Source organism: Staurois parvus, unplaced genomic scaffold, assembly GCF_062004578.1.
Source record: "Staurois parvus isolate SC_StPar_1 unplaced genomic scaffold, SC_StPar_1.0 ptg000135l, whole genome shotgun sequence".
Classification (NCBI taxonomy): Eukaryota; Metazoa; Chordata; class Amphibia; order Anura; family Ranidae; genus Staurois; species Staurois parvus.
In genome coordinates this window covers 6135539-6398446 of record NW_028317931.1, presented here as the reverse complement: position 1 = coordinate 6398446, position 262908 = coordinate 6135539, and the positions used below count along the sequence as shown (strand labels likewise).

At 44.3% G+C, this 262908-nt stretch overlaps 5 protein-coding genes and 2 long non-coding RNA genes across 7 annotated transcripts; 3 read left to right on the top strand and 4 right to left on the bottom strand.

The window, feature by feature from the left end:
- Nucleotides 1-10657: 10657 nt before the first annotated feature.
- LOC149466012 (nicotinamide N-methyltransferase-like) lies at nucleotides 10658-16488 on the bottom strand. Its single transcript, XM_089673092.1, has 3 exons — nucleotides 16249-16488; nucleotides 13878-14085; nucleotides 10658-12109 (listed from the first exon to the last, which is right to left on the bottom strand). The coding sequence occupies exons 1-3, from the start codon at nucleotides 16397-16399 to the stop codon at nucleotides 11671-11673; spliced, it is 798 nt and encodes a 265-aa protein (XP_089529218.1). The 5' UTR covers nucleotides 16400-16488; the 3' UTR covers nucleotides 10658-11670.
- A 30809-nt stretch (nucleotides 16489-47297) lies between these two features.
- On the top strand, nucleotides 47298-166549 carry LOC149466009 (uncharacterized). Its single transcript, XR_016312183.1, has 4 exons — nucleotides 47298-47406; nucleotides 60979-61106; nucleotides 164694-164821; nucleotides 166481-166549. It is a non-coding gene; the product is annotated as an uncharacterized LOC149466009 (long non-coding RNA).
- LOC149466011 (nicotinamide N-methyltransferase-like) lies at nucleotides 93944-99920 on the bottom strand. The gene is made up of 3 exons (XM_089673094.1): nucleotides 99614-99920; nucleotides 97196-97403; nucleotides 93944-95394 (listed from the first exon to the last, which is right to left on the bottom strand). The coding sequence occupies exons 1-3, from the start codon at nucleotides 99762-99764 to the stop codon at nucleotides 94956-94958; spliced, it is 798 nt and encodes a 265-aa protein (XP_089529220.1). The 5' UTR covers nucleotides 99765-99920; the 3' UTR covers nucleotides 93944-94955.
- LOC149466010 (nicotinamide N-methyltransferase-like) lies at nucleotides 122814-136502 on the bottom strand. Its single transcript, XM_089673091.1, has 3 exons — nucleotides 136073-136502; nucleotides 128664-128871; nucleotides 122814-123832 (listed from the first exon to the last, which is right to left on the bottom strand). The coding sequence occupies exons 1-3, from the start codon at nucleotides 136221-136223 to the stop codon at nucleotides 123394-123396; spliced, it is 798 nt and encodes a 265-aa protein (XP_089529217.1). The 5' UTR covers nucleotides 136224-136502; the 3' UTR covers nucleotides 122814-123393.
- Nucleotides 166550-167720: 1171 nt separating the features above from the next.
- LOC149466008 (uncharacterized) lies at nucleotides 167721-173151 on the top strand. Its single transcript, XR_016312182.1, has 3 exons — nucleotides 167721-167835; nucleotides 170036-170156; nucleotides 172469-173151. It is a non-coding gene; the product is annotated as an uncharacterized LOC149466008 (long non-coding RNA).
- Nucleotides 173152-177878: 4727 nt separating this feature from the next.
- On the top strand, nucleotides 177879-180987 carry LOC149466007 (uncharacterized; the record flags this gene model as incomplete). The annotated part of the gene is made up of 1 exon (XM_089673090.1): nucleotides 177879-180987. A coding segment is annotated over one exon (735 nt), but the record flags the coding sequence as incomplete, so codon positions are not given.
- A 14007-nt stretch (nucleotides 180988-194994) lies between these two features.
- Nucleotides 194995-217989, bottom strand: LOC149466006 (indolethylamine N-methyltransferase-like). The gene is made up of 3 exons (XM_089673089.1): nucleotides 217836-217989; nucleotides 207964-208171; nucleotides 194995-195578 (listed from the first exon to the last, which is right to left on the bottom strand). The coding sequence occupies exons 1-3, from the start codon at nucleotides 217987-217989 to the stop codon at nucleotides 195140-195142; spliced, it is 801 nt and encodes a 266-aa protein (XP_089529215.1). The 3' UTR covers nucleotides 194995-195139.
- Nucleotides 217990-262908: the final 44919 nt, after the last annotated feature.

Genomic DNA, 262908 nt, shown 5'->3' with positions numbered 1-262908 from the left:
GGCAGGATGGTATTGGTTGGAAAGAATTTTCGCTTTTTTCTGGTTTTAACTACTGGAGCACTGCAAGTAAACGCAGGTCTGCAAACGAATGGAGCAGCTGGAGACAGAGAAAAACTGGAGGATGGAACAGGAGAGGGAGCAGTTGCTACAGAGGGCTTTTTTACAGGGTTAAAGGCAGGATAGGTGCAGCGAGTGGGAACAGGGTACTGACATGCGGTAGATAGCCAAGTATACTGGGCTGTAACTGGAGGAGCTGTTGGGAATACAGGAGAAGAGTTAGAAGCAGGACTGGGTTTTTGTAAGCTGACTGAGGCTGGGTGCAACAAGTCTGTCCATGTCTGCAGTACGGGTTGAACAAAGCTGAGCTTACACAAAGCCTGTCTGGTCAATGACTGCACTGCGTTTATACAATCTCTTAGTGTCTGTGGTGAACATGTGGAATAACGCTCCAGAAAGTAACCCACATCATCCTCTAATAACCACACCAGGGACTCTACCTGGTCTGCACTAAATGGTGGCAAAAATTCATCCCTGCATTCGGGGGAACCAGATGAAATCAACTCAGCACAAACCTCAATCAAAGGCTGCACCTCAGAGAACTCTGTGCCCTGATCTACTAGAACATGAGCGAGCCGTATACATTCTAGTAGTTGATCCCTGGGATACTCCTTCAGAGTTTGATAAGCATACTCCCTGTCATCAAACACTAGCAGATATAAATACACAACCTCATCCAGATCCATCCTTCCCAGCAACAAGCCAAGATGGCTTCCCTGTGCAGCCACTTCTGGTCAGGATTGGCCTTGGTGTAATGTCAGGGCTCCCAGGTGTGACCAGAGGTGTGTGGCTGACGCAGGGAAACGCAGACCTCAGATATGTTATAAACAATATAATTTATTAACACTAACAATACAAACATAAACGCAGTGCAATACTAAAACATAATACAGTGCAACCAAACCAAACCAACCACCCACAGATAACAGTACATACAAGCAAGCATCGTCAGGCAGGCCGGGTCAATATCAATAGGGCAGGTAGGTACAGGGGGAGCAAGCGGAGATTGGTCGGGGTCACAGGCCAGGTTCAGCAGGTAGCAAGCAGCGTAGTACAGAGGGTCAGGCAGAGGGATGGTCAGGGTCACAAGCCAGGAATCAGAACAGGTAGCAAGCAGCATGGTACAGAGGGTCAGGCAGAGGGATGGTCAGGAGCGAGTCGGGATCAGAGCAGGAGAAGTCAGCAGCGGTTCAGAAACAGGATGCAGGACAGAAACAGGATACAGGGCCCAGGACAAACACAACACCAAGGCAGAGTCTGTGGGTCTGGCCATCCCTTAAATACCCCAGCATAATCAGTTCCAGGTGTTAGCTGGCTGCAAAGTTGAGTCTCTGATTGCTGGGAGCATCCGCTGGCCAGCCCTGGTACTGCAGATCAAAAGGCAGGTGAGTCCCACCATTGCTGGCCAGTCCATTCCTGACACTGCCCCAGTCTATAACTGGCCTTCACTGCAAGGAACACATAGAAGGGCGACGCATGTCAAACAACAAAAGAGAAAAGTTCCCAGCTCAACTTGCCAGCCAGCTTGCAAACAAACCAAATTAACCTGTCTAAGAGTATGCTTTAAAAACAGGGCTTTAGTTAGCACACATTTGTAAATACATGCGTAAGCTACAGAGCCACGTCACGGCACCCCGATATTCTGTAGTCCTAACTCTACAAATTTTGAGAGCCCCCATAGTAGAGGCACATGAATTTAATGGATAGACCAAGGGCAGGTGAACCTGAAGGATCCCACCCTTCCTTAAAGGTAGCTACATGCTGGGTGTCCGCTGCGCTCCTATACCTTTAAGGAGCACTCCCTGCCAACCTGCATTGTCATTGGCTACAGCATGACTTGTCAGCAGGTCCCAGCCAATGATTTATGGCAGAGACCTGCTACTCAACTGTAGCCAATCACAGCACAGAGTCCTGTGTTTGCAAACACACAGGGCTCTGCACACAGATTGGTTCTCTGGCCGTTTCTTCTCCCTGCAAAGCAGGGAGAAAAAAAACCTGTTGGATCTCTTAGTAAAAGTAGCACTTGTTAGGCAAACAGTTAACCCCTTGATGTTAACCCCTTTCCAGCCAGTGGTACAGTGACAGTATCCTGATAACTGTATTAGTGTCACTATTGATGTCAGTGTCAACTAGTGTACCTCCCAGTGAGGGTCTGTTAGCACCAGATTGTCTACCACACTATCATAGTCCCACTACAAGTTGATCATCACCATTATCAGTATAGTGTCAAACCTGCATAAATTCCAGTATATACACCCACCATCATTTGTAGACGCTATAACTATCACACAAACCAATTAATATACAGGTGAAACTCGAAAAATTAGAATATCGTGCAAAAGTTCATTTATTTCAGTAATGCAACTTAAAAGGTGTAACTAATATATGAGATAGACTCATTACATGCAAAGCAAGATAGTTCAAGCCGTGATTTGTCATCATTGTGATGATTATGGCTTACAGCTCATGAAAACCCCAAATCCACAATCTCAGAAAATGAGAATATTGTGAAAAGGTGCAATATTCTCAGCTCAAAGTGTCACACTCTAATCAGCTAATTAAGCCATAACACCTGCAAAGGGTTCCTGAGCCTTTAAATGGTCTCTCAGTCTGGTTCAGTAGGAATCACAATCATGGGAAAGACTGCTGACCTGACAGTTGTGCAGAAAACCATCATTGACACCCTTGTCAAGAAGATAGAAAGAAAAAACACACACACCATAACTGCAGTTACTGTATGTAGTACAATAATCATGAAAAATCATCTGGATCAATGTACTTAAATGGTCATTTGCAAGTTTTAATACATGGATATAGTAATGGCTATTAAGATCAGTCTGGTGCAGCTCTATGGGTTTTGGTCCCAGTACAGACATAGGGCTCTTTCCAACACCCACCCCCTTTTACTGTATTTAACCCTTTCATTGCCAGGTTCGTACAGCGTACGGACCTACATCACTGGTCTAGCCCCCTTCCTTTCCTTCAGTAGATACAGTGAGCGATCACTACTGATCACTCCTATATCCAACCAACAGTCTCCTCAGCACTCCATCTTCCACCCAACTCCCCTGTCAGCCTGACTTTATCATATTTGTGGGCCAGTCCACCACTCTACCAGGGCCTCCAAACCTGGGATTGGCAGGACCCCCATAAACATGCAGATTTAGTCTCCACCCCTTCTTGCTTACTGACTTCCATAAAGTTCCATGGTCCTCCAGAGTTGGGAGGAGGCGATAGAGCTGCAAACTGTTAAGTTATCCAACTGACCTACAATAACCCAACCTCAATCAAACTCACACAGCTACCATGAGTCATACACAATGATTTTACCTACAATAGACTATTCTAGTAGCACAGTAGAGGGGGCTACAGTTTTCTGTATGTTGGTAAATACAATAAACAAAAGTCCAACAAAACCACGTGTGCATTAACTCTTTGGAGGTTAACCAGCTGTTGTAAGCATAGGACAAAATCAGATGTATAAAGGATAAATTCACCTTTCGTAACATGTTACACCCATATTCGGCCCCCACTCTCCCCCAATCCCCGCTTTGGCAGCTAGCGGAGGATCTTCTCCTCCCTTGCTAGCTGTCAAATTAAAGAAAAAAAAAGTGGCCGTGCCGGGCTCCGCCCACACAGCCGCCTCACTCATCCACAGTCATCAGAGACTACAAGTCCCAACAGCCGTAGCGGCTGTCAGCTTGTAGTCATCAGTGAACTGGCAGTTCATTTGTTCTTCCTGTCAGCTTGATTGTACATCCCATATAACAAGCAGATATTCTGACAGGTCTGCAGGAGACCTGCATGGCATTAGCTATCTACTGATCTCTGGTGCAATGGTTTACAGGCTCCTGTAGACAAAAATAATGAATGCACATTTTTTTTACCTGCAAAAAAAAAATGTGCATTTATTATTTTTTTTTCTAAAAGGTGAACTTATCCTTTAAGATACCTTCTCCTCTGGCGGAATGATCTTAGGCTATGGTTTTAGACTATTTTTACTTCTGACTGCTTATTTTAGGCTATTATACAGTATCTTCTGGTCAAATGTTCCCAAGCTATTGTTTTAGGATATACAGGATTGAATTATGTGTGGTCCACCTCACCAGCAGAAGTAATCAGATGCGATTATATACTGCCTATACATAGCCTGTAAGGGACTGCCTGGCGGTAACACTAGCTCTCCACTGAATAGGCGTCCCCAGCGCACGGAGTCTAAGTCCCAGGGTGCTTGTTCACCAGGGCCCCTGATGGTGGGGATGGACTTGAAGCCCCCTGAGACCAGGTTGTGGCTACTGGGTGCGTCCGTCAGTGGTAGTGGTATGCGCCAAGGGCTCCCACGGGGAAGAGTCTGATACGAGGAGGTCAGCAGACCCCACTGCACGGGATGGATGGATGGATGAGCAAGGTCAGACGGGCCGGGTCGGTAACAGAGAGGACGGCAAGGTACAAGGCAGCGGGCATAGAATGGTCGGGTCACACGCCAGGTCAGCAACAGCAGGTCAAATCCAATAGGGGGCATTCAGGAGAGAGGTCAGGCAAGCAAAGGTCAGGGCAGGAGAAATACAGCAAGGTCAAGGCACAGAGCTGCAAGAGGAAACAGATCAGAAAATATTAATGATATTTACTAAATAAGTAAATCTGGAAAAAAGGCCAATTCCCCTTTATCTTCAATCTTCTGAATAAACATGAAACAGTTCTGTAAATGTCATTCAGAATTAAAAAAAAAAAAAATATGGAAACCTATGAAAATGTTGCAGTTGTGCTAACATTAACCTTTAACACGCCCACCCCAGGTCAGTCCTAGGAACCAAGTTAAACCTGGCACCCTCCATCCAGTGCTGCTGTGCCTCCCACCCTCCACCCATTACTGTCCTGCCTCCTGCTTTCAGCTCTATGTTAGGTGGGAGAGTAAAGGGGGGGGCATAAAGACAGGCTGTGGAGGGTGGGGGGGTGAAGATGTGAAGGAGGCAGTGATGTTCGGGAAGGGGGGGGGGTTGATGTGAAGGGGCAGAGCACACTATTATGGGGGTGGTGATGTAATGGAGGGCTAGAGTGCTGTTGGGGGGGGGGTGTAAGGGTGGAGTTGATGTAAGCAGCCTAGGCTACAGTTTATAGAGCATGCCCAGTGGGCACCGAAGTGTAGCTAGTTTGGACCAGCTTGGCCCAAATAAAATATTTAAAGTGAAAGTAGAGCTAGAGATTGAAGCCATAAACACATGGTACAAAACCAATACATTTTTTGCCTGGGGTTGCCCTTTAATACAGCCCTTTTTTTTCTCAATACACACACGCAAACTAATACTAATCTGTTACAATTACTTAAGTCACAACAGATGTTTGGGTGCATACATTTTCAGATACATGCAGAAGCCACACCTCAACTCAAGGCACCCCTATTAAGTGTGGTCACCAAATTTAAAGTGGTTATAAATGCTTAAGGTTTTATTGCAGAGAATGCAATAAGTAAAAAACATTTTCAAGGTCAGTTCCTCCCTAGCCCCTCTAAATAATTACCTGAGCCCGATCTTGATCCAGCGCTGTGCCCAAGAACAACAGCACTGCTCTTTCTCTCTCTCCTCACTGGACATGGAGGCAGTAACAGGTGTCATTGCCAGTTGTGGCTTTCAATAAAAACTTGTGAGGGAGGGGAGGTGGGGCTGAGCTGAGCTGTGTGTGGCAATAGGCACACAGCATGGCTCAGGATGGAGCCCAAACATGTGCCACAAAAAGTATAAGGCTCCCTATTGTGGCAGGTGCAGAAGAGGAGGAGCCTAGACCTCTGGCAGGGGACCCCAGAAGAGGAGGTTCAGGGCCTCTCTGTGCAAAACCATTGCACAGAGTAGGTAAATACACTGCTCAAAAAAAGTAAAAGGAACACTTTGAAAAAACATTAGATCTCAATGGGGAAAAATTTCTTGCTGGATTTCTATACTGATATGGACTGGGTAATGTGTTAGGAACATAAGGATGCCCTATGGTTTGATGGAAATTACAATTATCAACCTACAGAGGACTGAATTCAAAGACACCAAAACATGATATCCCACAGGTGTTCTATTGGATTTAGGTCAGGCGAGCATGGGGGCCATGCAATGGTATCAATTCCTTCATCCTCCAGGAACTGCCTACATACTCTCGCTACATGAGGCCAGAAATTGTCGTGCACCAGGAGGAACCCAGGACCCACTGCACCAGTGTAGGGTCTGACAATGGGTCCAAGGATTTCATTACAATACCTAATGGCAGTCAGGGTGCCATTGTCTAGCCTGTAGAGGTCTGTGCGTCCCTCCATGGATATGCCTCCCCAGACCATCACTGACCCACCACCAAAACAGTCATGCTGAATGATGTTACAGGCAACATAATGTTCTCCACGTCTTCTCCAGACCCTTTCACGTCTGTCACATGTGCTCAGGATGAACCTGCTCTCATCTGTGAAAAGCACAGGGTGCCAGTGGTGGACCTGCCAATTCTGGTGTTCAATGGCAAATGCCAATCGAGGTTCACCCTGAGCACATGTGACAGATGTGAAAGGGTCTGAAGAAGCCATGGAGAATGTTATGCTGACTGTAACATCGTTCTACATGACCGTTTTGGTGGTGGGTCAGTGGTGGTCTGGAGAGGCATATCTATGGAGGGACGAAAAGACCTGGTGCAGTGCAGTGGGTCCTGGGTTCCTCCTGGTGCACGACAATGCCCGGCTTCATGTGGCAAGAGTATGCAGGCAGTTCTGGAGGATGAAGAAATTTATACCATTGATACTTACGCTCACCTGACCAAAATCCAATAGAACACCTGTGGGATATCATGTGTCACGTACCTGATTGGAGACTGAAATGATGAGGTCGGCCTCACTTGTGTCACTAGCCCTGACCCCGCTGGAAGTGAAACAGAGGGGGACAAGAGCACCAGCAGATGTTGTTTGCAGCTCTTGCAGTTGGAGACTTTGGAAGACTGATGAACCTCCGATTCAGGCACAGTAGTAGTATGCAGAGCTGGTATGGTGGATCGCCAGGTGTGCACAAGAGCAAGGCAGAAAGCAGGGATAGGAGACAGGAGCAGTGTCAAAGGAATAGCCAGGGTCAACAACGGGCGGACAGCGAGGTACCAAATCAGAAGCAAGCCAAAGTCAGGAGCAGAGCCGAAGTCAGGAACCAGTATCAATCAGGAGAGGAATCAGAGTCAGGTCAGGAACAAGCCGGGTCAGCAACAAGGAAATCACACACAGGAACGAGCAGGAAACGGGGAACAGCTGAAGACCAATCAGCCCTCAGCACATGCAGAGGCACCTCTTAAATAGTCCGTCTGGCGCCAATCTTCACCGTGCGTGTGCACGTGCGTGTGCGTGATCGTGCATTTCTGTGTACATGCGCACGTCTATTCACCAGCCGTCTCACCGGAATTCCCTTACATCATGCTTCGGTCCATCTGACGCCGCCAGGTTGTACCTCAGACTGTTCAGGAGCTCTGTGATGCCCTGGTCCAGATCTGGGAGGAAATACCGCAGGACACCATCTGTCGTCTCATTAGGAGCATGCCCCGACATTGTCAGGAATGCATAAAAGCAAATGGGGGCCACACAAACTACTGAGGACCATTTTGTGTTGCTGCAATGAAATTTCAGCAAAATGGATTAGCCTATTGCTTAATTTTTTCACTTTCATTTTCGGGAGTCTTTGAATTCAGCCTTCTGTAGGTTGATAAGTTTCATTTCCGTCAAACAATGGGGCATCCTTACGTTCCTAACACTTTTCCCAGCCCATATAAGTATAGATATCCAGCAAGATATTTTTCCCTTTTAAGAGCTGATGAGTTTTCATAGTGTTCCTTTAATTTTTTTGACCATTGTATGTAAATATATATATTGTCTATGTAAGGAAAGGAACAGGGGAGGATGGGGGGTCCTTAGAGGTGTCTTATGCTGTAGTGAGGGTGGTTCTATTCCAGGGTTAGAAACAGAGCAACCCATTGGTATGTGGACATGAGACAGGAAATATATATATAGTATATCAATCCTGAAAAGTTATCACATTCCAAAACTCCTTGCTTAATATGTTGAATTTATTTCAAGTAAAACAATTGCATAACAGTTCTGAGCATCCACACGCATGCATCTGATGAAGACTGGGGACCCTCAATTGTGCAATTGTTATACTTGGAGTAAATTCAACATATTGAGCAAAATTCAACATATTGAGCAAGAAGTTTTGGAACACGGTGACTGTCCTGGATTGATAGGTTTGTTTGACAAGTTGGAGTCAGTTATCTGCATCCTACATAAAGAGACATGCACCTCACCTGCACCAGCATCCATCGATGCGTGCAACCGGGTGTGTTCCCAAACAAAACACCCAAATAAATAAAATACAAGGGGGTTACCCTAGGTTCACATCTGTGCGGGTGGTGCCACTGCAGATCCGCATGCAGATCCGTGCACCCGCACCACCCGCACAGAGAATTGCGGACCCACGGGCAGGTGCCATTATTTCTAATGGCACGCCGCCCGCACTGGAAAACGCAGCCGTACTGGGAACCGAGGTTCCCGTGCAGGCTGCGTTTTCAAAAGAAGTGCAGGGACTTCTTCCCTGTGTGTCCATTCAAATGAATGGGCTCTTGTGCCCATGCAAAATGCGGCCCACACGGCTTCAGAGATGTGAACCGGGGGTCATAGCACGCTGAGCAGATCTTATATCAGAGACCACAGTAACTTTAGGCATCCCTACATTTTTGAATTACAATCCTGCACTATGAAATGGAAATGGAGATGAGTGTTCATGTCCTAAATAGCTTTCATCTATCTATCTATCTATACACACATACACACACACATATATATATATATATATATATATATATATATATATATGTGTGTGTATATATATATATATATATATATATATATGTGTGTGTGTGTGTGTGTGTATATATATATATATATATATATATATATATATATATATATATATGGGGGTCACATATGGCTTTCAATGAAGATATTGGATATATTTATTTTAATTGCAAATAAATCGAGGATCTGGAGATCGTTTACTCATACCACCATGGCATGGAAGCACTATCAAATCTTCAGGAGCATCAGCTAAGACTGATGTTTGAAACTGTCCATTATGAAAGACATGAAGCTAATGAAGTGTTATACTACTAATGATTCCCAGAAACCCAGTGGAATTACGGTTGCAGAGAAGTTTCATATTCAGAGGAGGGACTCTTTTCCCACGCTGTCTGTTCTTTCTAAAGGGGGCTTCCTGAAGATTCTTGATTAATATACTGTTCAACACAATGCGCTTTAATTATGCGCATCTGGTGAGTGTGCATTTTTATTAATCTCCCGTACGGATAAAGTCACATGCAATAATCTGACACCACCTGTGCAATAGGACCCATCTGTAACACTGTATTCTGACCAGTGTATGTCAGACCTTCACCACCTTATGAACACTTTTTGCTTTAAGACTTTCATAGCTGCACTTATTTTATTGCGCCAGTCATAGCGCTTCATCCACTTAATTTTGCTCTGGGATTATTAAAGGATTCTAAATCTGATCACTCTCTGGCTAGCCCCACTCTATGCCAATCTCTGTTACAAAAATGGTGTACTCTTATTGTAATATTGTGGACATATGGGTTTGCTTTACTAACACTAGTGCAAAATCTGGCAATGCTCTGCATAGAAACCAATCAGCTTCCAGGTTTTATTGTCAAAGCTTAATTGAACAAGCTGAAGTTAGAAGCTGATTGGCTCCCATGCACAGCTGCGCCCAATTTTGTACTCTCCAGCTTTAGTAAAGCAACCCCATAGTGTCAATAAGGGGCAAACAGACACAGCTGGAGATGAAATGATCAATAGACTAAAATCCAGCGATGCATGTCCACAATACTCAAATCCTAGGAGGGTGGACAGCACGAGCAAGCAGGTGTGTTCCAAAGCAAAAAAACAAAACAAAAAAACACACATCAAACACACACAACCACCCCAACACAAAAAATACCAAAATAAAATACAAAAAGGATTTTTAGCACACTGAGCAAATCTTATATCAGAGACTATAGAAGGAAAACCATCTGTGGTTTGTCTTACTGTAAATGAAGAAAAACTGAGGCATGAAAGTTGGAAGAGGGATTATTTGAGGTTAGCCTTAACTTTTTTTTTTTTTTCCAGTGTCCAAATCTCTGAAAGGCAGCAGTATAACCCAAGTGTCTAAGAATTACTACTTTCCTGTGTCCCTCAATGGAAGATAATAAAAATACTGAGACATAGCACTGTATAGAAACCAGCAAGGCTTAATATACATAAACAATAGAAAAATATGTGTTCCTATTTTTATGCTGACCGTCAATCCCACATTTCCCAAATAATTAAATTATTAAAATTATTGGACACAGGTGTATACAATTACTAAATCTATGGTTTCCCATGTTTTATATGCCATCATTTCTAAAGCAGCAACAACAATCATTGGTCAGGATTCATCTGTATGTACAGATAGAGCAGATGGTATATTCATCTGCATGTACTTGCGTAAATCATGGGAATACTGGATAAAAAACACAACGCAAAAGATGTACATAACCAGTGAAATCTGTTGATACTTTTTATTATGAAGTACAATTTTATCTTTTACTTTCAATATAAGCATAAAAACATTCTTTTAGAAATAGTACATGAATAAAGCTGGGTACAACCAGTGGCTGAACAAAAAAACCTAACAAATACCTGCATCCACACAAGCAAGGTGGATGCAGGAATCTCCACCGCTGTGCTATTGTATTGGGACAGTGGGCACTCCTCTACTGGCAGAATACACTGATCAGTGCTGCTGCCAGTGGCTGATTGAATGCAGGTTGTCAAACAGGGAGGGCCACATACGGATCAAATTTCAGTTTGTGTGTACCTGGCTTTATTGTGGTATCCCTTAAAATACCAATATATTAAGGTCAATTTGTGTAACTATTTGGAGATGTGGATACTGTTAGATACTGTTAGATGTTGAAATGCTAACTGTATGAGTTAGCATTATTCAGCACCAGGGGCAGACTGACCATTTGGAAACTCGGGCACTGCCCGAGTGCCCGGGGTCAGTAGGGGGCCCCATGAGATGCCCCTGGCACCTTTTTCATAGGCTTTTTTGAGTTTGGGCAAGGGAACGGGGGCCCCCATGATCCCCTATTGCCCGGGGGCCCCATGAGTTGTCAGTCCGCCCCTGTTCAGCACTATTCAGCATGAAAGGCAGGAGAGATCTTGCTGCCCCGTATGTAGTTTGCATCTAATTCTGGCTCATGTGGTCATAAATTGTTTAGTTGATATATATTGCTCAGTGGTGAGCTGGACAGGCACCTAGCTGTGGATTGCAGGCAAGTGTGGGCCAACTTGAAGTGGTATTAATGCCTTTCATTATTTGTTTTACAAATAATTATGTTTATTAATTTATGTTTAATTAATAATTAAAATTTTAATACATTTAAACTTGGAATAACAATTAATTGATCTATGATGTCTCCCCAGCTTTGCTCTACAATACATTTTGAAAGCAACAGGAGAAATTACCGATTAGGACCTGGGTATATACTGTATACTTTATAAGGTCATTTGCCCTATGAACATGGCTTACGGGCATGGAGAAAGTAATAGTCTTCCTGATTACTGATGTCCAACCTTGACTTTTCAGATAATGGAATGACCATTAGTTTCACTATTTCATAGCCAGCCTCCTTAAATGCCTTTTCAAGTTCTTCCTTAGTAATGGCCAGACAAGAGAACTTTTTTGGGCCAACATAATAGTAGGAACAGTTGAGCGCACTCTGAATTATTATGTGACCTCCTGGTTTAATGAGGTCCTTAAAATTCCTCACAATTTGGGTGAAGGATTCTACATCTTTGCAGGGTGCTTCTAAGCAGAGGCAACTAATCAGGCAATCCGCTTGAGGCATCTCCACCGGGTCATATGGCTTCTTCTTCAGAGCATCACATTTCAGAATTTTTGTCACTGTTCTTCTCAGTTTTTCTTCCTTTCTCTTACAGCTCTCACTGTCACTGAAAGAACACACTATAGATTATTTTTTATCAATGTTATGATTGCAAACATTTAAAGCCAACATAATCCAACTTGTGAAACTACTACAGAGCATCCCATCAAATCTATTATACATACCTACTGTAAATAATCATAACAATATTAAGTGAATTTTATAGGATCAGGCCCTCCTTTCCCTCTTGTATTGAACTGTATTGTTGCTGTATTGTCTCCCGTTATATTGTAAAGCATTGAGCAAACTGTTGGCGCTATGTAAATCCTGTATAATAATAATAATAATAGTACATAACAAAAGGCCTGTTACTTGGTGGAGATTAAAGCATACAAATGCATCTTTACCCCACACAGGGAAGGTATACAGTATTTTCCAGAAAGTTTTCCAGAACATTTGGAAAGAAAACACAGTTCTCTTTTGGATCAAAATGTATTCTGATACATTTCTTTGGTAAAATAACCCTAATTAGTGTACATTATTTAGTCTGTGTGAAAGTTATGTGTCACACAAAGCATAGAAATACTTATAACTGCACCCCAAAACACATTCTGCTATGTTTCCTCAGTATGGGGATACCACATGTGTGAGACTTTTTCACAGCCTAGATGCATGGTGGGGCCCAGAATCCAAGGCTTTCAAAGAGCATAAACAATGCATCTAATTGAATGACAATCACATTTTTAGAGGCTTGGAGCACCACAATAGTGGAAACACCCACAAAATAACCACATTTTGGAAAGCAAACACCCCAGTGTATTTTCTGAAAGGCATAATGAGGCTTTTGAAATGTAATTTTCCACCACAAGTTTTCTGAAAATTAGGAAGGAAAATAAAATATATTTTTTCACATGAAGTTCTTAATTAATAAGATATTTCTAATACACATCATAGGCAGACTTAGAATTATACCTTAAGACAAATTCTGCTACTCTACCTGAGTATGGGGATATCACATGTGTGAGACTTTTTTCACAGGCCCTAGTCACATAGAGGGGCCCAAAATCTTTACATGCTTAAAGTGGCATAAATTGTGCATCAAATTTTATGACTACTTATCACATTTGTGGAGGCCCTTGAGCACCAGGACAGTGCAAACAACACCCACAAAATGACCACATTTTGGAAAGCAACCTCCCCAAGGTATTTTCTAAGACACGTGGTGAGTCTTTTGAAGACTTCATTGTTTTGCCACAAGTTTTTGAAAAATGCAAAAAGAAAATTGCTTTTTTTACACAAAGTTGTCAGTTTAATAGGATATTTCTCACACAATGCATAGGATGTATGGGCACATCCTCCCAGAATGATGCTTGTCCTGCTTGGCCATTTATGTACAGTGGACAGGTGGGAAATGGTTAAAATAGAAATGAATGGTGAAAACATTTGTGTATACATAGAAGAAAGGCACAGGTGGGGTATCCGAGAAGAGGAGGATTGGGGCTGCTCTGTGGAAAACCACTAAAGAGCAGGTAAGCATGGCATGTTTATTTTTTTAATTGCCTTTAATATCACTTTAACCTTCATCTAGATTCTAAGTTTAATTCCTTCCAGAAAGTTTTTATGCATGTTTAGTTGCCGCCATAGCATTGTCCTTTAGGAATCTGGTATCAAGATTCTCTATAGCAATAATATGGTGACATGGATTCTACATTACTGCAGTTACTCCCATCTCTGGAAGTGGAGGTCTGGCAGCTTTAGTAAAGTAAATTATGGTATGATGCATACAGATAGTCACACATTTTCATAGTCACACCTATCACACACTTGTAACTTACCTATTACCTTCCAGCTCACACACCATCTTAACAATTGGAGTCCAGTCCAATGCATCGGGATCCTTCCTCAGCCACTTCTGTAGCTGTGCTCTGTTTTGCTCAAGAAAGTCAGAAGTGATGATATTGTTGAAAGCTTCACAAGCTGAGAGAAGCTGATAAATTGTGGGTCCAGCTCCAAAGTCAATTAGAAGGTCTCCTTTAACACCACCTTAGAGGACGAAAAACATACAATGGATCTTTCCTTTAGAAGTGTAGATGACACAAGACAACACTGTGTATAATAAATAGAATACTTGTATCTGTGTTGTAGTTAGGGTTGCCTTTCAAACCGAACACATATTAATTACACGGGTTCTGAGGCTAATTTCATGCAGATAAGGCACCAAGTGAGTTTAATTACCACCTTAATCAGCCACAGAACCCGTGTAATTAATGTGTGTTCAGTTTTAAAGGGATGAGGTGGCAACCCCAGTTGTAATCAGTTGGGGTTTGTATAATAAACAGAGAACCTTAAGCTGGCCATAGATGGTATGAATCTTGACCGGTTCAGCAGGGACTGGCCAAGATTTAAATAACTATCTATGGGCAGGTTGATTGTACCCAAGTTGATCCAACAATCAACTTGGGTATGACTAGCATGTCAGATTTTTACATGCAATTTTTGCCAGTGGCAACTGACTACAACTAGGGTTGCCACCTCATCCCTTTTAAACCAAACACATATTAATTACACGGGTTCTGTGGCTGATTAAGGTGGTAATTAAACTCAATTGGTGCCTTATCTGCATTAAATCAGCCACAGAACCCGTGTAATTAATATGTGTTCGGGTTTTAAAGGGAGGAGGTGGCAACCCCAGTTGTAGTCAGTTGGGGTTTGTATAATAAACAGTGAACCTTTAGCTGGCCATAGATGGTATGAAACCGGTTCACATATGGTATTGACCGGTTCACATATACGTGATTTTGTATTTCCGGGTAGGGGGGGCACACGCGTGCCGTCCTCCCACGCCACCATTGGCGGCTATGGCTGTCGATCACTGTGTCCTGGACAGAGATTCCCTGTCAGCACCCGGCGATGGCCGAGGAACACTGACAGTAGAGCCATACAAAGCAATGTGCTTACACAGTAATGCACACACACAGCACACATACAAAAACAGCACACAGTTAACCCTTTGATTGCCCCAGATGTTAACCCCTTCCTGCCCCGTGTCATTAGTACAGTGTCTCAGTGCTTTGTATTACCACTGATCACTGTATTAGTGCTACTGGGGATGTCAGTGGCAGTTAGTCAGTTCCCCCCCAGTGTCAGAATGCCTGCCGCAGTCCCACAGTTCTGCTATAAGTCGCTGATCGCCGCCATTACTAGTATAAAAAAAAAGAAAAATCCCAGTATCTATACCGCCATTTGTAAACGCTATAACTTTCACGTAAACCAATTAATTTACACGTATTGGGATTTTTTTTAGCAAACACGTCGTAGAATACATTTTGACCTAAATTTGACGAAATTAGATTTTTAACATTTTTTTACTGTACATGTTTAATAGCAAAAAGTAAAAAATATTATTTTGTTATCAAAATTATCAGTCTTTCTAAAAATTAGAAAAATGCAGAGTCAAGCAACTACCACTGAAAGAAAGCTCTATTTGTGGGGAAAAAAAGGACATAAATTTAATTTGGGTGCAGCATTGCATGACCGCGCAATTGTCAGTTAAAGTAACGCAGAGCCGTATCGCAAAAAATAGCCTGGTCAGGAAGGGGGGTAAATCCTCAGGAGGGCAAGTGGTTACATAGTTACATAATTACATAGTTACATAGTTAGTCTGGCTGAAAAAAGACAAAAGTCCATCCAGTTCAACCATTAAAAAAAAAAAGTTATAATCCTACACTCACACTCCAGAGGAAGGCAAAAAACCCAGCAAAGCATGGTCCAATTTGCTCCTGCAGGGGAAAAAATTCCTTCCTGATCCACCGAGAGGCAATCAGATATTCCCTGGATCAAGTGGTCACACAATTCTGCCTGCGATTCCAAGTCACAAAGTGTGAATAGGACCTAAGGCTAGGTTCACACCTATGCAGGTTGCGTTTGAGCCGTTTCTGCAGTGGGGTTTTCCACTTTTGCCTCATTTTTGATTTTATTTTTATTTTTCTTGTTGCAGGCAGATTTAAAATGCAAAAAGCAACAAAAACACAATACATGCTTCTCTGCAGCATTTAAATTGAAGTCCATAGAATCAAAAATGCAACTTATCATGTTAAATGGACTGTATTGCGTTTCTGTAAAACGCGAAACGCCACAGAAAACGCTTAGCTGTGAACCTAGGGTAACTCTATCCTACCCTTTATATACAAAAAAAACCTTGTTTACCTGAAGTGAAAATTTCATGAAAATTCCGCAATGCAAAACTAACCCATTCTCCAACCAATGTTCCTTCTTCGGGGTGATAGTAGGTTCTGTAATAGGTTATAGGGTCAAAGTCATCAATGTAGGTTTGAGATGGTGTGTATGGGGTCTCCATGCTGATCTCCTCTCCAGGAAAGTCAAGGTAGCTCGGTTCTATAAATGCAGCTGCACTGTTACTGAGTGGAAAATAAAATTCTTTGAAATATATGAGAAACTATATATATATATTAATATACACAGAAAGCTTCGTGAGATGAATGACAGGTTAAAATGGGACAAACACCGCTCTAGGTAAATTATTATGTCCCATTGCGAAAGTCACTATTGATGCCCGAAGCCAGGTAATGCCTGGGGAGATAGCTGTACCTTGGGAGGAAGCCAGGAATGTGGAGCAATGCTTTTGCCACAGCGAACAGCCAATCAGAAAGTTCTGTCAGAGATTAAAGTAATACTAAAGGCTCGTATTAAAAAAAAAAAAAATTCATACTTACCAGCTCTGTATAGCGTATTGCACTGGGCAGTCCCAATCCTCTTCTTCAGAGGTCATCAGCCAGCACTTCTGCCCCCCCCCCCAGCCACCGAGTACCCCCATAGCAAGCTTCTTGCTATGGGGGCACTCAAGCAGGCTCCCGAGCTGCACTCCTGTTAATGGACATTGTAAGTGTGGAGGGAGGGGGTCCTATAGGGGAGGGGGGATCTGCACCCAGAAAGTTATTCACCCTAATGCATAGAATGCTAGACATGTGCAGAACAAAAAAATTCATTTAGTTTCAATTTCTTATTTAAATAATTTTGTGTCGTTAAATTCATTTAATTGTTTTTTGTGATTTGTTTTGTTTCCTTTTGAATTCCATTCAAATTCAATTCCACTGAATTCGGAAACTCCGGTATTCGCATTTGAATTGGCATTCGAATTCTAATTTATTCTACTTGAAATTTGAACTTCGTAAGATGGTTATATTCTTTCTATTTTTCTCTATTCTAATCTATGGAATTCTATTCTATTCCTTTCCAAACTATTCTATTTAACCTCTTCATGCTGGCTGAACGCAAATGTGTGGCCTCCCGGCGACTGGTCCTAGACACCGAGCAGCCGCACATTTGCGTTCTATTAAAAAAAAAAACATATGTGCTGAGAGCGTTCGCCCTGCACGCTCCCAGCACACATATCCAATAATCACGGAAAGGTCCCGATCTCCTCTTTCGATCAGGACCTTTCCCGATCATGTGACCGTCACGACGGCGTGCTACAGTGGTCACATGACCCTAAACCCCGTCCCGCCTCCTGGCTTCTGAAACCCTTAAAGGGCCAGGAGGCGCCGGAGCCAAGGGGTTAAATTTGTTCTATTCGAAATATGAATTTCGGAAGATGGTTACATTCTATTTTATTTGATTCTATGTTATTCTATTCTATTGTTTTTTTTCAATTTTTTTATGCTATCCTATTCTTTTCTATTCTATTCAACTTTGAATATATTCTATTTGAAATTCGAATTTCAGGAGCCAGTTATATTCTATTCTTTTGATTTTTCTATTCTATTCGAAATTTGAATTTGTGCTATTTGAAATTCAAATTTTGGAAGACAATTATATTCTCTTTATTATATTCTATTGTTTTGTCTATTCTATTATTTTCTATTATATTCTTATCTCATCTAATATTTTATGTTGTATCGATTCTATTGTTTTTCTATTCTATTCTCTTATTGTTTATTTTACTATTTTCTATTATTTATTTATTATTTTATTTCAGGTACTTATATAGCGCCTTCAATTTACGCAGCACTTTACATATATATTGTACATTCATATCGGTCCCTAACCGTCAAGGGGTGTACAATCTAAGTTCTCTAACTCACATTCATACATATACTATGGACAATTTAGACAGGATCCAATTAATCTACCTGCATTTATTTATTTATTTATTTATTTATCGAGTTTATATAGCGCCAAAGGGTTTGCTCAGCGCTGTACAATAGAGGGGGGACAATACATGAAACAGTACAGTAACATCAAACAGCACACAAGGGGTAAGAGGGCCCTACTCTTTCGAGCTTACAATCTAGGAGGGAGGGGGTAGAGGTACAGGAGGAAATGGCTGTGGGGGATGGAGTGGTAGGAGGAGGGAAGGGCAGCGGCTGTTAGGTGAGGGTGGGGTAGGCTTCCCTGAAGAGGTGGGTTTTCAGGGAGCGCCTGAAGGTGAGGAGGGAAGGTGACAGTCTGATGGATTGGGGTAGTGAGTTCCAGAGGATGGGGGAGGACCTGGAGAAGTCTTGCAGTCGTGCGTGGGAGGAGGAGACCAGGGAGCAAGATAGAAGGAGGTCCTGTGAAGAGCGAAGGGTACGGGTAGGGTGGTACTTGGGAATCAGGTCGGTGAGGTAGTTAGGGGCAGTGTTGTGAATGGCTTTATAGGTCAGAGTGAGCAGTTTGAATTTAATGCGTTGGGCAATGGGGAGCCAGTGGAGGGAGAGGCAGAGGGGGGTGGCAGAGGTGGAGCGGCTGGTGAGGTGGATGAGTCTGGCAGCTGAGTTCAGGATGGTCTGAAGCGGGGAGAGTTTGCACTGGGGTAGGCCGATGAGGAGGGAGTTGCAGTAGTCAAGGCGTGAGATAATCAGGGAGTGAACGAGTAGTTTAGTGGTGTCTGGGGTAAGGAAGGAGCGTATTTTGGCGATGTTGCGAAGGTGGAGCCTGCATGTATTTGTGAGTGATTTGACATGAGGTTGGAAGGAAAGGTTTGAGTCCAGAATGACGCCAAGGACCTTGGCTTGCTGGGCGGGATTGATGGTGGTGTTGTTGGTAGTGATGGAAAGGATGGGGGGGGGGGCACGGGAAGGGGGAAAGACGAGAAGCTCGGTTTTGGAGAGGTTGAGTTTGAGGAAATGGAGCGACATCCAGTCAGAGATGTCGTTTAGGAGGTGAGTGATGCGGGCGGAGAATGTGGGGGTGAGGTGAGGGGTGGATAGGTAGATTTGAGTATCATCAGCATAAAGGTGGTAGTTGAAGCCGTGGGAGTGTATGAGTTTGCCAAGGGAGGAGGTGTAGATGGAGAAGAGAAGGGGTCCAAGGACAGAGCCCTGGGGGACCCCAACAGAGAGGGGGAGGGAAGAGGAGGTGGCGCCGTTGTAGGAAACGCTGAAGGAGCGTTGGGATAGATAGGACGAGAACCAAGATGTCTTTGTCTTTGGAGTGTTCGAGGAAACCGGAGCACCCGGAGGAAACCCACTCAAGCACAGGGAGAACATGCAAACTCCAGGCAGGTGGTGCAGTGGTTGGGATTCGAACCAATGACCCTAATACTGCCAGGTGGAAGTGCTAACCACTAAGCCACTGTGCCGCCCATCTATTCTATTGTATTCTAATATATTCTATTGCTTTCTATTCTTTTCTAATCTATTCTGTTCAAATTTGAATATATTCTATATGAAATTTGAATTTCAGAAGACAGTTATATGCTTTCTATTTATTCTATTCTATTGTCTATTTTATTCTATTCTTTTCTATTATATTCTATTCTTTTCTAAACTATTCTGTTATTTAATATTTTATTCTATTCTATTGTTTTTCTATTCTATTATTTTCTATTCTTTTATTGTCTAATCTATTCTATTCTTTTCTGTTCTGTTCTATTCTTTATATATCTGAATCCAAGTCGAATTAGGATTCAAATTTCGTTTCGTTATTTCAAATTCATTACTAATGTCATTCAGAGACATCCAAACGTCCAAATAACTAAAATTTCATCTGAATTTCAATTAGGAGCAAAGCAAACCGCACATATCTATAGAATGCATTAAGGTAGAAAAAAACCTTCTGCCTTTAATACCACCTTCCTGTGTGTGTACAGCCATTGCTGATGTTTTTAAGTGCAACTTTTATTATAGCTGTTTTACAAAACAGTATCACGCTATGTGAGGTTCTGCTTTGTTTCCTCCCCTGTGCTGCTATTATTTCTGATGAATCTGGAGGGTCTATCAGGGAGAGGCAGCCAGGGTCAGATTGCACAGCAGCTGCCAGGATTCCAAGTGCTGTGTGCCAAACTTGCTTACAGGTATTAAATCCAAACCCAAAATACAATATATTTCAGCGTACCAGTCATTTGATGTGGTGGCTGCATTAGTTTTCTGTTGTTTGGCTTGTTTCCCTCTGTTTTCACCTGGTGATTTGGCCAGTAGCACTCCTCCTGTATTAGAGTGCCTACATTCTACATGAAGGAGAAACAGAGACACCTTTGGACAGCAGCATTGTCAGTCTTGGGGGAGGGGAGTGTTAGATTTTGGTAAATTAACTGATTCAGCACCAGCCACTGCATGAATACGTTTGCAGGGCGGCACGGCTGCGCAAAACCACGTTTTAAAACGTGGTTTTGCAAAACAGGTAGGCCGTACCTGTCCCGCGGGTGTCAGCAGCAGGTCTCAGTCGCTGGGTCATGGCTGGTCATTACCGGCCGTTTCCCCGCGATTAGTGGTGATCGCTGACAGAGAGCAGGGCTGCATTGTTTACACACAGCCCTGCTCTGTGTCAGTTGCCTGTCAGCCCGTGACAAGCTGAACAGGGAGAGAAGAGTTTCTCTCTCCTGATCAGCCTGTCCCCGTCCAGCACACACCCCCGCCCCCTAGTAAAACACTCCCCTCACACAGTTAACCCTAAAAAATGTTAACCCCTTCCTCCCCAGTGCCATTAGTACAGTGTCAGTGGGTTTTTTTTTCACTGATCACTGTATTGGTGTCACTGGGGATGTCAGTGACCCCAAGTCAGTTCCCCCCCATGTCAAAATGTCCACCGTAGTCCTGCAGTCCTGCCATAAATCGCTGATCGCTGCCATAAGTCACTGATCACCGCCATATGTCGCTGATCGCCGCCATTATTAGTATACAAAAAATTAAAAATCCCAGTATCTTTCCCACCATTTGTAAACGCTATAACTTTCATGTAAACCAATTAATTTATACGTATTGGGATTTTTTTTTAGCAGAGACATGTCGCAGAATGCATTTTGGATGAAATTTGTAACAAAATTAGATTTTTTTATTTTTTTTACTGGACATGTTTTATAGCAAAAAGTCCAAAATATTGTTTTCTTTTCTCAAAATTGTCAGCCTTTTTTTTTATAGCTCAAAAAATTTAAAAACGCACAGGCGATCAAATACCACCGAAAGAAAGCTCAATTTGTGGGAAAAAAAGGATGTAAATTTAATTTGGGTGCAGTGTTGCATGACCGCGCAATTGTTAGTTAAAGTAACGCAGCGCCGTAACACAAACCTCTTCTGTAACCGCTTCCTGACCACCCACCAGCAGAAATACTGCTACAGGGCGGCATGGGTACGCAAAATCACATATACATATTGTGACAGTAGGCAGGTGAAATCACCTGGTTGCGTCCTGGATGGACAATATATTTGTCCGAGATTCAGGGTTTATGGGGATTTGTACCACTAGAGGGAAGTGCTGAGTCCTTCAGCACTGAGATAATGAGCCCAGCTGAAGGTAGTGGGCCATTAACACTTGTATAAAGCTTCCCAGAGTGCTTAGGGAGTTGCTCCACCCTGGAACCAGATCTGTGCCTGAACTGTCTGGGGAGCTGACCTGTTACCTGTGTGCAGAGAGACCAAAGCCTGTGTGGCTAACCTCCCAGTACTAGCAACTAGGTATAGCAGCAGGCTGTACCTAGTGGGTAGCTAGGGAAAAGCTGTTGTTGCAGTAAGTAGCCAAGTTGGCCAGGATTTATTTTGATGTCTCTTTTTGTTTATCATTTTTTCTGTAAATATTGTAAATAAATTGCACCTGTTTGTTTTCACCTCCACTATTGTTGTGCTGTGCCTATCTTTTTGTGTTGTGCACCCATCCAGGGGGTCACACACACCCGCTGCCGAGCTAACCCTGTTACAATATATATATATATATATATACGTGATTCGCGCTCCCGTGGTTTTCACACCCCTCCCAGATAGCATCAGATTGCCCGTCAGTACACCAGTCATCACATTTAACCCCTTGATTGCCAGGAGCACGCTCATGTACAATAAACCTCCACTGCTAGTATAGTGTCTGAACGGGTCAATATTTTTGATCAGGTCAGCACTATACCAGCATTCACATTAGTATAGCGTCCCCAAAAATGCAGCGTTAGCGGGGATCAGCCCCGGCACCTGCGTTTAGCCCCTACGCTTACCCCCCCTTCTCCCCCAGCAAGTTCAGTGTCAGTAGGTCACTGTTACTTGATACATTGCACACAAAACCGCAGTGTTCGCAGAATCAGGCCTGATCTCTGTTAGCACTTGCCGGTAAATTTTGATGACTCTCATATGCAGCAGAGTGCCAGTACTAGTGCCGTTCTACCTTTTGGTGAACTGGCGAGTACCAGCGGTCTAGTACATCCTGGTCTTTCACATACCTCCTTGATTTTTGGAGCTCTTTTTCACGGAATATCTGTATGCATTGATTGTGGATCAAAGCAGTTTATATGCACAACAATTTATTGCTGCCAACCCAAATTCAAACCTTGCCAGACCATTCGCATGGAAACTCATTACGGTTTTCAAATTTACATTTTTTTTTGGGCCTAACCCTCAACATGGGCATTACTAAAAGAAATGAATTGCGGTTGTATTGGTTCGCAGACCCGATTCATCATATGCCGTGTTCTCTGCTGCCATGGCCAGGCATAGATATGAGAGTATAATGTGTTTTATGCATTTCAGCGACAATACACTCTGTCATCCTCGGGGTAACCCTGAATTTGACCGGCTCCACAAAATTCAGCCCCTCGCAAATCACCTTATCCAAAAATTTGCAGATGTCTATACTCCCCAGCAAAACATCTGCATTGAGGAGTCACTTATTAATTTTTCTGGCCGCCTTGCATTCAAACAATTTCTCCCCAGCAAGCGTGCCAGATATGGGGTCAAGATGTAGAAGACTTGTGAGAGGACAACAGGCTATACATATAAGTTTCGGATTTACGAGGGAAAAGATAGTCACGTGGAGCCGGCCCGGATGCCCAGACTACATGGGGAGTAGTGGCAAGATAGTTTGGGACTTGGTGTCATCATTTCTTCATATGGGGTACCACGTATATGTGGACAATTTTTATTCAAGCGTGCCACTCTTTAGACATTTATTCAATCTTGGAACTGGCACTTGTGGCAAAGTGTGACCTAATGTGTGCCCACCATTAGAAGTGGGTGGATGCAGGGCGGTATATTCTAATGGTGGGCATACCACACACTTTTTCTGGCAGAGATTTCTTCTCATTTTTTCATTCAGTCCACAGGCTGCATACAAAAAAAAGAACATAGTATATATAACCAAGGACCAGCGATGTACTGGTACATCACTGGATTTGAATGGTTATACCAGGATGATGCCTGCAGCTGCAGGCATCATCCTGGTATCGTTTTTTTCAGCTGGCGATCGGCTTTCATGTAAAAGCAATCCTAGTGGCTAATTAGCTGCAAGATTGCTTTTACAAACAGTGGGAGATGATGTCCCACCTCCCCCGCTGCCTTCCACGGCCTTCTCGGGCAGTCCCGTGCCATCAGGGGAACCTGAGAATGCAGCCGGTGTTTCTGCCAGCTGACCATAGAGCTGATTGGAGACCAGAGTGGTGCCAATCATCTCTATAGTCTAAGAATTCGGAAGCTACGAGCATTTCATCACTTCAGTTTCGCAGGATATAAACAGCGCCATTTGTAAATTGGGAAAGCATCTGATCACACCAATTTTGGTTTGATTAGATAATGTAAGGACAGAGGAGATATCTAGAGTCTGATAGACCCCAGATTTCTCAAAAAAGAATATGACAATGCCCATTGAAGTTATAGGGGTTATTTGCATTCCCTGTTATAGCATTAAAAGTGATAAAAAAAATGAAAAGGTACAATGTAAAAATAATAAAAAAAAAATCAAAATAACTATTAAAAAAAATTGCCCCTCCCATGCGCGCACACCTGTGTGCACAAGCCTTGACCCTGTGCTGTTATGTAAACAGCGGTTGCACCATGCATGTGAGGTATTGCCGTGAACGTCAGATCAAGGGCAGTAATTCTAACACTAGACCTCCTCTGTAAATCTAAATCGGTGGCTTTTAAAGTGCTGCCTATGGATATTAAAAATGTTTGTAGTTTGTCTCCATTGCACGGGGCATGCACAGTTTTAAAGCATGTCATGTTTGGTATCTATTTACTCGGCATACCATTATCTTTTCTATTTTACCAAACAATTGGCCAATATATTGTGTTTTTGTGCATTAAAACTAAAAAAAGTGTATTTCTTTTTTTAAAATTGTTTTGAAAAATCGCTGCGCGAGTACTATGTGCCACAAAAAATTGTAGTTCCCCTCATTTTATTCACTAGGGTGTCTGCTTTAAAAAATATATAATGTTTGGGGGTTTAAATTAATTTCCTAGCAAAAAATACAGATTTTTTTCATGTGAACAAAAAGGCTTAGTCTTCAGGTGGTTAGAAGAGTGAATGATGTGTGGCATAAACTTCTAATGCTGGGCATAAAATGCCCCCACCCCCCAAAATGACCCCTTTTTGGAAAGTAGTCACCCCAAACTATTTGCTGAGAGGAATGTTGAATCAATAGAAGAATTTATTTTTTTACCACAAGTTTTTGGAAAATGACAAAAACAAATATATATTTTTTTTTTACACAAAATTATCACTCAAATGATTTACTGCTCACACATGCCATGGGTATATGTGGAATTACTCCCCAAAATACATTTTGCTACTTCTCCCGAGTATGGGGGTACCACATGTGAGAGACTTTTTGGCAGTCTAGCCAAGTACAGGACCCCAAAATCCAATAAGCACCTTCAGGCTTTTAAAGGGCTTTATTTCCTCCTTACACTTCCAGACTACCTATCACAGTGTCAGAGGCCCTGAAATGCCAGGATAGCACCTAACCCCCCCAAATTACCCCTTTTTGGAAAGTAGACGCCCCAAGGAATTTGATAAAAAGCACGGTAAGCATTTTGCAGATCTCATTTGTTGCCACAAGTTTTTGGAAAATGAAGAAAAAAAACAAAAACATATTTTTTCTATTTTTTTATATTTCAAAACCTTGTGAGAAAAAATGAGATCTGCAAAATACTCACCATGCCTCTTTTTAAATTCCTTGGGGTGTCTACTTTCCAGAAAGGGGTCATTTGGGGGGGTTTGGGGCTATCCTGCATGTCAGGGCCTTCGAAACTGTGATAGGTAGTGAGGAAGTGTAATGAGGAAGTTACGCACCTTCAGGCTTTCAAAGTGGTCATTGGATTTCAGGCTCCTGTATGTGGCTAGGCTCCCAAAAAGTCTCACACATGTGGTATCCCCATACTCAGTAGAAGTAGCAGAATCTATTTTGGGGTGTAATTCCACATATACCCATGGCTTGTGCGAGAAATAAATCATTTAAATGACAACTTCGTGTAAAAAAAAAAAAAAAAGTTTTTGTCATTTTCCAGAAACTTGTGGAAAAAAAATAAATCTTCCATGGACTCAATATGCCTCTCAGCAGATAGCTTAGGGTGTCCAATTTCCAAAAAGGGGTCATTTGAGGGTGTTTGTATCCTGGTATTTTAGCACCTCAAGAAATGTGATGGGCAGTCAGAAAGTAAAAGCTATGTAAATTCCATTATCTATACCATAGTTTGTAGACGCTATAACTTTCACACAAAGCAATCAATATACACTTATTGGGATTTTTTTAACCAAAAACATGTAGCAGAATACATTTTGGCCTAAATTTATGACGAAATTTGAGTTTTTTTAGCTATTTTTTATGACCAGAGAAAATATTGTTTTTTCCCAAAAAATTTTTTTTTCTTCAAAATGTTTTCTGGTTATAGCACCAAAAATAAAAAGTGCACAGGTGATCAAATACCACCAAAAGAATGCTCTATTTGTGTTAAAAAAAGGACATAAATTTCATTTATGTACCGTATTGCATGACCGCGCAATTGTCCGTTAAACTAGCGCAGCGCTGTATAGCAAAAAAATGTCGTAAATTGCAGTATCTATACCATAGTTTGTAGACGCTATAACTTCCACACAAAGCAATCAATATACACTTATTGGGATTTTCTTTTACCAAAAACATGTAGCAGAATACATTTTGGCCTAAATTTATACCTAACTTTGAATTTACTATATATTTTTTATAGCTGAAAGTAAAAAAATATTGTTTTTCTTCAAAATATGTGGTCTTTTTTTGTTTATAGCATGAAAAATAAAAAGCGCACAGATGATCAAATACCACCAAAAGAAAGCTCTATTTGTGTGAAAAAAAGGAAGTTAATTTTGTTTAGGTACAGCATTGCATGACCGCAATTATCAGTTGAATTAGTGCAGCGCCGAGTAGCAAAAAGAGGCCTGGTCATTAAGGGGGGTAAATCCTCAGGAGCTCAAGTGGTTAAACACGGCTCTTGCAATGCTCAAGTGCCATATGGTCTTATCTGTGTTCCTGAGTTCCTGTGAGTAGATTGTTTGTTGCCGACCCTGCCTGACCCTGATTTGCTGTCAGTCTCCTGCTCTGATCCCTGGCTTTGTCTGACCATTCTCCTGCTTAACCCCATACGTTCTGACCTCCTGTTGACGAACCCAGCTTGTGACCTGTTTATCCCTCTGCCTGCTGATTCTGTACTACACCGCCACCACTGTGACCGACCCGGCCTGCCCGACGCTGTTTCAGTTACCTCCTCACATCAGACTCTTAACCGCTATACACCTTCAACGGTGCCTCTACCACAGCTTGTGAACCCAAGGGCCGCGATCTGGTCTCGGCCTGCTCCAAGTCCATCCGCACCATTAGGGGCTCTGGTGAACAAGCAGGTCGGAGCTTAGATTCCGCGCCTTGGGGGATTCCGGTCTGTGGAGTGCTAGAGGCCACCGCGGTTGGATTCCTGACATTCAGATTGCCAAGTTCTTCTATGCTGGTTTACAGAACACCTCCCTACCTCAATTACATAAGGTGGTTGTGGGGTGTTTTGTGATTCCATAGGGGTGATTTCAGGCAGGGCTGACAAGTTAAGTGTTGGGGCCTCCCATGTTTAGCCTGGTATGTTTTATTTATGTTGTACCCATGCAGATTTATTGCACAGTTCATGACCATTGTACCACATATGTAGACTGTGCGCTGTGACAATATAGATGCCATGGAAGACATCATATATGCAAAAATGCGTAGGGCAGAGACGTCATCACATCAAGTGACTGCTGCATTAGTCATTGTGTTTGCCAGTTAATGTCAGGGATCGGTGGTTCTGCCGCGATGCACCGGGCGGTGCATGCGCAGAACACTGATGCACCCTAGCCAGCCAGCAGCGGGACCTGGGCGATCGCGACGGCCACGCATGCACACTCGCGATCGCGGACACGTGCCTGGCACCAATGACAGCGCAGGCGGGCTATTTAAACAGGACAGGAGGTATGTCAAATTGCCTTGTTTGGTCTTATCTGCTCTGTTCCTGATATCTTATCCTGTGATTCTTCTGTTGCCGACCTCTGCATTGTTCCTGACCCTGCTGACCGTCTCTTGTTTAACCCCTGGCTTGCCTGACCATCCTTCTGCCTGATCCTTTGTACCGTGCTGCCCGTGAGTTACTGAACCCGGCTTGTGACCCTGACCATTCTCTGCCTGCTTCTCCGGTACCTCACTGCCCGCACATTGCTGACTTGGCCTGCCTGACTACGCCTTACGCTACCCAGACAATCCATCACTCCATCCAGCACGGATCTCTCCCTGTTACCAGGTCTGCCAGCCTCTTCATGTCAGGCTCCTTTCCCCGCACACCTCTGACGACGCTCTCTACCATTGCCGGACGTACTCAGGGGTCGCGACCTGGTCTCAGTCTGCTCCAAGTCCATCCCCACCATCAGGTGAATAAGCAGATTGGGACTTAGTCCCCGCGCCCTGAGGTACCCCGTGCTGTGGGCTGCTAGAGACGCCGCCAGGCAGTGCTTAACGGTACCAAATGGCCAAATGTCGGAGCCTGGAAGAGGACCATCCCCACTGAAGGATATATGCCAGCACCTGGCGGCACTAACCCAGGCAGTAAAGACGCTGCAGGAGGGTTATACCCACTTGGAAGGACGAATTCAGACGTTAACTACGTCCGCCCCTGCATCCTAAGACTCGGGTCCCTCATCGTCGGCCAGAAGCCTCCCGGAAACGCCTGCCGGAGCCGCGGCCTCTATCCCTGTACCAGAACCTCGTGTGCCTACACCGGAGCGGTTCAATAGAGACCACGCTAAGTTCAGGGCCTTCCGTAATGCCTGCCAGCTCTACTTCAGTCTGCAGCCACGTACATTTTCCATGGAATCCGTGAAGGTGGGATTTGTCATTTCGCTGCTGCAGGACGAACCCCAGGCCTGGGCCCACCGTTTACTGGAGACCTGTCAACCACAGCTGGAGTCGGTTTTAACCTTCTTTGAAGCAATGGCCGTTCTTTATGATGACCCACAACGAACAGCTTCGGCCGAATCGGCCCTACAAACACTCTGACAGGGTCATAGGGCGGCCGAGGAGTATGCGGCAGAATTCAGGTGTTGGATGGGGGATACGCAGTGGAACGATGCGGCCCTGCGCCTCCAGTTCCGCATAGGTTTGTCTGAGCCGTTTAAAGGACGAATTAGCCAGTGTGGGCATACCAGCCACGTTAGAAGACCTCATCACTCTGGCCATCCAGATTGACCGACAGTTGCGGGAACGCAGGATGGAAAGGTCCGGCCAGGGTCAGAGGCCTATGTGGGTGTTACCCCGTGTCCCAGTGCAGGCCGCTTTGCCTACTGGAAATCGTTACCTGGAGACAGCAGACACACCTGAACCCATGCAAGTGGGCTTAACTCATCACTCATTAACGTTCGAGGAACACCAGAGACGCCTGCTCAACAATCTGTGCCTGTACTGTGGGGAAGCGGGCCACATGGTACGTCCCTGCCCAGCAAAATTGGGTAAGTGTGCGTCTGTGTTTTCTGCCACATCTTCCACTGCCATTAATAGTTCTAATTACTTAGCAGTACCTATCTCTTTCCAGCTTCCCGGAAGGACCGTGTCAGCGACGGCAATCGTTGATTCCGGGGCCTGTAGCTGCTTTGTAGATCTAGGTTTTGCAGCACAACATCAGATCCCCCTACAAACCAAGGAATGTGGATTAAACATCTTTTTGGCCGATGGGTCCCAAATCAAATCAGGAGTGGTAGACCGGGAGACCCCACCTCTCTGGGTTACGGTGGCTGGGCACCATCAAGAGTTCCTTCGTTTGGATGCCATCGCATCCCTTCTGTTCCCAATTATTCTGGGGCTTCTTTGGCTATGGGCACACGACCCCCAGATTAATTGGAAAACCAGTACCCTCCAGTTCAGCTCCCCATACTGTCGGGAGCATTGCTGTCCCCAGGCGCCTTTGGCTCCACGCTCTGTTATGCATAGACACTGATGCAACTCATTCCCCCGGCCTACCACAGCTATCTCGACGTGTTTAGCAAACAAGGAGTGGACAACCTTCCCCCACATAGGCCCTATGACTGCCCGAAAGACCTGCTTCTAGGATCTGAGGTACCCTTCGGGCGAATTTTTCCCCTATCGGAGAGAGAATTGGGGGTACTTAAGGAGTATATAGATGAGAATCTCCAGAAGGGGTTCCTTCCATGTCCCCGGCCGGGACGGGAATTTTCTTCGTTGAAAAGAGAGATAGATCCCTGAGACCCTGCGTGGACTACAGGGAACTAAATAAGATCATGGTAAAGAACCACTACCCGCTTCCCTTGGTGCCAGAATTATTTCAGAGGCTCAGGACAGCATCCATTTTCACAAAATTGGATCTAAGGGGGGCTTACAATTTGGTCTGCATTCGGGAGGAGATGAGTGGAAGACAGCCTTCCGTACTAGGTTTGGGCATTTCGAGTATTTGGTGATGCCCTTCGGTCTGTGTAATGCCCCAGCAACCTTTCAACACTTCATCAATGATGTGTTCAGAGATTTTCTGGACGTTTTTGTGGTCATTTATTTAGATGACAACCTGATTTTCTCTGCGTCCCTGGAAGAGCATAGAGGTCACGTTAGAAGTGTGCTGGGGTGGCTCCGTCAACATGGGCTGTATGCAAAGGCAGAGAAGTGCAGTTTTGAGCAACACAGCATTTCCTTCTTGGGACTAATCATCTCCACCACTGGAGTAGCCATGGACCCCCAAAAGATCTCTGCCATTCTGGAATGGCTGGTGCCAGTGGACAAGAACGGTGTGCAGCGATTCATTGGCTTCGCCAATTTTTATAGAAAATTTATCAAACTTTTCAGGCCTCGTGTCCCCCATCACCCAACTCACCAGACAAGGGGTGCATTTTAGGTGGACACCTGAGGCACAGATGGCCTTCGAGTCCTTGAAGAGGCTGTTCACCAAGTCCCCCATACTAAGCCACCCGGATTCCTCGTTGCCCTACATTCTGGAGGTAGATGCGTTTGAGAACGCGGTAGGGGCAGTGCTATCCCAGAGGAAGGGTGTCAAGGAACTGATGCACGCTGTGGCCTTCTTCTCCAGAAAACGTTTGTCTGTGGAGAGGAATTATGATATTGGGAACCAGGAATTTCTGGCCATCAAGGCAGCATTAGAGGAGTGGAGGTACCTACTGGAGGGAGCCACACACCCAATCCTGATCTTCACGGACCACAAGAATCTGGAGTACCTGAGGACGGCAAAGCGCTTGAGGCCACGTCAGGCTAGGTGGGCACTCTTTTTCTCGAGGTTTGTGTTCCACATCACATACAGGCCCGGATCAAAGAACACAAAACCCGACACACTCTCGCGTATGTTTGAAGACCCTGAAGAACCCCACAAACCGGACACTATACTGTCTACTGGGAATTTCCTTGCTCTACAGACCGAGCTACGTTCCCAACTGCAGGCTGCATCCGTAGGGATGCCGAGCCCACCAGGAGTTTCATTGCAAAGTAAGGAAGGACTTTGGTGGAAGGAGGGACGGATCATGGTGCCCGAAGAGTCCCATACCGCAGTTTTGGGTCACTGCCATGATCATCCTTTGGCTGCCTACTTTGGGGTACGGAAGACATTGGAACTGCTGCAATGTGTGTTCTGGTGGCCAAGCATGACTAAGGATTGTGAAGCGTACGTGAAAACCTGTGCGGTCTGCCAGAGAAACAAGCCCTCCAGGAGCAAGGTCTGGCCATGGGAGATGATTTCCATCAACTTCATCATGGAGCTCCCACCATCCCAAGACCATACCGCCATTTTCGTGGTGGTGGACCACCTGTCCAAAATGGCCCATTTCCTGCCTCTGAGGAACACGCCATCAGCTGCAGAGACAGCACAAGTCTTTGTGAAGGAAGTGGTAAGACTTCATGGGGTCCCAAAGGACATCGTCTCAGAGGGGTTCAGTTCACCTCTAAATTCTGGAGAGCACTGTGCGAGACCCTGGGAATCAAGCTGTCGTTATCTTCGGCATACCATCCACAGACCAACGGGCAGACGGAACACACAAACCAGACTCTGGAGCAGTATCTCCGGTGCTACACTTCTTTCCTCCAGGAAGATTGGCTGAGTCTCTTGCCACTGGCCGAATTCGCATATAACAATGCAAGCCACTCTGCTACTCAACAATCTCCGTTTTTCGCCAACTACGGATTCCATCCCACATTTCTACCCGACACAATTCCAGAGAGTCCAGTACCAGCTACACAGGATATGTCGCAGTTCTTCTCAGCGAATAACAAGGTTCTACAGGAGGCTATCACAAGAGCCCAAGAAGATAGTAAAAAGGTCTTTGATAAGAGGAGGAGAGGCGAACTTGTTCTGCACCCTGGGGACCAGGTCTGGCTAGCCACAACAAACCTGAAAATGTCTTGCCCATCAAGGAAATTAGGACCAAAATTCATGGGTCTATTCAAGGTGAAACGGAAAATTAACAAGGTGGCATATGAACTCGTACTCCCCGAATCCATTAAAATACACCCAGTTTTTCACGTGTCCTTGTTGAAACCCGCGGCACCGGATCCATTCCCGAACCGGAGATCTAGACCTCCGGAGGCCATAAACATTGATGGGGAAGAGGAATTTGAGGTCGAAACAATTCTAGATTGCAGGAAAAGGAGAGGCCAGACCCAATTCCTCATTAAATGGAAAGGTTACGGCCCGGAGGAAAACTCATGGGAACCAGCCCAGAACATACATGCCTCTAGACTAATTTGGGAATTTTTTCGTAATCACCCACGCAGGAGAGAACAATTTGGCATCAGGCAGCTGCCCGTGGGGGGGGGCAATGTCAGGGATCGGTGGTTCTGCCGCGATGCACTGGGCGGTGCATGCGCAGAACACCGATGCACCCTAGCTAGCGAGCAGCGGGACCTGGGCGATCGCGACGGCCGTGCATGTGCACTCGCGATTGCGGACACGCGCCTGGCACCAATGACAGCGCAGGGCGGGCTATTTAAACAGGAAAGGAGGTATGTTAAATTGCCTTGTTTGGTCTTATCTGCTCTGTTCCTGATATCTGTTGCCGACCTCTGCATTGTTCCTGACCCTGCTGACCGTCTCCTGTTTAACCCCTGGCTTGCCTGACCATCCTTCTGCCTGATCCTTTGTACCTTGCTGCCCGTGAGTTATTGAACTCGGCTTGTGACCCTGACCATTCTCTGCCTGCTTCTCCGGTACCTCGCTGCCCGCACGTTGCTGACCTGGCCTGCCTGACTACGCCTTACGCTACCCAGACGATCCATCCATCCATCCATCCCACACAGGTCTGTTCCTGTTACCAGGTCTGCCAGCCTCTTCACGTCAGGCTCCTTTCCCCACACACCTCTGACGACGTTCTCTACCATTGCCGGATGTATTCAGGGGTCGCGACCTGGTCTCAGTCTGCTCCAAGTCCATCCCCACCATCAGGGGCCCTGGTGAATAAGCAGATTGGGACTTAGACCCCGCGCCCTGAGGAACCCCGTGCTGTGGGCTGCTAGAGACGCCGCCAGGTGGTGCATAACAGCTAATATGGTATTTCGATGCAGCTTTCTGTTTTTATTACATGACAGTGCCATATTTTAAATAATAAAATGATCATAAGATTTTCTATACTATGTGGGGCATTTGTATGTTTTGTTCTCTTCCCTGAGTTTACACTGCTGAGAACCAGAGGTGGTGGTTTGAACAATACTGTGTGTGTGATGTTTCCATGGAGAAGATAGAGGGACGCCGTTGATGTACAATTGCGTTTGCATTGCTGTCTATGACTTCTGTTTAATGTAGCAGGTCATAGTTATTTGGCAAGCTTGCATTTTACCACTATCTGGGTGACAGTTTGGATACATTTTTCACCTTTTTTGGATGAGAAGAATTATCTTGCCTGTACGCTTAAAAGACTTTATTTATTCCTAATTTTTAGGGACTTTGTGCTATTTTCACATATGTTTTTCAAGCACTTGTTCTTTTTTTTTTTATGAAATATTTGGATGAGTCTGAATATTTATGTTATCAAATGTATTATAAATGTATTTTTTTAAATTTATCAATATGAACTGATATTCGCACATTGATTGATGGTATTGATTAATTAATTTTCTAGAGCAATGCTGTGAATTTTTACATTTTTGCACTTAAGGTGACATCTCCTAGTAGTGTGTGCTGTTTTATTGTTTGTCTACTTTTTGATACATATACAAGGTTTTCCTTTTGTATATATTGTAACAATAAACAGAGTAGGATGTTACTTTTTGTGGTATATGCCAAGATATGCCTTTAAAGTGATCTACTGATATATGAGTGCATTATGGTCAGTAGTTTATAATAAACAGTGCACAGAAGTTAGGATCACAATGTTGAAAAAACAAAATTGGATAGTGTAATGATAAAGAAGGATCTGGGTGGTCTGACCTGGTAGATCATAGGTGTAATATCAATGTGGAGTGCAGATTTTAGTGCAGCCAAGTGCTGGCTAGTTCACCCGCACAACTGATGAACATTCTTAACAAAGACTGCCATGAGCTTGCTTCCCTGTAGTGTTCAGCCTAGTGACTGTAACATTGTACCCTGGAAGCAGTGAGAGAAGGACCACTACTGAGAGCAGGGGATTGTGGGACATATAGTCTGGGGAACCTGATCTTTACATGGAGACAGTGCTGCCGTAAACTACAAGGTCCAGCCAACTGAAAAGAAGGGGGATGCTGGGAGAAGACATATATAGCCTGGCCAGGGGAAAGCTCGCTCTCTTGGGACTACCTGAAAGTGAAAGGAGGGGCCTGGCCCCTCTGGAAAGTTGGAGCAGGCCTTCTGGCCTAGACAGCTCGGGGAATTTTCGGGGGTGAGCCATATACCTGCAGGGAGATCCCTTTGGACCAATCTTTTGTCTTTGTTGATTTGAGAATGTCACGTACCTGACCGGCGGCTGTAGTAGAGAGAGGGCTCCCCTTATGGCTAAGTACAGTGCGCCCCTGGAGGTGGAAACAGGAGGTGCAGTGCCCAAAGAAGCACGGTTGCCAGTGGTGTTGCTGCTTGGAAAAGCCTGATGAGATTGAACCCGTGGGTACTCCAGTTGCAGGATGCGTTTCTCCAGAGAACACGTGGATCCCGGATAATGGGTAGAGTAGTCAGTAGCCAGAGCCAGGATTAATATAGAACAGCCAGGAGCAATGTCAGGATCAAGCCGGGGTCATACACAGGGTAGTAGCAGACAGGAGCAAGGTCAGGATCAAGCCGGGGTCATACACAAAGCAGCAGACAGGAGAGTGTCATCAATTAGTGCACCCTGCGTGTGCTGGTGTGTTTTCGTGCATAGGAATGTTTTATTACGTGTCGCCCGCCTATGCACATGCGCACTTCTTTGCGTGAATTGGCGTGGCCATATTGCGCATTGGCTCAGTTGCCCGGGCTTCCTCGTCTTTTCCTCTGACAGAGAACTTCTAGTAAACATCCAATTGCTTTACTACATTTTGGTGTTGTCACAAGTGTAACCCTTTGTGAACCATGTTTGAACCTATGATGTCAGAGGTGTCAGAAAGGCTTGCAAGGTCAGGGCAACCTTGGGGACTGTCATCTTCCAGTGACCCCTACGGGGATGGTGCTACACAAGAGACAATGACAGAAAGATGCGCAAATCTTACTCTTGTACAAAGCTTTAATTAGACCTATTAAATATTAAATTCTGTTTTGGACACAAGTGCCTAAGAAATTACAAGAAGCTAATCAATAAGGGACACAAATGACCTCAGTTATGTGCAAAGATTGGCAAAACAATGGGGTCAATGGGGTTGATTTGCTAAAAGTGGACAGAGCAAAATCTGGTGCAGCTCTGCATAGAAACCAATCAACTGGGTTTTTATTGTCAAAGCATAATTGAACAAGCTGAAGTTAGAAGCTGATTGGCTACCATGCAGAGCTGCACCAGATTTTGCACTCTCCACCTTTAGTAAATCAAGCCTTAAATGTATTGAGCAATGGAAAGAGGGCTTCATGAATGTGGTAAAATTTCACTTTGCAAGAATGCCAAAATATGTGCAAAGAAAATAAAAAAAACAGCATTTTTGCTTGCACATAATTGAATGATGGAGGTCAGCAGATCTTCACCATGTTCACTAAGTTCTGGGGAAAATTCCTTTGCAATGCACAACTTCCCTTGCAAAGTTAGTATCCTATTTGCCTTTAGTAAATCAACTCCAGAGTGCCCAAGCCCCCTAACTCAACCCAGCGATCTACTGCTGGTCCTGACAATAACTTTAGTTAAAAAATTGCTTAAAGTGATACTAAAGCTAAAAATGATTTTTTTTTACCTTAATGCATCCCTTGCATTAAGGTAAAAATTTTTTATATATCTCTGTCCTCTCCCTTTCCTGTGTGAATGGCAAAAGAGAAGAGATCCAACTCCTCTTCACACAGGGACTTGGACAGCAGTAGAAGCCATTGGCTGCTGCTGCTGTCAATCACACGCAGCAAGGAGGAAGTGGGAGGTGGGCTACGTCCCGCTGTGTGCATCCATGGAGCACAGCTGTATAGACACACAGCACTGGAGCATGCAGACACCATGTGCCCCCAATAGGATGTGGCTTGCTATAGGGATACACAAAGAAGAGGAGCCAAGATTGCCAGCAGGGAACCTGAGAAAAGGAGGATCAGAGCAGGTGAGTAACACATGTTATTTTAATAAGAAACAAAATAGTCTTTAGTAAGACTTTATGGCCTCTTTCACATGGACATCCTGATCAGGAACCTCCATTCTCATCTAAGAAGCGGCATCCAATCCGATCCGACCTGCAAAAAAGCGACAAATTGGGATATAATTCCCTTTCCATCTGTTGGAACGTGCTGGATAGAAATGGATAGGCGGTCCGTTTTCATCCGATCGCCCATTGAGGAGAGGGAGCTGCTCTGTGTCCATTCTGCAGCAGCGGAGGGGACATAGACCTGTCATCTGCTTGTTCAGCTGGGATCAGCAGAGTAATCCCCAGCTGCATGTGTTGTGTGTGTAAAAAAAAAAAAAAAAAAAAAAAAAAAAGGGGGGGATTTTAGAGAGATGATCATGTATGTGTGTGAATGGGTCTGCTGGGGTTTTTAGTCCTGTAGGTCTGTGTCCTGTAGGTCTCCCATCTTTCCCCTTTCCCATGAGAAGAATGTGCTGGGACACGACATCAGTGATAACGGGCAAGGACACATATAATAGGACTACGGGTTTTCATAATATAGTGTGTCGGCTTAATTAATCTGATCTGATGATCGCAGTAATCATGGTAAAATGAAGGCTAAATTTAAAAGTGCATATAGTATGCATAAAATAACATTTTACAGATATTTTGTAAATGTGACCTAACACTTTAACCTCCCTAGCGGTCTGATTATGTCAGTATTTCTCTGCTCAAAGCGGTAAATTTTTTTGCATGGAAATATGTATTTTTTTTATTGTAGGCTGTAATTTTTAGGAATAACTCACTGAAATCTGTCCGAACAAGAATCTAGTAAACATCCCGGGTATGTTAAAATTTGAAACACAAAATGATAAATTATAATTTAATAAATAATCATAAAAAATAATATAATAATAAATTTAATTCAATAATATAATCAAACCAAAAACACTGAAATTTGAAATACAGAGGCAAGTTCGCACATCGCTGAGCAAAGTCGCAGAATCGTTTTCAGTGTCTGATGATGAATTTCCATCACGAATCATTATCACTCAATTCTGCAAGTGGTTCTGATTTCCTATCGCTGTTCTCTAGCTGGTCTAAAACCGCTTTTGACCTAAAGGGGCGCTTTTTGGACACCATGGACATTTCTCAGTTTCCAGGCAGAAAGAACAGTAAAAATGTAGGCAGGGGACAGGACAAAGCACTCGGGACAAAATGTATGTGAAATGGTTTGATACACTAAAATCACATGGTAAAACATTACTGTATTTAGTGAATGTCACTTTTTGTAATTTTCAAATTTCCTGCCGTTCCATCCCCGTACGTCCCGACGTCGCAGGGGACGGAACCCAGAAGACAGATGCCGGCATCCGCCGGAGGACATTGCCGGGGACATTGCAGGAGGGACATCGCGGGAGCGCAGTACAAGGTAAGTGAAGAACAGATCCCTGAGCAGCGCCGCATGGTAAGCCCGAGTGTAGCTCGGGGTTACCGCTTTTGGTACTGAAACTTTACCTTGAGCTACACTCGGGAACACCGCCAGGGAGGTTAAGGTAGGCTCAGTAAGGCAGTCCATACATCAGTTATTTTTTTTTGTTCAACCCGAAGAAAATAATTCAAAATAAATATAAACTTGCGCCACAGAAAAATATATATAAACTTCAGAAATTTAAATGCTGAAAATAATTCAGTTCCCACATCCACACATAGATACATAGTTAGTCTGGCTGAAAAAAGACAAAAACTCCATCCAATTCAACCATTAAAAAAAAAAAAAAAAAAAAAAAGTTATAATCCTATACCCACAGTTGATCCAGACAAAAAAACCCAGCAAAGCATGATCCAATTTGCTCCTGCAGGCAATAGGGGATCATGGGCCCCTGTGTCCTTGCCCAAACTCAAAAAAGCCTATGAAAAAGGTACCAGGGGGATCTCATGGGGCCCCCCTCTGACCCCGGGCCCTTGGGCAGTGCCGAGTTTCCTAATGGTCAGTCCGCCCCTGTACACTAGTATTGATGTATCGTGCCAGATTTATATATGTTTTTTCTTCAATGTTTATTGATTCATTTGAACACTTTTAGGCTCCATGCACACTACTGTGTGTGTTTTTTGACTCCTAGAAGCTGCTATTACACTACTAGCCTATTTTAGGCTAGTAGTGCATTTCAAACTTCAGCGTTGAAAAGCAGAAAAAAAATAAATAGTTTTTGTGGAGTATTTGGGAGCAGTAGAAAAAAAAACCTCTAAATGCTCCAAACAGCTTTTTTTTTTTTCTTGCTTACGTGTACTGTAAAAATCCTAAAAAAAACCCTGTAATGCTCCTAAAGTGCTATCAAAACAAACTATTACCAGCGTTTTTTGTTTTTTTTCTAATCCAGCTATTTTTGAGCTTAAAAAAAACAAAAACCTCCGCTAGTGATCATGGAGCCTCATAGTGATTTTTATGCATTTTTTCACTGCACTTTTTGCTCCATTGATGCTGCTAAAGAAGAATGTGGCTTTTAGGTGGTTTTTGCAGAACTGAGGCATAAGCCCTTCACGTCTTTCATTAAAAAAATCTCTAGTCTATGTATAACATCCTGTTAGAATACAATGTTCATGTTTTTTTCTGCAACAACTACATCAGTGTGGGTGTTCAGTAGGTATATTCTGTAACCAGTAGATGGCGGTGTTTAGACGTTTGTAGCTGCATCTATGGTTAAACTCTATGGGGTTGATTTTACTAAAACTGGAGAGCGCAAAATCTGGTGCAGTGCTGCAGAGAAACCAATCCGCTTCCAGGTTTTATCGTCAAAGCGTAATTGAAAAAGCCTAAGTTGGACTCTGGTGCAGCTGTGCATGACAGCCAATCGGCTTCACCAATTTTAGTAAATATGCCCCTATGTATTTTCTCTGTGTAAGCCATTGAAATGTTATTACATTAGGCCCCTTTCACACGAGCTTTCTGTTTTTTTCATCAGTTCAGTCACATTTTTTTCAAGCAAAAACGGATCAGTTTACGTCCGTTTTTTTTACAGGAAAAATAATAGGGTTTTCTTCCATTCAAAAAAACGGATGTTAACGGATACGGACATGAATGGATGTAAACAGATGATCATCCTTTTACATCCGCTAGTCGATAGAAATACATGGGTGTCCATTTTTTATCTGTAAACGGACAGATGAAAAACAGACATATGGAACGCCCGTGTGAAAGAGGCCTAATATTCAATGGTGCCCTTCTAAAAAGATTCCTGGTGGACTTCAATGTGTTTTCAGCCCCATAGACATTTATGTAATCTCACAGAAGTTGCATCCGCATTGATGAGAAACATTCCTATGCAACTTTGATGTATTCAGTGTTATTTTTTTTATTTAACCCTCACCTCTTCTCCCTGGTCATCCCTCATTCATGGATTTTGATACAGCTGCTATTTTGGGGCCTTAATACAAACTATTGATGGACACTTTAATTAAACAATATTTCCTTTTAATAATTGACCCTTCTTTTGAGCAACGCTTTGATCGATCTATTAAAACTTTCTTTGATTTATCAACCCTTCCTTTGATCGATCTATTGACCCTTCCTTCGATCAATTCATTGACCCTACCTTTTATCAATTGACCCTTCCTTTGGTTGGTCAACCCTTTGTTCGATCAACTGTTTCTTCCTTTGATTGATTGACCCTTCAGTTGATTGATCTTTCCTTTGATAGATCCTTTAATCGATGAAAGAAAGGATCAGTCGATAGAATGAAGGTTCAATCAATCTGAAGGAAGGATTAAATGAAGGATTGATCAAAGGAAGGATCAATTGATCGCTTGATGATCGATTGATTGATCGAAGGAAGGATCGATTGAATGTTCGAAGGAAGGATCGATTGATTGATTGAAGGATTGATTGATTGAAGGAAGGATCGATTGATTGATGAAAGGATCAATTGATTTTTCAAAGTAAGGATTAAAATAGCTTCAGTGTGAACCTCGGTTATAAAAAACATGGATCCATAAAAGGCGCATAGGAATGTTTCTTATCTATGCTAATGTGACTTCTATGAGATAAGATAGAAGTCTATGGGGCTGAAATCGCCCTGAAGTTGGAATATAATGTGATTTTCTTTGTCTTGCAATTCTGTGATCCCAGGCTTGAGGATTTCTAAAGTTCTAAAGTCCTATCAATAGTAGCACTGGAAATCAAAAAAAAAAAAAAATTTCATTAGCATAGTGGAAATTGATATGGGGAAAACGCATCAAAAAGTATCAAACGCATAGCGTTAAATTTAACACAATGCTGGAAATATGCGTTTTTGATGATAGACTTAGAAAGTAGCCTAATTGGTAGGAGACAGCTGGGATATTTTTTTATTTTAGATGATTACTGGCTGAGAAACGTCAGCCTGGGTTCACACTGATGCAGTCCGGAACTCGCACTGTTTTCTATGCCATTTCCGCACCACATCAGAATCGCACCCCATTCATGCGAACCGCTGAGGGTGTGTATGTTAACAACACCCCAAAATCGGTCCGCAAAACGCGGTGCGATGTGCAGAATCGGATTGCATAGGTGTGAATATCCATGAGATCTGATTCTAGTGCAGACCAAAAAAAAGGTCCTGCACGTTTTTGGTACGAATCCGATTGCATCGCACACAAAGCGTGAACCCGGGCTCAGAGCTATGCACATTGTATGTGAACACCTGCAGGCAGATTTGGAGATCTGACCTGGATAAATCCCTAGTGCTACTTTCACACTGATCCACCGCAAAAGCACAGAAAAATGCATAGGCGTTTTTACCGCACTTTCTTGGCGTTTTTTCCAAAGGACACATGACTTACAAAACTGCACCAAAACCGCTTCTCAGAAGCATTTTTTGAGACGTTTTTAAGGCGCTTTTCAGGTGCTTTCCATTGATTTCAATGGGAAGAGGTGTTTTGGGGGCTTTTTTTTTTTTTAAACTCCCCAAACATGCCCCAGAGATGCTGCAAGCAGTTTTTACACCGCAAAGCCTGAAGATACATAGATATACATACACAGGGAAGCAGTTTTCTTAAGCTTTTCATGCACTTTTTTTTTTTACTCAAAAATGCTCCAAAAACTCCTCAGTGTGAAAGTAGCCTAAGGAGAGAGGACAGAGGACTCATTGTGGGGTGTGGAGTAGGGCTGATGTGGCCTCCAGTAATTTATCCCAGGTGAGAGCACACCCAAAAGACACAATTGGTGGAAGAGGCTCCTATGCAGTAGGAGGAGGATTGCACTAGAGATCAGATGAAGACACTAGTCATACGTGACTTTTAGACCATGGTGTTTGCACTTTATATGAACCGTATTAATCATGTACTATTATCACACAAGGGTGTTCTGATAATATTTATGTGTGGTCACTAGTAATTATAGAATATTTGTCTATTGACAAATCGTTATCAATTTTTGTGATTTATTAGTTTTCTATGAATTTGTTTATATAGCGGTAGGGATTGTATATTTTGGAGCACATTATTTTTCCTGGCTTACCTCATGTCAGCACACAATGGGTTAACTCTTCCTCTGGAACCCACAGGACCACCTCTTATTACCGCAATAATAGTCAGCACCTCACCAACTGAACTGTTCTTTTGTGGTCATGCTCCAGGTGATAAGTACTTTGGTTGCTTCAAGTATATCTTCACCCTCTCCTGGTGTTTTAAGACCCAAAAACTTGCAAGTAAACCTTCTGGGTGTTGGGGTGCGAGCAACGTTGCTTAGGTTGGCCATACAATTTTCCTTTAGATTTACCTTCCACTATGTAGTACAAGGGTCTGCCTGATTAGATACAAGTGAAAGTGTTTAGGTTTGACCTCACTTATATGGTTTTTGGTAAATCTAAAGCAAAAATCTCAGGAAAATTGTATAATGTATGGCCAGCCTTAAACAGCAGCAGTATTGTACAGGTGTGGTATTAGTAAGCTCTGCAATGTCACCATTGGTCTCCCTTTTGGGTCTTTTCTGTCTTGTTTAGACAGTGTGTGTAGGGTTGCCACCTCATCCCTTTAACATTGAACACATATTGATTACACAGGTTATGTGGCTAATTAAGGTGGTAATTAAACTCACTCGGTGCCTTATCTGCAATAAATATGCTTCAGAACCCGTGTAATTAATGTGTTCGGTTCAGGGGTGGACTCATGGTGCCCTGTGTCCTTGCCCAAACTCAAAAAAGCCTATGAAAAAGGTACCAGGGGCATCTCATGGGGCCCCCTACTAACCTCGGGCGGTGCCCGAGTTTCCAAATGGTCAGTCCGTTCCTGGTTCGGTTGTAAAGGAATGAGGGGGCAAACCTAAGCGTGTGCTGCACTGCTCTCCTGGCTTTATTTTCAGGCTAATGGCGGTTGTGGATGATGGGGACAAGGCGATGGGGAGATATGGGATAGTGACCTCCAGCCACCAAGGAATGGCGTAAACAGTCTTAGAAGTCAACAAAGGATTTGGCTTCTCTCTCTGTCCTGCCAGTTTTTTCTGGTGAGGTAGACTTGTTGCTTCCCTGTTGTGCTGTGTGCTCCTGTAGATTTGATTCGTTTTGTCTCAGATTCTGTGTGTGCTTCTGGAAAGGCTGCCCAAGCTCACCTTGCTGATACCTCTGAAGTTGATGAAGGCAGATGGGTCTTAAAGGGACCATGTACCTGTCTTTTTTTTTTTTGTAAGAGATTAATATGATTTTCTCCATATTTGTTTGCGCAGATATGAGCAAAGGTAGGAGGGGGCACCATGGGACATGTTTTTTTAAAAGTGCATTCAAAGACTTATTTTAACAAAAAACCACCTCCTAAATAAATGTGATAAACAATAACCCTTAACACAAACAACACCTTCCCCTGAAGGTGTAACAGATTTATATATGTAAAAGTGTTATAAACAAACTTTAAATAAAAACTGTGAAGTCCATCAATCAGTCCATCAAACAGTTATTAACTCTCACTATCCTATAATATCAAAGTTCAAGATGTTCAGAAATTCTTCTAACGATCTCCCATGTGCATGTACCTCAAAAAAAAGGAAGTAATATATAGTGCATTATCCTTTATATAATATAAACTTAATTCATCTCCCACAATCCAGTGACAAATAGTGATAATGGTGAAAAAAAAACGGTGAAAATAGTGAAATAATCAGTGAAAACACTGTGTGTGTGAATCACCCTTCAATCCCACACACAGAAAGATATAATTGCAAACTGGTGTGCACTTCTATTCATAGTAAGGGTACCCTTACCAACATTTCAGAAAACACATGCTTATATCAATCCAACAGCTTTCTCAGGATGAATGATCTCCACAATCCTCCCTGGATTGCTGATCCCACTGTTTCCAGGCACTTTACTCCATCCAGGGACAAAACATAAGGAACACAATAGTGTAATACCACCAATAGTAAAATCAAATGACCTTTATTTGAACTGCTTACATCAAAACAAGCCTTTATGCACGTAATCACTCATAATAGAAACCTCACAGCCATCCAGGAAGAACGTCCAGGTGCTCCAGATCATTCGCTTCCCTTTTCCAAAATGGCCGCCGGTCAACTTCCGGTTCCTGTGTGCGTCTTGACATCACTGCCCTTGACGCGTTTCGTCATTGGCTTAATCATAAGGGGTGTGGACGTCAAGAAGGAAGTGCTACTTATACCCCTCCTCTCCTTAATGTCGAAATCTATTGTCGCCATATTGGAAGAGGGAATCATGCCAATACCATCCGGTCTATGACTGCTAATAGATCACGGAGAAACATCCGCATATATAGAACAGGGATGACTTCTATAATTCCTAGGGATAATCTCTACTATATATAACAGAAAGGAAGACATTCATTTGTGTAATCCGATCTACAGAAAAACGTCCTTAATAGAACAGATATACACTGCCATCATGTGGATATAAACTATATTACACCTATGTTATGTTGTATTTACAGAGATAATCTAGATACATTAACCATTGTTGAATAAACCATAATCAACATAGCAAATTGTAAAATATCGTATTGTCTCGATATTTTATTAACTTGTATTGATGAGTAGAGATGAGCGAATTTCTCAAAAATTCGATTCGGCTGATTCGGCGAATTCCAGTGTGAAATTCGATTCGATGCGAATTTCTTCGCTACGAAGATGACTTATAAAAAGGGTTTCTAGGCTTCAGAGAGACTTTAAATTAGTGCAGAACACTGTACCTTTAATTTAAATGCCCTTGGAGATGAGGAAAGAGAAGGAGAAGGAGAAGGAGAAGGATGAGAAGAAGGAGAAGGATGAGAAGAAGGAGAAGGAGAAGGATGAGAAGAAGGAGAAGGAGAAGGATGAGAAGAAGGAGAAGGAGAAGGATGAGAAGAAGGAGAAGGAGAAGGATGAGGAGAAGGAGAAGGATGAGAAGAAGGAGAAGGATGAGAAGAAGGAGAAGGAGAAGGAGAAGGATGAGAAGAAGGAGAAGGATGAGAAGAAGGAGAAGGAGAAGGATGAGAAGATGGAGAAGGAGAAGGATGAGAAGAAGGAGAAGGAGAAGGATGAGAAGAAGGAGAAGGATGAGAAGAAGGAGAAGGATGAGGAGAAGGAGAAGGATGAGGAGAAGGAGAAGGATGAGAAGAAGGAGAAGGATGAGAAGAAGGAGAAGGATGAGAAGAAGGAGAAGGATGAGAAGAAGGAGAAGGAGAAGGATGAGAAGGATGAGAAGAAGGAGAAGGATGAGAAGAAGGAGAAGGAGAAGCAGAAGGAGAAGGATGAGAAGATGGAGAAGGAGAAGGATGAGAAGATGGAGAAGGAGAAGGATGAGAAGAAGGAGAAGGAGAAGGATGAGAAGAAGGAGAAGGATGAGAAGATGGAGAAGGAGAAGGATGAGAAGAAGGAGAAGGAGAAGGATGAAAAGAAGGAGAAGGAGAAGGATGAGAAGAAGGAGAAGGAGAAGGATGAGAAGAAGGAGAAGGAGAAGGATGAGAAGAAGGAGAAGGAGAAGAATGAGAAGAAGGAGAAGGATGAGAAGAAGGAGAAGGATGAGAAGAAGGATGAGAAGAAGGATGAGAAGAAGGAGAAGGATGAGAAGGACAGTTCTGTGACAGTTTCTGTCTATTTCTGACAGTTCTGGGACATTCACTCCATACAGCTGTTTCAACCGCTGTATGGAGGGAATGTCATGGAACTGTCAGAAATAGACTATTAATGACAGTTCTGGGACTGTCCTTCCATACAGCGGTTGAAACATTGTATCTATTTTTTTCCATAAATGACATTCTGCAAATACACTTAGAGGAGCGCTGCAGATACACTTTTTGCCGGCTTGGAATTAATCTTATTTTCATCCTACTTCTTCTTCTTCATCCTCATCCTCATAAGAAGAAAAAGAAGAAGTAGGATGAAAATAAGAATAATTCCAAGCCGGCAAAAAGTGTATCTGCAGCGCTCCTCTAAGTGTATCTGCAGAATGTCATTTATGGAAAAAAATAGATACAATGTTTCAACCGCTGTATGGAGTGAATGTCCCAGAACTGTCATAAATAGTCTATTTCTGACAGTTCTGGGACATTCACTCCATACAGCTGTTTCAACCGCTGTATGGAGGGAATGTCATAGAACTGTCAGAAATAGACTATTAATGACAGTTCTGGGACTGTCCTTCCATACAGCGGTTGAAACATTGTATCTATTTGTTTCCATAAATGGATCCATTTATGGAAACAAATAGATACAATGTTTCAACCGCTCTATGGAAGGACAGTCCCAGAACTGTCATTAATAGTCTATTTCTGACAGTTCTATGACATTCCCTCCATACAGCGGTTGAAACAGCTGTATGGAGTGAATGTCCCAGAACTGTCAGAAATAGACTATTTCTGACAGTTCTGGGACTGTCCTTCCATACAGCGGTTGAAACATTGTATGTATTTGTTTCCATAAATGGATCCATTTATGGAAACAAATACATACAATGTTTCAACCGCTGTATGGAAGGACAGTCCCAGAACTGTCATTAATAGTCTATTTCTGACAGTTCCATGACATTCCCTCCATACAGCGGTTGAAACAGCTGTATGGAGTGATTGTCCCAGAACTGTCATAAATAGTCTATTTCTGACAGTTCTGGGACATTCACTCCATACAGCTGTTTCAACCGCTGTATGGAGGGAATGTCATGGAACTGTCAGAAATAGACTATTAATGACAGTTCTGGGACTGTCCTTCCATACAGCGGTTGAAACATTGTATGTATTTGTTTCCATAAATGGATCCATTTATGGAAACAAATACATACAATGTTTCAACCGCTGTATGGAAGGACAGTCCCAGAACTGTCATTAATAGTCTATTTCTGACAGTTCCATGACATTCCCTCCATACAGCGGTTGAAACAGCTGTATGGAGTGAATGTCCCAGAACTGTCAGAAATAGACTATTTATGACAGTTCTGGGACTGTCCTTCCATACAGCGGTTGAAACATTGTATCTATTTTTTTCCATAAATGACATTCTGCAAATACACTTAGAGGAGCGCTGCAGATACACTTTTTGCCGGCTTGGAATTAATCTTATTTTCATCCTACTTCTTCTTCTTCATCCTCATCCTCATAAGTTCTATTAAGGACGTTTTTCTGTAGATCGGATTACACAAATGAATGTCTTCCTTTCTGTTATATATAGTAGAGATTATCCCTAGGAATTATAGAAGTCATCCCTGTTCTATATATGCGGATGTTTCTCCGTGATCTATTAGCAGTCATAGACCGGATGGTATTGGCATGATTCCCTCTTCCAATATGGCGACAATAGATTTCGACATTAAGGAGAGGAGGGGTATAAGTAGCACTTCCTTCTTGACGTCCACACCCCTTATGATTAAGCCAATGACGAAACGCGTCAAGGGAAGTGACGTCAAGACGCACACAGGAACCGGAAGTTGACCGGCGGCCATTTTGGAAAAGGGAAGCAAATGATCTGGAGCACCTGGACGTTCTTCCTGGATGGCTGTGAGGCTGTGAGGTTTCTATTATGAGTGATTACGTGCATAAAGGCTTGTTTTGATGTAAGCAGTTCAAATAAAGGTCATTTGATTTTACTATTGGCGGTATTACACTATTGTGTTCCTTATGTTTTGTCCCTGGATGGAGTAAAGTGCCTGGAAACAGTGGGATCAGCAATCCAGGGAGGATTGTGGAGATCATTCATCCTGAGAAAGCTGTTGGATTGATATAAGCACGTGTTTTCTGAAATGTTGGTAAGGGTACCCTTACTATGAATAGAAGTGCACACCAGTTTGCAATTATATCTTTCTGTGTGTGGGATTGAAGGGTGATTCACACACACAGTGTTTTCACTGATTATTTCACTATTTTCACCGTTTTTTTCACCATTATCACTATTTGTCACTGGATTGTGGGAGATGAATTAAGTTTATATTATATAAAGGATAATGCACTATATATTATTTCCTTTTTTTTGAGGTACATGCACATGGGAGATCGTTAGAAGAATTTCTGAACATCTTGAACTTTGATATTATAGGATAGTGAGAGTTAATAACTGTTTGATGGACTGATTGATGGACTTCACAGTTTTTATTTAAAGTTTGTTTATAACACTTTTACATATATAAATGCATTCAAAGACTGCAAATGATGTTGTTTTGTATAATTTGAGAAGCCTTAAATGCAAATACCCCAGAAACATAAGACCACCATTGGTCATCTCCTGACCTGGACAATCTACATACCTTAGGTTACCACACAGGGTGGCGTTCATGTGGCAATGGCTAGCTCAGCTCAGTGTGCATGTTAGGCCTGCAGTCCACAGTGGTAGGGAAATTAATTTGCATGAATTGCCTTAAGTGACAATTGATAAGGAAGCAGATGTGCAAATTTCAAAGCTTACATTTAGGAGGCTATAGCCAAAAGTATGCAGCAAATTGCCATGCCACAGGCAAGACAAAAAAAGAGTATAAAAGTCAAAGGGCGAATGAAGAAGGGTCGGCAGTGCATGCTTTTGATTTCAATCTCATTGGCCCCTTTAGTATCAGAAAAGAGCATGCAGATCTTTGCAAATGTGAAGAAGGAAGGGCCTTCTTTTCCCATAATGACCAAGTAAGAGCTCATTGATGAAGAATGGGAGAAACCTGATAGGAAGGCCAATTTACATTACAGGTTCTCCAAGCTTTATCTGATGAAGGTGACTGATGCATGTTTTATGAGATGTACTTCCAGGGGTGGATCCAGCATCTGGCACATCAAGTGTCTCTCACTTTCATTAAATCAGTTGCCTTCATGGATCCTATGGATCAAGAAGTGGGCTCAGGACTAGTTCATGCCAGCTGCAGTCTGGTGTGTTTTTATTCTGCATCAAAAACGCATGGACAGTGTTTACCATGGATTGCAATGGCCTAGTTCACACCAGTTTAGTGTGTTCTAGTGCAGTCAGCAAAAGTAGAACATGTTGCATTTTTTTTTTCTGTATGGAACGCATCACAGCAATTGTGGTAAACTGGCTCTCAGACTTCTAGAGAGTCTATTCTATGGCAGGTTTTGTTCATCCAGCAACAGTCTTAACTTCTATGTCTAAAGCATTAGGAAATGGCTTTTAATTCAAACGTGGGACTTGCATGATTTGGCACGGTTCTGGAAGAGCAGAACCTGGCAGCTGTAGTAGGTCTATCAAAGCCTCTGCTGAAGGTCAAGTGCTAGGATATTTCAGTCACAGCCAAGAGAGCTTTGTGGTTGCACCATTGGAAGGTGGACAGCACTTCCACACAAGCCTTCTATGACATTCCCCATAATGAGAGGTTATTTGTCATACCGCTGGATGACGCAATTGGGCAAGTGACAGGAGGAAAGACCGGGCTGCAGAGGAGGAAGCAGCTATCTTTTTGCTCAAGTCAATCAGACTTCAGAAGGGTTCAGGAGGCCAAATCTTATAGACCAGGCTGCATATTTACCAGATCAAAGTGAAGGTATCTCGGAGTTCCCCTTTTTACATAGAATCAAATCCAGAGCAGGCTGCTAAGACATCTAAAAAATATTTTGAAAGTGCAGCCAACCAGTCCCAGGTGGAAGTACAGTACAGTAGAGAATTACAAAGTTGACTACTGAATCGTTTTATTCTTGCAAGATAATGTATAAGAATTATGGTGCAACAAGGCCATAGTGCCTATGTCACCGGAAGAACAAAATTTGGGTGTTTTCTCCAAATTTTTAATAGTACCGAATGCATCAGGAGTTTTCCAACCTGTCTTGCTTTGACTAAAACATACACATCAAGAGGTTCAAGATGGTGTCCTTGCAGACAATCATGGCGATAGTTCAGCGAAAAGACTTGTTCGTGTCAGTCGACTTAGCTGACGCTTCCATGTACTGATCTGTGCAGAGCACCATGGAAATCTGAGAATCACCACAATTGTGATGTCCAAATGCCCCTTCCAGTTCAGGTGTCTGCCGTTTTTTTTGGATTGACACAGCAGCAAGAATCTTTTCAAAGATCTTGTTGGCAGTGGTGAGAGTAATATATTTTTTGGGGATAAGGCTCTTCCACTGTTTGGACGACATTTTAATTGTTGCATGCTCAAGCGGGGACCATCACAGCCTTGTCTTTAAAGTCCTTTCCAAGTTCAGTTGGCTAGTGAACAAACAGCAAAGGCAGTTAACCCCTTCTCAATTGAAGTATCTTGGAATAGTATTTGATGTCCAAAGAAGTAAAGTGGTTTTTCAAAACTGCAAAATTTCTGAAATTAAAATTTGCATACAAAGAGTCATGGAGACAGCATTTGTGTCAGTAAGGGATTGCATTGTCCTCATTCGGATCTTGCCAATGGCCATTCCAGTGGGCCAACCGGCACATTAGGGTGTTTCAGTTTGCCTTCCTCAGCCAATGGGATGGGCTGTCTATGGATCAGAAGGTCTTTGTGTCTCTACGTATTCAGCAAGAATTGAAATTGTGGACATCCTCAGTGTGCTTTTTTAGTGGTGTGCCTAAACTAAATTGAAACCATATTGGTATCAATGGAGGGGAGGAGAAAAATAAGCTCCATCATTGGTGTTAGTAGAAATAAAAAAGTCCCCATGTTGGTGTCAGGGAATTAAAATGAGCTACATATCACTGAGTGGGAGTAAAATAAGTCCCATTGTTGGTGTCAGTGTGAGTAAAATACGTCTGATCGTTGGTGTCAGTGTGTGGGTAAAATGAGCCCCAGTGGTGTCAGTGGAAAAAAAAAAACGTTGGTGTTAAGAAGATGTTAAACTATTTTGTTGGTGTCCAGTGGGTATAAAATAAGCCCCGCCACTGGTGACAGTGGAAGCATAATAAGTCCAAATTTATTAAAGTGTAAAGAGGAAAATAAGCCCCATATTTTTGGTGTCCGTGTGAGGAAATAGGCCCCATACTGGTGTCAGGAGAAATTAGGCCCCATATCGGTGTCAGTGGGAAGAAGTAATCTCCATATTGGTATCAATGGAACAGAAAACGCTACATTGTTGTCAGTGGGAATAAAATAAGCCCCATCATGTTAGCAGAAATGAAATTGGCTATGTGTCATTGTGTAAGTGAAATACAATAAGCCACATATTAAGTGGGAATAGAAGAAATCCCATTCTTGGTGTGAAAGTGAGTGAAATAAGTCTCAACATTGCTGTCATTGTATGGGTAACAATAGGCACTGTTATTGGTGTCAGCAGGAATAAAAATAAGCCCCATTGTTGGTGTCAGTGGGAATAACATAAGCTCCACCCTTAATGTCATTGGGGTTAAAAGAAGCTCCATAGTTGTTATCATTAGGAGGACAATAAACCTTTTTGTTAGTGTAGGGTAGCAAAATAAGTCTCGCACAGGGGCGGACTGACCATTCCAGCACTCGGGCACGGCCTGGGGTCAGTAGGGGGCCCCATGCAATGCCCCTGGTACTTTTTTTATAGGCTTTTTTTGGTTGTGCTTTGAGTGTGGGCAAGGACATGGGTCCCATGATCCCCTATTACCCGGGGGCCCCATGAGTTGTCAGTCCGCCCCTGGTCTTGCACCACTGATGTCAGAGGAAAATAAGCCCTATGCTGTTGGAGTCTCATATATTTGTCAATAGCAGGCAATAAGCCCCATCTTTGGTGTTGGTAGGAATAAAATAAGCCCCATATTGGTGTCAGTAGGAGGGAATAAGCACCATTGTTGGTGTGATTGAAAAAAAGCCCCTTATCTGTGTCAGTAGGAGGGAATAAGCGCCATATTGGTGTCAGTAGGAGGGAGTAAGCGCCATTGTTGGTGGGAATAAAATAAGCCCCATGTCAATAGGAGGGAAAAAGCCCCATATTGGTGTCAGAAGGAGGGAAAAAGCCCCATATCGGTGTCAGAAGGAGGGAATAAATGCCATTGATGGTGGGAATAAAATAAGCCCCATATCGGTGTCAGTAGGAGGGAATAAGCCCCACTGATGGTGTTGGTGGGAAGAAAACTAGCTCCATTTTGGTGTCATCGCAGTAAAATAATCCCCAACATTGGTGATATGGGGAGTAAAAATAAGCCCTGATATTGGTGTAAACACTGGTCCACACTGATGCAGCACAGCACATCACATGTGATTCGCACAGGAACTGCACCACATTCCAGCGCAAATCATATGCGATTTCTGTGGGGTGCAATTTTGAACCATACGTTATTTGTATGGCTTAAAACGCACCGCATCTGCACCAAAAAAGTTTAGGACCCTTTTTCTTGTCTGCACCAGCTTCGGATCACGTAGGTGTGAACACCCACGTGATCTGATTCTGCACCACGGTTTGTGACCCGATTTTGGGGTGTTGCTGACTTAACTCCTTCATGCCGGCGCCTCCCGGCCCTTTAAGAGTTTCAGAAGCTGGGAGGCAGGACGGGTGGGGGCGAGGTTTAGGGATCATGTGACCGCCGTGACGTGTCGTCACGGCGGTCACATGATCGGGAAAGGTCCCGATCGAAAGAGGAGACCGGGACCTTTCCGTGAGTACCGGACATGTGTGCTGGGAGTGCGCAGGGCACGTGCTCTCAGCACATAGTTTTTTTTATAATTGAACGCAAATGTGCGGCCGCTCGGCGTCTAGGCCCAGATGCTGGGAGGCCACACATTTGTGTGCGGTCGGCGTGAAGAGGTTATAATACACACCCGCAGCAGTTTGCATGAATGAGGTGCGGTTTATGATGCAGTGCAGAAAATCGCACAGAAAATGGTGCGATTTCTGCACCGCATCAGTGTGAACCAGGGCTAAGTGGTAGTCGGTGTCGGTGACATATATAAGCCCCATATCATTCATGTCAGTGAGAGCAGAAATAAACATTGGTGTTCAGTGGTTGTTTTCCTAATCGCACGTTCCTCTTTGTTGAAGCCACAATTATACCTTTGTGTTCCAGCACCCGTCGCCTCACTGCCACCCTGCATATCATGGGACACCTTGCAGGACGCAGAGTTTGCTGAACAATGTCCGCAATCCCTGGCCTTTCCCTCCTGGTCCGGGACACTTGGTAACCATGTAGTAACCCGTAGCAACCAATCAAATTACAGGTTACTATAGAGACCTCCGTAGGACTTATTGCACTTTGCAGTATTACATTTATCCTATTTGTCTAATTTAGTATCTGAATTTGACCAAAAAAGCGACAGTTTTTTTTCTTGTGTAAGAAACCTTATTCTGGGTTCCCACCTAAGCGGTTTCTGCAGCGTTTTGCAGAAACGCACTACAGTCCATTTATGATTGCCTATGGGACACGATGACATCTGTGCGTTTTTACTCAGTGCATTTGGAAAGGGTCGGCATGTAGTGCGTTTCTGCTGCGCTTTTGATGCGTTTTGCATTTTAATCATTTTAATCAAACGTATGTGCAAAAAAACCAAAATGCACAATAAAAAGCACTTCAGAAATGGATCAAATACAAACTGCATAGGTGTTTTTTTTTTCGGCTGAAAAAAAATCGATCGATTTTTGCACTGTTAGTGGGTTAATTGATCTGCTGTTTTTCGGGTTTTTAGCACTTTGAGATTATGGGGCATGTTGGAAAATTTGCGGCCGATTTGGAAGATCTGCCGATTTTCTCGTTTTAACAATAAAAAAATCTGTGCATGAGCCATGACCTGCAAGGGACAGAAGTTATGGGGTGAACTTTATGATTTAGTCGGCTGACTTTTTTTTTTTTTAATCGGTAGTAACGTCGGCCGATCGAACGAGCGATTTTTCGTTTATCGTTCAAAAAATCAGCTCATGTTCGACCCGTCTATGGCCTGCATTAGACTAGGTTCACACCTATGCAGGTTGCGTTTGAGCACTTTCTGCAATGCATTTTGCGTTTTTGCACTTGTGCTTTGCTGCGTTTTTGATGTGTGTTGTGGGTGTTATTTTTTTTTTTCTTGGCAGATTTAAAATGCAAAATGCATAAAAAAAAAAGTCTAAAACGCAATAAATGTTTTTCTGCAGCATTTCCATTGAAGCCTATAGAACCAAAAATGCAACTTTTTGTGTTCCAAAAAGTCCCTGACCCCTTCCAAAAAAAAAACGCACCGGGTGAAAACGCACAGGTGAGAACATGTCCCATAGGAAATCATGCTAAATGGACTGTAGAGCGTTTCTGCAAAACGCTACGGAAAGTGCTTAGGTGTGAGCCTAATGTCAGGCAAGTTCTAGCAGTGCAATGCAAAACAGCAACACTGGATCTGGGCAGTAAGGGGTTACAGTTGAAGAGGAGTGACTGGAAATGTCAGCTGACCAGTTCTGAGTTCACCAGGCAATTTTTTTTTTTTTTTTTTACTTTATTTTTACTTTATTTTAGTTTTTTTCCCCTTCACTGCAGCTGTCCAGGAAAATGAGGCATCTAGGCACTGATTTCAAAAGAAAACTGTGTTTTTTAACCTATTTGAGAGTTTGTCTGTTTGTCATTGATGCAAATAAAGTTGAGTGAGGAAAAAAAGGGGCTGACCTTATAAATACCAGTGCAAGTGGCAGCCATTTTGTCTAGCACATGGTCTGATGCTGACTCATGTTTGGGGAGTGGAGTTTGGTTTGGATTTGTTTGTTGTTTTCTATGTTTGTTTGGTACATTTTAGGCTTTTTTGTTGCACTTTTGTTTAAATGTGACAAATATATGTTACTGGGGTTGGTTTACTAATACTGGAGAGTGCAAAATGTGATGCAGCTGTGCATGGCAGCCAATCAGATTCTAATCTCAGCTTGTTCAATGAAGCTTTGATAATAAAACCTGCAGCTGATTGGTTCCTATGCAGAGCTGCACCCCCCATGCTCCTAATGTATCTCTCCAGTTAGGATTACTATCACCTCTGTTATTGGGGGGGCTACCTATAATTTTATTCAAGCAAGTACTGATCATCTATGGGAAGCAATAACCCCACTTTTTCTTTTTTTTTAAAATATGTTGATGGGAAGCATGTCCCCCTCCCCCCCCTTTTTATGTCTGATTGGAAGCATGTCCCCGCCACTCCCTTTTCATTGGTGATGGGAAGTATGTCGCCCCCCCCGCCCCTTTTTTTTCCCTTTTTTTTCCCTTTTTTTTCCCTTTTTTTTTCCCTTTTTTTTTCCCTTTTTTTTTTCCCTTTTTTTTTCCCTTTTTTTTTCCCTTTTTTTTTCCCTTTTTTTCTTTTTCCAATGGTGATGGTGAGCATGTCACTCATCTTTGACAAATGGGATGCATGCCCCCCCCATAACAGTGATAAATGGGAAGCATGCCCCCCTCTATTGATCAATGGGGAATTTTTTAGTGGATAATTGTTGCATTTTAGTGCAATGATAAGTGGGGCTTATTCAATGGAGAGTACAATGTGTAATATTAGTGATGGGGGAGCCTGGCTCCCCCTTATCATTGCTGATGGGGAAGGCCCCCCCTTTCCTTATCATTGCTGATGGGGAAGGCCCCCCCCCCTCTTCCTTATCATTGCTGATGGGGAAGGCCGCCCCCCCTTCCTTATCATTGCTGATGGGGAAGGCCGCCCCCCCCTTCCTTATCATTGCTGATGGGGAAGGCCGCCCCCCCCCTCCTTATTGCTGATGGGGAAGGCCGCCCCCCCCCTCCTTATCATTGCTGATGGGGAAGGCCGCCCCCCCCTCATCATTGCTGATGGGGAAGGCCGCCCCCCCCCCTCCTTATCATTGCTGATGGGGAAGGCCGCCCCCCCCCCTCCTTATCATTGCTGATGGGGAAGGCCACCCCCCCCCCTCCTTATCATTGCTGATGGGGAAGGCCACCCCCCCCCCTCCTTATCATTGCTGATGGGGAAGGCCACCCCCCCCCCTCCTTATCATTGCTGATGGGGAAGGCCGCCCCCCCCTCCTTATCATTGCTGATGGGGAAGGCCGCCCCCCCCTCCTTATCATTGCTGATGGGGAAGGCCGCCCCCCCCTCCTTATCATTGCTGATGGGGAAGGCCGCCCCCCCCTCCTTATCATTGCTGATGGGGAAGGCCGCCCCCCCTCCTTATCATTGCTGATGGGGAAGGCCGCCCCCCCTCCTTATCATTGCTGATGGGGAAGGCCGCCCCCCCCCTCCTTATCATTGCTGATGGGGAAGGCCGCCCCCCCTCCTTATCATTGCTGATGGGGAAGGCCGCCCCCCCCCCTCCTTATTGCTGATGGGGAAGGCCGCCCCCCCTCCTTATCATTGTTGATGGGTAAGGCCGGCCCCCCCCTCCTTATCATTGCTGATGGGGAAGGCCGCCCCCCCCCCTCCTTATCATTGCTGATGGGGAAGGCCGCCCCCCCCCTCCTTATCATTGCTGATGGGGAAGGCCGCCCCCCCCCCTCCTTATCATTGCTGATGGGGAAGGCCGCCCCCCCCCTCCTTATCATTGCTGATGGGGAAGGCCGCCCCCCCCCTCCTTATCATTGCTGATGGGGAAGGCCGCCCCCCCCTCCTTATCATTGCTGATGGGGAAGGCCGCCCCCCCCCCTCCTTATCATTGCTGATGGGGAAGGCCGGCCCCCCTCCTTATCATTGCTGATGGGGAAGCCCCCCCCTCCTTATTGCTGATGGGGAAGCCCCCCCCTCCTTATCATTGCTGATGGGGAAGCCCCCCCCTCCTTATCATTGCTGATGGGGAAGCCCCCCCTCCTTATCATTGTTGATGGGGAAGCCCCCCTCCTTATCATTGCTGATGGGGAAGCCCCCCCTCCTTATCATTGCTGATGGGGAAGCCCCCCCCTCCTTATCATTGCTGATGGGGAAGCCCCCCCCTCCTTAATATTGCTGATGGGGAAGCCCCCCCTCCTTATCATTGCTGATGGGGAAGGCCGCCGCCCCCCAACTTATCATTGCTGATGGGGAAGGCCGCACCCCCCTCCTTATCATTGGTGGGAAATGGGGAAGCATGCAACCTCCTTTTCATTACTGATCAATGGGAATGTATTTTTAAGTGTAGGATTGTTGCATTAATAGCGCAGTGGTCAGGGTCAGGTTCTCATCTCTGCGTTTTCCCCCGGTGCGTTTTGTGGCAAGTTTCAGGGACTTTTTTGAATGCAAAACGTTACATTTTTGGTTCTATAGACTTCAATGGGAATGCAGCAGAAAAGCACGTATTGTGTTTTTGCTGCGTTTTGCATTTAAAATCTGCCTAGAAACAAGAAAAAAAAGCATCAAAGGCAAGTGTAAAAACGTAAAACACAATGCAGAATTGCCTAAAAGGCAACCTGAATAGGTGTGAATCTAGACTAATATAGCAAACAATCACGATTGGTTTAAAACAGAACGGGTCAGTTGCTATTTGGCTCGCTAGTTATTGCACTTTCCTATATGACCTGTTTGTTTCTGAACCCAAATTCATACTGAATGGTCATTCATATCATAAACCAGGTTTCATCTCGCTGTTATTCTTCTAACCATAACTATTGGAGTTCAGTGGGATTGATGCCATTCAGCAACATGGCCGTCATCTTCAATAAATTGTAGCTTCCCAAACACATGAAGAGCGAGTTAGAAGCTTTTATCGTAACTCATGGTTTGGGTTCAGCCACAGATGTTTGTGGAGCCGTGTTCAACCTCCTTAAACACATCGCCAGACTGAGGAATGAGCTTTTCTCACAACTCTCAGGTTTGGGTTTAACCACCATTTAGTGGTCCCAGGTTCTGAGGTCTAGGAGTGAGAAATTACAGGTATGTATGAAATGGAATCTAGAAATGCTGGAAATTGGGGGATATTTGCATGAAATGTTTTTCGATTGTATGAAGCGCAAGTAGCAAATCATGATATCAGGATATTTTGAAGAACATTTCTCAACACTTTACAGAAACACAAGGATCACTAATAATGTTTACAAATGTCTCCTGTCTGTTCATTGCTCTTGTGTACATGATTAATATACTGCAAAGCTAGTCTTCTAAAACCTTCATACTGATTGAAACCGTTCCTTAACCGCTAGCCTACCGGGCACTTGTACCCCCTTCCTGCCTACCGGGCACTTGTACCCCCTTCCTGCCTACCGGGCACTTGTACCCCCTTCCTGCCTACCGGGCACTTGTACCCCCTTCCTGCCTACCGGGCACTTGTACCCCCTTCCTGCCTACCGGGCACTTGTACCCCCTTCCGGCCTACCGGGCACTTGTAGCCCCTTCCTGCCTACCGGGCACTTGTAGCCCCTTCCTGCCTACCGGGCACTTGTAGCCCCTTCCTGCCTACCGGGCACTTGTACCCCCTTCCTGCCTACCGGGCACTTGTAGCCCCTTCCTGCCTACTGGGCACTTGTACCCCCTTCCTGCCTACCGGGCACTTGTAGCCCCTTCCTGCCTACTGGGCACTTGTACCCCCTTCCTGCCTACAGGGCACTTGTACCCCCTTCCTGCCTACCGGGCACTTTTACCCCCTTCCTGCCCCGGCCAATTTCCAGCATTCAGCGCTGTCACACTTTGAATGACAATTGCGCAGTCATGCAATACTGTACCCATATGACATTTTTATCATTTGTTTTGTGACAGAGCTTTATTTTGGTGGCATTTAATCACCTCTGGGTTTTTTTATTTTTTCTTAAACCAAAAACCACTGAAAATTGTGAAAAAAAAAAAAAGTTTTTTTCTTAGATTTTGTTATAAAAATTTGTAAATAAGTGATTTTTCTCCTTCACTGATGTGCGCTAATGAGGCTGCAGGGATGGGCACTGATAGGCTGCACTGATGAGGAGGCACTGGTAGGTGGCACTGATGGGCAATGACAGGCATCACTGATGGGCACTGTAAGGTGGCACTGACTGGCACTGATGGATGACCCTGAAAGGCAGCTCAGATGTGCACTGATATGTGGCATTGATGTACACTGGTAGGTACTGATATGTGGCACTGATGGGACCTGGCAGGTGGCATGGATGAGCACTGAGAGCTGGCACTGATGGACACTGACAGGTGGCACTGCCGGGGGTTCACTGATCATCAGTGCCCTGATCAGTGCACATGTCCCCTCCGAGGAATGCCAATTACCGGCTCTCCTCTCCTCACGAGCTGTCAGCGTGACAGCTCGTTAGGAGAGAAATGCAGATAACCGGCATTTCCCTGTTTACATGCGATCAGCTGTGATTGGACACAGCTGATCACATGACCGAGCTGACATCTTCGACTCTTTCCATGGATCGGTGATCCACTGTGTTCGAGGGACACAGCGCACTGCTGATCGCCGCGCTGCACACTCCCGGAGCTGCGCATACGCGGTGAGAATGGGAGGACCGTCATATGACGTTCTCCCAGAACGATAGAACTGCCTTGCGTCCGTCAATAGCCTATATGGCGGGCGGGAGGCGGTTAAACTAGCCTAGTTATATAGCAGGGACAACAGACCTCTATGGTCCAGGTAGGAAAGGTTGCTGCAATTATTTTCCTAATTGGTGGCACTGCAACCCATCACACTAATGTACATCACCATACATTGCTACAGCAGCCAGATGTGGAGTCTGTTTTGGTAAAACTGCTGTTATGGTATGTTCCTGAAATGCTCTTAAACCCCTAAAAAAATAAAAAATTTGTATTGCAACATACCAATCCTTAAATGTAAAGGCAAAAAAAGCAATGCATTTGCTCAAGTGTGGACGGGGCAAAGTGTCGGGAATGATTTGGAGTCTCATTAGAAAGAAGCTGCTTTATATAAGCAATGAAACCTCTTAAACATGATGGAACAAATCCATTTTAATGTGACTCGAGGGTTATGCGGTCTGTTTCCAATCTGCTCAGCAGGGAACTCGTGAAGTGATTCAGAGGAGGAATGAGCTCAGAAGTGTTTGGACACGAGTTTGAACCTGTTTGAGCTATCCTGATGGTAAACCATTGGAGTGGACAGCCAATCATGTGGCGGGGACATTTTCTACTCCACAGCCGTGTGTATACATGCCCCTTGCATACGTGTAGCTGCAGGGTGGGGGGGGGGGGGGTGCCTTTGCTGTCTATGATTTGGCTATCCACTTTAACAGCTTTCTGGTGGGATAGCTCAGGTGGGTTCGGACTCTTGATAGCTCATCCCTAATTCGTAGCAGAATGGGACGGGTGACACTTTGTCAAATCTGTGCTTGTCCAATGTATTTGTACTTTTTGACAGCTGACCTTTTCAGACCCCATGTTCGGTCTATGGGCAGCTGGATGAAAATGGACTTGCATCAGTTTAAATCAGGCTTCCCCAGAAACATAAGGTTTTCGTCCTGAAATATGGAAAAGGATGCAGTTCATTTTTTTTTTTTTTTTTTTTTCTGCATAAATATTCGGAGGTAAGTCTATAGATTTACACTGAACTACCAATCAGATAATCTGTAACCCTAAAGCTGACCGTAGATGAATCAAGTCTCATCAGGTTCATTAGTGACCGTGCGAGATTCAATCCATCTTTGGACGGTCTGGTTGTACTGAAGTCTATCCATCAAACTGCTTTAGTACCCGCACTGATCATTTGTGTTCTATCGGCAGGGAAGGCTCCCAACACTCCCTGATGGCAGAAGACCATACTACTGTGGGAGGGATTCTCCCATCAACATTGACTGTGTTGATGTGGGAATGGAGTGATTTTCTTTCCTTTCATCCGTGATGGAGGAAAAGAAAATTGTATAATCTATGGCTTGTGTAAGAGTAACTAAAACAGGACAAGTATGCATAGAGACTTATGACTTAGACCAGGGGTGGGCAAACTTTTTGACTTGAGGGCCGCAATGGGTTCATATATTGGACCCGGGGGCCGGACCAAGAGTAGATGAATGATGTGTATGTGTCATCCATAGTAAGTATAGTAATATTCCCCCATAGTAAGCATAGTAATTCATCCCCCATATAGTAATTCATCCCCCACAGTACTATTCCCCCCCAAGTAGTAAGCCAAGTCCCCCCTGTGTCAATTCACTTACCTTTGCTCCGCGCGTTCCTCTCGCCGTGTTCCCGCGCCGTTCCGGTCTTCAGGGCGGACTGTGAGAGGAGCCTAGCTCCCCTCACGTTCGTCACGCTGCCCCGCCTACACATCCTGACAGCCAATGTATCACGCTCCGCGGGCCGGATTAAAAGGTCCGCCGGGCCGTAGTTTGCCCATTGCTGACTTAGACCTTACATCATGACATGTTTACATTGTGTGCTATTTAACCCAAAATGAAGATTTCATTATACTTGGGATAAGTAGACATTATGCTATTGTAAATTTTCTTTTCAGTGTCCAGACGGAAGCAATGATCTCTCCAAGCAACATGGTAAGCGATGATCTCTCCAAGCAACATGGGAAGCCATGAATACGCCAATCAAGAAGGAAACCCTTTTCTGTTCCTGCAGCTTTAGTGGATGGTAGGTACCTAATTATAAAACTCTCAGAATAATAGTCTATTACTTGCAAAAAGGTATCGCCAGAGTTAAGAGCTTTTATTCTAACTCATGGCATGGGTTAGCCACACACTTTTGTGGACCCAAAAATGAATTTACTTGAATGTATTCCTAAGCTAAGTTATGAATGATAGTCTAAAGCTTGCTAAATATCAACAGATTGAGTTATGAGCTTTTATCATAACTCATTACTTGAGTGACCAAGCCCCAGTGGGCAGGGTAAAACACATCAGAGGGCGTGGCCAGAACAGAGGCTGAGGCCATTCCTCAACGCTGGACTACTGGAGTCTGTGGAGCACCGTCCATCCATTTAACTTGTATTGACTGACACTGAAATCGCTCAGACTCATGCTCCCCTCTTCTCACTTGCCGTCGGAAGAATCCCTTTCCATCCGCCCATAGCTTGAAGCTTGGAGTTCTTTCAGCAGAATACAGGGGTGAAAGGCTAAGCAAGGATTTCACTCTGATCCCTCTTCTCCGTTCGTCTCTTCAGCCCACAACTTGTGCTTACCCTGCAGGTTGCCGGTTTCAAGGAGTTCTCTTTCAGCAGAATACAGGGATGGAAGGCTAAGCAAGGATTTCACTCTGATCCCTCTTGGGAAAGTCTACGGAGAGTGCCCCCACTCTCTGGAAGTAAAGGGTCTACTGTTGTAAGACATTCTTAACTTTCTGTTGTGAGCTATGGTTGGGCATCTGGACCAACTGCAAAGCTGCTATGTAGCAGCGGGCTTTGAGACTGAGTCAATCTTCAGCTTTCACTCTTTCCTCTACATTCAACGATTCTTTATTTCTGATTCCTTTTGCTAAGCGTTGAATTCGAGCTACTATGTTTATGACTGTATTCCACTTTGAACATCTGGCTAGTCGGTCAAGTATGTCATCTTGACACTTGGCGGCAGTGCTCAATGTTTGAACTACCTTTACTTCTGGATCACCCATAGACAGTTCTGTATAACCTTCATTGGGTATGATTTCCCTTTCCCAAAGGAACTCTGGACCGGTGAACCAGTTTGAATTCTTCAATTCTGTTACATTTAGGCCTCTTGAAGCATGATCTGCCGGGTTTTGCTTTGTGTCAACATAGTGCCAATGTTCTGGATTCGTTGCTTTTCGAATTTTTTGAACTCTGTTAGCGACAAAGGTGTGGAATCTTTGAGCTTCATTGTTTATGTAACCTAGGACAACTTGTGAGTCTGTCCAAAAATGCTCTTCATCTATTTTCAATTCCAATTCTTCTTTCAGAAACTGACTTACTGATGCTGAAACGACGGCTGCCGTTAGTTCGAGTCTTGGTATTGTCTGAATATTGTTGGGTGCTACTCTGGCCTTTCCCATAACTAGGGCACAGTGTATTTTTTCTTCTCCTATTGCTCTGATGTAGGAGCACTGACCATAACCATGACTACTGGCATCTGAAAAGTGATGAAGTTCTATTTTCTTGTACTTTCCGAAATCAGGAGGTACAAAACATCTGGGTATCCGAATTTCTTTCAAATTTTGCAAGTCTCTTATCCAACTCTCCCACCTTGGCCTCAAGCCTGCAGGTATGGGTTCGTCCCATCACAACTTCTGTCTGCATAATTCTTGCAGTATTTCTTTTGCTCTGAGGATTACTGGTGATAGGAATCCCAACGGATCATATATTGAGGCTACTGTGGAAAGAATGGTACGTCTAGTTGGAACTTTCTCTTCCATGGATATTTCAAAGAAAAAATTGTCGTTTTCTACATTCCATCCCAATCCGAGTACATCCTGAACTGGAAGAGGATCATAGTTAAGATCCACATTCTTTATTGTTGATGCACGTTCGGAGTCACTGATGGATTCTAGTACCTCTCTGTCGTTTGAGATGAATTTGTGAAGACGCAGGTTTGCCTTTGCGCATAACTCTTGGCTCTCTCTCACCAATTTAATTGCCGATTTTGAGGATTCTAGGCTTATAAGACCATCATCTACATAAAGGTTTTTCTTCAAAAAATTTGCTGCTGATGGATAATCCTTTTCATTCTGATTGGCCAGATACTTCATACCATAATTGGCACAACCTGGGGATGATGCTGCTCCAAACAAGTGTACTTTCATTCTGTATTCCGCTGGCTCTGTATCTACAGTTGCAAGAAAAAGTATGTGAACCCCTTGGGATTACGTGGAGTTTTGCATGAATTGGGCATAAAATGTGCTCTGAACGTCATCTAAGTCACAACAATAGAAGAACACAGTCTGCTGAACATAATACTACACAAACATTGGATGTTGCCATGGTTTATTTGCACATAACATGTAAACATTCACAGTGCAGGGAGGAAAAAGTATGTGAACCTTTGGACTTAATAACTGGTTGACCCTCCTTTGGCAGCAATAACCTCAACCAAACATTTCCTGTAGTTGCAGATCAGACCTGCACAACGATCTGGAGTAATTTTGGACCACTCCTCTTCACAAAACTGTTTCAGTGTAGTAATATTCTTGGGATGTCTGGTGTGAATCGCTCTCTTAAGGTCATGCCACAGCATTTCAATCGGGTTGAGGTCAGGACTCTGACTGGGCCACTCCAGAAGGCGTATTCTGTGCTGTTGCAGCCATTGTTTTGTTGAATTACTTGTATGCTTTGGGTCATTGTCCTGTTGCATCACCCATCCTCTGCAGAGCTTCAGTTGGCGGACAGATGGTCGTACGTTTTCCTGCAAAATGTCTTGATAAACTCTGGAATTCATTTTCCCATCAATGACAACAATCCGTCCAGGCCCTGAGGCAGCAAAGCACCCCCAAACCATGATGCTCCCTCCGCCATGTTTTACAGTGGAGATGAGGTTTTGATGTTGGTGTGCTGTGCCTTATTTTCTCCATACATAGTGTTGTGTGTTCTTCCCAAACAACTCAATCTTGGTTTCATCTGTCCACAGAATATTTTGCCAGTAGTGCTGTGGAACATCCAGTTGCTCTTTTGCAAACTTCAAACATGCTGCAATATTCTTTTTGGACAGCAATGGCTTCCTCCGTGGTGTCCTCCCATGTACTCCATTCTTGTTTAATGTTTTCCTTATTGTAGATGTGTCAACAAAAATCTAAGCATGTGCCAGAGATTTCTGTAGGTCTTTAGCTGACACTCTGGGATTCTTCTTTACCTCATGCAGCATTCTGCGCTGTGCTCTTGCAATCATTTTTACAGGACGACCACGCCTAGGGAGAGTAGCAACAGTGCTAAACTTTCTCCATTTGTAGACAGTCTGTCTTATCGTGGACACATGAACATCAAGGCTTTTGGAGACGCATTTGTAACCCTTTCCAGCTTCATGCAAGTGAACAATTCTTGATCGTAGGTCTTCTGAGAGCTCTTTTCTGTGAGGCATGGTTCACATCAGACAGTGCTTCTTGAAACCAGTAAACCCAAAACAGGTGTGTGTTTTTTAAGGGCAGGACAGCTGTCAGCAACACATCCAATATCATCACACTGATTGGAGTCAAGGTTGGCTCACTCCTGGCTCCAATTAGCTCTGGGAGAAGTCATTAAGCTAGGGCCTCACATACTTTTTCCTCCCTGCACTGTGAATGTTTCAATGTTATGTGCAATTAAACCATGGCAACATCTAATGTTTGTGTAGTATTATGTTCAGCAGACTGTGTTCTTCTATTGTTGTGACATAGATGACTTTCAGAGCACATTTTATGCCCAATTCATGCAAAACTCCACGTAATCCCAAGGGGTTCACATACTTTTTCTTGCAACTGTATATCTCCGTCTTCCCACCATAGGAACCTCAGGAAGTCTCTATCTTCTTCCTTCACATGAAATTGGTGGAACATCTTTTCAATGTCGCACATGACTGCTATGGGATACTTTCTGAATCTACAGAGTACTCCAGGTACAGTGTTTGTAAGATCTGTTCCCTTAAGTAGATGATCGTTCAATGCAACATCATTGTACTTTGCTGAGCAATCAAAAACTACTCTGATCTTATCCGGTTTCTTTGGGTGATAGACACCTTGATGTGGGATGTACCACACTTCTCCATTTTTAGGCTGATCATCAACTTTCTCTGCGTGACCTTCTTTGAGGATTTCTTTCATGAATTTCAAATAATCGTCTTTCAGTTTGGGATCTCTTCCCATCCTTTTCTTTAAACTTTTCAATCTTGCCAGGGCAAGATCTCTGTTATTTGGCAGATGAGGTCGTTCTCTAAAAGGTAGGGGCATTTCAAGATGACCTTGTTGATTTTGCTGAATATTATCTTCTAGAACTTGTACAAACTTTATGTCCTCTTGAGATACACTCTTTTCATTACAACTTACGTCTGCAAAGTCGGATTCTAGGATTTTGAGTACTTTTGCTGGAGTTACAGTTGGTAACTCTTGGACAGATATTCTATGACACAATCCTGTCACCTGTCCTGAATCTGCAATCTGTCGTTTTCCTCCAACAACACCCCATCCTAGATCAGTTTGGACTGCATAGGGTTCACCCTTTCCTCCTGCGATTATCTTTCGTGGCACCAAGGCCTCGGGACAGTCGTAGCCTATCAACAGTCCAACACCAAATTCCTTCAGCGGGGACATTTCATGAGATATGACAGATAGGTGTTCCCATTTGTTGGCTGTTTCACAGGTAGGTATGCAATCTCGATCCAGAGGTATGTCGTCTTTTGTATAAGCTGGAGGTAGATCTAATATGCAGTTTGAGTGGAGTCCTCTAACTCTCAGTCCTTTGACTCTTTGACTGTTCACCAATGTGTCTCTTCCCGTCATTGTGGTGAGTTTGAGTTTCACTGGTTCTGTGGCCACTTGTAATTTCTTGCAGATTTCTTGATCAATGAAGGTGACGTCACTCTGGGCATCCAGTAGCGCATAGGCGTATACCTTCTTGTTCTTCCTTTTAGGATTTGAAATACACACTGGTACAACCATTGACGTGCCATTGATTTCTCTTTCTCTCACTCTGCAAGAGAATACTGTTGCTTTATTTTCTTCCTCAGTGTCCTTGGGCATTAAGGATTTCTCTTTCTTTGGCCGTTCTTCATGTAGTGGGGTAGGATGACGTCCTTTACAAACACTGCAATTCTGCATTCTTTAGTAATATGGCCTTTTCTTAAACATCCAAAACACAGCTGATTATCAAACACAAACTTCTTCTTTTCGTCTGGAGACCTTTCCTTCAATCGTTGGCACTTATGTATGGAGTGATTCTCTTCACAGAACATACACTTGAAGGTAGTCTGAAGACTTGTTAGTTCTGACTCTTTACTGATCCCAGTAGTGATGTTTAACTTGCTCTCCTGGGCATCTGGACCTTTAGTAGCTGTGTTGGTTGCAAAGCTAGTTGCTCTTGAGCGCCTTATCTCTCTTGTAGGCCTTTCTTCTAAGGGTTTTAAGACATAAGATGCTGTTACTGGATTACACGCTATTTGCGCTTCCTTATTGACAAATTCAGAGAACTCTTTGAAACTTGGGAAGTTTTTGCCGTGATCTAACTGTTCAGTCACATAGCGATTCCATCCAGAAGCCACTTGTTCTGGTAGCTTGGCTAGCATCCTGTGGTTTTCTAGATAGTCATTCAATACTTCTAGTCCTTGAACATGTGGGATAGCATTGCTCCATGCTTGCAGGAAGTCGCCATACTCTTGGAGCTTGAAGTGTTCTTTAGGACCTATTTTAGGCCAGTTTATCAACTTCTCTCTGAAAGCTCTTTGTACTAAGAAGGGATGACCATATCTTGCATTTAATTTTTCCCAAGCTTGCTTGTAGGCTTATTCATCTTTCCTATAGAAGTTACCTTCAAGAACCTTTTTTGCTTCTCCGCCAGTATACCGCTGGAGGTAGAATAAGTTTTCCACTGGACGAGAGCAATTATGTTCAATGATCATTTCAAAACTTGCCTTCCATTCTATAAACTTCAGTATGTCTCCAGAGAATATAGTAGGTTCCGGAACAGGAAGTCTAGTGAGAAATATTCTCTGAGGTTTCGTCGGGTCAACAGTTGTAACATCCTCGTGACCAATGCCATGACATAAGGGAGTTGAATTATCTGGTTCTCTTTTTCCACTTTGTTCTGAATCAGGTGAGTCTCTCTTCTTTTCTCTCTGAGCAGGGATGAAAGGACTATGACTTATTTCTTCACTACATTCTGGAGATTTCCTTCCATTTTCCTGGGCGTAAGGAAGATCGTAGCAGTCAGCTTCTCTACTTAGTACTGATTTGGGTCTATGACTACCCTGATTCGTATCCTCTTCGTGCACTCTGAGTCTGGCTTCTATAATCTTAACTTCCTTCTGCCTTTCCAGACTTTCCATTTTATGGCGCTGAGATTCCAGTTCGGCTTCTATTTTATGGCGCTGAGCTTCCAGTTCAGCTTCCATTTTATGGCGCTGAGCTTCCATTTCGGCTTCCATTTTATGGCGCTGAGCCTCTATTTCGGCTGTCTGTAGACGCTGAGCCTCAATGGCAGATTCCATCTCAACTTCTGCTCTTTTGGCAGCGAGTTGTTCAGCTAATTCCTTTCTTTTGGCTGACGTACTTGAGAACTCTGTTATGTGGCTGGCACTTCTGCTAGTGATGGAAGTCAGACTTGAGATTGTGGTTCCTCCTAAGGACCTAGCATAGTCTTTCATGAAGAGCTCATTCATTCCCTTTCGTGCCTTGACTTCATCATACTTTGCTGCAGATGATAGTTCTCTCATAAGCTTCACTAAATCCCTAGTGATTGCGGTACATGTATCCATGTTTCTTACAGTATCCTGGGAGGGTGTCAAGGACGAACGCAAGTTGACATATGCTGTCATAAGCTCTGACTCAGAATCTTCTACCGTCTCTATTATTTCACTCAAATTCTCCTTTATGCTTTCTTGTTTTAGTTTTTCTGCGAATGTCTATGGTGTATACTTTCCACCTCTCATACATTCGGGCAAACCTTTTTTCTTTCAGTGCTGCCTCTTGCTCCAAATTTTCTAGCACCTTTTGGGTCGGTTTTCTGTCCCGTGATGAACGTCTTAGTTCACCTGTTTCAGCTATATTTGTTTGGGGCGAGACTACCGTTTCATTGCACCTTTCAGATACAGACGGGTTCTCTTGCTCTTCACCTTCTACCATATCTATCATTGCATCCGCTAACAGTGGGGTGGCAATGCTAGGCTCAGCCATTTCTGAATGCTATAACAATTAATATGAATAATAAGGACCTGTCACTTTAAATGCAATACTAACAAATGCAAGAATAAATGACTTTCACTTTACATGTAATAGCACCAAAACACAGGCAATAAAATTACTTTCACTTTAAATACTTCAGAGTCATACTTTAACTGTCTCTCTTTTATTAAAAGTCTGTATTCTCTTGAGCACAAAAATGTCTCTTGCAGAAACCTATGGGGGCCCCTTGAGTTGTCAGTCCGCCCCTGATACTGACAGTACTCTGTCTCTAAACTGTACTCTTGTACTGTCATCAAGTGACATTGACATTCACTTCTGGTTCAAATTATACAGTATGCACTATGTGACTACATATTATTTAACATAAATGAATTATAATCTATATTTATGACTAAACTTTTTGTCTTTGGCCAAGCACATAAAAATAATTGAAAACTGCACTGTAGGTAGATTAAGTGCTGGTTCACACTAGTGCAATTTCTGATGTGACTTGAGTTCCAAAGAATTACATGACAAGGGAAATCACATTATATTTAATTAAACACAAAATTAGTGAAGCGCTAAAATGAATCCCTATATACACACACAATGAATTCCATATTTAACCAAAAAAATAATAATAGATTCCGTATTCTCTAATGAAGATATATAAACATCTGTGAGATATCTCTAAAAACACAAAAAAATATCACACAAAAAGTACCTCATAAAAATAGATAAATCCGTGAAGAAAAAAAATTAAATAAATCAAAACTCATATGCCCTTAATTATTCTTCAAATCAATCAGTGATGGAAAATCAAAATCCGTAATTATACAAATAAATCAATGGTGCAAAATCAAAATCTGTGATTATGATATTCAAAAACACAAGATATTTATATCCATAATAAATTGTGACAACCTATAAAATTGAAATTAATAAACTGTGATTCTCAATCAAAATTACGTGATTATTAATAAATTGTGACAAACCATACATCAATCAGAATTATAATAGATATTAAATCCAGTATATCTTGTGATAAGTAAATATATAAAAAAAATATTGGTGTCTATAAATGAGCAAAAAAAGTCCATGCAATAAGGTGAAAAAACACTCAGTGATCTTCACTTCTAGTGCTCAAAGAAAGGAATCCTCCAATGGCAGCAATGCCTGCTCACCTCCCCACCTCGACCCACACAGGGCCACAAGGCTATAGCTCTCCTCCAGGCAATCCTTTACTTCCAGGCAGCTCAGCAAGGAATGACAGGACATCCACTCCACCTCCTCTCAAACGTCCTATAGGACACAAACAGAGCTTCCCATAGTATAATACCGTTTTATTTAAGACACTCCATATAACATATTGTTTCCACTCACATGTGTTTTCTCATTGAAAAACCGCTATCCTCCTCATTCCATGGGTGCATTCACATGCAAGGAGGGAAACAAATATGGCCGCTGTGTTCGGACATACGTCCCACGTGACCGGAAGTGATGTGTCTCTGGGCTGGGAATGGCGTTCCGACGCGTTGCGTCACGTGCGCCGTGACTTCATCAGGGTACCGCCCCCCAGTGCCATTATGTGTTTATATAGGGAATGGTCAGATCACCATTCCCAATTGAAGGGCAGGCTCCCGGCGGCCATTTTACCGGAGCCCACAAACCTAACCCCATTCCTGAGAGATATTCTAATCATACCTTCTCCCTTAGTAACTATATTTAATATCCCTACTTCGGTATATATACCTTCATGGTATTATTAATTACATAAAAATTACATTAAATAGTTTATTAAAATTACATTAAAAACTCACATATTAACCCACTTCTTTGATTAAGAACTCATCTCATTACTAATATCAAAGGGACAGAGGAAAAAATTAATTAGATAAACATACCATTAGTGTATATAATACAGAGATTTAATATAGATAAAAAAGCCCCAAAATTAAAATATATGTATATACAACTATATACATAAAATACCACTTGATGTTTATTAAAAATATAAAAAATTTAATTAAAAACGTAAATAATAAACTGACCATCTAAAACTACTCTATCTTCTCACTTAAAAATCAAAAAGAGAACCCATTATTAATCTGATGACTAATTCATATGAATCCTATATCAATTTAATTACTTCAAAAATTACCATATATAGGCATATATATTATATCAAGAGATAATAATCCCATATAAAATCAAATATATAATGATCATGTGAATATACCCATGTGATATTTGTGTGATATTTGTTTGTGTTTTTAGAGATATCTCACAGATGTTTATATATCTTCATTAGAGAATACGGAATCTATTATTATTTTTTTGGTTAAATATGGAATTCATTGTGTGTGTATATAGGGATTCATTTTAGCGCTTCACTAATTTTGTGTTTAACTCTATAACTTATTGGTTTAGGCAGAGTGATAGCAGCTGTTAGGATAGGGACTCATCCATATTAAGCGCAGGAGGATATTCCCATACATTATATTTAATGGTGCCCGTCTTCATCAATACAAATCAGAACGGTGCAATTTTGGAAACGGTTTCTGTGCTATGTTGGTGCAATTTACAGTGTGACTTGGCCCCTATAGAATTTGCAAAAATGCAGCCAAGTATCATCAAAGTCATGTAACACTACCCCCTTAGGGTTCGTTGAGTTTTTGGCCTCCCTAATAGTTCTGCACAGCCAGGTAATGCACATTTTCTTCTTCCACACTTGTACACCGGAGACAGCAACCAGTCTTTAGGCTTGTTTTTGTGATTTTGTGTATTGAACTTGAATGGATTAGGTTGAGAGATGCATGGGATGCCCAAGGAACTGTGAATTTCGAGGACAACCCCTTAGTAACTATGTACATGTTTAGGGACAATGAAAATAATGTTTCTCCTCTAAAATGCAATGATACCACAAAGCTCCTCCCTGGTTATCTCCCATCTCAACTACTGCGACTCCCTCCTCATTGGCTTACCTTTACATAGACTATCCCCCCTCCAGTCTATCAGGAATACTGCTGCCAGACTCACCCACCTTACCAATTGTTCAGTGTCTGCTACCCCTCTCTGCCAATCCCTCCACTGGCTTCCACTCGCCCAAACTAATAAAATTCAAAATACTAACAACAACTTACAAAGCCATCCACAACTCTGCCCCCAGCTACATCACCAAAACCTGGTCTCAAAATATCAAACCGCTCTCTTCAATCCTCCCAAGACCTCCTGCTCTGTAGTTCCTGTGTTGCCTCCTCCCATACTTCCCTCCAGGACTTCTCTGAGCTTCTCCCATCCTATGGAACTCCCTACCCCAATATGACCGGCTATCTCCTAGTCTATCCACCTTTAGACGATCCTGAAAACCTCTCTCTTTAAAGAAGCCTGTCCAACTAGTAAAATGCCTTTTATTTCCTCCATTAGCTCATCCCCCCACAGCTATTACCTTTTGTATCACTCAACCCTTCCTCTTAGATTGTAAGCTTTAACGAACCGGGCCCTCTGTTTCCTCTTGTACCAAATTGTATTGTAACTGTATTATCTACCTTCATTTTGTAAAGCACTGCGCAAACTGTTGGCGCTGTATAAATCCTGTATAATAATAATATTAAAAGTACTCCAGCTCTTTGGTGAACCTCCTCAGACACCATAAGAATCCTACTTTTCACCCGACTGTACTGAGGGTATTCCCTGGGCAAGGGGACCCAGAAACAGTCCCAGCTGAGGAACTACTTGGGTTCTCCACCTGACTGCTTTCTCCCCTTATCCAGCCCAGGGGGTGTAAGGTTACTCACACTGTTCTTCCTGATTGGTGGATGCCTTCAGGCCTTCCACTGGGCTGGTTCCTTCCCTGCTGCTCAGGCTGTCCCTCCTGGAAGATGGTGGTACAGTGGAGACTCCCTTCTCCAGCATCCACCTGTAGGTAGCCCCTCCGTGGGCCCCCTCCCAGGCTTCACACTCCACCTTCTTAATCTATCTTCTACCCGACACTCTGCTCTCCTCCTAGGCTCTATGATTTTTAAGGGTTGCCCTGGTCACCATCCCCAGCCACCTGCCAGAGAATTGGCCAAGGTCCCTCAAGCATGCAGATCAGAGTTTTTCCCCTCCTCCATCTCTCCTCAAGAAGACTCAGGTTTCTGGAGAGGTGGGGGGGGGGGGCTCCAGAAGCTCTGACCCTCAGAACCTCCCTAGCCTGTCCTGAGGTAACTTCTGACTCATCCTAGGCTGCTACATAGTCTCTGGATAACAAAAACTACCTAGCTAACCTGGAGGGCGTTACATCTGCTCTACATAATTGCACTGAAACTCACGACAAAATAGCATTTTAATAGTGTGAACAAAGCCTAAAAGACACTAAATTTTGCAGTACAGTAACCATTATTACGTCATAAAATTTCATTTTTAAATACCAAAAGCACTGGAATTTGACCCAGTATCAGCCTCATGCAGCAAAAATGACCTGGGGTGTGAGAGGAAGAAGCACTACAAGGAGCCAATCAGTTAAGTGCCGACAAGCAGCATGCTGCTAGGAAGAGAAAGCAAAGTGATGAGCTTATCATTGTGCTGCTTCAAGTTTCACTGGCCATTTGTTGGCTGGGGTGGGACCAGGAGAACCTGGACTCAGAGGAATGATACAAACCATCAGAATGATGACTTCTAGTTGCAGACAAAATGAAAACATCTGAATAAAAGGTGAATTTTGCAGCAAATGTTTTTTTTGTCTTTATTGGGTTATTTATTTTTTATTGGTTACATTTAGCTGGGGGTTTCAACTGTTCTCTTTATTTACCTTGTGCCAAACTTGTGGTAGGTTCAAGACCCTCAGAGAATTCTCATTCAGGTTTAATGGTCATTCCAGCACTGTCCCCTAGGATGGTATGAGACAAAGTTCTCACCTACATTGCTATCCCTCAGCTTTCTCCTTCTCCTGTGAAAACTTTGGAAATAAGATGCAGATAACGCTGGAGTCCCCAACCAACTGCCCTCCCCAGTGCCTGCTTTGGAAAATTAAAAAAAAGAGTGGTAGCAGTCAGAGAAAAGGGCAGAATGTCCGGTAGACAGGCACAATATTCTAATCATACATATCACACACTTGTAGCCTACCTTTTACCTTCCAGCTCACACACCATCTTGACAATTGGAGTCCAGTCCAATGCATCGGGATCCTTCCTCAGCCACTTCTGTAGCTGTGCTCTTTTTTGCTCAAGAAAGTCAGAAGTGATGATATTGTTGAAAGCTTCACAAGCCGAGAGAAGCTGATAAATTGTAGGTCCAGCTCCAAAGTCAATTAGAAGGTCTCCTTTAACACCACCTTAGGGTACAATAAAAAACCCCACAGTGGATTATTCATTTTAAAGCGTAGATAGGTCAAGGCAAAATCTCATCAGATTCTAGTTTGGGACTGTGTAATACACTTGGGAGTTTATTTACTAAACCTGGAGAGTCCAAAATCAGACTCCCTTCTGCATAGAAACCAATCAGCTTCCAGGTTTCATTGCCAAAACTTCATTGAACAAGCTGAGGTTAGAAGCTGACTGGTTTCTATGCAGAAGGGAGTCTGATTTTGGACTCTCCAGCTTTAGTAAATAAACCCCTTGGAGTCTTAATATTAAAGCAGAATTCAAGCTTAACCCTAACTACTGTTAAAAAAGTCCTCTCCCCCTCCTAACAACTATGCTTACTAACCTGTATAAGGAGGGTAAGTATACATACCTATTTTCAGGCCAGTCCAGTCACGAGATCCTGCTCCCCTGTGTCAGCCAGCACTGCTGTAGGGGAGAAGAGAGAGCCATATATCTATAAATGTTGCGCTCCTATTATCCAACTATATTAAGTGTGTGAAATATACTATTATATATACAAACTGACAAAAAATTTTCAATATATCAATAAATGTACCCAACATCCATCATATACTGCAGCAATCCTAGTAGGTTCCAGGATATGTGAACCAAAAGCTTATTAAGCCTGTATAATAGGCTTAGAAGGAGGTGAGCGCACATCTATTTTCACTGAAGGTTTCACAGAAAGTCACTGTATTATGTTTTAATCACTTTATCACAAATTTGGACTTTTTTTGGATAATGGATTTATTTTTTTGTTTTTTATTATGATCACTTTATTGATGTATTGAAAATTTGTTGTCAGTTTGCATATATAATAGTATATTTCACACACTTTATATAGTTAAATAATAGGAGCGCAACATTTATAGATATACGGTTTAAATTGCACAGTTGGAGTATGTGTTAATTGTTAGCGATCCCTAAGGTTTTTTTGTTTGGCTTGCAAATTACACACACCTTTATTTTGTAATTGCTCCAAAACTCACCAACTTGCTGAAGGAGGGAGAAATCCCTGCAGGGATATACAGAGTCTAAAGGGGAAAGGTGTTTGCAAGAAGTACCCAACATCCATCATATACTGCAGCAATCCTAGTAGGTTCCAGGATATGTGAACCAAAAGTTTATTAAGCCTGTATAATAGGCTTAGAAGGAGGTGAGCGCACATTTAATTTCACTGAAGGTTTCACAGAAAGTCACTGTATTATGTTTTAATCACTTTATCACAAATTTGGACTTTTTTTGGATAAACTGATTTATTTTTGTTTTTTATTATGATCACTTTATTGATATATTGAACATTTTTTGTCAGTTTGTATATATAATAGACTATTTCACACACTTTATATAGTTGGATAATAGGAGCGCAACATTTATAGATATATGGTTTAAATTGCACAGTTGGAGTATGTGTTAATTGTTAGCGATCCCTAAGGATTTTTTGTTTGGCTCGCAAGTTACACACACCTGTATTTTGAGAAGAGAGAGCGCTCCGACAATGGCTAGTAAAGCCTGAAGTGGTGATGTCACCTATAGGCTTCAATGGCCCATCCATTGTTGGTGGCGCTGGCTGACACAGTAGAGCTGGACCACGTGACTGTACCTGATCAACCTGAAAATAGCTACATGTACACATCTGTCTTGCACAGGTTATGAAGCGCAGCCTTTAGAAGGGGGGGGGCAATTTTAAGAGTAGCAAGGGTTATGCTGGGTGTTGTACTCCTTTACATCTGTCCGTTTAAGACAAGCAATTATACTGAATGACAAAGAGGTGTGGCCACTTAAGGACAGCCCACTGTATTTTTAATGTGGGCAGGCGGTCCACCTGCGCTGGATTGTGTACATGATCCAGCATTTCTGGGTATAGGGCACGGTGGTCACCCACATTCAATCTGTCCGTGATTTGGTACAGCACAAGTTGGTCAGCAGGTCCCATCCAATGATTTATGACCAGGACCTACTGATTGGCTTAGTGAATCACACAGGGCTCTGTAGACAGAGCAGTGACGTGTCTGTTTTTTCTCCCTGCAAAGCACATCTAATGATTGGTAAGCTACAATCTATTACATTTTTGTTTTGGGCTTAATACCACTTTAACCCTTTCACTGCCCAAGCCATTTTGTGTTTTTGCACACATGTTTAAAATCATTTGAGGACTGAAGATCATATAACACCCACCCCCCCCCCCCCAAAAAAAAGGAAAGAAAATGTATATTTTCTGAAAGCATACCTACAAAAGTCAGAAAATAATAAAACATTATACTGGTATAATATAAAGCGCTGAGCAAGCTGTTGGCGCTATATAAATCCTGTATAATAATAATACTGGGAATGGCGGTGATCAGTGACTTATAGATAGTGGGACTGTGATAGTGTAGCAGGCAATCTGGCGCTAGTTGAAGCTGCCTAGGAGGGACACAAACAATTAGCACTGATCACTGTATTAATGTCAGTATCAAATATCGTATACTGTCACTGTACTAATGACACTGACTGGGAACGGGTTAACATTTTTGGGTAGTCAAGGGATAACTGTGTGCCTAACAAGTGTTAATGTGTGTATTATGTGCTGCAGGGAGAAGAAACAAGGAAATGATTCCCTCTGTATAGAGCCCTGTGTTAATATCAAGGGGTTAACATCAAGGGGCAATCAAAGGCTTAACTGTGTGCCTAACAATGTTTAATGTGTGTAAAATGTGCTGCTTTATCAATAAACATGACTGTTTTTTCTCCCTGCTTTGCAGGTGGGAAAAACAGCCACATCACTGCTCTGTGTACAGAGCCCTGTGCTGTTAGTTAACACAGGGCTCTGTACTTTGATTCATTAACCCCTAGATACCGAGCGCACGCAAATATGCAGCCTCTCGGCGTCTGCGCCTTGAGGCCGAGCGGTTGCATATTTGCATACCATTTAAAAATACATATGTGCTGAGAGCGCGCACCCTGCATGCTCCCAGCACATATGTCCGTGTCTCACGGAAAGGTCCCGATCTCCCCTTGCGATCGGGACATTTTCCGATCATGTGACCGCCGTGACAGCACGGCAGTCACATGACCCTAAAACCGCCCCGCCTCCTGGCTTCTGAAACTCCTAAAGGGCCGGGAGGCACAGGCGCAAAGGGGTTAAACTGATCGGCATAAATCATTGGCCAGGACCTGCTGACTAACTTGTGCTGTACCGAATCACACCACAGATTGGGCGGGTACCCTATTATCAGAAATGCTGGAACACGTAGATGTACATTATCCAGCGCATCAGGGTTGCAACCCACAGTACAAAGATAGTGAGCGGTCCTTAGGTGGTTAATGAGACATCAGGGGTCTAAAAGATCCATGATATGTCACCTGTTCTCCAGTGAATCTAATGGAGTGCACATCACAGTGAAACCAGAACCTGGAAGTGACATTTTATATGTCACTAACAGGAAAGGGAGATCAACAAACTAGCTGATCTCTCTACCCTCTACTACCCGATGTCATCTGCCAAGCCAGTCTTGGGTCTGCACCTGGGGGGGTGCAGCATTATGGGGGTATGTGGAAGCAATCCAGAGGCTGCACAGTGCCAACGTACGGTGGTGGCAGTAAAAGGGTTAAGTGAGAATTCACTATAAGCAATAAGGCTAATAAATCAGTGTTTTTTTTACCTGAAGTGAAAGTTTCATGAAAATTAAGCAATGCAAAATGAAGCCATTCTCCAGTTATAGCTCCTTCTTCAGGGTGATAGTATGTTCTATAGTAATCCACAGGGTCAAACTCATCAATGTAGGTTTGAGATGGTGTGTATTGAGTCTCCATGCTGATCTTCTCTCTAGGAAACGAGTAAAAGAAGCTTGATTCTATTAAATGCAGTGGACTGCGACCGAAATGGGATTTAATAATTTTGGAATAAGAGACATAAGTAGGAAGGACTTGGCTTAGCATGAATTGTTAAACAGGTTAATCATCAATCTCATTTTATTGATTGAACCATCAAAATGCTGTGCATTTTCCAGCACAGTGATCGATGTTGGAAACACATAAATAAATTGGCCTCATTACACAATTAACAAAATCACAAACTGGTATAACTGTTTTTTGGCTAAGCTAGTAGTAGTTAGATACAGGCACCTGAACTTGTTCTGTAATGTTACACATGTTTCACTCGTCATCCAAGCAGCTTCGCGAGTTCTAATGAATGTCAGTATACTCAGCTTTTATACAGTGTTACAACTCCCACAGTCAAGCACATGTAGGCAGGTGTAGTTTGTTCTCCATCCTGTAGGTGGCGCTGTGTTACTTTCTCCTGTGTAAATGGAGTGGAGGATGCGAGGAACATTGTACCTCTGCAGTCTCAGTAGGTGCCACCATTAGAGCAGCTGTCTGATTGGACACTACAACACTGAGTGACCGTTGGTGGCCATATATTGTATGGGCAGTGTTAATAAATATTTGCAGTGTGCGGTTTCTATGGGTAACCAGGAACTGGGGGGAATGGATTAGCAGCCAGACAGTGGAGAATGATATGGGACATGGGTGACAGGTCCTCTGGTTAGCGAGAGGGTCGGTGTTCTGACTCCCTCCCTTGTGGTCGGTGTCCCTAAAAGCATTTGGGACTGAATCCGCGGAATGCAAATACCTGTAGATTGGGGGGGGGAAACTATCTCTCAACAAATGGATGGCCCAAAATAGGAGATCAAACTCTGTAGGTTAGAATTTAGAGTCTTCCTATACGTCAAGCAGAAAGAACATTCTTTCAAGAAAAACTGAAACAACCACCTATAAACAGAGGGTGGGAGCCTTGGAAACCATGTGTCACCCACATATCAACATCTCTAAAATAGTATAGTATATATACTTGTAACCAGGTGCTGGGCTACAAGAACATGGAGAAGGCCACGCTCTCTGTTATTTCACTGTCTAATGTGATCCTGCATGTCATGCTGCACTATCCCCTCCAGCCAGCAAGGGCAGAACTATAACCTGGAAGTCTATGGCTTCCTGTGTAGGGCACTGAGAATCATAGGAGTTGTAGCTTGAGACATCAGCTATAGAATAGAGCCAATGGACCCTTTACACTACCGTTCCCAGAAGACACTAAGGAGAGTGGAAGGGTCTTTACCAGACTGCTTGGCAAACTTCTTCTCTTGAGACCGCAGGAACCGATGAGATCACATCAACCTGCTTGAGGTCTGGGAGCGGACACACACTGCGCAGAGCTACACAGACCATATCATTCTATCTGCAACATTGCCACGGGGAGACTGGAGTGTCCTCTCACCCTTTTCTTCCCACCACTGATTACCAGAAGCATTCTGTGGAGAGACAGAGGGGGCCTCATTTCATTGTGAGAGTTCATAGTCGCATCATGGGGACTAGTGAGAGCGCTCAATGCCCATTGTTCACACTTCTTGCAGGGACTGTCCTACTAGAGTTAGGACACTTGTTGTACTGCACCCCTGCACTTATACTTCATCTATGTTTGGGGAAGTGCAGCATGGTGCAATGGCATTGAACACACAGGGTACAGTTGCAATAAAACCTGAAACTTGTATTGAGTGGAATGACATCATTCAAACACCCCAGCGGAAGAGTGGCACTTAGGGAAATAACTTTCAGTTCAGTCAAAGATGTGGCTGAGAAGAGATGCTGACAGTGTTGGTTTCAGAGGGTGAAGTATGACCTGGCCAGTCTGGTCCCAAGAGGGGGATCTTTCCAGGATAAAAAGTCCCTAGCCTATCCTTTCTCATCAGGAACCTTTCCCTACAGCTAGTTACTTTCCCTAACAAGCGGGGTCTCTCTTCCTACGATAGACACTTGCAAACAATGCGTGAAAGAACCTGGGGGACAGGGACTTATATATCCTTACCCAAGAAAGCCCCCAAGGGTCACATGGCTGCAGTATAGCCAACTGGAATGCTGCTCCATTGACCCAGGAAACCATTGAGAACCTATGTTTCCCTTGACTTCCTCTCCAGCTCTGGTACCACTCAGGTTGAGTGCCATGTACAGAGGAGAAAATAGACTGCACCTGCCTACATATACTGAATCTATACTGCACTTATACTGCATCCAGACTGTACCAATACTGCATCTCTTCTTCACCTAACTGTATGCTGGTTTATTTATACTGTCATTAAGTGCATCAACTCTTAAAGGGCCCTAACGACAGCTGGCAGAAGAACAATGTATAGGACTGCCCTTACCAAACCATCCTGCTGGCCCCATACTCATTCATTTTATGGGTATCTTCACCCAGTGGGCCTAGGCCTAGCATAGTCACCATTAAGGAACCTTGGAAGTATAGTCTCCTGAATGCAGTTAATTAAGCTACATTACTGTCCATTGTTACGGTTTATGCTGATCTGGCACAAAGCGCCATCTTATGCTTATTGTTTTCTACTGATTATATTTACTGTCTAGTTGTGTTGTTACCATTTCCAATTTGTCCTTACTTTATTTTGTTATTATCCATAGTGTGCGACAATATATAAAGTTTGCTGTTACTAACAGGTCCAGTGTCTGCTTCTTTGACATAGGGCTATTACTGGGTACCAAGAGTCCCTTTAGTGATTTTCTGTGTTATTACATGCTTATACATTTAATCTAGTGTCAGAGGGGTTGAGGGTCTTGAGAGGGTTGAGGCAGAGAACAGAGGGCCAATCCTAACCAGCGGCTCCTATGTGGGTAGCAATAAATACTGTAATATGGGAATCCTGGGATCACCAACCAGCCATTTGTATAAGTAAAACAGTCTTTATTGTTCCTTCAAAATCTAGAAAATAAAGAAGCTTTTTTTTCAGCAAGCAAATACAAACAGTCCATAGTTCTGGTATACTGAAAACAATACTAGGGATCTGTCAGCCGATGCTTGGCGTTCAATGAACCGCAGGTATTCCTCAAGATCTGTCTCCATGAGGCGTTTCAGGGCTTCCTGCATCTGAGGAGAGTCTCTGCTGGTTACAGGCACTCCAGTGCTGACCCGCTCAGGTGGTGGTGTGACGATAACATTCGGTGATCTTCCAGTGTCAGTCTCTGTATGCCCATCCTGCGAGGCCATCTCTGAGCCACTGGAAATGTGGGTAGCGGAAACCCCTTCAGACTCAAGTTCCCCCGAGTTCTGATCTGCTCGGATATCATACTCCACTAGATCACTAATCAAATCTTCACGATTTTTGCGACCGACGTCCAATCCTCATGAGGTACATTCTGCCTTCAATTCACCTTTGCTCATTTTCTCGTATTCTGCTACACCAGGCATAATTGCAAGCAAAGATAGAATAGGAAACTAGGAAAAGGAAGGAGCTGTTGCTATATCTCTCTCTCTCTATATATATATATATATAAAATATGCACAGCTTGTTTCTAAGGACTGTTTCCACAAAGGTTACAATCCTTCAGTGCAGAGCCAATTTTTAACACTGCACTGAAGCTCTTAATGCAATTATCCCACGTACGCTGCCAGCCAATATGTCACGGATCGCAAGATTGCCGCCACCAACATGCGACAATCTCACGATCACGACCACCAAATATGTCACGATCACGGCGTCAGACCCCAGACCTTCTCACCAAAATTGTGACCGAAGAACTGGCCAATCAGAAATTGCGATGTGACGTGCGTAACAATGCCACACCCAGCTGCACCCTGCACAGCAATTTTCCAGGTAATGGACTACAGTCTGTGCCTGCAGCCTGAATGCACTTGTTACTGGGTCAGGTTAATTACGCAATTAACCATTCACTGCCACCACCTCCTTTTTATCAGAGAAAGCGGAAACTCGGGGTTCAGCTATAACACTATACAGTAATGATTGAAATAATTGTCTGTATAAACCGGTCCGCAGGCCGGTTATACAGAGGTTAAAACAAACAGCGTCTCTTCAAAGGCAGGGATTCGTGAATTGTGATTAAGAGCTATAGGAGCAGTTCAACACTTTCAGAAGAAAGATTTATTACTAAAAGGGTCAAACAGGTGCAATTAAAATATTTACAAAGAAGATGTAACTACGATATATATATACATATATAAAGAACCATAGCACAGCAAAGAGATAATAGGAAGGTAGTTAAAGGGTTAAGTTACTTGCCAGTACACCTTGGTTTGTAAGCAGATCCAAGTTGCAGAGTGAAAGGGTCTCCCCAGGTGTTATTGATGTTAAAATGGATGATATCTTTAACTTAGCTTTTTAGCCCTGCTAGCCTGTTTTTTAAAGTCCCCCAGCAGGGGGGTGGCTCTGAGTAACTGACCAATACTCTGTTTAGGGAGGGATTGGCAGGCGGAACCCAAAATTAGAACCAGCATCTTTCATAATTCATATTCTGGCCTATAACTTCCCAGCTGCACAAGCGACAATCTATCCGCGGGTATTTTATTATGCAGATAAGTCTAAGGATCGTGTAGATATAAATTATGAAATTGTACATTACACAGTGTACGAGTTCTATGTTTTGGCTCCCCTGATGATCTGAGGTGGAGGAGTGACCCATCAAAATGTTCGTCTGCGCATTGGCCATCTGACGAGGTGCCCGGTTTTTATGTAAGTCTTCCGTATTCCAAGATATGAAACATAGGGGAAAAACTGATTTTACCAGAAGTTATCTGATCCTGCCACCTACGCTGAGCTAGGTTTTATGAGGTTACAATTCTTTCAATTCCTGTAAAAGCTGCCTTATCTCTGTTACGAGGTGATAAATTACACAGGTTCTTGGGCAGAGAAGTTCTGTCTCTCTTGGGAATGCTGGCCTTATCCTGGCCTAGGTGAGAAAGGCTACACTTTCGCAGACTGCTAGGCAACGAACTAGGTGCCTTGGCCTGTCAGTCACCCATAACCAGCCACGTCTGTCACTGTGCCTCTCAGGAAGGGAGGGGGAAAGGAACGAGGGGAGAAAATGGGGAAGCTTAACAAAATGGTAGGACCGCGTCCATCTCTGATGCGTAAGTTTGCGACACCTCCCTCTCAGGTAGTTGCATGGGAGGGAACTACACATTCCCTCCTGATGCAACCGACCTCTGCCCAGAGGTTCACTGTGGGTCGACCTGGTACCGCTGCACTGCGGGAGAACCAAGGTCCGTCTGAACAGGAATCTTTTCTCCCCGGGAACATTGCTGTGCCGACCAAGTGTCTGGTCACGGGTGGGCACCAGTCGGCTGTGGCTGTCCGAATGCCATGGCCACTGCCGGGGTGCCCACCTGTTCACGAAGCACTTTGGCTGAGGGGTGTCACCTGCTAACATATTAGTATGTAGCTTCTTGTCGAGGTGGAGAAGGAGATTTCCCTCTCCCACCTTCTTCCTCAGGCCTAGGACTACATCTGGCCTGAAGGTAGTAGCGCCTGTGTGCACCGGAACCGGACAGGCGAATTCTGGAACTCGCCTCCCAGTGGTGTCCACAGTTACCTTCATCCAAGATGGACAGTCCTTGTTACCTTCTAGCATCCAAGACACCAGTTTCTCCAGTTTCCTGTCTGCTAGGTCAGTCACAGGTCCAGCTGAGCCGTGATAGTTGCCCCCAGGCCTCTCATCGTAGACCGCTGCACCCCTGACTGACTTCACCTGTTTTCTGGCCTGGGGAGCAGACCAGGCCACGACTGCTTCAGTCTCCCCATGCCCAGACCTCTGGGGGTCTCCTTCTACCGGTGTGTTCCGAAACGGAACCACTGACATGTCCCTCTGACAGTTACCCTTCTCAACTGTCAGACTAGGCATGGGCGGTTGATCATCACGGTCACCTCTGCATCGGTCAGGAACTCCGCAAACGTTTCGGTCATGGCCCACACCAGTGCCAGTAGTTACAATTTAAAGGAGCTATAGTTGTCCCTCAGAGCTCGGTTGCCATAGGCAATGACTCTCTCACGTCCATCCTGGACTTGGGATAACACAGCCCCCAGACCATGTAGACTTCCGTCAGTGTACAGCAGGAATGGGGTGTCAAACCGCGAATAAGCCAGAATTGGGGCACTGATCAGCGCCCCCTTCATTGCTTCAAAGGCCCCTTGTTGCCGGGGTCCCCACTCGATGGGATGATTCTTCGGGCCCCCTGCAGTGCCCCTTAATAACTCGTTTAACGGGCCCACCAAATGAGCAAACTTGGGTATAAACCTCCTGTAGTAGCCGGCCAGTCCAATGAACGCCCGCACCTCTCGTAGTGTACTCGGCTGGGGCCACTTCTGGACAGCCTCCACCTTGTCGGGGGTTGACTTTACCCCCTGCTGGGTGACCAAATGTCCCAAATACTCTATCTGCTGTCGAAACAGGTGGCACTTCTTGGGCTTGATTTTGAGCCCATGGTCTCGCAGCCGTCCTAAGACCTGTCTCAGTTTCTGGAGGTGATCCTCAAAACAGGCCCCAAACACTACTACGTCGTCCAGGTATATCAATACCGACTCGAAGTTCAGATCTCCCAGACAGTGCTCCATCAACCGCTGGAATGTTCCCGGGGCATTGGACAGACCGAATGGCATCCGGTTGAACTCGTAGCGACCCATAGGTAGGATGAAGGCCGTCTTCGCTTTGTCCTTCTTGGCCACCGGTACCTGCCAATACCCACTGGCCAGGTCAAGAGTCGAGAAGAACTTCGCATGACTCAGGGCGGACAATAACTCCTCAATCCGCGGAAGGGGGTAGGCATCCCGGATGGTCTGGGCATTCAGCTTCCGATAATCCACGCAGAAACAGAGACTCCCATCTTTCTTCCGCACCAAGGCTACTGGAGCAGCCCAAGGATTTTGACTCTCCTGGATCACCTGGTTTTCCAACATGCTGGCCACCATATCCTTCACCTCCTGGTACATTTTAGGCGGGATTTGCCGGTAACGGTCCCTGATCGGTGAAGCATTGCCGGTGGGGATTTCGTGTTTGATGGTGGAGGCACACCTGAAGTCCTCATCATGTCTCGAGAAGGCCTCCTGAAATTCCCAAAGGGTGTCTTCCAGCAACTTCTGTTTTCCTGGAGTCAGGATCTTGCAGTTCACCTCCATCCGGGCCATGATCACTCGACCGCTCCACTCCGCTGTCAGGATCTCCCTTTGATGGACCTCTACCGAATAGGTCCAGGCTGATCTCCTATCTGGCTGTAGCGTGAAGCTCTTCCGTCGAGGAATATCCCCTTCGGACACAAACTTCGGCCAGCAAGGTATTCCCAGGGGTGGTCAACTCACAGTCTTCAACGTTGAGGCAGCACACAGGCACACATCCATCCTTCACAATAGCGAGGGCCCGGGCTATCAGTGGATGAGTCTGCGTTTCTTCTTGGTAAGCGGGCTCGATCAGGACCTCCAGTCCATTCAGTTGTCGTCCAGCGTACCTTCTGGCCTTCCAACTCGGCTTCCATAACGGGGCTGCTGGCATACAGGTCGTGTTCCTCATGCTTAGAGCTTAGCTTCTGGTGTACCGCCGCAGGACGCCCAGCTGCTGCGGCGGTTGGAAGTTTAGCGTCGGCTCAGACGTCATCTGTTCTGGGCACTCTCTGGCCATGTGGCCGTACTGTTGACAAGCCCAACAGAGGGGTCCCCTTTTGATGTGCCCCCGCAGCTGAGTTATCCTGAGTGGAGTGGCGCGAGGTGCTAAGGTCATTTCCGGAGACCGGGGAGATTCTGCCTTCATCTGGGAAACTTCCAGCCGAAGTTCTCTTAATTCTGTCCGCAGGGCCTGGACCACATCCTTTAAGGATTCTGAGTCTTCAGATGCAGACTGACCTCTTGTAGCATGGGTACTACTCACTATTCTCACCGCCACAGGTATGCACTCTTCCTCTCTTTCCATGGCGGCTAATTAGATGCTGTAGAATGTCATGTTGGGCCCCGTCCGGGTCATCTCTTGCAATTTGTCCTGTAAGAACTTGTTGGAAAGCCCCACTATGAACTGGTCTCGTAGTAGCCAGTCCAACTCCCGGAAAGCTCCCATGGCCTCTAGATCTCGCCGCTATATTTCATTTAGCGTCTCCTGTAGGGCATTGGAGTACTGCATCAGAGTCTTGTCCTCTTGCTGTGGTCAGTTGAAGAAGTGGCTCCTCAGCTGCACTACTTTAGCACGCCCCCCTTGGGCTCTCTCCAGCAGGGAGAATATTTTCTCTAGGGTGTCTCTCAGATTCGGGCCTTACCATTACTGTCTGTCTGACGTCACCCTCTAGAGCCCCCAATGCAACCTCTGCCCACAACTCGGACGTCAGGTTACAAATTCTAACCGCACTCTTTCAGTCCAGTCCTGCAACGTCATATTTTTACCGTCAAATTTTGGCAGGTGACTCAACAGCACCCCCACGGGAATGTACCCTACTGGTACGAGCAGGGCGGCGGCAAGCTGTATCAGCGGTGTTGGGGCAACTTGGGCTTGCACCGGCGCACCCTGAGCTGGGTCCTGGACTGGTGCCATTGGCGCTGGGGGAAGATCTCCCGCCGCATTCCCGACCATAATGGTCGCTGTATCCTGCCAACTACGCCAAGTTGTAGGCCATGTAGGGTGGGCTCCCCAGGATACAGTGAAGTCACGAACGAGGAAAGCAACCCCAACACCAGCTTTTGCCACAACAGAATATTACTTAGATGTGGCAAATAAACACAACCACAAATGCTAGGAACATACAATAAATTTACATACACCCAGCCCAAAGGCTGAGACCCTTGTGCTGCACAGCACGGCGCCTTCTGATGATGAAGGTAGAAAGAATAGTAATTTACCTACTGGCGGGCACAACTAAGTTGCCACACCTTACCCGTTATTACCCTAAAAGAGCAAAAATCTGTGTATGGGTATATGGTATGGGCTAGCCCGCGGTGCAGCACAACAGCTTACAATCTTACACAAATCTACAGTATTCCCTCTCTAATATAACTGGTCCTGTAGCACGTGCTTGAGTATTCCTTCTGAGCAAAACGCCAGTCTGGCTTGACTTTGTAGCGTTTTATCAGCTCTCCAATGTGAAATGTCACTTTAAGTTGTGGAGTCCTTCCAATGATCAGTAACAACACTTGTGGCCTGACACAAACAGAGACCCTGACTAACTATAGGCCTGGACTCAGTCTCAAGGCGCCAACACTGAAATGAGGTGCGTGCACGATCTTACCAACCCGGGTCTGCTTTGCATCCTCTGGTGACTCTGAACAGAACAAATGTCTCTCCAACAAGCATGCGGTCTCGCCGTATATGTTGCTTAGTTCCTCTGCTCTCATCAGCTTCCTGGCAGCAATCTCATCAGCTTCACTTAGCTGCAGCTCTGGTTATGGAGGGATGCTCTCACACCTGGATGTCATCAGATTCTCAGCTCACACGGCCCCCCTCATTCATCATTCTCCAGAACATGGCTGCTCTCTCTTCTTCCTGTTCTCACTCAACTCTGTGTGAAAACTCCACCTCTTCATGAATATAGAAATATCTATGCAGTCTGAGGCTGTGTTAGAAAAACAGTGACATCTTGTGGCTAAACTGCAGAATGTCAGTCAAAACATTTAATTTACTCCACACAAGCAGTATTCAAACAATGAGAGCTGTTTCCCCATCTCACATACAGCAAAAATTACATAGCAAAAAAAAGTTTAAAATTGTTCAAAGCTGTGAAATGCATTCTGCTCACCCAGGTTTAAAATACACCCTGATATAGATGGTATAATAGACTGTTAAATATGTTCTCTTTGCGCAACATCCATTTCTTGTCTGGACAGAACAGAAGTGTACATATACATATAAATGCCTGGTAGAAGACGTCAATTATGTTCATAACAATTGTGCTTAGTTATTTCGTAATATTGAAAAGAATCACAGGAAAAACACAAATCAAATTGAGATATGTTACGAGTCTGCACCATGTGGAAGAATAAAAAACACTCTGAGGGTCTCGTTCTGGGTCCATATTCTAAAATACTCAGATGTTGTACATAGGTACTGCTGAAAATTTAACATTACGTAAGTCAACAGAAATTCATACCTGACTGTAGTTCTCCTTTAAATTTACATTGGGATCTAGGTTATCTGAGGATCTATGATCTAAGTTATATGAATGAGAGCATGCTTGAATGAAATTGGTAGAACTACCAATCCAAGGAACCAGAGTGCCTTAATAAGGGGGTTAAATAAATATTCCATATCCAGGTAAAGCTCTACCAGCAGGTGTGTCAGTCTCCATCACTATAGGGCACTTCGACTTTATTTACAGTGATGGAAGGCCCAATGCCAGAATGTAAAACTTCTGAGCTAATTTCTTAGGACTTCAAGCACTGTCCCAACAGGCAACTCCTTCCCATGACAGGTCATACATACTTACAGGTAGTTCCTGAACCACTGTTTTTTAGGTGTAAAATGATGCCTGGACCCGAGCTTGCTAACAGTGAATGGGAGATCATACTCTCCATGCAAGCCCAGGGGACATACAGGGCCAAGCCAACTACCTCCCCTTCTTCTAGAGCAGCCTTTCTCAACCTTTTTAACTCAGAGGAACCCTTGACATAACTTTCTGTTCTCAGGGAACCCCTGCTAAAAATGAATCTACAATTCATGATACATTAGTGTGAAAGTCAGAGGTAAGAATGCGCCTTACACGTGGTCATTGGGATGAATTACCAGCTTACAGATAGCTAAAAAGATCGATGGTGTCAGTGGGAACTTTGCAAAAAATAGCCACTGCCCCAGTCTATAACTGGCCTTCACTGCAAGGAACACATGGAAGGGCGACACATGTCAAACAAGAAAAGAGAAAAGTTCCCAGCTCAACTTGCCAGCCAGCTTGCAAACAAACTGAATGAACCGGTCTAACAGTATGCTTTAAAAACAGGGGTTTAGTTAGCACACATTTGCAAATACATGCGTAAGCTACAGAGCCACGTCACGGCACCCCGATATTCTGTAGTCCTAACTCTACAAATTTTGAAAGCCCCCATAGTAGAGGCACATGAATTTAATGGATAGACCAAGGGCAGGTGAACCTGAAGGCTCCCACCCCTTCTTAAAGGTAGCTACATGCTGGGTGTCCGCTGCGCTCCTGTACCTTTAAGGAGCACTCTCTGCCGACCTGCACTGTCATTGGCTACAGCATGACTTGTCAGCAGGTCCCAGCCAATGATTTATGGCAGAGACCTGCTAATCAACTGTAGCCAATCACAGCACAGAGTCCTGTGTTTGCAAACACACAGGGCTCTGCACACAGATTGGCGATCTGGCCGTTTCTTCTCCCTGCAAAGCAGGGAGAAAAAAAACCTGCTGGACCTCTTAGTAAAAGTAGCACTTGTTAGGCAAACAGTTAAGCCCTTGATGTTAACCACTTTCCAGCCAGTGGTACAGTGACAGTATCCTGATAACTGTATTAGTGTCACTATTGATGTCAGTGTCAACTAGTGTACCTCCCAGTGAGGGTCTGTTAGCACCAGATTGTCTACCACACTATCATAGTCCCACTACAAGTTGATCATCACCATTATCAGTATAGTGTCAAACCTGCATAAATTCCAGTATATACACCCACCATCATTTGTAGACGCTATAACTTTCACACAAACCAATTAATATACCGGTGAAACTCAAAAATTAGAATATCGTGCAAAAGTTCATTTATTTCAGTAATGCAACTTAAAAGGTGAAACTAATATATGAGATAGACTCATTACATGCAAAGCAAGATAGTTCAAGCCATGATTAGTCATAATTGTGATGATTATGGCTTACAGCTCATGAAAACCCCAAATCCACAATCTCAGAAAATGAGAATATTGTGAAAAGGTGCAATATTCTCGGCTCAAAGTGTCCCACTCTAATCAGCTAATTAAGCCATAACACCTGCAAAGGGTTCCTGAGCCTTTAAATGGTCTCAGTCTGGTTCAGTAGGAATCACAATCATGGGAAAGACTGCTGTGGTGGACCTGCCAATTCTGGTGTTCAATGGCAAATGCGAATCGAGGTTCACCCTGAGCACATGTGACAGACGTGAAAGGGTCTGAAGAAGCCATGGAGAATGTTATGCTGACTGTGACTTCGTTCTGCATGACCGTTTTGGTGGTGGGTCAGTGGTGGTCTGGAGAGGCATATCTATGGAGGGACGAACAGACCTGGTGCAGTGCAGTGGGTCCTGGGTTCCTCCTGGTGCACAACAATGCCCGGCTTCATGTGGCAAGAGTATGCAGGCAGTTCTGGAGGATGAAGAAATTTATACCATTGATACTTACGCTCACCTGGCCTAAATCCAGTAGAACACCTTTGAGATATCATGTGTCACGTACCTAATTGGAGACTGAAATGACGAGGTCGGCCTCACTTGTGTCACTAGCCCTGACCCCTCTGGAACTGGAACAGAGGGGGACAAGAGCACCAGCAGATGTTGTTTGCAGCTCTTGCAGTTGGAGACTTTGGAAGACTGATGAACCTTTGATTCAGGCACAGTAGTAGTATGCAGAGCTGGTATGGTAGATCGCCACTTGTGCACCAGAGCAAGGCAGAAAGCAGGGATAGGAGACAGGAGCATTGTCAAAGGAATAGCCAGGGTCATCAACGGGCGGACAGCGACGTACCAAATCAGAAGCAAGACAAAGTCAGGAACCAGTATCAATCAGGAGAGGAATCAGAGTCAGGTCAGGAACAAGCCGGGTTAGCAACAAGAAAATCACACACAGGAACGAGCAGGAAACGGGGAACAGCTGAAGACCAGTCAGCACTCAGCACATGCAGAGGCACCTCTTAAGTAGTCCGTCTGGAGCCAATCTTCACCGTGCATGTGCGTGATCGTGCATCTCTATGTACATGCGCACGTCTATTCACCAGCCGTCTCACCGGAATTCCCTTACATCATGCTTAGGTCCATCCGATGCCGCCAGGTTGTACCTCAGACTGTTCAGGAGCTCTGTGATGCCCTGGTCCAGATCTGGGAGGAAATACCGCAGGACACCATCCGTCGTCTCATTAGGAGCAAGCTTCAACATTGTTAGGCATGAATAAAAGCAAATGGGGGCCACACAAACTACTGAGGACCATTTTGAGTTGCTGCAATGAAATTTCAGCAAAATGGATTAGCCTATTACTTAATTTTTTCACTTTCATTTTTGGGAGTCTTTGAATTCAGCCCTCTGTAGTTTGATAATTTTCATTTCTGTCAAACAATGGGGCATCCTTACGTTCCTAACACTTTTCCCAGCCCATATCAGTACAGATATCCAGCAAGATATTTTTCCCTTTTGAGAGCTGATGAGTTTTCAAAGTGTTCCTTTAATTTTTTTGACCATTGTATGTGTGTGTGTGTGTGTGTGTGTGTGTATGTATGTATGTATGTATGTGTGTATGAGACAGGAAATATATATATAGTATATCAATCCAGCAAAGTTATCACAGTCCAAAACTCCTTGCTTAATATGTTGAATTTATTTTAAGTAAAACAATTGCATAACAGTTCTGAGCATCCAATCGCATGCATCTGATGAAGACTGGGGACCCTCAATTGTGCAATTGTTATACTTGGAGTAAATTCAACATATTGAGCAAAACTCAGCATATTGAGCAAGAAGTTTTGGAACACGGTGACTGTCCTGGATTGATAGGTTTGTTTGACAGGTTGGAGTCAGTTATCTGCATCCTACATAAAGAGACATGCACCTCACCTGCACCAGCATCCATCGATGCGTGCAACCGGGTGTGTTCCCAAACAAAACACCCAAATAAATAAAATACAAGGGGGTTACCCTAGGTTCACATCTGTGTGGGTGGTGCCGCTGCAAATCCACATGGAAATCCATGCACCCGCACCACCCACACAGAGAATTGCGGACCCACGGGCAGGTGCCATTATTTCTAATGGTACGCCGCCCGCACTGGAAAACGCAACCGTACTGGGAACCGAGGTTCCTGTGCAGGCTGCATTTTCAAAAGAAGTGCAGGGACTTCTTTCCTTCTTGTGCCCATGCAAAACGCGGCCCACATGGCTTCAGAGATGTGAACCGGAGGTCATAGCACGCTGAGCAGATCTTATATCTGTCAAGGTCCTACCTTTTTACCAGAGGTTATGTTACTCCATGTGCTGGCATCCATCTTGGATTTCTGCAGAGCATGGTGGGAATCTTTTATGCCTTCAGGTCTCTGAGGTCCATCCCCCAGAGGGTTGTGGCTAATGACATATAAGCCCGTGTTCCGCACATGCTCTTTGCACTTGTGTCGCTGTTACTCTGTTCTGACTCTCGTGACTCTCCTGGAATCTGACTCGGCTTGTGACCTGACCATTCTTTGTGTTCTCCTTTGATCTGACCCTCCGTTGCTGAACCCGGCTCGTGACCTGTGATTCTCGTCTGCTGTCCTGTACCGTTTTTGTCTCGTTGTTGTTGACCCGGCCTGTCTGACTACTCTATTGTCTTTACCACTAGCTACATGCCATTGGCGGCGGCCATTACCGCAGCTGGGGTGCCTCGGGGGCCGCGACCTGGTTCCTGGCTGCGTCAAGTCCATCCCCACCATCAGGGGCCCTGGTGAAGGGCAGCCTGGGACTTAGACTCTGCGCCCTGAGGGACTTCGGTCTGTGGGTGGTGGTTGTCGTCAGCCTGTGCGTTACATTGATATTAGGTCTGCCTGTCCGTTTCCCAGCTCCTGCCCTGACAATATCAGAGACCACAGCAACTTTAGGCATCCCTACATTTTTGAATTACAATCCTGCACTATGAAATGGAAATGGAGATGAGTGTTCATGTCCTAAATAGCTTTCATCTATCTATCTATCCACATACATATATATATGGGGGGGGGGGTCACATATGGCTTTCAATAAAGTTATTGGATATATTTATTTTAATTAGTTTACTCATACCACCATGGCATGGAAGCACTATCAAATCTTCAGGAGCATCAGCTAAGAGAGATGTATGAAACTGTCCATTATGAAAGACATGAAGCTAATGAAATGTTATACTACTAATGATTCCCAGAAACCCAGTGGAATTATGGTTGCAGAGAAGTTTCATATCCAGAGGAGGGATTCTTTTCCCACTCTGTCTGTCTGTTCTATCTAAAGGGGCTTCCTGCAGATTCTTGATTATTATACTGTTCAACACATTGCGCTTTAATTATGCGCATCTGGTGAGTGTGCAGTATTATCAATCTCCTGTACCGATAAAGTCACATGCAATAATCTGACACCACCTGTGCAATAGGACCCGTCTGTAACACTGTATTCTGACTGGTGTATGTCAGACCTTCACCACCTTATGAACACTTTTTGCTTTAAGACTTTCATAGCTGCACTTATTTTATTGCGCCAGTCATAGCACTTCATCAATTAATTTTGCTCTGGGATTATTAAAGGATTCTAAATCTGATCACTCTCTGGCTAGCCCCACTCTATGCCAACCTCTGTTACAAAAATGGTGTACTCTTAATATTGTGGACATATGGGGTTGCTTTACTAACACTAGTGCAAAATCTGGCAATGCTCTGCATAGAAACCAATCAGCTTCCAGGTTTTATTGTCAAAGCTTAATTGAACAAGCTGAAGTTAGAAGCTGATTGGCTCCCATGCACAGCTGCGCCCGATTTTGTACTCTCCAGCTTTAGTAAAGCAACCCCATAGTGTCAATAAGGGGCAAACAGACACAGCTGGAGATGAAATGATCAATAGACTAAAATCCAGCGATGCATGTCCACAATACTTGAATCCTAGGAGGGTGGACAGCACTAGCAACCAGGTGTGTTCCAAAGCAAAAAAAAAAAAAAACACACCAAACACACACAACCACCCCAACACAAAAAATACCAACAAAATACAAAAAGGATTTATAGCACACTGAGCAAATCTTATATCAAAGACTATAGAAGGAAAAACATCTGTGGTTTGTCTTACTGTAAATGAAGAAAGGTAAATTCTAGTTAGAGTTTATCTCAGAGCTGGGGAAAGGGCGTGCAAAATCCTAGGAAAATAGCAAAAAACTGAGGCATGAAAGTTGGAAGAGGGATTATTTGAGGGTAGCCTTAACTTTTTTTTTTTTCCAGTGTCCAAATCTCTGAAAGGCAGCAGTATAACCCAAGTGTCTAAGAATTACTACTTTCCTGTGTCCCTCAATGGAAGATAATAAAAATACTGAGACATAGCACTGTATAGAAACCAGCAAGGCTTAATATACATAAACAATAGAAAAACACGTGTTCTTATTTTTATGCTGACCGTCAATCCCACATTTCCCAAATAATTAAATTATTAAAATTATTGGACACAGGTGTATACAATTACTAAATCTATGGTTTCCCATGTTTTATATGCCATCATTTCTAAAGCAGCAACAACAACCATTGGTCAGGATTCATCTGTATGTACAGATAGAGCAGATGGTATATTCATCTGCATGTACTTGCGTAAGTCATGGGAATACTGGATAAAAAGCACAACGCAAAAGATATACATAACCAGTGAAATTTGTTGATATTTTTTATTATGAAATACAATTTTATTTTTTACTTTCAATATAAGCATAAAAACATTATTTTAGAAATAGTACATGAGTAAAGCTGGGTACAACCAGTGGCTGAACAAAAAAACCTAACAAATACCTGCATCCACACAAGCAAGGTGGATGCAGGAATCTCCGCCGCTGTGCTATTGTATTGGGACAGTGGGCACTCCTCTGCTGGCAGAATACACTGATCAGTGTTGCTGCCAGTGGCTGATTGAATGCAGGTTGTCGAACAGGGAGGGCCACATACGGATCAAATTTCAGTTTGTGTGTACCTGGCTTTATTGTGGTATCCCTTAAAATACCAATAAATTAAGGTCAATTTGTGTAACTATTTGGAGATGTGGATACTGTTAGATACTGTTAGATGTTGAAATGCTAACTGTATGAGTTAGCATTATTCAGCACCAGGGGCGGACTGACCATTTGGAAACTCGGGCACTGCCCGAGTGCCCGGGGTCAGTAGGGGGCCCCATGAGATGCCCCTGGCACCTTTTTCATAGGCTTTTTTGAGTTTGGGCAAGGGAACGGGGGCCCCATGATCCCCTATTGCCCAGGGGCCCCATGAGTTGTCAATCCGCCCCTGTTCAGCACTATTCAGCATGAAAGGCAGGAGAGATCTTGCTGCCCCGTATGTAGTTTGCATCTAATTCTGGCTCATGTCGTCATAAATTGTTTAGTTGATATATATTGGTCAGTGGTGAGCTGGACAGGTGCCTAGCTGTGGATTGCAGGCAAGTGTGGGCCAACTTGAAGTGGTATTAATGCCTTTCATTATTTGTTTTACCAATATTTATGTTTAATAATTTATGTTTAATTAATAATTAAAATTTTAATACATTTAAACTTGGAATAGCAATTAATTGATCTATGATGTCTCCCCAGCTTTGCTCTACAATACATTTTGAAAGCAACAGGAGAAATTACCGATTAGGACCTGGGTATATACTGTATACTTTATAAGGTCATTTGCCCTATGAACATGGCTTACGGGCATGGAGAAAGTAATAGCCATCCTGATTACTGATGTCCAACCTTGCCTTTTCAATAAATGGAATGACCTTTAGTTTCACTATTTCATAGCCAGCCTCCTTAAATGCCTTTTCAAGTTCTTCCTTAGTAATGGCCAGAGAAAAGAACTTTTTATGGCCAACATAATAGTAGGAACAGTTGAGTGCACTCTGAATTATTATGTGACCTCCTGGTTTAATGAGGTCCTTAAAATTCCTCAAAACATGGGTGAACGATTCTACATCTTTGCAGGGTGCTTCTAAGCAGAGGCAACTAATCAGGCAATCCGCTTGAGGCATCTCCACCGGGTCATATGGCTTCTTCTTCAGAGCATCACATTTCAGAACTTTTGTCACTGTTCTTCTCAGTTTTTCTTCCTTTCTCTTACAGCTCTCACTGTCACTGAAAGAACACACTATAGATTATTTTTTATCAATGTTATGATTGCAAACATTTAAAGCCAACATAATCCAACTTGTGAAACTACTACAGAGCATCCCATCAAATCTATTATACATACCTACTGTAAATAATCATAACAATATTAAGTGAATTTTATAGGATCAGGGCCCTCCTTTCCCTCTTGTATTGAACTGTATTGTTGCTGTATTGTCTCCCGTTATATTGTAAAGCGTTGAGCAAACTGTTGGCGCTATATAAATCCTGTATAATAATAATAGTACATAACAAAAGGCCTGTTACTTGGTGCAAATTAAAGCATACAAATGCATCTTTACCCCACACAGGGAAGGTATACAGTATTTTCCAGAAAGTTTTCCAGAACGTTTGGAAAGAAAACACAGTTCTCTTTTAGATCAAAATGTATTCTGATACATTTCTTTGGTAAAATAACCCTAATCAGTGTACATTATTTAGTCTGTGTGAAAGTTATGTGTCACACAAAGCATAGAAATACTTATAACTACACCCCAAAACCGATTCTGCTATGTTTCCTCAGTATGGGGATACCACATGTGTGAGACTTTTTCACAGCCTAGATGCATGGTGGGGCCCAGAATCCAAGGAGCACCTTTTGGCTTTCAAAGAGCATAAACTATGCATCTAATTGAATGACAATCACATTTTTAGAGGCTTGGAGCACCACAACAGTGGAAACACCCACAAAATAACCACATTTTGGAAAGCAAACACCCAGTGTATTTTCTGAAAGGCATAATGAGGCTTTTGAAATGTAATTTTCCACCACAAGTTTTCGGAAAATTAGGAAGGAAAATAAAATATATTTTTTCACATGAAGTTCTTAATTAATAAGATATTTCTAATACACATCATAGGCAGACTTAGAATTACACCTCAAGACAAATTCTGCTACTCTACCTGGGTATGGGGATATCACATGTGTGAGACTTTTTTCACAGGCCCTAGTCACATAGAGGGGCCCAAAATCTTCACATGCTTAAAGTGGCATAAATTGTGCATCAAATTTTATGACTACTTATCACATTTGTGGAGGCCCTTGAGCACCAGGACAGTGCAAACAACACCCACAAAATGACCACATTTTGGAAAGCAACCTCCCCAAGGTATTTTCTAAGACACGTGGTGAGTCTTTTGAAGACTTCATTGTTTTGCCACAAGTTTTTGAAAAATGCAAAAAGAAAATGAAAATTGCTTTTTTTACACAAAGTTGTCAGTTTAATAGGATATTTCTCACACCATGCATAGGATGTTTGGGCACATCCTCCCAGAATGACGCTTGTCCTGCTTGGCCATTTATGTACAGTGGACAGGTGGGAAATGGTTAAACTAGAAATGAATGGTGAAAACATTTGTGTATACATAGAAGAAAGGCACAGGTGGGGTATCTGAGAAGAGGAGGATTGGGGCTGCTCTGTGGAAATCCACTACAGAGCAGGTAAGCATGGCATGTTTATTTTTTTAATTGCCTTTAATATCACTTTAACCTTCATGTAGATTCTAAGTTTAATTCCTTTCAGAAAGTTTTTATGCATGTTTAGTTGCCGCCGCAGCATTGTCCTTTTAGGAATCTGGTATCAAGATTCTCTATAGCAATAATATGGTGACATGGATTCTACATTACTGCAGTTACTCCCATCTCTGGAAGTGGAGGTCTGGCAGCTTTAGTAAAGTAAATTTACAGTTATGTACTCTAATTATGGTATGATGCATACAGATAGTCACACATTTTCATAGTCACACCTATCACACACTTGTAACTTACCTATTACCTTCCAGCTCACACACCATCTTGACAATTGGAGTCCAGTCCAATGCATCGGGATCCTTCCTCAGCCACTTCTGTAGCTGTGCTCGGTTTTGCTCAAGAAAGTCAGAAGTGATGATATTGTTGAAAGCTTCACAAGCCGAGAGAAGCTGATAAATTGTGGGTCCAGCTCCAAAGTCAATTAGAAAGTCTCCTTTAACACCACCTTAGAGGACGAAAAACATACAATGGATCTTTCCTTTAGAAGTGTAGATGAGACAAGACAATATAATATATATATATATATATATATATATATATATATATATATATATATTACAAGACAGTATAATAAATAGAATACTTGTATCTTTGTTGTAGTTAGGGTTGCCACCTCATGCCTTTCAAACCGAACACATATTAATTATACGGGTACAGAGGCTAATTTCATGCAGATAAGGCACCGAGTGAGTTTAATTACCACCTTAATCAGCCACAGAACCCGTGTAATTAATATGTGTTCGGGTTTTAAAGGGATGAGGTGGTAACCCCAGTTGTAATCAGTTGGGATTTGTATAATAAACAGAGAATAATAAACAGAGAAGCTGGCCATAGATGGTATGAATCTTGACCGGTTCAGCAGGGACTTGCCAAGATTCAAATAACTATCTATGGGCAGGTTGATTGTACCCAAGTTGATCCAACAATCAACTTGGGTATGACTAGCATGTCAGATTTTTACATGCAATTTTTGCCGGTGGCAACTGACTACAACTAGGGTTGCCACCTTATCCCTTTTAAACCAAACACATATTAATTACACAGGTTCTGTGGCTGATTGAGGTGGTAATTAAACTCAATTGGCGCCATATCTGCATTAAATTAGCCTCAGAACCGTGCAATTAATATGTGTTCGGGTTTTAAAGGGATGAGGTAGCAACCCCAGTTGTAGTCAGTTGGGGTTTGTATATTAAACAGAGAACCTTAAGCTGGCCATAGATAGTATGAAACTTGACCGGTTCACATATACGTGATTTTGTATTTCCAGGTAGGGGGGGCACATGTGTGCCGTCGTACCCACGCCGCCATTGGCGGCTATGGCTGTCGATCACTGTGTCCCAGACAGAGATTCCCCATCAGCACCCGGCGATGGCCGAGGAACACTGACAGTAGAGCCATACAAAGCAATGTGCTTACACAGTAATGCACACACACAGCACACATAGAAAAACAGCACACAGTTAACCCTTTGATTGCCCCAGATGTTAACCCCTTCCTGCCCCGTGTCATTAGTACAGTGTCAGTGCTTTGTATTAGCACTGATCACTGTATTAGTGCCACTGGGGATGTCAGTGGCAGTTAGTCAGTTCCCCCCCACTGTCAGAATGCCTGCTGCAGACCCACAGTCCTGCTATAAGTCGCTGATCGCTGCCATTACTAGTATAAAAAAAAAAAAAAAATCCCAGTATCTATACCGCCATTTTGTAAACGATATAACTTTCATGTAAACCAATTAATTTACACGTATTGGGATTTTTTTTTAGCAAAGACATGTCGTAGAATACATTTTGACCTAAATTTATGACAAAATTTGATTTTTAAAATGTTTTTACTGGACATGTTTAATAGCAAAAAGTAAAAAATATTATTTTGTTATCAAAATTATCGGTCTTTCAAAAAAATAAAAAAACGCAGAGGCAAGCAACTACCACTGAAAGAAAGCTCTATTTGTGGGGAAAAAAGGACATAAATTTAATTTGGGTGCAGCATTCCATGACCGCGCAAGATTCAGTTAAAGTAACGCAGAGCCGTATAGCAAAAAACAGCCTGGTCAGGAAGGGAGGTAAATCCTCAGGAGGGAAAGTGGTTACATAGTTACATAATTACATAGTTACATAGTTAGTCTGCCTGAAAAAAGACAAAAGTCCATCCAGTTCAACCATTAAAAAAAAAAGTTATAATCCTACACTCACACTCCAGAGGAAGGCAAAAAACCCAGCAAAGCCTGATCCAATTTGCTCCTACAGGGGAAAAAATTCCTTCCTGATTCCCGAGAGGCAATCAGATATTCCCTGGATCAAGTGGTCACACAATTCTGCCTGCAATTCCAAGTCACAAAGTGTGAATAGGACCTAAGACTAGGTTCACACCTATGCAGGTTGCGTTTGAGCCGTTTCTGCAGTGGGGTTTTCCACTTTTGCCACATTTTTGATTTTTTTTTCTTGTAGGCAGATTTAAAATGCAAAAAGCAACAAAAACACAATACGTGCTTTTCTGCAGCGTTTAAATTGAAGTCCATAGAACCAAAAACGCAACTTATCATGTTAAATGGACTGTATTGCGTTTCTGTAAAACGCAAAATGCCGCAGAAAACGCTTAGCTGTGAACCTAGGGTAATTCTATCCTACCCGTTATATACAAAAAAACATTGTTTACCTGAAGTGAAAGTTTCATGAAGATTCCGCAATACAAAACTGACCCATTCTTTAAACAATGTTCCTTCTTCGGGGTGATAGTAGGTTCTGTAATAGGCTATAGGGTCAAACTCATCAATGTAGGCTTGAGATGGTGTGTATGGGGTCTCCATGCTGATCTCCTCTCCAGGAAAGTCAAGGTAGCTCGGTTCTATAAATGCAGCTGCACTGTTACTGAGTGGAAAATAAAATTCTTTGAAATATATGAGAAACTATATATATATACTAATATACGCAGAAAGCGTCGTGAGCTGAATGACAGATTGAAATGGGACAAACACCCCTCTAGGTAAATTATTATGTCCCATTGCGAAAGTCACTATTGATGCAACACATTGGGCTGAAGCCAGGTAATGACTGGGGAGATAGCTGGACCTTGGGAGGAAGCCAGGAACGTGGAGCAATGCTTTTGCCACAGCGAACAGCCAATCAGAAAGCTCTGTCAGAGATTAAAGTAATACTAAAGGCTCGTGTTAAAAGAAAAAAAAATTCATACTTACCAGCTCTGTATAGCGTATTGCACTGGGCAGTCCCAATCCACTTCTTCTGAGGTCATCCGCCAGCACTTCTGCCCCCCCCAGCCGCTGAGTGCCCCCATAGCAAGCTTCTTGCTATGGGGGCACTCAAGCAGGCTCGCTCCCGAGCTGCACTCCTGTTAATGGACATTGTAAGTGTGGAGGGAGGGGGTCCTATAGGGGAGGGGGGGTCTGCACCCAGAAAGTTATTCGCCCTAATGCATAGAATGCTAGACATGTGCAGAACGAAAAAATTCATTTAGTTTCAATTTCTTATTTAAATAATTTTGTGTCGTTAAATTCATTTAATTGTTTTTTGTGATTTGTTTTGTTTCCTTTTTGAATTCCATTCAAATTCAATTCCACTGAATTCGGAAACTCCGGTATTCGCATTTGAATTGGCATTCGAATTCTAATTTATTCTACTTGAAATTTGAACTTCGGAAGACGTTTATATTTAGAGATGAGTGAATTATTCAAAAATTCGATTCGACTGATTCGGCGAATTCGTGAAAAAATTTCGATTCAAGTTGAATATATTCGCTGCGAATTTAACTTATAAAAGGGTGTTTCTAGGCTTCAGTGAGCCTTTATATTAGTGCAGAACACTGTACCTTTAATTTAAATGCCCTTGGAGTCTGCTGGGGAAGAGAAATAATACTGTCAGTCAGTATGACATGCAGATGAGTGCCGTCGATCTTAGAATCACCGCACACTTCACTCATTTGGGCAGTCACGGGGCCAAAACCAGAGTGTGGAGCCACAGTGTGGCGGTGGAGGCAGCAGCAATGGGAGGCCATACAGCACCCTATGACAAAATGGAACCCACCAGCAGTGTGAGGAGACCTGAAAGTGGCACATGGCAGAGTGTGGCGTTGGAGACAGCAGCAATGGGAGGCCGTACAGGGACCCATGACACACTCTGGACCTGGCAGCAGCATGAGAAGGCGGTACAGGGGCCCATGACAGATTACGGGCCTGGCAGCAGCATGAGGAGTTGGTACGGGGGCCCATGGCAGATTACGGGCCTGGCAGCAGCAATGGGAGGCCGTACAGGGACCCATGACACACTCTGGACCTGGCAGCAGCATGAGGAGGCGGTACAGGGGCCCATGACAGATTACGGGCCTGGCAGCAGCATGAGGAGTCGGTACGGGGGCCCATGACACACTCTGGACCTGGCAGCAGCATAAGGAGGCGGTACAGGGGCGCATGACAGATTACGAGCCTGGCAGCAGCAACTTGGACAGGAGGACGTTCAGCTTCTGCACCGTCGGGTGCGTGCTCGCAAACTGTTGTCTCTTGGAAACGGATTCCAAGAAAGACTGCTGACGGAATCCGTGAAGAGGAGTAGCAGGAGAAGGAGCATCTGAACGAGCGGAATATGCCAACAAGCGACAACAGGGGCCCATGACAGATTACGGGCCTGGCAGCAGCATGAGGAGTCGGTACGGGGGCCCATGGCAGATTACGGGCCTGGCAGCAGCAATGGGAGGCCCGTAATCTGCCAGCACCCTATGACAAAAAATGGAACACACCAGCAGTGTGTGAGGAGACCTGAAAGTGGCACATGGCAGAGTGTGGCGATGGAGACAGCAGCAATGGGAGGCCGTACAGGGACCCATGAGACACTGTGGACCTGGCAGCAGCATGAGGAGGCGGTACAGGGGCCCATGGCAGATTAAGGCCTGGCAGCAGCAATGGGAGGCCCGTAATCTGCCAGCACCCTATGACAAAATGGAACCCTGGGCTGGGGCAGGCAGAACCGCCGTATCTTTATCACGGTTTTCCCAGGCCACCGAATGGCGACGCTGCATATGCTGATGCAACGCTGTAGTCCCAACATGGGCCCCCTGGCCACGCTTGACTTTCTGGCCACATAGTCGACATACGGCTACGTTTACTTCCTCGGTCGGCTTGACGAAAAATTGCCACACCGCCGAGTAGGAAACTTTGCCCCCGCTACTGTCAGGAATGGACTTGCCAGCAATGGTGGGACTCACCTGCCTTTTGATCTGCAGTACCAGGGCTGGCCAGCGGGTGCTCCCAGCAATCAGAGACTCAACCTTTCAGCCAGCTAACACCTGGAACTGATGATACTGGTGTATTTAAGGGATGGCCAGACTTGCAGACTCTGCCTTGGTGTTGTGTTTGTCCTGGGCTCTGTATCTGTCCTGCATCCTGTTTCTGTTCCTTTGCTACCTGTTCTGATCCCTGGCTTGTGACCCTGACCATTCCTCTGCCTGACCCTCTGTACTACGCTGCTTGCTACCTGTTCTGATCCCTGGCTTGTGACCCTGACCATCCCTCTGCCTGACCCTCTGTACTACGCTGCTTGCTACCTGCTGAACCTGGCCTGTGACCCCGACCATTCTCCGCTTGCTCCCCCTGTACCTACCTGCCCAATTGATATTGACTCGGCCTGCCTGACGACGCTTGCTTGTATGTACTGTTATCTGTGGGTGGTTGGTTGGGTTTGTTTGCACTGTATTATGTTTAGTATTGCACTGCGTTTATGTTTGTATTGTTAGTGTTAATAAATTACATTGTTAATCACATATCTGAAGTCTGCGTTTCCCTGCTTCAGTCACACACCTCTGGTCATACCTGGGAGCCCTGACATTACACCAAGGCCAATCCTGACCAGAAGTGGCTGCACAGGGAAGCCATCTTGGCTTGTTGATGGGAAGGATGGATCTGGATGAGGTTGCGTATTTATATCTGCTAGTGTTTGATGACAGGGAGTATGCTTATCAAACTCTGAAGGAGTATACCCGGGATGAACTGCTAGAATGTATACGGCTCGCTCATGTTCTAGTAGATCAGGGCACAGAGTTCTCTGAGGTGCAGCCTTTGATTGAGGTTTGTGCAGAGTTGGTTTCATCTGGTACCCCCGAATGCAGGGATGAATTTTTGCCACCATTTAGTGCAGACCAGGTAGAGTCCCTGGTGTGGTTATTAGAGGATGATGTGGGTTACTTTCTGGAGTGTTATTCCACATGTTCACCACAGACACTAAGAGATTGTATAAACGCAGTGCAGTCATTGACCAGACAGGCTTTGTGTAAGCTCAGCTTTGTTCAACCCATACTGCAGACATGGACAGACTTGTTGCACCCAGCCTCAGTCAGCTTACAAAAACCCAGTCCTGCTTCTAACTCTACTCCTGTATTCCCAACAGCTCCTCCAGTTACAGCCCAGTATACTTGGCTATCTACCGCATGTCAGTACCCTGTTCCCACTCGCTGCACCTATCCTGCCTTTAACCCTGTAAAAAAGCCCTCTGTAGCAACTGCTCCCTCTCCTGTTCCATCCTCCAGTTCTTCTCTGTCTCCAGCTGCTCCATTCGTTTGCAGACCTGCGTTTACTTGCAGTGCTCCAGTAGTTAAAACCAGAAAAAAGCGAAAATTCTTTCCAACCAATACCATCCTGCCAGTATCCAAACCGGTGAGCCTGCCTTCCGTGGTTCAGCCTGAAGCCTCTACTCGGCCTGAAGCCTCTACTCGGCCTGAAGCCTCTACTCGGCCTGATGCCTGTACTCGGCCTGATGCCTGTACGCAGCCTGATGCCTCTCTTCAGCCTGATGCCGGTACGCAGCCTGATGCCTCTCTTCAGCCTGATGCCTGTATGCAGCCTGATGCCTCTACTCGGCCTGATGCCTCTACTCGGCCTGAAGCCTCTACTCGGCCTGATGCCTCTACTCGGCCTGAAGCCTCTACTCGGCCTGATGCCTCTACTCGGCCTGAAGCCTCTACTCGGCCTGATGCCTCTACTCGGCCTGATGCCTCTACTCGGCCTGAAGCCTCTACTCGGCCTGAAGCCTCTACTCGGCCTGAAGCCTCTACTCGGCCTGATGCCTCTACTCGGCCTGAAGCCTCTACTCGGCCTGAAGCCTCTACTCGGCCTGAAGCCTCTACTCAGCCGGACGCCGGCATTCAGCCTGATGCCTCTACCCAGCATGATGAACTGATCCAGCCTGACGATCCTATTAGGCCAGTTGACTCGATGCCCGCTGTTGATCCAGATGATCCGGTACCTGATCCGGTGCCTGCTGTCGTGCCAATTGACTCAGAGCCCGCTGTCGTACCTGGTGACTCGGTGCCCACTGCCTTGCCAGATGACGCGGTGCCCGCTGGCGAGCCAAATGACCTGATGCCTGGTGACCCAGTGCCCGCTGTCATACCTGGTGACCCGATGCCCGCTGTCGAGCCAGACGATCCAATGCCTGGTGACCCGGTGCCCACTGCCTTGCCAGATGACGCGGTGCCCGCTGGCAAGCCAAATGACCTGATGCCTGGTGACCCAGTGCCCGCTGTCATACCTGGTGACCCGATGCCTGCTGTCGAGCCAGACAATCCGGTACCTGATGACCCGGTGCCCACTGTCGTGCCTGTTGACTCGGAGCCCACTGCCTTGCCAGATGACGCGGTGCCCGCTGTCGAGCCAAATGACCTGATGCCTGGTGACCCGATGCCCGCTGTCCAGTCAGACGATCCAATGTCTGACCCAGTGCCCGCGGTCATACCAGTTGACTCGGAGCCCACTGCCTTGCCAGATGACACGGTGCCCGCTGTCGAGCCAAATGACCTGATGCCTGGTGACCCGATGCCCGCTGTCCAGCCAGACGATCCAATGTCTGACCTAGTGCCAGCGGTCATGCCAGTTGACTCGGAGCCCACTGTCGTGCCTGGTGACTCGGTGCCCGCTGCTCCGCCTGGGGGCCCGAGACCTGCCGCTCCGCCTGGGGGTCCAGCGCCCGCCGCTCCACCTGGGGGTCCGGCGCCCGCCGCCCCGCCTGGGGGCCCGAGACCTGTCGCTCCGCCTGAGGGCCCGAGACCTGTCGCACCGCCTGGGGGTCCGGCACCCGCCGCTCCACCTGAGGGCCCGAGACCTGTCGCTCCACCTGGGGGTCCGGCGCCCGCCGCTCCGCCTGAGGGCCCGAGACCTGTCGCTCCACCTGGGGGTCCGGCGCCCGCCGCTCCGCCTGAGGGCCCGAGACCTGTCGCTCCACCTGGGGGTCCGGCGCCCGCCGCTCCGCCTGGGGGCCCGAGACCTGTCGCTCCGCCTGGGGGCCCGAGACCTGTCGCTCCACCCGGGGGTCCGGCGCCCGCCGCTCCGCCTGAGGGCCCGAGACCTGTAGTTCCGCCTGGGGGTCCGGCGCCCGCCGCTCCGCCTGGGGGTCCGGCGCCCGCCGCTCCGCCTGGGGGTCCGGCGCCCGCCACTCCGCCTGGGGGTCCGGCGCCCGCCGCTCCGCCTGAGGGCCCGAGGCCTGTAGTTCCGCCTGGGGGTCCGTCGCCCGCCGCCCCGCCTGGGGGCCCGATGCCTGTCGCCCCGCCTGGGGGCCCGATGCCTGTCGCCCCGCCTGGGGGCCCGATGCCTGTCGCCCCGCCTGGGGGCCCGAGGCCTGTCGCCCCGCCTGGGGGCCCGAGGCCTGTCGCCCCGCCTGGGGGCCCGAGGCCTGTCGCTCCATCTGGGGGTCCGGCACCCGCCGCTCCGCCTGAGGGCCCGAGACCTGTAGTTCCGCCTGGGGGCCCGATGCCTGTCGCCCCGCCTGGGGGCCCGAGGCCTGTCGCCCCGCCCGGGGGCCCGAGGCCTGTCGCCCCGCCCGGGGGCCCGAGGCCTGTCGCCCCGCCCGGGGGCCCGAGGCCTGTCGCCCCGCCCGGGGGCCAGCTGCCTGCCGCTCCGCCCGGGGGCCCGCTGCCTGCCGCTCCGCCCGGTGGCCCGCTGCCTGCCACTTCGCCTGGTAGCCCGATGTGCCTCTGCCCGGGGTCCTGCCCGATGTGCCTCTGCCCGGAGTCCTGCCCGATGTGCCTCTGCCCGGAGTCCTGCCCGATGTGCCTCTGCCCGGAGTCCTGCCCGATGTGCCTCTGCCCGGTGTGCCTCTGCCCGGAGTCCAGCCCGATGTGCTTCTGCCCGGAGTCCAGCCCGATGTGCCTCTGCCCGGAGTCCAGCCCGATGTGCCTCTGCCCGGAGTCCAGCCCGATGTGCCTCTGCCCGGAGTCCAGCCCGATGTGCCTCTGCCCGGAGTCCAGCCCGATGTGCCTCTGCCCGGAGTCCAGCCCGATGTGCCTCTGCCCGGAGTCCAGCCCGATGTGCCTCTGCCCGGAGTCCAGCCCGATGTGCCTCTGCCCGGTGTACCGCTGCCCGGAGTCCTGCCCGGTGTGCCAGTCTTTGATATCCCGCCAGTTACCAGACCCGGGCGGTGGAACATTTTTCCCAGCTAGGACTGTTTGGAGCGTCCTGAGGCCGCTCCTTGAGGGGGGGGTACTGTCAGGAATGGACTGGCCAGCAATGGTGGGACTCACCTGCCTTTTGATCTGCAGTACCAGGGCTGGCCAGCGGGTGCTCCCAGCAATCAGAGACTCAACCTTTCAGCCAGCTAACACCTGGAACTGATGATACTGGTGTATTTAAGGGATGGCCAGACTTGCAGACTCTGCCTTGGTGTTGTGTTTGTCCTGGGCCCTGTATCTGTCCTGCATCCTGTTTCTGTTCCTTTGCTACCTGTTCTGATCCCTGGCTTGTGACCCTGACCATTCCTCTGCCTGACCCTCTGTACTACACTGCTTGCTACCTGTTCTGATCCCTGGCTTGTGACCCTGACCATCCCTCTGCCTGACCCTCTGTACTACGCTGCTTGCTACCTGCTGAACCTGGCCTGTGACCCCGACCATTCTCCGCTTGCTCCCCCTGTACCTACCTGCCCAATTGATATTGACTCGGCCTGCCTGACAACGCTTGCTTGTATGTACAACCCACTGGCTTGTGGGTGGTTGGTTGGGTTTGTTTGCACTGTATTATGTTTAGTATTGCACTGCGTTTATGTTTGTATTGTTAGTGTTAATAAATTACATTGTTAATCACATATCTGAAGTCTGCGTTTCCCTGCTTCAGTCACACACCTCTGGTCATACCTGGGAGCCCTGACAGCTACTCCTCACTGGCTGACTGCTACTTCCTCCGTGCACACCGGCACCACTACTGGCCGTGGTGGTAGGCTGCAGTGGAGCTGGTGCTCTACTCCGTGGCCGTTTGCCTCCACTGACACTGCTGCGACCCTGCTGCCTCCTGGCAGCAGCAATGGGAGGCCGTACAGGGACCCATGACACACTCTGGACCTGGCAGCAGCATGAGGAGGCGGTACAGGGGCCCATGGCAGATTAGGGGCCTGGTAGCAGCTATGGGAGGCCCGTAATCTGCCAGCACCCTATGACAAAATGGAACCCAGCAGCAGTGTGAGGAGACCTGAAAGTGGCACATGGCAGAGTGTGGCGATGGAGACAGCAGCAATGGGAGGCCGTACAAGGACCCATGAGACACTGGACCTGGCAGCAGCATGAGGAGGCGGTACAGGGGCCCATGGCAGATTAGGGGCCTGGCAGCAGCAATGGGAGGCCCGTAATCTGCCAGCACCCTATGACAAAAAATGGAACACACCAGCAGTGTGTGAGGAGACCTGAAAGTGGCACATGGCAGAGTGTGGAGATGGAGACAGCAGCAATGGGAGGCCGTACAGGGACCCATGAGAGACTCTGGACCTGACAGCAGCATAAGGAGGCGGTACAGGGGCCCATGGCAGATTAGGGGCCTGGCAGCAGCTATGGGAGGCCCGTAATCTGCCAGCACCCTATGACAAAAAATGGAACACACCAGCAGTGTGAGGAGACCTGAAAGTGGCACATGGCAGAGTGTGGCGATGGAGACAGCAGCAATGGGAGGCCGTACAGGGACCCATGAGACACTGTGGACCTGGCAGCAGCATGAGGAGGCGGTACAGGGGCCCTTGGCAGATTAGGGGCCTGGCAGCAGCAATGGGAGGCCCGTAATCTGCCAGCACCCTATGACAAAAAATGGAACACACCAGCAGTGTGAGGAGACCTGAAAGTGGCACATGGCATGACACACTGTGGACCTGGCAGCAGCATGAGGAGGCGGTACAGGGGCCCATGGCAGATTAGGGGCCTGGCAGCAGCTATGGGAGGCCCGTAATCTGCCAGCATCCTATGACAAAAAATGGAACACACCAGCAGTGTGTGAGGAGACCTGAAAGTGGCACATGGCAGAGTGTGGCGATGGAGACAGCAGCAATGGGAGGCCGTACAGGGACCCATGAGAGACTCTGGACCTGGCAGCAGCATGAGGAGGCGGTACAAGGGCCCATGGCAGATTAGGGGCCTGGCAGCAGCTATGGGAGGCCCGTAATCTGCCAGCACCCTATGACAAAAAATGGAACACACCAGCAGTGTGTGAGGAGACCTGAAAGTGGCACATGGCAGAGTGTGGCGATGGAGACAGCAGCAATGGGAGGCCGTACAGGGACCCATGAGAGACTCTGGACCTGGTAGCAGCATGAGGAGGCGGTACAGGGGCCCATGGCAGATTAGGGGCCTGGCAGCAGCTATGGGAGGCCCGTAATCTGCCAGCACCCTATGACAAAAAATGGAACACACCAGCAGTGTGTGAGGAGACCTGAAAGTGGCACATGGCAGAGTGTGGCGATGGAGACAGCAGCAATGGGAGGCCGTACAGGGACCCATGAGAGACTGTGGACCTGGCAGCAGCATGAGGAGGCGGTACAGGGGCCCATGGCAGATTAGGGGCCTGGCAGCAGCTATGGGAGGCCCGTAATCTGCCAGCACCCTATGACAAAAAATGGAACACACCAGCAGTGTGTGAGGAGACCTGAAAGTGGCACATGGCAGAGTGTGGCGATGGAGACAGCAGCAATGGGAGGCCGTACAGGGACCCATGAGAGACTCTGGACCTGGCAGCAGCATGAGGAGGTGGTACAGGGGCCCATGGCAGATTAGGGGCCTGGCAGCAGCTACGGGAGGCCCGTAATCTGCCAGCACCCTATGACAAAAAATGGAACACACCAGCAGTGTGAGGAGACCTGAAAGTGGCACATGGCAGAGTGTGGCGATGGAGACAACAGCAATGGGAGGCCGTACAGGGACCCATGAGAGACTCTGGACCTGGCAGCAGCATGAAGAGGGGGTACAGGGGTCCATGGCAGATTACGGGCCTGGCAGCAGCAATGGGAGGCCCGTAATCTGCCAGCACCCTATGACAAAAAATGGAACACACCAGCAGTGTGAGGAGACCTGAAAGTGGCACATGTTTGGGGCATGATTCATGGCGGATTTAGTCAGTTGTGTCAGGAACTGGTGGTTTGAAATCCAGACTAATCCACGCCTGATTCATTTTCACAAACGTGAGTCTCTCCACACTTTGGGTGGACAGTCGTGTCCTCCGCGGAGTTACAATACCTCCTGCCGCACTAAACACGCGCTCAGATGCCACGCTACTGGCCGGGCATGACAGCCTTTCAAGGGCAAATTCAGCTAGTTGGGGCCAAAGGTCAAGTTTCGTTGCCCAGTAGTCAAGGGGATTGTCTACCTCGGTTGGCAGGGTGCTGTCCAAGTAGGCCCAAGCCTGTTGTTTGAGGTCCTGCTCCAGGTCCACCTGATGCTGCTGCTGCTGCGGCTGGTTAGTAGTTTCCTCACCGCGCTGGTGAAGAAAGCTACTCATCATCGACTGCAGACTGAGGCAGCCGCTGCTGGTGGAGCTGCCACTGCTCCTACCACCCCACCCCTCCCCTGCTGCCATGGCAGCGGAACGCGAGCGCACAGGGCCCACAGTGTCTGAGGATGGACGTTGGCGCACAAAGGCAGAGACCAACTGACTACATAGGTGGTTTTTATAGTACGTTATTTTAGCCTCCCTCTCAGCAGGTGTGAAAAAGGCCACCATTTTTGAACGGTAGCGAGGGTCCAACAAGGTGGACAGCCAAAAGTCATCCCTCTGTCTGATGGTTATTATTCGGCTGTCGCTACGCAAGCAAGCGAGCATGCTATGGGCCATTTGTGCCAAGGAATGCGAGGGACTCCCTGCCTCCATCTCCACAGCATACTGCCACGGTGCATCTGGGTCCTCTGTCTCCTCCTCCTCCTCCTCCTCTACCAGATGCTCCTGCTCCTCCACTCCTGTCCACTGAGTGGATAAACCACCCATTTCACTCAATAATTCCTGAGCACAAATGTCCTCCTCTACCTCCTCCTCTTCTTCCTGTCCTGCCCCCACAGGGGTCATGTGGCGTTGAGATCTGTGCGCCACGTCTACCGCACCCTGACCAGCCATTGTTAACAGCATTTGTTCCAGGACGTGCAACAGAGGAATGACGTCGTTCATCCCAAAGTCCTGCCGACTCACGAATAGCGTGGCCTCCTCAAAGGGCCAGAGCAAGCAGCAGGTGTCACGCATGAGCTGCCAATGGCTGACATCGAAGTTACACAGGGGAGTACCTTTATCCGCTTGTAACATCAGGAAATCGGTGATGGCCTTTCGCTGTTCGTAAAGGCGGTCTAACATGTGTAGGGTTGAATTCCACCTTGTTGCAACGTCGCAGATCAGGCGATGCTGTGGAAATCCGTTCTGCCGCTGCAGCTCAAGGAGGGTGTGCTTAGCGGTGTAGGAATGGCTGAAATGCATGCAAAGTTTACGTGACATTTTAAGGATGTCTTGCAGTGGGATGGTGGATTTTAGGAACTGCTTGACAACCAGATTGAACACGTGAGCCATGCATGGCGCATGGCACAACCTTCCTTGACGCAGAGCAGACACCATGTTCTTTCCGTTGTCGGTCAACATGGTTCCGATTTTCAGTTTGCGCGGAGACAGCCATCTGTCGATTTCTCTGTTCATTACACTGAGAAGTTCCTCCCCTGTGTGACTACGTTCGCCAAGGCATACCTTTGCGCCCTGCACATGTGATATGCCGGTCGGGTAATGGGACTTGGCACGGGGGTGGCGGCTGAGGACATGAAGGAAGAAGAGGTGGTAGAGGCGGACATCTTTTGTGGACCAAGGACGTGCAAACGTGGAGGCAAAAGCGGCGTGACCTGTCCAAGTTGCTGGTGCGGCTGTGACGGCACCACGTTCACCCAGTGGGCCGTAAATGACATGTACTGTCCCTGACCGTAGTTACAGCTCCACACGTCGGCGCTGCCGTGCACTTTGGCAGAGACCGACATGCTCAAAGACTGGCCCACCATCTCTTCTACATGTGAATGCAGGGCTGGCACTGCCTTTTTGGCGAAGAAATGCCGGCTTGGCACTCTCCACCGCGGCGCGGCACAAGCCATCATTTCTCGGAAAGGTGCTGAGTCCACCACTTGGAAAGGGAGGGACTGCAGCACCAGCAACTTGGACAGGAGGACGTTCAGCTTTTGCACCGTCGGGTGCGTGCTCGCAAACTGTTGTCTCTTGGAAACGGATTCCAAGAAAGACTGCTGACGGAATCCGTGAAGAGGAGTAGCAGGAGAAGGAGCATCTGAACGAGCGGAAGATGCCAATGAGCGACAACTCCCCTCAGCAGAGGTGTTGGAGCCTTGACTGGCTGATAGAGGGCGATTGACGTCGGGTGACGGAGCAAGTAACGGAGCGGGTGATGGAGCGGGGGCTGGGGCAGGCAGAACCGCCGTATCTTTATCACGGTTTTCCCAGGCCACCAAATGGCGACGCTGCATATGCTGCCGCAACGCTGTAGTCCCAACATGGGCCCCCTGGCCACGCTTGACTTTCTGGCCACATAGTCGACATACGGCTACGTTTACTTCCTCGGGCGGCTTGACGAAAAATTGCCACACCGCCGAGTAGGAAACTTTGCCCCCGATACTCCTCACTGGCTGACTGCTACTTCCTCTGTGCACACCGGCACCACTACTGGCCGTGGTGGTAGGCTGCAGTGGAGCTGGTGCTCTACTCCGTGGCCGTTTGCCTCCACTGACACTGCTGCGACCCTGCTGCCTCCTGGGCAACCCACCGACTGTTTTGCTCGCTGCCAAGCTGCCACCCTCTTCTTCTGATGATGCGGAAGCAATAGCCTGATGACGACGAGGCTGCCAAGTGCGATCAGCCTCATCATCATCAATTAGGGTCTCCGCCTCACTACTAGCCCCCTCGGCTGCGTGTGGGTCAGGAGACAGACCTGTCTCTAGACCGGCTACCGAGCCACTCTCCGAGCCACTACTTCTTCGCCTGGCTGCTGAAGAGGAGGATGTCTCCCCCCGTTCCTGACCGCCCTCTGTTAGCTCTTCCTCACTGTACAGTGGGGCTGAGCCCACAGCATGCGATACTTCGCTTGGTGAGGGAACACCAAAGGACAGGGGCAGGTAAAGGACACGTGATTTCAGTGGGCTTGCTCCCGGGCCATGCCAACTAACGGTTGTGTCTGACGTACCCACCGACCGTTGGCTGTAGGTGTCAGAGGTGACCTGGGAAGAGGAAGACGACCAATCGATGACGGCAGGGTTGTCGGTGGAGACACGACCGCTGGATGACACCGGGAGCACTGGCCTCTGGCTGCGACTAGTGCTGCCTCGACCCCTTCCTCTGCTGCCACGTCTGCTCGCTCCTAAAACATTACCTCCTCTGCCACTCCTCTGCATGTTGTCTGACATACTCTTTAATTAAACGATTCTGTGTCCCTGAGTAACAATTCTGTGTCCCTAAGTAACAATTCTGTGTCTGTCCCTGAGTAACAATTCTGTGTCTGTCCCTGAGTAACAATTCTGTGTCCCTCAGTAACAATTCTGTGTCCCTCAGTAACAATTCTGTGTCCCTCAGTAACAATTCTGTGTCCCTGAGTAACAATTCTGTGTCCCTCAGTAACAATTCTGTGTCCCTGAGTAACAATTCTGTGTCTGTCCCTGAGTAACAATTCTGTGTCCCTAAGTAACGTTTCTGTGGCCCTAAGTAACAATTCTGTGTCTGTCCCTGAGTAACAATTCTGTGTCTGTCCCTGAGTAACAATTCTGTGTCCCTCAGTAACAATTCTGTGTCCCTCAGTAACAATTCTGTGTCTGTCCCTGAGTAACAATTCTGTGTCTGTCCCTGAGTAACAATTCTGTGTCCCTCAGTAACAATTCTGTGTCCCTCAGTAACAATTCTGTGTCTGTCCCTGAGTAACAATTCTGTGTCCCTAAGTAACGTTTCTGTGGCCCTAAGTAACGGTTCTGTGTCCCTCAGTAACAATTCTGTGTCCCTGAGTAACAATTCTGTGTCCCTCAGTAACAATTCTGTGTCCCTCAGTAACAATTCTGTGTCCCTCAGTAACAATTATGTGTCCCTCAGTAACAATTCTGTGTCCCTGAGTAACAATTCTGTGTCCCTGAGTAACAATTCTGTGTCCCTCAGTAACAATTCTGTGTCTGTCCCTGAGTAACAATTCTGTGTCTGTCCCTGAGTAACAATTCTGTGTCCCTGAGTAACAATTCTGTGTCTGTCCCTGAGTAACAATTCTGTGTCCCTCAGTAACAATTCTGTGTCCCTGAGTAACGTTTCTGTGGCCCTAAGTAACGGTTCTGTGTCCCTCAGTAACAATTCTGTGTCCCTCAGTAACAATTCTGTGTCTGTCCCTGAGTAACAATTCTGTGGCCCTAAGTAACGTTTCTGTGGTCCTAAGTAACGTTTCTGTGGCCCTAAGTAACGTTTCTGTGGCCCTAAGTAACGTTTCTGTGTCCCTAACTAACGTTTCTGTGTCCCTAACTCTCTCCCTCAATACAGCCAGGTCTGCCTCTGTTGAATGACTGGAGGCAAATGGAGAATTCTATAATGGCCGCCATTTATAGCTCGACCATTACACAGTGCTGGCTGGCTGGCTGCTGATTGGCTAATGCGATCACATGTCATGAATGAATGCATTATGGGTCAGCGCGCCTTGTCTGCGCGCCTTCCCAGACATCCCCGCTCCGTCGCCGCACATGTCGCCGCCATTTTAGGAAAAATTTCGATTCGCGCATCCGAAGTCTGCTAATTTTCGGATTCGTCGCAAATCGAAATTTTCCTAATATTCGAAACGAATTCCACTTCGCCTAGTTCGATTCGCTCATCTCTATTTATATTCTTTCTATATTATTCTATTCTAATCTATGGAATTCTACTCTATTCTTTTCCAAACTATTGTCTTTAACCTCTTCATGCTGGCTGAACGCAAATGTGTGGCCTCCCGGCGTCTGGGCCTAGACACCGAGCAGCCGCACATTTGCGTTCTATTAAAAAAAAACATATGCGCTGAGAGCACGCGCCCTGCGCGTTCCCAGCACACATATCCAATAATCATGGAAAGGTCCCGATCTCCTCTTTCGATCAGGACCTTTCCCGATCATGTGACCGTCACGACGGCGTATTACAGTGGTCACATGACCCTAAACCCCGTCCCGCCTCCCGGCTTCTGAAACCCTCAAAGGGCCAGGAGGCGCCGGAGCCAAGGGGTTAAATTTGTTCTTTTCAAAATATGAATTTCGGAAGATGGTTATATTCTATTTTATTTGATTCTATTCTATTGTTTTTTTCCTATTTTCTTATGCTATTCTATTCAACTTTGAATATATTCTATTTGAAATTTGAATTTCAGGAGCCAGTTATATTCTATTCTTTTGATTTTTCTATTCTATTCGAAATTTGAATTTGTGCTATTTGAAATTCAAATTTCAGAAGACAATTATATTCTCTTTATTATATTCTATTGTTTTGTCTATTCTATTATATTCGTATCTATTCTATTGTTTTTCTATTCTATTCTTTTATTGTTTATTTTACTATTTTCTATTATTTATTTATTATTTTATTTCAGGTGATTATATAGCGCCTTCAATTTACACAGCGCTTTACATATATATTGTACAACCACATCAGTCCCTAACCCTCAAGGGGCATACAATCTAAGGTCCCTAACTCACATTCAATCATATACTATGGACAATTTAGACAGGATCCAATTAATCTACCTGCATGTCTTTGGAGTGTTCGAGGAAGCCGGAGCACCCGGAGGAAACCCACTCAGGCACAGGGAGAACATGCAAACTCCAAGCAGGTGGTACCGTGGTTGGGATTCGAACCAACGACCCTAGTACTGCCAGGCGGAAGTGCTAACCACTAAGCCACTGTGCCGTCCATCTATTCTATTGTATTCTAATATATTCTGATGCTTTCTATTCTTTTCTAATCTATTCTATTCAAATTTGAATATATTCTATTTGAAATTTGAATTTCAGAAGACAGTTATATACTTTCTATTTATTCTATTCTATTGTCTATTTTATTCTATTATTTTCTATTATATTCTATTCTTTTCTAATCTATTCTGTTATTTAATATTTTATTCTATTGTTGTTCTATTCTATTATTTTCTATTCTTTTATTGTCTATTCTATTCTATTTTATTCTTTTCTATTCTAATCTATTCTATTCTTTTCTGTTCTATTCTATTCTTTATGTATCTGAATCCAAGTCGAATTAGGATTCAAATTTTGTTTCGTTATTTCAGATTCATTACTATTGTCATTCAGAGACATCCAAACGTCCAAATAACTAAAATTTCATCTGAATTTCAATTAGGAGCAAAGCAAACCGCACATATCTATAGAATGCATTAAGGTAGAAAAAAACCTTCTGCCTTTAATACCACCTTCCTGTGTGTGTACAGCCATTGCTGATGTTTTTAAGTGCAACTTTTGTTATAGCTGTTTTACAAAACAGTATCACGCTATGTGAGGTTCTGCTTTGTTTTCTCCCCTGTGCTGCTATTATTTCTGATGAATCTGGAGGGTCTATCAGGGAGAGGCAGCCAGGGTCAGATTGCACAGCAGCTGCCAGGATTCCAAGTGCTGTGTGCCAAACTTGCTTACAGCGGTATTAAATCCAAACCCAAAATACAATATATTTCAGTGTACCAGTCATTCGATGTGGTAGATGCATTAGATTTCTGTTGTTTGGTTTGTTTCCCTCTGTTTTCACCTGGTGATTTGGCCAGTAGCACTCCTCCTGTATTAGAGTGCCTACATTCTACATGAAGGAGAAACAGAGACACCTTTGGACAGCAGCATTGTCAGTCTTGGGGGAGGGAAATGTTAGATTTTGGTAAATTAAAGTGTTACTAAACCCTGGACCCTGCATTCACTATATCTGGTCTCCCCGGACCCTGCATTCACTAGATCCGGTCTCCCCGGACCCTGCATTCACTATATCTGGTCTCCTGGACCCTGCATTCACTATATCTTGTCTCCCAGGACCCTGCATTCACTATATCTGGTCTCCCCGGACCCTGCATCCACTATATCTGGCCTCCTAGGACTCTGCATTCACTATATCTGCTCTCCCTGGACCCTGCATTCACTATATCCGGTCTTCTCGGACCCCGCATTCACTATATCCGGTCTTCCCGGACCCCGCATTCACTATATCCGGTCTCCCCGGACCCTGCATTCACTATATCTGGTCTCCCCGGACCCCGCATTCACTATATCCGGTCTCCCCGGACCCCGCATTCACTATATCCGGTCTCCCCGGACCCCGCATTCACTATATCCGGTCTCCCTGGACCCCGCATTCACTATATCTGCTCTCCCCGAACTCCGCATTCACTATATCTGGTCTCCCCGGACCCCGCATTCACTATATCTGCTCTCCCCGAACCCTGCATTCACTATATCTGGTCTCCCCGGATCATGCATTTACTATATCCGGTCTCCCCGGACCCTGCATTCACTATATCCAGTCTCCCCGGACCCTGCATTCACTATATCCGGTCTCCCAGGACCCTGCGTTCACTACATCCGGTCTCCCCGGACCCTGCGTTCACTATATCTGGTCTCCCCGGACCCTGCTTTCACTATATCTGCTCTCCCCGAACCCTGCATTCACTATATCTGCTGTCCCCGAACCCTGCATTCACTATATCTGGTCTCCCCGGACCCCGCATTCACTATATCTGGTCTCCCCGGACCCCGCATTCACTATATCCGGTCTCCCCGGACCCCGCATTCACTATATCTGCTCTCCCCGAACCCCGCATTCACTATATCTGGTCTCCCCGGATCATGCATTTACTATATCTGGTCTCCCCGGATCCTGCATTCACTATATCCGGTCTCCCCGGACCCTGCATTCACTATATCCGGTCTCCCCGGACCCTGCATTCACTATATCCGGTCTCCTCGGACCCTGCATTCACTATATCCGGTCTCCCCGGACCCTGCATTCACTATATCCGGTCTCCCCGGACCCTGCATTCACTATATCCGGTCTCCCCGGACCCTGCATTCACTATATCCGGTCTCCCCGGACCCTGCATTCACTATATCCGGTCTCCCCGGACCCTGCATTCACTATATCCGGTCTCCCCAGACCCTGCATTCACTATATCCGGTCTCCCAGGACCCTGCATTTACTACATCCGGTCTCCCCGGACCCTGCATTCACTATATCTGCTCTCCCCGGACCCTGCATTCACTATATCTGCTCTCCCCGGACCCTGCATTCACTATATCTGGTCTCCCAGGACTCTGCATTCACTATATCTAGTCTCCCCGGACCCTGCATTCACTATATCTGGTCTCCCACAGTACACACAACATGGAAATGCAATTATTTTAGTAAATATAAACTGCTAAATACATTTTCCCATCAGTAGTTCCCACATGGAAGAAAAATATATTTGAAATATATTTTAAAAATAATCTTCCCAAATATATTGACATATATTTGAAATACTACAATATTGGCCATATTCAATATATTTCAATATATAACTAGATAGATAGATAGATAGATACACTGTATGTTGAACTGTGTTTTTATTACAAAATATATGAAAAATATTCTTAAAAATATATATTTTTTAAATATATTCTTCAGATTTTTTTAACACAGAAAAAAGTCATTTGAACATATATTTTTACATATAAATGTAAATGCATTCCACAAATGTAGATTTGTATTTTTAAAGACATACAGTATATTTGAAATTTATTTTTAAAAATATTTTTCATATATTTTGTAATAAAAACGCATTTCAACATACAGTATATATATATATATATATAAAAATTGTAGTATTTCAAATATATGTTAATATATTTGGGAAGAATATTTTTAAAATATATTTCAAATATATTTTTCTTCTATATGGGTTAGGGCAGTCTCGTGACTTCAGGAGAGCACTGGTTAAAGCTTGTAGGAGGAGTTTTCTTTCTACTCTAGGAGGAAGCATAACCCCTGACCTCTGTCTGGACAGTGCTGATCATATGCACTCTCCCAAGAAAAAAAAACCCTCTCTAGCAATACTCACTAAACTGAGCATGTGCAGAATGGCTACAGGTTCAGTCGATAAGAGGGGGACATTTGAACAAGAGGAGGAGCAGAGAAGTCAGGATCAAATAGCCTTTTTACAGGATTAACCCTTTAGGTTCCACAGTGAGTATACCAAGCATGCTTTACTGCATATACAGACTGATTTTACTGTTGTGGGTTTACTAACACTTTAAGCTCTGGTTCACACTAATGCATTGTGAGAAATACAGCGAATCCTGTGTGTTTCCCGCACTGCATTGCAATCTCACAGCATCCATGTGACCTGGAACGGGTGTCAATGTTAAATCAACAACACCCTGAAACAGATCACAAAACGCAGTGCTATTACCAGAATTCGCATCACATAGGTGTTCACACACAATCAGGTGTGGAAATAAAAAAGGGTCCTGGACCTTTTTAGTGTGGATGCGATGCAATTTGAACCGTACAAAATGTATGGCTCAAATCGCACCGCACAGACATCACATGCGATTTGCACAAGAATGTGGTGGGGTTCCTGCGTGAATCACATGCGATATGCCGCACTGCATTAGTGTGAACCCGGGCTAAAGAAACAGAAGCCAAACACCATATAATATAACCTTTTTGTGATATAATAATACAATTAGACCCTAAAGTGTCATATAAAATCTCAGAAATCCCAAAAAAGTGTCCAAAAAAAAAAAAAAAAAAAATCCAAAGAAAAGTCCAGTGTTCAAAAAGGTCCCAGATTTCCAAACGTTTTCATCCAATAGGAAGGATTGAATCCTATTCCATCCAGTAAGAACCTCAAAAATAAAAAAATAATTACTCTAGTGCATTACCTTTATATAAAGTAATAATCACTGTGCAAAAACTCAACCACTTAAAAATGTGCCAAAAACCTTTTATAAAATAAATACATTTTTATATAGTGCACATATGTACTACAAATTAAACTGTGAGCACTCTGTGATCACTGCAACACTGTGCATACACCAAAAACCAGCACCAATAGTACTAAATACTATTACCCTCTGTGTGCATATAATCAGCTTAACAGCATTATGGATCAGAGATCTTCCATTCTCTCTTCAAAGATATTTTTCCAAGGTCCTCAGAAAGACAAGAAGGGTCTCAGGACTCATATTCAAAGTATAGGGAAAATTTTATTAGCCACTTACATTTAAAATTTAGAAATTCCAGCTCCAGACATGGCTCCTATACAAGTTCCAACAAACAAATGCAGAAAACCATGTGTGGATAACCAACAAAATGGCCACGGCGACACGTCCGGTTTGACGTCACTCCACTAACGCGTTTCGTCACTTCTGGACTTCGTCAGAAGGGCTATCCCATGCGATTTGCACAAGAATGCGGTGGGGTTCCTGTGTGAATCACCTGCGATATGCTGCACTGCATTAGTGTGAACCCGGGCTAAAGAAACTGAAGCCAAACACCAGCTTACATTTATTTTTGAGTTATAACAAACTGTTTTTTTCCTTTTGGGATAAAGGTTTCACATAAATAAATAAAAGCTGATCATTGTAAGTGCCCCTTTCAGTGGTAAATGGTTAGACTCAACCTTCTAATTGCTACATCTGCAGGACAGCTTGTTCTGTTGAAAAACAACAGACTTACTGGCAGGCTCACAAGTTGAAAATAACAGAAAAAAGAAAACAAATGCAGCCATTACATCTAAGAGAAGGCATGCTGCAATATAATAAATGTTTGTTTTTGGGTTTAATACTACTTTATCAGAGGCATGTGGAGCCAATAAGTAAGTGGATTAATAACTAAACCAAGGTACCTGGAGGAAACCCGCACAGGGAGTGGGGCACAGACACAGGGAGAACATGCAAACTCCAGGCAGGTGATGCCATGGTTGAGATTTGAACCAGCGACCCTAGTGAACAAGCTGAAGTTAGAAGCTGATTGGCTACCATGTACAGATGCACCAGATTCTAAGTGCTGCAGTTTTAGTAACCCCCCTCCCCCCATGTTTTCACTGTATAGTGAAGGAATTCATAGTGTTTTGGGTGCAGTTTTATCTCCACACTTGGAAGACTCTTTGAGGGCATTTATGCTCATGATTTAAACTCGTATCACATTTCTTGGTGTCAACAGCATACGGTATCAAGAGAATATTTACTGTAACTTTTTTTTATCCACTTTGTTGCACATTTTGTATATTTATTAAAGCGGAGCTCTGGGCTCCCCCCAAAACATAAACAAGTAGTACAAGTACTGTAGCTGCTGACTTTTAATATAAGGACACTTACCTGTCCAGGGATCCAGTGATGTCTTAACCCCGAGCTGATTCTTCAGTCGGCTTTGGGTGCAGGCGTCTTCATCTTAAGTAAGGGAAACTATAAGTAAAGCCTTGCGGTTCGCAGCCAGTTGCCTACTGCGCATGCGCAAGCCACTCTGTGCTTTGTGAATGGTCCTGCAGTCTTCTGGGACCTGTGATGTGTCCCAGAAGGCTGTGAGGGAAGGAGGGGTTAACTTCTGGCTTAGATTGCCGCAGTGATCTGACCGGGAAGTGGGAACAGGGACTTGTTTTTCACAAAGTGCCAAATGTGACAGTGAAGGGGGGATATAAACAAGTGGAACTTCCCTTTTTGGGGGAAGTTCCAATTTAATGTATGTTGTGTTTTTCTTGATTTTACATTATATTATGAGCACTGTATTGCACAGTTCAGGCCATTGCACTGTGTATAGAGGTTGTCCACTGTGACAGTATATTGTCAAAAGTATTGGGCCGCCTGCCTTTACACACACATAGTGGCACCCCAGTCTTAGTCCGTAGGGTTCAATATTGAGTTGGCCTGCCCTTGGCAGCTACAACAGCTTCAACTCTTCTGGGAAGGCCGTCCACAAGGTTTAGGAGGGTGTCTATGGGAATGTTTGACCATTCTTCCAGAAGCGTATTTGTGAGCTCAGGCACTGATGTCGGATTAGAAGGCCTGGCTCGCAGTCTAATTCATCCCAAAGGTGTTCTATCGGGTTGAGGTCTGTGCAGGCCAGTCAAGTTCCTCCACCCCAAACTCGCTCATTCATGGCTCTATGGACCTTGCTTTGTGCACTGGTGAGCAATCATGTTGGAACAGGAAGGGGCCATCCCCAAACTGTTCCCACAAAGTTGGGAGCATTAAATTGTCCAAAATGTCTTGGTATGCTGATGCCTTAAGAATTCCCTTCACTAGAACTAAGGGGCCAAGTCCAATCCCTGAAAAACAACCCCCTCCACCAAACTTTATACATGGCACAATGCAGTAAGGCAAGTAACGTTCTCCTGGCAACCGCCAAACTCGTCCATCGGATTGCCAGACAGAGAAGCATTATTTGTCACTCCAGAGAACACATCTCCACTGCTCTAGAGTTTTAATTGCATCTCAAACCTTTCGTAGAATCAATAAAATATGTTGAAATTTAAAGCTGACCAAAAATCTAAACTCTAAATTTGATACCAGTGGTAATGGGCCTCAGGTCTGTTCTAATAAAATATGTGTAGGATCCACTACCAGGTTATTAAGGAGGCCCATAATGAGTTGGGTTTGCACTGCCAAATGATAGAAATGCAAATTAGTGAGTGTCAGGCCTCCTTCATCCTTTGCAGTGTCTCCAGCTTAATCCTAGGGGGACATTGTTTCCAAGGTCACAAATCAGGGTGTCAAGGACATGAAACAAACCGAATAGCTTTACTCATAAATTCAGTCTTCATAGACTGGGTAACACAAGAGGCTGTGCTACAGCTCTGAGGCTGGAATAATTAACATAATATACAGAGCTCTGGACAGCTCCTCAAGGCAAAGCCAAGTGCCTGCAGGCCAAATTGCTTGCCAACTCCACAATCGTCAGTCCAGTGGGGTCTGGGTGCAGATTCCAAAGCTGCTGCTGAGGAAATACTGATCCACAAGTTTTCATTAAAGTTGCCAAAGGAAAAAAATTATGATTGTCTTATTATAAATGAAAAAAAATGACATGAAGAAATGTAAATTATAGTAAGAGTGTTTCTCAGTGCATGGAAAAAACATGGTCAACCTCCTCGGTCACTAGCAAATAATTGTGGCATGAAAGTTGGAGAAGTTCTTTGGGGGTTGGCTTAACTTTTTTTGTTTACCAATGTCCAAACCTCCTGAAGGCAGCAGTATAACCCAAATGTCTAATAATTACTACCTTCCTGGGCCCCTCAAGGAATGATAAGAAACTTGAGATATACTGTAGTGCTGTAGAGAAACCAGGAAGACTTAATATACTATACGTTGCTATGTATTGCTGATTGGGAACCCCACATTTCACATTAAAATTATTGAAATTATGGGATTGCAGGTGTAAAAAAGTATTACATTTATGTTTTCTCATGTTTTTCCATGTTTTATGTGTTATCGTTTTTTAAGTAGCAAAAACAACCATTGGTCAGGATTCATCTGTAAGTACAGGTCAGATCTGATGGTAACAACATTTTAAACGTATCCGTCTGTATGTACATGGAGAAGTGATGTCAATACTGGAAAAAAAGCACAACGCAACCAGTGAAATTGTTGACATATTTTATTATGAACTACAATTTTTAAAATTTATATTCAATATAAGAAAACATCAATTCTTTTAGAAATAATCATGGGCTAGTGTGGTATTTCATAAAGTCCCAGTGCATTTGTTTCCGTATGTATAATTATGTGTGGATACGGATGCTGTTAGATGTTGAACTGATATACCAAATTGATGAGTTATTCAGCGTGAAACGCACTAGAATCCTGCTGCCTTATGTGTACCCCATTTTAACACAATAAAGAGGTTTCCATCTAATTCTTGCTTGTGTCTACATGTGTTGTTTGGCTGATACATATTTCTCAATGGTGAGCTGGATGGGCACCTAGCTGTGGATTGCAGGCAAGTATGGGCCAACCTGGAGCTGTTTTATTACTTTTCATCGTTTGTTTACTAATATTCATGGAATAAAAAATATATTTTAATAAATTTAAACTTGTCAAAGCAATTAATTGATCTATGACGTTTCCCTAGCTTTGCTGACTATATCATACATTTGGAAAGCAACAGGAGCAATTACTGCTTAGGACCTGGATATATGTACTTCATAAGGTCATTTTCCCTATGAGCACGGCTTACGGGCATGGATGAAGTAATAGCCGTTCTCATCAGTCAAGTCCAAGTTTTGCTTTTCAATAATTGGACAGCACTTTAGTTTCACTATTTCATAGCCAACCTCCCTATATGCCTTCTCAAGTTCTTCCTTGGTAATGGCCAGACAGAAGAATTTTTTTCGTCCAACAAGGTAGTAGGAACAGTTAAGCACACTCTGAATTACTATGTGACCTCCTGGTTTAATGAGGTCCTTAAGATTTTTCAAAGCATTGGTGAAAGTTTCTAAATCTTTGCAGGGTGTTTCTAAACAGAGGCAACTAATAAGACAATCAGCTTGTGGCATCTCCACTGGGTCAAATGGGTTCTTCTTCAGAGCATCACATTGCAGAACTTTTGTCACTGTTCTCCTCAATTTTTCTTCCTTCTTCTTACAGCTTTCACTGTCACTGAAAGAGGACACTATAGATTATTTTTTTTCACTGTTATGATTGCAAACATTAAATGACAGCATATCAAATCACCCTCATGTGTCTACTACAGAAGATCCCAACACATTCATCTATAAACCATATCTAGTGTATGTAGCTCTCTCCCCCAAAGGGGCCTCTGATCTCCCTTACCAGCTCAGAGGTTGCCAGGTCCAGACACCAGCTCCAAGCACATTGACAAACACAGGCTCGGTCCAGTTCATGCCTTTTTATAAATTTATTGTAGTACGTCAAACAGAAAAGAGGGGGTGAGGGTGCAGGATACTCCAAAGCGCCAATCACATACAGAGGGACAGTCTCTTCAAAAGTCCTCTAACAGCAGCTTTTGTTGGAGGTGGGGGTAGCCGAATAATCTGAGACTCTTTATGAGCAGTCCCAGTCCTTGCAGCAATTTCTGGCATTCAACACCTAAAGCAATTCTGGAGTCTTAGGCAAGGGTCCTACCCTCAATGTCCAAAGACAGCTGTTGCCTACCATCTTCCATGCAACACTCTTCTGTGATAAAGTGATTCCTCTCTATGCCATCTTCCACAGGTGGAGCCCATCAGCAAATACATTCCAATCCAAGTTCCTTCAGACTCTCAGCCAAGCACACCAGGTCTAACATTTGCTCTCCAGTTCACAGGCTGCCAGTCAGGGTGATTGGACACAGCATGAGTTTGTCGGCAGGTTTCAGCCAATGATTTTGGCTGTATATCTGCTGATCGGTTCTGTATTTACAAACACACAGAACACTGTACACAGACAGCAATCTGACTGTTTCTTCTCCCTGATATCAAATCTGAGTTCATGGAGAAAAACAGCTAGATCTGTGAGAAAAAGCAGGACACATTACACACATTGTTAATGTTGCACACTTGTTAGGCACACAGTTAACCCCTTGATTGCTTCTTGATGTTAATCCCTTCTCTGCCAGTGTCATCAGTAAAGTGTACAGTATTATATGTGATCACTTTATTAGCATCACTAGCAATGTCAGTGTCAGTTAGTCAATCAGTATACCTTCCAGACAGTGTCTGTTAGCACCAGATTGCCTGCCACACTATCACAGTCACACTATAAGTCGCTGATCACGGCTATTACTAATATAGCATCTATAGCTGCGTAAATTCCATTATATATACCATAGTTTGTAGACGCTATAATTTTCACACAAACAAATTAATATACTCCTATTGGGATTTTTTTACCAAAGAAATGTAGCAGAATACATTTTGTCCTAAATATATAAAGAAATTTGATTTTATTAGATGTGTTTTATAACATAAAGTGTAATATATATATATATGTATATATATATATTTTTTAAATGTTTGAATTTTTTTTTGTTATGTAATAAGGAATAAAAAACGGTGATTATCAAATACCACCAATAGAAAGTTCTATTTATGTGAAAAAAAATATATACCGTATTTTTCGCACCATAAGACGCACTTTTTTCCCCCCCAAAAAGGGGGGAAAATGTCAGTGCGTCTTATGGAGCGAATGTAAAGCGGCCGGTCCGGTATTTCTGCCGCCACCATGTCAGAATACCGGGCCGGCCGCTCAGCTGTTCTCCCCTGCAGGGCCTTACCTGTTCCTCGCTCCAGCGCTGCACAGTCTTCCCGCGCTGGCTTCTGTGACAGCCGGGTGCCCACTGCGCATGTGCTGCGCTTTGTGAATGATCCGGTGTCTTCTGGGACACATGAAAGGTCACAGAAGGCGCCGGGCCATTCACAAAGCGAAGCGCTTCTTGCACCTGCGCAGTGGGCACCCGGCTGTCACAGAAGCCGGCCCGGGAAGAAGAGGGAAGGCAACTCCGCGGAAGTGGGAGCGGGTACCTGTCAAATTCAGGTACCCGCTCCCCCTCCCTCCCCAAAGGTCAGCAGTCTCTGGTCATTCCCTGCACTGTCCGCAGTCTCTGGTCATCCCCTGTACTGTCCGCAGTCTCTGGTCATTCCCTGTACTGTCCGCAGTCTCTGGTCATCCCCTGTACTGTCCGCAGTCTCTGGTCATTCCCTGTACTGTCCGCAGTCTCTGGTCATTCCCTGTACTGTCCGTAGTCTCTGGTCATTCCCTGCACTGTCCGCAGTCTCTGGTCATTCCCTGCACTGTCCGCAGTCTCTGGTCATTCCCTGCACTGTCCGCAGTCTCTGGTCATCCCCTGCACTGTCCGCAGTCTCTGGTCATTCCCTGCACTGTGTCCGCAGTCTCTGGTCATCTCCTGCACTGTGTCCGCAGTCTCTGGTCATCTCCTGCACTGTGTCCGCAGTCCCTGGTCATCTCCTGTACTGTGTCCGCAGTCTCTGGTCATCTCCTGTACTGTGTCCGCAGTCTCTGGTCATCTCCTGTACTGTTTCTGCAGTCTCTGGTCATCTCCTGTACTATGTCCGCAGTCTCTTGGTCATCCCCTGTACTTTGTCCGCAGTCTCTGCTCATCTCCTGTACTATGTCTGCAGTCTCTGGTCATCTCCTGTACTGTCCGCAGTCTCTGGTCATCCCCTGTACTATGTCTGCAGTCTCTTGTCATCTCCTGTACTGTGTCCGCAGTCTCTGGTCATCCCCTGTACTATGTCTGCAGTCCATTGGTTCAGAATATTTTTTTTTCTTGTTTTTCACCTCTAAAACCTAGGTGCGTCTTATGGTCAGGTGCGTCTTATGGAGCGAAAAATACGGTACCTTTCATCTGGGTACAGTGTTGTATGACTGAGTAATTGCCAGTTAAAATACAGTGCTGCCAGTTCAGCACAGTTCTGAATAGCAAAACATGCCCTGGTTATTAAGGGGGTGAAATCTATTAAACCATGATAAACGTTTTCTTTTTTTTTTTTGGTCCCAGGTTTATCCCATAATGTGCTAGTTTGCAGCTCATATTAGCACATGTCAAACCAGCCAGCTAGTGCTATGCTGTCACTGCTCCAGGCATCTTTGCATGCCTTCCTTCCAGGTTCATTTTCTCTCCGCCGCTTGCAAAGCCAAGCTATGATGATATCACTTCAGCGCATGCACCCAGGATTCACATCACCACAGCACAGAGTGGGTGCCATAAATGTGGTCTCAGTAGCTTGTGTATGGCTCAGATTACATTACTACTGACAGGCCAGGAGAGGCATTTATGGCAGAAGAGGACACTAAGGTCTGTTATGTTATAAAAACCCTATCTGTTGGCAGATTTTCAAAATTTGACTTTAAACCTTTCGAGCCTAAGGGAAAAAAAATCTTAATGCCTAAGCACAATTTTACAATTATGTTAGTAAAACCATACATATCATCACAACTACTTTGTGCATCCAGGTCGAATATACCTTTTTTTTGTTTCAGGACAAATTGGGCTTTCATTTGGTGGTGAATGGCAATGGATATCTCCTGATTTTTTTTTTTATTATTAAAGGAAAATTGCTCAAAATAATTAAGAAAAAAATATTTTTAAATTTAGCTGTTTATTTCTTACTACTACTGTCAGCATCTGTGGTGGTGAGCTCTTAATCCACAGCTTGGGGTTCCTCAGGGCGCGGAGTCTAAGCCCCAGCCTGCTTGTTAACCAGAGCCCCTGATGGTGGGGATGGATTGGAGCAGGCTGGAACCTGGTCGCAGCCCCCAGGTACACCCAGCTGTGGTAGAAGAGACCGCTAGCGGGAGCAGGGTGCAATGGGAGTAGACTAGGAGATACAGAAGACAAGCCGAAGTCGGGACAGGCGGAAGACAAGCGAGGTCAGGAACAAAGCCGGGGTCAGTACACAGGTAGACAATGTAGGAGAGAAGTCAGGGACACCGCCGGGGTCAGTACACAGAAACACTAGACCAGATACTTGGAAGAACACTGGGGAGCACAGACAACAACCGTTGCTCAGGCAATGTGGGACAGACTGAGCATGTCTTAAATAGACAGGCAGACAAGGAGGCGGGCCAGGAAGTGATGAAAGGGAAGAACATAAAACCCAGGGAATAGCAGATGACACCCATAGGTGAACAGAGAGAGACACACATGTGAAGGAAACACAAACAGCAAGGAGGCAAGACAAAGCAACAGGAGGCTGCAGGCTAACTTGTGACAACGACTATAACCTGCCACCAGATCCAGTGCCTACCACTTCAAGAAATAAGACAGTCCTGGGTGGTGGCTAATGTAGTTTCTCACCAGAGTGATTCTTCCCCTATCTGGCCCAGGGGATGCAGGTCTACTCACTCAGTCCTTCTCTTGTGTTGCTGGTCGGTCGGTTGGTTGCTGTTATCATGCCTTTTAGCTGGGCCGCTCCTTCCCTGCCTCACAGGTGGTACTCTCTCAGGGTCCAGTGCAGTCCTGAGCTTTCCTCCTTCCAAGGTTCTCTGCTTGTAGGTGAGCCTCTCTCCATCTGGGCCCCCTCACAGGCTCCTGCCTTCAGTCTTACATCCTCTCTATTTTCCACTCTCCAACAATCCTTCAACTCTCCTTCAGCTGAGCAGGCTCAGTTATTCTTAAAGGTTGTCCTGGCCCTTTGCCAAGTCTCCTGTTGGGGTTAGGCCAGGGTCCTCTAAGAGTACAGACCAGCCACTCCTCAAATCCAACCATTGATTCTAGACCTTTCTCTAAAGTTCTAGAACAGGGGGGAATTCCAGAAGGCTGGTCTGCAAGGCCTCTCAGCTCTGACCCAAATTTGACCCTGCTAGCTACCACACCCAGGCTGCCACTCAGCTCTCCTTGCTGACAATTGAACTAGAGCTCCCCCTAGCTAAATAGGAGGGTACTACACATACAAATGAGTCAGAGAGAGGATTAGATTTTATGCAGGTACAATATCTTAGGCATGCCTACCACACACTTGTAACTTACCTGTTACCTTCCAGCTCACACACCATCTTGACAATTGGAGACCAGTCAAATGCATCGGGATCCTTCCTTAGCCACTTCTCTACCTCTGCTCGGTTTTTCTCAACAAAGTCAGAAGTGATGATATTGTTGAAAGCTCCACATGCAGAGAAAAGTTGATAAAGTGTGGGTCCAGTTCCAAAGTCAATTAGTAGGTCTCCTTTAACACCACCTTAGGGGACAAAAAACAAACAATGGAGCTTTCCTTTAGAAGTGTAGATGAGACAAAACAAAATCTCATTTATTCTGATAACACTGTGTAGATACAATAATTGTATCTGCATTGTAGTCAGGTAGGGCTTGTGTAGTAAACTGACAATCTTAATGCATATGTGATCCCTCCCCTTGTAAAACAACCCATTCAATTTAAAAAAAAAATCAAAAGCAAAACTGTACATATTAAAAAAAAACATTCAACATTTTTTCTCTATTTTAATAAGTGTACATAGTCTCTGTACTCAGCTACAGAGGCTTGGAGAGATGGGGAGGAGAAACAGCAAATACTGATCTTCCTAGTGAATGGCAGTGCAGGGGGGCGTGTCACCACAAGCCTGATCATTGAAACGCAAGCAGGATGTTTGCCCAGCACAGCCAGAAAACTGACCATGCTGGAAGAGATGTGCTCCTATACCTAGCGTGGTCAGTTTGAAATAGGAAAGCAGGGGGATTTCACACAAAGGAAGCAATAATAGGAGAACAGGATACTTTTAACATAAGTACATGGTACAAAAGGCAAAGATCAGGAATATGAAATATATGGGTAACATACTCTTTACTATCAAAATAGGCAGGCTTTTTATATGTCAGAATCAGAATCAGCTTTATTGGCCTAATATGTATAGCATACAGTTTACTGTGACACTAAACAATAGACATGTGCATTTTGTTTCCATATGATTTGTTTTTTGGAAAGAAATTTCACTTTCGGAGGTTCAGATGTATACGAATCTCCAAATGGACATAGAGTCATGCATGTCAATGAATCAGAAAAAAAGTTATAATGAAATTAAGAAATGCATTTGTTTCATTCGGATGACTTCACATGATGCGATAGTGGTTTGGGCCTATGGGGAAATTAATAACATTTTCAAATTCCTTCGAAATTCAGCTTCAGCTAACATATGGATCTAAAATTCATTCCATTCGTTAATTCGGATGCGCATGCTGGCAGTCGATATTGTCCAATCAGCTCATGCCATTTCTGCTAGTGGGTTGGACTAGCATCTGAAAATATATAGAATCCTTCCTATTCAAATTCGATAATATATCAAATATATAGCAGTCTATATATATATATGTATATATTGTACGTTGAAATGCATTTTTTATATATTGCAAAATAAATGAAAAATATTTTCAAAAATTTAAAAATACATTTTCAAATATACTGTATGTCTTTAAAAATACATTTAATCTACAATTTTGGAATGCATTTTCAAATATATGTAAATATGTAAAAATATATGTTAAAATGACTGTTTTATATGGTAAAAAAATCTGCAGAATATATTTAAAAAAAGTATATTTAAAAAATATTTTTCATATATTTTGTAATATATAAAGAACACATTTCAACATACAGTATATCTATCTATCTATCTATCTATCTATCTATCTATCTATCTATCTATCTATCTATCTATCTCTCTCTCTCTATATATATATATATATATATATATAGATAGATAGATAGATAGATAGATAGATAGATAGATAGATAGATAGATAGATAGATAGATAATAGATAGATAGATAGATAGATAGATAGATAGATAGATAGATAGATAGATACACAGGTGAAACTCGAAAAATTAGAATATCGTGCAAATGTTCATTTATTTCAGTAATGCAACTTAAAAGGTGATAGACTCAATACATGCAAAGCAAGATAGTTCAAGCCGTGATGTGTCATAATTGTGATGATTATGGCTTACAGCTCATGAAAACCCCAAATCCACAATCTCAGAAAATTAGAATATTGTGAAAAGGTGCAATATACTAGGCTCAAAGTGTCCCACTCTAATCAGCTAATTAAGCCATAACACCTGCAAAAGGTTTCTGAGCCTTTAAATGGTCTCTCAGTCTGGTTCAGTAGGAATCACAATTATGGGAAAGACTAATGACCTGACAGTTGTGCAGAAAACCATCTTTGACACCCTCCATAAGGAGGGAAAGCCTCAAAAGGTAATTGCAAAAAAAGTTGGATGTTCCCACAGTGCTGTATCAAAGCACATTAACAGAAAGTTATGTGGAAGGGAAAAGTGTGGAAGAAAAAGGTGCACAAGCAGCAGGGATGACCTCAGCCTGGAGAGGATTGTCAGGAAAAGGCCATTCAAAAGTGTTGGGGACTTTTACAAGGAGTGGACTGAGGCTGGAGTCAGTGCATCAAGAGCCACCACACACAGACGGATCCTGGACATGGGCTTCAAATGTCGTATTCCTCTTCTCAAGCCACTCCTGAACAAACAACGTCAGAAGCGTCTTACCTGGGCTAAAGAAAAACAGACCTGGTCTGTTGCTCAGTGGTCCAAAGTCCTCTTTTCTGATGAGAGCAACTTTTGCATCTCATTTGGAAACCAAGGACCCAGAGTATGGAGGAAGAATGGAGAGGCACACACTGCAAGATGCTTGAAGTCCAGTGTGAGGTTTCCACAGTCTGTGTTGATTTGGGGAGCCATGACATCTGCTGGTGTTGGTCCACTGTGCTTCATTAAGTCCAGGGTCAACGCAGCCGTCTACCAGGAGATTTTGGAGCACTTCATGCTTCCTTCCGCAGACGAGCTTTATGGGGATGCGGACTTCATTTTCCAGTAGGACTTGGCACCTGCCCACACTGCCAAAAGCACCAAAACCTGGTCCAATGACCGTGGGATTACTGTGCTTGATTGGCCAGCAAACTCGCCTGACCTGAACCCTATAGAGAATCTATGGGGCATTGCCAAGAAAAAGATGAGAGACATGAGACTGAACAATGCAGAAGAGCTGAAGGCTGCTATTGAAGCATCCTGGTCTTCCATAACACCTCAGCAGTGCCACAGGCTGATAGCTTCCATGCCACGCCACATTGAGGCAGTAATTGCTGCAAAAGGGGCCCACACCAAGTACTGAGTACATATGCATGCTTATACTTTTCAGAGGTCCGATATTGTTCTATGTACAATCCTTGTATTATTGATTGCATCTAATATTCTAATTTTCTGAGATTGTGGATTTGGAATTTTCATGAGCTGTAAGTCATAATCATCACAATGATGACAAATCACGGCTTGAACTATCTTGCTTTGCATGTAATGAGTCTATCTCATATATTAGTTTCACCTTTTAAGTTGCATTACTAAAAAAAATGAACTTTTGTACGATATTCTAATTTTTCGAGTTTCACCTGTATATTAAAAATATATATTTTTATAAATATATTGAATACGGCCAAAATTGCAGTATTTCAAATATATGTCGATATATTTGGGAAGAATATTTTTAAAGTATATTTAAAATATATTTTTCTTCCATGTGGGTTGCCACCAGCTCCTTCCTAGATGGCCAGTGGCATACCCATCTTCTTCATGTTGGGGATTAGCTTGGGTAAAAACACACCTGCAATAGGGTAAAAACTCTACCATCTTAGTTACTAACATCCTTCTGGCTTTTGGCCCACCTCCAAAATAAAAGGATGTCCACATGTACAGCCTTTTGAGGAAATCTTTACTGTGGCAGCAATGCAACTAAGGTCAGGAGCTAGACGGACTCCTGCCCAGCCAGCACCCATTTCAGGAAACACTGGATGGAGCTTGAGCAGAGACCTTACGTTTTTCTGAGGTTACAACGATACAACAGAAGTTCTGTACATCTATCCTTCATTTACACAGCTTTAAGTCCAGCATCATAACTTCACCAACTTCACCACAGTATGAATGCATAATAACATCGAATGTCCAGCCATCTCTTCCATACTCTTCAAAGAGGTCCACCTTAGGTGGGTACTCCTCCAAAGTTTGTATTGGCCTACCCCGAAGAGTTCTCTTCCTTAGATTACAGGTTTATATGCTGTATACCAGGAGTAGCCTATCCCCCTTACTCCTCTGTCATAGACTCCTCCCACTGCAGAATATATAGGAATATACAACTCCACCCACCAGCTCTACCCAGGGAAGGGACCTTACTAAAAGGGATATTAATCCCTGCTTACAAGCTGGCCATACATTTTCCAAATTAGTTTTGTTCTGAATGAGCCTGTTGGCCCCCTGCCATGTGACTTCCTTTGTTTGAATAATTAAAGGTGGAATAATATCCAGGTGGAAAATTGTTGGCGGACTGGCTGCCAAAATATGATAGCCAAAGTGTGAGTGTGCAGTGTTCTGTGCTGACAGCGCTCCTGCTACATCTCCTAGGCTTAGGCATGCTAAATCTAAAGGCTTACTCCAGGTTCAGCTAATCACTGAATCATTCCCCTCCATTTTCCAGCAATATGTTATGAACAGAGTCTGCTTAATTTTTGCCTTTTCTCCAGCGCTGGGCGGTCCTCGATGATGCAGAAAGTGGTGCTAGTGTCATGACCTCAGCATCATTCTCTGCATATTACACTGCGGGTGCAGGGGGCTGTGCTGACACAGATGCCCTACACTCACAGGCAGGGACGGACTGACAACTCATGGGGCCCCCGGGCAATAGGGGATCATGGGGCCCCTGTGTCCTTGCCCAAACTCAAAAAAGCCTATGAAAAAGGTACCAGGGGCATCTCATGGGACCCCCTACTGACCCCGGGCCCTCGGGCAGTGCCCGAGTTTCCAAATGGTCAGTCCGCCCCTGCTCACAGGATGTTCTTAGTTTCCAAAGTGTAAAGCGGTATTAAATCCAAAAAATCAAAATGCAATATATTGCAGATTATCAATTCTTAGATGTGGTGGCTGCATTCATTTTTTTGTTTTTGTTTTTTCCTTTATTTCACCTGGTGATCCAGCCAGAAACACATATCCAGGGCTGGAACAAGGGGTGGCTTCCCTGGGCGCAATGGTTTACTATAGGGATGGGGTCATTTTCCTTCTCTTACAAGGCTGACAGGAGTAGTTACAATCTATACATCACTACTTCTGTCAGCCCAGTACTGGGAGCAGCATGGAAAGGAGGAGAGAGCCAGGACTCAGTGCGGGCTGTGTTCTTACTCTCCCTCCTCTTTTCTGCCAGTGCAGCGCTTCTGTAATAACAAGCATGGGAGCTGTACTGGCAGGAGTAGGTGGGAGAGAGAGCACAGCCTGCACTGCCGAACGCAGAAATGTCCAGGAGAGAGCCAAGAGTGGAGAGCCATCAACACAAGCAGTTGCCCAATGTTAAAACTGAGCTGCACAGTGATTTTGACAAGCAAGTGACTGCTGGGCGTAGGATCCCATAAACTTACAAATCATGAATGCAGGGGGGATGGAGGGCAGTTTGGCATCTTTGCCCCAGGTGCTGGATGACCTTGTTCCAGCAATGTATATATCTGTCTTTGGGTGTATCCAATTTGGCTAAAGCAGACTCCTCTTAAGAGCAGCAATATCAATTTTATTTTTGCTTTTAGGATAAAGGTTTTACATAAATTAATAAAAGCTGATCATTATTAACACCCTTGTCAGTGGTTATTGGTTTGTCGGAATCCTCTAACTTTGTCTGGAAAGTTTGGTCTGTTAAAAGAGAAATACCGCCAAAGCTCTTTTGGCCATACTTCTCATGTGGGTCACAGGAGTGCACTTACTTGTCGAGTGCGCATGCGCGGCCGCAATTGATGTCGCGGACGCCCAGGTCCTAGTGCCTGCACATTGGTGCGCCTAGGCAATCTGCGCATGCGCAGACCTGTGCGCCGCGGCAAGCCCTGAAATCCCTGACATTCTGTAAGTGGCTCACAGTGATTATTTATGTACATCACTTCCTATCTTTGTGTCTCGGTCAGAGACCCCAGAAGAAGAAAATGGAGAGAGAGACAGAGACTTTGTATACACTGCTGCTGCTGATGTAGTTTCACCCAGACCAGAAGCAGAGACTTTTAGGAAAGTATTCTCATGTTCGAATAGTTTATTTCAGCTGCCCACCTTTCAGTATATTAGAAGGTGAACTTATTTATTGCAATAGGGTTTATATGCAACTCCTGTTATTTTAGTTAACCTGTCCTTTCTGGTCTGGGATCCCTTAGCTAGTATTAGCTTAGGACTCAACAACCAGCATAGGTTAGAACCAGGTTAGGCATCCGACTGCCACTTTTGGTGGTTAGAAGTCCAGTTGCATGACAGATTAGAGGTAACTAGGGACCAAGCACAAAGTAAATAGTCTGACCCTGAGTTCCAGCGCCACACCACGGTTTCTGCTGGCAAAAAGCTGCATTCCAGGCTTGTTGGACAATGACTGAATCACTGAATCACTGCAGTTCTGGTCATCAAGACAAACACTGCTCCTCCTCAGGGGCCCCTGCAATTGGTCTGCTGCAACATTTATCTGGAGGTATCTCTATTAAATTATATATACATACCAGGGTGTACAGTATGTACACAATTCCACCAGGGCTCTTGATTAACCTTTGCTGAACATACCTGTTTGTGGATTGTGTTTGTGTACTGTATGTACAATTCTTAATCTTTTCCTATATAAAGCTTGTATTATTTCTATATTGGTGTGTATCTATATGTTACATGCTGGTTGCAGTAGTTCCTCTGCCCTCAATTACTTTGATTAGATTACTGGTTAGTTTTCCAGGAAAGGAATCTCCTCTGTTCACAGAGGCCGTTTCCTGGGTGGAGGCACTGCCAACTTCATTATCAATCCCCCTCTTCCACTTCTTCCAGTGAAGGTTCTGGTTCCCTTGTTTATCTACAGGTTCAGTGCAATATCCTGTTTGGGGAGGCCATTTGTCAGATGTAACCAGATCAGGGGCGGACTGACAACTCATGGGGCCCCCTACCAGGGGCGGACTGACCATTTGGAAACTCGGGCACTGCCCAAGTAGGGGGCCCCATGAGATGCCCCTGGTACCTTTTTCATAGGCTTTTTTGAGTTTGGGCAAGGACACAGGGGCCCCATGATCCCCTATTGCCCGGGGGCCCCATGAGTTGTCAGTCCGCCCCTGCCCCCTACTGACCACGGGCTCTCGGGCAGTGCTCGAGTTTCCAAACGGTCAGTCTGCCCCTGGCCAAAATGTAAAGATTGGAATATGTACAGACACTATACACATAGATTAACGCATGCATAGATAATGATAGCTCAAATATAAATTCATTTATATGATTTCTAAAAATTGTAAAAAACAAAAACAACATGAATACATCAATCATGTTTCTGAGTTTAGACTGCAGCTGTTCTGTATCATATTCCCTGCAGCAATAAAGCTCAAAAATAAGTCATTTGTTTACCTGAAGTGAACGTTTCATGAAAATTCTGCAATGTAAAATCAATCCATTCTCTAGCATATGTTTCTTCTTTGGGGTCATAGTAGGATTTGCAATAATCTAAAGGTTCAAACTCATCAATGTAGGTTTGAGATGTTGTATATGGAGTCTCCATGATGATCTACTCTCCAGGAAAATCAAGACTGCAGCAGGACTGTCACTGAATGGGAAATAAAATCCTTGGCAATATGTGTGGAAGTTACGTAAAAGGCACTGTGAGCTGTATGAAAAGACAAATCAGGACAAACATGCTTCTCGAATCTATCATTCCATCGCCTTGATATGCACTGGGGAGGAGTCAGGAAGGGCCGAACAGTTTGGGGAGAACTGTGGAAGGTAGCCAGGAATGCAGAGCCATGCTTTTGTTCATGTGAGCCAGTCAGCCATGATATTTGTGCAACTTGTGTTTTAATAAAATATTCTAACAAAATGGTATCACCCTATGTGAGGCTCTGCTTTGATTCCTCTATCCGATGAATCTGGTGGGTCTGTCCTGGTGAACAATGCAGCTGGAGAAGCAGCCAGGATCAGAATGCAGAACAGCTATTTATACATGCCGTGCTGTGTGCCAAGCTTGTTTAAAGTGGTATTAAACACAAAATCAAAATGTTATATATTGCATCCTACTAATCATTAGATATGGTGGCTGCATTCATTTTCTTTTCTTTGGCTTTTTTACCTCTGTTTTCACCTGATGATCTGGCCAGTAACATACCTCCTGTACTAGAGTGCCCCCACTCTGTGTGAAGGAGCAACAGAGACACTTTTGGACAGCAGCATTGTCAGTCTGGGGGAGAGGAGTGTAGCAAACTTGCTCATCAGAGTTGGACGCGGAGTTCCCCTTTTTTATTAGAAGTATTCCTCAATCCTTTATTCTCCTTCCCCCCTCCCTTCCTGAGAGGCACAGTGACAGATGGTGGGCTGGTTATGGGTCAACCACAGGTTAAGGCATCCTTAGTTCGGTGCCGAGCAGTCTGCAAAAGTGTAGCCTTCCTCACCTAAGTCATGATAAGGCCAGTGTTCCTCAGAGAATTGCGAAGCACTGACCCCAGAACATGTGTAGGCTCACATATCATAAAACAGATAAAGCAGCTTCCCCCAGGAACTGAAAGAGATTGTAACCTCATAAAACCTGTTAAAGGTGACAGAATGAAATGAACATTCCTCAAGTCAGGTTTTCCCCTATGTTTTATGTCATGGATTATGACAGATGTTGGTTCTAATTCAGAGTTCGCCCGACTGACCCCTCCCAAAACAGCTTATTGGCCAGTATTCAGAGCCACCCCCCCCTGCAGGGGGACTTTAAAAGACAGACTGGCAAGCCTAAGAATGAAGCTAAAGACATCTCCTAATTTTAACCTCATAACAGCAGGAGATCAAAGACCGTTTCTGCTCTGCAACTTGGATCTGCTTACCTTAAGGCTTAACATGGCAAGTAACTTAACCTTTTAACTTCTCCCTGTTATCTCTGTGCTGATATGTTTTCTATGCATATATATATATATACAGTGGGGATCGAAAGTTTGGGCACCCCAGCTAAAAATTTGTATTATGTGCATAAAGAAGCCAAGGAAAGATGGAAAAATCTCCAAAAGGCATCAAATTAGAGATTAGACATTCCTATAATATGTCAACAAAAGTTAGATTTTATTTCCATCATTTACACTTTCAAAATAACAGAAAACAAAAAAATGGCATCTGCAAAAGTTTGGGCACCCTGCAGAATTTATACCATGCACTGCCCCCTTTGCAAAGCTGAGACCTGCCAGTGTCATGGATTGTTCTCAATCATCGTCTGGGAAGACCAGGTGATGTCAATCTCAAAGGTTTTAAATGCACAGACTCATCTGACCTTGCCCCAACAATCAGCACCATGGGTTCTTCTAAGCAGTTGTCTAGAAAACTGAAACTGAAAATAGTTGACGCTCACAAAGCTGGAGAAGGCTATAAGAAGATAGCAAAGCGTTTTCAGATGTCAATATCCTCTGTTCGGAATGTAATTAAGAAATGGCAGTCATCAGGAACAGTGGAAGTTAAAGCAAGATCTGGAAGACCAAGAAAAATATCAGACAGAACAGCTTGCAGGATTGTGAGAAAAACAATTCAAAACCCACGTTTGACTGCACAATCCCTCCAGAAAGATCTGGCAGACACTGGAGTTGTGGTACACTATTCCACTATAAAGAGATACTTGTACAAATATGGTCTTCATGGAAGAGTCATCAGAAGAAAACCTCTTCGACGTCCTCACCACAAAAATCATTGTTTGAACTTTGCAAATGAACATATAGACAAGCCTGATGCATTTTGGAAACAAGTTCTGTGGACCGATGAGGTTAAAATTGAACTTTTTGGCCGGAATGAGCAAAGGTACGTTTGGAGAAGAAGGGGCACAGAATTTAATGAAAAGAACCTCTGTCCAACTGTTAAGCATGGGGTTGGATCAATCATGCTTTGGGGTTGTGTTGCAGCCAGTGGCACAGGGAACATCTCACGAGTAGAAGGAAAAATGGATTCAATAAAATTTCAGCAAATTTTGGATGGTAACTTGATGCCATCTGTGAAAAAGCTGAAGTTAGAGAGGATGGCTTCTACAAATGGATAATGATCCTAAACACACCTCAAAATCCACGGGAGATCACATCAAGAGGCGTAAACTGAAGGTTTTGCCATGGCCTGCACAATCTCCTGACCTCAACATAATTGAAAATCTATGGATAGACCTTAGAAGAGCAGTGCGTGACAGACAGCCCAGAAATTTCAAAGAATTGGAAGACTTTTGTAAGGAAGAATGGGCAAAGATACCTCAAACAAGAATTGAAAGACTCTTGGCTCGCTACAAAAAGCGTTTACAAGCTCTGATACTTGCCAAAGGGGGCAGTACAAGATATTAACTCTGCAGGGTGCCCAAACTTTTGCAGACGCCATTTTTTTGTTATTTTGAAAGTGTAAATGATGGAAATAAAATCTAACTTTTGTTGACATATTATAAGAATGTCTAATCTGTAATTTGATGCCTTTTGGAGATTTTTCCATCTTTCCTTGGGTTCTTTATGCACATTAATACAAATTTTTAGCTGGGGTGCCCAAACTTTCAATCCCCACTGTATGTGTATGTGTGTATATATATATATATATATAGTTACATTTTCTTTGTAAATATTTTATTGCACCTGTTTGACTCTTTTAGTAATAAATCTTTCTTTCTGAAAGTGTTAAACTGTTTCTAAGCGCTTACTTGCAATTCACGAATTCCTGCCTTTTGAAGAGACGCTACTGTGTTTGTTTAATCCTCTGCCCAATCGGCCTGGAGTGACCGTATTGGACAGGCGACTTTTCAACCATTACAGTGTATATTTGATAAAGAGAGTTTCCCCTTTCTCTGTACAAAAAGGGGTGGTGGCAGTGAAGGGTTAGTTGCATAATTAACCCGACCCAGTAACAAGCGCATTCAGGCTGCCGGTGCGTCGATTGCGTTCCATTAGCTGGACAATCGTTGTGCGGGGCGCAGCTGAGTGTGGCATTGTTACGCACGTCACACCGCGGTTTTAGATCTTCCGGTCCTTTGGTCACGAGTTGGTGAGAAGGTCTGGGGTCTGACGCTGCGGGCGTGACGTATTATTGTTGGTCGCGGTCATGCGATTGTCGCATGTTGAGGGTGGCGATCGGGCAACCGTGACAAGAAGTTCTGAACAAATTGAAGCCAAACTCCCCATAACACTTTAGCAGTTACAACAAACAGTTTTGTTCCTTTAGGGATAAAGGTTTTACATAAATAAATAAAAAACGATCATTGCAAGCATCCCTGTCAGTAGTAAATGGTTTGTCTTAACCTGTGAACTGTTACATCTGCAGGGCAGCTTGTTTTGTTGAAAAGAAACAGACTTACAGGAAGGAAGGAAAGGAAAGGAAAGAAAGAAAGAGGGAAAGAAAGAAAGAGAAAAAGAAAGGAGAGAAAATGAATACAGCCATTACATCCAAGAATTGATAAGCTGCAATGTAATAAAAGTTTGATTTGGGGTTTTATACCGCTTTAACAGAGTCATGTGGAGTCAGCGAGTAAGTTTCCACTGGATAGGGATTCACAATGGTTTGGATGCAGTTTTATCTCTACTCCTTAAAGACTCTTTTAGAACATTTATCCTCACAATTAAAACTCTTGTGCAACAAACTTTCGCTAGGGTATGCTTTTTACACTGTGAGCCTGAATTGAAAGAAGCTGCTTAGATATTTTTTATTGGCTTGGTGATTAGGAAGAGAGAAAGAGCCAGTGAATCTTAGAAAGCATTAAAAAGGGAAATACATTTTCTAGACGTAGCATCCTCCTAATTTAACTATGGGCAGCTAGACCCTGATGTCTAGAGAGGAGCTTATTAACAGCCCACGTGGAATAGCCAGAGGGGTCAAATTCTGGTCAGGACTGAGAGACTCTGCAGGCCAGACCCTCTGGAATTTCCTCCTGTTCTGAGGCTTTCAGAGGAGGGCCTTGGAGGCAGTGGATGGGTCTGAGAAGTAGTTGGTTGCACTTTTGAGGGACCTTAGCCAATTCCCAAAAGAAGGCTTGGCAAAGGGCTGGACTCTCTTAAAAGTCTCTTTTAGTGTTAAAGCCTGCTCAGTACAAGGAGTGTGGTGGTTGAAGAGGAGTGAGCTGCAGGAAGATGTGAGTCTGGAGAAGGAAGGCTGCCAGGAGGCCTAGAGGTATGGGGCCTGCCTGGGAGCCTGGAGCTGGAAAGGAGTAAAACTCAGGACTCACTGGTCCCCTGAGAGAAGACCACCTGTATGGCAGGGAAGGAGCAGCCCAGCTCATAGGCCTGGTATCAGCTGCCAACCCGCAAGCGGTATACGAGTGGATATGAGTGAGTACACCTGCACCCCCTGGGTGGATGAGGAAGAAACACTCCAGTGGGAAACCAGATTAGCCCTCTGCTAGTAACTGTACACCTTACTTAAAAGAACAGCAGCCAGATCCTCCGCTCAGGAAGAGAACCTTCAGATTGCTGGGTGAAAAGAAGTTCACCTAGAGTCTGGGGAGGTACAACTGGAGCTGCTGGCTAGCACTCCAACAAAGGTTGTGTGTCAGAGAGAAGAAGCTGTGAATAGTTCAGGAAGTTGTCCTCAGACTTCGGTTCCCTTGGGCATCCTATACACCCCTTTACCCCATCCAAATGTAATCCCTTCAATAAAACAACAAAACCAACACTCAAAGCCTGATTTCTGCCCATGGATGAAAGCTGTGTGGAAAATGCTAATTGACTGACTGTGCAGGACTATAGGGGGACCCAAATTCAACAGCAATCCCTAAGAGGGTAGTGCTACCTAGAAAACAAAAACTCACCAAAATAGTAATATTAAATAATATTAAAAATGTGATTTATTAGTGTATTATATGTATATCCATAGGTACAATAAGCACACTGATAAATGTATCACAAACTCTGGAAAACTAATTGAAGCATGAATGACCAGACAATGAGTCTCACAAACCTAAACACAAAAACTGATGAAACATCAGAGGTATATATCCAACATCTCCCGATACCTGTACACATACCTCACAACTTTAAGAGCTCTCTTCTCTTCCCCCTCTCCTCTGTACCCCAGGATCAGAGCACTTAGTACAGGTGTCTCTTCCAGATGACTGAACCCTGCTCACAGACTGCCAGGCTTCAGAATATGTATGGGTTACTTCCCTACCGTCTGGGCCTGCCTCCACATGGATTGCTGGAAACTCCTTGAATATTCATACCGCAGCCTATGTCCCTCCACCAATATGTTCTGGAAATATCCACTGAGTTCCAGAAGATAGGGGAAGGTAACAAGGCCACAGCCTATGAAGCAATGCACAGCCTCCCAACAACAATGAACCCCTGCTCCTCTGCCTATAGGGGGGCCAACTAAATTTACCTAGCAACTAGCAAACTGGGAGGGTGCTACAAATGAAATGGTAATGGATGAGCAATCTGGACATTCTTTATAGTGGGGTGAAATACTTTTGAAGGGAACCATTGTCTGATAAGAAAATGTCAATTCCACTGTATGATAAATGTGCACTAAAAAAGTTAATGATTTTCTTTAAAACTGGCAGCTAATATTCCTTATACATTGTTTTATGATTATTTATAGAAAAGAATAAAGCATTTGATTAGGGGAGCTAATAAAAAAAACCTCACTTCGGATTTATGGCTTGTCTCAGTAAAATAAAAAATCAATACATTTATTTTTTGATTCACTAAGAATGCTGCAGGTACAAAAAATACCTGATAGTCTGCCAGAAATCCAGTGAGGTCCTAGCTTTCTCTTTAACTCACAAAACTGCTTCTGATGTATTTAAAACCACAGCAGGGTCCTCAGCTTGCCAAGTTCTTCTATGCTGGTGTACAAAACACCTCCCTACCTGTCAGGAATCCCAGAGATCACCACGGCGCACGAATCTGCACAGGCGTAGGATCCTGACAAGACATACAGGCAGCCGGGCACTAGGACCCAGGCGCGCCTGTTACCAATGACGGCCGGGCAGGCACTAGGACCCAGGTGCGCCTGTCAGCGCCGGGCGGGCTATTTAAACCAGCTTGTGCAATGCTCACATTGCCGTATGGTCTTCATTCCCTGTTCCCTGCTCCTCTGTTCCTGCGTGAGATACCTTGTTGCCGACCCTGCTTGATCCTGACCTCTGCTGACCGTCTCCTGCTGTGATCCCTGGCTTGTCTGACTATCCTTTTGCTTACTCTTGATTACCTAACCTCCTGTTGCTGAAACCTGGCTTGTGACCTGACTACTCTCTGTCCGCTGCTCTGTACCGTTCTGCCTCTGCTGTTACCGACCCGGCCTGCCTGACTACGCTACACGTACTCTGTCATCCATCCATCCTGCACGGATCAGGTCATCACTGCCCAGGTCTGCCAGCCTCTATACATCAGGCTCTCTTCCGATACATACCTCCGGCGGTTCCCTCTACCAAAGTCAGGTACACTCAAGGGTCGCGACCTGGTCTCAGTCTGCTCCAAGTCCATCCCTACCATCAGGGGCCCTGGTGAATAAGCAGATTGGGGCTTAGACCCCGTGCCCTGGGGAATCCCGTTCTGTGGGTTGCTAGAGGTACCACCAGACGGTTATTAACCATACGGCCGGCCTGACCATTCCACCTCTCCAGCCCTGACTATGCCTGTGTTCCTGCACATACTAATATTAGTGGAAGGTTGGTGTGTTTACTGTGCGTTTTATATATTTGGGTGGCTAATAATAAATTATATTGTTGTTATATCATTCCTGAAGCCTGTTACTTCCTTGTGTCAGTCCACACGTTTCTGGTCACACCCGGATCCCTAACAGTGGGAGAGAAGAGCCGGATGCAGTGGGTCTCAAAGGAGGAGATGGATAGGGAGGGGGGGTTAGGGAGGACCTGGAAAGTGCTCAGCGGTGGCAGGAGCATACCGACCCCACCGCCTCTGCGGCTGATCGGTCTGGGTGAGTGGGTCCAGACGAGACCTCCATAGGAGAGTGCTGCAGGGGAGGTGGAGTCAGTGGCTTGGATCCAGGTTTCAGTGACGGCTAGGAGGTTGAAAGAGTGGGAGACAAAGAGGTCGTGGATGGCGGTGAGCTTGTTGCAAACCGAGCAGGCGTTCAGGAGTGCAATCGAGAGAGGAGGGGTGGATGCAGGGAGGAGGGGGACAGATATGAGGTTGAGGGGGTTGCGGCGGCTGGCGGGAGTAGGGGGGTGCCGAGTGGGGAGGTGGGGGTGCCAGGGTTCGTGGAGATGTCTCCTGCGGTAAGGAGAAGGGTGAGGAAGGTGGCATGGGAATGGGATGTGCAGGAGCGTGTGGGTCTATTGGTGGTAGCGTGTGGGTCGGCGGGGGAGCGGAGTATCAGGAGGAGGTGGTGAGAGGCGTAGAGGGTAGAAGGAAGAAGTGAGGGTGCAATGTAGAGCTGTTTTGGGGGAGTAGAGGGAGGCAAGTTTGGGAATGGAGGAGAGGAGGAGGAGGAGGAGGAGGAGTGCAGGTAGCATGCTAGGGTGAGCGGAGTGCTGGTCGGGTCGGGGGGGAGGGAGGTTTCAGTCAGGATGTGAGGATGGGGAGAGTCCGTTATGCCATGTCGGAGATTATCAGTGTTCATCAGTGTCCAATCGTAGGAGGGGAGTGGGAGTGGTGGGCGGCTGGGGCCGCAGCTGGCTGGTTGCAGTCTGTGGGTGCTGTAGGCCGGCGTCCGTGGGTGTTGTGGCCACAGCGTCAGTGGGTACAGTGGTTCAGCGACTGGACGAGCCGTGGGGCGTGGTGTTTGGAGGTGTTGTAGGCCCGGCATCAGGAGGGTGCTGGAGGCTTGGCGTCGGGAGGCGTTGAGGGCCCGGCGTCGGGAGGTGTTGAGGGCCCGGCGTCGGGAGGTGTTGAGGGCCCGGCGTCGGGAGGCGTTGACGGCCAGCCGTCGGGAGGCGTTGAAGGCCCGGCGTCAGGGGGTGCTGATGGCCCGGCATCAGGGGGTGCTGAGGGCCCGGCGTCAGGGGTGCTGAAGGCCCGGCGTCAGGAGGTGCTAGAGGCCCAGCGGCAGGAGGTGGTATAGGCCGACGTCTGGAGGTGGTGTGGGCCGATGTCCGGAGGTGGAATGGGCTAGGCATTGGTGGGCGCCTCTGCCGGATGGAGTGGGGCTCAGGGCTGTGCGGTGGCAGGGGCACGGCTGAGTGGAGCACGGTGGGGAGCAGATGTGGCAGCGGTGGCTTACCCACTTGGGGCCGATGACGGCTTACCCTCTCCGTGCCAGTGGGGGTGGTTGCTGCTTCCTTGTATCTGTGGAGCCCGGGGTGGGGCGTCTCGGCGATGATCCTCAGCCCTCCGCGGTTCACGGTCCTCTGTGGGCTTCAGGGGTCATGGTAGGCAACAAGTCACCGGATCTCCGCTGGAGGGACAGCGCGCTGGAGGGCGGTGTGGTGAGCTTACGGTCCCTGGTGGGGTGATGGGCGTGCGATCCCAGGTGGGGTGGTGGGTTAGCGATCCCTGGTGGGATAGTAGCCTAAGGTCCCTGGTGGTTTGCAGTCCCTGGTGGGTAGTGGGTGCCCCTGTTTGTGTCCCTGTTGGCTGGCGGTGTGATGGCGGCTGGGCTCCCTGGTGGGGTAGTGGGTGCCCCTGATAGAGTACCTGGTGTCCCGGAACATCAGGATGGCAGCGGACCCCTCCTGGGTGTCAGTAGGACCGGTGGGGATGGTCGCAGCTTCCCCGGAGGAGCGGAGGCATCCCACCGCGGCCGCGATCCTCGCCGCGATTTCTGCCACGGCCGGCAGGAAACACCGCAGCTTCGGGTGCCGTGGTAGGCCTCAAGCCGCCTCGGCCCGCCGGAGCTCCGCCGGAGGGTCCAGGGCCCCTTCAGGGTGTTGGTGGGGACCTCGGTGGCAGCTCAGAGGCCCAGGTGGTGGCGGATGGAGTGCGGGGGCGCCGGAGCTGACGGTCATGCGGCTGCGCCGGGCGCCATCTTGTACTATATTCTATTCTATCTCATATATTAGTTTCACCTTTTAAGTTGCATTACTGAAATAAATGAACTTTTGCACGATATTCTAATTTTTCGAATTTCACCTGTATGTAATCTCACAGAAGTTGCATCCGCATTGATAAGAAACATTCCTATGCAACTTTGATGTATTCAGTGTTATTTTTTTTATTTAACCCTCACCTCTTCTCTCTGGTCATCCGTCATTCATGGATTTTGATACAGCTGCTATTTTTGGGCCTTAATTCAAATGATTGATCGACAATTTAATTAAACAATCTTTCCTTTGACCCTTCTTTTGATCGACCCTTTGATCGATCTATCAAACCTTTCTTTGATTTATCAACCCTTCCTTTGATCGATCTATTGACCCTTCCTTCGATCAATTTATTGACCCTACCTTTTATCAATTGACCCTTCCTTTGGTTGGTCAACCCTTTCTTCGATCAACTGTTTCTTCCTTTGATTGATTGACCCTTCAGTTGATCGATCTTTCCTTTGATAGATCCTTTAATTGATCAAAGAAAGGATCAATCGATAGAAGGAAGGATCAATCAATCTGAAGGAAGGATTAAATGAAGGATTGATCAAAGGAAGGATCAATTGATTGATTGATCAAAGGAAGGATCAATTGATTGATCAAAGGAAGGATCGATTGATTGAAGGAAGGATCGATTGATTGAAATAAGGGTCGATCGAGTGATTGAAGGGTCGATTGACTGATTGATTGAAGGAAGGGTCGATTGATCGATGGAAGGATCAATTGGTTTTTCGAAGGAAGGATCAAAATAGCTTCAGTGTGAACCTAGTTTATAAAAAAACATGGATCCATAAAAGGCGCATAGGAATGTTTCTTATCTATGCTAATATGACTTCTATGAGATAAGATAGAAGTCTATGGGGCTGAAATCGCCCTGAAGTTGGAATATAATGTGATTTTCTTTGTCATGCAATTCTGTGATCCCAGGCTTGAGGATTTCTAAGTCCTAAAGTCCCATCAATAGTAGCACTGGAAATCCAATAAAAAAAAAATTTGCATTAGCATAGTGGAAATTGATATGGGGAAAACATATCAAATGCATAGCGTTAAATTTAACCCCCATAGAAGGGTCGAAAATTGGCCGATTTTTCAGCTGAAAAAAACAAATTTTGCACCTTTAGTGGGTTAATTGGTTGGCTGTTTTTCGGGGTTTTGGCACATTTTTTTATCGGTAAAGCTGGAAAATTTGCGGTCGATTTTGACGATCGGTCGATTTTCCCAGCAATGATGGGCAAATTGGCCGATCATTTTACCGATAAAAAATCAGAGAAGGAGCTCTCTGCAAGGGACAGAAGTAAAAATGCCGGCCGTAGACGGGACGAAAATCGGCCAATTTTTTTACCGTTGGTGGTAACATCGGCCGATTGAATGACCGATTTTTTTTTCTTTTTAATGGCCGATTTTCGTCCCGTCTTTTGCCTGCATAAGGCTACTTTCACACTGATCCGCCGCAAAAGCACAGAAAAACGCATAGGTGTTTTTTACCGCACCTTCTGGGCGGTTTTCAAAGGACCCATGACTTAAAAAACTGCACCAAAACCGCTTCTCAGAAGCATTTTTTGAGACGTTTTTAAGGCGCTTTTCAGGTGTTTTCCATTGATTTCAATGGGAAGAGGTGTTTTGGGGGCTTTTTTTTTTTTTTAAACTCCCAAAACATGCCGCAGAGATGCTGCAAGCAGTTTTTACACCGTAATGCCTGAACATACATAGATATACATTCACATACACAGGGAAGCAGTTTTCCTAAGCTTTTCAGGCACTTTTTTTTTACTCAAAAATGCTCCAAAAACTCCTCAGTGTGAAAGTAGCCTAAGGAGAGAGGACAGAGGATTCGTTGTGGGGTGTGGAGTAGGGCTGATGTGGCCTCCAGTAATTTATCCCAGGTGAGAGCACACCCAAAAGACACAATTGGTGGAAGAGGCTCCTATGTAGTAGGAGGAGGATTGCACTAGAGATCAGATGAAGACACTAGTCATACGTGACTTTTAGACCATGGTGTTTGCACTTTATATGAACCGTATTAATCATGTACTATTATCACACAAGGGTGTTCTGATAATATTTATGTGTGGTCACTAGTAATTATAGAATATTCGTCTATTGACAAATTGTTATCAATTTTTGTGATTTATTAGTTTTGTATGAATTTGTTTATATAGCGGTAGGGATTGTATATTTTGGAGCACATTTTTTTCCTGGTTTACCTCATGTCAGCACACAATGGGTTTACTCTTCCTCTGGAACCCACAGGACCACCTCTTGTTACCGCAATAATAGTCAGCAGCTCACCAACTGAACTGTTCTTTTGTGGTCATGCTCCAGGTGATAAGTACTTTGGTTGCTTCAAGTATATCTTCACCCTCTCCTGGTGTTTTAAGACCCAGATACTTGCAAGTAAACCTTCTGGGTATTGGGGTGCAAGCAACTTTGCTTAGGTTGGCCATACGCTATACAATTTTCCTTTTAGTTTACCTTCCACTATGTAGTACAAGGGTCTGCCTGATTACATACAATTGAAAGTGTTTAGGTTTGACCTCATATTATATGGTTTTTGGTAAATCTAAGGCAAAAATCTCAGGAAAATTGTATAATGTATGGCCAGCCTTAAACAGCAGCAGTATTGTACAGGTGTGGTATTCGTAAGCTCTGCAATGTCACCATTGGTCTCCCTTTTGGGTCTTTCCTGTCTTGTTTAGACCCTGTGTGTAGGGTTGCCACCTCATCCCTTCAACATTGAACACATATTGATTACACAGGTTATGTGGCTGATTAAGGTGGTAATTAAACTCACTCAGTGCCTTATCTGCAATAAATATGCCTCAGAACCCGTGTAATTAATGTGTTCGGTTGTAAAGGAATGAGGGGGCAAACCTAAGCCTGGCTTTATTTTCAGTCTAATGGCGGTTGTGGATGATGAGGACAAGGAGATGGGGGGATATGGGATAGTGGCCTCCAGCCACCAAGGAATGGCATAAACAGTCTTAGAAGTCAACAGAGGATTTGGCTTCTCTCTCGCCAGTTTTTTCTGGTGAGGTAGACTTGTTGCTTCCCTGTTGTGCTGTGTGCTCCTGGAGATTTGATTAGTTTTGTCTCAGATTCTGTGTGTACTTCTGGAAAGGCTGCCCAAGCTCACCTTGCTGATACCTCTGAAGCTGATGAAGGCAGATGGGTCTTAAAGGGACCATATACCTGTCTTTTTTTGTAGGAGATTAATATGATTTTCTCCATATTTGTTTGCACAGATATGAGCAAAGGTAGGAGGGGGCAACATGGGACATTTTTTTTAAAAGTGCGTTCAAAGACTGCAAATGATGGTGTTTTGTATAATTTGAGAAGCCTTAAATGCAAATACCCCAGAAACATAAGACCCACCATTGGTCATATCCTGACCTGGACAATCTACATACCTTAGGTTACCACACAGGGTGGTGTTCATGTGGCAATGGCTAGCTCAGCTCAGTGTGCATGTTAGGCCTGCAGTCCACAGTGGTAGGGAAATTAATTTGCAATTAAAGTGACAATTGATAAGGAAGCAGATGTGCAAATTTCAAAGCTTATATTTATGAGGCTATAGCCAAAAGTATGCAGCAAATATCCATGCCACAGGAAAGACAAAAAAAGAGCATAAAAGTCAAAGGGCGGATGAAGGGTTGGCAGTGCATGCTTTTGATTTCAATCTCATTGGCCCCTTTAGTATCAGAAAAGAGCATGCAGATATTTGCAAATGTGAAGAAGGAAGGGCCTTCTTTTCCCATAATGACCAAGTAAGAGCTCATTGATGAAGAATGGGAGAAACCTGATAGGAAGGCCAATTTACATTACATGACTGATGCATGTTTGAGATGTACTTCCAGGGGTGGATCCAGCATCTGGCACATCAAATGTCTTTGACTTTCAATAACTCAGTTGCCTTTATGGATCCTATGGATCAAGAAGTGGGCTCAGGACTAGTTCACGCCAACTGCAGTCTGGTGTGTTTTTATTCTGCATCAAAAACACATGGACAGTGTTTACCATGGATTGCAATGGCCTAGTTCACACCAGTTTAGTGTGTTCTAGTGCAGTCAGCAAAAGTAGAACATGTTGTATTTTTTTATTCTGTATGGAACGCATCTGGAAAATGGCAAAACGCATCACAGCAATTGTGGTAAACTGGCTCTCAGACTTCTAGAGAGTCTATTCTATGGCAGGTTTTGTTCATCCAGCAACAGTCTTAACTTCTATGTCTAAAGCATTAGGAAATGGCTTTTAATTCAAACGTGGAACTTGCATGATTTGGCACCATTCTGGAAGAGCAGAACCTGGCAGCTGTAGTAGGTCTATCAAAGCCTCTGCTGAAGGTCAAGTGCTAGGATATTTCAGTCACAGCCAAGAGAGCTTTGTGGTTGCACCACTGGAAGGTGGACAGCACTTCCACACAAGCCTTCTATGACATTCCCCATAATGAGAGGTTATTTGTCATACCGCTGGATGACGCAATTGAGCAAGTGACAGGAGGAAAGACCGGGCTGCAGAGGAGGAAGCAGCTATCTTTTTGCTCAAGTCAATTAGACTTCAAAAGGGTTCAGGAGGCCAAATCTTATAGACCAGGCTGCATATTTACCAGATCACAGTGAAGGTATCTTGGAGTTCCCCTTTTTACATAGAATCAAATCCAGAGCAGGTTGCTAAGACATCTAAAAATATTTTGAAAGTGCACCCAACCAGTCCCAAGTGGAAGTACAGTAGAGAATTACAAAGTTGACTACTGAATCGTTTGATTCTTGCAAGATAATGTATAAGAATTATGGTGCAACAAGGCCATAGTGCCTATGTCACCGGAAGAACAGAATTTGGGGGTTTTCTCCAAATTTTTAATAGTACTGAATGCATCAGGAGTTTTCCAACCTGCCTTGCTTTGACTAAATTGACTAAAACATACACATCAAGAGGTTCAAGATGGTGTCCTTGCAGACAATCATGGTGATAGTTCAGCGAAAAGACTTGTTAGTGTCAGTCAACTTAGCTGACGCTTACCTCCATGTACTGATCTGTGCAGAGCACCAGGGAAATCTGAGAATCGCCACAATTGTGATGGCCAAAAGTCCCTTCCAGTTCAGGTGTCTGCCGTTTTTTTTTGGATTGGCACAGCAGCAAGAATCTTTTCAAAGATCTTGTTGGCAGTGGTGGCAGTAATACATCTTTTGGGGATAAGGCTCTTCCACTGTTTGGATGACATTATAATTGTTGCATGCTCAAGCGTGAACCATCACAGCCTTGTCTTTAAAGTCCTTTCCAAGTTCAGTTGGCTAGTGAACAAACAGCAAAGGCAGTTAACCCCTTCTCAATTGAAGTATCTTGGAATAGTATTTGATATCCAAAGAAGTAAAGTGGTTTTTCAAAACTGCAAAATTTCTGAAATGAAAATTTGCATACAAAGAGTCATGGAGACAGCATTTGTGTCAGTAAGGGATTGCATTGTCCTCATTTGGATCTTGCCAATGGCCATTCCAGTGGGCCAACCGGCACATTAGGGTGTTTCAGTTTGCCTTCCTCAGCCAATGGGACGGGCTGTCTATGGATCAGAAGGTCTTTGTGTCTCTACGTATTCAGCAAGAACTGAAATTTTGGACATCCTCAGTGTGCTTTTTTAGTGGTGTGCCTAAACTAAATTGAAACCATATTGGTATCAATGGAGGGGAGGAGAAAAATAAGCCCCATCATTGGTGTTAGTAGAAATGAAATAGTCCCCATGTTGGTGTCAGGGAATTAAAATGAGCTACATATCACTGAGTGGGAGTAAAATAAGTCCCATTGTTGGTGTCAGTGTGAGTAAAATACGTCTGATCGTTGGTGTCAGTGCGTGGGTAAAATGAGCCCCATTGGTGCCAGTGGGAAAAAAAAAAACGTTGTTGGTATTAAGAAGATGTTAAACTATTTTGTTGGTGTCCAGTGGGTATAAAATAAGCCCCGTCACTGGTGACAGTGGAAGCATAAGTCCAAATTTATTTAAGTGTAAAGAGGAAAATAAGCCCCATATTTTTGGTGTCCGTGTGAGGATATAGGCCCCATACTGGTGTCAGGAGAAATTAGGCCCCATATCGGTGTCAGTAGGAGGGAATAAGCACCATTGTTGGTGTGATTGAAAAAAAGCCCCTTATCTGTGTCAGTAGGAGGGAATAAGCGCCATATCGGTGTCAGTAGGAGGGAGTAAGCGCCATTATTGGTGGGAATAAAATACACCCATGTCAATAGGAGGGAAAAAGCCCCATATCGGTGTCAGAAGGAGGGAATAAATGCCATTGATGGTGGGAATAAAATAAGCCCCATATCGGTGTCAGTAGAAGGGAATAAATGCCATTGATGGTGGGAATAAAATAAGCCCCATATTGGTGTCAGTAGGAGGGAATAAGCCCCACTGATGGTGTTGGTGGGAAGAAAACTAGCTCCATTTTGGTGTCATCGCAGTAAAATAATCCCCAACATTGGTGATATGGGGAGTAAAAATAAGCCCTGATATTGGTATAAACACTGGTCCACACTGATGCAGCACGGCACGGCACATCACATGTGATTCGCACAGGAACTGCACCACATTCCAGCGCAAATCATATGCGATTTCTGTGGGGTGCAATTTTGAACCACACGTTATTTGTATGGCTTAAAACGCAGCGCATCTGCACCCAAAAAGTTTAGGACCCTTTTTCTTGTCTGCACCAGCTTCGGATCGCGTAGGTGTGAACACCCACGTGATCTGATTCTGCACCACGGTTTGTGACCCGATTTTGGGGTGTTGCTGACTTAACTCCTTCATGCCGGCGCCTCCCGGCCCTTTAAGAGTTTCAGAAGCTGGGAGGCAGGACGGGTGGGGGCGAGGTTTAGGGATCATGTGACCGCCGTGACGTGTCGTCACGGCGGTCACATGATCGGGAAAGGTCCCGATCGAAAGAGGAGACCGGGACCTTTCCGTGAGTACCGGACATGTGTGCTGGGAGTGCGCAGGGCGCGTGCTCTCAGCACATCGTTTTTTTTATAATTGAACGCAAATGTACGGCCGCTCGGCGTCTAGGCCCAGATGCTGGGAGGCCACACATTTGTGTGCGGTCGGCGTGAAGAGGTTATAATACACACCCGCAGCGGTTTGCATGAACGAGGTGCGGTTTATGATGCAGTGCAGAAAATCGCACAGAAAATGGTGCGATTTCTGCACCGCATCAGTGTGAACCAGGGCTAAGTGGTAAGTCGGTGTCAGTGACATATATAAGTCCCATATCATTGGTGTCAGTGAGAGCAGAAATAAACATTGGTGTTCAGTGGTTGTTTTCCTAATCGCACGTTCCTCTTTGTTGAAGCCACAATTATACCTCGACTACAATGGCGGCTGCTTTGTGTTCCAGCACCCGTCACCTCACTGCCACCCTGTATATCATGGGACACCTTGCAGGACGCAGAGCTTGCTGAACAATGTCCGCAATCCCTGGCCTTCCCTCCTGGTCCGGGACACTTGGTAACCATGTAGTAACCCGTAGCAACCAATCAAATTACAGGTTACTATAGAGACCTCCGTAGGACTTATTGCACTTTGCAGTATTACATTTATCCTAATTCCAATCTTTTCCTTCCAATCTGTGAAAATTATTCCTCCAAACACGTACCTCGAGAAATAAAAATAAACAATCTAGTGCAATACAATTAATTAGAAAAAAATCACCCCGTGAAACTCCACACTTCACTGCAAAAGTATATGTATTTGTGAAAAAAAAAAATATATAAATTCAATTATACCAATCTTATTTTATAATAGTGCAAAAACCACATCAATCAAAAGTGTGCGCACTCTGTGATCACTGCTACACAGTGAATTCCTTCAACCACCACACAATAGTACAAAATACTATTACCCTCTATGTGTGTAATTAAGGCTCTACCAACATTATGGATCAGTAATCTTCCAAAAATCTTCTTTTGGGATATTTCCAGGTCCTCAGAGAAATAAATGGTCTTAGGAGCAATATTCAAAACATAGGGATAACATTTATTAGTAACTCACACTTAAGAATTGGATTATCAGCTCCAGCTATGGTTTCTGTCCGCTTAGACAAACATTTCCTCCACCATGTGTATTAACAACCTAAAAAATGGCCGCGGCGACACTTCCGGTCTGCATACGTGCGTCCTGACGTCACTCCTTTAACGCGTTTCGTCACTTCCGGACTTCATCTGAAAGGATACAGACGTCCTACTCGTTGCTCCTTTTATGTTCATGCCTCTTATTGACTTGAGGCTGCCGCCGCCATATTTGAACAGGGAAAATACCGCAATCTCCCCCTTTCTCTTACTATGTTTTAAAAAACTCGGACCTAACATATAACGGTCCGCTCAATAAGCATATATCACAGGTGAAAACAGGGTTCAGATAAATGTTACCTATAAATATAACATATCCATCTAATCTCTCCTATTAATCACCAATTTACATATATACGAAATACAAAAATTCTTTTATATATACAAAATTAAAATCAATAATCAAAAATACCTATTCTTATATTACTTATTATTCCACATAAAGAACAATTAAAACTTCATATTATTCACCCCTAAGAAACTTTTATTATAATTTACCCACTCTCATATATAGTATTAAAATATCTCTATTTATAATATAGTTTATACTCCCTCTAGTGGTTGTTCTAAAAAAGGTATTTATAAATTCCCACATATAATTCCTATAAATTAATTTCTCATTCACCCATTGAAAGAATTTATTAAAAAGAACAATTTGATTCAATAAATAAAACCCCCTAAATTTTATATATATGAAAATTAAATTGAATTTATTTTTTTTAAAATAAAATTCTTTTTACCAAAAAGATCCTTTCTGGCATATTCTATTCTAATATCTTGTCTAATTTCTGTATTTCAATAATCTTTTTCATCATGCTTAATCATCCTAAAAAATTCATCCTAAAAAATACATATTGCTATTATCAGATAGCCACCCCTACTTATTAATAAATACAATCAAATATAGACTCCTACAGATTAATTTACTAACCATACAATAAATATTCGCTCCTACAAATTGCGCGAAATTTGCCCCAAGTCTGGCCAATATTTTCCTAGCAAAATGGGAAGATAAGGAAATTTATGGAAAAAATTGGAGTGGTCTAAAAGTATGGAGAAGATATATAGATGATATTCTGGTAGTTTGGGATGGAACCCATGAGAGTTTACAACAGTTTTTAGATTTCATTGGGAAAAACAGTTACGAATTAACTTTTACTCATTTTATTAGTACAGAATTGGTAAATTTCCTAGACCTGACTATTTTTAAAGTGAATAATAAGTTATTATTTAAAACTTTTTTTAAAGAAACAGACAGAAATGGATACATTCCCATAAGTAGTTGCCATCATCCTAGGTGGATTCAAGGCATACCAAAAGGTCAATTTACAAGAGTTATGAGGAACTGTTCTAGATTAGAAGATTACATTGTACAATCGGAGATCATTAAGAATAGATTTGTCGCTAAAGGATATGACCCAATGAGATTAGAGAAGATCAGATTTAAAATAAGCCAAAACTACTTAGGTGAAAGAAAAATAGAGAAAAAGCAAAGAATAAGAGAAAAGAGAAAGGGAATGGACTATGCTTTTATATCAGGTTTTAACTGTCAGTATAAAGAAATGGAAAAAATATTCAGGAAACATTGGCCAATTTTAAAAAAGGATAAGATTTTAACCACAATACTACCAGAAAAACCGTCCTTTATTTATAGGAAGACAAATAATCTTAGAAGTACACTAGTAAAAGGGGTGATATCTCCACCGAGACAAAAAATTTGTAAGATGTTTGATTTTAAAGGCTTTTATCCTTGCAAGAAGTGTAGAATATGCAAAATAACGGGGATTAAAGATAGGGTGATCCCATCATTCAGATCCCAAACAACAGAGGAAACTTTTCCCATTAAGCAGTTCATCACATGTAATACACAGTATGTAACGTACATGTTGGAATGTCCATGCCACCTCCAATATATTGGAAGAACTAAAAGGAATTTGCATGTAAGATTGGAGGAACATGTGAGAAATATTGCAAAAGGAAAGAAAGATCATAGTGTCTCAAGACACTTTAAGGAACATCATAATTCAGATCCAAGTCTATTAAAGTTTTGTGGTATCGATACAGTAAAAGGACATTGGAGGGGTGGGAATAAAATTCAAAAATTATCCCAAAATGAAACTTTTTGGATATTCAGGCTAAATACTCTGAAACCAAGAGTTCTAAACATAGAGTTAGACTTGAATTATTTTATTTCAGATTTTTAATTTAGACTGAATATATCCATGGCTGTGAAGGTAATTAATAAGTAAGAGGGAGTACCTGGTATTAGATCAATTTGTAGGAGCGAATATTTATTGTATGGTTAGTAAATTAATCTGTAGGAGTCTATATTTGATTGTATTTATTAATAAGTAGGGGTGGCTATCTGATAATAGCAATATGTATTTTTTAGGATGAATTTTTTAGGATGATTAAGCATGATGAAAAAGATTATTGAAATACAGAAATTAGACAAGATATTAGAATAGAATATGCCAGAAAGGATCTTTTTGGTAAAAAGAATTTTATTTTAAAAAAAATAAATTCAATTTAATTTTCATATATATAAAATTTAGGGGGTTTTATTTATTGAATCAAATTGTTCTTTTTAATAAATTCTTTCAATGGGTGAATGAGAAATTAATTTATAGGAATTATATGTGGGAATTTATAAATACCTTTTTTAGAACAACCACTAGAGGGAGTATAAACTATATTATAAATAGAGATATTTTAATACTATATATGAGAGTGGGTAAATTATAATAAAAGTTTCTTAGGGGTGAATAATATGAAGTTTTAATTGTTCTTTATGTGGAATAATAAGTAATATAAGAATAGGTATTTTTGATTATTGATTTTAATTTTGTATATATAAAAGAATTTTTGTATTTCGTATATATGTAAATTGGTGATTAATAGGAGAGATTAGATGGATATGTTATATTTATAGGTAACATTTATCTGAACCCTGTTTTCACCTGTGATATATGCTTATTGAGCGGACCGTTATATGTTAGGTCCGAGTTTTTTAAAACATAGTAAGAGAAAGGGGGAGATTGCGGTATTTTCCCTGTTCAAATATGGCGGCGGCAGCCTCAAGTCAATAAGAGGCATGAACATAAAAGGAGCAACGAGTAGGACGTCTGTATCCTTTCAGATGAAGTCCGGAAGTGACGAAACGCGTTAAAGGAGTGACGTCAGGACGCACGTATGCAGACCGGAAGTGTCGCCGCGGCCATTTTTTAGGTTGTTAATACACATGGTGGAGGAAATGTTTGTCTAAGCGGACAGAAACCATAGCTGGAGCTGATAATCCAATTCTTAAGTGTGAGTTACTAATAAATGTTATCCCTATGTTTTGAATATTGCTCCTAAGACCATTTATTTCTCTGAGGACATGGAAATATCCCAAAAGAAGATTTTTGGAAGATTACTGATCCATAATGTTGGTAGAGCCTTAATTACACACATAGAGGGTAATAGTATTTTGTACTATTGTGTGGTGGTTGAAGGAATTCACTGTGTAGCAGTGATCACAGAGTGCGCACACTTTTGATTGATGTGGTTTTTGCACTATTATAAAATAAGATTGGTATAATTGAATTTATATATTTTTTTTTTTTCACAAATACATATACTTTTGCAGTGAAGTGTGGAGTTTCACGGGGTGATTTTTTTCTAATTAATTGTATTGCACTAGATTGTTTATTTTTATTTCTCGAGGTACGTGTTTGGAGGAATAATTTTCACAGATTGGAAGGAAAAGATTGGAATTAGGACACTATACTGGATTTATTTTGGACAATTTTTGGACAATTTTTGGGCATAATTTTGGAGTTCACATTGGACTATTTTGAGTTGGTGTATTTATATTATACTAGATTATTTGGTATATGTAGGATTTTGAATTCAATGTGGGATTTATTGCATCACCAAAAAGTTTTTTTTGTATATATTTAACACTTTCTAGGGTGGAAAGTATTGACTTTTTGAGGGTATAAGGAGGTCATATATATAATTACATTTATCCTATTTGTCTAATTTAGTATCTGAATTTGACCAAAAAAGTGACAGTTTTTTTTCTTGTGTAAGAAACCTTATTCTGGGTTCCCACCTAAGCGGTTTCTGCAGCGTTTTGCAGAAACGCACTACAGTCCATTTATGATTGCCTATGGGACACGATGACATCTGTGCGTTTTTACTCAGTGCATTTGGAAAGGGTCGGCATGTAGTGCGTTTCTGCTGCGCTTTTGATGCGTTTTGCATTTTAATCATTTTAATCAAACGTATGTGCAAAAAAAACAAAATGCACAATAAAAAGCACTTCAGAAATGGATCAAATACAAACTGCATAGGTGTGAACCTAGCCTAACGCCGGTCACAGATGGTTCGAAAATCGGCCGATTTTTCGGCTGAAAAAAAATCGATCTAATTTTTTTGGCAGAAAAAAATCGATCGATTTTTGCACTGTTAGTGGGTTAATTGATCTGCTGTTTTTCGGGTTTTTAGCACTTTGAGATTATCGGGCATGTTGGAAAATTTGCGGCCGATTTGGAAGATCTGCCGATTTTCTCGTTTTAACGATAAAAAATCTGTGCATGAGCCATGACCTGCAAGGGACAGAAGTTATGGGGTGAACTTTATGATTTAGTCGGCTGACTTTTTTTTTTTTAATCGGTAGTAACGTCGGCCGATCGAACGAGCAATTTTTCGTTTATCGTTCAAAAAATCGGCTGATGTTCGACCCGTCTATGGCCTGCATTAGACTAGGTTCACACCTATGCAGGTTGCGTTTGAGCGCTTTCTGCAATGCATTTTGTGTTTTTGCACTTGTGTTTTGCTGCGTGTGTCGTGGGTGTTATTTTTTTTTTTTTTCTTGTTGCTAGGCAGATTTAAAATGCAAAATGCATAAAAAAAAAGTCTAAAACGCAATAAATGTTTTTCTGCAGCATTTCCATTGAAGCCTATAGAACCAAAAATGCAACTTTTTGTGTTCCAAAAAGTCCCTGACCCCTTCCAAAAAAAAACGCACCGGGTGAAAACGCACAGGTGAGAACATGTCCCATAGGAAATCATGCTAAATGGACTGTAGAGCGTTTCTGCAAAATGCTACGGAAAGTGCTTAGGTGTGAGCCTAATGTCAGGCAAGTTCTAGCAGTGCGATGCAAAACAGCAACACTGGATCTGGGCAGTAAGGGGTTACAGTTGAAGAGGAGTGGCTGGAAGTGTCAGCTGACCAGTTCTGAGTTCACCAGGCAATTTTTTTTTTTTTTTTTAACATTATTTTAACTTTATTTTAGTTTTTTTCCCCTTCACTGCAGCTGTCCAGGAAAATGAGGCATCTAGGCACTGATTTCAAAAGAAAACTATGTTTTTTAACCTATTTGAGAGTTTGTCTGTTTGTCATTGATGCAAATAAAGTTGAGTGAGGAAAAAAAAAGGGGCTGATCTATAAATACCAGTGCAAGTGGCAGCTATTTTGTCTAGCACATGGTCTGATGCTGACTCATGTTTGGTGAGTGGAGTTTGGATTTGTTTGTTGTTTTCTATGTTTGTTTGGTACATTTTAGGCTTTTTTGCTGCACTTTTGTTTAAATGTGACAAATATATGTTACTGGGGTTGGTTTACTAATACTGGAGAGTGCAAAATGTGATGCAGCTGTGCATGGCAGCCAATCAGATTGTAATCTCAGCTTGTTCAATGAAGCTTTGATAATAAAACCTGCAGCTGATTGCTTCCTATGCAGAGCTGCACCAGATTTTGCACCCTGCAGTTTTAGTAAAATCACCTCTGTTATTGGGGGGGCTACCTATAATTTTATTCAAGCAAGTACTGTTCATCAATGGGAAGCAATAACCCCACTTTTTTTATTTTTTTTAAAATATGTTGATGGGCAGCATGTCCCCATTCCCCCCCCCCCGCCCCCCCCCCTTTTCCTGTCTGATTGGAAGCATGTCCCCGCCACTCCCTTTTCATTGGTGATGGGAAGTATGTCACCCCCCCAGCCCCTTTTTTTTTTTTTTTTTTTTTTTTTTCCCCCAATGGTGATGGTGAGCATGTCACTCATCTTTGACAAATGGGACGCATGCCCCCCCCCATAACAGTGATAAATGGGAAGCATGCCCCCCTCTATTGATCATCAATGGGGAATTTTTTAGTGGATAATTGTTGCATTTTAGTGCAGTGATAAGTGGGGCTTATTCAATGGAGAGTACAATGTGTAATATTAGTGATGGGGGAGCCTGGCTCCCCCTTATCATTGCTAATGGGGAAGGCCCCCCCCCTTTCCTTATCATTGCTGACGGGGAAGGCCCCCCCCTTTCCTTATCATTGCTGACGGGGAAGGCCCCCCCCTTTCCTTATCATTGCTGATGGGGAAGGCCCCCCCCCCTTTCCTTATCATTGCTGATGGGGAAGGCCCCCCCCCTTTCCTTATCATTGCTGATGGGGAAGGCCCCCCCCCTTTCCTTATCATTGCTGATGGGGAAGGCCCCCCCCCTTTCCTTATCATTGCTGATGGGGAAGGCCCCCCCCCTTTCCTTATCATTGCTGATGGGGAAGGCCCCCCCCCTTTCCTTATCATTGCTGATGGGGAAGGCCCCCCCCCTTTCCTTATCATTGCTGATGGGGAAGGCCCCCCCCCTTTCCTTATCATTGCTGATGGGGAAGGCCCCCCCCCTTTCCTTATCATTGCTGATGGGGAAGGCCCCCCCCCTTTCCTTATCATTGCTGATGGGGAAGGCCCCCCCCCTTTCCTTATCATTGCTGATGGGGAAGGCCCCCCCCTTTCCTTATCATTGCTGATGGGGAAGGCCTCCCCCCCCCCCCTTATCATTGGTGGGAAATGGGGAAGCATGCAACCTCCTTTTCATTACTGATCAATGGGAATGTATTTTTAAGTGTAGGATTGCTGCATTAATAGCGCAGTGGTCAGGGTCAGGTTCTCATCTCTGCGTTTTCCCCGGTGCGTTTTGTGGCAAGTTTCAGGGACTTTTTTGAATGCAAAACGTTACATTTTTGGTTCTATAGACTTCAATGGGAATGCAGCAGAAAAGCACGTATTGTGTTTTTGCTGCGTTTTGCATTTAAAATCTGCCTAGAAACAAGAAAAAAAAGCGTCAAAGGCAAGTGCAAAAACGCAAAACACAATGCAGAATTGCCTAAAAGGCAACCTGAATAGGTGTGAATCTAGACTAATATAGCAAACAATCACGATTGGTGTAAAACAGAACGGGTCAGTTGCTATTTGGCTCGCTGGTTATTGCACTTTCCTATATGACCTGTTTGTTTCTGAACCCAAATTCATACTGAATGGTCATTCATCTCACAAACCAGGTTTCATCTCGCTCTGTTATTCTTCTATCCATAACTATTGGAGTTCAGTGGGATTGATGCCATTAAGCAACATGGCCGTCATCTTCAATAAATTGTAGCTTCCCAAACACATGAAGAGCGAGTTAGAAGCTTTTATCGTAACTCATGGTTTGGGTTCAGCCACAGATGTTTGTGGAGCCGTGTTCAACCTCCTTCACACATCGCCAGGCTGAGGAATGAGCTTTTCTCACAACTCTCAAGTTTGGGTTTAACCACCATTTAGTGGTCCCAGGTTCTGAGGTCTAGGAGTGAGAAATGACAGGTATGTATGAAATGGAATCTAGAAATGCTGGAAATTGGGGGATATTTGCATGAAATGTTTTTCGATTGTATGAAGCGCAAGTAGCAAATCATGATATCAGGATATTTTGAAGAACATTTCTCAACACTTTACAGGAAACACAAGGATCACTAATAATGTTTACAAATGTCTCCTGTCTGTTCATTGCTCTTGTGTACATGATTAATATACTGCAAAGCTAGTCTTCTAAAACCTTCATACTGATTGAAACCGTTCCTTAACCGCTAGCCTACCGGGCACTTGTACCCCCTTCCTGCCTACCGGGCACTTGTACCCCCTTCCTGCCTACCGGGCACTTGTACCCCCTTCCTGCCTACCGGGCACTTGTACCCCCTTCCTGCCCCGGCCAATTTCCAGCATTCAGCGCTGTCACACTTTGACAATTGCGCGGTCATGCAATACTGTACCCATATGACATTTTTATCATTTGTTTTGTGACAGAGCTTTATTTTGGTGGTATTTAATCACCTCTGGGTTTTTTATTTTTTCTTAAACCAAAAACCACTGAAAATTGTGAAAATAAAAAAAAAGTTTTTTTCTTCGATTTTGTTATAAAAATTTGTAAATAAGTAATTTTTCTCCTTCACTGATGTGCGCTAATGAGGCTGCAGGGATGGGCACTGATAGGCTGCACTGATGGGCACTGATGAGGAGGCACTTGTAGGTGGCACTGATGGGCAATGACAGGCATCACTGATGGGCACTGTTAGGTGGCACTGACTGGCACTGATGGATGACCCTGAAAGGCAGCTCAGATGTGCACTGATATGTGGCATTGATGTACACTGGTAGGTACTGATATGTGGCACTGATGGGACCTGGCAGGTGGCATGGATGAGCACTGAGAGCTGGCACTGATGGACACTGACAGGTGGCACTGCTGGGGCTACACTGATCATCAGGGCACACTGATCATCAGTGCCCTGATGATCAGTGCACATGTCCCCTCCGAGGAATGCCAATTACCGGCTCTCCTCTCCTCACGAGCTGTCAGCGTGACAGCTCGTGAGGAGAGAAATGCAGATAACCGGCATTTCCCTGTTTACATGCGATCAGCTGTGATTGGACACAGCTGATCACATGACCGAGCTGACATCTTTGACTCTTTCCATGGATAGGTGATCCACTGTGTTCGAGGGACACAGCGCACTGCTGATCGCCGCGCTGCACACTCCCGGAGCTGCGCATACGCGGTGAGAATGGGAGGACGTCATATGACGTTCTCCCAGAACGATAGAACTGCCTTGCGTCCGTCAATGGCCTATATGGCGGGTGGGAGGCAGTTAAACTAGCCTGGTTATATAGCAGGGACAACAGACCTCTATGGTCCAGGTAGGAAAGGTTGCTGCAATTATTTTCCTAATTGGTGGCACTGCAACCCATCACACTAATGTACATCACCATACATTGCTACAGCAGCCAGATGTGGAGTCTGTTTTGGTAAAACTGCTGTTATGGTATGTTCCTGAAATGCTCTTAAACCCCTAAAAAAATAAAAAATTTGTATTGCAACATACCAATCCTTAAATGTAATGGCAAAAAAAGCAATGCCTTTGCTCAAGTGTGGACGGGGCAAAGTGTCGGGAATGATTTGGAGTCTCATTAGAAAGAAGCTGCTTTATATAAGCAATGAAACCTGTTAAACATGATGGAACAAATCCATTTTAATGTGACTTGAGGGTTCTTTCATGCGGTCTGTTTCCAATCTGCTCAGCAGGGAACTCGTGAAGTGATTCAGAGGAGGAATGAGCTCAGAAGTGTTTGGACACGAGTTTGAACCTGTTTGAGCTATCCTGATGGTAAACCATTGGAGTGGACAGCCAATCATGTGGCGGGGACATTTTCTACTCCACAGCCGTGCGCATACATGCCCCTTGCATACGTGTAGCTGCAGGGTGGGGGATGCCTTTGCTGTCTATGATTTGGCTATCCACTTTAACAGCTTTCTGGTGGGATAGCTCAGGTGGGTTCGGACTCTTGATAGCTCATCCCTAATTCATAGCAGAATGGGACGGGTGACACTTTGTCAAATCTGTGCTTGTCCAATGTATTTGCACTTTTTGACAGCTGACCTTTTCAGACCCCATGTTCGGTCTATGGGCAGCAGGATGAAAATGGACTTGCATCAGTTTAAATCGGGCTTCCCCAGAAACATAAGGTTTTTGTCCTGAAATATGGAAAAGGATACAGTTCGTTTTTTTTTTTTTTTCTGCATAAATATTCGGAAGCAAGCAGATGTAAGTCTATAGATTTACACTGAACTACCAATCAGATAATCTGTAACCCTAAAGCTGACCATAGATGAATCAAGTCTCATCAGGTTCATTAGTGACCATGCGAGATTCAATCCATCTTTGGACGGTCTGGTTGTACTGAAGTCTATCCATCAAACTACTTTAGTACCCGCACTGATCATTTGTGTTCTATCGGCAGGGAAGGCTCCCAACACTCCCTGATGGCAGAAGACCATACTGCTGTGGGAGGGATTCTCCCATCAACATTGACTGTGTTGATGTGGGAATGGTGTGATTTTCTTTCCTTTCATCCGTGATGGAGGAAAAGAAAATTGTATAATCTATGGCTTGTGTAAGAGTAACTAAAACAGGACAAGTATGCATAGAGACTTATGACTTAGACCAGGGGTGGGGAAACTTTTTGACTTGAGGGCCGCAATGGGTTCATATATTGGGGCCGGACCAAGAGTAGATGAATGATATGTATGTGTCATCTATAGTAAGTATAGTAATATTCCCCTATAGTAAGCATAGTAATTCATCCCCCATATAGTAATTCATCCCCCATATTCATCCCTCACAGTACTATTCCCCCCCAAGTAGTAAGCCAAGTCCCCCCTGTGTCAATTCACTTACCTTTGCTCCGCGTTCCTCTCGCCGTGTTCCCGCGCCGTTCCGGTCTTCAGGGCGGACTGTGAGAGGAGCCTAGCTCCCCTCACGTTCGTCACGCTGCCCCGCCTACACATCCTGACAGCCAATGTATCGCGGGCCGGATTAAAAGGTCCGCCGGGCCGTAGTTTGCCCATTGCTGACTTAGACCTTACATCATGACATGTTTACATTGTTGATGTGGGAATGGAGTGATTTTCTTTCCTTTCATCCGTGAGGGAGGAAAAGAAAATTGTATAATCTATGGCTTGTGTAAGAGTAACTAAAACAGGACAAGTATGCATAGAGACTTATGACTTAGACCTTACATCATGACATGTTTACATTGTGTGCTATTTAACCCAAAATGAATATTTCATTATACTTGGGATAAGTAGACATTATGCTATTGTAAATTTTCTTTTCAGTGTCCAGACGGAAGCAATGATCTCTCCAAGCAACATGGTAAGCTATAATCTCTCCAAGCAACATGGGAAGCCATGAATACGCCAATCAAGAAGGAAACCCTTTTCTGCTCCTGCAGCTTTAGTGGATGGTAGGTACCTAATTATAAAACTCTCAGAATAATAGTCTATTACTTGCAAAAAGGTATCGCCAGAGTTATGAGCTTTTATTCTAACTCATGGCATGGGTTAGCCACACGCTTTTTTGTGGACCCAAAAATGAATTTACTTGAATGTATTCCTAAACTAAGTTATGAATGATAGTCTAAAGCTTGCTAAATATCAACAGATTGAGTTATGAGCTTTTATCATAACTCATTACTTGAGTGACCAAGCCCCAGTGGGCAGGGTAAAACACATCAGAGGGCGTGGCCAGAACAGAGGCTGAGGCCATTCCTCAACGCTGGACTACTGGAGTCTGTGGAGCAGCGTCCATCCCTTTAACTTGTATTGACTGACACTGGAATCGCTCAGACTCGTGCTCCCCTCTTCTCACTTACCGTCGGAAGAATCCCTTTCCATCCATCCATAGCTTGAAGCTTGGAGTTCTTTCAGCAGAATACAGGGATGAAAGGCTAAGCAAGGATTTCACTCTGATCCCTCTTGGGAAAGTCTACGGAGAGTGCCCCCACTCTCTGGAAGTAAAGGGTTTACTGTTGTAAGACATTCTTAACTTTCTGTTGTGAGCTATGGTTGGGCATCTGGACCAACTGCAAAGCTGCTATGTAGCAGCGGGCTTGGAGATTGAGTCAATCTCAGACTTTGCTGGATTGGGGAAGGAATGCCCACTTCTCTGAGAAGGCCGGGGCTGGATATGATTCAGTCTCCTTTCCCACTGCCTCACTGCAGCCTCACAGTTGGTCCAAACGCTCAATTATGGCTTATGATGGAAATGGGAGGATTGTCGTAGAACTGTTCATCCTTTCTTCCTGGGAATACAGGGAGTTGATTTCGGAATGATTCTGAGTTTTTCTTGATTAGAGTATGAGGGCACCATACTAGAGTCAACAAACGCTTCGGCCAAGCCAAAATCAACAATCTCTATTCCTGGGTCAGACTTTAGGTACTACGTCAGAATCCTTATCCCCTTGGGGAAAAGGTGAGGCATGTGCCGCTCCCACTTCAAAAAAAAAAAGTTCACACTTCCCTGAACAATTCCATTACTCCTAAAAGCCCAATGTAGCACGTCATGCTGCCCCCCTTCTATCCCACTTCCCCCTTCCTGTCCTGCGGCCCCCCATCACGCTGCCTCCCTCCTGTCCTTCGACACCCCCCCATGTAACACTGCCCTCCATCATGCTTCTGTCTTGAAGAGATGGATCTTAAACGGCAAAGGGAAGGACACATTTAGATGGGGGTGCCCGATTTTAATATTGCCTAGGGCAGCACAAAACCAAATTACACCACTGTCTACAATGCCAGTAATTCCCCTTCACTGCTCATTTATGCCCACCTTGGAGCATTGTAGAAGGCAATTGCAAATGATTTCCCATTAATTGCAGGCTCTCTGTTGTCCCAACAGAGCAGCATTCATGTGCCATGCTCATAATTTGAATGGTTTAGTCTGCTAAAGTAATGTTGTATAAGCTTGGAAAGTATTTTAAGGTTATAAAATATCAGATTTGTCTATTAAAGTTTAGTTGATGATATAATTTGTTTTAAAATTTGATAAATTATTGGGGCTTAATGCCCCTTGTCATCCTCTTGTGTGTTTTTTTTTTTTATTTAGTGGAACCTCTATCCTCTTTCAGATAAGTGGATGAGCAGCATGGCCGGGTTCTGTCAAGACACTGCGATTTGTTTTAAAACGTGGGAAATGGGCAAGTATCTAAATGAAACCTTTTTATTATTGAGATTTCCAGGGATAATGGGATATAATTGATTGGTTAATTACCTTTTAATATGTATTTTGACATTTCTGCCTATAAGCTTAACCCCTTCACGCCGGATCATCCCGGCGTGAAGAGGAGTTCCTGCGCCGGGAGGTGGACGAGGCGTGGCTTAGTGTCATGTAGCCGCCATGACATCACTGCCGGTCACATGATCGGGATAGGTCCCGATCAAAAGAGCGGACCGAGACCTTCCCATGAGTACCTCACATGTGCGCTGGGAGCGCGCTCTCAGCACATATGTTTTTTGTTACATGATCGCAAATGTGCGGCCGCTCGGGGTCTAGGCCCAGACGCCGAGAGGCCGCACATTTGCGTGCGGCCGGCGTGAAGGGGTTAAGAAGATGGGGTCTTTTGGTTTAAAGTGTTAAGGCTCAAGGGTTTTTATCTTCATGCATCAAGGTAAAAAATCCTTTTCTGTGCAGGATTCCCCCCAATCCAGTAATGCTAACTGGAGTCTATGCTATCCTGGGACTCCCTCTACTCATTGGCTGAGACAGCAGCAGGAGACTTTGGCTCCCCTGCAGTCAATCACAGCCAGTGTGCAAATGAAATGAGAGAGGGTGGGGCAGAGTCCTTCTCCATGTGTGAATGGACACATGGAGAAATGCCTGGGGAGTGCACATGCTCGGGTGCCTCTATAGCAAGCTTCTTTGCTGTGGGGGCACGCAACAGGAGGGAGGGACTAAGCGTGGGCAAGGGACCCAAGAAGAGGAGGATCTGGGCTGCTCTATGCAAAATCCACACACAGCAGGTAAGTATGACATGTTTGTTATTTTAAGAAAAAATTATGCCTTAGAATAACTTTAACGCAATGCAGTACCTGTGTTTTTGTTTTTTTTTGTTTTTTTTTTTTTTATTATTATTATTCTCCAAATCAGAATTGTTTATTAAATAAACTTCTTTAAAGCTTTCTTCAGTCCAATAATGGACACTCTGGCTGGAGTGTGCATTGTCTAGAACAGTCTTTCAACCAGAATGCTTTGGCATTTTTGTTTCACAAGCCTTAGGTTTTCATTTTGTAGTATTACAGCCTTGGACACCTTGGGGGCCAGCTGCTTGCATTCTAACAACCAATGATGTAATTGGCTGAGAAGGAGGACATCGCACTGCATCCTCATTTGTCGCTCTCCTTCAGCTCTAGGGTCATGTTTGCTGAGTGATGGAGAGAAAACTGAGAGAAACACTGGAATACTAGTCAGTACCACTGTTCAAAGGTATATTGCTTTGTAAGAATAAATCTCCTCCACTGTTGGGTGTCCTATGTGTATGGATGTTGCTGCATTATGAAAAACTATTTGTTTCATTCTTTACATTTGAAATAGGGAGCCTCACGATGTGCAGAATTTTTAAAGGGTGTCTTGGTTCAAGGGTTAAAAAACACTGGTCTAGAAGCATTAAGCCAATATTCCCACCATACGCTTTGCTTTGTTTTCATGTTGCATCAAATAAATTTTGGTATGACTCTAATGGCAGGAATACATGGCAAGGAAAAACGACCGATCGGTCATCTGACGACCGATCGGCATTCGTTCGTTGGTCTAAATCGTGGCCCACATTAATCAATCGAAAAGAATCCTTTGAGCAATACGTAGTGTTGACGTCTTCTGTACAAGTGGAGGTGATGCAGTGTGCATGTGACCTTCTAGCCACGCCCTGCGCCCAGAATGAGCATTATCCTTTGTGACTGGCATTAGAACATATTAATAGATACGAAGTGGAAGCATCTTCGTATGCCAGTTGTTTCTTCATGAACGTCCGGGTCATCTTTTGTTTCCACTCATGCTTGATAGCGGTTGATACATTTTTTTTTCAGACGACCGCCATACCACCGCATAGAAAATCGGTCATTCGCATGCGAAACGACAACATTTTTCAGTTGTTCAACCAGATTTTTTCATTGACAATATATTGGTCATAACATCCTGCTCATCGATGAAAAGCAAATCGGTCGATCATTTAATCAACAACATTTTTTTGTCCTATTTTCTTACCTTGTATTCCTGCCATTAGGGCTTTGTACAGCTTCGGAGTGTTGACTTTTATAGGGAAGTCTGTTCATGGAATTAGCATGCGGTCTGACAGTTGAAGAATGGTTGGTTGCTTCCATCAGTCTTCCAATGTTTCTATTGCTTCCCTGACATTCTCTACATGGAATTGAAATCAAATTTGTTTTTTTGTTTTTTTTGGAACTTGGAAATGTGATACTCCTTCAGGTTTCACCTGAGTATATAAAACAATGTCTATCTTTTTTTAGATATTTCTAAGAAAAAGGTGTCGTGGTTGATTCTAAGAATTACTGGGCAGTCTCAAGCCCTGTACACATTTGCCCAAATTTCAGCCAGTATTGGTCAACGCAATAGAAACCAGCTGACATTTGGCCCGTGTACTCCTGCCTGTCGGACAGACCCCCCTGTCAGAGTTTGGACCTGTTTGAGCAATCCTGATGGTAAACTATTGGAATGGACAGCCAATCATTTGGCGGGGACATTTTCCACTTCACAGCCATACTGTATGTATACATGCCCCTTGCATACGTGTAGCTGCAGGGTGGGGGGGGGGGGGATGCCTTTGCTGTCTATGATTTGGCTATCCACTTTAACAGCTTTCTGGTGGGATAGCTCAGGTTGGTTCGGACTCTTGATAGCTCATCCCTAATTCGTAGCAGAATGGGACACCTGACACTTTGTCAAATCTGTGCTTGTCCAATGTATTTGCACTTTTTGACAGCTGACCTTTTCAGACCCCATGTTCGGTCTATGGGCAGCTGGATGAAAATGGACTTGCATCAGTTTAAATCAGGCTTCCCCAGAAACATAAGGTTTTCGTCCTGAAATATGGAAAAGGATACAGTTCGTTTTTTTTTTTTTTCGTTTTGTGCATAAATACTCGGAGGCAAGCAGATGTAAGTCTATAGATTTACACTGAACTACTGATCAGATAATCTGTAACACTAAAGCTGACCATAGATGAATCAAGTCTCATCAGGTTCATTAGTGACCGTGCGAGATTCGATCCATCTTTGGACGGTCTGGTTGTACTGAAGTCTATCCATCAAACTACTTTAGTACTCACACTGATCATTTGTATTCTATCGGTAGGGAAGGCTCCCAACACTCCCTGATGGCAGAAGACCATACTGCTGTGGGAGGGATTCTCCCATCAACATTGACTGTGTTGATGTGGGAATGGAGTGATTTTCTTTCCTTTCATCTGTGATGGAGGAAAAGAAAATTTGTATAATCTATGGCTTGTGTAAGAGTAACTAAAACAGGACAAGTATGCATAGAGACTTATGACTCAGACCTTACATCATGACATGTTTACATTGTGTGCTATTTAACCCAAAATGAAGATTTCATTATACTTGGGATAAGTAGACATTATGCTATTGTAAATTTTCTTTTCCGTGTCCAGACGGAAGCAATGATCTCTCCAAGCAACATGGTAAGCTATGATCTCTCCAAGCAACATGGAAAGCCATGAATACGCCAATCAAGAAGGAAACCCTTTTCTGCTCCTGCAGCTTTAGTGGATGGTAGGTACCTAATTATAAAACTCTCAGAATAATAGTCAATTACTTGCAAAAAGGTATCGCCAGAGTTATGAGCTTTTATTCTAGCTCATGGCATGGGTTAGCCACACACTTTTTTGTGGACCCAAAAATGAATTTACTTGAATGTATTCCTAAGCTAAGTTATGAATGATAGTCTAAAGCTTGCTAAATATCAACAGATTGAGTTATGAGCTTTTATCATAACTTATTACTTGAGTGACCAAGCCCCAGTGGGCAGAGTAAAACACATCAGAGGGCGTGGCCAGAACAGAGGCTGAGGCCATTCCTCAACGCTGGACTACTGGAGTCTGTGGAGCAGCGTCCATCCCTTTAACTTGTATTGACTGACACTGAAATTGCTCAGACTCATGCTCCTCTGTTCTCACTTACCGTCGGAAGAATCCCTTTCCATCCATCCAAAGCTTGGAGTTCTTTCAGCAGAATACAGGGATGAAAGGCTAAGCAAGGATTTCACTCTGATCCCTCTTCCCCATTCGTGTCTTCAGCCCACAACTTGTGCTTACCCTTCAGGTTATCGGTTTGAAGGAGTTCTCTTTCAGAAGAATACAGGGATGGAAGGCTAAGCAAGGATTTCACTCTGATCCCTCTTGGGAAAGTCTACTGAGAGTGCCCCCACTCTCTGGAAGTAAAGGGTCTACTGTTGTAAGACATTCTTAACTTTCTGTTGTGAGCTATGGTTGGGCATCTGGACCAACTGAAAAGCTGCTATGTAGCAGCGGGCTTGGAGACTGAGTCTATCTCAGACTTTGCTGGATTGGGGAAGGAGTGCCCACTTCTTTGAGAAGGCCGGGGCTGGATATGATTCAGTCTCCTTTCCCACTGCCTCACTGCAGCCTCACAGTTGGTCTAAACGCTCAATTATGGCTTATGATGGAAATGGGAGGATTGTCGTAGAACTGTTCATCCTTTCTTCCTGGGAATACAGGGAGTTGATTTTGGAATGGTTCTGAGTTTTTCTTGATTAGAGTATGAGGGCACCATACTAGAGTCAACAAACACTTCGGCCAAGCCGAAATCAACAATCTCTATTCCTGGGTCAGACTTTTGGTACTACGTCAGAATCCTTATCCCCTTGGGGAAAAGGTGAGGCATGTGCCGCTCCCACTACAAAAAAATAAGTCGTCACACCCCCCATGTGTTCATCGCAGGACTTTTGTGGTCCCAACAGAGCACTGTTCATACGCAATGCCCATAGTGATTCACTCATTGACGTGAGTGGGGTTTTCTATCAAATGCAAATGATGAAATGTTGCGCAATCAAGCCCACTGTAGCATTGTGTGTCTACAATGCCATTAATCCCCCTTCACTGCTCATTTATACCCACCTTGGGGCAGTGTAGAATGCATTGCAAATGATTTCCCGTTGGTTGCAGGCTCTTTGTGGTCCCAACAGAGCAGCATTCAGATGCAATGCACATAGCCATCCCTTGCTGCTCATTTGCTGGAGCAGCATTTAGATAGGACCTCCCCAGCCCACTGTAGCATTGTTTATTTGTATACAATGCTGGTAATTCCCCATTGGCTGCTCATTTTGTGCCCACCTTGGAGCAGTGTAGAATGCGATTGCAAATGATTTCCCATTGATTGCAGGCTCTTTGTGGTCCCAACAGAGCAGCGTTCATATGCATCGCACATAGCTATTGTCTCCTTGACTGGAGCTATGATCTGAAATGCTGATGATGTGTTGTGAATTGAAGTCCACTTTAGCATTGTCTGTATACAATGCCAGTAATTCCCCTCCACTGCTCATTTATGCCCACCCTGGAGCAGAGAAAAATGCATTGCAAATGATTTCCCTTTGCGCATATGCTCTTTGTGATCCCAACAGAGCACTGTTCATACGCAATGCCCATAGTGATTCACTCATTGACGTGAGTGGGGTTTTCTATCGAATGCAAATGATGAAATGTTGCGCAATCAAGCCCACTGTAGCATTGTTTGTCTACAATGCCATTAATCCCCCTTCACTGCTCATTTATACTCACCTTGGGGCAGTGTAGAATGCATTGCAAATGATTTCCCTTATATTGCAGGCTCTTTGTGGTCCCAACAGAGCAGCATTCATGTGCCATGCTCATAATTTGAATGGTTTAGTCTTCCGATATTTTATAACCCTAAAATACTTTCCAAGCTTATACAACATTACTTTAGATTTGTCTATTAAAGTTTAGTTTATATTATTTGTTTTAAAATTTGATAAATTATTGGGGTTTTATGCCCCTTGTCATCCTCTTGTGTTTTTTTTATTTAGTGGAACCTCTATCTTCTTGCAGATAAGTGGATGAGCAGCATGGCCGGGTTCTGGCAAGACACTGCGATTTGATTTAAAATTTGTGAAATAGGTAAGTATCTAAATGAAACCTTTTTATTATTGAGATTTCCAGGGATATAATTGATTGGTTAATTACCTTTTTAATATGCATTTTGACATTTCTGCCTATAAGCTTAAGAAAATGGGCTCTTTTGGTTTAAAGTGTTAAGGCTCAAGGGTTTTTATCTTCATGCATCAAGGTAAATATCCTTTTCTGTGTTGGATTCACCCAAATCCAGTGATGCTAACTGGAGTCTATGCTATCCTGGGATTCCCTCTACTCATTGGCTGAGACAGCAGCAGGAGCCTTTGGCTCGCACTACAGTCAATCACAGCCAGTGTGCAAATCGGAAGAGAGTGGGTGGGGCAGAGTCCATCTCCATTTGTGAATGGAATGGACACATGGAGCAAAGACTGGGGAGTGCACATGCTCAGGTGCCTCCCATAGCAAGCTTCTTTGCCGTGGGGGCACGTGACAGGAGGGAGGGACTAAGCGCCGGCAGGAGACCCAAGAAGAGGAGGATCTTGGCTGCTCTGTACAAAATCCGCACACAGCAGGTAAGTATCACGTTTGTTATTTTAAGAAAAAATTAAACCTTAGAATAACTTTAAAGCATGCAATGCAGTACCTGTGTTTTTTTTTTTTTTTTTCCATGTTTGATTTGTTTTTAATAAATAAATCTCTTTAAAGATTTCTTAAGTCCAATAATGGACACTCTGGCTGGAGTGTGTATTGTCTAGAACAGTCTTTCAAACAGAATGCCTTGGCCTTTTTGTTTCACAAGCCTTTGGTTTTCATTTTGTCGTATTACAGCCTTGGACACCTTGAGGGCCAGCTGCTTGCATTCTAACAATCAATGATGTAATTGGCTGAAAAGGAGGACATCGCACTGCATCCTTGTTTATTCTCTCTCTCCTTAAGCTCTAGGGTCATGTTTGCTGAGTGATGGAGAGAAAACTGAAACATTGGAATACTAGTCAGTACCAGTGTGCAAAGGTATATTGCTTTGTAAGAATAAATCACCTCCACTGTTGGGTGTCCTACGTGTATGGATGTTGCTGCATTATGAAAAACTATTAGTTTCATTCTTTACATTTGGAATAGGTTGCCTCAAGATGTGCCGAATGAAAGGGATTTGTGCTTCTAATGACCACTGGTAGGTTTCCCCGTTGAGCTCAAGAGACCGTGTTCTGGAAGGAAGAAATTAGCATGCACACACAGGTTTCCAGAAGACAATCTGAATCTTTATTCGTAGATTCTTCTTCTTATATTGTAAAAAAGAAAACCATACAATAGGATTTCGCTGGATACTTGTCAAAGCTGTAAAACGTGAGATTTCTCAGACCTTGAAATCAGTTACACGTAACCAACAGTTATTTTCCCATTGGACGGAAGTATTTGACTTTTAACTATATCATAGCAGAAACAAATGCTGTTAATACAAAGAAATAAATGGATACTTTCCCTGCCTCTACCAAGGCTAAGCTAAGATAAAAAACAAAAGAATATTGTGAGTACAGTTCTATAATACATACACAGCTTTTACATGCACGTCTTCATATTTTCATTAACTCATTCTGGGCATAATACAAAAAAATTAATCAAAATGGAATACAATAAACAAAATGGATGGGAACAAGGAACACACATTTCCCTTCACCAAATTTTAAAGGGTGTCTTGATTCAAGGATTAAAAAACATTGGTCTAGAAGCATTAAGCTAATATTCCCATCATACGTTTTTCTTTGTTTTCATATTGCATCAAATAAATTCTGGTCTGACTAATGGCAGGATTACACAGTAAGAAAATTGACCGATCGATCATCAGACGATCGATTGGTGTTTGTTCGTTGGTTGAAATCGTGGCCCACATTAATCAAAAAAAATTGTTTGTCGAGCAATACGTAGGTTTGACTTCTTCCGTATAAGTGGAAGTAATGCAGTGTGCATGTGCCCTTGTAGCCACGCCCTTCCATCCAGAACGAGCATTATTCTTTGTGACCTGCATTAGAACATATTATTCATAGATACTTTGCTGGCTCCGAAGTGGAAGCATCTTCGTACGCCCGTTGTTTCTTCACGAACGTCCAGGTCATGCGTGATAGCACTTGATAGATTTTTCCCCTACCGTATTTCAGGCCAGCACTCTGAGAGACCTCGGCTCCTCCCCATCTGAGGAAACACCTCCACCTAAAATAAAAAAGCTCCACTCCCCTCTGACCTCAGTTCAGGTGTTTCCTCCGGTGAGGAGGCGCAAGGCGGCGGACGATAGGGGAGCCGAGGGCCGGTTAGCCGGCTGAGAGGCCCGACGCAGCCGGGAGTGAAGGCCGGAGTGTCCGGCTGCATATCCTCCCTGGGCAGGCTGCGGGCAGTGGGCGTGCATCCTGGGGGACGGGACAAGGCACGTACCTGCGCTTCGCCCCCCGACCCTCTCCGGCGAGGGGGGGCGTCGGGGTGGCTGTGCTGAGATCTGGGGAGGATCGGGGGAAGTTCCGCTCCTTCCCATGCTGGCGGTCTGAGGACTTTGCCGGGCCGGACGTCGGGAGACGGCGGTTTCCGGCGGAAGGGGCGGGGCTTTGCCCAGGGCTGCGACTTCCGCTTCCGGTCGCGGCCCTCACACCATGGCAGCGCGAATTTCAAACAGGCGGTGCGGTGCACAGTGGCCTGGGGGACAGGCCAGCACCAGGCTATCACCCTCCGGTACGGGATGTCGGAGGCACCGGGACCAGGAGATGCCAGCACCAGCCAGTCACAGGTAAGGTGCCTCAGTGGAGGCCTCCCCTACCTGTTGGCCCCTAGCAGATGGGAAGGTGGGGCAGGGGGTCTGCGGTGTTGCAGGCCCTTAGGCTCTGCCAGGAAGGAGCAGGGGGGGGTTGATTGGTGTTGGTCTTCTAAGGCTTCCCTCCTCCCCCTTTCTTTTGTGTCTTTCAGGGCAAGGCCCGAGCTAAACTTAGGCACCAGGAGCCCAAGCGGAGATGCCCTTCCTGTAAGGAAGTTTTGAAAGAATCTTGGCGAAAGGTTCTTTGTGGCCCATGTATACAGGGGTTGGTGAGGGAGGAGAAGCCGGAACAGGGGGAACTAGCCAGGTCAGTGAAGGAGTTGGCTACCACCTTCGACTCCTTCAAGTCCCTCATGGAGAGGTTTGCCCTCCCACTGCCTACACTCCCCAGGTAGCTTCTGTGAGTCGTCGGGAACCCCTTATGACCGGGGAGGAACCAGTGGGGGATTCCCAGTCTGAAGAGGAATCGGCGGGGGAGGGTCCCTCGGAGGAAGGTAGGGGCCCCTCCCGGTACAAATTGACCCTGGAGGAGGTAGATGAGCTCCTGGGGGCTGTATACGAAACCCTGGACATTAAGGAGGAGGTTAAGGCCTTATCTCTCCACGACCAAATGTATCCGGGGTTGGAGGAGCACCAGCACAGAATATTTCCTGTGCATGACATTTTGGTGGACACTATTAAGAGAGTGGCAGGACCCGGAAAGGAAGCCGTTCTTCTCTAAGGCATTGAGAAGGTTTCCATTTTCGGAAGACCCGGAGGCGGTCTGGAACAAAAGCCCTAGGCTAGACGCGGCCTTTTCCCAAACGACCAGGAGAACTGACCTGGCGTTTGAGGACATGGGGGTCTTACCAGACTTATTGGACAGAAGGGCGGAGTCCCTCCTTAGGAAGGCCTGGGACTCGACCTTGTACAACCTGAAGCCGGCCATGGCTACGACAGTGGTAGCCAGAAACTTAGAATACTGGCTTACACAATTACAAGCCCATATTGTGGCAGACTCTCCCAGGGAAAAAATCTTGGCCTCTTTTGAGACCCTTTTGCAAGGAGTCGGGTATATTGTGGACGCTTCCGCAGAGTCGGTGAGGTTGAGGGCCAGGTTTGCTGCCCTGACCAATTCAGCCAGAAGGGCGCTGTGGCTAAAAATGTGGCAGGGGGACATCACTTCTAAAATTAGGTTATGCGGCATCCCCCTCACAGGAGACTGTCTGTTCGGCCCTGGGTCGGAGGAGTTATTGGACCAGATGGCTGACAGGAAGAAGTCCTTCCCCCTCAAGAGGAAAATGCAGGAGGGGGGACATGGAAGGCCCGCCCGGCAAAAAGACTGAGCCTGCGACCACCTGGTCAGGGTAGGTCTACTGGGCAGAGAGGTAGGGGTAGAGGGGGAGCGATTTTTCGCCCTCCTGAGCAACCCCAGAAGCCAAGGTGACTTGGTTCCTCCTGTGGGGGGAAGATTGGCGGCCTTCCTCCCACAGTGGGAAGCCGTGGTCACCAGCCCCTTCATTTTGGATATCATCCGAAGGGGTTACCGGTTGGAGTTTCTAAGGCCGCCACCCGAGACATTTCTGGTGACGACCCGTCCAAAGGATCCGACGAAGGACGCAGCTCTGGTGGGCGCTTTGGAGGTTCTAGAGTCCCAGGGGGTCATCTCCAGGGTTCCGGTAGAGGAACGAGGGAAGGGGGTTTATTCCCATGTGTTTGTAGTTCAAAAGCCGTCTGGGGCGTTCAGACTGATTTTGAACTTGAAACCCCTGAACAAGTCAGTGCGTTTACCGGAGGTTCCTCATGGACTCCATCTTTACAATCAGGTCCCTCATCCCACCAGGTGCATTCATGGCATCCATAGACTTGAAGGACGCCTACCTACACGTGCCCGTGGCGAAGGCCTCTCAGAGGTTCCTCAGGTTGGCAGTGGGGGGGGGGGGGAAGGAATTCGACATTGGCAGTTCAGGGCTCTTCCATTCGGCCTTTCCTCCTCGCCAAGAGTATTCACCAAGGTTCTGTCGGAGGCACTGATTTCCATTCGCTTAAGGGGGATTTCAGTGGTGGCCTATCTGGACGATTTGCTGCTCTTCGCAGATTCGGAGGCTCACTTACGGCAAGATCTGGTTATAGTGCGGGGCCATCTAGAAAGCTTGGGGTGGATCGTGAATCTAGAGAAGTCCTGTCTGGTGCCTTCTCAGAAAGTGGTTTACTTGGGCTACGCTCTAAATTCGGTAGACCAAAAGACCAGCCTGACTTAGGAGAAAATCACCAAGTTGGAGGCCGGGGTCAGATTACTGCAGGGGAGCACGTCAATATCCATAAGGCAGGCCATGTCGGTACTTGGATTACTGACAGCGTCCATTCCGGCAGTTCAGTGGGCAGGTCTGCATATGCGTCCCCTCCAGTTGTGGGTTCTGAGGGTTTGGGACAGGAGGAGTCATTCCCTAGAACGCAGGGTCCTAGTTCCCCCCAGTGTGAAGAGGTCTCTATGGTGGTGGCAGAGATCGTCCAGCATAACTCAGGGGCTGTTGTGGTGCTTTCCGATATCCAAGGAGGTCACTACGGATGCCAGCTCCAGGGGCTGGGGAGCCCACTTGGGAGGCTTAGTGACTCGGGGAATGGTCCGTAGGGCAGAAGGGCGAATCCTCTAATTGGAAGGAATTGAGGGCAGTGTGGGAGGCTCTGCACTCCTTCCAGGCGTGGGTCACGGGCCAGCACGTGCGTGTCCTAACGGACAATGCCACGGCAGTGGCTTATATAAACAGGCAGGGAGGGACAAGGAGCAAGGCCCTCGGAGCCTTAGCGGCGACACTGTTGTCCTGGGCAGAGGTGAACTTGGCGTCCCTATCTGCGATACACTTAAAAGGGGAGCTGAACCAGAAGGCAGACTTCCTGAGCAGGACTCGGCTCATGGAGTCGGAATGGGCCTTGAACCCCAATGTCTTTCAGGGGATTGTGCGGAGGTGGGGATCCCCGGATGTGGACCTTTTTGCCTCGGGAAGGAACAACAAGGTCCCAAATTTCTTCTCTCTATCCCGCAGGGACGGGTCCAGAGCGGTGGACGCATTAGGTCAGAGGTGGGACTACCTGCTTTGTTACGCCTTCCCCCCGGTTCCTTTGCTCCCCCTGGTCCTGAAGAAATTCAGGACAGAGGGGACCTCGTTAATCCTGATAGCTCCCTTCTGGCCACGGCGGAAGTGGTTTGCGACCCTAAAAAGTTTGGCCTCTTGTCCACCCTGGGAGCTGCCGCCGAGGGAGGATTTGCTAACACAGGGGCCGGTTCTTTGCCCCAGCGTGGGAAGATTACGGTTAACGGCCTGGTTTCTGAGCAGCAGCTCCTCTTAGAGAAAGGGTTCTCGACTAGGGTAGTGGTGACATTACTGGCCAGTAGGAAGGAGGAGACCCAGGCCATTTATGGTAGGGTCTGGGGTTGCTTTACAGCCTGGTGTGACCGGACATCAGTGGCAACCCATAGTTTGGTTTCCGTGTTGGAATTCCTGCAGGCGGGGGCAGACAAAGGATTGTCTGTCGGCACGCTCAAGGGCCAGGTCTCGGCCCTCAGTGTGTTCCTAGAGACGCCCCTGGCCAGGGAGGCGTTGGTGAGTAGGTTTTTCAAAGCTCTGGTGAGGCAGAGGACTCCGAGGTCCAGACCATTTCCGGTGTGGGATTTGGCCAAGGTGCTCGGGGGGATGACTAGGGCTCCGTTCGAGCCCCTGGAGTCCTGCCCGATTAGTGAGCTCACGATTAAGACGGCTTTTCTGGTGGAGATTACCACGGCGAGGAGGGTATGTGAGCTGGAGGCCCTCTCGATCAGAACACCTTATCTCCGTATTTTTTCGGACAGAATTGTTTTCAGACCGGACCCATCCTTCATTCCGAAGGTGGCCCGGAGTTTCCAGAGGGAACAGGACATTGTCCTTCCCTCGTTTTTTCCTGACCCGGTGGGGGTAGATCAGGAAAGGTATCATTGTTTGGATGTAAGAAGGTGCGTTCTCCAGTATCTAGAGAAATCTAGGGAGTTCAGAAGCACCGAATCCCTTTTTTGTTTTTTTTAAGGGGGCTAGAAGAGGCAAGAAGGCGTCTAGAAGGACGCTGGCCAGCTGGCTGCGGCTGGCGATTGCAGGAGCTTATCAGGCGGAGGGCCTGGAGGTCCCGGAGGGTATCAAAGCGCATTCCACCCGAGCGGTGGCAGCTACCCAGGCAGAGCTAGCAGGGGTTTCCCCAGGGCAGATTTGCAGAGCGGCAACATGGTCCAACTATGACACATTTGCCAAGCATTACAGACTGGACCTGGTCTCGGTGCAGGAGCAGGACTTTGGTCGTAAGGTCTTGCAAGCAGTTAGCCCGCCCGAGGGGTGAGTACTCGCTTCTCCTCTCAGAGTGCTGGCCTGAAAGACGGTAGGGGAAAAATCAAGTTACACTTACGGTAACGTCTTTTCCAGGAGTCTTTCAGGCCAGCACCGGTTTCCCACCCACTGTTGATATTATGTGAAGATGGCTTATTATGATTATGTTGTCTCGCATTGTGTCTCCCCAGGTGACCGGAGGATGCTTGGAGAACTGAGGTCAGAGGGGAGTGGAGCTTTTTTATTTTAGGTGGAGGTGTTTCCTCAGATGGGGAGGAGCCGAGGTCTCTCAGAGTGCTGGCCTGAGACTCCTGGAAAAGACGTTACCGTAAGTGTAACTTGATTTTTTTTTTTTTTTTTTTTTTTTTCTTATACGACCGTCATACACCCCGCATAGAAAATCAGTCCTTCGCATCTGAAATGACAAAATTTTTCAGTTGTTCAACTGGATTTTATAGTTCACAATATTATTACCATTTTATAACATCCTACTCAACTACGAGAAAATGGATTGATCATTTGTTCAACAAAATTTTTTGTACGATTTTCTTACCGTGTATTCCTGCCATTAGGGCTTTGTATAGCTTCGGAGTGTTGCCTTTATAGGAAATCTGTTCATAGAATTAGCATTTGGTCTGACAGTTGTAGAATGGTTGGTTGCTTCCATCAGTCTTCCAACCTTTTTCTATTGCTTCCCTGACAATCTCTATACGAGTACTTAAAACAATTTCTACCTTCTTGGATATTTCTAAGAAAAAGGGGTCATGGTTGATTCTAAAAATTACTGGACAGTCTCAAGTCCTGTACACATGACCTGAATATCAGCCGGTATTGGCCAGTTCAATAGAAACCGGCTGACATTCGGTTCATGTGTACACCCGCCTATGAGAATCCAACCAAACAGACGTGCCAGAAATCTCAGCATCCAATCAGTGCTGGCAGCCAATGGCCAGTGTGTTGTGGCCATTGTGGTTTTTCAATTTTTAATTATGTATTTTAAGTTATGCTATGTTGATGGCATTATGTAACGAATAAGAAGTAGGTGTTGTCCCAATTTGGCTGCAAAAGTTGAAATTCAGTTTATGTACTATGCCTGCAAATGTGTCCTCTCTAATCCTTTACCTCTCCTCCTCTTTTTAGCTGCTCGACTGAACTAGAAGTGTTGAAGTGTGAGCAAGGTCAAGGTGAACTGCAATCATCCCAAAGACATTATCTTCATCAATTTGCCTGATTTCCTTCACAATTTTGTTCTGTGATGAGCATCAAGCCAAAGCCACTTTGTGATCACGTCATGACTGTCCTCTACCATTGTCTCGAATATGAAATACAAATTATTTTACAATAAAATGTTGACATTCATTTCTTTAACCTAAGTAATGTCTTGCCATCTTTTCTTTAATATATGTTTTTAAACTAGAGGTAGTGGTCAGTTTGCTTTCATTTGGATTAAATGGTCTCTGAATTCAAGTAGAATAATATAAATAGAGCCTATAGAGATGACTTAGGCTTGTCTGTATGGACTGATGGGCCTACTATTTGACTTGGATTCAGAGGGCCTTCCATGCTACTTATTACACTTATGCCAGAGGGGTATCCGTTCTGGTTAGCAAATCCCTGCCCTGTGTGCTTGAGACCATTCATACTAACCCACAACGGAAGTATGTTTTGATGGTTTTCACGATATGGGGTCAAAAATATGTGGTCGCTTCGATATATATCCCTCCAGCCTTCTCCTCCACAATGCTACGTACACTTCTGGAGAGGTTTACCCTGCACTGTCTTGCTAAATTGCTACTCATGGAGGACTTTTAATGCCATCTTGGCTTCTGACCTGGACAAACCTACCCCCCAAAATATTTTTCTGCTGATCTGGTTAACTGGGCATGGGTTGGAAGAAGTTTGGAGATGGATACATCCTACCTCTCGATCTTATTCCTGTTTTCTCCACATCCCAGAACACTTAATCTCATATTGACCTGGATTTTGCTAACCCCGCATTTTTGGCGGATGTTCTAACTGCTTCCTACCTACCTAGCGGATTGTCGGACCATTGGCCCTGATGCTCTGCTCTCCCTTTTCTCGGAACACCTCCCTCTGGCGATTGAGACCCCACTGGATCTCCCACCCAACTGTTGCAAATGCTATTCCACCATTGCGAAGTGAGTTTTGGGACAATAATGCTGGGTCATCCTCTCCAGATGTTACATGGGATGCCTTTTTAAGGCATACACAAGAGGACAATACATTTCCTCTATTGCTGCAGTCTGCATAGCACACACCACTACCACCCACACCTTACAGTAGTCAGTGGAGGAATGTACTACCAAATATGCAGCAGATCCCTCTGAACCTAACTTTGACCTCCTCTCCATGGCCAAAAGAGAATTGCACCTTCACTTCGTTGTTTGCTATTAAGAAGATCCAATCTGGTAATTTCAACTATTTTTCGAACAAGGTGACTGTAATGGGTGGCTACTAGCAATGCTGGCTCAACACGATCAGCAACTCACTTTAATTTCCCAGCTTTAGACCTCCTCGGGGGGAATGGTTTCCTCACTGTCAGATATTATAGTAAACTTCTGGCAATTTTACAATACCCTGTACACCTCCAAATTACCCCCCAGATTTCCTGGCTCATGGATCCCTACTGGATCAGTTAGCACTGGGATGGCTCTCAGATGCAGAGGGTGAGGCCCATTACTCCAGAGGAGGTCTCTGCCACTATTCACTCCTTTCCTTACGGGAAAGCTCCTGTCCCTGACTGCCTCCCCATCGAATTCTACAAGACTCCTAGTGATATACTGTACTCGCCCTGTTTTTAGCCTCCTGTACACACTAAGTTTATCTTTGGGTAAGCTGCCTTCCTCTATGAATCTTGCCCATTTGGTGCTAATCTATAAACCCCCAAAGGATCCTGCCTCCTATAGGCCTATTGCTTTTATCAACACCAATTTTTTTTTTTTTATTCCCCCTTTTCTTTATCCTAACCAAGCTTCTTTCTCTGAGGCTGCAACCGATACTACCTACCATTATTGACCTGGACCAAATGGGGCTCATGGCACATAGAGCCACAGACATACATATACTCAAACTGTACACAAACATTCATGCTACACATGCCAATGTGGATTGTAAGGGTGGTGGCCTCCCTAGATCTTGAGAAGGCCTTTGATATCATAAAATGGCCATTTCTGTGGGAGGTGCTTTGTAGAATGGGCTTCCCTCTAGTTTTCATTGCATGGCTCAAGACACTTTATGCCAATTCAACTGCTGCGGTCCAATTGGGTGGTGGCATGTTGGTCCTGTTCTCAGTCCAGAGGCACTCTGCAGGGTTTCCCTCTCTCTCTGGCTCTTTTTGCCATAGCTGTGGAGCCCATAGCTGAGGCTTTACATACCTCCCCTAACATCAGGGGCCTATGCATCAGCTGGCTGAAGGAGAGGGTGGCCTTGTACACTGATGACCTTTTGTTTCTAAATGATGCTGGACCGTCGCTTGCCGGGGCCCCTCCAAATCCTGCACTCATTTGCTACTGTTACGGGTCTCAGGGTCAACTGGACGAAATCCCTACTGTTCCCCATTGACCCCTGGACTCCTAGCATGACCCTCCCTTCTGCTCAGCAACAGTGGGTGGAGAGTTTTAGATATCTGGGAGTCGTGATCTCTCTCTGGGCCTCCGATTTTCTTCCCTTAAATCTTACTCCATGGTGCAAGATCTTAGGCTTAAACTGAAGGCATGGGAGTCCCTACCTTTTATCTGTTCTTGGGTGCATCAACCTTATTAAACAAAGTTCTCCCGAAACTTACCTATCCCGACACTCTCCACAATGGATCCCTAAATCCTTTTTTACTCAACTTGACCAACTATTCTCCTCCATTTGGGGCCCCCAACACCCCTAGGCTTAGCCTTTCCTGATTGTTACAAATACTTCTTGGCCACTCAATTGGTTACAGCCGCCTGGTGGCTAAGTCCTGATCCCAACAACTCCTCAATTGATCTGGAAGCTGCGTTGTTGCGCTCCATGGATGCTCTGAGGTCCCTTTTGTATAGAAGATCCCGGGCTCACTACCCATTGATGCCCTCCATGCTCACCACCCAGCGGGCCTGGTGTGCAGGTTTAATATGCAAACGCTATCCCAAGCTAGCTGTCTCTCTGAATGCCCCATTATGGCTTAATCCCACCTTGCCCCATAGTTTCATGATACCCTCAGACCTGGACAAAATGTAATCTCCCAAATTGTAACAGATTTCTACATTGTCCCCTTTGGCTGCCCTTTCTTCTATGTATAATGTTCCTGCATCCCATCTAATTCAATACTTACAGCTCTCCCATGCCTTCCATGCTCAATTCCCTCAGTCTTCACTACGGCTCATCCAACCAGCTCTCGAAGTGTTGAGGTCTGATTGCACTGTGAAGCCTACCTCCCATCTATATTCCCACTTATTGAGAGTTTCTCTACCTGCTCTGGAGGGCTTGCACGTGCAATGGTCGCGAGGTGTACCACAATTAGTGATAACTGGGATGACATTTGGGACCTTCCCTTCCGTTTCCTGGTTTCTCTAAGGGACCGTCTAGTTCCATTTAAAATGGCACATAGGGTCTATGATACTCATTATAGACTTCATAAAATTAACCCAACACACTCTCCCGAGTGCTGGCGCTGTGGGTGCACTCCGGAGGATTTTACCCATGTGTTTTGGCATTACCCAGCGTTAGTGGATTTCTGGAGAGAGGTGATATCCCTATGTAATAAACTGACCTCCGTTGCCCTACAACCTACCATAGCAGTATGTTTATTAGGATTGGTTAGTAATCTCCTACCTACTGTGGCTGAGCGCACCATGGTTGGCCTACTTTTGTTCTATGCTAGAAAAGCTATTGCATTGGAAAAAAAATCTGCTCCTCCATCTCTTATAAACTGGCAAATTATCATTAATGATCCGCTTCCAGAATGTAAGGACACATATCCACAGAGTATGGTCCAAATGGTTGGCCAAACCTCCCACTGCCTCTGACAACCTGAGTAGCTTATTGTACCTCTAAGACATCCCCGTATACTCTCCCGGTCCCAAGGACGACATACATTACACAACTTATTATAACTGGACATTCCTTCAGGTAATAGCGGTGACCATCCAGGCATCTGTGATAGTTTTATAGATAGATTTTGTATGTTACCTTTTCATTTGTATGTTTTTCTGGATGTGAAGTTCTACATTATTCTGCCCCTGCGAGGGTATAATGCATGTCAACCACTGTGGTTGTTTTGATCTTTTTATTCATTGTGTGTAAGTCATGTAATATGCTAAAAGTTTTCAATAAAAAAGATTGGGCTGAATGATGATGGTGTCACTTCTCTGATTGTGCTTGAATGACTGCACCCCTCTCTTGTGTCTACAGGTTCCCACCAGGGCTTGCTCACACTGAGCAACATTTTTGTTATGCAAAATCTGGTGCAACTCTTCATAGAAACCAATCCGCTTCCAGATTTTATTACCAAAGCTTAATTGAACAGGCTGAAGTTAGAAGCAGATTGACTACCATGCACAGCTGTGACATATTTGGAGTGTTCCAGTTACAGTATAATAAATGTTATTGGTTCTAGTAATGGAAGCAGATTGATTTTCATTGTGTGCTTATTTTGATTCCATCCCCTGGGGTTGATGCATATTGGTTTCAATTCACATCATTTTTAATTTTGGTAAACCTCAAAATGCTTACAAGAATGCCAACATCTCTGAAAATGTCCGATACAATGTTCTTGGCCCCCAGCTGTGCTGCTGCAAACCAATGAAAATGGTTTAGAAGAAAGACTGGAGAGGCAACAGGGTGGATTTACTAATGGAAAATACCGTTACTTTGTAAATGTGGTGAAGCTTCACTTTGTAAATATTACCCAATCAGGTGCAGAGAAAATTAAAAAAAAAAATGTTTTTTGCTTGCACATGATTGGATAATAGAAATCCACAGAACTTTACCACATTTACAAAATTCTGGGGAAGATTAGTACAACTACACTTGAGTGCCGAGTCTATTTTCCTTTTAGTAAATCCACCCCAACATGCTATATGAAATTTCTAGAGATCACCTCCATTAGAGCCCCTTTTATAAATCAATGCTTCTACATTTTGTGCTCCCTACAGTCATTTGAAAAAAAAAATCTTGTGCAAGCTCCGTATTAATCTCAGTATAATAAGATATAGTCTAATGCAGAGGTAGGAGATCTACCTGAACAAAACATGAAAGATCAAAGGTAACCAGGGTTCAGTGCCTTTTTTTCCCCTACCGTCTTTCAGGCCAGCACTCTGAGAGACCTCGGCTCCTCCCCATCTGAGGAAACACCTCCACCTACAATAAAAAAGCTCCACTCCCCTCTGACCTCAGTTCAGGTGTTTCCTCCGGTGGGGAGACACGAGGAGGCGCAGGGCAGACGATAGGGGAGCCGAGGGCCGGATAGCCGGCTGAGAGGCCCGACGCAGCCGGGAGTGAAGGCCGGAGTGTCCGGCTGCATATCCTCCCTGGGCAGGCTGCGGGCAGTGAGAGTGCATCCCGGGGGACGGGACAAAGCACTTGCCTGCTCTTCGCCCCCCGACCCTCTCCGGCGAGGGGGGGCGTCGGGGTGGCCGTGGTGAGATCTGGGGAGGATCAGGGGGAGTTCCGCTCCTTCCCATGCTGGCGGTCTGAGGACTTTGCCGGGCCGGACGTCGGGAGACGACGGTTTCCGGCGGAAGGGGCGGGGCTTCGCCCAGGGCTGCGACTTCCGGTCGCGGCCCTCGCACCACGGCAGCGCGAAATTTAAAAAGGCGGTGCGGTGCACAGCGGTCTGGGGGACAGACCAGCGCCAGGCGACCACCCTCCGGTACGAGATGTCGGAGGCACCGGGACCAGGAGATGCCAGCACCAGCCAGTCACAGGTAAGGTGCCTCAGTGGAGGCCTCCCCTACCTGTTGGCCCCTAGCAGTGGGAAGGTGGGGCAAGGGGTCTGCGAATTTGCAGGCCCTTTTTTGCTCTGCCAGGAAGGAACAGGGGGGGGGGGTGTTTAGTGTTGGACTGATTAGGCCTCCCCCCTTTCTTTTGTGTCTTTCAGGGCAAGGCCCGAGCTAAACTTAGGCACCAGGAGCCCAAGCGGACATGCCCTTCCTGTAAGGAAGTTTTGAAAGAATCTTGGCGAAAGGTTCTTTGTGGCCCATGTATACAGGGGTTGGTGAGGGAGGAGAAGCCGGAACAGGGGGACCTAGCCAGGTCAGTGAAGGAGTTGGCTACCACCTTCGACTCCGTCAAATCCCTCATGGAGAGGTTTGCCCTCCCATTACCTACACTCCCCCCCCCCCCCCCCCAGGTAGCTTCGGTGAGTCGTCGGGAACGCCTTATGACCGGGGAGGAACCAGTGGGGGACTCCCAGTCTGAGGAGGAATCGGCGGGGGAGGGTCCCTCGGAGGAAGGGAGGGGCCCCTCCCGGTACAAATTGACTCTAGAGGAGGTAGATGAGCTCCTGGGGGCTATATACGAAACCCTGGACATTAAGGAGGAGGTTAAGGCCTTATCTCTCCACGACCAAATGTATCAGGGGTTGGAGGAGCACCAGCACAGATTATTTCCTGTGCATGACATTTTGGTGGACACCATTAAGAAGGAGTGGCAGGACCCGGAAAGGAAGCCGTTCTTCTCTAAGGCGTTGAGAAGGAGATTTCCGTTTTCGGAAGACCCGGAGGCGGTCTGGAACAAGAGCCCTAGACTAGACGCAGCCTTTTCCCAAACGACCAGGAGAACTGACCTGGCGTTTGAGGACATGGGGGTCTTACCAGACTTATTGGACAGAAGGGCGGAGTCCCTCCTTAGGAAGGCCTGGGACTCGACCCTGTACAACCTGAAGCCGGCCATGGCTACGACAGTGGTAGCCAGAAACTTAGAGTATTGGCTTACGCAATTACAGGCCCATATTGTGGCAGACTCTCCCAAGGAAAAAATCTTGGCCTCTTTTGAGACCCTTTTGCAAGGAGTTGGGTATATTGCGGACGCTTCCGCAGAGTCGGTGAGGTTGGGGGCCAGGTCTGCTGCCCTGACCAACTCAGCCAGAAGGGCGCTGTGGCTAAAAACATGGCAGGGGGACATCACTTCGAAAATTAGGTTATGCGGCATCCCCCTCACAGGAGACTGTCTGTTCGGCCCGGGGTTGGAGGAGTTATTGGACTGGACAGCTGATAGGAAGAAGTCCTTCCCCCTCAAGAGGAAAATGCAGGAGGGGGGGACACGGAAGGCCCGCCCGGCAAAAAGGCTGAGCCTGCGACCGCCTGGTCAGGGTAGGTCTGCTGGACAGAGAGGTAGGGGGAGAGGGGGAGCGATTTTTCGCCCTCCTGAGCAGCCCCAACAGCCAAGGTGACTTGGTTCCTCCTGTGGGGGGAAGATTGGCGGCATTCCTCCCACAGTGGGAAGCCGTGGTCACCAGCCCCTTCATTTTGGATGTCATCCGAAGGGGTTACCGGTTGGAGTTTCTAAGGCCGCCACCCGAGACTTTTCTGGTGACGACCCGTCCAAGGGATCCGATGAAGGACGCGGCTCTGTTGGGTGCTTTAGAGATTCTAGAGTCCCAGGGGGTCATCTCCAGGGTTCCGGTAGAGGAACAAGGAAAGGGAGTTTATTCCCATGTGTTTGTGGTTCAAAAGCCGTCTGGGGCGTTCAGACTGATTTTGAACCTGAAACCCCTAAACAGGTCAGTGCGTTACCGGAGGTTCCACATGGACTCCATTTTTACAATCAGGTCCCTAATACCGCCAGGTGCATTCATGGCATCCATAGACTTGAAGGACGCCTACCTACACGTGCCCGTGGCGGAAGCCTCTCAGAGGTTCCTCAGGTTGGCAGTGGGGGGGGAGGAAGGAATTCGACGTTGGCAGTTCAGGGCTCTTCCATTCGGCCTTTTCTCCTCGCCAAGAGTATTCACCAAGGTTCTGTCGGAGGCACTGATTTCTATTCGCTTGAGGGGTATTTCAGTGGTGGCCTATCTGGACGATTTGCTGCTCTTCGCAGATTCAGAGGCTCACTTACGGCAAGACCTGGTTATAGTGAGGGGCCATCTAGAAAGCTTGGGGTGGATTTTGATTCTGGAGAAGTCCTGCCTGGTACCTTCTCAGAAAGTGATTTACTTGGGCTACGCTCTAGATTCGGTGGACCAGAAGACCAGCCTGACTTTGGAAAAAATCACCAAGTTGGAAGCCGGGGTCAGATTACTACAGGGGAGCAGGTCGATATCCATAAGGCAGGCCATGTTGGTACTTGGATTACTGACAGCGTCCATTCCGGCAGTTCAGTGGGCAGGTCTGCATATGCGTCCCCTCCAGTTGTGGATCCTGAGGGTTTGGGACAGGAGGAGTCACTCCCTAGAACGCAGGGTCCTGGTTCCCCCCAGTGTGAAGAGGTCTCTATGGTGGTGGCAGAGATCGTCCAGCATAACTCAGGGGCTGTTGTGGTGCTTTCCGATATCCACGGAGGTCACTACGGATGCCAGCGCCAGGGGCTGGGGAGCCCACCTGGGAAATTTGGTGACTCAGGGGGAATGGTCCGTAGGGCAGAAGGCCAAATCCTCAAATTGGAAGGAATTGAGGGCAGTGTGGGAGGCTCTGCACTCCTTCCAGGCGTGGGTCACGGGCCAGCACGTGCGTGTCCTAACGGACAATGCCACGGCAGTGGCTTATATAAACAGGCAGGGAGGGACAAGGAGCAAGGCCCTCGGAGCCTTAGCGGCGACACTGTTGTCCTGGGCAGAGGTGAACTTGGCGTCCCTGTCTGCGATACACTTAAAAGGGGAGCTGAACCAGAAGGCAGACTTCCTGAGCAGGACTCGGCTCAGGGAGTCGGAATGGGCCTTGAACCCCAATGTCTTTCAGGAGATTGTGCGGAGGTGGGGATCCCCGGATGTGGACCTTTTTGCCTCCGGGAGGAACAACAAGGTCCCAAATTTCTTCTCTCTATCCCGCTGGGACGGGTCCAGAGCGGTGGACGCGTTAGGTCAGAGGTGGGACTACCGGCTTTGTTACGCCTTCCCCCCGGTTCCCTTGCTCCCCCTGGTCCTGAGGAAATTCAGGACAGAGGGGACCTCGTTAATCCTGATAGCTCCCTTCTGGCTGCGGCGGGCGTGGTTTGTGACCCTAACAAGTTTGGCCTCTCGTCCACCCTGGGAGCTGCCACCAAGAGAGGATTTGTTAACACAGGGGCCGGTTCTTTGCCCCAGCGTGGGAAGATTACGGTTAACGGCCTGGTTTCTGAGCAGCAGCTCCTCTTAGAGAAGGGGTTCTCGCCTAAGGTAGTGGCGACATTACTGGCCAGTAGGAAAGAGGAGACCCAGGCCATTTATGGTAGGGTCTGGGGTTGCTTTACAGCCTGGTGTGACCGGACGGCAGTGGCAACCCATAGTTTGGTTTCCGTGTTGGAATTTCTGCAGGCGGGAGCGGACAAAGGATTGTCTGTCAGCACGCTCAAGGGCCAGGTCTCGGCCCTCAGTGTGTTCCTAGAGACGCCCCTGGCCAGGGAGGCGTTGGTGAGTAGGTTTTTCAAAGCTCTGGTGAGGCAGAGGCCTCCGAGGTCCAGACCATTTCCGGTGTGGGATTTGGCCAAGGTGCTCGGGGGGATGACTAGGGCTCCGTTCGAGCCCCTGGAGTCCTGCCCGATAAGTGAGCTCACCATTAAAACGGCTTTTCTGGTGGCGATTACCACGGCGAGGAGGGTGTGCGAGATGGAGGCTCTCTCGATCAGAACACCTTATCTCCATATTTTTTTGGACAGAATCGTTTTCACACCAGACCCGTCCTTCATTCCGAAGGTAGCTCGGAGTTTCCAGAGGGAACAGGACATTGTCCTTCCCTCGTTTTTTCCTGACCCGGTGGGGGTAGATCAGGAGAGGTATCATTGTTTGGATGTAAGAATGTGCGTTCTCTAGTATCTAGAGAAATCTAGGGAGTTCAGAAGCACCGAATCCCTTTTTGTTTTTTTTAAGGGGGCTAGAAGAGGCAAGAAGGCGTCTAGAAGGATGCTGGCCAGCTGGCTGCGGCTGGCAACTGCAGGAGCATATCAGGCGGAAGGCCTGGAGGTCCCGGAGGGTATCAAGGCACATTCCACCCGAGCGGTGGCGGCTACCTAGGCAGAGCTAGCAGGGGTTTCCCCAGGGCAGATTTGCAGAGCGGCAACATGGTCCAACTATGACACATTTGCCAAGCATTACAGACTGGACCTGGTCTCGGTGCAGGAGCAGGACTTTGGTCGTAAGGTCTTGCAAGCAGTCAGCCCGCCCGAGGGGTGAGTACTCGCTTCTCCTCTCAGAGTGCTGGCCTGAAAGACGGTAGGGGAAAAATCAAGTTACACTTACGGTAACGTCTTTTCCAGGAGTCTTTCAGGCCAGCACCGGTTTCCCACCCGTGTTGATATTGGTTATGTGAAGATGGCTTATTATGATTATGTTGTCTCGCATTGTGTCTCCCCAGGTGACCGGAGGATGCTTGGAGAACTGAGGTCAGAGGGGAGTGGAGCTTTTTTATTTTAGGTGGAGGTGTTTCCTCAGATGGGGAGGAGCCGAGGTCTCTCAGAGTGCTGGCCTGAAAGACTCCTGGAAAAGATGTTACCGTAAGTGTAACTTGATTTTTTTTTTTAAAGAAATTAACTAGCAATGCCTAATTAAATAGGAAACTGTAGAAAAATATAACAAAACAAATGTCACTGTAAAAACGCAAACTTAGCCTACCTTAAAAGTGCCCGGTGTCAGTTGTTTTTTTACTTTTTACAAATTTGTTTAGGAGAACTGTTGAAAGGGGTGCACACAGGGGGCTGGACAAAAAAAGAACAGGAGGGACCAATAAAAAAACAATAGTTATAAAAAAAAAAAAAAAACACAGGAGGGTCAGCGGGTGGCATGTACTATAACAGACCCCCTAGATCAGCAATGGGCAAACTACGGCCCGCGGACCTTTTAATCCGGCCCGCAGAGCTAGGCTCCTCTCATAGTCCGCCCTGAAGACCGGTGTAGCATGAAAATCTGTCTCCTATGAGGATCTGTCCCCCTCGACGTATCTGCGCATGTGCCGGAGATCGCCGATCGGCTGCTAATGCCTGAAACTGGCACATGCGCAGATACGTCGAGGGGGACAGATCCTCATAGGAGACAGATTTTCATGCTACACCGGAACGGCGCGGGAAGACGGTGAGAGGAACGTGCGGAGCAAAGGTAAGTGAATTGACACAGGGGGGACTTGGGGACTTAATATGGGGAATTAATTACTATATGGGGGATGAATTACTATATGGGGGATTAATTACTATGCTTACTATGGGGGAATATTACTATACTTACTATGGATGACACATACACATCATTCATCTACTCTTGGTCCGGCCCCCGGGTCCAATATATGAACCCATTGCGGCCCTCAAGTCAAAAAGTTTGCCCACCCCTGCCCTAGATCTTCCTCCTGCAGCAGCTGTACTTTGGTGTCAGGGAGGAGGAGGAGGAGGAGATGCTGGCTTTTAGCTGATGCAGAAATAAAATAAAATGGGATCGTTGGAAGACAGGTATTTTAATGATTCTATCATTTATAAAACATCAGAGAGCAGGATGGTCATTTATACATATTGTAAATGATCTGAGACAAGATGGCGTAAGAATTGTTTCTATGCACTGTTACCTGGAATCAGATGTTTGTGGAGTAAAAAGAAGCCTATTTTGTTGCCAGGTCCCATCGCACACACATTGTACAACTTGCACGTACAAACAGCAGAATGGAAAACCTGTACTGAGTAAACCTTTAGTCTGCCTTTACTAACCCCTCTTTATGAAAATACTAGTTCCCTGCTGGTCAGGTTGATCCAGCTTTTCAGTATTTTCAGTATGGGCTTGTACCCTTAAATGCATGAGCTTTCCAAACATTCAGCATACAATGAGATGACATAACCTACGGCTGGGGTCTATGTTGTTTGATGTGCCTGCTAATTTCTAGGTTTGTGAGTATATAATTGTTTTTAGAATAGAATAAAAGTCTGGTGGTAAAGCGCTAGGAATTTGTTTCCTCCTTTTGTGTGTTTTTTCTTTCTGGTATACAAAAACATATTGAGCCATATGGCTAAGAACTGTACATGCAACCAGAGCTGGATTGCATTGTGTGCAGTCCCTCATCAGTTCCATAGCTTCCCCAGCTGGGCTTCATTTCCTTGGAGAGGCTGAATGGTAATCCACCAGTGTGAGAAAAAGTCGCTCTGCTTTGTATATAGGTACAGTGAGATGAAGGCATTGTACAAATAAGAATCCCTACTGTGACTGTGCATCTGTACACCTGCAATGCTTCATATTCCAATGAGTCCTTTCCTATTTTTTTAATGTTTTCCCTGCTAGTTTATTGTATCTTAAAAATATTACCAAATAAATTGAGTGTGTTGCTTCAATGCTAAATTATTTTTGAGAATAAAGTGCATTGGAAATTTTAGAATACCTATGCAGCGTTGTGAAAATTACTCTTTATTGTATATATTTGGTCTGACCAGCTTGATAAATTAACCTTGCTGCACTAATTAAAAAAAAAAAATAAATCATACATTAAACTCCAGATGGGGTACCAAAAAAATTTAAATTTTTAGTTGACTGTATTTTAAGCTGGAAACAAAGCATACAGCTAGTTATACAAATTTTTATGGAGAGAGAACCACGCTAGTGTAAAAAGAAAAAAATAATATTAGTGAGAAAATCTGCAAACGCACTAGGAGATATTTTCCATAGTACAAAATTTGCTAAATGAACTATGTTCAGATTAAAAAAAACACAAATTTATACATCAAACTCCAAAATAAATCAATGAAAAAAGTCCCAAAATAATGTAGAGGTTCACAAGGTGTAAACACAACCATTTAATTCACCAAATGTTCTTGGGAAAAGTGCCAGGATATCATTTTTGAATTCATTATATGGTTTTGTTTACATCTATCCTTACACATTTCCCAAGAACATTTGGTGAATTAAATGGTTGTGTTTACACCTTGTGATCTTTCACATTATTAATTTTGGGACTTTTTTAATTTATTTAGAGTTTGATGTATGAGTTTTTTAAATTAGCGAAACAAGGTTTATTTGTCAAGCTGGTCAGACCAAATGTATACAATAAAGTGTAATTTTAACAATATATAAAGAAAGTAATATTCTTTGCACTGTATAGGTATTATTTCTAACATTTCTGATGGGCCTTATTCTTTGTGAACATTCACATTACTAATTTTAGGACTTTTCATTTTTTTTTTATTTTGGAGATTAATTTGAGTTTTTAAATGAATGCAGCAAGGTTTATTTGTCAAGCTGGTATACAATAATTTTGGGACTTTTTTAATTTATTTATTTTAGAGTTAATGTATGAGTTTTTTAAATTAGCGAAACAAGGTTTATTTGTCAAGCTGGTGAGACCAAATGTATACAATAAAGTGTATTGTTCACAATGTATAAAGACAGTTGTATTTTTCACACTGCATATGTGTTATTTCTAACATTTCTGATGGGCCTTATTCTTTGTGAACTTTTACATTATTCATTTTGGGACTTTTTAAATGTATTTATTTTGGAGTTTAATGCATGATTTTTTAAAATTAACGTAACAAGGTTTATTTGTCAAGCTGGTCAGACCAAATGTATACAATAAAGTGTATTTTTCACAATATATAAAGAAAGTAATATTCTACGCACTCCATAGGTTTTATTTCAAACATTTCTGATGGCCCTTTTTCTTTGTGAATGTTCACATTATTAATTTTGGGACTTTTTAAATGTTTATTTTGGAATTTAATGCGTGAGTTTTTAAAATTAACGTTACAAGGTTTGTATGTCAAGCTGGTCAGACCAAATGTAAACCATAAAGTGTATTTTTTACAATGTATAAAGAAAGTATAAAGCTGGTCAGACTTTGAGGAATTTCACATTATTATTTTGGGACCTGTTTATTTATTTTGGAGTCTCATGTATGAATTTGAGTTTTTTTTTTAATTAGCTCAACATGGTTTAATTATTACTTTTTTACTATGGAAAATATCTCCTAGTACATTTGCAGCATTTCTCACAGATATTATTTTTTTGTACACTAGTGCAGTTTTCTCTCCATAAAAAATTGTCTAACCAGTTCCATGCTTTGTGTTCAGCTTAAAAAGTGGCCAAATAAAAATTTAAAATTTTTTGGGTATCCCATGATGAACAGCTTTCTGTATATGTTTATTTTTACAGAAATAAAGCTGCAGGACAGTTAGCAGAAATACTTTGTGGATTAAAATGTTAATTACAAGATCAAATGTTCAATATTTATCACAACAGAATTAAAAATTAGTATTACATGTTGCCATGACAAGATATGTTTCACACTTTTGCTACTTATTCTTTTTATTATTTAATTTCAAAATTGAATTTAGTAATATATCTTAAAAAAAAAGAAATATGTCTTCATTTTCCAAATTAAACTCAGAGCTTTGCTTCCACCTTCTGGTAAGTACTGAGCACTGATACCACCTAGGTTTCCCCTAGGCGTCTCTGACCTTGCGTGCCAGGATAAAGATGCCGGAGGTATGATTGCAGATATCGAACATGGGTTTGTCAAACTCTCTGTGCAGAACTTCTAAGTCTTCAATGACGAAGCCTGTATCAGTTATGACTTTCCTAAGGAAAGCCTCACTGAGATTTATGAGAGAGAACTGCTTGTTTCCACATCTGAATATGGTGCTCCCTAATATACTACCAATGATTAGGTGGCCTCCCACTTTTATCAGAGAGGAGAGGTTTTTGATAACATTTCCATAAGCCTCCTCATCTTTACAGGCACATTCCAGGCAGCCAACGGTCAGGACACAGTCCACTTTTGGTAGAACGAGTGGATGGAGAGGATTACTTTTGGTGACATCACAAGGTACCACTTTTTTCAGTGTCTTCCGAAGCTTTTCCTCTTTCTCAGCCAGCTTTCCACTACAGAAATAAAAAGTTAATGTGTAAGTCTGCGGTCTTGTGCCAACCAAGTTTACTGCTGTGAATTTTGCCTGTACAAAGACTTAAAGTGTTACTAATCCCACAACAGTAAAATCAGTCTGTATATGCAGTAACGCATGCTTGTTATACTCACTGTGGAACCTAAGGGGTTAATCCTCTGCATTGTGTAAAAACGCTGTTTGATCCTGACTTCTCTGATCCACCCCTTTCTTCAGTGTCCCCCTCTTATCTCCTGATAAGACATATCATGTGGAGTCACTCTGCACACGCTCAGTTTAGTGTGTATTGCTAGAGGTATTTTTTTTTCCTTGGGAGAGTGCACAGGGCTAGACAGATCTCAGAGGTTCTGCATCCTCCTAGAGCATAATGAAAACTCCTCCTACAAGCTTTAACCAATGCTTTGCTGGACACTGATATAAGTCACAAGACTGCTATATACTGCTGATAAAAAAAAGGTATTTGGCAGTTTATATTTACTAAAATAATTGCATTTCCATGTTGTTTGTACTGTGGGAGACCAGATATAGTGAATGCAGGGTCCGGGGAGACCAGTTATAGTGAATGCAGGGTCCGGGGAGACCAGATATAGCAAATGCAGGGTCCGAAGAGACCAGATATAGTGAATGCAGGGTCCAGGGAGACCAGATATAGCAAATGCAGGGTCCGGGGAGACCAGATATAGGGAATGCAGGGTCCTGGGAGACCAGATATAGTGAATGCAGGGTCCAAAGTGACCAGATATAGTGAATGCAGGGTCCGGGGAGAACAGATATAGTGAATGCAGGGTCCTGGGAGACCAGATATAGTGAATGCAGGGTCTGGGGAGACCAGATATAGTGAATGCGGGGTCCTGGGAGACCAGATATAGTGAATGCGGGGTCCGGGGAGATCAGATATAGTGAATGCGGGGTCCGGGGAGACCAGATATAGTGAATGCAGGGTCCAGGGTTTAGTAACATTTTAATACATTCTCTGAATTAAAGTGTTACTAAACTCATCCTCAGCTCTACCTCTGAAGAAGTGCGTGCGCATGAAACGCGTCAGTTGGAGCCCAGGACGCCATTGACACTACGCCGCCGGTGCCACGTGGAGACCCGGAGGCCATCTTTAATCTTAAAAGGTCAGTCATTTGATTAAACCTGGCACCATTGTGAGTTTTTTCTGAACACTCCTGTTTTTCTTGAATAAAATCATTTTCATCAACCTACTACACTATGGGTTCTTTCCTGTGTCTTCTGCGATGAGCCTTTTCAGTTTCTGCAGACCCAGATTGATCCCTGCACCAGCCTTTGAGAGGAGGAATTTTCCACTTCACACACTTCTGTAAGGATTTCTGTGACCTGCTGGACCTCCATTTCGCCACATGAGGGCGCTTCATCTCTACTATCTCCAGCTCCTGCCCATTACCAGACCAGAAAAGAGAGGGGAATCTCCATGATACCATATACACATGCGTATTATTAATACGTTTCTGGTTAGTGTGCATTTCTAACTTTTGCACTGGGAATCAACGAGCACCATTACTGGACTGTGATTTATTTATTAATTGATTTTTTTATTAATTTATTAATTTGCTTTGGTTTCATTTATTATTTATATCTGCCCGCAATATAGTAACATCACACAGCGCTGCATTTTCTTTATATACACATTAGTAAAATCAGTCTGTATATGCAGTAAGGCATACTTGTTATACTCACTGTGAAACCTAAGGGGTTAATCCTCACTGTGTACAAAGGCTGCATGATCCTGTCTTCTCTGATCCTCTGATCTTCTTCTACTGTTCCCAATCAATCTGCTGATAGTACAGAGCTCTAGGAGACATGCTCAGTGTGTATTGCTAGAAAGTTTTTTTTTAACTTGGGGGAGTGCACGTGATCAGCACAGAGCCAATCAGCACTGACCAGACAGAGGGTCAGGGATTATGCAGCCTCACAGGACAGTCAGAGCAGAATGAAAACTCCTCCTACAAGCTTTAACCAGTGCTCAGCTGAACACTGATAGAAGACTGCTATATAAAGCCGATGAGAAAAGGTATTTAGCTGTTTATATTTACTAAAATAATTGCATTTCCATGTAGTGTGTAGCGTGTGAGACTAGCTATAATGAATGCAGGGTCCTGGGAGACCAGATATAGGGAATGCAGGGTCCTGGGAGACCAGATATAATGAATGCAGGGTCCTGGGAGACCAGATATAGGAAATGCAGGGTCCTGGGAGACCAAATATAGGGAATGCAGGGTCCTGGGAGACCAGATATAGTGAATGCAGGGTCTGGGGAGACCAGATATAGGGAATTCAGGGTCCGGGGAAACCAGATATAGGGAATGCAGGGTCCTGGGGAGACCGGATATAGTGAATGCAGGGTCCGGGGAAACCGGATATAGTGAATGCAGGGTCCGGGGAGACCGGATATAGTGAATGCAGGGTCCGGGGAGACCAGATATAGTGAATGCGGGGAAACCAGATATAGTGAATGCAGGGTCCTGGGGAGACCAGATATAGTGAATGCTGGGTCCGGGGAGACCAGATATAGTGAATGCAGGGTCCGGGGAGACCAGATATAGTGAATGCAGGGTCCGGGGAGACCAGATATAGTGAATGCAGGGTCCTGGGGAGACCAGATATAGTGAATGCAGGGTCCGGGGACACAGATATAGTGAATGCAGGGTCCGGGGAGAGCGGATATAGTGAATGCTGGGTCCAGAGAGAGCAGATATAGTGAATGCAGGGTCCGGGGAGAGCAGATATAGTGAATACTGTATCCGGGGAGAGTGGATATAGTGAATGCTGGGTCCAGAGCAGATATAGTGAATGCAGGGTCCGGGGAGAGCGGATATAGTGAATGCAGGGTCCGGGGAGAGTGGATATAGTGAATATAGGATCCGGGGAGACCGGATATAGTGAATGCAGGATCTGGAGAGGCCAGATACAGTGAATGCAGGGTCTGGGGAGACCAGATATAGTGAATGCAGGGTCCTGGGAGACTGGATACAGTGAATGCAGGGTCTGGGGAGACCAGATATAGTGAATGCAGGGTCCAGGGTTTAGTAAGACTTTAAGGAGGGGGGGGGGGCGAACCACGCTCTGTGTGGCTTATGGCTCAGGAGTGAGCATGCATAAGTGCCCCCAGAGCAAGCAGTTTGAGGATGAGAGGGGTTAGGAGCACCAACAGGGGATGTGAGAAGAGGAGGATAGGGGGTTGCTTTGTGCAAAACCATTGCGCAGAGCAGGTAAGTATGACACGTATGATGATTACAATCACTTTAAGCTAACTGTCCTTTTGAGATCAGTGAATAATAGAAATTCATTCCACCTGCAATTAGCTCACTTAGCTCCTACCAGACCTGTGCTTTAGTCATATGCTACACCCTACTAAGTAATACGAACCTCTAAGCTCTTCTGTGCTGGACGGGTGCAACAAAAGGCAACTGAGCCACAAAAAAGAAAATAGGATCTGAGAAATAGAAAAGGGGAAAAATAAAGACTTCTTGAACCAGTAAAGGGAATCCTTAGATGTCTTACCTGTTCATCAGAGCACAAGTAAAAAGCAAAACTTAATTGAGTTGAATTCTGGGAGATGCTCCGATTCTTATCATGTAATTGGTTAACTATTTAATTCTTCAAAAGTAATTAGGAACAGGGAGAACTGACCTGCATGCTTATCAAGGCATAGTTCATAAAAAACAATTTAAATGTACAACATACAGTAACTTTTGAAAAATGTCCACTATAAGTCTAATTCATAAAAATGTGCCAGATGACAAGTAGAAATCAATGGTGGCGATCCGTGAAGAAAAGCAGAAATGCGCACTCACCAGAAGACAGATATAAGTAAGCAATATGCATCAAAGCTCATGGATCCTCAATCAAGGAGAAAACTGGTCTGGTCAAAATGGGTTGATCCTCCCTTAAAGATGCAGAGCTTATCCAAAAAAGATCCAGGTAGCCAGAGGTCTCCTACAGCTGGATGGACGGAAGGGGTCACCTGCTTACAGGGGGTCCTCCTCCTCTTGGTAAAAGCCTGAATTCTCAGTAAAGAAGGCCTGAGTCCATTTGAAGGAATGCTGAGGTAGCCAGGCAAATGCAGTCCTCAGGGAGTAGGGTTGTGTTAAAGTTCCATTCCCATCAAGAACACTATAATTGAGCTTATAATTCAGTTACCCAGCATAGAAGAATATCACAAAGAAATTAGGCCCTGGTTTGCTGGACAAGAACTACATTTGGACTTAAATGGTGTCATGGTTGTGGTCCAGTTGTGATTTTTCTATGAATACTACACTATGGGCGTCCTTCCCTGACTCCCTGAGAGGAGTACCTTTTTGCAGAGTCCTTTACTGAGAATTCAGGCTTTTACCAAGAGGAGGAAGACCCCCTGTAAGCAGGTGACCCCTTCCATCCATCCAGCTGTAGGAGACCTCTGGCTACCTGGATCTTTTTTGGATAAGCTCTGCATCTTTAAGGGAGGATCAACCCATTTTGACCAGACCAGTTTTCTCCTTGATTGAGGATCCATGAGCTTTGATGCATACTGCTTATTTATATCTGTCTTCTGGTGAGTGCGCATTTCTGCTTTTCTTCACGGATTACCACCATTGATTTCTACTTGTCATCTGGCACATTTTTATGAATTAGACTTATAGTGGACATTTTTCAGACTTTATTATTTAGCGCTGCACTTTTGTTGTTATTACTCTGTTTAAGTATATATTGGTTACTTAGAGTGCTTAGCTGCTTTTTCGGATTAGCGCTCACTCTTTTATTATATACATACAGTAACTTTTGGCAATACGCTCTTACTAGAAAAGAGTAATCCAAAATGGAATTGCGGGGTTACTATTAGTAATTGTTGTGGATTACTCTGCACATTGGTTTTTCCCTTTTCATTGCTTTTTGAATAGGTCAGTGGGAGTGATTGCCCCATCCACTTTGAATGTGTGGTTGGGGGAATTGGGTCTTTTTTTTTTTTTCAAACCGCTGATTAAACAAAAAAAAGAAAAAGAATTATTCTTTTTTTTTTTTAATTCAAATATTTATTAAATTTTTATATTTATAATTAAACATAAAAAGAAAAAAAAGAGGCACATGCAAGAAGAACACACTACATTTCATCCACAATCTCATATAATATTCTTACTCTTATTCTCTTTCTATTACCTCCTTTTTCTTCTTTTCCCTTCCCTCTACCTTTATGCCCTACCACATCCCACCCCCCTCCCACTTTGCATTTTTCTCTTACTTCCTTCTATATGAAATTAAGAATCTTCTCCTAACATTACTTCAGATATATTCCTTTGGTGTACGAAATCTTCCCATTTCTCCCATCTCCTGTTATATATCTCTATCTTATCTTCCTGGATATAATATAGTTTCTCTATCCTACTAATCTGATTTACTCTCTCTACCCAATCCTTCTCTTTCGGAACCTCCAAGCTATGCCAGAACTTAGGTATCAAACCCTTCGCTGCATTTACAAAGTACCATATACCCGAATTTTTATATTTATTCACTGGTAAGTCTGTTTTATGTAATAGACACACTTGTGGGTCTAATCCAATCTTTATTCCTGAGATTTTCTCAATTAAGTTTACTGTTGTCTTCCAAAAATTTTGTATCTTTGGGCATTCCCACCAAATGTGAAACCATGTACCCATCTCTCCACAACCACGCCAACACTCTTGTGTTCTCTCTATACCCATTTTGTACTCCATAGTTGGTGTGATGTGCCATCTTACTAAACTCTTATAATTTACCTCCACCTCTCTCATGCTAATATTCTCGTGTGTGAGTCTATATATCTTCCTCTGTTTATCTTCATCTATCTCCACTTCCAAATCTCTTTCCCATTTTACTATATAACTTGGTTTAAATTCCGTGGCTAATTCGGTGAGAATTTTATAAATTTTTGCCGTGGCCCGTTTTCCATCTCCTCGTGATTCCAACAACCTCTCAAACAAATTCCACTCCCCTCTCCCTCTTATGGGTTTCGGAAGACCCTCAACAAAGTGATTTAATTGGTGATATTTCCACTCATCAATCTTAGTAAAAAGTTCCCTTCCACCTTTTTTTAAATCTTTCAATGTTTTCAACTTCTTTCCGTCCATAATATCCCTTAGTTGAATGTCTTCCTTTTTGATCCATTTTCCCATACTCCCCTCAATACCTGGTGGAAAATACTCCATATTCCTTAGTGGCATTAATTGTGAATTAAAATCCCAGTGCATATACTTGTGTAAATTATCCCAAACCTTCAAAACATTCAATGTGAACACACTCGTGGTTTTCTCTAAACCTCTATATTGTGCTGGTGCCCATATGTTTCTACTCAGGTCAACTCCGCTCAGATCATTCTCTATCTTCACCCATCTTTTCTCCCTTTTATTGTGTGTCCAATCATAAATTCTTGTTAAAATTACAGCATTATAGTATCTCTTAAAGTCCGGCACTCCCAGTCCCCCTCTCTCTTTTCGTCTACTTATCAAGTCATACGATAATCTAGATTTTTTATTTTTCCATATAAATTTTGTTATCATCTTTTTAATTTCTTTAAAAAAAGCTTCTGGGAGTTTTATTGGGATCATTTGATATTTATACAAAACTTTGGGTACAATTATCATTTTTATCAGATTTATTCGTCCTAACCAGGAAGGGATTCCTCCTCCCAATTTCTTCAATTCCTCCTTAATCTCGTTTAAAAGGGAAATATAATTTAATTTATACAATTTTGAATATGAAGCAGTAAGATTAACTCCTAAATATTTTATCTCTCTATCTCTCCATGTAAAAGGGAATTCTTTTTTTATCTTTTCTTTCTCACTATTCGGTAGATTTATATTCAAGATCTCGGTTTTTGTCGGGTTGATTTTTAGATTTGATATTTCTCCATATTCTTTTAAGCTTTTTATTAAGTTCGGGAGTGTTATCCTAGGATTGCCCACATAAAACAACAGATCGTCCGCAAAGGCTGCCACCTTATGTTCCGTTTCCCCTATTTGTATTCCCTTTATATCTACGTTCTTCCTAATTGTTTCTAGTAGGGGTTCCAATGTTAACACATACAATAAAGGGGACAGTGGGCATCCCTGTCTAGTCCCATTTGACATCCTTATAGGTGTAGATTTTTCACCATTAACCAAAATAACCGCGGATGGCATTTTATACAATTTTCCTATCCATTCCCTCATTCTACTACCTACTCCCATGGTCTCTAGGGTGTCCATCATAAAGCTCCAGTTTACTCTATCAAAAGCTTTTTCAGCATCGATCGAGAGAATCACTGCCGGGGTTTTCCCTTTCTTAGCTTTCTGGATCAATAACAGGGTTCTAATTCCGTTATCTCTACCTTCCCTCCCTGATACAAAGCCAACCTGATCTCCCTGGATCCATTCTGGCATTAAGTCTTTGATCCTATTTGCTAAAACCTTCGCGTATAATTTTGTATCTACATTTAGGAGTGCAATTGGTCTATAACTTGAACATTGAGTAGGATCCTTCCCTTCCTTATGTATGAGTGTTATATGGGCTTGTAGGGATTCCTGTCTAATCTCCATTTCTCCCCCCAAGGCATTCATATATTCCTTCAACTTTGGTATTAATACTTCACTATATTTTTTATAATACCTCACGGTGTATCCGTCTGGGCCAGGACTTTTCCCCACTTTAGTGTCTTTTAGTGCTATTTTTATTTCCTCCTGTGTGATTTCTAATTCCAGGGATTTCAATAGGTCTTCATCTATTTTTGGTAGTCCTGCATTTTTTAAATATGCCTTTCTTTTTTCTCTGTTCTCATTTTCCCTATTATTTACTAAGTTTTGAGACTTAATATTATACAGCTTGTTGTAATACTCCTTGAATATCTTCCCAATTTCTTTAGTAGAGTGAGCCATTTCTCCCTTGGGGTTTCTTATTTTTTCTATGTAATTTCTATTTTTCTTTTTTCTCAGGGCCTTCATTAAATATTTTCCTGGACGATCTCCCCATCTATACCTCTCCACTAGAACTTTATTAAGTACTCTCCTCCTCTCTTCTTCCATTAATATCTCCAGTTCTTTCTTCTTTCCTATTATCTTTTGTCCTATCTCACATGTTATTGTATTTTTATGGATTTGTTCTAGGTCAGTTATATCTTTTAAGAGCTCAGTCATTTTCTTACTCCTTTCCCTTTTTTTTTTTGCCCCTAACGCAATCAATATACCTCTAATATATACCTTATGGGACTCCCAGACAGTGGCCATTGACACGTCTCCTGTTTCGTTCTCTTGAAAATATCTTTCCATTTCCCGTCTGATCTGCTGGTCAGTCTCTTGATCTAATAGAAGGGCCTCGTTTAATCTCCATCCCACCCCCCTTGTCAGTTGTTTCCCCCATCTCAACTTCATTATAACTGGGGCATGGTCTGAGAGGGTCATTGTTTCTATTTCTACTTTAGCCACCCTTTCAATAAGTTGATGTTCTACCATTATATAGTCCAGTCTTGAATAAATCTCGTGTGCATTAGAGAAGAAAGTATAGTCTTTTTCCTTTCCATGCATTATCCTCCATATATCTACTAGTTGACCCTCATATATCTCCTTCTTCAAGATCCTCATAGACCTACCTCCCTCCCGTTGCACACGAGATGTTGTATCCATCTGTGGATCTAGACATAAATTCAAGTCTCCCGCCACTATCAGCCTTCCTTTTTTAAAGTCCCTCAGTTTTCTTAATATCCCTTTCAGGTATACCTCTGGTCTCTTATTTGGGCAATAAATATTTGCTATTGTACACTCCATTTCCTGTAATCTACCTTTCAAAAATAAGAATCTCCCCTCAGGGTCTGTCTCTCTTTCCTCCACCTCCCACCTTATATTTTTAGCGAACCCAATTGCCACCCCTTTGGCTCTCTTAATTGGGGAGTCTGCATAGAACCATGTTGGATAATTTCTAGTATTTAATTTGATGTTTGACTTAATCTCAAGATGCGTCTCCTGTAAAAAAACTACTGAGGCTTCTCTATGTTGTAATTCCTTAAATAGCTTAAATCTCTTCCCAGGACTATTCAACCCTTTTACGTTATATGTTATAAATTTTATATCTTCCATGATTCTTGAATACATCTCATCCCTATGCAAAGTATTTTTAAAACCTTCCCCCTATACCATCCTCCCACCCCCATTCCCCCCCCCTCCCACATCTACTCCCCCTCCATCTCCCCCCACCCCCATTGGGCCTATTTTTATTCCATCTAATCCTTTTGTGAGCCAAATGCCACATTTGGATCCTGACCCTGAGGTGGAACTCTAACCTTGTACGGTTCACCTACTCCCCATTTCCCCCGATGTTCCCCTATCTATTTATTCTCTATTTCTTCTTCTAACTTGCTGCCATTCCTCTTTTCCCTCAGCATATTTCTCTCCCTCTTCTTCTTCCTCCCAACCTGGAATTTCTATTCTTTGAATATTAAGTTTATCAAAAAAGTCTCTTAATTCCTCTGGAAATCTCAGATATGCAGTGACTCCATTCTTCCATCCGATTAGACACATCGAGCTATTCCATCTATATTGTATATTTTGTTTTTTCATCTGTTCTATTAGTGGTCTCAATGATCTTTTTCTCAATAATGTCTCAGGTGTCAAGTCTGCAAAAATTTGCAAGTTTTTTCCTTCATATTCAATACTAGCTCTTCCTTTTATCTTCTTCCATACTTCTTCTCTCTCTCCATTTTTATTAAATTGTACCACTACATCTCTCGGTCTCTCTTCCATCCGATCTCGTTGGAACCTTCCTAACCTGTATATATTGTCCAATATAAATGACTCAGTTCTAGGTCTACCCATGATGGATTTAAAAATTTTTTGTATTGTCTCTCTTAGATCTTCTTCTTGTGTAAGCTCCGGGATTCCCTTTATCCTGAGGTTATTTTTCCTGTACATGTTACCTTGTATCTCCAACTTATATCCCAACTTTTTCTGTTCTTGCCTAATCTCCATTATTTGATTTCTCAGTTCAGGAATAGCTTGAGCGTGTTTTTTAATTTTTTCTTCTGTTTCTTCTACTCTGGACAAAAGATGTCCCAAGTCTTTCCGAATTATTCCCATCTCTTGTTTAATTGATTTTTCCAAATTTCCAAACATTTCTGCCATCTCCTTTTTATTTGGGATTTGTAGTTCTCCTTCCTTTACTCTTAGCTCTATTCCTTCTATTATTTGTTGGCTATTATTATCCATTTCCCCAGGCGATCTGGTACTCTTATCCATACTGTTTTCCATTATACTTTTTTCTGCTATCTCCTGAGTTCTTTCTGGGGTCACATTGCCTTGAGACGTAAATTTTCTGATTGTTCCAGATTGGGAGTGTTTGGGACCACTCCCTTTGCTATTTTTACTCTTCATCTTTTCTATATATGTCCAGACCCTTTTCTTTAAGGCTTTAGGGTATATGCTATAATGGGTCTTTTTAGAGAGGTTCTAATTTCATCGATTTCCTTGATATTTCCCCCTCTCTCTTTTTTTTTTCTTTTTTCCCCCAGTCTATAATTACTTCTGCTGCTTTAATAAACTGTCCATAACACGGATTTAATATACAGTCCATCCACTCTCACTCACCCACATTCCAGCTGCCTTTCCAGGGAAGTTGTCCTTTAGGGTCTCTGTCCTCTGCTCTGGCTCTGCTCCTCTTCCCCTCGATTGAAGGAGGGGGGGGGGGGTCTCTCCGGGTCTCCTTTTTCCTCCTTCTACCTCTCTCACAGGTATCCGGAAGACAGGGTCTCCTTTCTCCCACGCTGATGTCTCTCTAACTCCACCGGAGAGCAGCCAAATCTCTCCTCTTCTCCTTTCACCGGGACGCTGAGCCGGTATCACGTGTCCTGTCAGTGAGGAAGCCGGCTTCTCCCCCTGTGTCGGAGAACCGGCCGGCTTCTCTGTCTCCCAGAGCTCCCTTTCGGGAGATCACGTGACTGTCGCGCGTCACCTGGATTCCCAGCAGTCTCGGGCGGGAGGTATCGTCCGTCCCTCAGTCGTGGACTCCTGCAGCTCTGTCCTCGAAGTTCTCTTCGGGGGGCCCCTCTCGCCCGTGAGTTTTTGCCCGGGCACCTTCGCAGCTTTACTCGGGGAACATTTGGGGAGGGAGAGTGGCTATCCTGTGGAGAGCGTTCACATCGCGCTCTCACCTGCCGCCATAGTTAGGCTCCTCCTCCTTCCTCCACAAGGCTCTGTTCTATCAGCAGATGGATTGAGGACAGTAGGAGAAGGGGAGCAAGAATTATTCTATGTGCTTTGCCAGCTTACTGACTCAATGTACTATATCAGGACAAAGGAAACAGGACAGGAATAAAGAAGCCTTCCCCTCTCCTCTTCCCCAGAACATAGATGGAAAGGGTTCTGTAGTCCACAGAAAGTGTTGGAAAATGTAACTAATATCAACTGGCCAACCAACCGAAAGACAGGTAATCGTATGGTCATCAATCTCCAGGGATCAGGAGCACTCAACCATCCACCAGGGGGATCACTCTCCAGGTAACAGGTATCATGTATAACCACCAGGGGGATCACTCTCAATGGCAGATGCAAAGCAGGACAAGAATCCACCTTAAGGGGGGAGCTCGCAATCAAACAAGCCCAAACAGAAAATGCTAATAGTATGTTTATTGATTATTAATTGCCAAGCAAAAAGAGATCCAGATAATACAGCACTCACAGTGTGGTATAACAGAAGTTAAGATGGCTGCCGACCTGACACGTGGCCTGTGCGGCGTGACGTCACCACCCTGGCTCCTCCCTAGGATTCTTGTCCTGCTCTGCATCTGCCATTGAGAGTGACCCCCCTGGTGGTTATACATGATACTTGTTACCTGGAGAGTGATCCCCCTGGTAGATGGCTGAGTGTTCCTGATCCCTGGAGATTGATGACCATAGGATTACCTGTCTTTCGGTTGGTTGGCCAGTTGATCCTTGGATTTCATCTTTCCATACCCAGAGGACCAGGACTGGTTTAAGTACTCAAACGCGCACAACATTGTGCTATCTGGTTAGTGCAATGTACACTCATTTTCACATCACTGGAGTCACGATTTTCACTTCTATATAGAGTTTGGGACCTATGTGCTTATTCATATTACTAAGTTCACTACCTGCACAGCTAACGTCCGCAGATGTTCATTGCACTTTAATATAACTTTATCGCCTTACAGCGCAAATATATTTGCTTATACTTTATATGTTATTTGATTCTCAGCGCTGCATATATTTATAAGACACCAAGTACATTTTGCATTTATAGAACAGATAAAAAGCTCTCAATGGTAAATTTTCCACATTTGGTCAAGAACCCATTAAGAGACGTTCTTTGTTAGGGTTCACATATACTTTAGCATACATTTATTTTCATACCTGCGACCTTCTAGATCACAAACAAGCTTCAAGGCCGGTGTCCAGTCGAATAGCCCCGACTCATTTCTCCTCCATCTCTCCAGGTATTCTCTGTTGCGGTCAGTGAAATCGGCTGCAGTGATCTCCTTAAAAGCCTCACAGGCAGACAACTCTTGGTAAATAGCAGGTCCAGGACCAATATCAATCATCGACTCCCCTCTAACACCATCTTGTGCAACAGAACACAACATGAATGTGGAACACAAAAGAAATGACTTGACTATAAACATTTGGCATTCAATATAGTTCTGAGATGATGAAAAAGTCATTGGGGTCTATTGGTGGCCAAGTATCAGAGGCATGAATGCAAGCTGGCCGAAATGCTCCTGCATTTTTTATAATAGATTAATGCTTATATTGTCAGCTCCTTCTGGTGGCCAAAATGCAGTATAGCTTTGTGAAATAGCTCAGTGAGAACCAGGGGAGGACTGACAACTCATAGGGCCCCCGGGCAATAGGGGATCATGGGGCCCCTGTGTCCTTGCCCAAACTCAAAAAAGCCTATGAAAAAGGTACCAGGGGCATCTCATGGGGACTGACCCCGGGCCCTCAGGCAGTGCCCGAGTTTCCAAATGGTCAGTCTGCCCCTGGTGAGAACGTGTATTGCATTTTATCCACTTGATGGAGCTGGCAATATAGGAATTAATCATATAATTCATTAGAAAAAAACAATACAGGGAAATCTCAGCCAGTTTGCATGAATGCTGCTGATATCCATCCACCAAATGTTTTATACATAGACCCCAAAAAGAGAAAAGAAAATAATTAAATACAACTTAAAATGAGATCTCCACTAGAAAGAACACCACTTGCCCTCCAGAGGATTTACCCCCCTTCCTGACCAGGCCATTTTTTGCTATACAGTGCTGTGTTACTTTAACTGACAACACTGCACATAAATTAAATATATGTCCTTTTTTTCTCACAAATGGAACTTTCTTTTGGTGGTATTTGATTGCCTCTGTGGTTTTAATTTTTTGCACTATAAACAAAAGAAGACCAACAATTGAAAAAATATATATATTTTTTACTTTTTGCTATAACATATCCAGTAAAAAAAATTTTAAAAACCAAATTTCGTCATAAATTTAGGCCAAAATGTATTCTGTGGCATGTATTTGCTAAAAAAAAAAAATCCCAATACGTGTTAATTAATTGGTTTACGTGAAAGTTATAGCGTTTACAAATGGCGGTATATATACTGGAATTTATTTTTTTTTTTTATACTAGTAATGGCGGCGATCAGTGACTTATAGCAGGACTTTGGGCCTGCGGCGGGCATTCTGACACTGGGGGGGAACTGATTAACTGCCACTGACATCCCCAGAGACACTAATACAGTGATCAGTGCTAATAAAAAGAACTGACACTGTACTAATGACACTGGGCAGGAAGGGGTTAACATCTGGGGTGATCAAAGGGTTAATTGTGTGGTTTGTGCTGTTTTACTATGTGTGCTGTGTGTGATTTACTGTGTAAGCATGCTGCTTTGTAATGCTCTGCTATACAGAGCAATGCAAAGCAGCATGTTGGTGTTGACAGGGGAGAGATCTGTATTGGTGGCGCAGGTAGGGCGGCGTGCGTGCCCCCTACCCAGAAATACAAAATCACGTACATATACATGACTTTGCGCAGCCCTGCCTCCCTGTAACAGTAGTTCTGCTATAGCGTGGTTGGGAAGTGGTTAATTATAGGAGAACCAAAAGTAGGGCATGTTGTGTACTTAGTTAAATAGGTTGACCAGATCATCTTTCTTTTGACCCAAACAGTTCTGATTATGACTTCTGGCCAGTAGGGATAACTGTTCCCAGGCATAAAGCTGATCTCCAGATAGACAAATCTACAAGTGTTATTTACAGGTTTGACCTGGCTAACAAATTAAAAGGTTTGTGATTTTGTTTAGCCATTTTTGTGATCTAGGTAGCATAGCCAGGTCATTGATCCTTATTTCATCTATTGCACTTAAGCTAAGTCACCAACCTTCCATGGCATGTCAATGAACGAGTAGCAGTCCATCAATGAGGATATCCCTGTGTTTTCTTCCCGTTTTCTAACCCCCAGTTTTAACCTGACAGCACAGTGCAATACAGTAGAGCAGTGGTTTCCAAACTGTGGCCATGGGGCCAGTTGTGGCCCTTTGCTGCCTTTATCCGGACCTTGGGATACTATTCCTCCAACTGACACCAGTGATAATGCACCATTCTTTCCACTGACACCATCGATGGGGCATCATTTCTTCCACGCATTCCAACAAGGAGGCACATTTCTTCCCACTCAAACCAATGATGGGGCATTGTTTACTCCCACTGATGCCAGGGCATTTTCTACTCTCACTGGCCACAGTCCAACCTATGTCTGTAGCCCTTTAAATGTCCTCAGATATTCCCAGCCTCTGAGCTCAGAAGAAATAAAGCTCCAGGACACCGAAGTGTGCAAGCTAAATCTCTGATAGTTTAATGCGTACTAACAGTTTTTACAAACTCAGAATGACCAACGAAATATTGTAATGACCAATGAAACATTGCACTCTTATCAAGAAAGATAACAACCACAAATGACTGAAGACCACCATATAAGGCAGTTCAGAATGGAAACTGAAACAAAGAGTTGTTACAAGTGACATATAAAAACGAGACTAACTTGTTCACACATCTAAAATGGAGACATTAAACAAAATGGATGCCAGTTAATAAGACATTTTTCCTTACACCCCCCCTCCCCCTAAATTCTGAACGTCAGTAAACTGGCCCATTGTGTAGAAGGTTTGGTGGCCTCTGCAGTAGACCTTTGCTTACACAGAGCTGCCCTTATCTTTTCCTGTTGATGTTTCGTTGTATATAGATTACTGGAGCCAAAGACAGAATGAGATGCTAGTTCAAAATTGCAACTATGGAATTTTTAAGGATACATAACTAAAAAAAGAGAAGTGCCTACAGTCTGCTTTGAAGAGATGATCTCTCACCAACCCCTTAGGACAATGGTTCTCAACCTTCTTAATGCTGCGACCCTTTAATACAGTTCCTCATGTTGTGGTGACCCCCAACCGTAAAATTATTTTCTTTGCTACTTCATAACTGTAATTTTGCTACTATTATGAATCGTAATGTAAATATCTGATATGCAGGATGTATTTTCATTTTTACAAATTGGACATAATTAAAGCATAGTGATTAATCACAAAAACATTTATAATTAGAATTCATGAAGTGTCGTTTTACCTCCAACACTGCTGCTTTCAACACAGCAGCTGCTTTCTACACAGTAGCTGCTCTTTACACATGTGTGACTGGTCCACATAAGTACATTATGGTGCCAACCCTTTCACATACAACTGTATTTGTAGGGGGTGTATGTGATGGGGTTGGCGTGATGATGTCATCACGCCAGGTACTCATATGTGGGCGTATCTGCATGTGGGCGGACCCGCCTGGAGACGGATAGAGGAGCAGTGTCTCGGTTCCTAAGACCATCGGAAATATGTGTTTTCCGATGGTCTTAGGTGACCCCTGTGAAAGGACCGTTTGACCCCCAAAGGGATCGAGACCCACAGGTTGAGAACCGCTGCCTTAGGAACTGTCTGATCTAATGTGCCTGTAGATGGGAATATTCAGAGTATCAACAATTTATGTTACAAAGACATGTCTTTCACACAGCTGAAACCTATTAAAGTCACCATCAGCATAAAAAAAAAACATTGATCAGCAATGTTCTTTTTTGTACTTAATGTTTTGGCCACAGCGAATGCACACTTTGCTTGGTAAATAGGTTTATTCTGCATTAAATTGAAACTTTATTCAAAAAACTAAGTCTTGATAGATGTCTTCAGGGCTCTTTTGTAGGTATAGCCACACATAAGTGCCTATACTGTTTAAAATATAGTAATACAATGACTAGCCCTGCTCTGCACATGCTCAGTTGCTCTCTATTTTTGGCACTGTGCCTAAAATCAGAGTCACTAGAGGCCAATCTGCTGACAGCCTAAAGGTTTACTGCTGCTCAGGGGCCCTGGTCTTCAGCAAAATGACAGCCTCCAGCAAGAAGAAACAGGAACAATGCAGGAGGCAAGTTACAGCACAAACTAATTACAGCACTGGCCACTTAATTAGGTACACCTTGCTAGTGCCAAGAAAATCTCCCCCACACCATTATATCACCACCAGCCTGAACCATTGATACAAGGAAGGATTGATCCATGTTTTCATGTTGTTTGTGCCAAATTCTGACCCTACCATCTGAATGTTGCAACAACCAGTCTGCCCATTCTCCTCTGACATCAGCAAGGCATTTTCGTTCACACAACTGCCACTCACTGGATATTTTCTCTTTTTCAGACCATTCTCTGTAAACCCTAGAAAAGGTTGTGCAAGAAAATCCCTGTAGATCAGCAGTTTTTTAACCTCCTTGGCGGTATGATTCTTTCCGATTTTTTTGTGCTGAAAGCGGTACCATTTTTTTGCATGGAAATATGTAGTTTTTTATTGTAGGCTGTAATTTTTAGGAATAACTCACTGAAATCTGTCCGAACAAGAGTCTAGTAAACATCCCGGGTAGGATAAAATTTGAAACACAATATCGTAAATTATAATTTAATAAATAATCATAAAAAATAATAATATAATAATAATACATTTAATTCAATAATATAATCAAACCAAAAACACTGAAATTTGAAATACAGAGGCAAATTCGCACATCGCTGAGCAAAGTCGCAAAATCGTTTTCAGTGTCTGATGACAAATTTCCCCCACGAATCATTATTACTCAATTCTGCAAGTGGTTCTGATTTACTATCGCTGTTCTCTAGCCGGTCTAAAACTGCTTTTGACATAAAGGGACGCTTTTTGGACGCCGTGCACTTTTCTAAGTTTCCAGGCAGAAAGAACATTCAAAATGCAGGCAGGGCACAGGACAAAGCAGTAGGGACAAAATGTATGTGAAATGCATTGAAACAGCAATGACAGCAAAAATGACATTTTTTACAAATTTCAAATTTGCTGCCGATTCCGGCGCCCGTACGTCCCGACGTCACAGGGACCGGAACACGAAGCCGGATGCCGGCATCGGCCGGAGGAGATGGCCGGGGACGCTGCAGGGGACACATCGCGGGAGCGAAGGACAGGGTAAGTGCTGCAGGGACCCCCAGAGCAACGCCGCATGGTAAGCCCAAGTGTAGCTCGGGGTTACCGCTTTTGGTATAGAAATTTTACCCCAAGCTACACTCGGGAATACCACCAAGGAGGTTAAATACTCAGGCCAGCCTGTCTAGCACCAACAACAATGCCACGTTCCAAGTCACTGAAATCCCCTTTCTTCCCCATTTTGATACTTGGTTTGAACTTCAGCAAGTTGTCTTCACCGCATCTAAATGCCTAAATGCATTGAGTAGAAGTTTGTGTTACCAAGCAATTGAACAGGTGTGCCCAATAAAGTGGCCGGTGAGTGTATGTTCTTTGCTAAAGAACATTCTGTTTTTTAATCAAGTTGTTATGGATAAAGTTATTATTACTTATTATTATTACTACGAGTTTATATAGCGCCAAAGGGTTTGCTCAGCGCTGTACAATAGGGGGGGACAATACATGGCACAGTACAACAAAGACAGACAGCGTACGAGGGGTAAGAGGGCCCTACTCTTACGAGCTTACAATCTAGGAGGGAGGGGGTAAAGGTACAGTAGGAAGTGGCTGGGGGGGATGAAGTGGTAGGAGGAATGAGGGAGGATGGCCGTTAGGTGAGGGTGGGGTAGGCTTCCCTGAAGAGATGGGTTTTGAGGGAGCGCCTGAATGTGAATAGAGAAGGCGACAGTCTGATGGATTGGGGCAGTGAGTTCCAGAGGATGGGGGAGGACCTGGAGAAGTCCTGCAGTCGTGCATGGGAGGAGGAGACCAGGGAGCAGGATAGAAGGAGGTCCTGTGAGGAGCGAAGGGTACGGGTAGGGTGGTACCTGGTGATCAGATTGGTGAGGTAGTCAGGGGCAGTGTTGTGAACGGCTTTGTAGGTCAGGGTAAGGAGTTTAAATTTGATGCGTTGGGCAATCGGGAGCCAGTGGAGGGAGAGGCAGAGGGGGGTGGCAGAGGTGGAGCGGGTGGTAAGGTGGATGAGTCTGGCAGCTGAGTTCAGGATGGTCTGGAGCGGGGAGAGCCTGCACTTGGGTAGGCCAGTGAGGAGGGAGTTGCAGTAGTCAAGGCGTGAGATGATGAGGGAGTGTACTAGAAGTTTGGTGGTGTCTGGGGTGAGGAAGGAGCGGATCTTGGCAATGTTGCGAAGATGGAGCCTGCATGTGTTTGTGAGTGATTTGACATGCGGTTGGAGGGAGAGGTTCGCGTCAAGAATGACGCCAAGGACTTTGGCTTGCGGGGCGGAAGTGATAGTGGAGTTGTTGGTGATGATGGATAGGATGGGGGGGGGGGTGTGGGCAGGGGGAAAGACGAGAAGCTCGGTTTTGGAGAGGTTAATCTTGAGGAAATGTAGCGACATCCAGTCTGAGATGTCATTTAGGAGGTGAGTGATGCGGGCGGAGATAGTGGGGGTGAGGTGAGGGGTGGAGAGGTAGATTTGGGTGTCGTCAGCATAGAGGTGATAGTTGAAGCCGTGAGATTGTATGAGTTTGCCCAGGGAGGAGGTGTAGATGGAGAAGAGAAGGGGTCCAAGGACAGAGCCTTGGGGGACCCCAACAGAGAGGGGGAGGGAGGGGGAGGTGGCACCATTGTAGGTGACACTGAAGGAGCGTCGGGATAGGTAGGATGAGAACCAAGAGAGAGCAGCATCTCCGATGCCAAGGGAGAGTAGTTTATTAAGAAGGAGGGGGTGGTCAACTGTGTCGAAGGCCGCAGAGAGGTCCAGGAGAAGGAGGACAGAGTAGTCGCCCTTGGCTTTGGCGTTGAGTAGGTCGTTAGTGATTTTGAGGAGGGCGGTTTCAGTGGAGTGTAGGTGACGGAAGCCGGACTGTAGAGGGTCAAGGAGGTTATTGTCAGTAAGGTGGGAGCTTAGGCGATCGTAGACTAAGCGTTCAAGGAGCTTGGAGGTGAGTGGCAGCAGGGAGATGGGTCTGAGGTTGTTGGGGTCCGCGGGATCCAGGGAGGGCTTTTTGAGGATGGGGGTGATATGCGCGTGCTTTAGGGGGGAGGGGAATACGCCAGTAGAGAGGGAGAGATTGAAGATGTGGGTGAGGGAGCGGATGAGGGAAGAGGGGGGTGACCGGAGGAGTTGAGAGGGGATAGGGTCCAGGGGGCAGGTAGTGAGGCGGGCTTTTGAGAGGACTTTGGCGACTTCCTCAGTAGTGACAGGGCTGAGGGAGTGCAGTGCGGGGGGGGTTATGGTGGGCGGGGCATTGGGAGAGGAGGGGGGCAGTGCGGTTGTGAGGGCAGAGGAGGGGGGAGATGAAGGGGTGACGGGGGCGAGGAGGCTAGGTGGGGAGGTAGATTGCAAGTTGACGATGTCCTTACGGATAGCGTCAATCTTGTTGTGGAAATGGGTGGCAATTTCGTGGGCGGTGAGAGAGGTACTGAGTGGAGGAGGGGGGGGGGAGAGCAGGGAGTTGAAGGTGGAGAAGAGTCGGCGGGGGCAGGAGGAGAGGGTGTTTATTAGGTTAACAAAGTAGGCCTGCTTGGCGGCGTGGAGGGAGGAGGTGTAGGTAAGAAATGCAGATTTGTAGAGGGAGAAAGTATGAGGGGACCTGGTTTTGCGCCACAGTCTCTCCAGTGCGCGACTGCGACGTTTGAGGCGTTTAGTGCTGTCGGTCTGCCAGGGTTGAAGCGGTCTGGGTTTGATGATGCGTGTGGTAAGGGGTGCCAGAGAGTCTAGGGCAGCTGACAGTGAGTCATTGTACAAGGTGGTGGCTATGTCAGGACATGACAGTGAGAGGATGCTGTCGTGTAGGCAGTCGGCGGCAGAGTGGAGGGGGGCCGGGTTCAGGTTGCGGAGGTTGCGGCTGGTGATGGTTTGGCGTTTTTGAGGGGGGGAGTTGGGGGAAGGGGAGATGGAGAAGGTGATGAGGTGGTGGTCGGAGAGAGGGAAGGGGGTGTTCGCGAACTGGTTGAGGGTACAGAGGTGGGAAAAGACGAGGTCCAGGGTGTTCCCTCCGAGGTGGGTGGAGGATTGAGTGTGCTGTGTGAGCGCGAAAGAGGAGGTTAGGTGGAGGAATTGGGAAGTAGCCGGGGTGTTGTCGTTGATGGGGATGTTGAAGTCCCCGAGGATGATGGTGGGGAGCTCAGAGGAGAGGAAGAAGGGAAGCCAGGCGGCGAAGTCATCCAGGAAGCGGGCTATGGGTCCGGGAGGCCTGTAGATCACTGCGATCCTTAGGGGGGTGGGTGAGAAGAGTCGGATGCAGTGCAGTGCAGTTCTGCTTTAGCTTTGAATATCCAATCGTGGAATTAAAAAAACAACTGATTTTTCGCGTGCACAGAGCTGGATAATTGAAGTAAACAAAGCTTATTTTTACAGTATTTACTAAGCTAATTGAACAATTTCTATTCATTTAGTAAATCAACCGAAGTAGGAATGAATATCTATTTCCTGCAATTACTGTATATGGAGATAACATGTTATGCTTCATAGAACCGCTCATAGCAGTCCCTGGATGACATTTGATTCATTGGATCCAGGGTCACTACCTCTGACCCATAACTTTCTTTTATATTGGGTTTAATGCCATTGTGTTTGTGTGTTATTTTAACCAATAAAGGATCATTATTGCTGTCAATGATCACTGTCAATATTCAATCACAATGAGATTTTTCTTTTTATGTTTCAAATATTTTGGGTTCGAGATGTTGGGCAAAAGCCATTTTTTATGTGCGGAGGATTTTGGATTTTGTGGTGAGCTCTCCTCCCCTTATTTACAAGACAGAAGCCTGGAAGGATCTTTTTTTTTTTTTAATTTTTCTATCATGGTACGAATGTACCATCTCTATACATGCTTACAGTGGCCTAAGCTGGACTAATGTAACTAACTATGTAAAATGGAACTCAGCTTTAAAGTGTTACTAAATGCACATCAGTAAAATCAGTCTGTGTATGGAGTAAAGCATGTTTGTTATACTCACTGTGGAACCTACGGGGTTAATCCTCCACATTATGTAAAAAAAGCTGTTTGATCAGCACAGGGCCAATATACACTGTCCAGACAGAGGGTCAGGGGTTGTGCAGCCTCATAGGACAATCAGAGCAGAATGAAAACTCCTCCTACAAGCTTTAACCAGTGCTCAGCTGGATACTGATAGAAGTCCCTAGACTGCTATATACTGCTGATGAGAAAAGGTATTTAGCAGTTTATATTCACTATAATAATTGAATTTCCATTTTGTGTGTACAGTTGCAGACCAGATATAGTGACTGCAGGGTCCTGGGTTTAGTAACACTTTAAAGCCAATTAATTTACCTTCTACTGGTACATTTTTGGGGCTTTTTTTTTGAGGAAACAAACCTAAGCATAGTGAGAATGTACCACCTCCATATAGATAGGGTCCCTGGTGGGATTCAACTCAAGGGCCTAAAGCTGCAAGGGAAGGCTGCTTTCCACTTATCCGCCATGTTACCCATTTATATGTCACCAGTGCTTCACTATCCTGATTGCTGCACCACCTCAGTCACTGGTAAAAGTGCATGTCAATAGTGTCTAATATATTTGATAACTAAATATGAGCTACCTTAGCTTACTGTAGCAGGCGTATTACCTTTACCATATAAAGATAAACTATACAAAAATGTCAAAGCAATACAATGTGGTCAACATTACTTACAGAAAGCTTGTTTAATCTGACATGCATTCATTGTTAGCACAAATATGATAACACACATTCAAAATTTCTTGAAAAAACTTAAAAATGCATTACCTGTCGTGAAAGTTTTATGCAGTTTTTTCAAAATAAAGTCCAGGTAGCCATCTTTAATGAAGACTCCTGTTACGGCACCATAATAGGTTTCTAAGTAGACCTGAGGATCAAAGTTTTGTTGGTAGACCTGAGGACCAGTGAAGCCAGATGCCATTGTTCAGTGGTATAGTTCTAATAGTATGTGTCAAGATATGTGCTGGACAGTTCCTTTTATTCACCTCTCCCAGCTTCTATCAAATGGGCTGGTCCTAGCAAAGCTGCTAAGTAAATACACTGGCACATATTTTAGCACTTTATGGGCATATGTAGAAGACAAGAACAGAGAGCACCTTCAATCAATCCTACTCTTTTAAATGCTCTCCGTACCCAGTGTTGTAGTCATATGTACTAGAGCTGCACACATACAGTATCTCACAGAAGTGAGTACACCTCTCACATTTTTGTAAATATTTTATTCTATCACACTGAAGAAATGACACTTTGCTACAATGTGACGTAGTCAGTGTACAGCTTGTATAACATGTAAATTTTCTGTCCCTTCAAAATAATTCAACACACAGCCATTAATGTCTAAACTGCTGGCAACAAAAGTGAGTACACCCCTAAGTGAAAATGTCCAAATTGGGCCCAATTAGCCATTTTCCCTTTCCGGTGTCATATGACTCCTTAATGTTACAAGGTCTCTGGTGTGAATGGGGAGCGGGTGTGTTAAATTTGGTGTTATCGCTCTCACTCTCTCATACTGGTCACTGGAAGTTCAATATGCCACCTCATGGCAAAGAACTCTATGAGGATCTGAAAAAAAAGAATTGTTGCTCTACATAAAGATGGCCTAGGCTATAAGAAGATTGCCAAGACCCTGAAACTGAGCTGCAGCATGGTTGCTAAGACCATACAGCGGTTTAACAGGACAGGTTCCACTCAGAACAGGGCTCACCATGGTCAACCAAAGAAGTTGAGTGCACGTGCTCAGCGTCCAGGGGCGGACTGACCATTAGGGAACTCGGGCACTGCCCGAGGGCCCCGGGTCAGTAGGGGGCCCCATAAGTTACCCCTGGTACCTTTCATAGGCTTTTTTTTGGGTGTGGTTTGAGTGTGGGTGAAGACACAGGGGCCCCATGATCCCCTATTGCCCGGGGGCCCCATGAGTTGTCAGTCTGCCCCTGTCAGCGTCATATCCAGAGGTTGTCTTTCGGAAATAGACAATGATAGTATGAGTGCTGCTAGCATTGCTGCAGAGGTTGAAGGGGGGGGGGGTCAGCCTGTCAGTGCTCAGACCATATTCCGCACACTGCATCAAATTGGTCTGCATGGCTGTCATCCCAGAAGGAAGCTTCTTCTAAAGATGATGCACAAGAAAGTCCGCAAACAGTTTGCTGAAGACAAGCAGACTAAGGACATGGTTTTCTGGAACCTTGTCCTGTGGTCTGATGACACCAAGATAAACTGATTTGGTTCAGATGGTGTCAAGCGTGTGTGGTGGCAATTAGGTGAGCAGTACAAAGACAAGTGTGTCTTGCCTACAGTCAAGCATGGTGGTAGGAGTACCAAATTAAAAAAGAAAAAAGCGCCACTTACAAAAAACACCAAAGTGTCAGCAGCATATCCCACCCAAAATAAATTTTGGCAACAATAATCCAAATTAAAAGGTATGCGCTAATAACAAACTTATACAAAAGTGTATATCATCATCCAAAAAACATTAGTGTTTAAATAAATTATAGTGTCCAAACATAAATTAGTGTCCAAAAAAATATATATATCTTCAGTGACTTGAACCAATTGTGAGAAATCCACCACCAAAGGAGATTAAATAAACTCACCAGAGCTAATGGCTGGTCAGATTATAAACCAGCAACAGCGCTTGTGCTCTGGGAGCAATTGTCAAGGTCCTACCTTTTCCCTGTGGTTATGTTACTTCATGTGCTGGTGTCCATCTTGGATTCTGCTGTGCATGATGGGAGCCCTTTTATGCCTTCAGGTTTCTGTGGTCCATCCTCCAGAGGGGTGTGGCTGATGACATATAAGCCTGTGGCCCGCACATGCTCTTTGCACTTGTGTCTTGTGTCTTTGTGTTGCTGTTACTCTGTTCTGACTCTCGTGACTCTCCTGGTATCTGATTCGGCTTGTCTTGACTATTCTTTGTATTCTCCTTTGATCTGACCCTCTGTTGCTGAACCCGGCTCGTGACCTGTGATTCTTGTCTGCTGTCCTGTACTGTTCTGTCCTGTTGTTGTTGACCCCGGCTTGTCTGACTACTCTTTTGTCTCTTCCACCAGCTACACGCCATTGGCGGCGGCCATTACCGCAGCTGAGGTGTCTCGGGGGCCGCGACCTGGTTCCTGGCTGCGTCAAGTCCATCCCCACCATCAGGGGCCCTGGTGAAGGGCAGCCTGGGACTTAGACTCCGCGCCCTGAGGGACTTCGGTCTGTGGGTGGTGGTTGTCGTCAGCCAGTGCGTTACATTGTTAGGCCTGCCTGTCCGTTCCTCAGCTCCTGCCCTGACATTACACAAGTGCCATGAACCCTGACGGTGCAGGCACGCCTTCGCTCCCAATGCTAGTCGCCAGACTCGATCAACAGGATCACCTGTTGGATCAGTTCGCTCAGGCGTTGCAGACTCTGCTTGCACGCACCGCGCACCTTACTCCTGGTGTTATTAGGCCGGTTGTCGCTCCGGTGGTCGCTTCCGCTGCTGTTCCGCTTGCTGTGCCTACCGCCGCGGCTGATGCGGCACCCGCGGTGTCCAGAGGTATGACCGGTTCAGCCCCTCTTCCACAGCGCTTTGGGGGTGAGCCGAGTCAGTGTCGTGGGTTCCTCAACCAGGTGGGTATTTATTTTGAATTAATACCCCACGCCTTTCCGTCTGAGAGGTCAAAGGTGGGGTTCCTCATCTCACTACTCTCAGACAAGGCCTTGGCCTGGGCAAATCCCTTATGGGAGAGGAACGACCCGGTGATTCAAGATTTTTCTGGTTTTGTCGATGCCTTCCGTAGGGTATTCGACGTACCGGCTCGTTCCGCCTCGGCGGCCAAGCTGCTCATGACCATGCATCAGGGTTCACGGACCGTGGCCGAGTACGCTATAGAGTTTCGTACCCTGGCGGCAGAGGTCGGTTGGAACAATGAGGCTCTGGTGGCTGCGTTTTCCCATGGTCTTTCTGACTCATTGAAGGATGAGATTGCAGCTAAGGAACTGCCTGTGGTGTTGGAGGAGCTCATCTCTTTCCTGATCCTGATTGACACCAGGCTCAAGGAGAGGCCTTCACTCAAGGAACGCCTGCGGAGGTCTTCCAATCGTCTGGCACCTGCGTTTTCTGTCCCACCCGTTCCTCCCTCTCCTCCCACGCCTCCTGGGGATAGCTTGTCTGGTGGGGAACCCATGCAGCTGGGGTTTGCTCGCCTTTCCGAGGGGGAGCGGGCCGCTCGGCGTCGGGAGGGTCGCTGCCTGTACTGTGGCCTCGGTGGGCACTTTCGGCAGTCTTGTCCGGTCCGTCCGGGAAACGCTCGCACCTGAGATCATGTCGGGGACAGATCTTGGGTGGAGTTTCCTCGTCCCCGGCGTTCCGCAAGGATAAGCCACTGATCACCGTGGTCCTTTCTTGGACAGGGGGCTCGGTGACGGCCCAGGCGTTGGTAGACTCTGGGGCCGGTGGGTTGTTCTTGGACAGCTCGTTTGCTGCGCAGCACTCCATTCCCCTGCAGGCTCGTGCTGCCCCATTGGTTCTCGAAGCAATAGATGGCAGGCCCCTGCAGCCGCCGCAGGTTACCCACGAGACCCTGCCAATAGAGGTAGCCATTGGGGCTGTTCACAGGGAGTTGGCCTGTTTTCAGGTGATTTCTTCCCCACACTATTCGGTGGTTTTGGGGTATCCCTGGCTCCAGAGGCACAATCCAACCTTCAATTGGCAAACAGCCGAGATTCTCTCATGGTCTCCACAGTGTGGGGCCGGGTGCATCCGGGGGCCGGTTAAGGTATTGTGTGCCTCCTCGGACTCTGCGTTGCCCACCGACTATGGGGAATACCGGGACGTGTTCGATAAGGTACGCGCTGGTACCTTACCACCGCATCGTCCTTACGACTGCGCCATATCCCTGCAACCCGGGGCCACTCCTCCACGTGGCAGGGTGTACCCTCTCTCGGTTGCGGAGAATAAGGCCATGGAGGAGTACGTGGTGGATGCGCTTTCCCGGGGGCACATTCGTAAGTCTACTTCCCCAGCAGGAGCGGGGTTTTTTTTCGTAAAGAAGAAAGGTGGGGAATTGAGGCCCTGCATCGATTATAGGGGTCTCAATCGGATTACCATTAAAAATGCATATCCAATTCCTTTGATTTCTGAGTTATTCGACCGCCTTAAGGGAGCAACGGTCTTTACCAAACTCGACCTTAGGGCGGCGTACAACCTCGTACGGATCAGACAGGGGGATGAGTGGAAGACCGCGTTTAACACCAGAACTGGGCACTACGAATACCTGGTGATGCCCTTCGGATTGTGTAACGCGCCCGCGGTCTTTCAGGAATTCATAAACGATGTCCTTCGTGATTTGTTGCAGCAATGCGTAGTGGTTTACCTGGATGACATCTTGGTTTACTCTACCTCCATGGAGTCCCATGTCCAGGATGTGAAGCAGGTGCTGCAACGATTGCGTGAGAACGGACTCTTTTGTAAACTCGAGAAGTGCGAGTTCCATCGATCCCAGGTTGCCTTTTTGGGCTACATAATTTCCGCGGAGGGATTTTCCATGGACCCTCAGAAGGTTGCGGCAGTTCTGCAGTGGCCTCGTCCCAATGGTCTTCGGCCCATTCAGCGCTTTCTGGGTTTTGCCAACTACTATCGGAAGTTCATCAGGAACTTCTCCACATTGGCAAAGCCTCTCTCTGACCTAACCAAGAAGGGGAGTAACCCTCACGAGTGGCCATCCAAGGCCATCAGAGCTTTCGAGGCTCTGAAAGCTGCCTTTGCTTCGGCTCCGATTCTTTCGCATCCCAATCCTGGGTTGCCCTTCGTCCTCGAAGTTGATGCTTCCGAGACGGGAGTAGGGGCTCTCCTGTCTCAGCGTCGGTCACCCGATGGACCCCTACTTCCCTGCGGGTTCTACTCCAGGAAGCTTTCCTCGGCTGAGTGCAACTACCAGATTGGAGATCGGGAGTTGTTGGTAATCATTCTGGCTCTCAAGGAATGGAGGCACCTGCTCGAGGGTTCCGCGGTTCCGGTCCTCATTCTTACCGATCACAAGAACCTGACTTATCTTTCGGAGGCCAAGAGATTGACACCCCGCCAGGCCAGATGGGCTCTGTTCTTGTCACGCTTCAACTATGTGGTTTCATATTTGCCTGGTTCCAAGAATGTCAGGGCTGATGCGTTATCACGGCAATACTCTGAGTTGTCCAGGGAGGACTCTGAGCCAATCTCACTTATACCTCCAGATCAGATCCTGGCTGCCATTCGCACCAGTCTGACCTCTCCCCTTGGGGAGCAGATTTTGGCGGCTCAAACTGATGCTCCTCCCGGGAGGCCGGAGGGTAGATGTTTCGTACCCGAGGGATTGCGCACCCGCCTGCTGCGTACCTACCATAACGCCAAAACTGCCGGGCATCCAGGGAAGAACCAGCTGTGTTGGGTCGTCTCTCGCTTATTCTGGTGGCCAACCCTCCGTGCCGACATTGCCTCTTATGTAGCGGCATGTTCGATCTGTGCCCAGAATAAGTCTCCACGGCATCTCCCTTTGGGTCTTCTGCAACCCATTCCCAATGGGGAGCGTCCTTGGTCACATCTAGGGATGGACTTTATTGTAGACCTCCCGGTGTCTCGGGGTCATACGGTCGTCCTCATGATCGTCGATCGGTTTTCCAAGATGTGCCATTGCATTCCACTCAGGAAATTACCCACAGCGCAGGAACTGGCCACGGTCTTTTCCAGGGAGATTTTTCGCCTGCATGGGTTACCTAAGGTGATTGTCTCAGACCGCGGGAGTCAGTTCGTGTCCAGATTCTGGCGTGCCTTCTGCTCCCAGTTGGGTATTAGTCTCTCCTTTTCATCAGCCTACCACCCGCAGTCCAATGGGGCTGCGGAGCGTTCCAATCAGGCCTTAGAACAATTCCTTCGGTGTTATATTTCAGACCATCAGGATGATTGGGCCGATCTCCTGCCGTGGGCAGAGTTTGCCAGGAACTCGGCGGTCAACTCCTCCACCGGGATGTCTCCCTTCATGGCCAACTATGGGTTTCAACCCGCGGTATTACCTGAGAGGTTCTCACCACAGGACATTCCGGCTGTGGAGAACCATCTTGCTGCCCTGCGTTCTTCTTGGGGGCAGATCCAGAGGGCCTTGAGGGACTCAGCTCAGCGCCAGAAGTTCCAGGCTGATCGCAGACGGTTGCCCGCTCCTTCATACCAGGTCGGCGATCGGGTGTGGTTGTCTACTCGCAACCTCAATCTTCGGGTGCCCACACCCAAACTGGCTCCCCGTTTTGTCGGTCCTTTCCGCATTCTCCGCAAAGTGAATCCGGTGGCCTATGCACTTGCCCTTCCGTCTGGGATGCGGATCTCCAATATCTTTCATGTTTCCCTGTTGAAACCTCTGATCTGCAATCGCTTCACTACCTCTCTTCCTCGGCCCCGTCCTGTCCGGGTTGACGGTCATGAGGAGTATGAGGTGAGCCGGATCCTGGACTCTCGATTGGTGCGCGGTCAATTACAGTTCCTGGTTCATTGGCGCGGATATGGTCCCGAGGAGCGTTCCTGGGTTCCTTCCGCGGATGTCCATGCTCCTGCCCTCCTCCGCGCTTTTCATACCCGCTTTCCTCAGAAACCTTTTGTTGAGCCGCGGAGGGGGAGGGGCCCTTGAGGGGGAGGTACTGTCAAGGTCCTACCTTTTCCCTGTGGTTATGTTACTTCATGTGCTGGTGTCCATCTTGGATTCTGCTGTGCATGATGGGAGCCCTTTTATGCCTTCAGGTTTCTGTGGTCCATCCTCCAGAGGGGTGTGGCTGATGACATATAAGCCTGTGGCCCGCACATGCTCTTTGCACTTGTGTCTTGTGTCTTTGTGTTGCTGTTACTCTGTTCTGACTCTCGTGACTCTCCTGGTATCTGATTCGGCTTGTCTTGACTATTCTTTGTATTCTCCTTTGATCTGACCCTCTGTTGCTGAACCCGGCTCGTGACCTGTGATTCTTGTCTGCTGTCCTGTACTGTTCTGTCCTGTTGTTGTTGACCCCGGCTTGTCTGACTACTCTTTTGTCTCTTCCACCAGCTACACGCCATTGGCGGCGGCCATTACCGCAGCTGAGGTGTCTCGGGGGCCGCGACCTGGTTCCTGGCTGCGTCAAGTCCATCCCCACCATCAGGGGCCCTGGTGAAGGGCAGCCTGGGACTTAGACTCCGCGCCCTGAGGGACTTCGGTCTGTGGGTGGTGGTTGTCGTCAGCCAGTGCGTTACATTGTTAGGCCTGCCTGTCCGTTCCTCAGCTCCTGCCCTGACAGCAATGAACCCGATGTCCAAATAGATATGGTGATGTTTCAGATACTTCCAGATAATAATCACAGCCAAACAACTTTGCAGCCCAAGCTCTTATGATGAACTTCTCCACTCTTTCTCATACCTCCATGAGAGCATGCAGTACACTCAGGGACAAAAAAGAGAACATAATGGTGCAATACGTTTTTTTCATTTATCTCTTTAATAAAAAAAGGTATAAGGAAACTCACAAACAAGGTGTCCGACAGACACCAGCTTCAATCGCAAAAAAGGGTTGAGATACAGTTAACGCTCACCGCAGATCTCTCCCATACAGCACAGACCAGCAAGGCTCTCTAACGTCCACATCAAATAGGCTACGCCCAACCGGTTTCGTCACACCGACGTCATCAAGGGGAGGTACCGCCCCTTGATGACGTCGGTGTGACGAAACCGGTTGGGCGTAGCCTATTTGATGTGGACGTTAGAGAGCCTTGCTGGTCTGTGCTGTATGGGAGAGATCTGCGGTGAGCGTTAACTGTATCTCAACCCTTTTTTGCGATTGAAGCTGGTGTCTGTTGGACACCTTGTTTGTGAGTTTCCTTATACCTTTTTTTATTAAAGAGATAAATGAAAAAAAACGTATTGCACCATTATGTTCTCTTTTTTGTCCCTGAGTGTACTGCATGCTCTCATGGAGGTATGAGAAAGAGTGGAGAAGTTCATCATAAGAGCTTGGGCTGCAAAGTTGTTTGGCTGTGATTATTATCTGGAAGTATCTGAAACATCACCATATCTATTTGGACATCGGGTTCATTGCTCCCAGAGCACAAGCGCTGTTGCTGGTTTATAATCTGACCAGCCACTAGCTCTGGTGAGTTTATTTAATCTCCTTTGGTGGTGGATTTCTCACAATTGGTTCAAGTCACTGAAGATATATATATTTTTTTGGACACTAATTTATGTTTGGACACTATAATTTATTTAAACACTAATGTTTTTTGGATGATGATATACACTTTTGTATAAGTTTGTTATTAGCGCATACCTTTTAATTTGGATTATGGTGGTAGGAGTGTCATGGTCTGGGGCTTCATGAGTGCTGCTGGCACTGGAGAGCTACAGTTCATTGAGGGAACCGTGAATGCCAACATGTACTGTGACATACTGAAGCAGAGCATGATCCCCTCCCTTCAAAGACTGGGCCGCAGGGCAGTATTCCAACATGATAATGACCCCAAACACACCACCAAGACGACCACTGCCTTGCTATAGAAGCTGAGGGTAAAGGAGATGAACTGGCCAAGCATGTCTCCAGACCTAAACCCTATTGAGCATCTGTGGGGCATCCTCAAACAGAAGGTGGAGGAGCATAAAGTCTCTAACATCCACCAGCTCCGTGATGTCGGCATGGAGGAGTAGAAGAGGATTCTAGTGGCAACCTGTGAAGCTCTGGTGAACTCCATACCCAAGAGGGTTAAGGTAGTGCTGGAAAATAATGGCACTTTGGGCCCAATTTGGACATTGTCATTTAGGGGTGGACTCACTTTTGTTGCCAGAGGTTTAGACATTAATGGCTGTGTGTTGAGTTGCAAATTTACACTGTTATACAAGTTGTACACTCACTATTTTACATTGTAGCAAAGTGTAATTTCTTCAGCATTGTCACATGAAAAGATAGAATAAAATATTTACAGAAATGTGAGGGGTGTACTCACTTCTGGGAGATACTGTATATTTTTATGTCTGTTTATTATAATTTGGATGTGCATAGAGAAAATGAACCAAAGCTCAGAGATATGAATTGAAATGAAGAAGAAGCTTGCATTAATGTTCTTGAACTGTTTTTTAGCTATAAATGCATTAGTTAAGGTTAATAAGATGTTTGCAAAGATGAACGTATAATAACACTGTGCAATATACAGTATTTTCAGTTGTTCTATCGTGGCACCCAAAAGTGCCACATATATGTTCTGTGGTTTCATGATAGGAATATGGGGAAAATGTCTGCCGCAAAACTGAAGTTTACATCATGACATATTATGTAATACTGTATATGTATAGCAAAATTGCTAAAAGTATGTAACGCCAAAACCTTTTTTGGGTTTTAGATAAAATAGGAAAGGGATAAAACCCCTATCAAATTCGGTGTCCGGCTGGGGGGATTTCACTTCCTGGAGACTTAAAACAGTACTAAATGTAAAAAGAAATAAATTGCGAACAGGCAGACATTTTAATGCCGAAGAGACATGCAATGTCTCTACTGCTAAAAAGTACACTTACCTGCCTGTTTGCAATCCTCATGCACAGCTCAACTTACATTCTGGCACACTCGGGCTTACCATGCGGCGCTGCATAGGGAGTCCCTGCAGAGCTTACCTTGTCCTTCGCTCCCGCGATGCGTCCCCTGCAGCGTCCCCTGGCCATCTCCTCCGGCCGATGTCGGCATCCGCCTCCTGTGTTCCGGTCCCTGTGACGTCGGGACGTACGGGCGGCGGGAAATTTGAAAATTTAAAAAAATTTAATTTTTTTCAAAACACATTTTTCATAGTAAAACATTGCTGTTTCAACCCATTTCACATACATATTGTCCCGAGTGCTTTGTCCTGTCCCCTGCCTGCATTTTGTCTGTTCTTTCTGCCTGGAAACTTAGAAACGTCCATGGCGTCCAAAAAGTGTCCCTTTAGGTCAAAAGCGGGTTTAGATCAGCTAGAGAACAGCGATAGTAAATCAGAACCACTTGCACAATTGAGTGATAATGATTCGTGGGGGAAATTCGTCATCAGACACTGAGACCGATTTTGCGACTTTGCTCAGCAATGTGCGAACTTGGCGCTCTATTTCAAATTTCAGTGTTTTTGGTTTGATTATATTATTGAATTACATTTATTATTATTATTATATTATTATTTTTTATGATTATTTATTAAATTATAATTTATGATTTCATGTTTCAAATTTTATCATATCCGGAATGTTTAATAGACTCTTGTTCAGACAGATTTCAGTGAGTTATTCCTAAAAATTACAGCCTACAATAAAAAAACAACATATTTCCATGCAAAAAAATGGTATCACTTTCAGCACCAAAAATCTGAAATAATCAGACCGCTAGGGAGGTTAATGTGATTCACGCAGGAATGCCCAGCACATTCCTATGCAATTCCTAGTGTGAACCGGCCTTAACAGGAAGAGGATCTGGTTTAGCCAAAATTAACTCCAGAATGCTGACTCATATAATGTTTTGTTTCTGATGATTATAGATAAAGCTAGGCATTGAAGGAAATAGATTTTGACAGTGGCTGTCATAGTTGTCATAAGAAAAATAGGTGCGTTGGTATTCCCTTACCCTAGGTTCACATCTAAGCGTTTTTCTGCTGCGTTTTGCGCTTTCCAGAAACGCAGTCCAGTCTATTTAACATGATTTCCTATGGGACAGGGTCACATTTCCGCATTTTCACCCGGTGCATTTTTTTGAAAGGGTCAGGGACTTTTTTAACGCAAAGCATTTTGGTTCTATAGACTTCAATGGGAATGCTGCAAAAAAGGATGTATTGCATTTTTGCTGCGTTTTTTATGCGCTTTTGCTGCATTTTGCAATTTTGCATTTAAAATCTGCCAAGCAACAAGATAAAAAATGAAAAAACCCACAAAACGCATAAAAAATGCAACAAACGCAAGTACAAAAACTCAAAACGCAATGCAGAAACACATCAAACGCAACCTGCATAGGTGTGAACCCAGACTTACACCTTGTGAAAACATTAGTTGCTTGGCTGCCCTAGAAGTATTGAAGCTGGCAGGCTAGCTGACCCAGGGGCGGACTGACCATTTGGAAACTCGGGCACTGCCCGAGGGCCCGGGGTCAGTAGGGGGCCCCTTGAGATGCCCCTGGTACCTTTTTCATAGGCTTTTTTGAGTTTGGGCAAGGACACAGGGGCCCCATGATCCCCTATTGCCCGGGGGCCCTATGAGTTGTCAGTCCACCCCTGAGCTGACCCCAAATTAGACTGTGATTTGATTAGCCTCTCTCTTTTAGCACTCATCCAGCTCCTTAAACCTGCTAAAGCACTATGTATTATAAGCAATGGGGGTTATTTACTAAAACTAGAGCATGCATAATCTGGTGCAACTGTGCATAGAAACCAATCAGCTTCCAGATTTAAGGCTCTGTTCACACCAATGCGTTTTTTAGCACTTTTTGCAGAAACGCACTACAGTCCATTTAACATGGTTTCCAAAGGAACATGTTCACATCAGGGGCGGACTGACCATTTGGAAACTCGGGCACTGCCCGAGGCCTCAGGGTCAGTAGGGGGCCCCATGAGATGCCCTTAGTACCTTTTTCATAGGCTTTTTTGAGTTTGGGCAAGGACACAGGGGCCCCATGATCCCCTATTGCCGGGGGCCCCATGAGTTGTCAGTTCGCTCCTGGTTCACATCTATGCTTTTTTGAGCTGCTGCATTTTTGGAAAGGGTCAGGGACGTTTTTAAAAGCAAAAAGCAGCATTTTTGCTACAATAGAGTTCAATGGAGAATCTGCATGGTAATGTTTTTTTGCCGCGTTTTTGCTGTGTTTTTGCCACGTTTTTCATTTTTATTCCAGCAAAAAGAAATTCCACTTAAAAAAAAAGCTGAAACACAAAACACGGTAACAACACATAAAAACGCACATAGAAAAGCTCAAAATGCACTGCCAAAAGCTCTGTAAAACTGACAAAAAAACAAACTGCATAGGTGTGAATGGAGGTTTATTGCCAAAGCTTAATTGGACAAGCTGAAGTTGGAAGTTGATTAGCTACCATGTGAACCTGCACCAGATTCTCAGTGCACCAACTCTCTCCCAATGCTTATGTTTTCATCGTTTTTTCATCTTAGAGTTGCTGACAGCTTTTATACAGCCACTTCCAGCTTGAATAACCTCATTCCAGTACCAGCTGCATGTAATTGTTTTGGACCAGCTTCGTGATGGCAACATCACTGGACCAGATAAATAAAATACACCTCTAATATGTGAATCCCCACCAGAAAGTCACACTTTCTCCCTAGAAAGTAGAATTACTATAATATAACCTTTCTATTACCATACCACATATATATTCTAAATATAGACTAACCAAATATTCTCAAAATCAGTAAATAAATGAATAAATAAAATAAAATGTCCAATTAAAGTCCAAAAAAGTCCACCAAATCAAATAAATAAATCCAGTAGGAAGGATTCCAATCCTAATTTAATCCTCATGATACCTCGAAAAAAAGAATACTTACCGTATATAGTACATTATCTTTCAAATAATCAATACCAATATAAAGTGCAAAATTAAATCCGTGCAAAATCCAAACCACTCCAACTGTGATTATTAGTGATATTGCAATAAAACAGCAAAAAAAATATATATATTTTTATAATAATAAATGTATATAACCAAAATATACTGAAAAATGTGAACCAAAATCCAATCTTAAAGTGAGCACTTCAATAAATTAGTGAACACTCAGTGACCACTTCAATTCATACAGTGAACACTCCGTGAACACTCCAAATAGTGATATTAAATACCATTACCCTCAGGTAGTATTCATAAGATTATCCGATATCTCTGGTAACAGTATTGCTTCCAAGTTTTCCTTCACGTCAGGAGCCCATCCTCCATAATCCTCATCAAGTTAAAGAAGACTCTTAGAATAGATTTCCGAGTGTAGGGATAAATTTAATAAAAGACTTACATTGGGGTCTACGAATATCGGCTCTTTGTGCAAAACAGAACAAGCCCTGCAATCAATGGGCATAGGAACCACGTTCTCCAGCAGTCAAAATGGCACTTCCGGTTTCCGTGCGTGCGTCTTGATGTCACGTCCCCTAACGCGTTTCGTCACTTGCGGACTTCGTCTGAAGGGATCATTGGATCATGGGATGATTAGCTACCATGTGAACCTGCACCAGATTCTCAGTGCACCGATTCTCTCCCAATGCTTATGTTTTCATTGTTTTTTCATCTTAGAGTTGCTGACAGCTTTTATACAGCCACTTCCAGCTTGCATAACCTCATTCCAGTACCAGCTGCATGTAATTGTTCTGGACCAGCTTCGTGATGGCGACATCACTGGACCATACCCCTTAGTCTTCAATGGAAACACGTGTGATAGGGTGACAATGTCAGAGAACATTTGGGAGATAGGGACAGTGGGGGGTGATTTACTAAACCAAATAGGCAAGGGAGGTTGCACATTGCAGGGGAATTTGCCCCAGAGCTTAGTAAAAGTGGTGAAATTGCACTTTTTGTCTGCACATGATTGGATGATGGAATTCAGCAGAGCTTCACCTCTTTCACTAAGCTATGGGACAAACTTCCCTTGTAAACTGCAAGTTCGTGTGCAAAATGAAGTCTATTTGTCTTAAGTAAATCAATCCCAGTGTGTTGTCACCTCGTAACAGGAAGTGCCTGAAGAAGGACTTTCATGGCAGGATAGCCAGCTATTATTAGAAATTAAAACTGCACATTTTGCAAACTGTCTTGAAATTACATTATCACAATGAAGCTTATCATGATAACAAAGGTTCATTTTGTAAAATAATAAACATATCATACTTACCTACTCTGTGTAGTGTACTACTTTTGTGCAATCCAGTGCAATTTCAACCTTTTCAAATTAAATGAATGAAGAGAGGTGCACTAGAGAGGTGCACAACTAAAACATTTGTTTAGTTGTGTTTCTGATTGATTCGTTAAGTAAATCCTTTCATTTGGCGATATTTGTTATGTTAGAATGATTCATTTTCGGAATTCATTTCGTATATTTGGATTCATTTTGTATATTCGGATTTGTTTCATATATGAAGGAAGATTGGCTATATTTGTTTCAACATTATTATTATTATACAGTATTTTTGTAGCACCAACAGTTTGCTCAGTGCTGTACATTACATTGGGAGACAATTCATGAGACAGTACAATAACAATACAATGCGATACACGAGAGGTTCGAGGGCCCTGCTCCTTGGAGCTTACAATCTAGGAGGGAGGGGATAGTGGTGCGGGAGGAATAGCTGTGGGGGATGGAGTGGTAGGAAGAGTGGAGGAGATCGGCAATTAGCAGAGGGCGGGGTAGGCTTCCCTGAAGAGATGGGTTTACAAGGTGCGCCTAAAGGAGAGGAGAGTAGGGGATAGTCTGATGGATTGGGGTAGGGAGTTCCAGAGGATGGGTGAAGCCCTGGAAAAGTCCTGGAGGCGGGCATGGGAGGAGGTGACCAGGGAACTAGAGAGAAAGAGGTCTTGTGAGGAGCGGAGAGTGCGTGCTGGGTGGTACTTGGATATTAGGTCAGTGATGTAGTTTGGGGCAGTGTTATGGACAGCTTTGTACGTCAGTGTTAGCATTTGGAATTTTATCCGTTGTGCAATCAGAAGCCAGTGGAGGGATTGGCAGAGGGGGGTGGCGGAAGCGGAGCGGTTGGTAAGGTGGATGAGTCTGGCCGCTGAGTTCAGGATAGACTGAAGCGGTGATAGCCTGTGGTGAAGTAGGCCAGTGAGGAGGGAGTTGCAGTAGTCAAGTCGTGATATGATAAGGGAGTGAATGAGTTGTTCATTTGTTTCTTATGCACTCTGAGTAATCTTTTCTAGTCCAACCCACAAAGAGAAATGGAATTAGCTGATTGGACGAAATCAACAGGTCAACTGGCGTCATGTGCATCCCAAAGAACGAATGGAACAAAATTAATTTCATTCATTATATTATGATTCTGAGATTCTGATGATCTTATTTCACTGTTTTACCCTACTATATGTATTGAAATATGTTTCCATTTCATATGTAGTGCATTTTTATAATAATGAAAATTTTTTTATGCAAACTAAAAATGAATAGATCTGTATGAATATGGATCATTTGTTATGACTTTAAATTTTTTCAGATGCTTCAAACATTAACAAAAACTATCCCAAACTATCGCATCATGTCATCCGAATGAAACTAATGAATATGACTGTATCCATTGTTTCATTATAATTTATTTTGTATTTGTTGAAATATGTTACTGTTGTAATTTGGAGATTTGTATACATCCAAATCTCCGAATAGAGCAAATTGTATCTGAATTTTGATTCGTAACTAAACAAATCGCATTGCAGGGAAATGCACAGGTAAGCAGACTGTGTTCCTGTGCGATTCGTGAACGGGCCCTGAGGCCAAATAGGCTGAAACGCGTAAGCTGGTCTGTTTTTATGGATTCTTACCCTATGCTTCAATTAAGAAGTCTTTTATATCTATTTATATCTATATGATCCAGCTGTGTTGTGGACTTGTTTGCATGCTATTGCTACAAATCAGCTGGTAGGAAGCTAAGTCACAGCACCAGCATTCCCTATTATCCAGCTTAGGGTAGGGTCGGAGCATAGTGATTTTTTTCCATTTTCTTTTGGAATTTTTGGCAAACTTGATTGACCAGTTATTAATTTATAGGTAAACTGCAGATTTTAAAAGACTGAACGTTCAGTTTAAAAGGACATTCACATTTACCTAAGCATCTGACATTTTAAAAGTCCAATGCAGCAAGTTATGAATTTGCAAGAAAGCTCAAAAAAGCTTCAATATGCATATCTGCTATTCAGATTTAGCTTTTTTGTGTTCAATTCTTCCAAGGTCAGATTTGTTAAGGTGGACATAGGTAACTGCACTTTGCAAGTGCTCTTTGCCTTAATAAGCTTGCTTGTATTGTTGATATTTTTATGCAGAAGGCAGCAGTTGGAGCTTTGAAGACAGAGCCAAGTCGTAATATATCATATTTAATTTTAATGTTGGCAATACTGAATGCTAGTCACAATTTACTAGATAGTGGTTATAAAATAACATAGTTGTTTGTTACTATTCACTTCTCATAAAAGGCCAAGCAGGTAAAGGGTAAAATCAAACTGTTGAAAAGATCATGTGTCAACCTTCAAAAAATAGTAGATTCTGTTTCTTCTAGATTACAAGCCCATCTGTGTAGCCAAAGATCTTCTGAAATTCACATATAGATGACCTTTTTCTGTCCCAAGCTGACCTACACTATCCTATGTCCGAGACCATTGAACCTATGGTCCTTTCAGACCACCATCCTATTTCTATGACTTTGACGTTCCCAGAAAGAGAATTTAAATCGAAGCTTTGGAGATTGAATTCCTTTCTCCTCAGTGACCCCCTGCATGTGCAAACGCTACAGGCGAACCTCCAGTCTTTCTTTACCCTCAACGATATGTCGGACACGTCTCCATTGACTCAGTGGGAGGCACACAAATGTGGGAGAGCTTATAGCGATGCAGACAGCCCTAAAAAAAGAGCACCACCATAAGATTCAAGACCTCTTGTCTGAAATAATGAAACGAAACAAGCACATAAACTCACCCTGGCACACTTGACCCTGTCAAAGTTGACTAAACTTCAACAGGAGCTTAAGGATGAACTAGATCGGTGCACATGGAGAAATTTCCTTTTGTCGCAGAAGCTTTGAAACGAGCAGGGAAATAAGAGCTGTAAACTACTAGCTAGGTCTTTGCATGCCAAAAGAGCAACACTCCAGATCCATTCCATTCAAGATAAGGCGGGTGTACTTCACCACAATTCACAGGTGATCATTCATCAATTACAGACATATTACGAATCACTGGAAAATCTGAAGTCTCGCCACTCTTCTCTTGAAGCTGAGGCTACTAGACAACGGAGCCTTTCTGGCTAAACATGACCCTCGGCCCTATCGCCAGAGCAAGCACAGAGCCTGGAGGTCCCTCTTTCTGCAGAGGAACTGGACCTGGCTCTGAAACAGATGAAAGCAGGTAAGAGCCCTGGCCCAGATGGGCTTTCGGTTCAATACTATAAGTGTTTTTACCTGGTCTTGGCTCCACGTTACCTGAAGGCCGAGTTCACCACCATCAGCGTTCCCGCCCCCGACGGTAACGGTTCCAGGTGGGAGCCAACCCCTTCATCCTCTGCTTTGTTTTCAGAATCAGAGCCACTGCTGTAAGAAACGAAGGAAACCTCTGGATGTGATATTTAATGCATATAACTATTATGCATCTGGTGAGTGCGTAATTCTGCCATTTCTCACAAAGCACCGCCATTGAATTTTACCAAGTCACCTGGCACTTTATAATCACACAGACTGTTTACATTGAACTCTGATTATTCTATTCAATTTTATACTGTCTATCACAGTTTTTAGCGCTGCACTGTTTACTTATTCGGTTTATAAGGCATAACCGTAAGGACTGGTTACTGTCTCCAGTGTGCAAGTGTGGAGAAAGAAAATGCCTGTTGCTTGGCTGTGCAGAACTATAGTGGGACCCAAAACTCATCAACTCCCAAAGGGGTAGTGCTACATGTGATTTGTAATCACATTCCTGATATAATTGAAACCATGTAATATCCAAGCTGGAATCTTAAAAGCAAGGGGAAGACCATTCATGGGTCAGTGACTGACAGATCATTTTTTTCTTCTCTAATTTGGTGTCCATGTTCGTTAATCTCATTCTTTGCTTTTTTTTATTTTTGTATGATATATATTAATTTCCTTCTTTGTGCTTCGTTTGTGGTGATATTTAGCCTTGATCTCAGTGCCTGAACCAGTTCCAGGTCTTTCACACACATTTCAAAATGTATTTGCACACTGCTGTGAAATAGACAAACAATTTTACAACTTGGGTGAATCATTCAATTACATAAGTTCATCAGAGGCTTCTTACAAACACCAGACTACAAGTAGAGTGCTTAATAGGCAAAACCATGAAAGTGATTGCTTTGTGTCCATTTAGCACGTGGCAACATATTTTCCAAGACATATTCTGGGGAATTTGGAAACCACTCTAGAATTCCCTTGCTTTTCAGCACAACTAATGCTGTTGCTGGTGACAGATTCATGTATCTTTGGAGAATATGCATATATACTGTATCTGTTGCAGAAGGGGTGGCACCAGGGGCGGACTGACCATTCGACCACTCGGGCACTGCTCGAGGGCCCGGTGTCAGTAGGGAACCCCATGAAATGCCCCTGGTACCTTTTATAGGCTTTTTTGGGTGTCCTTTGAGTGTGGGCAAGGACACAGGGCCCCCTGATCCCCTATTGCCCGGGGGCCCCATGAGTTGTCAGTCCGCCCCTGAGTGGCACTAAGGCTGTCCGTACCATGAACACTCCATCCTCAGTGCATGTTTAGCACCTTACAGTCTTGGACACTGTCACCTGTCACAGCAACAGATGACCCTTCCCGGTCCCCTTAAGCGGCTATTTAAGTGATCTCCCTGTCAACAGGCGCAGGCCAAGTTAAAGAGGCCATGTGACCAGAAGAGTGTCATTAACTCTATATTGAATTCCCACCATTCTTATTTTATCATTTAATAATTTGATGGATTGTGCATGCTAAAATAATAAATAATCAGATTATTTTCATTACTGTGTACAAGTATGTATTACCTTCTAGCAGTGGTTGATAAACCACTTCCTGCGCCAGGGGGGTTACTGTAGATCTTGAGTGCGAGAGGCTGGGTTACCTTTTCCTCATAGTTGGGGTACTCCTCAACATGTTGTGACTACCAACTTGTAAATGGCCATGTGGCCCAAAATGGCAGCAAACTCATAGTCCATGGGTAGTTTACCTTGGTCATCTGTATTTGCCTGTACAAAGACTTAAAGTGTTACTAAACCCACAACAGTAAAATCAGTCTGTATATACAATAAAGCATGCTTGTTATACTCACTGTAAATCCTAAGGGGTAAATCCTCTGCATTGTGCACAAAGGCAGTTTAATCCTCTCTTCTCTGATCCTCCCCTTCTTCCAGTGTCCCCCTCTTATCTACTGATAAGACATATCATGTGAAAACACTCTGCATATGCTCAGTTTGGTGTATATTGCTAGAGATTTTTTTTTCGTTCTTGGGAGAGTGCCTGTGATCAGCACAGGGCCAATCAGCACTGCCTAGACAGAGGTCAGGGGTTCTGCATCCTCCTCCTGCAAGCTTTAACGTGTTCAGCTGAACACTAATAGAAGTCACAAGACTGCTCTATCTGCTGATGAGAAAAAGTATTTAAAAGTTTATATTTACTAAAATAATTGCATTTCCGTGTTCTGTGTACTGTGGGGAATGCAGGGTCCGAGGAGACCAGATATAGTGAATGCGGGGTCCTGGGAGACCAGATATAGTGAATGCAGGGTCCGAGGAGACCAGATATAGTGAATGCTGAGTCCTGGGAGACCAGATATAGTGAATGCAGGGTCCGGGGAGACCAAATATAGTGAATGCAGGGTCCGGGGGGACCAGATATAGTGAATGCAGGGTCCGGGGAGACCAGATATAGTGAATGTAGTGTCTGGGGAGACCAGATATAGTGAATGCAGGGTCCGGGGAGACCAGATATAGTGAATGCAGGGTCCGGGGAGACCAAATATAGTGAATGCAGGGTCCGGGGGGACCAGATATAGTGAATGCAGGGTCCGGGGAGACCAGATATAGTAAATGCAGGGTCCTGGGAGACCAGATATAGTGAATGCAGGGTCCAGAGAGACCGGATATAGTGAATGCTGGGTCCTGGGAGACCAGATATAGTGAATGCAGGGTCCAGGGAGACACGATATAGTGAATGCAGGGTCCTGGGAGACCCGATATAGAGAATGCAGGGTCCGGGGGGACCAGATATAGTGAATGCAGGGTCCGAGGAGACCAGATATAGTGAATGCAGGGTCCTGGGAGACCAGATATAGTGAATGCAGGGTCCTGGGTTTAGTAACACTTTAATGTGCTCTATGCTTCTACAGGACAGTCTCACTCCATTACACTCTAGGACAGCAGCACAGTAAAAAGCACCAGTGTACCTGCCCTTGTATTAATTCAGACCCCAGAAGGGAACCTTTCGCACCATACCCAGCATTATACTGATCCCAGCTCACCCATTATTGAAATGTCAAGCCAGGAAACATGCTTTCCTGGTTTCAAATGGCATTACAGGGTCCAAATAATGGTAAAACATTCAAACAATGTCTACAAAATTACCACTCACTGGATATTTTCTCTTTTTCAGACCATTCTCTGTAAACCCTAGAGATGGTTGTGTGTGAAAATCCCAGTGGATAAGCAGTTTTTGAAATACTTAGGTTCATCTGACACCAACAACCATGCCACATTCAGAATAACTTAAACCCCTTTCTTTCCCATTCTAATACTTGGATTGAATTTCAGCAAGTCGTTTTCACCACGTCTACATGTCTAAATGCATAAATGAGTTGTTGCCATGTGATTGGCTGATTAGCAATTTGTGTTACCAAGCATTTGAACAGGTGTACCTGATAAAGTGGCCGGTGAGTGTATTGTATTCTTTTGTTTCTGAGCATGCGATCTCTTGGCCACTGAATTTTATATGGACCAATATTGTACTGATTAAACAAAAATATTTAAATTTGGTATAGCACAAGAAAAATTTTCATGCTTGTCCCTTTGGATAATTTTGCATGAACTGTCATGATCAGCTCTCGAAAGCTGTGTACTAACGATCAGATTATTGAACAATTGCTCTGAAAGCGATTTTGTCGGACAATTTTCTCATCATGTGTGCTAGGCTTAAGAAAAAAAATCTACATTTATTATTTTCACAGCAGCAGGCAGAGCATTGCACAGTTGATCGCGAGTGCAATGTCAGGCTCCTGCAGACACTGCCTACAGCTCTGAGTCTATACCTCTGTACAAACTGTCAATTTCAGAGCTGTAGGTTGGGTGAATGGACTATGAGTGTGATGATTGGTATGCTCACAGTCCATTGAATCTACCAGTTCATCTGCTGCAGTGGAAGACAGATTTTGTAGTTTATTCATTCACAGATCACTGTGAATGAATGAGGCACATGATTTTAAATGTGACAGTGGATGCGAGGGAGAGGGGTGGGGGTGGGTTGGGTGGGTTTGCTGGAACATGTATCAAGTAAACCTTAAATTATCCCCCCTATATATGTATATACTATATACACTGCTCAAAAAAATTAAAGGAACACTTTTTAATCAGAGTCTAGCATCAAGTCAATTAAACTCCTGGGATATTGATCTGGTCAGTTAAGTAGCAGAGGGGATTGTTAATCAGTTTCAGCTGCTTTGGTGTTAATGAGGTTAACAACAGGTGCACTAGATGGGCAGATGACCCCCCAAAATAGGAATGGTTTTACAGGTGGAGGTCACTGACATTTGTTTCCCTATTCATCTTTTCTGACTGTTTTTCACTAGTTTTGCATTTGGCTAGGGCCAGTGTCACCACCTGGACCCTACAGAGGTTGCACAGGCAGTCCAGCTCCTCCAGGATGGCACATCAATACGTGCCATTGCCAGAAGGTTTGCGGTGTCTCCCAGCACAGTCTCAAGAGGATGGAATAGATTCCAGGAGACGGGCAGTTACTCTAGGAGAGCTGGACAGGGCTGTAGAAGGTCCTTAACCCATCAGCAGGACCGGTATCTGCTCCTTTGTGCAAGGAGGAACAGGATGAGCACTGCCAGAGCCCTACAAAATGACCTCCAGCAGGCCACTGGTGTGAATGTCTCTGACCAAACAATCAGAAACTGACTTCATGAGGGCGGCCTGAGGGCCCAACATCCTCTAGTGGGCCCTGTGTTCACTGTCCAGCACCATAGAGCTTGATTGGCATTTGCAATTGAACACCAGAATTGGCAGGTCCACCACTGGTGCCCTGTGCTTTTCACAGATGAGAGCAGGTTCACCCTGAGCACATGTGACAGACATGAAAGGGTCTGGAGAAGCCGTGGAGAATGTTATGCTGCCTGTAACATCGTTCAGCATGACCGTTTTGGTGGTGGGTCAGTGATGGTCTGGGGATGCATATCCATGGAAAGACACACAGACCTCTACAGGCTAGACAATGGCACCCTGACTGTCATTAGGTACTGGGATGAAATCCTTGGACCCATTGTCAGACCCTACGCTGTTGCAGTGGGTCCTGGGTTCCTCCTGGTGCACCACAATGCCCGGCCTCATGTGGGGAGAGTATGCAGGCAGTTCCTGGAGGATGAAGGAATTGATAACATTGAATGGTCCCCACGCTTGCCTGACCTAAATCCAATAGAACACCTCTGGGATATCATGTTTTGGTCCATCCAATGCCGCCAGGTTGCAACTCAGACTGTCCAGGAGTTCAGTGATGCCCTGGTCAAGATCTAGGAGGAAATACTCCAGGACACCATCCGTCGTCTCATTAGGAGCATGCCCCGACGTTGCATACATGCACATGGGGGCCATACAAACTACTGAAGACCATTTTGAGGTGCTGCAATAAAATTTCAGCAAAATGGACTAGCCTGCTGCATAATTTTTACACTTTGATTTTTGGAGGGCCCTTTTAATTCAGTCCTCTGTAGGTTGATCATTTTCATCTCCATCAAACGATGGGGCATCCTTACGTTCCTAACACATTACCCAGTCCATATCAGTATAGCTTTTCAGCATGATATTTTTCCCCATTGAGATCCGATGTGTTTTCAGCATTCCCTTAATTTTTATTGAGTAATGTGTATTATATTACAGTATTTCCGTTAAAAAAAAAAATATATATATGTATATAGATATATATATATATCTATATATCTATCTATATATATCTATTATTACATTGTATTGGAAATACTATTTTAAAATAAATAAAATACTGATGATGGTTCATTTTAGGTATTGAATGGTGGAATGCAGTTATTTTGTTCCTTTAAAGGGATAAACACTGCATAAAATACAATAAATATACAGTATAATAGTTGACTTGTTGAGTAGTAAAAATATGAATCTCCACTGGGTGGCAGCACAATCAAGATTGTGACTGCTGATGGAAACAAACTTTGAAATGTATGGACTTGTAAAACCGATATTGATATTATACTGAATATGTGACCCGCGATTGAAATATTTTAAAGGAACATCAGAAATGCATAGGCTGCCATTGGTAATGTCCTTCTGAAAATACTAATTGGCAGGCTGAGTCCCTAAGTTCAAAATTTCTCAGTTACTAACCCACAAGTGTACAGATTGAGAGGTGTGACTTTGCTTGCATGCTTGTTCCCCGTCAAAGATGCAGAAGGTTTACAATGTGATGCATTAATTAAATATAATATTTATCATAATCAAATATTTAATAATCAGGGGTATTTGGTTTAAAATATGTTCCCCTTGGCATACCAGAAGATTAAAAGTTCAAGGTACATGGAGCATTATTTTGGCAGCAATAAAATAATTATTTACATTTAAGATTTTACCTTTTATCTGATTTATGGGCCATATTTCTCATATTCGTATTTAACCTTAATCCTCTCTGCTACCTAAAACTATCATATTATTTATAGTAAATAGAGGAACAGCACTTTGTGATCGCACACAGGACACAAAAAAGGTACCCAAAACCCCACTTGTCTAATTATCCACATGATATAATTATATTTTGTTTAATATATATTTATTATTAATTTTTTTTCAGGATACCAGTATGGAAGGATGTGGAGAAAGGATGAGAAGAAAGGAGGTCCCAGTCTTAGCCAAGTTGCAGGAGCAGATTTGTGAACTGAAGAGATGTGCAGATGATCACGTACAGTAGAGGTGGATGAAGCAGGCTGTGGGATAATATCGATTTATTGTAGGTAAAAAATACAAAAATATATTATAAACTTGGCACTTTATCACTCAGAAATCATAGAGACGCTTGTTGTTGAAGACACATGTACCGCGGCCACTATGCAGCACAGGCTGGAAAGTACAAGTGGTGCAGCCTACCTCAGATCAAGGAATCAGTACTGCATAAACAACAAAAAACAAAGAGGGCGCAAACACCTAGTGCATTATCTCCAATACTTTATTAATGGTTAAAAGAATACATATTATAACATAAACACAGAATCCAGAAGTCTGCTCTCCAATCTCAATGAAATGTGTGAATGGCAATACCAACTCACGTGTTTTAGGGGACTGGCCCCCTTACTCAGAGCAGTGGAGAGCATATAAAGACTCAAATCATCCATTTTCTGAAACCCTTGAATAATAGAACAGATTTGTGTCTCTGATATATGGGAACAAGGGATTTATTCACATTGAGAAGCTGCAGGGTAATGGAGCATCTACAGTATTTTAACCTGTTGATTAATCTGTGCAATGAAATAACACGGAACAAGGATACAATGCAACACTAGAATCCTGAATCTTAGCAAACAGCACTAATACCTCCCTCCAGTAAGATTTATTAAGTGGACAGTACTGCCAAATATGAGCATGGGTGACAATCATACTACATTCGCTCCAGTAAAAGGGTGGTGAATCTGGGAACATTGAGTGGAGTGTCACCAGAGTGTAGTACTATCTAGTCCAGTTCCCAACCAGGGTTCCTCCAGAGGTTTCCAGGGGTTCATTGAGCAATGAGCAATTCATGCCTCTCAGATAAGTTCCCACTGACACCAATGATCTGTTCAGCTATCTATAAGCGGGTAATTCTTCCCAGTGACTACAAGTGTAAGAAGCAATCTCCCCACTGACCATCACATTAATGTATCATGAGTTGTAGATATAGTAATTTTTAGCAGGGGTTCCCTGAGACTGGAAAGTTATTTCAAGGGTTCCTCTGTGTTGAAAAGTTTGAGAAAGGCTGGTCTAGTTAAAAACTTCGAATTGACTTCTTCCATCTTTGAAGACATTGAGGAGATATGAGCTAGCTAAAGCATCTTTGTTTTTTGAGAATATGAGATATGTTTTTGGAAGTCAGATTCCCAGCAAGATAGAAAACCTGGATACGAGATCCTTAAAGACTTAAACCGGCCATAGTTGGTTCGAATCTTGGCAGGTTTCTGTTGGTTATGTGTTAGAGAAGACATTGGTAGCTTGTGATGAGGCAGAACTTGGTTTACTTGTGTGGCTTAATTTGCAAACATACAGAACACTTCAGTAATGTGTAACAGCAGACATCTTGGTTTATGAGAGAGAGAAGACAGAAGAGAGAAACCAACAAGTTTTACACATATGCACAACTGGTAACCTTAGTGTACAGTGCCATCTACTGGTCAAGTGATATTAACACACAATACTGTATATAGTACATGTTATTGCATTCCCAACAGGTTCAGCAGGGACAGGCCGAGTATTGAACTATCTATGGGCAGGCTGATTGTATCTGAATGTTGTACGACTTGGGTAAAACCAGCCCGATTGTTCATGCCAATATTGCCAGCGGTTATGGCCCGAAGCAATAACATCTGTGCTTTCCGAGCTGGGAGAGCTCCCCCCGCACGCCCTGCCAGAAGAACACAATAGCTCATGGGAGGGATTCCCCCATCAACACTGACTTTGCTGATGGGGGAATTGAGAGATCTTTCTCCCTACAAACCATGTTTGCGGGAAGGAACATATCATCCTCTATGGCCTGCCTAAGACATGTGTAATCTTACAACCATGGGTTGCAGGAAAGAAAATTGCATCATCTATGACTGGTTTTGATAGAGCATGATAAAACAAAGAAATGCATCATAATGGTGGAGAACAGAGTGCAAAATAGATTCAATTGGAGTTAAGTCATTTGAGATCTGTTTTGGTTTAGGGAGAGACCTCACATCTAAATTGTGATAACTGGGCATACTATAGTGCCCAGAGAGGAGCCATCAAGATTTGCCATGATGCATTTATTTCAAAAGTGATGTATAGGCAAAGCTTTTTTTGGCCATACTTCTTTTGTGGGTAACAGAAGTGCACCTACTTTCATTCTCCTGTGACCCAGAGTCAGATTATAGCAGGCTATTGCCCGCTATAGACTGACATAGCAAGCCCATTGCAGGCTCAGCAAGGATACTGATCATATTGTCGAGTTTCACCCAGCTGCCTGATTGACAGCTTGCTCCACCTCTTAGTGAGCAGCTGAGAGCTGCATAGCTGCTTCTAGCTCCTATAACTTGCTGCCACACCACAGATGTTATAACTATTGAGGACTTGTATGGACTGTTATCACTGTGTTAGGTCGAGAGACACTATCATACCCTTATACAGTTGCCTCATTTTATTCCAGCTCCAGTCTCTTGTTACCATTTTCACACTTATTCAATCTGATGGACATGTCTGGGTTTGGCATTTGCCAGGAGAACAGTACTTGTCTGACTGTATTGTGCCAAGTGTAAAGTTTGGTGGAGGGGGGGTTATGGTGTGGGGTTGTGTTTCAGGGGTTGGGGTTGGCCCATTAGTTCCAGTGAACAGAACTCTTAAGACGTCAGCATACCAAGACAATTTGGACAATTTCATGCCCCCAACTTTGTGGGAAGAGTTTGGGGATGGCCCCTTCCTGTTCCAACATGACTGCACACCAATGCACAAAGCAAGGTCCATGAAGACACGAATGAGTGAGTTTGGGATGGAGGACTTGACTGGCTTGCACAGAGTCCTGACCTCAACCTAGAACACCTTTGGGATCAATTAGAGCGGAGACGGTGAGCCAGGCCTTCTCCCCCGACATCAGTGCCTGACCTCACAAATGTGCTTCTGGAAGAATGGTCAAACCTTCCCATAGACACCCTCCTAAACCTTGTGGACCACCTTCCCAGAAGAGTTTAAGCTGTTATAGCTGCAAAGGGCGGGCCAACTCAATAGACGAAGACCGGGAACCCTACGAACTAAGACCGGGAACCCTACGGACTAAGACCGGGAACCCTACGGACTAAGACCGGGAACCCTACGGACTAAGACCGGGAACCCTACGGACTAAGACCGGGAACCCTACGGACTAAGACCGGGAACCCTACGGACTAAGACGGGGATGCCATTAAAGTTCATGTGTGTGTAAAGGCAGGCCGACCAATACTTTTGGCAATATAGTGTGTGTGTATATATATAAAAACAGTATATATAAACAAAAACAGTTTGAATATTTCATGAGTGAAGAAAGATAAATGCATGATATACTTTGGCTAACTACATATAGGAAGATATACAGTAAAGAAATATAAATCTATCTGAAAGTCAAGTTCTGTACTTTATTTTATATGTGTCAGATGTTTTAGATCACAGATGCTCCCTTTGACACCAGAAGGTGGGGAATCTGTCTGAATGATGCCTTCTGTCCTAAAATGAACATTTAAACTGTCACTTAAACATCTATTGTTAAATTACAATCTGTTGGCAGCAAAGGAGCTCATAGGTGAGTACAGGCTCAGGGCATGTCACAGCCTGTGTTAACTTGACTGACAACAGCACACAGCTAATCAGCAATACTTTACACCTGCCATTTAATTCCCCTCCAAACTGCTCAAACCACACGAAGCACAGGAGAAAATGATTCTAATGCTCTCATTGTACAAAACAGTCATGTATACATGGCAAGCTTCTCACAGACAAATAATGGATTGAATGTTACCTGAGAAATGGGACAGATGGCAGTTGTGCTAATATACGCTTTGTTTTTTTCATTTATAATTACTGGAAAATGCTAGGTTCAAATAACATAAAACAGCCTGCTAGCACACCCCTGGTCATGGTATTAGAAGAACTTAAACATCAAAATAATATGAATAGCAAAAAAGAAGGAAAATGTGGCTGTTATATGATGCAGTCAAGCTGGTATCTAACGCTTATAAAATGGCAAATGAATCCTGACAGCTTGATGGGTCCCATCTCCACTTTCCCTTCCTCTATAAGCCCTGACTATATTTGTGTGTATTGTACAATTGATAATAAATACATTGTAATACTACTGTAATATACGGTTATATAAAAAGTCTACACACCCCTGTTAAAATGTCAGGTTTTTGTGATGTAGAAAAAATATTAGACCAAGATAAATCATTTTAGAACTTTTTCCACCTTTAATGTGACCTATAAACTGTACAACTCAGTTGAACAACAAAAAGCTATATATACTCAGTGCAACTTATAACATCCAAGTGAAAGATATAACACCAACATGTCAGAAAAAAAATCAAAAACAGAATCGCTGAGTTGGAAAAAGTGTCACCCCCTTGTGTCGGTATTTTGTTGAACCACCCTTCGCTTTATTCACAGCCTTGTCTGTTGGGATTTGTCTCTACTAACTTTACACATCTAGACTTCTCTTGTTTGCAGAGCTTCTCAAATTCAGTTAAAGAATAAGTTCACCTTTTGGATAAAAATAATAAATGCACTTTTTTTTGCAGGTAAATAAAGTGCATTCATTATCTTTGTCCAGAGGAGCCTGGAAAGCATTGCACCAGCGATCAGTTGATTGCTGATGCCATGCAAGTCTCCTGCAGACCTGTCAGAATATCTGCTTGCTGTATGGGATGTATGGTCAAGCAGATATTCTGACAGGAAGAATCAGTGAAAACTACAAGCCCACAGCCTTGCAATTTGCATTTCATTCATTCACAAAAGTCCGTGAATGAATGACAGGGTCGTGTGGGCGGAGCCCCGTATGGCCATGCTGTTTTCAAATCTGACAGAGAGAAACTTCTCTCCGTAAAAATGGGTGGAACATGTAACATGTTCCCAAAGGTGAACTTATCCTTTAAATTTGATGGTGACTGTTTGTTGACTGCAGTCTTCTAGTGATTCCAAAGATTTTCAATGGGGTGTAAGTCTGGGCTTTGACTAGGCCATGCAAGGACATTCACCTTTTTCTCTTTCAACTACTGTGTGCTCATTTTTTCTGTGTGTTTTGGGTCGTTGTCATGTTTGAAGGTAAACCTTCTTCCCATTGACAACTTTCTGGCAGAGGGCAGCAGATTTTTTTCCAGAATTGGTATTTTTCTTCTATCCTAACAAGTGCTCCAGTCCCTGCTGCAAAGAACCCCCCCCAGTCTCCACTGTAATTCATCCTAAAGGTCTCCTATCGGGTTGAGGTCAGGACTCTGTGCAGGCCAGTCCAGTTCTTCCATTTCTGAGGTCAGGAACTGATGTCGGACAAGAAGGCCTGGCTCACAGTCTCCACTCTAATTCACCCCAAAGATGTTCTATCAGGTTGAGGTCAGGGCTCTGTGCAGGCCAGTCAAGTTCCTCCACCCCAAACTCACTCATCCATGTCTTTATGGACCTTGCTTTGTGCACTGGTGTGCAGTCATGATGGAACAGGAAGGGGCCATCTCTAAACTCTTCCCACAAAGTTGGGAGCATGAAATTGTATGAAATGTCTTGGTATGCTGACACCATAAGAGTTTCCTTCTCTAGAACTAGGAGGCCAAGCCCAGACCCCTCAAAAACAACTCCACACCATAATCCCCCCTCCACCAAACTTTACACTTGGCACAATTCAGTCAGGCAAGTACTGTTCTCCTGGCAACCGCCAAACCCAGACACATCCATTGGATTACGAGACAGAGAAGTGTGATTGGTCACTCCAAAGAACATGTCTCCATTGCTCTAGAGTCCAGTGGCGGTGTGCTTTACACCACTGCATCCGACACTTTGTATTGCACTTGGTGATGTAAGGCTTGGATGCGGCTGCTCGGCCATGGAAACCCATTCTATGAAGTTCTCTACACACTGTTGTGCTAATCTGAAGGCCACATGAAGTTTGGAGGTCTTTAGCTATTGACTCTGCAGACAGTTGGAGACTTCTGCACTTCAGCATGCGCTGACCCCGCTCTGTCATTTTACGTGGCCATTTTACGAGTTGCTGTTGTTCCCAGTTGCTTCCACTTTGTTATAATACCACTAACAGTTGACCGTGGAATTGTTAGTAGCAAGGAAAAAGAATGTAATTCTTTTTCAATAGCAAACCACATGTTGCAAAATATATGGTCCACGCAAACACATCAAGCAAACTGCGTCCTGCACACCATCACCGATTAACATCCTTTAGGTTAATCTTTATATTAAAATATGTATCAACTCCTACAATCCTCCAGACTCTGAATATAGCAGTAGTGGTATAAAAAAATACTACAGAATTAAACCAAAAATTATTTTTATTTTTAACACAGAAGCTAAATTGGGAAAAGTTATGTCTTTGTGCCCTCTTGTGTTTTTATAGGGAATTGATATATGAGTTATTGTCTAAATAAAGTTGTGCAAGACAAATAAATCTGTGAATAATAGCAACTTATTAGGCAAAGCTCTTACTAGTGCAACTTCCCTACTGCTTTGTCCTGTGCCCTGCCTGCATTTTGACTGTTCTTTCTGCCTGGAAACTTAGAAACGTCCATGGCGTCCAAAAAGCGTCCCTTTACGTCAAAAGCGGTTTTAGACCGGCTAGAGAACAGCGATAGTAAATCAGAACCACTTGCAGAATTGAGTGATAATGATTCGTGGGGGAAATTCGTCATCAGACACTGAAAACGATTTTGCGACTTTGCTCAGCGATGTGCGAATTTGCCTCTGTATTTCAAATTTCAGTGTTTTTGGTTGGATTATATTATTGAATTACATTTATTATTATTATTATTATTATATTATTTTTTTTTATGATTATTTATTAAATTATAATTTATGATTTTGTGTTTCAAATTTTATTATATCTGGAATGTTTAATAGACTCTTGTTCGGACAGATTTCAGTGAGTTATTCCTAAAATTACAGGCCTACAATAAAAAACTATATATTTCCATGCAAAAAAATGGTACCGCTTTCAGCACAAAAAATCGGAAAGAATCATACCGCCAAGGAGGTTAAAAAAGGTTTCTGCATTACTTTGCTGCAAATTTCTTGCGACCAGAGTGCCATAGAGTGTAATTGTCACATGAAAGTTGCACTTCAAAGTCGCACTGGAATTTGCATGACTTTGGAGTCGCAGTGGTGAGAATGGAGCCTCACAGTCAGAGATGAGCACAGAGCAGCTTAGTTTTGCAGAACTACTGACAGCAAATAACTTCATTTTGATGCTATTTTATTAAAGGACAATTTATAAAATCAATATGTATACATTTGTTCAGTAAAAGACTGTAAGAAGAGGCAAGCCCAAAATCAGCAAAAATGTATTAAAGTGGAAATTCAATCAAACACAAACTATACTGTACTTATGAGCATAGTTATAGTATGAGTACCCCCTGGTTACGCATTCACAAAAAAATTAATAAATAATAAGTAGTAAGTAAAACATCACGTTTGCCAGAGGCATTCATTTACAAAAAAAAAAAAAAAGTCATGTTTTTCTTTGGGCAGGTCGGCATGTGTCATTCACTATGTTTGACATGTTGCTACATTGCTGGATGATGTAATTGACAATAGATTGACACTGTGGGACATATTTTTTGGGTGTGCTTAACCACTTGAGCTCTGGAAGGTTTTACCTCCTTCATGATCAGGGCATTTTTTTTTTTGCTGTTCAGCACTATACTAGTTTACTTGGTAATTACACGGTTATGCAACACTGTACCCAAATTAAATTTATATAATTTTTTCACATAAATAAAGTTTTCTTTTGATGGTATTGGATCACCACTGGGTTTTTTTTATTTCTTAATATATAAATTAAAGAAATACCAAAAGTTTGGAAAAAATTATATTCTCTACTTTCTGTTATAACACATATCCAATAAAAAATGAAAACATCTAATTTCTTCAGATATTTAGGCCAATATGTATTCTGCTACATGTCTTTGATAATAAAAAAAAATCCCAATAAGTATATATTAATTTGTATGTGCGAAAGTTATGGCGTCTACAAACTATGGTATATATACTGGAATTAATGTAGCTATGACACTATATTAATATTATTACAAAGATAGAAAACTCAGTAAGCGCTCACAATATATTTGTAAAAGCAGCTAAGCACAGTAAAGGAAACCATAAACCTTTCAAAAGACATGTATATAGAAAAAGTGCAGCGCTAGAAGTATTCAGACAAATTCATGGTAGCAATGTTCATAAAAGGGTAAGGGTAATAATATATGAGCTCAAGGTGATATATTGATCCCACGGTCGTGGTTCAAATAAAAATCGGTGAGGGGCAGGGTATGTATGAAATGTGCACTCACCAGAAGCGCAAAGAAAATGCGCAATGTATCAGCAAAATGGAGGTCTGCCAGGGGGTCCTTTTCAGAATGCAACTGTAGCCAGCCTAGGGTGGATGGACATCATCTAGGTAGATGTTTCTCAAAAAGCGGAGGTCCACTTTAAAGACAAGGGTGCAGCCTCTTCAGACGCATTTCGTACAATAGTACCTCTTCAGAAGGGGTGGCACACCCCTTCTGAAGACGTACTATTGTACGAAATGCGTCGTGGAGGAGCCTGCAAGCTTTGACGTCACGCCACCGGGTCACGGAGATCCGGTGGCCACATTTGATCACCAGCTGGTTAGTGCTCATAACAACCTGTTTTGCTGTAATATCCCTGCCTACTGCTTTCATACAGCCCTTGGCATATGTTCAGCATTTTACATGTATGAGGATTTCTATATATGTTTGCTGCTGCATAACATCCTTCATTAAATTTTTCTGACAATACTACACTATGGGTATTTCCATTTGTTGCTCTGCTTTGAGCATTTAATCCCCCAGAGCTCCTCCTGGTGAGTTTTCCACGGTACTGAAGAGGCTGCACCCGTGTCTTTAAAGTGGACCTCTGCTTTTTGAGAAACATCTACCTAGACAATGTCCATCCACCCTAGGCTGGCTACAGTTGCATCCTGAAAAGGACCCCCTGGCAGACCTCCATTTTGCTGATACATTGCGCATTTTCTTTGCGCTTCTGGTGAGTGCGCATTTCATACAAACCCTGCCCTTCACCGATTTTTATTCGAACCACGACCGTGGGATCAGTATATCACCTTGAGCTCATATATTGTGGACCTATTACCCTTTTATGAACATTGCTACCATGAATTTGTCTGAATACTTCTAGTGCTGCACTTTTTCTATATACATATTAATATTATTATTATACAAGATTTATATAGCGCCAACAGTTTGTGCAGAGCTTTACAAAATGAAGGCAGACATTACAGTTACAATACAATTTTGTACAAGAGGAAATAGATGGCCCTGCTCATTAGAGCTTACAATCTAGGAGGAAGGGTAATAACTGTGGGGGGGATGAGCTGACGGAGGAAATAAATGGCAGTTTACTAGGTAGAAGCAGAATAGGCTTCTTTAAAGACTAAGGTTTTCATGGATTGTCTAAAGGTGGATAGATTAGGACGTAGCTGGACAGATTGGGGCAGGGAATTCCATAGGATGGGAGAAGCTTGGGAGAGGTTCTGGAGGTGAACATGGGAGGAGGTGACACAGGAACTAGAGAGCAGAAGGTCTTGGGAAGATCGAAGAGAGCGGTTTGGTTGATATTTTGAGACCAGATTGGTGATATAACTGGGGGCAGAGTTGTGGATGGCTTTGTGAGTTGTTGTTACTATTTTGAATTTTATTCGTTGGGCGAGTGGAAACCAGTGGAGGGATTGGCAGAGAGGGGTAGCAGACACTGAACGGTTGGTAAGGTGGATGAGCCTGGCAGCAGTATTCATGATGGACTTGAGGGGGGATAGCCTATGTAAAGGTAAGCCAATGAGGAGGGAGTTGCAGTAGTTGAGGCTAGTAATGGTGGTCATCAGCGACTTATAGTGGGACTGTGATAGTGTGGAAATTTGGCTGGGAGGGACACTAACTGACACTGACATCAATATTGACACTAATACAGTGATCAGTGCTAATATTGTACACTGTACTAATGGAAGGTGTTAACATCTAGGAGCAATCAAAGAGTTAAAGCGGTAGTAAACCACAGATAATAAAAAAAAAATCCCCTGCAAGGTCATAGAATATTGTGCTAGTATGCATCGCATACTAGCACATTATGTAAAACGTACCTTAAAACTAAGCCCTCCAGTGGCGCACTGTTACCACTGACAGGACTTCCATCTTCACGGGTCTTCCTTCTGGGTTTGCGTGCTCCGGCCCTTTAAAACTGAACTAGTTTAAGATTAAACCTCTTATTGTTCAGTTTCAAATAACCATGAGTAACAGTTTACTATGGTGAATACCATCTCCTTTGATAATTGTAAATTTGTCATCATATCCCCTATTAAGCCCCTCCTCCGTAGGGTGATCAAGTAGAATGTTTGAAATCTTTCCTAATAGCTGAAGTCCTCCAGTCTCCTATATTTTTTTTTTTGCCTTTTACTGAAATCTTTCTAGTTCAACAGCATCCTTCCTGTGGATTGCATACCCGCTGCCATTCTTCTGCCACACTGGTGCCCTGCAGCTTATGGGCCACATACAAAGGGCTGGCAGGCTGCACATGGCGTGCAGGGTGTGCTGGGCACCAGGGCTCTATATCATTTATAAACAAGTTAAACAACATTGGCCCCAAGACAGAAACTTTTGTAATTACCTTTAACCAGTTAAAGAATGCAATCCTTGTACATTTGAAGAGGGTTGACATTCAGAAGATCTATTTATTTTGATGCCTTGAGCTCAGCTTTTTAACTGTTGAGTGTTTTTTTTTTAATATCAGCCCGTGGGCCTTTCCATATATTGCTAGAGTTTTCAGTAAATATCAAATAGCACATTCACTTTGTGTACCTACAATAATTGGCTCCTGTTCTATCCTTGATGATTATGGTATGTTAATTGTGTGTTTTACTAGAATCAATGGATAAAAATCCACCATATTTAAAGAATGAAATCATTACCTAATGTGGTGTTGGACCAATTTGGCATCCAAAACAGCCTGAATTCTTCTGGGAATTGACAAACATAAGTCTGGGATGGTAGATAATGGTATCTGAAACCACTCTTCATGCAAAAAATCATTCTAGATCTTGCAGAGAGGCAGAAAAAGAGCCTGAACCTTGTTCTTCAAAATGTATCATAATGGCTCTATGAAGGTGCGAGATTTTGTTTGCATGTTCGTCAAACCACGATTTGACAACACCAGCTGTGTGAGTTGGAGCATTATCTTTTGAGAAAAGGCATAGTCTTCAGGAAACAATATCTGCACCATGGGGTGCACATATTGGCCAAAATACGTACATAGTCGCGTGCAATGACTCTAACTTTCAAGGTGATGATGGAGCCTGCAGAATACCAAGTTATGGTTGCCCAAACCATGATTGCGCCAACACCATGCTTTACCTTTGGCACAAGACAGTCCTGGATGTAAGTTTGGGACGGTGTTTGCCACATGTAAACACTTCCGGTGGTTGGGAACAGTGTGAAGCTTGACTCATTGGACCATATTACAGTCTCTCATTGACCAATAGTTCACGGTTTATGGGTGTTGCACAACTCTCTCCTCTTCTGAGTATTAATATCGGTCACTAGTGGTTTGGCAATTGCAGCTTGCCCGTGAATGTTTTGCTTATGGAGTTCCCTCCGCACAGTTTTTGTGGACAAAAACTTTGTAAAACTGAGATTGAGCTCTGCAGTCACTGTTGCAGTTGTTTTATTATTCCGGGAATCAATCCTGTGCTATGTCATTTTGTCTCTCTCTCTCTGACCATATCAACCGCACTTATACTTATCAGACAACATTTTCCTGGAAAGTGTATGCAATCATAACCTTTTATACTGTACTTCGTGACACGGCAAATTCAGTCACAGAGGCACTAGCTAAGCGGGCACCAACTATTTGTCCTCTTTGAAGCGCAGTAAGCTCTGACATTACTCCATATTACTAGCAGCACACACACTGAATGACGAACGTGAGACTGCCCCGTTAGCTAGGTGTCTCATCACACAGTGGAAGCAAAGGAATGTTACACTACTTCCACTTTCAACTTGAAACATGTCATCACTGTCACACCTACAAATCATGCAGTGTTCCCATATGTTTGTCACACCCCTGTATATCATACACACCAGCTATACAGTACTTCAGGCAAGTACTATGGAAATCCACTCCACCAGGCAAAAATATATGTGGGCTTCCATGCTTCAATATTCCAGAGTCCACAGTCCATAATCTAAATAAAAACAAATCCAAGCTACGGTTGCCACCTCATCCCTTTAAAACCGAACACATTAATTACACAGGTTCTGTGGCTGATTACGGTGGTAATTAAACTCACTTGGTGCCTTATCTGAATTCAATTAACCTCAGAACCCGTGTAATTAATATGTGTTCAATTTTAAAGGGATGAAGTGGCAACCCTAATCCAAGCACCCTGTATTAAGGAATACTACAGACCCTCAAGCTTAGAAAAATCTTTTGGGCCAGGCCTGCACCTTGCACTCCCATTCAATCTAACTACTCGTATGGAGAGCTAGTCCAGAACATGAGCTTGTACTCCAAAGTTCTTTATAGCATGAAATCATGCAGGGAACATGCACTAGTCAAAAGATGTTGACAAACAGCCATGTGGCGCTAACACTGGCTGGATCAGGGGCAGAGGAGGATAAGGCTTCGATCACATGGTTGTATTAAATCTAAAAGCAAACATTCATTATATTGCAGCTTACTAATTCTTAGTTTTGAAGGCTGAATTTGTTTTCTTTTGTAGGCTTTTTTCTGTTATTTTCATCTGGTGATCTAGACATTAATCATGGAGGATCTAGGGGGGTGTTGGGGTGTTCCCCCTCAGGCTGGCCTTCCCACAGACGTTGTGCCTGGCTGATGAGCCCCTCTCAAAATTCCCACACACAGAGCTGGGACAGGTAGTGGGCAGTATGGTGCAGTGAAATGAAAGTGACACGACAAATGAAAGCGACAGAGAGTGGGGTGGAGGTGCAAGCTGTGCTGTGCTCTCCCTTCTTGTCATATGAGCGCTCATCTATATAGCAGATGAGAAGGGATCGCTCTTACATCGCGCTGTACAATGACTGCCCCCATATTGATGAGGATAAGGGCCCAGTAAATGTGAGGATCGAAGAGAGAGCTTTTCAGAATCATGAAGACCCCTTAATATAACGGTATAAAGTTGTAGGTAGGTGCAGTTGGTCTTTCCACCTGTAGGTGGCATACTTCCATTGTTGCAGTGAAACGGGAAGTCTTGTGCAGAAATTAATCCTTTAGAGATTGCCTTGAGAAAGAAATTCTCCACTTCTCATGCTATGTGATATAGTGACTTGAAATATGCACTTGGTATATAATAAATATTCTACCAGAATGTGGCTGGAAACAAAACCACTAACTGGTAACGTAGATGTATGGCTACTTTTTCTGGTATCAAGTTCCATGCTGTCATACCTGGTCACCTTACCTCTGCTAACATGCCCCCCTTCCCTATTGTCAAGCTTCCCTCCCCGGCCGCCTCCCCCCCCCCCCCCCACTGACATGCCCCCCTCTCTGCTCTCTTCACCCCTTCACCTGAGCTGACATGGCCTCCTCCCTGGTTGCTTTGCCCTTTCAGGCAAGTTCCTTTTCCAGGTCACCTTACCCCTGCTTACATGCCCCCTCCCTGGCCACCTGACCCCTGCTGACATTCTCCTTTCCTTGACCCCTTTAATATACATTCATGTGGTTGTGAACATCAATGGGATGGGGAGGGGGTGCAGTAGTAACTGCAGAGGGGGCAGAGGTGTGCTGGAGGATATTAGTGTCAAAAGTATATTGGAAGAACTTTGGTGGCAGATGTGTGCAGCCTTACAGTGGAGGCAGACGTTTGCAGGAGGGTTCAGAGGTGTGCAATGGGATACAGTGGTGGCAGAAATGTGTTGGGTTTGCTGAGGTGTGCAGAGGGGTACATTGGTGGCAGAGGTCTGATTTATGTACAGTGGTGGCAGAGGTCTGATTTATGTACAGTGGTGGCAGAGGTGTGCAGGGAGGTAGAGTGGTGGTAGATGTGTGGTAGGGGGTATAGTGTTGGCAGAGGTGTGCAGGGAGGTAGAGTGGTGGACGATGTGTGCAGGGATACAGTGGTGGCAGAAATGTGTTGGGTTTGCTGAGGTGGGCAGAGGGGTATATTGGTGGCAGAGGTCTGATTTCTGTACAGTGGTGGCAGAGGTGTGCAGGGAGGTAAAGTGGTGGTAGATGTGTGGTAGGGGGTACAGTGTTGGCAGAGGTGTGCAGAGATACAGTGGTGGCAGAAATGTGTTGGGTGTGCTGAGGTGTGCAGAGGGGTACATTGGTGGCAGAGGTCTGATTTATGTACAGTGGTGGCAGAGGTCTGATTTATGTACAGTGGTGGCAGAGGTCTGATTTATGTACAGTGGTGGCAGAGGTCTGATTTATGTACAGTGGTGGCAGAGGTGTGCAGGGAGGTAGAGTGGTGGTAGATGTGTGGTAGGGGGTACAGTGTTGGCAGAGGTGTGCAGGGAGGTAGAGTGGTGGTAGATGTGTGGTAGGGGTTACAGTGTTGGCAGAGGTGTGCAGGGAGGTAGAGTGGTGGTAGATGTGTGGTAGGGGGTACAGTGTTGGCAGAGGTGTGCAGGGAGGTAGAGTGGTGGTAGATGTGTGGTAGGGGTTACAGTGTTGGCAGAGGTGTGCAGGGATACAGTGGTGGCAGAAATGTGTTGGGTTTGCTGAGGTGTGCAGAGGGGTACATTGGTGGCAGAGGTCTGATTTATGTACAGTGTTGGCAGAGGTGTGCAAGGAGGTAGAGTGGTGGTAGATGTATGGTAGGGGGAACAGTGTTGGCAGAGGTGTGCAGGGATACAGTGTTGGCAGAGGTATGCAGGGAGGTAGAGTGGTGGTAGAGGGTACAGTGGTGGCAGAGGTGTGCAGGGAGGTAGAGTGGTGGTAGATGTGTGGTAGGGGGTACAGTGTTGGTAGATGTGTGGTAGGGGGTACAGTGTTGGCAGAGGTATGCAGGGAGGTAGAGTGGTGGTAGATGTGTGGTAGGGGGTACAGTGGTGGCAGAGGTGTGCAGGGAGGTAGAGTGGTGGTAGATGTGTGGTAGGGGGTACAGTGGTGGCAGAGGTGTGCAGGGATACAGTGGTGGCAGAGGTGTGCAGGGGTACAATGGTGGTAGAGGTGTGCTGGAGAGTACAGTCGTGGCAAAAGTGTGCTGGGGGATACAGTCATGACATACTGTCACCAGAGCAGTACAGTGTCCCTATGGTTTGGTGAAATTGTGTTGCTGTGGTGATGATCATGTACAATGGTTGGCTCCTCTGATATAACTGTGTGTCAGAACCGCCAACCATTGCGTTGGATCACCGTCAGAGCAGTGCAATGTCACCAGACTAGTGCAGCCATTCACAGTGTCCCCAATCACCACACCAGGCCCAGTTTCACCATAAGGCCTTGTTGACATGTGCGGTGTATTGCAGAGATGTACTGTATATATTTTTTAGCTTGTCCTGATCTGCACTTTAAAGTATAACTGCACCAAAGCTGCAGTTACATTATAAAGTGCATGGCAGGATAAACTAAAAAAAAAAAAACCCATATACAGTACATCTCTGCAATACAATGCACATTTGAAATCCTCTCCAGTCCCCTCCAAGTCCTCTTGCTAATGACGCAAGATGTAAGCTATGTGGCCATGTTAGCAGAACACAGCTGCTCATCAAAATCTTTTGGGACAAGCACACACATGTATCGTGCACTCCTATTCAGTCCTATGTAGAATTAATCTGGAGTACGAGCTTGTATTCTAGAGTTCTACACAGGATTGCATGAGTGTGCATGCTAAGGTCAGAATAATTTGACTCTATCTTGAAGGATCAGAGTATAAGGCCTCATGCATACAGGACATCTGTGTAGCCCCTCTGAAAGCCAAAACTCCTGGCAGGAGAAAAGTTGCTTAAAAACATGCCAGAAGCCATGTATTGTACACACATTGGCCAGAATATTAATGTAGTCTAGACATTTGAATGCATTAATGCTCAATTGAGTTTAGGTGCATTTAGACATATTCACATGCATTTAGGCATGTTCAGAATTTTTTCTGCTCTTCAGTTCCTTTCCTGAATGTTACATAGTTAGTCTGGCTGAAAAAAGACAAAAGTCCATCCAGTTCAACCATTGAATGTGCCTTTGGTGTTTCTTTTCAGCCTGTAATCAGTGCTCTTGTAAAATGTCTATAAATGCATGGACACATAGGGGTTTATTTACTAAAGCTGGAGAGTGCAAAATCAGACTCACTTCTGCATAGAAACCAATCAGCTTCCAGGTTTCATTGCCAAAGCTTCATTGAACAAGCTGAGGTTAGAAGCTGATTGGTTTCTATGCAGAAGAGAGTCTGATTTTGGACTCTCCAGCTTTAGTAAATAAACCCCATAGGATTACATAGAGGTGCTTTCACAGGCTGGAAAAAAATTATGCCAAATGCCTGTAAAAGTGGTGTTTTTTAAGCCCGGTGTGCACGAAGCCTAAGATTGGCGGGTGGCTTGGGTAAGGAACTACAAAATACGTTTTACGGCAAAGTTCACCTTTGTGAGCTTGTTTTATGTTACACCCATATTTAGGGTTACTGACACTCACTTACCTGAATACCTGTGTCTGAATTCATTGTGGCTGTGCATGGCTTCGTCTGCACAGCCACATCATCCATTCACAGAAATATTCAAAAAATCTTTAAATGGAAACATAATCAGGTAGAACCCTACTAAATTGAGTTAGATACCAGCTAAGGTTGGGTAGGGTAAGGGTTAACTCTTGTCCACCAGGCATTTGAGTTTCAGCTGGCCCACTTGTGGTATAAATTGGGGGAAGGCTGAGGACCAGAGAGATGCAGAGGGGGTCTCTGATGAAATTGCTTATGGAGCCACTGTGAACATGTCAATTGGAGACTAAGAGCTGTGCTACTGCAGATCGCAACTACTAGAGAAGATTATCTTTACCAAGGCTCCTGGGATGCCACCAGTCATGGACCATATCTCTGATAATGGATCACCACCATGCATGAATTCTAACTCAATTGCAAGGTATGCCTGGGCTGATTTATAGCTAGTCAGGGATATAAGGAACTGTTTGTAATTTATTCTGTATCATGTTTGCACTAAAGAAGAAGAGTAAGGACTGTTAATCTTTTCCTGAGCCTGGTCTGAAGGTATTCCTAAAGGGGTGCATAATGGGGATGGCGTATACAAAGAACCTGGGCCTGTAATAGTGCTAAGAGGTATGACGTATATGGTACTGCTGTACAAGTAAGCTGCACTTTGATGAAGAACAAGGTTGTTGCTAATGACAGTCAAGTCGCAGAGTCAAAGGCAGCCAGTTGAGATGTGGTACCTGGGGAAAGTGGGGTATCCTCTGGTATTGAGGGGGCACCAGATAGGCTCCCTCACTAGTGGTCCATCTTCCATGGCAACTGGGAGCAAACCAGCGTTATGGAGATTCTTATCCTGAATAATAGGTATGAAACGGAAGGTGTTAACTCAGGACACGCTTTGCGTCTGGATGGGTTTCATTTTGATACTGGGAGCAAGGTAGCAGAGGTACTCTGAGTGGTGGAATGGTGTGGTTAGGTCTGCCACCCTACATGCAACATACAGTATGTAATACACTGGGAATAGAGCTATGGGACAGCTCTTGGTAGAGAAAGAAATATGGCTTTATTCTGCCTGGCAGTACTAGGGTCATTGGAATCCCAACCATGGCACTACCTGCCTGGAGTTTGCATGTTCTCCCTGTGCCTGCGTGGGTTTCCTCTGGATGCTCTGGTTTCCTTCCTACACTCCAAAGACCTGCTGGTAGGTTAATTGGCTCCTGTCTAAATTGGCCCGAATATGTGTATATATGAAAGTGAGTTAGGGACTTTAGATTGTAAGATCCTTGAAGGAAGGGACTGATGTGAATGTACTATATATATATATATATATATATATATATATATATATGCGCTGCATGAATTGACGGTGCTATATAAGTACCTATAATAAATACTATAAATCAAAAATGTAGCGCTACAGACCCAAGATATTCCAATGAAGACAGATAGGTAATTCATATGAATAAATGCCTAAACAAACATAACAGTTCATAAAAGGGTTTGTTTAGGCATTTATTCATATGAATTACCTATCTGTCTTCATTGGAATATCTTGGGTCTGTAGCGCTACATTTTTGATTTATGGTATTTTTAAGGTATATGGTAACCTGATGTATAGCTGCTGCAATTAGGTGCGCTCGTATACATATTTTTTCTATAATAAATACTATTTGCAGTGTCAGATCCTCCCTCTGTAAGATCGTCACATGAATGCAGTTCCCGCCTGGTCCCTGGCATTGGCACATATGCCTCTGGCAAAGGTTCCCCTAGTGCATGGGCACGGTAGGCCACAATACGGCATAGTCGGTAAAACCCAATGAGCAAAGCACCCTACAGAGACTACAAGTCCTATCTGTCATTGCAGCAGAGAGACACGTAGATCTCAATCAAACACAAGTAAAGGGACAACACTGCATTTGTAGACAATTTTTTACTTCCTCCCTTAAAGTATGTACCTGGGAATGAGGCAAAAGTATCTTGTTAACCATGCTCTTCAGGTTCCAATGCAAAATAAAAAATGATAAATTCACTTTTTTTATCAATGTGGGTGCATTTTCTAATGATTTGCAAAAGGTTCTATGCCTTTAACTTCACCAAAGATGCAGTTACATTGTAACACCAAAATGTTCTCGGGGCAAATATATATATGCTGGAGTCCCATAGTAAAACTATTTTAACATTCTTGGCATATCACCTTGTATAATTATCAACTTTACAAAATACCTAGATAGGTATTTAAAGATTATGATAGAAACTCCTTAGCCCCTGGCACATTGTTGCAATATGTATTACTTTATGTTACTCTTCTAAGCCCCAATTATTATAAATTTGCTCTGACCTCTCTTCCCATGTGATATGATTCTTCTTCTCCTGTTCTTGGGTTGCTTCTTTTTCTCCTAAATTCCTGTTATTTTCTTTGCGATATCCTTACGTTTGCCTGTAATAGTTCTATATTGCCTTTTATTAACATATCCTTCGTAAGTACCACCTCACCCCTGAAGACATGCAGGCGTCACAGCTGCTCTACAGACCCCACCGTTAAACTTATAAAAAAGCATTTTTCGTTTAGTGTTACTTTTTTACTTAGAAACTTGAGTTAGTGTTTTATTATTATTTTTTGCACAAATGCAATTGTTTGGGCATACCTTACCTAAAATAGCCAAAAATAAATAGATAAATATTGTGAATGGTGAACAAATAAACATTAAAATGTGATCAAATCAGTCCCAGGGGCGGACTGACAACTCATGGGGCCCCCGGGCAATAGGGGATCATGGGGCCCCTGTGTCCTTGCCCAAACTCAAAAAAGCCTATGAAAAAAGGTACCAGGGGCATCTCATGGTGCCCCCTACTGACCCCGAGCCCTCAGGCAGTGCTTGAGTTTCCAAATGGTCAATCCACCCCTGATCAGTCCCATTGCCAAACACACTATATAAATGTCCATCAAATCCGGTGTCTCCAATGATTAAAAAATGTCAAGTGTATCCAAATGCACCACGTGTCACCCCAGTCAGTGCTCACAGGAGGCTTACCGGATAGTATTGACCATCATGTTATAGAATGGTCATTTAAGACACAGATAACAGCAGCCACTCCAAAATTCCTTCTTAGCCTCCAACAGTGTATTAAACAGCATTCCCGCACGCTAAATGGGAAGATCGTTGTTATGCACATAGAAAGCAAGTACTGTACATGGAACAAGCGCCCATAGTGTAATATTCATAAACAAATATTTATTGAGCCACAGTAATGCACTTACATCACAAACAATCCAGTACAGTGTTGTGTAAGTGTAAAGGACCGGGTGTACCCCTTCAAAGATGGCTGATGGGCTTGCGCACATGTGTGATGACGTACGCCCTAGCTCCACCCAAGCTAGGGCTAGGGCAGACGTCACCACGCATGCCTGTGGCCATCTTTGAAGTGGTTTTTGTGTTTTCCAGTTTCTCTTTTCTTTCTACTAGAAAAAACCTGTTGTTAGCACACCTATATTTATTTACATAGGTGAACAAGTCTGAACAGTCAATTTTCCTGTCTTCATGAGCTCACCATTCTATCCCAACAACATACCTCCTATATACAAATGCCAAAAAACGTTTGGACACTGTGTAAAATCTACATAAAAACAGATTTGCAAATCTCATAAACCCATAGTTTATTCACAGTAGAAAATATATCAAATATTTAAACTGAGAAAATTTACCATTTCAAGAGAAAAAATTGATAATTTTAAAATTGATGGCAGCAACACATCTCCAAAATGTTGGGACAGGGCCATGTTTACCACAGTATAGCATGAAACTAAAGACTGGGAAAACATTACTTAAGTAATTTTCACTTTTAATTTGGGTTATTTTGTTGTTATTGTCTGTTTTTTGTCTTTACCCAAATTGGCCTCCAACATGATGGCCAAATTTAACAGATATGGATGTTCCAAACAGATTCTCAATGTCCTTACAATGCAAGGTCACTAGACTTAATACTCAGCTAGACCTGATTATCTACTACAATGCAGGTTCCGCTTTGGAAAGATAGAATGTATCCAGAGTACAGCTCTCAGGTATAATTTCCTCTCCAGCAAGCCTTTGAAATTGAATGATAACGTAGGATCTTGTAAGACTACTAGTGTCTTAGTTGGTACCTTAGATGATCTCACAAGGTAGAAATACAGTTACAAGGATTTTGATACAGGAATACCTAAGCAGACATTCACTGCTATTTTTCAAGAGAAATTTAAGACAAACTTTTTTTTTTTTTTTTTTTTTTTAAGGGTACTACTTGGACACAGTGAATCTTTCTAGATGTTTCTTTAGGATAGCAAATATGCACAGTTTGAGTATAGGTCCTTTATGACCAGATCTAAAATAAA

Excerpts from the sequence above, each read along its gene's own strand:
- LOC149466011 (XM_089673094.1), bottom strand. The coding sequence starts at position 99,764 with ATGGAGACCCCATACACACCATCTCAAGCCTACATTGATGAGTTTGAC. Across the intron at positions 97,404-99,613 it reads TCATGAAACTTTCACTTCAG|GTGGTGTTAAAGGAGACTTT; the intron begins GTAAACAATGTT and ends TCGTCCTCTAAG. Across the intron at positions 95,395-97,195 it reads TGTGAGCTGGAAGGTAATAG|TGACAGTGAGAGCTGTAAGA; the intron begins GTAAGTTACAAG and ends GTGTTCTTTCAG.
- LOC149466010 (XM_089673091.1), bottom strand. The coding sequence starts at position 136,223 with ATGGAGACTCCATATACAACATCTCAAACCTACATTGATGAGTTTGAA. Across the intron at positions 128,872-136,072 it reads TCATGAAACGTTCACTTCAG|GTGGTGTTAAAGGAGACCTA; the intron begins GTAAACAAATGA and ends TTGTCCCCTAAG. Across the intron at positions 123,833-128,663 it reads TGTGAGCTGGAAGGTAACAG|TGACAGTGAAAGCTGTAAGA; the intron begins GTAAGTTACAAG and ends GTCCTCTTTCAG.
- LOC149466012 (XM_089673092.1), bottom strand. The coding sequence starts at position 16,399 with ATGGAGACCCCATACACACCATCTCAAACCTACATTGATGACTTTGAC. Across the intron at positions 14,086-16,248 it reads TCATGAAATTTTCACTTCAG|GTGGTGTTAAAGGAGACCTT; the intron begins GTAAACAAGGTT and ends TCGTCCTCTAAG. Across the intron at positions 12,110-13,877 it reads TGTGAGCTGGAAGGTAATAG|TGACAGTGAGAGCTGTAAGA; the intron begins GTAAGTTACAAG and ends GTGTTCTTTCAG.
- LOC149466006 (XM_089673089.1), bottom strand. The coding sequence starts at position 217,989 with ATGGCATCTGGCTTCACTGGTCCTCAGGTCTACCAACAAAACTTTGAT. Across the intron at positions 208,172-217,835 it reads GCATAAAACTTTCACGACAG|ATGGTGTTAGAGGGGAGTCG; the intron begins GTAATGCATTTT and ends CTGTTGCACAAG. Across the intron at positions 195,579-207,963 it reads TGTGATCTAGAAGGTCGCAG|TGGAAAGCTGGCTGAGAAAG; the intron begins GTATGAAAATAA and ends TTATTTCTGTAG.